This window comes from Pseudophryne corroboree, chromosome 1, assembly GCF_028390025.1.
Source record: "Pseudophryne corroboree isolate aPseCor3 chromosome 1, aPseCor3.hap2, whole genome shotgun sequence".
In the NCBI taxonomy this organism is placed as follows: domain Eukaryota; kingdom Metazoa; phylum Chordata; class Amphibia; order Anura; family Myobatrachidae; genus Pseudophryne; species Pseudophryne corroboree.
The window spans coordinates 401,985,987-402,274,344 of record NC_086444.1 but is presented as its reverse complement, the minus strand read 5'-3'; the positions used below and the strand labels follow the sequence as shown (position 1 = coordinate 402,274,344).

At 47.6% G+C, this 288,358-nt stretch overlaps 1 protein-coding gene across 2 annotated transcripts; it reads left to right on the top strand.

Annotated features, from left to right (window-relative positions):
• The first annotated feature begins 51,707 nt into the window (after positions 1-51,707).
• On the top strand, positions 51,708-279,389 carry ANKRD13A (ankyrin repeat domain 13A). Of its 2 annotated transcripts, XM_063913225.1 has the most exons (15): positions 51,710-52,331; positions 114,700-114,832; positions 117,095-117,219; positions 124,330-124,375; positions 125,860-126,003; positions 145,130-145,319; positions 146,665-146,731; positions 146,836-146,917; positions 169,859-169,920; positions 208,775-208,905; positions 233,519-233,676; positions 251,396-251,512; positions 268,013-268,173; positions 269,234-269,301; positions 277,402-279,389. In XM_063913225.1, the coding sequence occupies exons 1-15, from the start codon at positions 52,236-52,238 to the stop codon at positions 277,595-277,597; spliced, it is 1,776 nt and encodes a 591-aa protein (XP_063769295.1). In that variant the 5' UTR covers positions 51,710-52,235; the 3' UTR covers positions 277,598-279,389. The 2 variants fall into 2 exon arrangements, with proteins under 2 accessions (XP_063769296.1, XP_063769295.1); XM_063913226.1 differs by lacking the exon at positions 125,860-126,003 and having other exon boundaries at positions 51,708-52,331.
• Positions 279,390-288,358: the final 8,969 nt, after the last annotated feature.

Genomic DNA, 288,358 nt, shown 5'->3' with positions numbered 1-288,358 from the left:
TGTTTTAATATGTGACTAGTTTAACGGGTCATAACGGTTCGCTATTTGCTTAAATTTATACTGCATCTCTCTCTGTTTGTTCTATGTTGTTGTTTGCAATATGTTTTTTTCCCCCAATTGATCATATTGTGATCTATGGTAGCTCTAGGGGGGTTTAGACTTTAGCTGGGAGTCTCTCCCACCTTGGTGTCATTAAATTCTTGGCTCCACCTTTTTCATAGCTACTGGGATTAGTATTGTGTGTATGTTTTAGCTTATACCACAGTTGGTATACCTTTTGTTAGGGTAGTTTTTGTTTAGTTCGGGAGATAGGTATGCTACAGTTTTGGGGTGGTCTACAGGGTGGGGGGAGGGTTTTGTCTACGAATTGTTTGTTGTTTTTGTATTACTGGTTGCATTGTGTGTGGGATATTGCTATACTTGTATTGCGAGCAAGAGTGATTTTTTTGGGGGGGATGTGGCCTGTGCGGGCGGCTTGCTTTCTTACTCTCACCATTTCTCATGGCTACGGTTAATGTTCTGGCTTGGAATTGGGATTAATGACAAAATCAAGCGGTCCCTTGTGCTCAGACAAGTCAAGCAATATGCATCTGGCATAACTTGTCTCATGGAAACCCACTTAATGGGTAGTAAGATAACGTCCCTTAAAAAGACTTGGGTGGGTTGGGCATTCCATTCTATGCATACCTCAGCGTCGCATGGGGTATCGGTTCTTATCAGGAAGACTGTCCTTTTCTCCCTCGCCAGTGTTCAAACGGATCCCTGGGGTAGAGACGTTTATTTAAATTGTAAAATTAATTCTCTTCCCTTGCTTCTCCTAGCTGTTTATGTGCCACCTCCCTATTCGCATGATATACTTAAAAATAGGATTTTAATACCTACCGGTAAATCCTTTTCTCCTAGTCCGTAGAGGATGCTGGGGACGCCAAAAGGACCATGGGGTATAGACGGGATCCACAGGAGACATGGGCACTTTAAGACTTTAAATGGGTGTGAACTGGCTCCTCCCTCTATGCCCCTCCTCCAGACCTCAGTTATAGGAACTGTGCCATTTTAGCATTCAGTGAATGGATTGCCAGTGCTAAAATGGATTGATCAATCTAGTGTGTCTGTGAAGTTATACATGAGAAGTGTGACTGTTACTTATTAGTTACAAAAGAAAGTTGTTTAGAGTGCCATATTGTTACATTCCTTTAGTGATCTAGTGATATTAATCCCTGACTGAGCCTCTGTACATTCTTGTGTTTATTCAGACAGATATTTTAGGTGGGAGTGATTCCTTGTGGATGTATTAATTAAGTTTTAGTGTGTCTATTCACATTTAAGAGATTTTATTAGAAGAACAGGCTGTGTCATATATGTTTTTTAAATGTTAGTATGCCAGTCATATAAATTCACCGGCCGGTGGTTTTGGATTCTTGAATGTAATTTTAGAATGAAATAGTAATATCAGTAAATAATAAAAAATAAAAAATCTTTGCCCAACTTATGTGCGCTGCAATATTTTTCGCTTTTTCAGCCAGGGTATCAAACTTGTAGAACTTAGCAAAAGTGTTTGAACCCGACCAAGTAGTTGCTTGGCAAAGTTGAAGCGCCGAGACTCCTCGGGCAGCCGCCCAAGATGAGCCCACCTCCCTGGTAGAATGGCCCTTCACCGACTTCGGTAACGGCAATCCAGCCGTAGAATGAGCATGCCGAATCATATTACAGATCCAGCGTGCAATAGTCTGCTTGGAAGCAGGAGCCCCAATTTTGTTGGGAGCATAGCATATAGGACAAACAGAGCCTCTGATTTCCTAATCTGAGCCGTTCTGGCGACATAAATTTTCAAAGCTCTGACTACATCGAGAGACTTTGAATCAGCCAAGGCTTCCGTAGCCACAGGCACCACAATAGGTTGGTTTATGTGAAACGTAGAAACCACCTTTGGATTCTCAATTCCGCTCTATCCACATGGAATATCAAATAGGGGCTCTTGTGAGACAAAGCCGCTAATTCCGACACCCGCCTTGCGGACGCCAAAGCCAAAAGCATGACCACTTTCCAAGTGAGAAATTTCAACTCAACCTTTCGCAAAGGTTCAAACCAGTGTGACATAAGAAATTGCAACACCACGTCAAGGTCCCATGGTGCCACAGGTGGCACAAACGGAGGTTGGATGTGCAGCACTCCTTTCACGAAAGTCTGACCCTCTGGAAGGGCGGCCAATTCTTTTTGAAAGAAAATAGATAAGGCCGAAATCTGCACTTTAATGGAGCCTAATTTTAGGCCCGCATCCACACCTGCCTGCAAAAAATGGAGGAAATGACCCAGCTGAAATTCTTCCGTAGGAGCCTTCTTGGATTCACACCAAGACACATACTTTCTCCAAATACGGTGATAATGCTTCGCCGTAACCTCCTTTCTAGCCTTAAGCAGAGTGGGGATGACTTGCCCGGGAATACCCTTGCGAGCTAGGATTTCGTGTTCAACCTCCACGCCGTCAAACGCACGGCCCTTGCTGTAATAGATCCTCTCTCAGAGGAAGAGGCCAGGGATCTCCTATGAGTAATTCCTGAAGATCCGGATACCAGGCCCTCCGTGGCCAATCTGGAACAATGAGTAGCGCCTGAACTCTTGTTCTTCTTATGATCCTTATCACTTTTGGAATGAGTGGAAGTGGAGGGAACACATATACCGACTGAAACACCCACGGAGTTACAAGGGCGTCCACTGCACTGGCTTGAGGGTCCCTCTACCTGGAACAATATCTCTGAAGCTTCTTGTTGAGGTGAGACGCCATCATGTCTATTTGAGGAATTCCCCAACGACTTTTCACTTCTGCAAAGACCTCTTGATGAAGACCCCACTCTGCTGGATGGAGATCGTGTCTGCTGAGGAAATCTGCTTCCGAGTTGTCCACGCCCGGAAGGAAGACCGCTGACAGAGCGCTTACATGTTTTTCCACCCAGCTGAGAACTTTTGTGGCCTCCGCCATCGCCGCTCTGCTCTTTGTTCCACCCTGGCGGTTTATGTACGCCACTGCTGTTACGTTGTCCGAATGAATCAGGACAGGCAGACCGCGAAGAAGGTGTTCCGCTTGTAGAAGGCCGTTGTTCTTAATTCCAGAACGTTTATGTGCAGACAAGCTTCCTGGCTTGACCATTTTCCCTGGAAATTTTTTCCCTGTGTGACTGCTCCCCAGCCCCGGAGGCTTGCATCCATGGTCACCAGGAGCCAATCCTGGACCTCGAACCTGCGTCCCTCTTGGAGGTGAGAACTGTGAAGCCACCACAGGAGAGATACTCTGGTCCTGGAAGATAGGCTTATTTTCCGGTGCATGTGCAGGTGAGACACGGACCACTTGTCCAACAGGTCCCACTGAAATACCCGGGCATGAAACCTGCCAAATGGAATGGCTTCGTAAACTGCGACCATCTTTCCCAGCACCCGAGTGCATTGATGAATCGACACTCTTGCCGGTTTCAGAATCTCCTTGACCATGTTCTGGATTTCCAGAGCTTCTTCCGCTGGGAGAAACACTCTCTGCAGTTCCGTGTCCAGGATCATGCCCAAGGAAGACAGCCGTGTTGTCGGAATCATCTGTGACTTTGGCAAATTTAGGATCCAACCATGTTGTTGCAGAACTGTCAGGGAGAGCGCAACGTTTCTTAGTAACTGTTCCTTTGATCTCGCCTTCATCAGGGGATCGTCCAAGTACGGGATAATTGTGTAGGAGCACCATAAATGATGCTTGCGTAGGAGCACCATAATTTCTGCCATTACTTTGGTGAAAACTCTCGGAGCCGTGGAAAGACCAAACGGCAACGTCTGAAATTGGTAATGACAATCCTGAACAGCAAACCTCAGGAAAGCTTGGTGTGGAGGATATATTGGGACATGTAAGTAGGCATCTTTGATGTCGACTGACGCCATAAAATCCCCCCTTCCAGACTGGCGATCACTGCTCGAAGAGATTCCATTTTGAACTTGAAACTTTTCAAATATAGATTGAGGGATTTTAGGTCCAGGATCGGTCTGACCGAGCCATCCGGCTTTGGGATGACAAACCGGCTCGAATAAAACCCTTCTCCCCATTATGACGGGGGTACCGTGACAATGACACGCTGTTGACACAGCTTTTGTATCGCAGCGCACACTACTTCCCTTTCTGACAGAGAAACTGGCAAGGCTGATTTTAAAAATTGGCGGGGGGGAGGGGACGTCTTGAAACTCCAGTTTGTACCCTTGGGACACTATTTCTAACACCCAAGGATCCAGGCCGAGTGAAACCAGACCTGACTGAAGAGTTGGAGACGTGCCCCCACCGGTACGGACTCCCGTAGAGGAGCCCCAGTGTTATGCGGTGGACTTGGCAGAAGCCGGGGAGGACTTCGGCTCCTGGGAACCTGCCACAGCAGGTGACCTTTTTCCCCTCCCTCTACCTTTAGAGGCAAGGAAGGACGACCCTCTTCCTTTTTTGTATTTATTGGGCTGAAAGGACTGCATCTGATAGTGAGGCATCTTTTTCTGTTGTGCAGGGACATAAGGAAGAAATGATGACTTACCCGCGGTAGCTGTAGACACCAGATCAGCGAGGCCGTCACCAAACAAGACACCACCTTTATACAGGAGAGCCTCCATAGCTTTCTTAGAGTCGGCATCAGCATTCCATTGATGAATCCACAGTGCTCTCCTGGCCGAGACTGCCATGGCATTGGCCCTTGATCCCAAGAGGCCAATATCCCTCGCCGCATCCTTTAGGTAAGCTGCAGTGTCCCTGATATAACCGAGAGTCAAAAGAATTCTATCCCTATCCAGAGTATCCATGTCAGATGCCAAGTTATCTGCCCACTTACCAATAGCGCTACTCACCCATGCCGATGCCACGGCAGGTCTGAGCAGAGCACCCGTAGTGACATAAATGGATTTTAAGGTAGTTTCCTGCTTACGATCCACAGGGTCCTTTAGGGCAGCCTTGTCAGGAGACGGAAGCACCACCTTTTTGGACAGCTGCGGCAGAGCCTTGTCCACATTGGGGGATGACTCCCACTTTTCCCTGTCCTCAGAGGGGAATGGATATGCCATTAGAATTCTTTTGGGAATCTGCCACCTTTTGTCAGGAGATTTCCAAGCTTTTTCACAAAGAGTGTTCAGCTCATGAGAGGGGGGAAACGTCACCTCAGGTTTTTTACCCTTATACAAACAAACCCTTGTATCAGGAATAGTAGGTACTTCTGTAATATGTAAAACGTCTTTAATTGCCACAATCATGTACTGAATACTCTTAATCAGTTTCGGATTTAAACTGGCCTCACTATAGTCGACACTGGAGTCAGAGTCCGTGTCGGTATCAGTATCTGCCATCTGGGTAAATTAACGCTTTTGTGACCCTGAGGGGTCTGGACCTGAGACAAGGCATCCTTAATGAATTTCCTCCATGTTTGGGTCTGAGAATAAGATTTATCCAGCCTTTTAGTCAATAACACCACATTTGCATTCAACGTACTCAACATATCCACCCAATCAGCAGTCGGCGGTGCCAACAGAGTCACTCCCAGCGCCTTATCTGCCCCCACTGCAACTTCCTCCGGGGAGGAGCACTCAGCCTCAGACATGTCGACACACACGTACCAACACACACCAACACACTGGCTATAGGGGACAGACCCACGGAAAGCCTGTTAGAGAAACACAGAGGGAGTTTACCAGCTCACACCCCAGCGCCTATCCCGGTACTGAGACTTTTTTCACACTGCCTCAGACCTGTTTGCGCTTTTATATCAAATGATAGTAGCACTAATTTACTGTACCCCCCCCCCCCCCCCCCGATTTGCACCGTGTTACTTGTGCAGACATGCGGAGGTCCAGGCCAGCGTCTCTGTGAAGAGAAAAGGGCGCTGGTAAGCTGTGAGGGCTAAGCCACGCCCCCTCACCGGCGTGCTTTAGTCCCTCTCAAATTACATTTTTTTATTCTGGCAGGGGCTGTATTTAGTGCCTAGGCACTTCTAATAAACATTTTAGCCAGTGTTTAACTTCAGTAATCATGCTGCCCAGGGCGCCCCCCCTGCGCCCTGCAAGTGCCGCTGTATGTGTGTGTGGGAGCATGGCACGCAGTGCGACCGCTGCGCGGTACTTCAGTACTGAAGTCTTCTGCCGTCACTGAAGTCTTCTTTTCTTCGTAATACTCACCCGGCTTCTATCTTCTGGCTCTGTGAGGGGGGTGGCGGCGCGGCTCCGGGAACGAGCAGCTAGGCGCACCAAGTGATCGGACCCTCTGGAGATAATGGTGTCCAGTAGCCTAAGAAGCAGAGCCTATCATTTAAGTAGGTCTGCTTCTCTCCCCTCAGTCCCACGATGCAGGGAGCCTGTTGCCAGCAGTGCTCCCTGAACACAAAAAACCTAACAAAAGTCTTTTTTACAGAGAAACTCAGGAGAGCTCCCCTGTGAGTGTCCAGTCTCTGGGCACAGAATCTAACTGAGGTCTGGAGGAGGGGCATAGAGGGAGGAGCCAGTTCACACCCATTTAAAGTCTTAAAGTGCCCATGTCTCCTGCGGATCCCGTCTATACCCCATGGTCCTTTTGGAGTCCCCAGCATCCTCTAGGACGTAAGAGAAAAGGTAGCGAGCTTCATGGCATTGTCACCGGGTGTGCCCTTTATATGCCTGGCGGATTTTAATAATGTTCTTCATCCTGCGTTGGATAGGCTGTCTGCTGTATCCTCCCTCAGTCAGGGAATATGCGGTTGTTGTCTCTGAGCTGGGCCTGAGCGATCCTTGGAGGTTGAGGCACCCCTTTCTGAGACAGTATTCGTGTTTCTCACATTCACACTCCTCCTTTTCTTGAATAGATATAGTCCTCCTCTCTAAAGAGTTGGTTCTCAGGGTCCAAGGTATTAGATATGAGACGAGGGGCATTTTGGATCATTCTCCTCTCTCGCTTAATATAGATTTAAATTGCCAACGTGGTCAAGCGGTTTGGAAATTTAACCCCTTCTGGTTGACGCATATGGGGGCGAGTTCTGACTTGGAGCCTCACTGGTTAGAATTTTTTTAACTAAATAAGGAGACGGTCACTATCTCTTTGTTATGGGATGCGTTTAAGGCCTTCCTGAGGGGGACTCTGATCAAACGGGTGGCTGGTCTGAAATCCTTCTTTAAGAAGAAGGAAACTGATTTAGAAGCCCGGGATGTCGCTTCTGAATTGGCCTACCTGCAAGATAGACTGGACGATTCCAAAACGATTTGGCTGTCTGCCCAAAAAGAATGGAAAGACTATTTGATGGAAAAAACTTAGCATAGGCTTCTTTTTTCTTCACATGTTATATATGCCACGGGGGATAGGCCGGGCTCTTATTTAGCTAACCTTGCCCGGGGTGATCGCTCCTCCTGTACGGTTGTTTCACTTATTCGGACTGATGGTGCCAATATAGATCGGACTCCTCAAATTGTAGCAGAATTTGTGGATTATTACCAGCAACTCTATAGTTCTAAACTGGATTGTCCCTTGATAGAACTGACTAATTATATACATGATATACAACTGCCATGTCTGTCCAATGATACCTGTGATCTTCTTGAAGCTCCTTTAACATCAGACGAGATTGAAGCTGCGGTTAAAGCATCTCCTGATGGTAAAGCTACGGGTATGGACGGTATCCCATTGGAATTATATAAGAAACACCTGGCTTTCTTTGTATCCCAGCTACTCCACTTATTCAATTCTATTTTTGATCAAAATACGCTCCATCCCTTGATGGCGGAGGCGTTAATTTTTGTTATCCCTAAACCAAAGACCCTAGATATGTTGAGTCCTTCCGTCCCATCTCTCCTTTACCCACCGATATCAAATTACTGGCCAAGATTCTAGCAAATAGACAGGGGTACATTTACTAAGCAGTGATAACAGCAGAGAAGTGAACCAGTGGAGAAGTGCCCATGGCAACCAATCAGCACTGAAGTAACATCTATAATTTACATACTATAAAATTATACAGAGCTGCTGATTGGTTGATGGGGAAACTTCTCCACTGGCTCACTTCTCTGCTATTATCAATGCTTAGTAAATGTACCCCTTAATCGGGTTTTAACACAGATCATTCACCCTGATCAAACAGGCTTTATGCCTAGCAAACGCACTTCTGTTAACCTAAGACGTCTGTTCACCCACTTTCAGGTTTCCCGGGAAGAGACCAACTCCTCTGTTGTAGTCTCATTAGATGCCGCTAAGGCTTTTGATTCAGTGGAGTGGGCTTTTCTCTGGGAAACCATGAATAGATTTGGTCATCGGCCCTAATTTCATAAAATATGTTAAATTGTTGTATTCTTTGCCCATACCAAGAGTTTCGGTGAATGAATGGCTATGTTTCACGGCCCTTTCCATTGTCTCGGGGAACGAGACAGGGATGCCCCTTGTCTCCCACTCTGTTTGCCATTGCTATTGAGCCAGCTATGACATCTTACGAATCAGGGTGGGAGATAGGGAGGATAGAATAGCACTATATGCTGATGATTTACTATTATTTGTGGATGACTATGCCACCTCTATGCTCAGGATCCTGGATATGATAAATACTTTTGGAAGCTATTCTGAGCTTAAAATAAATCTGCTCAAGGGTGACTCCCGGTGATTCCTTTACTCTCTCTTCCACTCAAGTGGGTGGATTCATTTAAGTATTTGGGGGTGTGGGTGTCGATTAACTCTCTTACTTACACTCTCTTAATATTACACCGCAGATAGCCTATCTTCGCTCTAAAGCTAAGGTTTGGGGGAAATTGCCTAGTTAAAATGGTATATCAGCCCAAGCTCCTCTATGTTCTCCAGCAATCTCCTGTGTACATTAATCTAAAAATATTTAAACAAACTGACGGTCTGTTGTCCTCATTGATATGGGCTAATAAGAGGGCGCGATTGAGACTTGATACTTTATCTAGGCTCAAATTGTCGGGTGGTTTGGCCCTTCCTGTTTTTAAATTCTATTATTATGTAGCTCAGCTAGCGCATATCTGGGACTGGGTTAATGATTCTGACCCTCTTGCTCTACATTCACAACTGATAATGCAGGAGTACCTGGGCGGCAAACCCCTTAGAATGCTTCTCTATGGACAGACCAAAATGTCTAACGTCCCCTTGATAAAACAGGCTATTCTTATTTGGAAATCGGTGCACTCTGCTGTACGGGGTCGGGGTGTGGACCCGGATACTCCTTTGGATAATACCTTTGGTTTTTCAGAATTGTCCTCTTTACAAACCAGGGAGGTGGGGTATAACTTCTCTGGGGCAGCTATATACTGGGGATGTACTTAAATCTTTTCAACAACTCTAGCAAGACTATTTTCTGACTCCCCATCGCTGATTATTGACTCCACGGTCAAGTCTCTGTTGGAGAACCGAGGAAATAGACATATGATATCTGGTATTTATGTGGCTATACTTCAGTCCCATCATTCGGACCCGCTATCCACTCTTAAAACTAGGGCTCTCATTCCGAGTTGATCGCACCAAGCAACTTTTTGCTGCTGGTGCGATCAACTGATCTCCGCCTATGGGGGAGTGTATTTTAGCATAGCAGGGCTGCGAACGCTTGTGCAGCCCTGCTATGCTAAAAAAGTTTCACACAAAACAAGACAGTCATCGCCAGGCAACGACACGCGTGCGCAGAGCTTCCGCCGCGCATGCGCATTTCCGACCTGTTCACACCGCAGTGAAGAACCGTTGCGTGCGAACGGGTCGGAATGACCTCCTAAATGGGAATCAGATTTAGGTCCTCTTACGGATGAGATTTGGGAGTGTGCCTTAGGTTCCCCCCGCTCCTCTACTACTAGCATCAGATACCAACAACTTCAATTGTTTGTACTTCACCGAGTATATATTACACCAGTGAGAGTGTTTCATTTGGGGGTACCCACTCCACGAAATGCCCTAAATGTTGCTCCTTAGATGATGATTTTTGGCACTTAATCTGGTTATGTCCTCTTGTAGCAGCATTCTGGACTGGTGTTATTGATACCGTAGTGCTAACGGGCCTTCCATTATCTGTTTTTACCCCTGCAGTATGTGTCCTGTTGGCTGTGGAGGAGGAGACTCTAGACGCCTCTAGCAGACGTTAAATTATCAATATGTATGGGTTGGCTAAGGTGTGTATTGATAGATTGTGGCTTGCCAGTGAAGCCCCAACATTGCAGTCTTGGATGACACTTGTCAATGACACTGCAGCACATGAGAAATTTGTATACCTGGCTAGGGAAGCACCAAACAAATATTATGGTAGATGGCTTGAGTCTCCTTACTCAATAAGTCGCCGGGACTGATCTTTGAATTCACACGTCTTCCACTGACTCTTGATAGGGAACTGGTGTGTACATTGTTTGGTATGATTATGTTTTTTTAATCTGGGAATAGCTGGCGGCCTGCGGCCCTGCCCCTCACGTGATTACTCGATTGCTCAATCATCCTATATATCTATATCCTTATTTCCGATGCTTGCTAACGTTCATACTTTGGTAGTCATTCCGAGTTGATCGCTAGCTGTTTTCGGTCGCTGTGCAGCGAAGAGGCAAAAAACCAGCACTTCTGCGCTTGCGGCGCAATGCGCACGTATTATTACAACGACCGATGTAGTTTCACACAAGGTCTATCGAAGCATTTCAGTCGCACTGCTGGCCGCAGAGTGATTGACATGAAGTGGGCGTTTCTGGGTGTCAACTGACCGTTTTCAGGGAGTGTTCGGAAAAACACAGGCGTGACTGAAAAAACGCAGGCGTGGCTGGGCGAACGCAGGGCGTGTTTGTGACATCAAAACAGGAACTGAATGGTCTGAAGTGATCACAAGCGCTGAGTGGGTTTTGAGCTACTCTAAAACTGCACAAAAAACTTTGTAGCCACTCTGCAATCCTTTCGTTTGCACTTCTGCTAAGCTAACATACACTCCCAGTGTGAGGCGGCATAGCGTTTGCGCGGCTGCTAAAAACGGCTAGCGAGTGATCAACTCGGAATGACACCTTTGTCTTTCTATATGACATGTAATAAATGTTGGGGAATAGTGTGATATATTTTTATGTGCTACTATACCTGAGCTGACCTAACATTTTGCTCTTTTGTCCGAAGTATGACAAACTGAAGCCACACACAATGTTCTTTTAATTTTTGTTTATTGTATGTTTTGTTATTTCTTATGGTCTGTTTTTCTTTGTGTCTGCATAACTGAAAAATGTAATAAAAAATAAGATTTTACTTACCGATAAATCTATTTCTCGGAGTCCGTAGTGGATGCTGGGGTTCCTGAAAGGACCATGGGGAATAGCGGCTCCGCAGGAGACAGGGCACAAAAAGTAAAGCTTTTTCCGATCAGGTGGTGTGCACTGGCTCCTCCCCCCATGACCCTCCTCCAGACTCCAGTCAGGTACTGTGCCCGGACGAGCGTACACAATAAGGGAGGATTTTGAATCCCGGGTAAGACTCATACCAGCCACACCAATCACACCGTACAACTTGTGATCTAAACCCAGTTAACAGTATGATAACAGCGGAGCCTCTGAAAGATGGCTTCCTTTAACAATAACCCGAATTAGTTAACAATAACTATGTACAACTTATGCAGATAATCCGCACTTGGGATGGGCGCCCAGCATCCACTACGGACTCCGAGAAATAGATTTATCGGTAAGTAAAATCTTATTTTCTCTATCATCCTAGTGGATGCTGGGGTTCCTGAAAGGACCATGGGGATTATACCAAAGCTCCCAAACGGGCGGGAGAGTGCGGATGACTCTGCAGCACCGAATGAGAGAACTCCAGGTCCTCCTTAGCCAGAGTATCAAATTTGTAAAATTTTACAAACGTGTTCTCCCCTGACCACGTAGCTGCTCGGCAAAGTTGTAATGCCGAGACCCCTCGGGCAGCCGCCCAAGATGAGCCCACCTTCCTTGTGGAGTGGGCCTTTACAGATTTAGGCTGTGGCAAGCCTGCCACAGAATGTGCAAGTTGGATTGTGCTACAGATCCAACGAGCAATCGTCTGCTTAGACGCAGGAGCACCCATCTTGTTGGGTGCATACAATATAAACAACGAGTCAGATTTTCTGACTCCAGCTGTCCTTGCAATATATATTTTTAATGCTCTGACAACGTCCAGTAACTTGGAGTCCTCCAAGTCACTTGTAGCCGCAGGCACTACAATAGGCTGGTTCAGATGAAATGCTGACACCACCTTAGGGAGAAAATGCGGACGAGTCCGCAGTTCTGCCCTGTCCGAATGGAAAATCAGATATGGGCTTTTGTAAGATAAAGCTGCCAATTCTGACACTCTCCTGGCAGAAGCCAGGGCTAGAAGCATGGTCACTTTCCATGTGAGATATTTCAAATCCACCTTTTTTAGTGGTTCAAACCAATGAGATTTTAGGAAGTCCAAAACCACATTTAGATCCCACGGTGCCACTGGAGGCACCACAGGAGGCTGAATATGCAGCACTCCCTTAACAAAGGTCTGGACTTCAGGGACTGAAGCCAATTCTTTTTGAAAGAAAATCGACAGGGCCGAAATTTGAACCTTAATAGATCCCAATTTGAGACCCATTGACAATCCTGATTGCAGGAAATGTAGGAATCGACCCAGTTGAAATTCCTCCGTCGGAGCACTCCGATCTTCGCACCACGCAACATATTTTCGCCAAATTCGGTGATAATGTTGCACGGTTACTTCCTTCCTTGCTTTAATCAAAGTAGGAATGACTTCTTCCGGCATGCCTCTTTCCTTTAGGATCCGGCGTTCAACCGCCATGCCGTCAAACGCAGCCGCGGTAAGTCTTGAAACAGACAGGGACCCTGCTGAAGCAAGTCCCTCCTTAGAGGTAGAGGCCACGGATCTTCCGTGATCATCTCTTGAAGTTCCGGGTACCAAGTCCTCCTTGGCCAATCCGGAACCACTAGTATCGTTCTTACGCCTCTTTGCCGTATAATTCTCAATACTTTTGGTATGAGAGGCAGAGGAGGAAACACATACACCGACTGGTACACCCAAGGCGTTACCAGCGCGTCCACAGCTATTGCCTGCGGATCTCTTGACCTGGCGCAATACCTGTCCAGTTTTTTGTTGAGGCGAGACGCCATCATGTCCACCATTGGTCTTTCCCAACGGGTTACCAGCATGTGGAAGACTTCTGGATGAAGTCCCCACTCTCCCGGGTGAAGATCGTGTCTGCTGAGGAAGTCTGCTTCCCAGTTGTCCACTCCCGGGATGAACACTGCTGACAGTGCTATCACATGATTCTCTGCCCAGCGAAGAATCCTTGCAGCTTCTGCCATTGCCCTCCTGCTTCTTGTGCCGCCCTGTCTGTTCACATGGGCGACTGCCGTGATGTTGTCCGACTGGATCAATACCGGTTTTCCCTGAAGCAGAGGTTCTGCCTGGTTTAGAGCATTGTATATTGCTCTTAGTTCCAGAATGTTTATGTGAAGAGACGTTTCCAGGCTCGTCCATACTCCCTGGAAGTTTCTTCCTTGTGTGACTGCTCCCCAGCCTCTCAGGCTGGCGTCCGTGGTCACCAGGATCCAATCCTGTATTCCGAATCTGCGGCCCTCCAATAGATGAGCACTCTGCAACCACCACAGAAGAGACACCCTTGTCCTTGGAGACAGGGTTATCCGTAGGTGCATCTGAAGATGCGACCCTGACCATTTGTCCAACAGATCCCTTTGGAAAATTCTTGCGTGGAATCTGCCGAATGGAATCGCTTCGTAAGAAGCCACCATTTTTCCCAGGACTCTTGTGCATTGATGTACAGACACCTTTCCTGGTTTTAGGAGGTTCCTGACAAGCTCGGATAACTCCTTGGCTTTTTCCTCCGGGAGAAAAACCTTTTTCTGAACCGTGTCCAGAATCATCCCTAGGAACAGCAGACGAGTTGTCGGCATTAACTGGGATTTTGGAATATTCAGAATCCACCCGTGCTGTTTTAGCACTTCTTGAGACAGTGCTAATCCCATCTCTAGCTGTTCTCTGGACCTCGCCCTTATTAGGAGATCGTCCAAGTATGGGATAATTAATACGCCTTTTCTTCGAAGAAGAATCATCATCTCGGCCATTACCTTTGTAAAGATCCGAGGTGCCGTGGACAATCCGAACGGCAGCGTCTGAAACTGATAGTGACAGTTTTGTACAACGAACCTGAGGTACCCCTGGTGTGAGGGGTAAATTGGAACGTGGAGATACGCATCCTTGATGTCCAAGGATACCATAAAGTCCCCCTCTTCCAGGTTCGCTATCACTGCTCTGAGTGACTCCATTTTGAACTTGAACTTCTTTATGTACAGGTTCAAGGACTTCAGATTTAGAATAGGCCTTACCGAGCCATCCGGCTTCGGTACCACAAAAAGAGTGGAATAATACCCCTTCCCTTGTTGCAGAAGAGGTACCTTGACTATCACCTGCTGAGAGTACAGCTTGTGAATGGCTTCCAACACCGTCTCCCTTTCGGAGGGGGACGTTGGTAAAGCAGACCTCAGGAAACGGCGAGGTGGATCTGTCTCTAATTCCAACTTGTATCCCTGAGATATTATCTGCAGGATCCAGGGATCTACTTGCGAGTGAGCCCACTGCGCGCTGTAATTTTTGAGACGACCGCCCACCGTCCCCGAGTCCGCTTGAGAAGCCCCAGCGTCATGCTGAGGCTTTTGTAGAAGCCGGGGAGGGCTTCTGATCCTGGGAAGGAGCTGCGTGTTGCTGTCTCTTCCCTCGACCTTTGCCTCGTGGCAAATATGAATAGCCCTTTGCTCTCTTATTTTTAAAGGAACGAAAGGGCTGCGGTTGAAAAGTCGGTGCCTTTTTCTGTTGGGGAGTGACTTGAGGTAGAAAGGTGGATTTCCCGGCTGTAGCCGTGGCCACCAAATCTGATAGACCGACTCCAAATAACTCCTCCCCCTTATACGGCAAAACTTCCATATGCCGTTTTGAATCCGCATCGCCTGTCCACTGTCGCGTCCATAAAGCTCTTCTGGCCGAAATGGACATAGCACTTACCCGTGATGCCAGTGTGCATATATCCCTCTGTGCATCACGCATATAAAGAAATGCATCCTTTATTTGTTCTAACGACAGTAAAATATTGTCCCTGTCCAGGGTATCAATATTTTCAATCAGGGATTCTGACCAAACTACCCCCGCACTGCCCATCCAGGCAGTTGCTACAGCTGGTCGTAGTATAACACCTGCATGTGTGTATATACTTTTTTGGATATTTTCCATCCTCCTATCTGATGGATCTTTAAGTGCGGCCGTCTCAGGAGAGGGTAACGCCACTTGTTTAGATAAGCGTGTTAGCGCCTTGTCCACCCTAGGAGGTGTTTCCCAGCGCTCCCTAACCTCTGGCGGGAAAGGGTATAATGCCAATAATTTCTTTGAAATTATCAGCTTTTTATCAGGGGCAACCCACGCTTCATTACACACGTCATTTAGTTCTTCTGATTCAGGAAAAACTATAGGTAGTTTTTTCATACCCCACATAATACCCTGTTTAGTGGTACCTGTAGTATCAGCTAAATGTAACGCCTCCTTCATTGCCAAAATCATATAACGTGTGGCCCTACTGGAAAATACGGTTGATTCGTCACCGTCACCACTGGAGTCATCGCCTGTGTCTGGGTCTGTGTCGACCGACTGAGGCAAAGGGCGTTTCACAGCCCCTGACGGTGTTTGAGTCGCCTGGACAGGCACTAATTGATTGTCCGGCCGTCTCATGTCGTCAAACGACTGCTTTAGCGTGTTGACACTATCCCGTAGTTCCATAAATAAAGGCATCCATTCTGGTGTCGACCCCCTAGGAGGTGACATCCCCATATTTGGCAATTGCTCCGCCTCCACACCAATATCGTCCTCATACATGTCGACACACACGTACCGACACACAGCAGACACACAGGGAATGCTCCTAATGAAGACAGGACCCACTAGCCCTTTGGGGAGACAGAGGGAGAGTTTGCCAGCACACACCAAAAGCGCTATATATATATCAGGGATAGCCTTATAATAAGTGCTCCCCTATAGCTGCTTTGTTATATAAAAATATCGCCATAAATTTGCCCCCCCTCTCTGTTTTACCCTGTTTCTGTAGTGCAGTGCAGGGGAGAGACCTGGGAGCCGTCCTGACCAGCGGAGCTGTGAGAGGAAATGGCGCCGTGTGCGGAGGAGATAGGCCCCGCCCCTTTTCCGGCGGGCTCGTCTCCCGCTATTTTGAGAAATCAGGCAGGGGTTAAATATCTCCATATAGCCTCTAGGGCTATATGTGAGGTATTTTTAGCCTTTATAGGTACTATTTTGCCTCCCAGGGCGCCCCCCTCCCAGCGCCCTGCACCCTCAGTGACTGCCGTGTGAAGTGTGCTGAGAGGAAAATGGCGCACAGCTGCAGTGCTGTGCGCTACCTTTAGAAGACTGCAGGAGTCTTCAGCCGCCGATTCTGGACCTCTTCTGTCTTCAGCATCTGCAAGGGGGCCGGCGGCGCGGCTCCGGTGACCATCCAGGCTGTACCTGTGATCGTCCCTCTGGAGCTTGATGTCCAGTAGCCAAGAAGCCAATCCATCCTGCACGCAGGTGAGTTGACTCCTTCTCCCCTCAGTCCCTCGCTGCAGTGATCCTGTTGCCAGCAGGAATCACTGTAACATAAAAAACCTAGCTAAACTTTCTCTAAGCAGCTCTTTAGGAGAGCCACCTAGATTGCACCCTTCTCGGCCGGGCACAAAAATCTAACTGGAGTCTGGAGGAGGGTCATGGGGGGAGGAGCCAGTGCACACCACCTGATCGGAAAAAGCTTTACTTTTTGTGCCCTGTCTCCTGCGGAGCCGCTATTCCCCATGGTCCTTTCAGGAACCCCAGCATCCACTAGGACGATAGAGAAATTATTGAATTTAAAAAAAGAAGCAGCAGTATCAGCATCTGATGGATCAGTATATTCCCCATCCGAATCGGAAGAATCATCCGAAATATTAGTGGATTGTGAGGAAGAAATGGCCCGCATAGATGACCCTTTGTCCCAGTAGGGCGAGGGTTAGGTTTTTGTTTAACCAAGGACTGATTTAATTGCTGTAACTGGGTTGACAGAGTATCCGCCCATGGTGGATTAACTACAGGGTCAATATGTGGCTGTAATGGCACAGGAGGTCCCACAGGGGGTGTAAGTCTTGTTACAAGCATAGTCAGCATATTTGAAAATGCAGCCCAGGGTGGATCTGCCACAGGTGCTGCGGGCTGAATAGGGGGTGCAGAACACCCAGTACCTGAACCCTCAGCAGAAATCATTTCCTCAGGTAAATCCGTGGTGCCAGCACTGCATGATGCAGAAGCGCCTGCGGATTTCCCGCCCTATGCAGCAGACATTATTGGGAATGTAGCCTCAGGGCGTATCAGTACATTATAGCCAGACAAACACAATACCTGACAAAAAGCCCTAAGACATGTGACTGCAATTGCAGAGCACAAACAGAGGATTTAAGTGGTATGAGGTGACTGAAACACACACAGTGAAAAAAATAGGATTTTAATTACCTACCGGTAAATCCTTTCCTCTTAGTCCGTAGAGGATGCTGGGGTCCACATTAGTACCATGGGTATACACTGGTCCACTAGGAGCCATATGCCCCTCCTACCAGACTCAGTCTAGAAACTGTGCCTGAGGAGACGGACATCTTCGAAAGGATTTAACACAGTGGCGAGATTCATACCAGCTCACACACAAGGCAAAACAAGCGAACCAGCTTGAAACTCAGCAACCGCTGAAACATTACTTACCAAGTAACAATGCAGTATGTAACAAAAAACCAAAGTTGTACTGAACCAGATAACCAACGCAGGAAAACGAAGAGCTGGGCGGGCACCCAGCATCCTCTACGGACTACAAGAAAAGGATTTACCAGTAGGAGGATGTTGGGGTCCACATTAGTACCATGGGGATGTACCAAGGCTGCCAGAACGGGAGGGAGAGAGTGGAGGCTCCTGCAGAACTGACTGACCAAACTTCAGGTCCTCAGAGGCCAAAGTATCGAACTTTTAGAACTTACAAACGTGTTCGACCCCGACCAAGTACCCGCTCGGCAAAGCTGTAAAGCCAAGACCCCCCGGGCAGCCGCCCAGGAAGAGCCCACCTTATGAGTAGAGTGGGCCTTAACAGATGTAGGACACGGCAATCCTGCCATAGAATACGTATTCTAGATAGTGAACCTGATCCAGCGAGAGATCATCTGCTTAGAAGCAGGACACCCAAGTTTCTTGGGATCATACAGGACAAAAAGAGAGTCCGATTTTCTGTGACGAGCAGTCCTCTTCACATAGATTTTCAAAGCCCTTACAACATCCAAGGACTTTGATGAAATTGAGGAGTCAGTAGCAACTGGCACCACAATAGGTTGGTTGATATGAAATGCCGACACAACCTTCGGAAGGAACTGCTGAAGTGTCCGGTGTTCAGCTCTATCTTCATGGAAGATCAAATATGGGCTTTTACATGACAAAGCCCCCAACTCCGACACAGGTCTAGCAGAAGCTAATGCCAACAAAGTGACAGCCTTCCACGTGAGAAACTTGATCTTAACCTCCTGTAGAGGCTCAAACCAGTCCGACTGGAGGAACTGCAACACCACGTTAAGATCCCAGGATGCCGTAGGCGGTACAAAGGGAGGTTGGATGTGCTGAACTCCCTTCAAAAAAGTCTGAACCTCAGAGAGGGCAGCCAACGGTTTCTGGAAGAAAATGGATACTGTACGGAACCTAATCTCAGGCCCATATCCACACCTGCTTGTAGGAAGAGGAGAAACCGTCCAAGTTGAAACTCCACCGTAGGAAACTTCTTGGATGCACACCAAGACACATACTTTTCCCAAATGCGATGGTAATGCTTTGACATTACTCCTTTCCTAGCCTGTATCAGGGTAGGAATAACCTTGTTCGGAATGCCCTTCCGAGCTAATATCTGGCGTTCAACCTCCATGCCGTCAAACGTAGCTGTGGTAAGTCTTGATAAGCGAACGGCCCCTGCTGCAGCAAGTCCTCCCAAAGAGAAAGAGGCCTCGGCTCTTCTAGCAGTTGTCGAAGTCGGAAAATATTACAGTACACACATCACGGACAAACTCCACACAGATGGCCTCCGTGCGCGTACTTGTTCTGCCGTGCGTGCGCATATATTCGCAGGTTGCGTATGACCGCTCACGCGGTCCTGCGTATTTAACGCGTGGTATGAGTAATTACGGTAGCATTGGTACTCGTATGGAAAAGCCACAAAGACATATCTCATATTTAATCCACATAGTGCACAATGTACACATAGCCCACACGCACCACACCAGCAAGTTATACTTGTTTAAAAGGTACAACAACAAAGGGATTCACCTTTACAGGATATGAGGGGACAGCATTAGGTTATAAGGTGGTGTTTGGTATCCAACTGTAGGGTATTTTAAGGGCAACATTCCGGTAGCAGTTTGCAGAAGATAGAATATTATACTGTGTTTACTGTACTCTGATATTCTAATATTCGGCGGGAACCCAGTGGAGACCAACTGCAAGCACACCTGGAACAGACATCGCCCACCTATTCAAACCAACCTATGACCCCTCCTGTACTGTAAATGACCAGCCCCTTGACCTATGGATGAAGAGGTTACAGTTTCCATTGTATTATGTTTTTACCAACTGTATAAAAGCCAAAGCTGCCTAGCCGGTCACTCTCTCTCTCTCTGAAGGTCATCTTGCCTGATTGATCTGAGCACCGGACCGTGTGGCGCTGGCGAAACCAAACGTATGTACCATTGTATTGTAGCCTCTTCTCTGTTATTGTAATTGTATATATGTTGGCGGGTCGGATCCCAACAGCTTAAATACAATTGGTTTCGTGTCTCTTTCCTTGCTAAGGTTATAAGTGTATTTCAGGCACACGTGTAGCTGCATAGTGCTCACGGCGTGTCGGTGTGTGTGTATGCACGTGTACTTTGCACGTCCGTCGCGGCATGTGTACGCAAAGTGCGTACACGGTACGGGGCTTTGTACGCTGAGTAAAAAGTACGTAGGGTAAGGATTGAATACAGCGGCCGCAGCGGCTTGATTTTAAAGTGTATTGAGTGTATTAAAGTACTGCTTTTAGTCCTGTAAGTAAATCAGCATTTACAATTGGGGGCTCGATCCGGTTTTTCACACGCTCGTAGGCTAGCAGATCATAGCAGACTTTAATCTATCAGCAAAGGGTGGAAATACATCTTTAAAAGTTAAACCTTTTTCTGGTTGCTTGGATGTTTTAAAACCCTATTTGTGTGCTGTTAGATTGCGTCTGCTCTGTCTGGTCTGCAGAGGTGCTGAAAGAACCCAGAGGTAAACAGGAAAAAAGCTATTTAAAAATCGGTGTCATTTTTTTGGGCGCCAAAAGCGTATACAAAGCGTACCGATATTTTGCATACTCTCCCACATAGTGTTGCCATAGGTTATTAGTCATTTTAGACCTGTGTGAAATCAGATACATTTGTTTGCTATATAGATAAATTTTAAATAAGTGTATTAAAGGAGTAATTATAAAGACACAAAACGCAGTTCTGGCCTGGTTGCAAAGGTTTACACAGAACAAGTGTGGGTTGTGTTTGTGAGCGATTATAGTTTGTATTGCTCACATTTATAGAGATTGTGTGGTTTGTTTTATTGCGGACGCACGTTTGTACACGTGGTCCGGACAAAGTACAGGGTCGCACACGCGGCGTAAAAGGCACGCACGATAGCGTGTGTACGCAAGGTTGCGTAGGAGTACGGACGCTAAGCACAAATCACACGATAGTTTGTTCAATTAAAAGGCGGGATAGTATACATTTAATACAATAGCACATAAATATCCAATTTCAAAAACAGGTTACCTTAAAAATTTAGTTTAAAACTGTAAGTACCTCTGGGGTAAAGTAACCAACCTAGGGTAGTGGAAATTTTCTGTACAGAAAAGAAAAACAAGGTGTATTTGAGTGAGTGAAAGTGGAGTGAGTGGAGTTGAACCCCGGAAATTCGGGTCCCATGGTACACCAAGTAAGTGGAGGCTCGGTGGCGTGAGGCGGCTGACTTACGTTAATACAGATAGAGATAATACGCAAATATGAGATTTGCAGAGGAGCGTGATATAGAATTGTGCATTGTGAAGTTTAGAAATTGTGAATTGAAGTTTAAAGGTTTTGTATCACGCTCCGGCTGAGAAGCGCAGCTTGTATATTCGACTCCAGTGATCGTAGGGCGGATAGGTAACAAGTACCTATACGCTGTGCGATTGGACCGCATGTTTGTGGGTGCGATACATAGCGCAACTTGATACAACTTTATGAGCTTTGCGTAACATCGCGGTATCATTAGCGCTGTGTAGAGCACACACAAGCGTGATTTGTGTACGTCAAAAGGGAAGTTTTCGCTGGTCTCTCAGGAAAATCTTCAACGGTAGATATTCACTGGAAAAGGTAAGTTATACCTAAAACTTCCAGTGAATAGAAGCCAGTTAGGGCCTCACTGTGTACGCGGTGGTCACTATTGGAGTGAGTCGTGGTACATCAGCGGAGAAGGAGCGAGTGAAAGCGTTAGGTGTCTTTCACCATCTATTGTGTTGTGCATTTGGGGATTGCGTTTACAGGCAAAAAGTCCGCAATGGGATCCAATTGCACAAGCAGTGGACGTTTGGTAGCTAGGGTTCAGGCTGGAGAATTGCGGCCCAGGGGGTCAGCAAGGTTTATTATGTGTGAGAAATATGGTTCACACACGGAGGCTTTTTGCAATGAATGGGTACGTATGACTGCTAAAGATAGGGCAGCAATCCCTGGGGTGGGTAGCTTTGAATCAGAGGTACTGCAGAACATAAGGATTAAAATGTCTGATTAAATCTAGAAAACAAAGGGTCAGACATACCGATTATTTAAACCTATGGCAGCAAGAGGGGGAGGTGCAGAAGGAACTAGCTCGCACAGCAGGTTCCAAACCTAGCGGGAAAGCGATTGCGAGCGCACCACCACCACCATATGTTGATGGGGAGAAATTGGCTACAAGCAATGGTACATTGGTAAAGGATAGGAAAGTGATTGATCAATGTGTTAACCCTAACCCTTGCCAGTTGTATCCCATTTTAAATTTTCCCCAGGATTGTGAACAGGAAGATGAGCCCAGCACGATATCGGCACTCTCTCTAGCAGCCACCATAAGGGACACCCAGGTGGGCACGGCCCAACCACCAAGAGTAGTAGCGATACCCCCCAGCGGAGGGGTGAGTGAGGTTGTGTCCACTGGTAAGTACGGTACCATACACTATGCAGAGACAATAGCTCCCCGCATTATAGAATCAAACAAAAATTATATAGTTGAACTAAATCCTGTCAGAGTGATTGCAGTTCCCAATGGGAGAACTGATAGTCAGGGAGTAACTCCCATCAGGAACATTGCCATGCATTGTCCTAGAGTAGAGTTAAGGTCAATTATGTCAGAATTCCCCGATCCCAGAAAAGATCTAGTCGGATGTCAGAAATTCGTTAAAGAGTTAGGTAACGCCCATGAACCCACAAATAAAGATTGGCGAACAGTGCTATGGGTGTGTTTACCCTCAAATATTGACATCACGAACTTCATAACGGATTGTAAGTTAGATGCAGAGGTACCTCTCACTGATGAGTACAATCAGGAGAACGTAAAGCAAATCAATCTGCAATTAGGTGTATATTTCCCTACTGTTGTTAAATGGAATAAAATCTTCTCCATAAGACAAAAGGAAGGTGAAATGGCATCCAAATATTTCCATCGAGCACTGCAGGAAATAGCTAGATACACTGGGATCGAGGATATTAAGGATAATGCACACCACAGGGAGGTAGCTGTTTCTGTGTTGATGGACGGTTTAAAGGAATCACTAAGGACAAGGGTGCAAACCTCTCTACCTAACTGGAGAGGTATCTCGGTGGCTGCGTTGAGAGAGTCCGCTATCGAGCACGATCGGAACATCAGTAAACACAGGGAGTCGCAAGGGGATAGGCTGATGATGGTAAGTATACAGGCTCTTACAGCAAAATCACATCAGCTAAGACCCCAGACCCCTGATGGTAAGTCACGGTCAATAGTATGTTTCAATTGTAAGAAGGACATTTTGCAAGAGATTGTAGGAGTAAAGGGACACATAACGTATACAGACCCCCTAGACCTGAATATGAGCCACACTACAATTCACATAATTGGGATCAGGAACCATAAATAAGAGATTATGAGCCACATAGAGGGGAAACAAGGAGATACCCACCCAGGAGAGACTGGCAGGCCTCCGAAAACTCACAGCTAACCCCCACACATATTGTAGCTGCCAACGCGCTGTGGGAGGGTCCCACTACACAATAGGGGTTGGGCCACATCTGTAGTCTGCAGCCAGTGAAGTTGATTGCTAGCCTTGGTAGTGAACCTGAGGTCATGGTTGATGTAGCTGGTGTACCATTACCTTTCTTGTAGTAACAGGGGCGGCCAGGTCAGTGTTGAATTCCACATCAGGTGTAAAAACCACGGGTAAAAAGATTTAGGCAATGGGAGTAACAGGAACGGTGTAACAATACCCTTTGAGAAGACCTGCAGAGACTACGATAGGGCCCTTGCAGACAAAACATTCCTTTCTGCAGGCTGCATCGGCTCCGACTAATCTACTCGGCAGAGATTTATTGTGTAAAATGAGGTGTGTCATATATTGTACTCCTGAGGGTGTCTTTTTGGATATACCTGAGAACCACGCACAAGTGCAAGATATACTAGACACCCCTCAAAGGCTAATGTCGCATTCTACTGTTATAGACACGTGTCCATCAAAGGTAGAGGAAATGATCTCGCAAATACCGGGTTCCCTTTGGACCAAAGATGGACAGGACACTGGATTGATGGTGAATGTAGCTCCAGTAGCAGTACAAGTAAAAGATGGCAGGATAGCTCCAAAAATCCCTCAATATCCTCTGAAGCCAGAGGTAGCGTTAGAAGTGTACCCTGTCATAGAGCGGCTGCTACAGCAGGGCATCCTAGTCAGGACATCCAGCACAGCCAATAGTCCCATCTTCCCTGTGAAAAAGAGTGGGGGGAGGGGTTACAGGCTAATGCAGGATCTAAGGGGAATAAACAAAATAGTTGAGAGCCAATTCCTCGTAGTACCCAATCCAGCTGTCATCTTCATGCAAATTCCCTCTACCGCAAAATTCTTCACTGTCATTGACCTCTGTTCTGCTTTCTTTTCTGTCCCTCTTCACCCTGACAGCCAATACCTCTTTGCCTTTACGTACAGGGGAGTACAGTACACCTGGACTCGTCTCCCCCAAGGTTTCATTGACAGCACGAGTATTTTCTCCCAGGCCTTGCATGACTGTTTACAATCCTTTCAACCTGAGAGTGGATCAGTGCTAACACAATATGTTGATGACTTGTTGTTGTGTTCTGACTCACTCGAGTCGTCCTTGAAAGATACTAAACAGCTTCTGTTTCATCTTTTCCAGACAGGACACAAGGTTTCAAAGGATAAGTTGCAGTTGTGCCGGACCAGGGTCAAGTACTTGGGACACTGCTTGACACAAGGACTTAGGCACCTGACCGCTGATAGGATACAGGCTATTCGCAACATGACCTTGCTGCAAACCCAGCAACAGGTCCGCACTTTCCTCGGAATGTGTGGGTACTGTCGGAACTGGATCCCAGGGTTCTCCATATTAGCACTACCCTTACAGGAGATGGTCTCTTCGAACAAACCAGAACAGGTTTCACACACAGATGAGTCCGAACTGGCGTTTGAGAGACTAAAACAGTGCTTATCTCAAGCACCTGTGTTGGGTATGCCAGATTATGAGAAGCCCTTTGAATTGTACGGTACTGAAAGTGTTGGGTGCGCGGCAGGAGTCTTAACACAGAGACATGGTGATGCCAGCAGACCGATAGCTTACTACAGTGCACAGTTGGACACTGTAGCGTGGTCTCTCCCCACTTGCTTGCGAAGTGTTGCAGCGATAGCTTTGCTGGTAAGTAAAAGTGAGGATGTAGTGTTAGGACATGACTTGACCATCCATACACCTCATGCAGTATCAGCCTTGCTGAACTCAGCCCAAATCTGCTCGATTTACAAAGTGGGAATTATCACTGATGGCCCCTGTAAACATCACCATTAAGAGATGCATCTCACTAAATCCTGCAACTTACTTGCCAAGTGTGCCTGGACAGGCACAAAGGGTGGAGGATGAGAATGATGGTGAAGGAGGATTTAGTGCAGATACTGATACGCATGATTGTATGGAATACCTGAACCAAACTTTTACAGCGAGACCTGACATCAGTGACAACCCACTGGAAGGAGTAGACTTTAACTTCTACACTGACGGTAGTTGCCACAGACAGACGGAATCTGGAGACTTGTGCACCGGATATGCAGTTGTAGATGACGAAGGTATCATAGAAGCTGAACCCCTTGGCCCACCACACTCGGCACAAGCCGCTGAGCTGGTAGCTATGACCAGAGCATGTGAGTTGGCCAAAGGTAAGTCAGCTAATATATTCACAGACTCTAGGTACGCCTTTGCAGTGGTGCATGATTTTGGGGCCCTGTGGCACCTCAGAAATTTCATGACGGCAGCTGGCACACCTGTAGCGCATGCATCTCACATCAAAAGGCTCCTGACAGCAATACAGGAACCAGACAGAGTGGCTGTTATCAAGCGTAAAGCACACACTTACAACCAAGACCCAGTCTCACTTGGTAACAGCCGGGCAGACAAAGCTGCTAAATCAGCAGCAAGCACAACCATACAAACGAACATCACATCACTGATGACATTTGAAACAGTTAACATGCAACAGTTAATTGAAATGCAAAATTTGTGTTCCCTACAGGAAAAGGCAGTCTGGAAGGCGAAGGGATATGGTCAGGAGTCCTCAGGACTTTGGACAGATGGACACGGTAAGCCAGTGGCCCCCAGAACATATCTCCCAAGTCTAGCTGAGGTGGCACAAGGTCTGACTCATCTGGGCAAGGAGGGTATGTGCAAGCTGGTAAGAGCCTACTGGAGTGCACCAGAATTCTCTTCTCATGCAGGTAAGAAAGCAATGACATGTCTTACTTGCTTGAGGAAGAATATTGGCAAGGCAATACCAATGGAGCCATCCCATATCCCTCCTACAGACGCACCTTTTCAGGTAATACAGATCGAATTCATACAGTTACCACCCTGTAGGAATTTGAAATATGTGTTAGTATGTACTGATGTGTTTTCCAACTGGGTAGAAGCATTCCCCGCTGCCACAAATACTGCTGTGTTCACTGCAAAGAAAATCGTGCAGGAATTTGTGTGTAGATATGGTATCCTTAGAATGATTGACAGGTGAAGTCTTTCAGGTCATGTGCAAACTGATGGGAATTACTAGCAAGCTGCATACTCCGTACCGACCACAGGCGAGGGCGAAGGTGGAGAGAATGAACAGCACTATTAAGAATAAGCTGAGCGAAGTGATGGCTGAAACTGGATTGTTGTGGCCAGAAGCTTTGCCACTAGTGTTGTATAGCATCAGAACCACTCCCAGGTCACCGCTTAACTTATCACCCTTTGAAGTTATTTTTGGTCGACAACCACATGAAATGATAGACCCTCAGGATGATTTGAAGTACAATAATGAAATAACTGTGAAATATTTGGTTAGGATGAGCCAGCAGCTGAGAAATCAACAACGAAATCTAAAGCTGGTGATTCCTGACCTACCGAACAGTAATTGTCATGACATTGAGCCTGGGGATTATGTGATGATACAAAATTTTCTACGCTCAGGTTGCCTCATTGACAGGTGGGAAGGACCATACAAAGTCTTGTTAACCAGCATAACAGCACTAAAAGTCGCCGAAAGAGAGACTTGGGTCCACTCGTCCCACTGCAAGAAGGTCACTGGTCCGGAGAAAACTCGTGACAAAGAGCAAGGCGAAGAGAACCTCGTATCACTAGAGTGTTTGTTACGGAAAAGCTGAGAGGCAGGACTGTTGAAACGGCACCTAAGCGCCGAGAGCAACAAGATCAAAAGCGGTTGTCGTACCAGTTTCTTTTTTTTACCTCCCACTGCCCTTTTTCTTTTTCTCTCCCTTCTTATCTCCCTTCTTCATCCCTTAACGAAATGGATCTACTCCAAGAGACTGCGTTTCGGGTTCTGCTAGTAATTCTGTTTTTGCTCAGGACAATTTGTTTTGGTGAGGGTCCCAGAGAAGTCGAGCAAGGATCTGGAATGGGTTCTGATGGCAAGTACGGATTTGTAGGATCTCAGGAGCAGCACATCACTCGAGTAAAGGCTGGTATCAGTAAGCGCTCTGGTAGTCATGGAGCTCGGAGGCAATGTGAGGGGTTATTGCCTGATGACTATTGTATTTGTAGGAATTGTGAGAACATAGTCGAAGATGGGTGCATCCAGAGGTGTCAGTCCAACATTAATATCGACATGGACCGACATCCGTTGAGTGATTACCACTCATTAGTGGGTAAGGTCTTAAACCAGACAGAATGTTGGGTGTGCTCACAGGTAATTCAATGACCGAGTAAGTCAGGATTAGTACCATATCCTTTAGCAATAGATGGGGTACTCGAATTACGGGGTGGGAGACCGGTGGACAAGAGTTCAATATATCTAGGCCCCCTAGCCTGAAGCTCCACCAGTACAACGTAGATAGGTCCCTGCTGTGTTTTAATATTTCCAATTCCCGAAAACCAGGAAATTGGGAAGTGACTTGGAATAACCAGACAATGACCTTTTCACACAGAGCTGATAGGATTCCTATCGACTGTGAACTAGTACGCAAGATAGCCAACAGTGGAAAGTATTTTCGGTACCCGTATACACGTGGAAGCAAAACCATGTGGGTTGGAAAGGTATCGCAGGGGTATTGTGCCCATATCATCCAGCCCGATACTTGTACTGAGCAAATGAGAGAATTAGGGATTGGTTTCTTTACCTGGAAAGTTTGCAATATGGTGGTTACATTTTGTCCCCTATGTTCTCCCAGATGATGCCTATTTCATATGTGGGAGGAAAGCATACAAGTGGCTAACTCCGAGCTCTGAGGGATTGTGTTATATTGGGAGAGTACTACCAGAAGTCATGACCATAACCCACAATAAAATGAAAGACGTTCACCGCAGCGCTCAGACTCCTTATACTCATACCCACTATGAACACATCAAGAGACACCTCATAGATAGGGCAGAGCACGCAGCCTCTGATTTGATCCACAAATCCACCGGGATTCAGTTCCTTCTCGCATTAGATATTACCCGTACTGCCAGAGGAACTATAAATTATAGGTACATCCATGCGCTAGCGAACTTGATAGATATCACTGAGATGTATGATGACACCTTCAGGTATACAGGAAGGGAGTTACAAGCCTACAAGAAAGAATTGATCCAGCACAGAATGGTCCTTAATTACGTTACAGCTGTGACGGGTGGGTACTGTGTTACCCTGGCAACTCAATATGGCGTGAAGTGTACGTATATCACGAATAGTACTGATGACCCCACGGAGATCATCGATCAAAAGATGGATGAGATCTTACAGTTGAAGTGGGAGTTCAGGAGGAAGCACAACCTTACCTTGACGGCTGTGGGTAATGAACTGACTGGATCGCATGGTTGAACCCACGCAAATGGTTCTTAGGGTTAGGAGAGTGGGCACAGAATGTTATTATGAGTGTGGGGAAGTTTCTCCTTTGTATCCTGGGAGCCATCATAATTATTGGTCTGATATTCAGGTGTGTTCGAATTCTAACGCGGCGCAAGCACGGCACAAATTTGATGAGTCTAAGGAGCGAGGGTGTTGTCACAGCAGCAGATTTGGTTTAGGACCCATCAATAGAAACAGTGTTATGATAAGGATTGCAAATGAATTTCATGGCCTGTTTCTTTCACCATTTTTCTCTGTCTCCCCCTTTACCCAGAAAACATCCAAACGGAAAAGACATCAACCCTACCCAATGTTTATGTGAATGTATTTTTATATATACGTGTCTTATCTTCATCTCTGCAACCCTCAGTTAATGGCACACATAGTCGACAGGTGTGATACACATATAGTAGCATTCCCCCTCCATGTATCATCAACTAAATGTGTTCCCCATTTGTTGGAATAAGAAGCCGAAAAGAGCTCGGTAGTGTTTGCCCATTTACAGACCCTTAATATGGGATGAGAAGGATTTAATGTATACTTCACAATACCTCGAAGCTTACTTAGAACATATATGGCACGATGATACATGCCCCTCAGACATTGATTCATACATACATGCTTTTACTATCCCACTAGGCTATACATTTTCCACCTACAACTCTCCCCCGATCATCCAAGCTGTGTATATATTGTACAGGTAATATTTTTAGTTTATTAGTTAAGAGTGGCAGTTATTGATGACTGCGAAAGGGTGGACTGTCGAAGTCGGAAAATATTACAGTACACACATCACGGACAAACTGCACACAGATGGCCTCCGTGCGTGTACTTGTTCTGCCGTGCGTGCGCATATTCGCAGGTTACGTATGACCGTTCACGCGGTCCCGTGTATTAGCGCGTGGTATGAGTAATTATGGTAGCATTGGTACTCGCATGGAAAAGCCACAAAGACATATCTCATATTTAATCCACATAGCGCACAATGTACACATAGCCCACACGCACCACACCAGCAAGTTATACTTGTTTAAAAGGTACAACAGGGATTCACCTTTACAGGATATAAGGGGACAGCATTAGGTTATAAGGTGGTGTTTGGTATCCAACTGTAGGGTATTTTAAGGGCAACATTCCGGTAGCAGTTTGCAGAAGATAGCACGCTCTTGCGCATAGTTATGCGCAGGAATAGGATATTAATATTATACTGTTTTTACTGTACTCTGATATTCGGCGGGAACTCAGTGGAGACCAACTGCAAGCACACCTGGAACAGACATCGTCCCACCTATTCAAACCAACCTATGACCCCTCCTGTACTGTAAATGACCAGCCCTTTGACCTATGGATGAAGAGGTTACAGTTTCCATTGTATTATGTTTTTACCAACTGTATAAAAGCCAAAGTTGCCTAGCCAGTCACTCTCTCTCTCTGAAGGTCATCTTGCCTGATTGATCTGAGCACCGGACCGTGTGGCGCTGGCGAAACCAAACATATGTACCATTGTATTGTAGCCTCTTTTATGTTATTGTAATTGTATATTTGTTGTAACTCCTTTTATCAATTATATGTTGGCGGGTCGGATCCCATCAGCTTAAACACAATTGGTGTCGTGTCTCTTTCCCTGCTAAGGTTTTAAGTGTATTTCAGGCACACGTGTAGCTGCATAGTGCTCACGGCGTGTCGGTGTGTGTGTATGCACCGTGTGTACTTTGTACGTCCGTCGCGGCGTGTGTACGCAAAGTGCGCACACGGTACGGGGCTTTGTACGCTAACTGAGTAAAAAGTACGTAGGGTAACGATTGAATACAGCGGAAGCAGCGGCTTCGATTTTAAAGTGTATTGAGTGTATTAAAGTATTGCTTTTAGTCCTGTAAGTAAATCAGCATTTACACAGTAGATCCAGAAGGTCCGCATACCAAGCCCTTCTTGGCCAGTCGGGAGCAATGAGGATTGCCTGAACTCTTGTTCTCCTTATGAGTTTTAGAACTCTTGGAATGAGTGGAAGTGGAGGAAACACGTACACCAACTGGAACACCCACTGAGTCACTAGGGCGTCCACCGCCACTGCTTGCGGGTCCCTCGACCTGGAACAATATCGCTGAAGCTTCTTGTTGAGATGAGAGGCCATCATGTCTATTTTGGGTACGCCCCAAAGATCTGTTACCTCCTTGAACACCTCCGGACGGAGACTCCACCCTCCTGGATGGAGATAGTGTCTGCTGAGGAAGTCCGCTTCCCAGTTGTCTACTACCGGAATGAAGATTGCCGACAGCGCTAATGCGTGTTTTTCTGCCCAGAGGATGATTCTTGTTACCTCTGACATTGCAGCTCTGCTCTTTGTTCCGCCCTGTCGGTTTATGTAAGCCACTGTCGTTACATTGTCCGACTGCACTTGAATGGCCCGATTTCTCAGAAGATGGGCTGCTTGGAGAAGACCATTGTAGACGGCTCTTAGGGCCTTATTCTGAGTTGATCGCAGAAGCAAATTTGTTAGCAGTTGGGCAAAACCATGTGCACTGCAGGAGGAGCAGATATAACATGCAGAGAGAGTTAGATTTGGGTGGGGTGTATTCAAACTGAAATCTAAATTGCAGTGTAAAAATAAAGCAGCCAGTATTTACCCTGCACAAAAACAAAATAACCCACCCAAATCTAACTCTCTCTGCAAATGTTGTATCTGCCCCCCCTGCAGTGCACATGGTTTTGCCAAATTGCTAACAAACTTGCTGCTGCGATCAACTCAGAATTACCCCCTTAGTTCCAGAATGTTTATCGGTAGGCCGGCTTCCAGACTTGGCCACCTTCCTTGGAAGGTTTTCCCATGAGTGACTGCGCCCCAGCCACGGAGACTTGCATCCGTGGTTAGAAGGATCCAGTCCTGAATCCCGAACCTACAGCCCTTCAGAAGGTGAGGTATTTGCAGCCACCAGAGGAGTGAGATCCTGGCCTTTGGCGACAGACATATTCTCTGGTGCATGTGTAGATGAGATCCCGACAACTTGTCCAGGAGATCCAGTTGGATGGACCGAGCATGAAATCTCCCGTACTGCAGGCCTCGTAAGAGGCCACCATCTTCCCCAGAAGGCGAATGCACTAATGAACCAACACCTGTTTTTATCACCGCTTTTTCCTCTGGAAGAAACACCCTCTGCAGTTCCGTGTCGAGGATCATTCCCAGAAATGACAACCTCCTGGTTGGTTCCAAATGTGATTTTGGAAGATTTAGGATCCAACCATGTTCCCTGAGAAGCTGGGTCATGAGAACTATGGACTGTAACAGCTTCTCCTTGGACGACGCCTTTATCAGCAGATCGTCCAGATATGGAATTATGTTCACCCCCTGTCTGCGGAGGAGAACCATCATTTCCGCCATCACCTTGGTGAATACCCTCGGTGCTGTGGAGAGGCCGAATGGCAGGGCCTGGAATTGAAAATGACAGCCCAACAGTGCGAATCGGAGATAAGCTTGATGCGGCAGCCAAATCGGAATGTGGAGGTACGCATCCTTGATATCCAGGGATACCAGGAATTCCCACTCCTCCAGACCTGATATCACCGCCCTTAGATACTCCATTTTGAACTTGAACTCCCTCAGGAAGGGGTTTAGTGATTTTAAGTTCAGAATGGGCCTGACCCAACCATCCGATTTCGGTACCGCAAAAAGGTTCGAATAGTAACCTTTGTTTTGCATCTGGGGAGGAACTGGTACAATAACCTGTTCCTCCACCAACTTCTGGATGGCTTCCTGTAGGATAGCCCTGTCTGCCAGCAAAGCTGGCAAGCCTGATTTGAAGAACTGGTGAGGAGAGAGATCTTGAAATTCCAGCCGGTACACCTGGGACACAATATCTTGCACCCAGGGATCCAGGCCAGACGACACCCAGACGTGACTGAAATGCCTGAGACTCGCCACCACTGGCCCCAACTCCAGGCCGCGCAAGCTACCGTCATGCTGAGGACTTTGGCGTACCTGAAGCAGGCTACTCTTCCTGGGAACCCACAGCAGCAGGTTTCTTGGATTTTGGTCGACCTCCTCTAAAGAAGGTGTTGGACAGTTTGGCCTTTCTTGTTTTAGCAACCCGAAAGGACTGTGATGCAGCTGAAGAAAAGGGTTTCTTCGTAGCAGGTGCAGCTGAGGGAAGAAAAGGTGACTTACCCGCTGTAGCCGTGGAGATCCACACATCCCCAAAGAGAGCCTGACCTGTGTAGGGTAGGGTCTCCACACCTCTCCCGGATTCCGCGTCGGCAGACCACTGGCGCAGCCAAAGTCCCCTACGAGCTGAGACAGACATGGAAGATATCCCTGCAGCCATGAAACCCAGGTCTTTCATGGATTCCACCATAAATCCTGCAGAATCCTGAATGTTACGTTAAAACAATTCAACATCACTGTTAAAGTGTGTACCTTTTGTCTGAGGTTGTTTGTACTCCTCCCCCTCCCTCTGGGGGGTCTGATAGTCACACAAATACAAAATAACCTTTATACCAGTATTAATTGTTATAAGTAATTATTGGAAAATGATACAATACTTCCTTCCATTCCATATTCCTTACATGTGATACTACTTCATCTATGACCTTCTGACTAATATTCACTAGCCTTACCATGCAGTCTTATAATATATATTTGTCTTATACCACAGCAGCCCACAGACAGAAGGTCCCAGCTTAAATGCATTATGCGTCTCAGCTAGAGTCCCATGTGAGCTACACACGCAAACTCCCTACTATTGCCTAGGCCAAAACCGCCCAAATATTACTCCTTGACAAAATCCGTCAAGTAACCTTGTTATATCGCTATATTGCATTATACATATGATTTAAACATTTAAATCCTTCTTACCCTCAGTTGTAATGAACCAAAGACCATATAAAGTATACAATCGTTTACTCCATAAACAGTAACTGCAATGTTATAGATGACTTACATGTGGACAGTTACCGTATATACTCGAGTATAAGCCGACTTTTTCAGCACTTTTTTTTGTGCTGAAAAAGCCACCTCGGCTTATACTCGAGTCAGTGCACAGTGACAGGGAGTGCAGTGTGAAGGAGGGACACGGAGCGCACAGCGTGCGGCTCTCCTGTGTCCCTCCTGCATCTCCGGCGGCAGTGGCGGGTCTATTAAATAAAGTACCCGTTCGTGACCTCTGATCACAAACCAGCACTTCCTTTAATAGACCCGCCGCGGCCGCCGGAGATGCAGGAGGGACACAGGAGAGCCGCGCGCTGTGCGCTCCGTGTCCCTCCTTCAGAAGACAGCGTGGAATCGACGGAGGGGTAAGTAACAGCACTGGGGGAGCATATTTGGCACTTGGGGAGGGGGCATATCTGGCAGCAGCATGAGGGGCATATCTGGCAGCAGCATGAGGGGCATATCTGGCAGCAGCATGAGGGGCACATCTGGCAGCAGCATGAGGGGCACATCTGGCAGCAGCATGAGGGCATATCTGGCAGCATGAGGGCATATCTTGCACATCTGACACTGTGGGGCATATTTGGCAGCATGAGGGCATATCTGGCACATCAGGCACTGTGGGGCATATCTGGCACTGTGGGGGCATATCTGGCAGTATGAGGGCATATCTGGCACTGTGGGGGCATATCTGGCAGTATGAGGGCATATCTGGCACTGTGGGGGCATATCTGGCAGTATGAGGGCATATCTGGCACTGAGGGCTGTGTACGGCTAGAGCTGCATTTTCCACCCTAGGCTTATACTCGAGTCAATAAGTTTTCCCAGGTTTTTGTGGTAAAATTAGGTGCCTCGGCTTATATTCGGGTCGACTTATACTCGAGTATATACGGTACAAGTAATGCAATATAGATTACCAGGTCAGATACACAATACAGTTTAACAACTCAGAAGTGAATTCCTAACTTGATCCCAGTAATGTATTACCCCATTTTGTTGCTAAATAAACTTCAATGCAGGTTCTAGTTATTCCTTACTCGTATATATTCTTGGTGTACGTGTAGATATATATATGTATGTGTGTGAATGTATGAATGCAAGAAAGCTGTGCTAGTGTTATAAGATTGTGCTCTTCCCTGTGTACGTGTGTATAAGGATGTGAGTAGATGGCTGTTCCAGAAAGCATGGTGAGAAACGTGTGTGTGTGTGTGTGTGTGTGTGTGTCTGTAGCATGTATTGTTAGGGGATAAATGTTTAACACGCACTCGGCTAATCAGTGGACTAACTGGTAAATGCTGGATAATCATCTACCTGAAAAACATCTAGTGTGTGTGTGTGTATGTGTATATATTTGTGGGTATGTTAAAAAGTTATCAGTATGTGTATAGAGATGGAGAGATGAAAGCAAAAGGAGAGGTGATTTAAAGTGAAGGTATAAATAAAGGTAGAGTGTGTTCTAGTATAGTCAGAAGTATAGTTACCTTCCAAAGAAAGTGTTTTGTTGAGTGGATTTCCAGAAGCCAGGTCAGTGTTGTGTCCTGTATTGTAGTGTCAGGAAAAGAGAGCTTGTTTTTGGGTGAGGGGGCTTTATATAACCTTTCCCAGCATGCACTTCACCAACCTACCCCCACAGCTGCACATGGCTTGGAAGTGGGACATAAGGTCCATGGCTGGCTAGGTGTCATTTCCTGTTCTTTGTATTACTGTAGCTCATGTTACGATCAATACAGTATATTTATTTTGTTCTATATACAGCTGATTTATTCCCAGTGTATTTCTTAATGTGCGCAAGCAGTCTTGCGCATGCGCACATTATCAGTGGCGCTGAGCAGACGCGAATATCGATGCTCCTTCACAGTCCCCCTGTTGTCGGAAATCCGACACTATAAGTTGGAAATGTATTTCTGGTTACTTCTCCCTATCTTAGTATAAAACCTATTCACTTCTGTAGTTATACATACAAAAAATAATAATAATTTTGGAGTTAGTGCAGTTACTATAAACAAATACAGTTTTTCAAACAAGTTTCCATAAGTAAAATAAACAAAATCAAATTCATGAACAATTTTGCATGTACATAAAAAAAATAATTGAACCCGAGCGCAAAGTCCTTGAACCCGAAACGTAAAGTCTTTGAACCCGAAACGCAAAGTCCTTTCAGGCAGGGGAATCAAACAATCTTGTAAGGGCTTGAAAGTTACGGGGAGATAAAAAAACCTCTGTTTCTTTTTGTTTTCAGTAGGAAAAACCCCCCCAAAGAGAAAAACATCTCTTTATATGCCCCCCCTCCCTTAATAGTTCCTCATTTGACGAGTCTTTGTCTTTAAAAGTTCTTCTTTGTATAGTTCTAGTGTATCTTGTAGTTGTGTATTCAGTCTTTTTATCTTCCGGTAGACAATTATTAACACAATGTACATAATCAATACCAAAAAGATGATAACTATTACGGGATGTATGAGAAGGTTGAAGAATGATGTTGCCTTTGGGCTGTATCCGAAGATGCTTTCCCACCAAGATACTTTAGAGTCTTCTTCTAAGGCATGTATAATACTTGTTATCTTGACGGTATCATGATCCAATTTGATGGTCGCTTGGTTTTCATTCTCCTTCAGTTTCTTCAGGATGTCGTCCTCTTTCCCGAAGTCGAGCAGCCAATTCTTAAGTTCTGTACCAAATCCAAGTGGAATCTTTTGAAGTCTCACTGGAGTGTCTGGGAGGATATCTAGTCGCTTCTCTGGGGTTACTGGTGTTCTTCCTCTCTCGTCTGCTACATCGATACCTAGAATGGGATTAAGGGTACAATACACTCCTCGGAGGAGAGTTCCTCTTTGCGTGCAGTTAGTAGCATATACAGTATATGAGGCATTTTGGAGTTGATACCAGCACCAGTATCCATGTCCCAGATACTTTAAGTTAGATCATGGTTTTGAACTAGCATCCATCAAACAAGATCCTTCAGAGTCCCAGCACTGTCGTCTAAGAACCCTGTCGTGATCTCCTTGGCACAATATGGCATTTTCTCGTTTCCAACAACCATCTGTATCAATTAGATACGGATTCAATCCTTCATATGTTACAATGTCAGATTGTAGGTGTGGATGGAGAATTGTCTCTCCAGACATGAGAATACCTAAGTTCACTGCAGTGTAACCCTGCCTTTCCGTACCTGAAACGGGAGCTAGAGAAGAGGCAGTACAGGTCAGGTTCTGACAACCATGCCACTGAGTGAGCCACCACTTTGTGTGGTTCAACACAAAGGAAGGGACAAATGGTCTTATCCGCTGCCTAAGGTTGAATGGATAGTGACCATTGTGAAGGGACGATACAATATGTTTTAGATTTTCTGACAGTTCACTCTGAACCTGGGTGCATGCCAGTGCTAGCTGAGTTTCATCTTGGTCTGAAATCAGGCCTGCAACCAATCCTCTAAATTTTTCACGAAGAGCAAAGGATAGGGATGTTGTGGTATCTATTTGAGAATGCTGCAAGTGTTCAAGGATGTGATTTACATCTAATTGGGTCTTTATTCCTTCTCCTGTATGTTGTGCCAGACTCCCAAGTTTACTCCTTAGAACTTCCAAGTCCATGGTATTAAGAGTGCCTAATCCTAATGCTCCTCCTCCCAAAAATGTGGAAAGGATATCTCTTTTACTTCTACTTTTCCTAACACCCAAACCATATTTTCTTGTTTCCTGACCAGATTCTATCCAACCCTTTAGCATGTCTATATGGTTTCTCACAAACTTTTCACATCTATAGTCCCAGTGATCTACTCTGAAGTCAACTACTGAAATTCTCCAAGTATACAATACGAATTTAACATCTGTTATAATATTCCATGGAGAAGACAGTTGGGGCGCTATTACATCTGCTATTTTATGTGTAGTGAAATTCATGCATCTAGGTGTGGTTTGACTGGTTGTAGGTCTTCTGTTTCATAAGTGGTTCTGACTATGGTCACACATATCTGTCCTCTCCCTTCAAACGGGTACCACTGGTCACTATCCCCTGGTTGCAAGGAAAGGAATTTGACAGGTTTTATTTTGGAGAGATAGACCCACTGTGAAAATGTCCAACACCCTTCATCTACTGCTTCACAGAATGGCCAATTAAAAGGTCCATCTATTTTTATATCAAAATTAATATCTCTTCCACTGGGATCCTTCCAATCAAAGGACACATATCTATTCCTATATGCCTCAGTCATAGGGGTCCCATCCATCCATGCATCAATTATGGGAGTATCTATTCCATTGCATATTATATCCCATCTCCATGGATTCACATCAGACATTACCATTTGTTTATCTGATTCCCAATGTGCATAGGTGATAAAATAGTACCCAGTAACATCTGGTATACATTTATCTCTCATTATGGATATCATAAAAGATCGTATGGATGGTGATCCCTCTATCTGAATGTATTTAAGGCTTTTGGCATCAGTTCGGATTTTCAAAACGACTGCTCTGTACAATCCTTCCATGTCTACTGAGCCAACCTGATCGTTCCATATTGCTTGGCCTGTGCTGCTGCAGTTTAATTTCAGCATCATGACACTAGTTTGCAAATAATCTGTGGGAATGTGGCCTTGTGCATATTTGGACTCCCTTGTGATTAACATTTTGGAATCTCTTAACATACAATATGCTTTCATAGTGCCTATGATGGGTATAGGTCTATCGAAATATGTTCTGACACGTAGGGTATCCTGAACATTAGATCCTATAAATGTGGCTTTGAGAATATACCATCCATCATATTCTCCCCCTGTGGTGTCTTCAGGGTTTAAGACACCATCTATTGTGCACACTACTTCATTGGTATTATCAATTGGTTTTTTATATGGATGTAAATGTGGGTCTTTTGTAATCCACCTAATGGATTTAATGGGTCCTGAATCGGTATCTCTAAAGTGGGTATATTCTTTCAAGCATAATGCATGCAATTCATATTGAATAGCAGACGCATTAACTACCGGTGTATAGTGTTGGACCATACCATCAGCAAAACCATCTCTCCAAAATCCATACAAATACCATTGGCCCGGTACAAAAGTGTAATTGTAGTAGGGCACCTGGATTTTACCTTCCTTACATTCTATTGCTAAGAGTCCCGACTGGTTAGTAGGTTCGGATCTCATGTAATTTAGTTGTGATGTTGTATTTGACCCCCCCTTTTCTCTCTTGCTGTTAAGAGGGGTAACTGATCCTACCAGTACCACACCTACCAGTAGTACCAGTGTTTGTAAGCTTAGTTTTCTCAGAGGGCAGTTTACTCTGCACCTCTTGGTTCCTAGGGAGGAATGGGATTTGTAATGGTGTCCTTTGGGAACTGGGGTTACAGCTTTTCTCCCTGGTTCCATGATCTGCTAAGAGAGAAGGCATGAGTATAGTTCCAATAAAGGCAGTTTATGTATAACCGTATGATGGCTTTCAAAGAGATCTGTCTCCTGCCTTGTGCTTCTTTTTACCTTCACAACTTATTGAGCACTCTGGCATCTTTCTGGACTGGAGAGGTCCTGGTGGTCTTTGCTTGGTCTATATGGACCCAAAGAACCTTGCGCCTCCTTTGAGAGTCTCTCTTTGTAGTTACTGGCCTTTGTACCTTTAACATGGTATCACCCATTGTCTCAAGGACTTGATATGGTCCCTCCCAGTTTGTATCCCAAGGACCTGCTTTACGGAAAACTTTGACCATTACCGAGTCACCTACAGAGGGCATGGGTGTCTCCCCCTGTAGATAGGGTTTATGCAGCCGCAGAGCTGCATAAGGCAACAGTCCCTTGAGATTATCTTGCACCTGTTGCAGGAACGTATCTCTTGCGACAGCATCTTTAATTGGGTTTGACAATTGGGGCTCATTAGGGAAGCAAAGTGGCATTTTGCGACCTGTCATGAGCTCAAACGGAGTGATCCCTGTGGTGGATGCTTCCGTGGCCCTAATACCCATGAGTATTGCAGGTAAGGCTGTTACCCAAGAAGAGCCCTTCTGTAACAATGCCTTAGCCAACCGGGACTTGATGGTCCGATTCATTCGTTCCACAATTCCAGCTGATATTGGGTGATAAGGGACATGAAATCACTGCTTTATGTCCAGAAGTTCACAAAGGGCTTTCATGACCTTGCCAGTGAAATGGGTCCCACGATCTGATTCTATGATCCTTGGGATACCCCAGCGTGACAAAATCTGTTCCCATAAGACCCGTGCTGTAGTGGTGGCTGAATCATTCGCTGTAGGAATGGCTTCTACCCACTTCGAGAACACGTCAACTACTACCAAGGCATAGCGACAATTTCGACTGCCAGCTGGTAGTGGTCCTATGAAGTCAATTTGCAGAGTTGCCCATGGCCCTTCTGCAGGAGGCACACGCTGTAACACTGGCTTGAGGGCTGGTGCCCGAGGGTTGATTTGGGCACACACCAAACACTGTTGGGTGACATTTTCTACAGTTTTGAACATTCCTGACCAGTATAATTTGCTCTTTAAAAGAGAAAAAAGTTTATCCCGGCCAGGATGTCCTAGGAGCTGATGATTGAGTCTTGTCAGTTCCACTTGGAGATGTGAGGGTACTGCAGGTAGAGGTTCTAATCCTTCTCCTGGTGAATGGCACAGTATACCCTGTCTTATAGACCAGGGGTCTTGTGGTGAAATTATGTGAGTCATAAGAATAGAGTCTTTTGCTTGCTCATCTTCAAATGACACTGGTCCTTCTGCAAGGGCTTTCCTACGTACAGCTACCTGGAATGAAGGCAAAGCTTGAGCATCAGGATCACGGAAAATCCCAGATACTGCAGCCACTTTTGCCGCTTCATCTGCTGCGTTGTTCCCTAGGACTAAGGGATCGCTCCCTTTTTGGTGTGCAGGGACCTTAATGATTGCTGCTTCTTCCGGGTGGGAAACACCCCATTCCCATAGTTCTGTTAGAACTGAAACGTGAGCCAGAGGTTTATTCTGGCTGTCAACAAATCCACGTTTTTGCCAAATTTGAAGATGTGATGTAAGAGACCGCACTACATATGAGCTGTCACTATATATAGTGCGTTTCCCTTGGGGTTGTAGGAGGAGTGCTTCCTTCACTGCCTCCTATTCAGAACGTTGGGCTGACAGGTGACCCGGAAGTCTAACCAGAATCTGGGCTCCTGTGGTCTCATCCAAGACCGCATAACCTGTCACATATGACCCATCCAGGTAAGAGCGGGACCCATCAACAAAGATGATTCTGTCATCGGGGTGCGCTACCTGCCTAAAGAATGGTGTTGCAAGGGAATGTGTTACTTGGCCGCAATCATGCTCTGTTCCTGTTGTGTTTAACAACTGGGAAAGGACATACTTGGCTTTGTGACAGATTTTGATATTCCGCCCACTGAGGTCCATTATCCATCTCCCAAATCTCTGCTGAGAGACTCCAGGAAGTGTATCCCGGAGTAGGAGAGTTAGTGGAGAGTGAGGTGTCTGCACAGTAAGCTGTCTGAACCCTACAATATGCTCTGTCACTTTGACAGCATAATGTATGGCTGCAAGTTGCTTTGCACATTCATCAAATCCTCTTTCCACTGGTGAAAGAAGTCTTGAGAAGTATCCAAGAGGTCTGATCATTGTTCCCACCTCCTGAAGGAGGACCGCTGATATAGACAATGAACCAGCATGTGCTTGGATGGCCAAGTTTCCATCTGGATGTGGGGTGGCTAGAACTGGGGCAGAGGAGAGGTCTCTTTAAAGTGTGATAAAAGCTTCCTCTTGTGTATCTGCCCATCCTTTCAGTGATGGTTTTTCACCTCTGAGTAATTCATAGAGAGGCTTTGCTTTGGTAGCAAAGTCCTCTATGAACTCCCTCATGAAGTTTGCAACCCCCAGGAACTTACGCAAGTCCTGTAAGGTGCCTGGCTTGGGTAGTTTTACCATTGCTTCCACGCGGGCAGCCATTATACCCTTTGTTCCATGGGCAATCTTAACTCCTAGGAATATTACCTCTGACCTCGCCAAGTTTGCCTTGTGAGGACTCAGTTTGAGTCCTGCACGTGACAGGAGGCCTAACAATTCCTGTAAGAGGGTTAAGTGCTCCTCCATGGTCTCTGTATGAAGGAGTAGGTCATCAACATACTGTAGCAGGCATTCTGGGCGTAAGAAAACACTCAGAACTGCTGCTAATGCCTGATGGAAGTAAGTTGGACTACTATGGAATCCTTGTGGTAGAACGCAAAACATGTATTGCGTATCACGTACAGTGAATGCAAACTTGTACCGGCAACTTTCAGTTAAAGCTATGGAAAAAAATCCATTAGCCACATCAATAGTTGAGAACACTTGACTTTTGCCATTTATCCTTGCCATGATGTCTGGTGTTTCTGCCACTAACTGTGCTGATATGGGAGTGTATTTGTTCAAAACACGGAGATCAATTGTGAGTCTCCAGGTGTTTGTTTCCTTCTTCTTAACTGGCCATAAAGGATTATTGCATTTTGAATTTCCCTTTATGACCACTCCCCTTTCTTCTAAGTCCTCTACAGCTTCTACCACAGGTTCCATGGCTTCAGGAGGGAAGCGATATTGACGCTGAGGTGGTGGGTCTGGCCCTTGAATGTCCACCTGTACATCAAGCATTCTTCCACAGTCATTTTTTCCTTGTGCCCATAATTCTGGATACTTGTACACAATAGGTTCAAGGTCTTTGTTATGTGAGACCTCTGGCCATTTATGGACAAACATGTTGCTTTTGACATTTGTGTGTATGGGTGAGCTCAGAAAATGCTGTTGTATAACCCAAACCTTTGATTTTCTGGGACCCCTCCATACCATACCATTTGCCAGATCCAGAATCCAACCATTTTGTGTCATTACATCAGTTCCAATGATGTTATCAGATCCTGTGTAATACCATATTGGAATGTTTAAGGAGAAATCACTGCTGATTTCTACATTGACCTCATTAATCCTATGAGCCTTCACCCCCCCTTGTTGGTGATCAAAGCCAATCACCACACACTGAGGGCTATCTGGGTCTAAATCATGTTCTACGTTGGTGATTGAAATTTCAGCTCCAGTGTCGAGCATGATTTGTAACCAAATATTTTTTATCTTTGCCATGATATGGGGTCTCCCTGAAGGATCCAATATGAGGCTACATATTGGTATCAGATCCTTTGGGACCCCAGACCTTCAATCTATCTGCATCAGAATTCCTGTGGGAACTTCTGTTGCACAGACTGCTACTTGTTTTTGGTGCATTGCATTTAATTGTGGAGCAGACTGCTTTTCTGCTTGCACATTTAAAGCTGCCACACTTTTCTGTAAGTGTGAGACGGGCAAATGTTTTGTCCGCATGGAATTACTATATCGCTTTTTGAAGCCATTAGTATTTCCGGATTGGGATGGGAATTTGTTAGGACAATTTAATCTTTTATGTCCCTTCTGTCTACACCTGTAACAAATCAGGTTCTCACTCTCTGCTGGTGGAGCAGAGGGCTGAGATACCGTTTGATTGTGTTCACGGTATGCATGGTGGCAATCTTTTTTTATGCCTCCTCGCATATCATGTTCCCTAACCTGGACAGATTTCTTAGAACTCAACAGTTCTTTTCTGAATTCTTCAATTATTCTGGCTGCACCAGAAATTGTGGTTTCCCTCTCAGCCATTGTACGCAGATTGACATTTGTGTATGTGAATTTTTCCACAAATGCGCGAATCATGCTTGGTGGAGTATGGGACCTATGGTCATTGGTTATTGTCCTATACATGGCTTCAAACCTACCACATAGAGCTAATGGCTCATGTTGTATGGTGGGTGTGAAGTGAGCAAGGATGTTTGGAGTCACTTCCTTATGTCCTGTTGTTAATATCATAAGTGCAGAAAGTCTTTCCTCTCTGTTATGATATAAGCCATTTTTGGGGGCGGAGTCCCCAGTGATGTCGTACCGTTGACTGAGGTGAATGGGTAACCACAATTTGAACAAATCCATGCGATCTTCTGGGGCTACACTAAGTTGTGTGCAATGTCCCTCAAAAATATTGCATGAAGTGAATGGATCTACATTGCCATCATATTGTGGGAATTCTCTCTTGAGGTCTAACAGGATCTTTGTTCTCTTTATATCATTACCCTGCGGTTGATTCAAAGAAAACAAATCCTTTTTTCTATTGTGGGCTTGCACAGAGCTAGAAGTGGCATCAAGTACATCCCATCCACCTCTATTCTCTTGTACAACAATAGAATTTTCCCCCGTTGTTAATGGGTATTGTAGTGAACGCACTACAGGTATTGCAGGATAATTCATGGGGGTACTTAATTCCTGTTGATCATTCCTGCTATCAAGTAGTGTTGCATGTGGTTCCAAATTAAATGTTTGGTTCCCTGTTGCTCCACTACCTTCCCTGTTATATACACAAACCTGTTTTGTGGGTATTGATCCAGTGGGATCAATTCTAGGATTTATGGACAAATTTTTGATAGAATTAGAAAGATCAGTTATTAAACCCTGCATATTCATCATCATTTGGGTTCTACTATCCAGATCTTGTTGCATCTGTGCCATATGGGCCTCAGTAGTAGCCATGTTATCATCTGCAGTATTAAGCTCAGTGCATAACTGTGCAATCTCAATTTCTCTATCTGTGCAGTCTTTACAACTGCTTTTTTCCACATTTGTCTTTAATGTATCATTTTTCTTGATCTTTTCTATATTACAACTATCTTCCTGCTCTAGCATTTTTCCTTTTTTTAGTCAACATACTTCTAGCTAACATTTCTGAATGTTCTGGTGTCCAAATTATGTCTTCATAAACTTGTACTAGTTTAGCTAACATTTTTAACCTTTTAGACTTGTGGTTTACATTCCATCTATCATTACAAAGCTTATCTTGACTATAAACTTGATCTAACAATTGTAACCACAAATTTTCAGCTGATGTATAGCTAGTTGGTATAACTGGATTATACATGCTATCCTTTGCAAGTTTCTTAATGGTAAGGAAATCCATATCTACCTGTGTAATGACCTGAGTAATATTTTCTGTCTGTTGTGTGGAAATGAAGTCCTCAATCCTGTATGGGATTGGTGAATTTATCTTGCAGACCTGGAGCCACCCAGCCGAAATCGCTAATATCGGCCTTAGAACAGGTACCCAGTGCGCGCCGCCTGCTCAAAATTCTTAATGTGGTCGCCGAAGCAAGTACCCACTAGACAGCTTTCAAAGACGTGTTTCTGCAAGAAATACGGGTTGGTTTTCTGCTTTTGCTATCCTGGAAAAGAGAATACAATAACCCAAATATTGTGTTCTATAGTAGATGGTCATTAGTAAATATTGTAACAATATAAAAAAAATAAAAAAAAATATGAAAAATTACAGAAAAATTATAACATTTTCCAAATAAAAGATTTCAAGTTAGTATTCAGTCAAACCTACTAATATGCAAGTCTCAGTTCCCTAGTCCACCTAGAGAAAGAAATGTTAGCACATTTAAACATAAGCAGATTGTTAATTGCTTTGAGCAATGTATTACTCAGATATAAAAATAAGATTTTACTTACCGATAAATCTATTTCTCGTAGTCCGTAGTGGATGCTGGGGACTCCGTCAGAACATGACGCTGGGGCCGTACAAGCGGACTCAGGTGCGGTGGGGGGGGTCGTCTCAAGAGTTTCAGCACGCAGTGGGCTCACTCGCAAGTGGACCCCTGGATCCTACAAGTAGTATCCCAGGGGTACAGATTGGAAATTCGAGACGTCTCCCCCTCGCAGGTTCCTGAAGTCTGCTTTACCAACGTCTCCCTCCGACAGGGAGGCAGTAGTGGAAACAATTCACAAGCTGTATTCCCAGCAGGTGATAATCAAAGTACCCCTCCTACAACAAGGAAAGGGGTATTATTCCACACTATATTGTGGTACTGAAGCCAGACGGCTCGGTGAGACCTATTCTAAATCTGAAATAGTTGAACACTTACATACAAAGGTTCAAATCAAGATGGAGACACTCAGAGCAGTGATAGCGAACCAGGAAGAAGGGGACTATATGGTGTCCCGGGACATCAGGGATGCTTACCTCCATGTCCCAATTTGCCCTTCTCACCAAGGGTACCTCAGGTTCGTGGTACAGAACTGTCACTATCAGTTTCAGACGATGCCGGTTGGATTGTCCACAGCACCCCGGGTCCTTACCAAGGTAATGGCCGAAATGATGATTCTTCTTCAAAGAAAATGGACGATCTCCTGATAGGGGCAAGGTCCAGAGAACAGTTGGAGGTCGGAGTAGCACTATCTCAAGTAGTTCTACGACAGCACGGGTGGATTCTAAATATTCCAAAACCGCAGCTGTTTCCGACGACACGTCTGCTGTTCCTAGGGATGATTCTGGACACAGTCCAGAAAAAGGTGTTTCTCCCGGAGAAGAAAGCCAGGGAGTTATCCGAGCTAGTCAGGAACCTCCTAAAACCAGGAAAAGTGTCAGTGCATCATTGCACAAGGGTCCTGGGAAAAATGGTGGCTTCTTACGAAGCGATTCCATTCGGTAGATTTCACGCAAGAACTTTTCAGTGGGATCTGCTGGAAAAATGGTCCGGATCGCATCTTCAGATGCATCAGCGGATAACCCTGTCTCCAAGGACAAGGGTGTTTCTTCTGCGGTGGCTGCAGAGTGCTCATCTACTAAAGGGCCGCAGATTCGGCATTCAGGACTGGGTCCTGGTGACCACGGATGCCAGCCTGAGAGGCTGGGGAGCAGTCACACAGGGAAAAAATTTCCAGGGAGTGTGATCAAGTCTGGAGACTTCTCTCCACATAAATATACTGGAGCTAAGGGCAATTTACAATGTTCTAAGCTTAGCAAGACCTCTGCTTCAAGGTCAGCCGGTATTGATCCAGTGGGACAACATCACGGCAGTCGCCCACGTAAACAGACAGGGCGGCACAAGAAGCAGGAGGGCAATGGCAGAAACTGCAAGGATTCTTCGCTGGGCGAAAAATCATGTGATAGCACTGTCAGCAGTGTTCATTCCGGGAGTGGACAACTGGGAAGCAGACTTCCTCAGCAGGCACGACCTCCACCCGGGAGAGTGGGGACTTCATCGGGAAGTATTCCACATGATTGTGAACCGTTGGGAAAGACCAAAGGTGGACATGATGGCATCCCGCCTGACCAAAAAACTGGACAGGTATTGCGCCAGGTCAAGAGACCCTCAAGCAATATCTGTGGACGTTCTGGTAACACCGTGGGTGTACCAGTCGGTGTATGTGTTCCCTCCTCTGCTTCTCATAACCAAGGTACTGAGAATTATAAGACGTAGAGGAGTAAGAACTATACTCGTGGCTCCGGATTGGCCAAGAAGGACGTGGCACCCGGAACTTCAAGAAATGCTCACAGAGGACTCATGGCCTCTGCCGCTAAGAAGGGACTTGCTTCAGCAAGTACCAGGTCTGTTCCAAGACTTACCGCGGCTGCGTTTGACGGCATGGCGGTGGAACGCCAGATCCTAAGGGAAAAAGGCATTCCGGAAGAGGTCATTCCTACCCTGGTCAAAGCCAGGAAGGAGGTGACCGCAAAACATTATCACCACATGTGGCGAAAATATGTTGCGTGGTGTGAGGCCAGGAAGGCCCCACGAAGAAATTTCAACTCGGTCGATTCCTGCATTTCCTGCAAACAGGAGTGTCTATGGGCCTCAAATTGGGGTCCATTAAGGTTCAAATTTCGGCCCTGTCAATTTTCTTCCAGAAAGAATTGGCTTCAGTTCCTGGACGACCCCGTTGATTTACAATCATTTGGAAGACTTCCGGATGAAGTCCCCACTCTCCCGGGTGGAGGTCGTGCCTGCTGAGAAAGTCTGCTTCCCAGTTGTCCACTCCCGGGATGAACACTGCTGACAGTGCTAGTACATGATTCTCCGCCCATCGGAGAATTTTTGTGGCTTCTGCCATCGCCGTCCTGCTTCTTGTGCCGCCCTGTCGATTCACATGGGCGACTGCCGTGATGTTGTCTGACTGGATCAGCACCGGCTGGTGTAGGAGCAGGGATTTTGCTTGACTTAGGGCATTGTAAATGGCCCTTAGTTCCAGAATATTTATGTGAAGGGCAGTCTCCTGACTTGACCATAGTCCTTGGAAATTTCTTCCCTTTGTGACTGCCCCCCAGCCTCGTAGGCTGGCATCCGTGGTCACCAGGACCCAGTCCTGTATTGGAGACAGGGTTATTAAACGATGCACCTGAAGATGCGATCCGGACCACTTGTCCAACAGGTCCCACTGAAAAATTCTGGCATGGAACCTGCCGAATGGAATTGCTTCGTAAGAAGCTACCATCTTTCCCAGGACCCGCGTGCAGTGATGCACCGATACCTGTTTTGGTTTTAGGAGGTCTCTGACTAGAGAAGACAACTCCCTGGCTTTCTCCTCCGGGAGAAACACTTTTTTCTGGGCCGTGTCCAGAATCATTCCCAGGAACATTAGACGTGTCGTGGGGACCAGCTGTGACTTTGGGATATTCAGAATCCAACCATGCTGGCTCAGCACTTCCTGAGATAGTGCTACTCCCACTAACAACTGTTCCTTGGATCGTGCCTTTATTAGGAGATCGTCCAAGTATGGGATAATTAAAAACTCCCTTTTTTCGAAGGAGTATCATCATTTCCGCCATAACCTTGGTAAATACCCTCGGTGCCGTGGAGAGTCCAAACGGCAGCGTCTGGAATTGGTAATGGCAATCCTGTACCACAAATCTGAGGTACTCCTGGTGAGAATTGTAAATGGGGACATGCAGGTAAGCATCCTTAATGTCCAGGGATACCATGTAATCCCCCTCGTCCAGGCTTGCAATAACCGCCCTGAGCGATTCCATCTTGAACTTGAATTTTTTTATGTATGTGTTCAAGGATTTCAAATTTAAAATGGGTCTCACCGAACCGTCCGGTTTCGGCACCACAAATAGTGTGGAATAGTAACCCCGGCCTTGTTGAAGTAGGGGTACCTTGATTATCACCTGCTGGGAATACAGCTTGTGAATCGCTGCTAGCACCGCCTCCCTGTCTGAGGGAGCAATCGGCAAGGCGGATTTTAGGAAACGGCGGGGTGGAGTCGCCTCGAATTCCAGCCTGTATCCCTGAGATACTATTTGAAGGATCCAGGGATCCACCTGTGAGCGAGCCCACTGATCGCTGAAATTCCTGAGGTGGGCCCCCACCGTACCTGGCTCCGCCTGTGAAGCCCCACCGTCATGCGGCGGACTTGGAAGAGGAAGCGGGGGAGGACTTTTGTTCCTGGGAACCTGCTGTTTGCTGCAGCCTTTTTCCCCTGCCTCTTGACAGAAAAGACCCTCCTTTTCCCCGCTTGTTTTTCTGGGACCGAAAGGACTGAACCTGATAAAATGGCACCTTCTTAGGCTGTGAGGGGACATGGGGTAAAAATGCTGACTTCCCAGACGTTGCTGTGGAAACTAGGTCGGAGAGACCATCCCCAAATAATTCCTCCCCCTTATAAGGCAAAACTTCCATGTGCCTTTTGGAATCTGCATCTCCAGTCCACTGGCGAGTCCATAAGCATCTCCTAGCAGAGATGGATAATGCACTTACTTTAGACGCCAGCCGGCAGATTTCCCTCTGTGCATCTCTCATGTATAAGACTGAGTCTTTGATATGGTCAATTGTTAGCAGGATCGTGTCTCTGTCTAACGTGTCAATATTTTCTGACAGTTTATCTGACCACGCAGCGGCAGCACTGCACATCCATGCTGACGCAATAGCTGGTCTGAGTATAATGCCTGAGTGTGTATATACAGACTTCAGGATCGCCTCCTGCTTTCTATCAACAGGTTCCTTAAGGGCGGCCGTATCCTGGGACGGTAGTGCCACCTTTTTAGACAAACGTGTGAGCGCTTTATCCACCTTCGGGGGTGTTTCCCAACGTAACCTATCCTCTGGCGGGAAAGGGAACGCCATTAGTAGCTTCTTAGGAATTACCAATCTCTTATCAGGGGAAGCCCACGCTTCTTCACACACTTCATTTAATTCATCTGACGGGGGAAAAACTACAGGTAGTTTTTTCTCCCCAAACATAATACCCTTTTTTGTGGTACCTGGATGTAAATCAGAAATATTTAACACCTCTTTCATTGCCTCAATCATGCAGTGAATGGCCTTAACGGGCATTAAATTTGACTCATCGTCGTCGACACTGGTGTCAGTATCCGTGTCGACATCTACTTGTGCCACCTGAGATAGCGGGCGTTTCAGAGCCCCTGATGACTTTTGAGACACCTGGACAGGCACGAGCTGAAGACTCGGCTGTCCCACAGTCGGCATGTCGTCAATTTTTTTATGTAAGGAGTCTATACGTGCACTCATTTCCTGCCATAATACCATCCACTCAGGTGTCTGACCCCCAGGGGGTGACATCCCTGCTAAAGGCATCTGCTCCTCCTCCACATCATTATCCTCCTCAAACATGTCGACACAGCCGTACCGACACACTCCACACACACAGGGAATGCTCAAACAGAGGACAGGACCCACAAAAGCCCTTTGGGGGGACAGAGTAAGAGTATGCCAGCACACACCAGAGCGCTATATATATATATATATATATATATACAGGGACTAACTGAGTTATGTCCCTAATAGCTGCTTTTCAATATAATATACTGTATACAGTGCCAATTTTAATGCCCCCCCTCTCTTTTCCCTCTTACTGTACTGTAGAATTGCAGGGAAGAGCCAGGGAGCTTCCTTCCAGCCGAGCTGTGAGGGAAAAATGGCGCCAGTGTGCTGATGAGATAGGCTCCGCCCCTTTTTCGCAGCGTATTCTCCCGCTTTTTATGGGATTCTGGCAGGGGTATTTACCTCATATATAGCCCCAGGGGCTATATATTGAGGTATTTTAGCCAGCCAAGGTGTTTTTATTGCTGCCTCAGGGCGCCCCCCCCAGCGCCCTGCACCCTCAGTGACCGGAGTGTATGAGGAGCAATGGCGCACAGCTGCAGTGCTGTGCGCTACCTTGGTGAAGACAGGATGTCTTCATGCCGCCGATTTTCCGGACCATCTTCTTGCTTCTGGCTCTGTAAGGGGGACGGCGGCGCGGCTCCGGGACCGAACATCAAGGCTGGGCCTGCGGTCGATCCCTCTGGAGCTAATGGTGTCCAGTAGCCTAAGAAGCCCAATCCGGCTGCAAGCAGGCGAGTTCGCTTCTTCTCCCCTTAGTCCCTCGCTGCAGTGAGCCTGTTGCCAGCAGGTCTCACTGAAAATAACAAATTCTAAGACTATAACTTTCTAAGAGCTCAGGAGAGCCCCTAGTGTGCATCCAACCTCGGCCGGGCACGAAATCTAACTGAGGCTTGGAAGAGGGTCATAGTGGGAGGAGCCAGTGCACACCAGGTAGTCTAAGATCTTTCTAGAGTGCCCAGCCTCCTTCGGAGCCCGCTATTCCCCATGGTCCTTACGGAGTTCCCAGCATCCACTAGGACGTCAGAGAAAAATAATGCTGTGCCCGATTTAATTTGCCCAAAGTTACGTAGACTCATCTCAGTTATTGGTTGGTCAACATGTGTGTGCCCCGCCCGGTAAGTCGGCCTCTCCATCCTTATTACTGAGGTTAGAAAACCATCTCAATGGTAAAGCCATTGATGGTCATCACTACCATGTACCACTTTACATACTCTATTTCGCATATATTAAAAATACCCTGAATATATCTACGAAGGACTGCAGCAAATACTAGAGAAATCTGCTGGGATCCCCAGTTTTCATTTGCAAAAGCAGATCCCATAGGTTTCTATGGGGGCTGCTTAAATGCTGAATATACCGACTGAGCACCGACAGCCAGTGGGATAATTTTCGGAGATTACTTTCGGGAGAGGTGTTCCAAGCAGCGAGTATGGCGACTGCATATGTGGTCACGTCTTACTGATGGCCGCACTGACTGTAAAGGGGCAGACGCAGGAAGCATTTGCGGCATATGTGAATGCACAAACCGGCTTTGAGCCCCCCTATGTGGTCAGTGTGCGGCGGGACCCGTGCTGCTGCGGCTCCGGACTGAGCGCTATAGACCGCTGCTAGTTAATTACGTTGTTAGCACATGCCCGCCGTTACTACAGTATGATGTATTCCCGGGATGTAACGGCAGCTACCGTGTAATATGCGGATCCGGAGCAGTTTCCAAACATGAGCGATCACAGCGCCCCCTGCCGCTGGGAGAAGGCTGAGCTGTCCGCGTCCAATCCCCGGCTACATGCGCAGTCAGCATAGAGCAGCCAGCAGGGGGTGATCGTACGTGTAGTCTCGGGGAAAGGGTCAGAGCCTGTTACTCTTCCGCTTCTCCCCCAACTGACAGCCCCCCTCCTCTCTGTGACAATGGCTGCTCCCAGCCCACGGACCGAACCATCTGTGGCTTATCCCATGGGGGGCACCCAGCTGCTGCTGCTGCGCTAGTGTGCGGGCTCCTCCTCGCAGTGGGAGCTGCTGCGGCCGGCGGCGGGGTGTGGCGCACGTATGTTTCCGGGTGTCTACCCCCGGCACCGCCGTATACTGCGCTGTACAGCGATGTCCGTGTAGCCGGGTTTCCCCCAGCTGTCACCCGGCAGCAGTCCGGCGCTCCCTTGCTACGAGAAGTTGTATCCGAGAGTGCGGTATACCGGGGGTGTGATCTGCGGGGAGACACCGAGCTCCAAGGCCGTCCCATAGGATGAGCTCCGGAGGGGAGCCCCATGTCAAGTACCCCTTACATGCCCTGGTCTGGGAGAATGACTTCAGTGCCCTGGAGAGGGAGCTGGAAGGAAGGGTAAGGGCTGATTCCTAGGTCTCTGTACCTGGCATAGCGTTATCACATCTGCCACCCTGCTGTCACCTGTCTCAGCGTTGTGCCCGGCCATCCCTCTATAGCACTGTGTATGTGTGGCTGTGTCCAGTTCCCCATCCCTCTATAGCACTGTGTATGTGTAGCTCAGTGCTGTGCCCAGTTCCCCATCCCTCAATAGCACTGTGTATGGGGTGGTCTTCAGTATGCCGAATGTTTGGATCCCGGCGCACAGTATACCGGCACAGTATACCGGTGCCGGGATCCCGATATCCGGCATACCGACAGCTATTCTCCCTCGTCCACGACCCCCCTGGAGGGAGAATAAATAGCATGGCGCGCCACCGTGCCTGCAGTGTGGCGAGCCTGCAAGGGGCTCCTTTGCGCTTGCCACACTGTCGGTATGCCGGTGGTCGGGCTCCCGGCGCCGGTATGCTGGTCGCCGGGAGCCCGGCCGCCGGCATACCATACCCATCCCTCTATAACACTGTGTATGTATAGCTGTCTCAGTGCTGTGCCCCGTCGCCCATCCCTCTATAGCACAGTGTATGTGTGGTTGTCTCAGTGCTGTGCCAAGTTCCCTATCCCTCTATACCACTGTGTATGTGTAGCTGTCTCAGCGCTTTGCCCGGTCACCCATCTCTCTATAACACTCTGTATATGTGGCTGTCTCAGCGCTGTGCCCGGTCACCCATCCCTCTATAGCACAGTGTATGTGTGGCTGTCTCAGTGCTCTGCTTAGCTCCCCATCCCTCTATAGCACTGTGTATGTGTGGCTGTCTCAGTGCTGTGCCAAGTTCCCCATCCCTCTATAGCACTGTATATGTGTGGCTGTGCTCGGTCACCCATCCCTCAATAGCACTGTGTATGTGTAGCTGTCTCAGCGTTGTGCCCGGTCACCCATCCCTCTATAGCACTGTATATGTTTGACTGTCTCATTGCTGTGCCTGGTTCCCAATCCTTCTATAGCACTGTGTATGTCTGGCTGTCTTCGTTGTGTGCCGGGCTACTCATCCCTCTACCTCGCTACCCATCCCTCTATTACCCCTTTCACACCGCCAATTCCGGATCCCACCCGGGAATTGGAAACGGGTGCTTCCCGGGTGGGATCTGGCATTGGACCCTAACAGCAGACATACCGTCCCGGCAATTTGCTGGGTCGGTTGCCATATTGGCGGGGGAGCGAAGACGGCGCTGGGAGATGAGCACACCTCCGCGCCGCCTCTCCCTGTTGTAGTGAACCAGTTCACGCTGCCACTGACTCGGTTTTCAACCCGGGAATAACACTGCTTTATTCCCAGGTTGAATTACCGGGACAGGCAACCCGGGCATTCGACCATGGCCCTTTCACACCGCATACCGACCTGTGTTGACCCGGCAATATGGGTATATAGCACTGTGTGTGTGGCTGTCTCAGCGCTGTGCCAAGTTCCCCATCCTTCTATAACACTGTGTATATGTGGCTGTCTCAGTGGTGTGCCCGGCTACTCATCCCTCTCTAGCACTGTGTATATGTGGCTGTCTTAGTGGTGTGCCCTGCTACCCATCCCTCTATAGCACTGTGTGGCTGTCTCAATGCTGTGCCCAGTTCCCCATCCTTCTATAGCACTGTGTATATGTGGCTGTCTCAGTGGTGTGCCCATTTCCCCATCCTTCTATAGCACTGTGTATATGTGGATGTCTCAGTGCTGTGCCAAGTTCCCCATCCTTCTATAACACTGTGTATATGTGGCTGTCTCAGTGGTGTGCCCGGCTACCCATCCCTCTATAGCACTGTGTGGCTGTCTCAGTGCTGGGCCTGGTTACCCATCCCTCTATAGCACTGTGTGGCTGTCTCAGTGCTGGGCCTGGTTACCCATCCCTCTATAGCACTGTGTGGCTGTCTCAGTGCTGGGCCTGGTTACCCATCCCTCTGTAGCACTGTGTATATGTGGATGTCTCGGTGCTGTGCCAAGTTCCCCATCCTTCTATAACACTGTGTATATGTGCCTGTCTCAGTGGTGTGCCCGGCTACCCATCCCTCTATAGCACTGTGTGGCTGTCTCAATGCTGGGCCTGGTTACCCATCCCTCTGTAGCACTGTGTATATGTGGATGTCTCGGTGCTGGGCCAAGTTCCCCATCCTTCTATAACACTGTGTATATGTGCCTGTCTCAGTGGTGTGCCCGGCTACCAATCCCTCTATAGCACTGTGTGGCTGTCTCAATGTTGGGCCTGGTTACCCATCCCTCTATAGCACTGTGTATGTGTGGCTGTCTCAGTGCTGTGCCAAGTTCCCCATCCCTTTATAGCACTGTATATGTGTGGCTGTGCTCGGTCACCCATCCCTCAATAGCACTGTGTATGTGTAGCTGTCTCAGCGTTGTGCCCGGTCACCCATCCCTCTATAACACTGTGTATGTATGGCTGTCTCAGCGCTGTGCCCGGTCACCCATCCCTCTATAACACTGTGTATGTGTAGTTGTCTCAGTGCTGTGCCCGGTCACCCATCCCTCTATAACACTGTGTATGTGTAGTTGTCTCAGTGCTGTGCCCGGTCACCCATCCCTCTATAGCACTGTGTATGTGTAGCTCAGCGCTGTGCCCAGTTTCTCATCCCTCAATAGCACTGTGTATGTGTGGTTGTCTTAGTGCTGTGCCCAGTTCCCCATCCCTCTATACCACTGTGTATGTGTAGCTGTCTCACGCTGTGCCCTGTCACCCGTCCCTCTATAGCACAGTGTATGTGTGGTTGTCTCAGTGCTGTGCTTAGCTCCCCATCCCTCTATACCACTGTGTATGTGTAGCTGTCTCACGCTGTGCCCTGTCACCCATCCCTCTATAGCACAGTGTATGTGTAGCTGTCTTAGTGCTGTGCTTAGCTCCCCATTCCTCTATAGCACTGTGTATGTGTGGCTGTCTCAGTTCTGTGCCCGGGTACCCATCCCTCTTTAACACTGTGTGTGTGTGGCTGTCAGTGCTGTGTCTGGTTCCCCATCCTTCTATAGCACTGTGTGTGTGGATGTCTTAGTTGTGTGTCCGGCTATCCATCCCTCTACCTCGCTTCCCATCCCTCTATAACACTGTGTGTGTGTGTGGCTGTCTCAGTGCTGTGCCCGGGTACCCATCCTTCTATAGCACTGTATATGTATGGCTGTCTCGGTGCTGTGCCTGGTTCCCCATTCCTCTATAGCACTCTGTATGTGTGGCTGTCTCAGTGCTGTGCCCAGTTCCCCATTCCTCTATAACACTGTGTATGTATGGCTGTCTCAATTCTGTGCCCGGCTACCCATCCCTCTATAACACTGTGTGTGTGACTGTCAGTGCTGTGCCTGGTTCACCATCCTTCTATAGCACTATGTATGTGTGGCTGTCTGTTGTGTGCCTGGCTACCCATCACTCTAACATTGTGTATGTGGCTGTATCAGTGTTGTGCCCGGTTACCCATCCCTCTATAGCACTGTATATGTTTGACTGTCTCATTGCTGTGCCTGGTTCCCAATCCTATAGCACTGTGTATGTCTGGCTGTCTTAGTTGTGTGCCGGGCTACTCATCCCTCTACCTCGCTACCCATCCCTCTATTACCCCTTTCACACCGCCAATTCCGGATCCCACCCGGGAATTGGAAACGGGTGGTTCCTGGGTGGCATCTGGCAGTGGACCCTAACAGCAGACATACCGTCCCGGCAATTTGCCGGGTCGGTTGCCATATTGGCGGGGGGGGGCGAAGACGGCGCTGGGAGATGAGCACACCTCCGCGCCGCCTCTCCCTGTTGTAGTGAACCAGTTCACGCTGCCACTGACTCGGTTTTCAACCCGGGAATAACACTGCTTTATTCCCAGGTTGAATTACCGGGACAGGCAACCCGGCATTCGACCATTGCCCTTTCACACCGCATACCGACCTGTGTCGACCCGGCAATATGGGTATAAAGCACTGTGTGTGTGGCTGTCTCAGTGCTGTGCCAAGTTCCCCATCCTTCTATAACACTGTGTATATGTGGCTGTCTCAGTGGTGTGCCCGGCTACCCATCCCTCTATAGCACTGTGTGGCTGTCTCAGTGCTGTGCCAAGTTCCCCATCCTTCTATAACACTGTGTATATGTGGCTGTCTCAGTGGTGTGCCCGGCTACCCATCCCTCTATAGCACTGTGTGGCTGTCTCAATGCTGTGCCCAGTTCCCCATCATTCTATAGCACTGTGTATATGTGGATGTCTTAGTGCTGTGCCAAGTTCCCCATCCTTCTATAACACTGTGTATATGTGGCTGTCTCAGTGGTGTGCCCGGCTACCCATCCCTCTATAGCACTGTGTGGCTGTCTCAGTGCTGTGCCAAGTTCCCCATCCTTCTATAACACTGTGTATATGTGGCTGTCTCAGTGGTGTGCCCGGCTACCCATCCCTCTATAGCACTGTGTGGCTGTCTCAGTGCTGTGTCAAGTTCCCCATCCTTCTATAACACTGTGTATATGTGGCTGTCTCAGTGGTGTGCCCGGCTACCCATCCCTCTATAGCACTGTGTGGCTGTCTCAGTGCTGTGCCAAGTTCCCCATCCTTCTATAACACTGTGTATATGTGGCTGTCTCAATGGTGTGCCCAGTTCCCCATCCTTCTATAGCACTGTGTATATGTGGATGTCTCAGTGGTGTGCCCGGCTACTCATCCCTCTATAGCACTGTGTGGCTGTCTCAATGCTGTGCCCAGTTCCCCATCCTTCTATAGCACTGTGTATATGTGGCTGTCTCAGTGGTGTGCCCGGCTACCCATCCCTCTATAGCACTGTGTGGCTGTCTCAATGCTGTGCCCAGTTCCCCATCATTCTATAGCACTGTGTATATGTGGATGTCTCAGTGCTGTGCCAAGTTCCCCATCCTTCTATAACACTGTGTATATGTAGCTGTCTCAGTGGTGTGCCTGGCTACCCATCCCTCTATAGCACTGTGTGGCTGTCTCGGTGCTGGGCCTGGTTACCCATCCCTCTGTAGCACTGTGTATGTGTGGCTGTCCCAGTGCTGTGCCTGTGTTCCCATCCCTCTGTGGCACAGTGTGGCTGTCGCACTTAAGATGTTTCTCCTGCTTGTCCTCTCTGCGGGGCATTTATGTGAAATTGCATTTCTCTGACGTCCTAGTGGATGCTGGGAACTCCGTAAGGACCATGGGGAATAGCGGGCTCCGAAGGAGGCTGGGCACTCTAGAAAGATCTTAGACTACCTGGTGTGCACTGGCTCCTCCCACTATGACCCTCCTCCAAGCCTCAGTTAGATTTCGTGCCCGGCCGAGGTTGGATGCACACTAGGGGCTCTCCTGAGCTCTTAGAAAGTTATAGTCTTAGAATTTGTTATTTTCAGTGAGACCTGCTGGCAACAGGGACTAAGGGACTAAGGGGAGAAGAAGCGAACTCGCCTGCTTGCAGCCGGATTGGGCTTCTTAGGCTACTGGACACCATTAGCTCCAGAGGGATCGACCGCAGGCCCAGCCTTGATGTTCGGTCCCGGAGCCGCGCCGCTGTCCCCCTTACAGAGCCAGAAGCAAGAAGATGGTCCGGAAAATCGTCGGCATGAAGACATCCTGTCTTCACCAAGGTAGCGCACAGCACTGCAGCTGTGCGCCATTGCTCCTCATACACACTTCACACTCCGGTCACTGAGGGTGCAGGGCGCTGGGGGGGGGGCGCCCTGAGGCAGCAATAAAAACACCTTGGCTGGCTAAAATACCTCAATATATAGCCCCTGGGGCTATATATGAGGTAAATACCCCTGCCAGAATCCCATAAAAAGCGGGAGAATACGCCGCGAAAAAGGGGCGGAGCCTATCTCCTCAGCACACTGGCGCCATTTTTCCCTCACAGCTCGGCTGGAAGGAAGCTCCCTGGCTCTTCCCTGCAATTCTACAGTACAGTAAGATGGAAAAGAGAGGGGGGGCATTAAAATTGGCACTGTATACAGTATATTATATTGAAAAGCAGCTATTAGGGACATAACTCAGTTAGTCCCTGTATATATATATATATATATATAATATATATATATATATATATATATATATATATATATATAGCTATATATAGCGCTCTGGTGTGTGCTGGCATACTCTTACTCTGTCCCCCCAAAGGGCTTTTGTGGGTCCTGTCCTCTGTTTGAGCATTCCCTGTGTGTGTGTGGAGTGTGTCGGTATGGCTGTGTCGACATGTTTGAGGAGGATAATGATGTGGAGGAGGAGCAGATGCCTTTAGCAGGGATGTCACCCCCTGGGGGTCAGACACCTGAGTGGATGGTATTATGGCAGGAAATGAGTGCACGTATAGACTCCTTACATAAAAAATTTGACGACATGCCGACTGTGGGACAGCCGAGTCTTCAGCTCGTGCCTGTCCAGGTGTCTCAAAAGTCATCAGGGGCTCTGAAACGCCCGCTATCTCAGGTGGCACAAGTAGATGTCGACACGGATACTGACACCAGTGTCGACGACGATGAGTCAAATTTAATGCCCGTTCAGGCCATTCACTGCATGATTGAGGCAATGAAAGAGGTGTTAAATATTTCTGATTTACATCCAGGTACCACAAAAAAGGGTATTATGTTTGGGGAGAAAAAACTACCTGTAGTTTTTCCCACGTCAGATGAATTAAATGAAGTGTGTGAAGAAGCGTGGGCTTCCCCTGATAAGAAATTGGTAATTCCTAAGAAGCTACCCATCCCTCTATACCCATGCCCGGCTACCCATCCCTCTATAGCACTGTGTGGCTGTCTCAGTGCTGTGCCAAGTTCCCCATCCTTCTATAACACTGTGTATATGTGGCTGTCTCAATGGTGTGCCCAGTTCCCCATCCTTCTATAGCACTGTGTATATGTGGATGTCTCAGTGGTGTGCCCGGCTACTCATCCCTCTATAGCACTGTGTGGCTGTCTCAATGCTGTGCCCAGTTCCCCATCCTTCTATAGCACTGTGTATATGTGGCTGTCTCAGTGGTGTGCCCGGCTACCCATCCCTCTATAGCACTGTGTGGCTGTCTCAATGCTGTGCCCAGTTCCCCATCATTCTATAGCACTGTGTATATGTGGATGTCTCAGTGCTGTGCCAAGTTCCCCATCCTTCTATAACACTGTGTATATGTAGCTGTCTCAGTGGTGTGCCTGGCTACCCATCCCTCTATAGCACTGTGTGGCTGTCTCGGTGCTGGGCCTGGTTACCCATCCCTCTGTAGCACTGTGTATGTGTGGCTGTCCCAGTGCTGTGCCTGTGTTCCCATCCCTCTGTGGCACAGTGTGGCTGTCGCACTTAAGATGTTTCTCCTGCTTGTCCTCTCTGCGGGGCATTTATGTGAAATTGCATTTCTCTGACGTCCTAGTGGATGCTGGGAACTCCGTAAGGACCATGGGGAATAGCGGGCTCCGAAGGAGGCTGGGCACTCTAGAAAGATCTTAGACTACCTGGTGTGCACTGGCTCCTCCCACTATGACCCTCCTCCAAGCCGGAAAATCGTCGGCATGAAGACATCCTGTCTTCACCAAGGTAGCGCACAGCACTGCAGCTGTGCGCCATTGCTCCTCATACACACTTCACACTCCGGTCACTGAGGGTGCAGGGCGCTGGGGGGGGGGCGCCCTGAGGCAGCAATAAAAACACCTTGGCTGGCTAAAATACCTCAATATATAGCCCCTGGGGCTATATATGAGGTAAATACCCCTGCCAGAATCCCATAAAAAGCGGGAGAATACGCCGCGAAAAAGGGGCGGAGCCTATCTCCTCAGCACACTGGCGCCATTTTTCCCTCACAGCTCGGCTGGAAGGAAGCTCCCTGGCTCTTCCCTGCAATTCTACAGTACAGTAAGATGGAAAAGAGAGGGGGGGCATTAAAATTGGCACTGTATACAGTATATTATATTGAAAAGCAGCTATTAGGGACATAACTCAGTTAGTCCCTGTGTATATATATATATATATATATATATATATATATATAGCGCTCTGGTGTGTGCTGGCATACTCTTACTCTGTCCCCCCAAAGGGCTTTTGTGGGTCCTGTCCTCTGTTTGAGCATTCCCTGTGTGTGTGTGGAGTGTGTCGGTACGGCTGTGTCGACATGTTTGAGGAGGATAATGATGTGGAGGAGGAGCAGATGCCTTTAGCAGGGATGTCACCCCCTGGGGGTCAGACACCTGAGTGGATGGTATTATGGCAGGAAATGAGTGCACGTATAGACTCCTTACATAAAAAATTTGACGACATGCCGACTGTGGGACAGCCGAGTCTTCAGCTCGTGCCTGTCCAGGTGTCTCAAAAGTCATCAGGGGCTCTGAAACGCCCGCTATCTCAGGTGGCACAAGTAGATGTCGACACGGATACTGACACCAGTGTCGACGACGATGAGTCAAATTTAATGCCCGTTAAGGCCATTCACTGCATGATTGAGGCAATGAAAGAGGTGTTAAATATTTCTGATTTACATCCAGGTACCACAAAAAAGGGTATTATGTTTGGGGAGAAAAAACTACCTGTAGTTTTTCCCACGTCAGATGAATTAAATGAAGTGTGTGAAGAAGCGTGGGCTTCCCCTGATAAGAAATTGGTAATTCCTAAGAAGCTACCCATCCCTCTATACTAATGGCGTTCCCTTTCCCGCCAGAGGATAGGTTACGTTGGGAAACACCCCCGAGGGTGGATAAAGCGCTCACACGTTTGTCTAAAAAGGTGGCACTACCGTCCCAGGATACGGCCACCCTTAAGGAACCTGTTGATAGAAAGCAGGAGGCGATCCTGAAGTCTGTATATACACACTCAGGCATTATACTCAGACCAGCTATTGCGTCAGCATGGATGTGCAGTGCTGCCGCTGCGTGGTCAGATAAACTGTCAGAAAATATTGACACGTTAGACAGAGACACGATCCTGCTAACAATTGACCATATCAAAGACTCAGTCTTATACATGAGAGATGCACAGAGGGAAATCTGCCGGCTGGCATCTAAAGTAAGTGCATTATCCATCTCTGCTAGGAGATGCTTATGGACTCGCCAGTGGACTGGAGATGCAGATTCCAAAAGGCACATGGAAGTTTTGCCTTATAAGGGGGAGGAATTATTTGGGGATGGTCTCTCCGACCTAGTTTCCACAGCAACGTCTGGGAAGTCAGCATTTTTACCCCATGTCCCCTCACAGCCTAAGAAGGCGCCATTTTATCAGGTTCAGTCCTTTCGGTCCCAGAAAAACAAGCGGGGAAAAGGAGGGTCTTTTCTGTCAAGAGGCAGAGGCAGGGGAAAAAGGCTGCAGCAAACAGCAGGTTCCCAGGAACAAAAGTCCTCCCCCGCTTCCTCTTCCAAGTCCGCCGCATGACGGTGGGGCTTCACAGGCGGAGCCAGGTACGGTGGGGGCCCGCCTCAGGAATTTCAGCAATCAGTGGGCTCGCTCACAGGTGGATTCCTGGATCCTTCAAATAGTATCTCAGGGATACAGGCTGGAATTCGAGGTGACTCCACCCCGCCGTTTCCTAATATCCGCCTTGCCGATTGCTCCCTCAGACAGGGAGGCGGTGCTAGCAGCGATTCACAAGCTGTATTCCCAGCAAGTGATAATCAAGGTACCCCTACTTCAACAAGGCCGGGGTTACTATTCCACACTTTTTGTGGTGCCGAAACCGGACGGTTCGGTGAGACCCATTTTAAATTTGAAATCCTTGAACACATACATAAAAAAATTCAAGTTCAAGATGGAATCGCTCAGGGCGGTTATTGCAAGCCTGGACGAGGGGGATTACATGATATCCCTGGACATCAAGGATGCTTACCTGCATGTCCCCATTTACAATTCTCACCAGGAGTACCTCAGATTTGTGGTACAGGATTGCCATTACCAATTCCAGACGCTGCCGTTTGGACTCTCCACGGCACCAAGGGTATTTACCAAGGTTATGGCGGAAATGATGATACTCCTTCGAAAAAAGGGAGTTTTAATTATCCCATACTTGGACGATCTCCTAATAAAGGCACGATCCAAGGAACAGTTGTTAGTGGGAGTAGCACTATCTCAGGAAGTGCTGAGCCAGCACGGTTGGATTCTGAATATCCCAAAGTCACAGCTGGTCCCCACGACACGTCTAATGTTCCTGGGAATGATTCTGGACACGGCCCAGAAAAAAGTGTTTCTCCCGGAGGAGAAAGCCAGGGAGTTGTCTTCTCTAGTCAGAGACCTCCTAAAACCAAAACAGGTATCGGTGCATCACTGCACGCGGGTCCTGGGAAAGATGGTAGCTTCTTACGAAGCAATTCCACTCGGCAGGTTCCATGCCAGAATTTTTCAGTGGGACCTGTTGGACAAGTGGTCCGGATCGCATCTTCAGATGCATCGTTTAATAACCCTGTCTCCACGAACCAGGGTGTCTCTTCTGTGGTGGCTGCACAGTGCTCATCTTCTGGAGGGCCGCAGATTCGGCATACAGGACTGGGTCCTGGTGACCACGGATGCCAGCCTACGAGGCTGGGGGGCAGTCACAAAGGGAAGAAATTTCCAAGGACTATGGTCAAGTCAGGAGACTGCCCTTCACATAAATATTCTGGAACTAAGGGCCATTTACAATGCCCTAAGTCAAGCAAAATCCCTGCTCCTACACCAGCCGGTGCTGATCCAGTCAGACAACATCACGGCAGTCGCCCATGTGAATCGACAGGGCGGCACAAGAAGCAGGACGGCGATGGCAGAAGCCACAAAAATTCTCAGATGGGCCGAGAATCATGTACTAGCACTGTCAGCAGTGTTCATCCCGGGAGTGGACAACTGGGAAGCAGACTTTCTCAGCAGGCACGACCTCCACCCGGGAGAGTGGGGACTTCATCCAGAAGTCTTCCAAATGATTGTAAATCAATGGGGTCGTCCACAGGTGGACATGATGGCGTCCCGCCTAAACAAAAAACTAGAGAAGTATTGCGCCAGGTCAAGAGACCCTCAGGCGATAGCTGTGGACGCTCTAGTGACACCGTGGGTGTACCGGTCAGTTTGTGTTCCCTCCTCTACCTCTCATACCAAAGGTATTGAGAATAATAAGAAAGCGAGGAGTAAACACAATTCTCGTGGTTCCGGATTGGCCGAGAAGAGCGTGGTACCCGGAACTTCAAGAGATGATCTCAGAGGACCCGTGGTCTCTGCCGCTCAGACAAGACCTGCTGCAGCAGGGCCCCTGTCTGTTCCAAGACTTACCGCGGCTGCGTTTGACGGCATGGCGGTTGAACGCCGGATCCTGAAGGAAAAGGGCATTCCGGAGGAAGTCATTCCTACGCTTATTAAAGCCAGGAAAGATGTTACGGCAAAGCATTATCACCGCATATGGCGGAAATATGTTGCATGGTGCAAGGCCAAAAAGGCCCCAACAGAGGAATTTCAACTAGGTCGATTTCTGCATTTTCTGCAAGCAGGAGTGAATATGGGCCTAAAACTGGGCTCCATTAAGGTACAGATCTCGGCTCTGTCAATTTTCTTTCAAAAAGAACTAGCTTCAGTACCTGAAGTTCAGACATTTGTGAAAGGAGTGCTGCATATTCAGCCCCCATTTGTGCTTCCTGTGGCACCTTGGGATCTCAACGTGATGTTGAGTTTCTTAAAATCACATTGGTTTGAGCCACTAAAAACCGTGGATCTGAAATATCTCACGTGGAAAGTGGTCATGTTATTGGCCTTGGCTTCAGCCAGGCGAGTGTCAGAGTTGGCGGCTTTATCATGTAAAATCCCTTATCTGATTTTCCATATGGATAGGGCAGAATTGAGTACTCGTCCCCAGTTTCTCCCTAAGGTGGTGTCAGCGTTTCACCTGAACCAGCCTATTGTGGTGCCTGCGGCTACTAAGGATTTGGAGGACTCCAAGTTGCTAGACGTTGTCAGGGCCCTGAAAATATGTTTCCAGGACGGCTGGAGTCAGAAAATCTGACTCGCTGTTTATCCTGTATGCACCCAACAAGCTGGGTGCTCCTGCTTCTAAGCAGACTATTGCTCGTTGGATTTGTAGTACAATTTAGCTTGCACATACTGTGGCAGGCCTGCCACAGCCAAAATCTGTCAATGCCCATTCCACAAGGAAGGTGGGCTCATCTTGGGTGGCTGCCCGAGGGGTCTCGGCTTTACAACTTTGCCGAGCTGCTACTTGGTCAGGGGCAAACACCTTTGCAAAATTCTATAAATTTGATACCCTGGCTGAGGAGGACCTGGAGTTCTCTCATTCGGTGCTGCAGAGTCATCCGCACTCTCCCGCCCGTTTGGGAGCTTTGGTATAATCCCCATGGTCCTTACGGAGTTCCCAGCATCCACTAGGACGTCAGAGAAAATAAGAATTTACTCACCGGTAATTCTATTTCTCGTAGTCCGTAGTGGATGCTGGGCGCCCATCCCAAGTGCGGTTTATCTGCAATACTTGTACATAGTTATTGTTAACTAAATCGGGTTATTGTTGAGCCATCTGTTGAGAGGCTCTATTGTTTCATACTGTTAACTGTGTTTCATATCACGAGTTGTACGGTGTGATTGGTGTGGCTGGTATGAGTCTTACCCGGGATTCAAAATCCTTCCTTATTGTGTACGCTCGTCCGGGCACAGTACCTAACTGAGGCTTGGAGGAGGGTCATAGTGGGAGGAGCCAGTGCACACCAGGTAGTCTAAGATCTTTCTAGAGTGCCCAGCCTCCTTCGGAGCCCGCTATTCCCCATGGTCCTTACGGAGTTCCCAGCATCCACTACGGACTACGAGAAATAGAATTACCGGTGAGTAATTTCTTATTTCTCTAACGTCCTAAGTGGATGCTGGGGACTCCGTAAGGACCATGGGGGATAGCGGCTCCGCAGGAGACTGGGCACATCTAAAGAAAGCTTTAGGACTAACTGGTGTGCACTGGCTCCTCCCCCTATGACCCTCCTCCAAGCCTCAGTTAGATTTCTGTGCCCGACGAGAAGGGTGCACACTAGGGGCTCTCCTGAGCTTCTTAGTGAAAGTTTTAGTTTAGGTTTGTTATTTTCAGTGAGACCTGCTGGCAACAGGCTCACTGCATCGAGGGACTAAGGGGAGAAGAAGCGAACTCACCTGCGTGCAGAGTGGATTGGGCTTCTTGGCTACTGGACATTAGCTCCAGAGGGACGATCACAGGTTCAGCCTGGATGGGTCCCGGAGCCGCGCCGCCGGCCCCCTTACAGAGCCAGAAGAGCGAAGAGGTCCGGAGAAAGCGGCGGCAGAAGACGTTCCTGTCTTCAAATAAGGTAGCGCACAGCACTGCAGCTGTGCGCCATTGCTCTCAGCACACTTCACACTCCGGTCACTGAGGGTGCAGGGCGCTGGGGGGGGCGCCCTGAGACGCAATAAAACATGACAGAAATACCTTACATGGCAAAAAATGCATCACATATAGCTCCTGGGCTATATGGATGCATTTAACCCCTGCCAGAATATACAAAAAACCGGGAGATAAGGCCGCCGAAAAGGGGGCGGGGCCTATCTCCTCAGCACACTGGCGCCATTTTCCCTCACAGCTCAGTTGGAGGGAAGCTCCCTGGCTCTTCCCTGCACTACAGAAAGGGTTAAAAAAAGAGAGGGGGGCACTATTTAGGCGCAGTATTAAAACATACAGCAGCTATAAGGGGAAAAACACTTATATAAGGTTATCCCTGTATATATATATAGCGCTCTGGTGTGTGCTGGCATACTCTCCCTCTGTCTCCCCAAAGGGCTAGTGGGGTCCTGTCCTCTATCAGAGCATTCCCTGTGTGTGTGCTGTGTGTCGGTACGTTTGTGTCGACTTGTATGAGGAGAAAAATGATGTGGAGACGGAGCAGAGTGTCTGTAACAGTGATGTCACCCCCTAGGGGGTCGACACCTGAGTGGATGTACTGTTGAAAATTACGTGACAGTGTCAGCTCTATATAAAAAAACAGTGGTTGACATGAGACAGCCGGCTACTCAGCTTGTGCCTGTCCAGACGTCTCATAGGCCGTCAGGGGCTCTAAAGCGGCCGTTACCTCAGATGGCAGATACAGACGCCGACACGGATACTGACTCCTGTGTCGACGGTGAAGAGACAACCGTGATTTCCAGTAGGGCCACACGTTACATGATTGAGACAATGGCAAATGTTTTTATACATTTCTGATAATACGAGTACCACCAAAAAGGGGTATTATGTTCGGTGAGGGAAAAACTACCTGTAGTTTTCCTGAATCTGAGAATAAAATGAGGTGTGTGATGATGCGTGGGTTTCCCCCCGATAACAATTGATAATTTCTTAAAAAGTATTGGCTGCATACCCTTTCCCGCCAGAGGTTAGGGTGCGTTGGGAAACACCCCCTAGGGGGGATAAGGCGCTCACACGCTTGTAAGAACAAGGGCTCTACCCTCTCATGAGATGGCCGCCCTTAAGGATCCTGCTGATAGAAAGCAGGAGGGTATCCAAAAAGGTATTTACACACATACTGGTGTTATACTGCGACCAGCTATCGCCTCAGCCTGGAGGTGCAGTGCTGGGTGGGCATGGTCGGATTCCCTGACTGGAAATATTAGGATAGTATATTATTGCCTATAGAGCATTTAAAAGATGCATTTCTATATATGCATGATGCACAGCGGAATAATTGCCGACTGGCATCAAGTATAAGTGCGTTGTCCAATTCTACCAGTAAAATGGTCAGGTGATGCGGATTCCAAACGGCATTTGGAAGTATTGCCTTTGAAAGGGGACATTTGGGGTCGGTCTTTTAGACCTGGTGGCCACGGCAACAGCTGGGAAATCCACGTTTTTACCCCAGGTCGCCGCTCAAAATAAGACGCCGTATTATCAGGCGCAGTCCTTTGTTGGCAAGCGGACAAAAGGTTCCTCTTTTCTGCTCGTGACAGAGGGAGAGGAAAAAGGCTGCAGAGATCAGCCAGTTCCCAGGTACAGAAACCCTTTCCCGCCTCTGCCAAGCCCTCAGTATGACGCTAGGGCTTTACAAGCTCAGGCACGGTGGGGGCCCGTTCTCAATGAATTTCAGTGCGCAGTGGGCTCACTCGCAAGTAGACCCCTGGATCCTTCAGGTAATATCTCAGGGGTACATATTGGAATTCGAGACGTCTCCCCCTCGCCGTTTCCAAAAGTCGGCTTTACCGACGTCTCCCTCTGACAGGGAGACAGTTTTGGAAGCCATTCACAAGCTGTATTCCCAGCAGGTGATAATCAAGGTACCCCTCCTGCAACAGGGAACGGGGTATTATTCCACACTATTGTGGTACCGAAGCCAGACGGCTCGGTGTGACCGATTCTAAATCTAAAATCTTTGAACACTTACATACAGAGGTTCAAATTCAAGATTGAGTCACTCAGAGCAGTGATTGCGAACCTGGAAGAAGGGGACTACATGATGTCTCGGGACATCAAGGATGCTTACCTTCATGTCAAAATTTACCCTTCTCACCAAGGGTACCTCAGGTTATGGTACAGAACTGTCACTATCAGTTCAGACGCTGCCGTAGGGATGGTCCACGGCACCCCGGGTCTTTACCAAGGTAATGGCCGAAATGATATCCCTTCGAAGGAAGGGAATTTTAGTTATCCCTTACTTGGACGATTCCCTGATAAGGGTAAGATCCAGGGAACAGTTGGAGGTCGGTGTAGCACTATCTCAGGTAGTGTTGCGGCAGCACGATTGGATTCTCAATATTCCAAAATCGCAGCTGGTTCCGACGACTTGTCTTCTGTTTCCTAGGGATGATCCTGGACACAGTCCAAAAAAAAAAAAAAGGTGTTTCTCCCGGAAGAGAAAGCCAGGGAGTTATCCGAGCTAATCAGGAACCTCCTAAAACCGAACCAAGTCTCAGTGCATCAATGCACAAGGGTTCTGGGTAAAAATGGTGGCTTCCTACGAAGCAATCCCATTCGTTAGATTCCACGCAAGAACTTTCCAGTGGAACCTACTGGACAAATGGTCCGGGTCGCATTTTCAGATGCATCAGCGGATAACCCTGTCACCAAGGACAAGGGTATCCATCCTGTGGTGGTTGCAGAGTGCTCATCTTCTAGAGGGCCGCAGATTCGGCATTCAGGACTGGGTCCTGATGACCACGGATGCCAGCCTGCGAGGCTGGGGAGCAGTCACACAGTGAAGGAATATCCAGGGCTTAGGGTCAAGCCTGGATACATCACTTCACATAAATATCCTGAAGTTAAGGGCCATTTACAATGCTCTAAGCTTAGCGAGACCTCTGCTTCAAGGTCAGCCGGTGTTGATCCAGTCGGACAACATCATGGCAGTCACCCACGTAAACAGACAGGGTGGCACAAGAAGCAGGAGGGCAATGGCAGAAGCTGCAAGGATTCTTCGCTGGGCGGAAAATCATGTGATAGCACTGTCAACAGTATTCATTCCGGGAGTGGACAACTTGGAAGCAGACTTCCTCAGCACGACCTCCACCCGGGAGAGTGGGGACTCCACCCAGAAGTCGTCCACATGATTAAAAAACTCGACAGGTATTGCGCCAGGTCAAGAGACCCTCAGGCAATAGTTGTAGATGCTCTGGTAACACCGTGGGTGTACCAGTCAGTGTATGTGTTCCCTCCTCTGCCTCTCATACTCAAGGTACTGAGATTGATAAGATGGAGAGGAGAAAGCACTATATTCGTGGCTCCGGATTGGCCAAGAAGGACTTGGTAACCGGAACTTCAAGAGAGGCTCACGGAGGATCCGTGGCCTCTACCTCTAAGAAGGGACCTGCTCCAGCAAGGACCCTGTCTGTTCCAAGACTTACCGCGGCTGCGTTTGACGGCATGGCGGTTGAACACCGGATCCTGAAGGAAAAAAAAAAAGGCATTCCGGATGAAGTCATCCCTATCCTGATCAAAAGCCAGGAAGGATGTAACCGCAAAAACATTATCACCGCAATTGGCGAAAATATGTTGCGTAGTGCGAGGCCAGTAAGGCCCGACGGAGGAAATTCAACTGGGTCGATTCCTACATTCCTGAAAACAGGAGTGTCTATGGGCCTGAAATTGGGGTCCATTAAGGTTGATTTCGGCCCTGTCAATTTTCTTCCAAAAAAGAACTAGCTTCAGTCCCTGAAGTTTAGACGTTTGTAAAAGGGGTACTGCATATACAGCCTCCTGTTGTGCCTCCAGTGGCAATTTGGGATCTCAATGTAGTTTGGGTTCCAAAAGTCACATTGGTTTGAACCACTTAAATCTGTGGAGTTAAAATATCTCACATGGAAAGTGGTCATGCTGTTGGCCCTGGCCTGGGCCAGGCGCGTGTCAGAATTGGCGGCTTTATCCTGTAAAAGCCCTTATCTGATTTTCCATTCTTACAGGGCGGAATTGAGGACTCGTCCTCAGTTTCTCCTTAAGGTGGTTCCAGCGTTTTCACCTGAACCAACCTATTGTGGTGCCTGCGGCTACTAGGGACTTGGAGGAATCCAAGTTGCTGGATGTTGTCAGGGCCCTGAAAATATGTTTCCAGGACGGCTGGAGTCAGGAAATCTGACTCGCTGTTTATCCTGTATGCACCCAACATGCTGGGTGCTCCTGCTTCTAAGCAGACTATTGCTCGTTGGATTTGTAGTACAATTCAGCTTGCACATTCTGTGGCAGGCCTGCCACAGCTAAAATCTGTAAAAGCCCGTTCCACAAGGAAAGTGGGCTCATCTTGGGCGGCTGCCCGAGGGGTCTCGGCTTTACAACTTTGCCGAGCAGCTACTTGGTCAGGGGCAAACACGTTTGCTAAATTCTACAAATTTGATACCCTGGCTGAGGAGGACCTGGAGTTCTCTCATTCGGTGCTGCAGAGTCATCCGCACTCTCCCGCCCGTTTGGGAGCTTTGGTATAATCCCCATGGTCCTTACGGAGTCCCCAGCATCCACTTAGGACGTTAGAGAAAATAAGAATTTACTTACCGATAATTCTATTTCTCATAGTCCGTAGTGGATGCTGGGCGCCCATCCCAAGTGCGGATTGTCTGCAATACTTGTACATAGTTATTGTTACAAAAATCGGGTTATTATTGTTGGGAGCCATCTTTTCAGAGGCTCCTCTGTTATCATGCTGTTAACTGGGTTCAGATCACAAGTTATACGGTGTGATTGGTGTGGCTGGTATGAGTCTTACCCGGGATTCAAAATCCTTCCTTATTGTGTACGCTCGTCCGGGCACAGTATCCTAACTGAGGCTTGGAGGAGGGTCATAGGGGGAGGAGCCAGTGCACACCAGTTAGTCCTAAAGCTTTCTTTAGATGTGCCCAGTCTCCTGCGGAGCCGCTATCCCCCATGGTCCTTACGGAGTCCCCAGCATCCACTACGGACTATGAGAAATAGAATTATCGGTAAGTAAATTCTTATTTTTCCATTGCTATCTGGGTGCAATGTTACCACCCAAGATCACATTACAGAATGCAATCACATCACGTGAATGTATCACCCGGCACAACCAGGGACAGTAAGTAGCCTGTCCCTGCGATGTGCTGCGCATGCCCGGTCCCTGCTGACCATGCATGTACTTTGTGGGCGGAGGGTACCGGGCGAACCCTCTGGAAATACAGTTCCAATGTGTAGCCTATGGGCCACCGCCATGTTCAGATGGCGGTAGCTGCGGGAGCCAATATTGGGAATGCACAGAGACCTATGGGGGATGTGCCTGCTGGCGGGAATGGAATATATCCCTCCTACATACGTTATGGTGATATTTAATATTTCCGTCTACTCCCCAAAATGGGTGTTTTCGGGGAAATAGGCACAAATATTGTTTGATAGATGGGCCTCTGAATACAGAATAGGGCAGTAGATGTGTGCACAGGAAGCTGGATATTAGCTGGGTTTGCACTGCAGGTTAGTTTTTGTCTCGCCTTCTACTGCTTCGCTATCATTTTTTTATTGTATATTTTTTATACAATCAGTTTTTCTAAGACTCTTTTTAATTGAGAACCATAAAAGAAAATCAACATTTGGCAGCCTTACAGAATATAAAAAATAAAGCTTATCGTTCTGCAGTTTCATTGACAGCGTTCTGAAAACGAAGATGGTGAAAAATGGATCCGTGCTACAGAGCCGTATCTAGACTGTTTGGTGCCCTGTGTCAGAGAGAGCATTTGTGCCTCCCTCTTTCCCCCACATTTTTCCAATAGGGACATAAGGTGCATGCCTCGTGGAGAAGAGCATGACGAGATTGATCCCAGAGAAAGTCCATACAGTGATGCCCCTTCCCACATATATATTATATTTTATACACACACTTACAGACCTCTGCAACAAAATGGATTTGGACACAATAAATCTTTATACCACATTCATACATTTAACTTGAGAACTCGTTATTCAGTTTCAATACCTTTTATTAAATAACATTTCAATATACTGCCATACCCAGGATTCAAACCTATAACCTGTTGAATTCTAATCAAACACCCTACTCATTGAACTGTTTGATCATGCATAAAAACTATGCACACTTTATGAAGCTACTGGTACTTTGTAAAAAAATAAAAATCCGCACACGGCATAGATCTGCTCAGCCGCAATGTTGATAATTTTCTCACAAAGTATAAGGTAAGTTTCAAATAGTTAGAATTCTCTTTCTATGTAATGGCAGATAGCTTGGTGAATAGATTGTCTGACTGCAGTGCCACAGGCAATGGGTTTGAATCTCGGGTTTGTCAGCATCTTGAAATGTAATAAAGTACAGTGTGACTGAATAACAAAGAAATCTCAAGTTGAGTACATGAATTTTGTATAGGTATAAGTGACAGAAGCGGTCAGGGTAGGAGACACGGGTCAGGAGATGCTGCGCTTCAAAAAGGGGGGAAGCTGCAAGTGAAAGTCATTAAAACAGATAATTGACAAGTGTCGCCAACAGCGCCCCCTACCTTGCATCGCTATGTGCGGTGCCCCCTCCGCACACACCTAGTTACGCCTGCTGTGCTAAGTATATTGAAAAAGCTGGTTACCTACTAAATTCATGCACACAACCAGAAAAGCTGGATCCATACCAAAGGTACTTAGCTTGGATCAAACTTTTCCTATCTATTTAGGATGGATTTGGCTTTTTTTCCTGTGTACTTTATTTTGTGGATCCTTCTTAAAGCTGCTGTGTTTCTTCATCAAAGGCATGCCATGGCACCAAACCTGATATCCAGCTAAGTGTTGCAAAGTCCATGAAATGCATTTTTATGCAAACCCTGCTATTGGACTTGTATTGTGTTACAAAATAATTCTAGCACCCTGGACTCAGGTTCAGATAGTAAACTCTGATCTGTAATGCTGTCCAAGGTATTGAAATTATTTAATTTACACCCAGGTTGGCGCTTATATGCTGGGCAGCTTTAGTACTGGTGATGTTGCGGTTTTGTGTAGATGAGCTGCTGTTAATTGGATGAAATCTGTCTGCTGGGTTCTCAGCAAACACTTTGTAGACCTACAAACCTGGTGACTGATGTGCTGCAGTGAAGGAATGTCATGGTGTCTTAGGTTTTAATGCCACATATTTCACAAATGAAGTGTGGGAGAAGAAGCAATGTCCATGTGTTACCCAGATGTTTGGGTTAACGTTAATTAATTTTATTTTTATTGACTTGTAAGACTATGGTGGCAGACAGTGATGAGAACAGGCAATATTTGTCAGATTTGTCACCATCTGTAATGGGCCATGTCACATAGGGGTCTATTCACTAAGAAAACGAAAACAGAATTGCTACTTATCACTATACATTGCATCGCTTCGATGCGATGTACAGCTATAATAAGTAGCAATTCATGCATACTCACCCTTCCGACGATGCGCTGCGGTGTCTGGGGCTCCTGCGGTGAGGTAATCTGCAGCGGTCTCTCCCTGCGATGTGCGGAGTCCAGTGGCGGGTCCCTTTGCACATGCACAGCTTGTTGACCTCCCGGCAGGCCGCAGTGGTTGCTGGGAGGTCGGGGGGCGGAGCCAGCGCTAAGTGCCGAGCAGAGAGCAGGGAAGCATTGAGCTTCCCTGCCGTCTCCGCATTTCAGTTCAGGTTACGCCGTCCTGAGATGGCGAACCTGAACTCCTTCATGAATTGCGCTCACCATACAAATTGTATGGTGATGCGATTCAGGCACAGAGCGGGGGTACCGCTGGAGAAGTCAGAGACTTCTCCACGGTAACCCACTCTGTGAATTGCAGTAGGCAGAGAAAAGCCCTGTTTAACGCAAAACAGGGCTTTTCACTGCTACATGAATAGACCCCTGAATGTCTTCCTGCCATTTCATCTTTGATGTCACCTTGCCACCTCAAACGTAATATTCCCAAAACAGAAATAATTATGTTTCTCTGACGTCCTAGTGGATGCTGGGAACTCCGTAAGGACCATGGGGAATAGCGGCTCCGCAGGAGACTGGGCACAACTAAAGAAAGCTTTAGGACTACCTGGTGTGCACTGGCTCCTCCCTCTATGACCCTCCTCCAGACCTCAGTTAGAATTTTGTGCACGGCTGAGCTGGATGCACACTAGGGGCTCTCCTGAGCTCTTAGAAAAAGAAAGTTTATTTTAGGTTTTTTATTTTCAGTGAGATCTGCTGGCAACAGACTCACTGCTTCGAGGGACTAAGGGGAGAGAAGCGAACCTACCTGCTTGCAGCTAGCTTGGGCTTCTAGGCTACTGGACACCATTAGCTCCAGAGGGATCGAACACAGGCCCAACCTCGGTCGTCCGGTCCCGGAGCCGCGCCGCCGTCCCCCTTACAGAGCCAGAAGCAAGAAGAGGGTCCTGGAAATCGGCGGCAGAAGACTTCGGTCTTCATCAAGGTAGCGCACAGCACTGCAGCTGTGCACCATTGCTTCCCATGCACACCTCACACTCCGGTCACTGATGGGTGCAGGGCGCTGGGGGGGGGGCACCCTGGGCTGCAATATTGAGTACCTTGGCTGGCAAATAGCACATAATATAGTCAGAGAGACTATATATGTGTAAAATACCCCTGCCAGATATACATAGAAAAAAGCGGGAGAAGTCCACCGAAAAAGGGGTGGGGCTATCTCCCTCAGCACACTGGCGCCATTTTCCCTCACAGCTCCGCTGGAAGGATCGCTCCCAGGCTCTCCCCTGCAGTTTCCAAACTACATAGGGTAAAAAAGAGAGGGGGGGGCACTAAATTTAGGCGCAATATTGTGTATACAAGCAGCTATTGGGAAAAATCACTCAGTTATAGTGTTAATCCCTGTGTTATATAGCGCTGTTGGTGTGTGCTGGCATACTCTCTCTCTGTCTCCCCAAAGGGCTTTGTGGGGTCCTGTCCTCAGTCAGAGCATTCCCTGTGTGTGTGCGGTGTGTCGGTACGGCTGGGTCGACATGTTTGATGAGGAGGCTTATGTGGAGGCGGAGCAGGTGCCGATAAATGTGAGGTCACCCCCTGCGGGGTCGACACCTGAGTGGATGGTTATGTGGAAGGAATTACGCGACAGTGTCGACTCCTTACATAAAAGGTTTGACGACATAGCAGATGTGGGACAGCCGGCTTCTCAGCCAGTGCCTGCCCAGACGTTTCTAAAGCCATCCGGGGCTCTAAAACGCCCGCTACCTCAGATGGCAGACACAGATGTCGACACGGATACTGACTCCAGTGTCGACGATGATGAGACTAGTGTACATTCCAATAGAGTCACCCGTTACATGATTACGGCAATGAAAAATGTGTTGCATATTTCTGATATTACCCCAGGTACCAAAAAAAAAAGGGGAGAAAAAACTACCAGTGGTTTTTCCCCCATCTGATGAATTAAATGAAGTGTGTGAAGACGCGTGGGCTTCCCCCGATAAGAAACTGGTAATTTCTAAAAAGTTTCTAATGGCGTACCCTTTCCCGCCAGAGGACAGGTCACGTTGGGAGACATCCCCTAGGGTGGATAAAGCGCTCACACGTCTGTCAAAAAAGGTGGCACTACCGTCTCCGGACACGGCCGCCCTAAAGGAGCCTGCATATAGAAAGCAGGAGGCTATCCTGAAGTCTGTATATACACACTCAGGTATTATACTGAGACCGGCTATTGCTTCAGCATGGATGTGCAGTGCTGCAGCTGCGTGGTCAGATTCCCTGTCGGAAAACATTGATACCCTAGACAGGGACACTATATTGCTAACCGTAGAGCATATTAAAGACGCTGTCTTATACATGAGAGATGCACAGAGGGATATTTGCCGGCTGGCATCTAAAATAAACGCAATGTCCATTTCTGCCAGGAGAGGATTGTGGACTCGGCAGTGGACAGCAGATGCAGATTCTAAAAGGCACATGGAAGTATTGCCTTACAAGGGTGAGGAGTTATTTGGGGATGGTCTCTCGGACCTCGTTTCCACAGCGACAGCTGGGAAGTCAGCATTTTTACCCCATGTTCCCTCACAGCCAAAGAAAGCACCGTATTATCAGGTACAGTCCTTTCGGCCCCAGAAAGGCAAGCGGGTTAGAGGCGCGTCCTTTCTGCGCAGAGGTAGAGGGAAAAAGCTGCAACATACAGCCAGTTCCCAGGAACAAAAGTCCTCCCCCGCTTCCTCTAAGTCCACCGCATGACGCTGGGGCTCCACAGGCGGAGCCAGGTACGGTGGGGGCCCGTCTCAAGAACTTCAGCGACCAGTGGGCTCGCTCACGGGTGGATCCCTGGATTCTACAAGTAGTATCTCAGGGGTACAAGCTGGAATTCGAGACGTCTCCCCCTCGCCGTTTCCTCAAATCTGCCTTGCCGACAGCTCCCCCGGACAGGGAGGCAGTGCTGCAGGCGATTCACAAGCTGTATTCTCAGCAGGTGATAATCAAGGTACCCCTCCTTCAACAAGGACGGGGTTACTATTCCACAATGTTTGTGGTACCGAAACCGGACGGTTCGGTGAGACCCATTTTAAATTTAAAATCCTTGAACACTTATATAAGAAGGTTCAAGTTCAAGATGGAATCGCTCAGGGCGGTGATTGCAAGCCTGGACGAGGGGGATTCCATGGTATCACTGGACATCAAGGATGCTTACCTGCATGTCCCCATTTACCCTCCTCACCAGGAGTACCTCAGATTTGTGGTACAGGACTGTCATTACCAATTCCAGACGTTGCCGTTTGGTCTGTCCACGGCACCGAGGGTATTTACCAAGGTAGTGGCCGAAATGATGATACTCCTTCGGAGAAAGGGAGTTTTAATTATCCCGTACTTAGACGATCTCCTTATAAAGGCGAGGTCCAGGGAACAGTTGTTGATCGGTGTAGCACTAGCTCGGGAAGTGCTACAACATCACTGCTGGGTCCTGAATATTCCAAAGTCGCAGCTGGTTCCTACAACGCGTCTACTGTTCCTGGGGATGGTTCTGGACACAGAACAGAAAAAAGTATTTCTTCCGGAGGAGAAGGCCAAGGAGTTGTCATCTCTAGTCAGAGACCTCCTAAAACCAAAACAGGTGTCTGTGCACCACTGCACGCGAGTCCTGGGAAAGATGGTGGCTTCTTACGAAGCAATTCCATTCGGAAGGTTCCATGCAAGGATTTTTCAGTGGGATCTGTTGGACAAGTGGTCCGGATCGCATCTTCAGATGCATCAGCTGATAACCCTGTCTCCAAGGACCAGGGTGTCGCTGTTGTGGTGGCTGCAGAGTGCTCATCTTCTAGAGGGCCGCAGATTCAGCATACAGGACTGGGTCCTGGTGACCACGGATGCCAGCCTTTGAGGTTGGGGGGCAGTCACACAGGGAAGAAACTTCCAGGGACTATGGACAAGTCAGGAGACTTCCCTACACATAAATATTCTGGAACTAAGGGCCATTTACAATGCCCTAAGTCAGGCAAGACCCTGCTTCAACACCAGCCGGTGCTGATCCAGTCAGACAACATCACGGCGGTCGCCCATGTAAACCGACAGGGCGGCACAAGAAGCAGGATGGCAATGGCAGAAGCCACAAGGATTCTCCGATGGGCGGAAAATCATGTGTTAGCACTGTCAGCAGTGTTCATTCCCGGAGTGGACAACTGGGAAGCAGATTTTCTCAGCAGACACGACCTCCACCCGGGAGAGTGGGGACTTCATCCAGAAGTCTTCCAAATGATTGTACACTGGTGGGAAAGGCCACAGGTGGACATGATGGCGTCCCGCCTCAACAAAAAGCTAAAAAGATATTGCGCCAGGTCAAGGGACCCTCAGGCGATAGCTGTGGACGCTCTGGTAACACCGTGGGTGTACCGGTCGGTGTATGTGTTCCCTCCTCTGCCTCTCATACCCAAGGTACTGAGACTAATAAGAAGGAGAGGAGTAAGAACTATACTCATTGTTCCGGATTGGCCAAGAAGAGCTTGGTACCCAGAACTTCAAGAAATGATCTCAGAGGACCCATGGCCTCTGCCGCTCAGACAGGACCTGCTGCAGCAGGGGCCCTGTCTGTTCCAAGACTTACCGCGGCTGCGTTTGACGGCATGGCGGTTGAACGCCAGATCCTGAAGGAAAAGGGCATTCCGGAGGAAGTTATCCCTACGCTTATTAAAGCTAGGAAAGAAGTGACCGCAAACCATGATCACCGCATATGGCGGAAATATGTTGCGTGGTGTGAGGCCAGGAAGGCCCCAACGGAGGAATTTCAGCTAGGTCGATTTCTGCACTTCCTACAGTCAGGGGTGACTATGGGCCTAAAATTGGGTTCCATTAATGTCCAGATTTCGGCTCTATCGATTTTCTTCCAAAAAGAACTGGCTTCACTACCTGAAGTTCAGACATTTGTTAAGGGAGTGCTGCATATTCAGCCCCCTTTTGTGCCCCCAGTGGCACCTTGGGATCTCAACGTGGTGTTGGATTTCCTAAAGTCGCATTGGTTTGAACCACTTAAAACCGTGGAACTAAAATATCTCACGTGGAAAGTGGTCATGCTGTTGGCCTTGGCTTCGGCCAGACGTGTGTCAGAATTGGCGGCTTTGTCTTGTAAAAGCCCTTATCTGATTTTCCATATGGATAGGGCGGAATTGAGGACTCGTCCCCAATTTCTCCCAAAGGTGGTTTCAGCGTTTCATTTGAACCAGCCTATTGTGGTGCCTGCGGCTACTCGTGACTTGGAGGACTCCAAGTTGCTGGACGTAGTCTGGGCCCTAAAAATCTATGTTTCCAGGACAGCTGGAGTCAGAAAGACTGACTCGCTATTTATCCTGCATGCGCCCAACAAGCTGGGTGCTCCTGCTTCTAAGCAGACTATTGCTCGCTGGATCTGTAGCACGATTCAGCTTGCACATTCTGCGGCTGGACTGCCGCATCCTAAATCTGTAAAAGCCCATTCCACGAGGAAGGTGGGCTCTTCTTGGGCGGCTGCCCGAGGGGTCTCGGCTTTACAACTTTGCCGAGCAGCTACTTGGTCGGGGTCAAACACATTTGCTAAATTCTACAAGTTTGATACCCTGGCTGAGGAGGACCTAGAGTTCGCTCATTCGGTGCTGCAGAGTCATCCGCACTCTCCCGCCCGTTTGGGAGCTTTGGTATAATCCCCATGGTCCTTACGGAGTTCCCAGCATCCACTAGGACGTCAGAGAAAATAAGATTTTACTCACCGGTAAATCTATTTCTCGTAGTCCGTAGTGGATGCTGGGCGCCCGTCCCAAGTGCGGATTGTCTGCAGTACTTGTATATAGTTATTGTTTAACTAAAGGGTTGTTGTTGAGCCATCTGTTGAGAGGCTCAGTTATATTTCATACTGTTAACTGGGTATAGTATCACGAGTTATACGGTGTGATTGGTGTGGCTGGTATGAGTCTTACCCGGGATTCAAAATCCTTTCCTTATTGTGTCAGCTCTTCCGGGCACAGTATCCTAACTGAGGTCTGGAGGAGGGTCATAGAGGGAGGAGCCAGTGCACACCAGGTAGTCCTAAAGCTTTCTTTAGTTGTGCCCAGTCTCCTGCGGAGCCGCTATTCCCCATGGTCCTTACGGAGTTCCCAGCATCCACTACGGACTACGAGAAATAGATTTACCGGTGAGTAAAATCTTATTTTCCACCGGCTAATAATAGTTACCAACATAGGGGCAGATGTATTAACCTGGAGAAGGCATAAGGAATTGATAAACCAGTGATAAGTGCAAGGTGATAAACGCACCAGCCAGTCAGCTCCTAACTGTCAATTTGCATATTGGAGTTGATTGGCTGGTGCGTTTATCACCTTGCACTTATCACTGGATTATCACTGCCTTATTCCTACTCCAGGTTAATACATCTGCCCCCTGATATCTCTATCACTGTTCACTCGACAATCAATCTTATCACACAAGCTCACTTCCTAAGTGTTATTATTGACTCTGCACTGTCCTCCCCCCCCCCCCCCCCCCCCATATTCAACCTGTCTCAAAATAATGTAAAATACATTAAAAAAGAATCCAAAATATGACCAAGTCTCACGCAAGACACTGCAAAAACTGTGATCGATGCTCTTATTATCTCTTGCATTGGTTATTGCAATAGTCTCCTTACTGGTCTTCCCAAAAACAGATTCTCACCACTACAATCAATTCTGAATGCAGCTGCAATGTTGATCACCAACTTTTCATTGTCTGCTCTGTAAGTGATCTTTATTCTACTGTATTCAAAATAAAATACTTTTACTTTAAACATAAGGCTATTAACTGAAATGCACCCAACATTTCGCTCGTCTAAAAATATTTCCCTACCCAACCTCTCCGCTCTGCACAAGATCTACATCTATCATCCACACACGTTACTTGCTCCCACTCACGATTACAGGACTTTTTTCGAGCCGTACCCACTGTGGAATGCTCTTCCATGCGCAATAAGACTCTCCAGACCTTCAAGTGTTCCCTGAAAACTCACCTCTTCACACAAGCTTATTAAATTCCAGAACTGCCCACATAACCTTCATAAGCTTCCCCATCTAATTGCATCCCCTCTGTACAGTCCACACATGACCTTTACATGTTTTCTTTCCTAAATTTCACATCACCCTGACCCTTGGCCAAGACTGTGTGTGACTATATCATTCAGCCTATTAAGAACCTTTGCAATCTGGCTGGACCATTATGCAATAAGTTGCACCTACAGGGCATCCGGAAGTATTCACAGTGCTTCACCTTTTCCACATTTTGTTATGTTACAGCCTTATTCCAAAATGGAATAAATTCATTTTTTCCCTCAAAATTCTACACACAATACTCCATAATGACGACGTGCAAAAAGTTTTATTTGAGATGTTTACAAATTTATTAACAATAAAAAAAACTAAGAAATCACATGTACATAAGTATTCACAGCCTTTGCCATGAAGCTCAAAGTTGAGCTCCGGTGCATCCTGTTTCCATTGGTCATCCTTGAGATGTTACTACAGCTTAATTGGAGTCCACCTGTGGTAAATTCAGTTGATTGGACATGATTTGGAAAGGCACACACCTGTCTATATAGAAGGCAAGCTGTAGTACCAACGAAGGAGGCCAATGGCCCATACACACGGTGAGATTCGGGCTATGCCCGATTCTCACTATGTGACAGGGGCTAGGTCGGCACATAGTATTACAAGCACACTCATTATGTGCTTGCGATACTGACTATGCAATTTTGGCTAAGTGTCAATTTTGACTATCTCTTCTATAGAGAGAGACTGTGCAGGCAAGTCAATTTTGACTATCTATTCTTGCGATGCCGACCGCGCGGGACCGTGCATCGGTATCGCAAGGTGACTTTCACCTTGCGATCTGCACTAACTTTTCTTAAGATTTTGACTATATAGTCAAAATCGTAAGAAAAAAATCTCACAGTGTGTACGCACCATTAGGGCATACTTGCCTACCTGACCCTCTCCATGAGGGAGAAAATGCTCTGTTCCTGGACTTTCCTGGTAATGTATGATTGCTATCACCTGTGGTGAGGTAGTTAATTGATAAGAAAGATGTTTCACCACAGGTGATGGCAATCATACATTACCAGGAAAGTCCAGGAACAGAGCATTTTCTCCCTCATGGAGAGGGTCAGGTAGGCAAGTATGCATTAGGGGGACATTTACTAAGCAGTGATAAGAGCGGAGAAGTGAGCCAGTGGAGAAGTTGCCCATGGCAACCAATCAGCACTGAAGTAACATCTATAATTTGCATACTATAAAATGGTACAGAGCTGCTGATTGGTTGATGGGGCAACTTCTCCACTGGCTCACTTCTCTGCTCTTATCACTGCTTAGTAAATGTCTCCCTAAGGTTTAGGTGTACTGTACCTGGGAAGGAGAGAGAGATTTGGGTGCTGTCTGTATACAGGCTGATTAGTGAATGGGATCCTAATGGGCAGTGGAGAGAAGGAGTGCCAGAGGTAAAAACTCTGAAGGTTCGGCAGATAGGAAGTGAACCTTGAAAGTAGTGTGTTATGAAGGTCAGTAGTTTGGATGGTGCACAGAGGAGGAGTATAATCAATGGTATTGAAAAATGCAGAAAGTTTAAAGAGAATGAGTATAAAGAACCGACCATTAGGCTCTACTTTTTAAAATAATTTTTAGGAGAATGCTGGGGACGAAAACCCAAGTACAGAGAGTTGAGGAGGGAGTGAAAGTGAGATAAATGGTTGTACACAAGTGACTCAATAGTTTGGAGGAAAAGTTGAGCTAGAGAGGGGTGGGCACGCAGTGAGGACGGAGGCAGATCAAAGAAGTTGGGAGTGAACATGAACAAGGGGGTACTTTATAGGGTTAGATGATAAGTGCAGAGACTTCATCCATGGTTGTTAGGGGAGAATGAACTGTGGAGGGTTTGGGGGGTGTAGGGGAAGGTGCATGGAGTTTGTGTGAAGAATTACCTTGGCATACTTGATACAGGTTGAGTATCCCCTATCCAAATATTCCGAAATACAGAATTTTTTGAGTGAGAGTGAGATAGTGAAACCTTTGTTTTCTGATGGCTCAATGTACACAAACTTTGTTTAATACACAGTTATTAAAAGTATTGTATTAAATTACCTCCAGGCTGTGTGTATAAGCTGTATATGAAACATAAATAAATTGTGTGAATGTACACACACTTTGTTTAATGCACAAAGGTATTAAAAATATTGGCTAAAATTACCGTTAGGCTGTGTGTATAAGGTGTAAATGAAACATAAATGCATTCTGTGCTCAGACTTGGGTCCCATCACCATTATATCTCATTATGGTATGCAATTTTCTCTAACGTCCTAGAGGATGCTGGGACTCCGTAAGGACCATGGGGATAGACTGGCTCCGCAGGAGACACGGGCACTTTAAGAAAGACTTTGACTCTGGGTGTGCACTGGCTCCTCCCTCTATGCCCCTCCTCCAGACCTCAGTTTGATACTGTGCCCAGAGGAGATGGGTGCACTGCAGGGAGCTCTCCTGAGTTTCCTGCTAAGAAAGTATTTTAATTAGGTTTTTTATTTTCAGGGAGCACTGCTGGCAACAGACTCCCTGCATCGTGGGACTGAGGAGAGAGCCCTACTTCTCTGAGTTTCAAGGTCCTGTTTCTTAGGCTACTGGACACCATTAGCTCCAGAGGGAGTCGGAACACAGGTCTCACCCTGGAGTTCGTCCCAGAGCTGCGCCACCGTCGTCCTCGCAGAGCCAGAAGATAGAAGCCGGGTGAGTATGAGAAGTAAGAAGGCTTCAAAGGCGGCAGAAGACTTCGTGATCTTCACTGAGGTAACGCACAGCACTGCAGCTGTGCGCCATTGCTCCCATACACCTCACACACTTCGGTCACTGTAAGGGTGCAGGGCGCAGGGGGGGCGCCCTGGGCAGCAATATAAACCTCTGTTATGGCATAAACACATTTCTCTAACGTCCTAGTGGATGCTGGGGACTCCGTAAGGACCATGGGGATAGACGGGCTCCGCAGGAGACATGGGCACTTTAAGAAAGAATTTAGGTTCTGGTGTGCACTGACTCCTCCCTCTATGCCCCTCCTCCAGACCTCAGTTTATACTGTGCCCAGACGAGCTGGGTGCTTTTCAGTGAGCTCTCCTGAGTTTGCTGAGAGAAAGTATTTTGTTAGGTTTTTTATTTTCAGGGAGCTCTGCTGGCAACAGACTCCCTGCATCGTGGGACTGAGGGGAGAGAAGCAGCCCTACTCTCTGAAGCTAGGTCCTGCTTCTTAGGCTACTGGACACCATTAGCTCCAGAGGGATCGTACGCAGGATCTTACCCTCGCCGTCCGATCCCAGAGCCGCGCCGCCGTCCCCCTCGCAGAGCCGGAAGACAGAAGCCGGGTGAGTATGAGAAGCAAAGAAGACTTCACAGGCGGCAGAAGACTCCGTTCTTCACTGAGGTAACGCACAGCACTGCAGCTGTGCGCCATTGCTCCCACACACCTCACATACTCCGGTCACTGTAAGGGTGCAGGGCGCAGGGGGGCGCGCCCTGGGCAGCATTTGGGACCTCTTTTGGCAAAAGTTAAACATATATACAGCTGGGCACTGTATATATGTATGAGCCCCCGCCAAAAATTGCATATTTAAGCGGGACAGAAGCCTGCCGCCGAGGGGGCGGAGCTTCTTCCTCAGCACTCACCAGCGCCATTTTTTCTCCACAGCTCTGCTGAGAGGAAGCTCCCCAGGCTCTCCCCTGCAGATACACGGTAGAAGAGGGTAAAAAGAGAGGGGGGGCACATAATTAGGCGCAAAAAAAACGATATATAAACAGCAGCTACTGGGTTAACATTAAGTTACTGTGTTATTCCTGGGTTTATAGCGCTGGGGTGTGTGCTGGCATACTCTCTCTCTGTCTCTCCTAAGGGCCTTGTGGGGGGAACTGTCTTCAAAAAGGGCATTCCCTGTGTGTGTGGTGTGTCGATACGCTTGTGTCAACATGTCTAATGAGGAAGGCTATGTGGAAGCAGAGCGGGAGCAAATTAATGTGGTGTCTCCGCCGACGGCGCCGACACCTGATTGGATGGATATGTGGAAGGTTTTAAATGATAATGTTAATTCCTTGCATAAAAGGTTAGAAAAAGCTGAAGCCTCAGGACAGTCAGGGTCCCAACCCGTGCCTGATCCTATGTCGCAGAGGCCGTCAGGGTCTCAGAAGCGCCCACTATCCCAAATTGTTGACATGGATTCTGACTCCAGTGTCGATTACGATGATGCAAAGTTACAGCCAAAATTGGCTAAATCCATCCGTTATATGATTATAGCAATTAAGGATGTGTTGCACATCACAGAGGAAATCCCAGTCCCTGACAAGAGGATACATATGTATGGGGAAAAGAAGCCGGAGGTAACCTTTCCCCCCTCACACGAGCTAAATAAAAAACTTCAGATTTCCAAAAGGATTCTTATGGCGTATCCTTTCCCGCCAACGGACAGGTTACGCTGGGAATCCTCCCCTAAGGTGGACAAAGCTTTAACACGCTTATCCAAGAAGGTAGCCCTGCCGTCACAGGATACGGCTACCCTCAAAGATGCTGGGGATCGCAAACAGGAGGTTACCCTTAAGTCCATTTATATACATTCAGGTACCTTACTGAGGCCGGCGATCGCGTCGGCCTGGGCGTGCAGTGCTGTAGCAGCATGGACGGATACCGTGTCTGAGGAAATTGATACCTTAGACAAGGATACTATATTGTTGACCTTGGGGCATATTAAAGACGCTGTCCTATATATGAGAGATGCTCAAAGAGACATTAGTCTACTGGGTTCTAGAATAAATGCTATGTCAATTTCTGTCAGAAGGGTCCTGTGGACTCGGCAATGGACAGGTGATGCCGACTCAAAAAGGCATATGGAGGTTTTACCTTACAAGGGTGAGGAATTGTTTGGGGAGGGTCTCTCGGACCTGGTCTCCACAGCTACTGCTGGAAAGTAAAATTTTTTGCCATATGTTTCCTCACAGCCTAAGAGAGCACCGTATTATCAAATTCAGTCCTTTCGATCACAGGAAAACAAGAAAGTCCGAGGTGCGTCCTTTCTTGCCAGAGGCAGGGGCAGAGGAAAGAAGCTGCACAACACAGCTAGTTCCCAGGAACAGAAGTCCTCCCCGGCCTCTACAAAATCCACCGCATGACGCTGGGGCTCCACAGGCGGAGCTAGGCCCGGTGGGGGCACGTCTTCGAAATTTCAGCCACAAGTGGGTTCACTCCCAGTTGGATCCCTGGGCAATAGATATTGTGTCTCAGGGATACAAGCTGGAATTCGAGGAGATGCCCCATCACCGATATCTCAAATCGGCCCTGCCAACTTCCCCCCACGAGAGGGGAATAGTGTTAACTGCAATTCACAAATTGTATCTTCAACAGGTGGTGGTCAAGGTTCCCCTCCTTCAACAAGGAAGGGGTTATTATTCGACCATGTTTGTAGTCCCGAAACCGGACGGTTCGGTCAGACCCATATTGAATTTAAAATCCCTGAACATATACCTGAAAAGGTTCAAGTTCAAGATGGAATCGCTGAGAGCGGTCATCGCAAGCCTGGAAGGGGGGGATTTTATGGTGTCTCTGGACATAAAGGATGCATACCTTCATGTCCCCATTTATCCACCTCATCAGGCGTACCTCTGATTTGTGGTACAGGATTGTCATTACCAATTTCAGACGTTGCCGTTTGGTCTCTCCACGGCACCGAGAATATTTTCCAAGGTAATGGCGGAAATGATGGTACTCCTGCGGAAGCAAGGAGTCACAATTATCCCATACTTGGACGATCTCATAAAAGCGAGATCAAGAGAGCAGTTGCTGATCAGTGTAGCACTTTCTCTGGAAGTGTTACGGCAACACGGCTGGATTCTAAATATTCCAAAGTCGCAGTTGGTTCCTACGACTCGTCTGCCTTTCCTGGGAATGATTCTAGACACAGACCAGAAAAGGGTTTATCTCCCGATGGAGAAAGCTCAGGAACTCATGACACTGGTCAGGAACCTATTAAAACCAAAACAGGTGTCAGTGCATCACTGCACTCGTGTCCTGGGAAAGATGGTGGCATCATACGAGGCCATTCCCTTCGGCTGGTTCCATGCGAGTACTTTTCAATGGGACTTACTGGACAAGTGGTCCGGATCACATCTTCAGATGCATCGGTTAATCACCCTATTCCCCAGGGCCAGGGTGTCACTCCTGTGGTGGCTGCAGAGCGCTCACCTTCTCGAGGGCCGCAGATTCGGCATTCAGTACTGGGTCCTGGTGACCACGGACGCAAGCCTCCGAGGTTGGGGTGCAGTCGCACAGGGAAGAAATTTCCAAGGTCTATGGTCAAGTCAAGAGACTTGCCTTCACATCAACATCCTGGATAAAAGGGCCATATACAATGCCCTACGTCAAGCGGAGACCCTGCTTCACGACCAACCGGTTCTGATTCAGTCAGACAACATCACCGCAGTGGCTCATGTAAACCGCCAAGGCGGCACAAGGAGCAGAGTGGCGATGGCGGAAGCCACCAGAATTCTTCGCTGGGTGGAGAATCACGTAAGCGCACTGTCAGCAGTGTTCATCCCGGGAGTGGACAACTGGGAAGCAGACTTCCTCAGCAGACATGACCTCCACCCGGGAGAGTGGGGACTTCATCAGGAAGTCTTCGCACAGATTACAAGTCGGTGGGAACTGCCACAGGTGGACATGATGGCATCCCGCCTCAACAAAAAGCTACAGAGGTATTGTGCCAGGTCAAGAGACCCTCAGGCGATAGCTGTAGACGCCCTGGTGACACCGTGGGTGTTCTAGTCGGTCTATATATTTCCTCCTCCTTCCTCTCATACCCAAGGTGCTGAGGATAATAAGAAAAAGAGGAGTGAGAACAATACTCATTGTTCCAGATTGGCCACGAAGGACTTGGTATCCAGATCTGCAAGAAATGCTCACAGAGGACCCGTGGCCTCTTCCTCTAAGACAGGACATGTTGGAACAGGGACCCTGTCTGTTCCAAGACTTACCGCGGCTGCGTTTGACGGCATGGCGGTTGAACGCCGGATCCTAGCAGAGAAAGGCATTCCGGATGAGGTCATTCCTACGCTGATAAAGGCTAGGAAGGACGTGACAGCTCAACATTATCACCGTATATGGCGAAAATATGTTGCTTGGTGTGAGGCCAGGAATGCTCCTACGGAGGAATTCCAGCTGGGCCGTTTCCTTCACTTCCTACAGTCCGGAGTGAATTTGGGCCTAAAATTGGGTTCCATTAAGGTCCAGATTTCGGCCCTATCCATATTCTTTCAAAAGGAGTTGGCTTCTCTACCTGAAGTTCAGACGTTTGTGAAGGGAGTGCTGCATATTTATCCCCCTTTTGTGCCTCCAGTGGCACCTTGGGATCTTAACGTGGTGTTGAGTTTCCTGAAATCCCACTGGTTTGAACCACTCAAAACGGTGGAGTTGAAATATCTCACGTGGAAGGTGGTCATGCTATTAGCCTTGGCTTCAGCTAGGCGTGTGTCAGAGTTGGCGGCTTTGTCACATAAAAGCCCCTATCTGGTTTTCCATGCGGATAGAGCAGAATTGCGGACCCGTCCACAATTTCTGCCGAAAGTGGTTTCATCCTTTCATATAAACCAACCTATTGTGGTGCCTGTGGCTACTACTGACTTGGAGGATTCCGAGTTACTTGATGTGGTCAGGGCTTTGAAGGTTTATGTAGCCAGAACGGCTAGGGTCAGGAAAACAGAGTCTTTGTTTATCCTGTATGCTTCCAACAAGCTTGGTGCTCCTGCTTCAAAGCAAACTATTGCTCGCTGGATCTGTAACACGATTCAGCAGGCTCATTCTGCGGCTGGATTGCCGCTGCCAAAATCAGTAAAAGCCCATTCCACAAGGAAGGTGGGCTCTTCTTGGGCGGCTGCCCGAGGGGTCTCGGCATTACAGCTTTGCCGAGCGGCTACTTGGTCAGGTTCAAACACTTTTGCAAAGTTCTACAAGTTTGATACCGTGGCTGAGGAGGACCTTGTGTTTGCTCAATTCGTGCTGCAGAGTCATCCGCACTCTCCCGCCCGTTTGGGAGCTTTGGTATAATCCCCATGGTCCTTACGGAGTCCCCAGCATCCACTAGGACATTAGAGAAAATAAGATTTTACTTACCGGTAAATTTATTTCTCGTAGTCCGTAGTGGATGCTGGGCGCCCGTCCCAAGTGCGGACTTCTTCTGCAATGCTTGAATATAGTTATTGCTTCAATAAGGGTTATGTTATGGTTGCATCAGGGTTTGACCTGATGCTCTGTCGTTTGTCACGCTGTTAACTGGTTGTTTTCACATGTTATACGGTGTGATTGGTGTGGCTGGTATGAATCTTGCCCTGGATTACCAAAATCCTTTCCTTGTACTGTCAGCTCTTCTGGGCACAGTTTCTCTAACTGAGGTCTGGAGGAGGGGCATAGAGGGAGGAGCCAGTGCACACCAGAACCTAAATTCTTTCTTAAAGTGCCCATGTCTCCTGCGGAGCCCGTCTATCCCCATGGTCCTTACGCAGTCCCCAGCATCCACTACGGACTACGAGAAATAGATTTACCGGTAGGTAAAATCTTATTTCTCTGACGTCCTAAGTGGATGCTGGGACTCCGTAAGGACCATGGGGGATTAGCGGCTCCGCAGGAGACTGGGCACAACTAAAGAAAGCTTTAGGACTACCTGGTGTGCACTGGCTCCTCCCACTAAGACCCTCCTCCAGACCTCAGTTAGATTCTTGTGCCCGGCTGAGCTGGATGCACATTAGGGGCTCTCCTGAGCTCCTAGAAAGAAAGTATATTTTAGGTTTTTTATTTTACAGTGAGATCTGCTGGCAACAGACTCACTGCAGCGAGGGACTAAGGGGAGAAGAAGCGAACCTACCTAACTGGTGGTAGCTTGGGCTTCTTAGGCTACTGGACACCATTAGCTCCAGAGGGATCGACCGCATGGAACCGGCCATTGATGTTCGGTCCCGGAGCCGCGCCGCCGGCCCCCTTACAGAGCCAGAAGCAAGAAGAGTCCGGAAAATCGGCGGCAGAAGACATCAGTCTTCACCAAGGTAGCGCACAGCACTGCAGCTGTGCGCCATTGCTCCTCATACACACTTCACACTCCGGTCACTGAGGGTGCAGGGCGCTGGGGGGGGGGCGCCCTGAGCAGCAATAAAAACACCTTGGCTGGCAAATATATCACAATATATAGCCCCAGAGGCTATATATTTGTGATAAATACCCATGCCAGAATTCATTAAAAAGCGGGAGAAAAGTCTGCGGAAAAGGGGCGGAGCTATCTCCCTCAGCACACTGGCGCCATTTTCTCTTCACAGTGCAGCTGGAAGACAGCTCCCCAGGCTCTCTCTTGTAGTTTTCAGACTCCAAGGGTTAAAAAGAGGGGGGGGGCACTAAATTTAGGCGCAATATTGTTTATACAAGCAGCTATTGGGGGAAAAATCACTCAGTTATAGTGTTAATCCCTGCATTATATAGCGCTCTGGTGTGTGCTGGCATACTCTCTCTCTGTCTTCCCCAAAGGACTTTGTGGGATCCTGTCCTCAGTCAGAGCATTCCCTGTGTGTGTGCTGTGTGTCGGTACGGCTGTGTCGACATGTGGGATGAGGAAGGTTACGTGGAGGTGGAGCAGAGGCCGATAAATGGGATGTCGCACCCTGTGGGGCCGACACCAGAGTGGATGGATAGGTGGAAGGTATTAACCGACAATGTCAACTCCTTACATAGAAGGCTGGATGACGTAAAACAGCTGTGGGACAGCCGGCTTCTCAGCCCGCGCCTGCCCAGGCATCTCAAAGGCCATCAGGGGCTCAAAAAAAGCGCACGTTACCTCAGATGGCAGACACAGATGTCGACACGGAGTCTGACTCCAGTGTCGACGAGGTTGAGACATATACACAATCCACTAGGAACATCCGTTACATGATCTCGGCAATGAAAAATGTGTTACGCATTTCTGACATGAACCCAAGTACCACATAAAAGGGTTTTTTATTTTTGGGGAGAAAAAGCAGCCAGTGTTTTGTTCCCCCATCAGATGAATGAATGAAGTGTGTAAAGTAGCGTGGGTTCCCCCGATAAGAAACTGGTAATTTCTAAAAAGTTACTGATGGCGTACCCTTTCCCGCCAGAGGATAGGTCACGCTGGGAGATATCCCTTAAAGTGGATAAGGCGCTCACACGTTTGTCAAAAAAGGTGGCACTGCCGTCTTAGGATACGGCCATCTTGAAGGAGCATGCTGATAAAAAGCAGGAGGCTATCCTGAAGTCTGTATATACACACTCAGGTTATATACTGAGACCTGCAATTGCCTCAGCATAAATAGTGCTGCTGCAGCGTGGTCTGATACCCAGTCAGATGATATTAATACTCTAAGACATAATAGTTGCTAACATAGAGCATATAAAAGACGTCGTCATAGATATAAAGGATGCACAGAGGGATATTTGCCGGCTGGCATCCAGAATTAATGCAATGTCCATTCTGCCAGGAAGGTATTAGAAACCCGGCAGTGGACAGGTAATGCTGCCTATAAAAGGCACATGGTGATTCTGCCTTATAAGGGTGAGGAATTGTTTGGGGATGGTCTCTGGGACCTCGTATCCACAGCAACAGCTGGGAAGAAATTTTTTTACCTCAGGTTTCCTCACAGCCTAAGAAAGCACTGTATTTTCAGGTACAGTCCTTTCGGCTTCAGAAAAGCAGGCGGGTCAAAGGCGCTTCCTTTTCTGCACAGAGACGAGGGAAGAAGGAAAAAGCTGCACCAGCAGCCAGTTCCCAGGATCAAAAATCTTCCCCCGCTTCCTCTGAGTCCACCGCATGACATTGGGGCTCCACAGGTGGAGACAGGTGCGGTAGGGGCGCGTCTCGGGAACTTCAGGGACCAGTGGGCTTGCCCACAGGAGGATCCCTAGGTTCTGCAAATAGTATCACAGGGATACAGGCTGGAGTTCGAGGCGACTCCCCCTCGCCGTTACCTCACATCAGCCTTGCCTGCTGCCCTTGAAGAAAGGTAGTACTGGCGGCAATTCACAAGCTGTACCTCCAGCAGGTGAAATCAAGGTACCCCTCCTTCAACAAGGCCCGGGTTACTATTCCAAAATGTTGTGGTACCGAAACCAGACGGTTCGGTGAGACCCATTCTAAAATTGAAAGCCTTGAACACTTATATACGAAGCTTCAAGTTCAAAATGGAATCGCTCAGGGCGATTATTGCAAGCCTGGAGAATTTCATGGTATCACTGGACATCAAGGATGCTTACCTGCATGTCCCTATTTACCCTCTTCACCAGGAGTACCTCAAAATTGTGGTACAGGATTGTCATTACCAATTCCAGACGTTGCCGTTGATCTGTCCCCGGCACCGAGGTATTTACCAAGGTAATGGCCGAAATAATTATCCCGTACTTGGACGATCTCCTTATAAAGGCGAGGTCCAGGGAGCAGTTGTTCGGCGGAGTAGCACTATCTCGGGAAGTGCTACAACAGCACGGCTGGATTCTGAATATTCCAAGGTCGCAGCTGGTTCCTACGACGCGTCTACTGTTCCTGGGTATGGTTCTGGACACAGAACAGGATAAAAAGGGTTTCTCCCGGAGGAGAAGTCCAAGGAGTTGTCGTCTCTAGACAGAGACCTCCTAATACATATACAGGTGTCGGTGCATCAATGCACGCGAGCCCTAGGAAGGATGGTAGCTTCTTACAAAGAAATTCCATTCGCCAGGTCCCATGCAAGGATTTTCCAGTGGGATCTGTTGGACAAGTGGTCCGGGTCGCATCTTCAGATGCATCGGCGGATAACCCTGTCTCCAAGGGCCAGGGTGTCGCGGTTGTGGTGGCTGCAGAGTGCTCATCTTCTAGGGGGCCGCAGTTTCGGCATACAGGACTGGGTCCTGGTGACCACGGATGCCAGCCTTCAAGGCTGGGGGGCAGTCACACAGGGAAGAAACTTCCAAGGCTATGGAAAAGTCAGGAGACTTCCCTACACATAAATATTCTGGAACTAAGGGCCATTTACAATGCCCTAAGTCAGGCTAGACCCCTGCTTCAACACCGGCCGGTGCTGATCCAGTCAGACAACATCACGGCGGTCGCTCATGTAAACTGACAGGGCGGCACAAGAAGCAGGATGGCGATGGCAGAAGCCACAAGGATTCTCCGATGGGCGGAAAATCATGTGTTAGCACTGTCAGCAGTGTTCATTCCCGGAGTGGACAACTGAGAAGCAGACTTTCTCAGAAGACACGACCTCCACCCGGGAGAGTGGGGACTTCATCCAGAAGTTTTCCAAATGATTGTACACCGTTGGGAAAGGCCACAGGTGGACATGTTGGCGTCCCGCCTCAACAAAAAGCTACAAAGATGTTGCGCCAGGTCAAGGGACCCTCAGGCGATAGCTGTGGACGCTCTGGTAACACCGTGGGTGTTCCAGTCGGTGTATGTGTTCCCTTCTCTGCCTCTCTTACCCAGGGTAATGAGAATAATAAGAAGGAGAGGAGTAAGAACTATACTCATTGTTCCGGGTTGGCCAAGAAGAGCTTGGTAACCAGAACTCCAAGAAATGATCTCAGAGGACCCATGGCCTCTGCCGCTCAGACAGGACCTGCTGCAGCAGGGTGCCTGTCTGTACCAAGATGTACCGCGGCTGCGTTTGACGGCATGGCGGTTTAACGCCGGATCCTGAAGGAAAAGGGCATTCCGGAGGAAGTTATCCCTACGCTATTTAAAGCTAGGAAAGAAGTGAACGCAAACCATTATCACCGCATATGGTGGAAATATGTTGTGTGCTGTGAGGCCAGGAAGGCCCCAAAGGAGAAATTTCAGCTAGGTCGATTTCTGCACTTCCTACAGTCAGAGGTGACTATGGGCCTAAAATTGGGTTCCATGAAGGTCCAGATTTCGGCTCTATCGATTTTCTTCCAAAATAGAACTGGCTTCACTGCCTGAAGTTCGGACTTTTGTTAAGGGAGTGCTGCATAGTCAGCCCCCGTTTGTGCCTCAAGTGGCACCGTGGGATCTCAACGTGGTGTTGGATTTCCTGAAGTCGCATTGGGTTGAGCCACTTAAATCCGTGGAGCTACAATACCTCACGTGGAAAGTGGTCATGCTGTGGGCTGTTGCATCGGCCAGGCGTGTATCAGAATTGGCGGCTTTGTCATACAAAAGCCCTTATCTGTATTTTATATGGATAAGGCGGAATTGAGGACTCGTTCCCAATTCCTTCATAAGGTGGTATCAGTTTTCATGTGAACCAACCTATTGTGGTGCCTGCGGCTACTTGGGACTGGGAGGATTTCAAGTTACTGGACGTAGTCAGGGCCCTGAAAAGTATATGTTTCCAGGACGGCTGGAGTCAGGAAAACTGACTCGCTATTTATCCTGTATGCACCCAACAAGCTGGGTGCTCCTGCTTCTAAGCAGACTATTGCTCGCTGGATCTGTAGCACGATTCAACTTGCACATGCTGCGGCTGGACTGCCGCACCCTAAATCTGTAAAAGCCCATTCCACGAGGAAAGTGGGCTCTTCTTGGGCGGCTGCCCGAGGGGTCTCGGCTTTACAACTTTGCCGAGCTGTTACTTGGTCGGGTTCAAACATTTTTGCAACAGTCTACAAGTTTGATACCCTGGCTGAGGAGGACCTAGAGTTTGCTCATTCGGTGCTGCAGAGTCATCCGCACTCTCCCGCCCGTTTGGGAGCTTTGGTATAATCTCCATGGTCCTTACGGAGTCCCAGCATCCACTTAGGACGTCAGAGAAAATAAGATTTTACTCACCGGTAAATCTATTTCTCGTAGTCCGTAGTGGATGCTGGGCGCCCATCCCAAGTGCGGATTGTCTGCAATACTTGTTTATAGTTATTGCCTAACTAAAGGGTTATTGTTGAGCCATCTGTTGAGAGGCTCAGTTGTTATCATACTGTTAACTGGGTATAGTATCACTAGTTAAACGGTGTGATTGGTGTGGCTGGTATGAGTCTTACCCGGGATTCAAAATCCTTCCTATTTGTGTCAGCTCTTCCGGGCACAGTATCCTAACTGAGGTCTGGAGGAGGGTCTTAGTGGGAGGAGCCAGTGCACACCAGGTAGTCCTAAAGCTTTCTTTAGTTGTGCCCAGTCTCCTGCGGAGCCGCTAATCCCCCATGGTCCTTACGGAGTCCCAGCATCCACTACGGACTACGAGAAATAGATTTACCGGTGAGTAAAATCTTATTATATACATGTACAGCTGGTCACTGCACATGTATAGAAAGAGCCCCCGCCATGTTTTTGAATAATTTGAGCGGGACAGAAGCCTGCCGCCGAGGGGGCCGGGCTTCTCCATCAGCACTCACCAGCGCCATTTTTCTCCACAGCACAGCGCTGAGAGGAAGCTCCCCGGACTCTCCCCTGCTTACTGAGGTGACGGTGGGTTTTTCAAGAGGGGGGGGCACATAATTGGCGAAAAAAGTGTTATTTCAGCGCTACTGGGGAAACATTCTGTGTTTTGCCTGGGTTATATAGCGCTGGGGTGTGTGCTGGCATACTCTCTGTCTCTCCAAAGGGCCTGGTGGGGAACTGTCTTCAGATAAGAGCTTCCCTGTGTGTGTGGGGTGTGTCGGTACGCGTGTGTCGACATGTATGAAGTGGAAGGCTCACCTAAGGAGGAGGGGGAGTGTATGAACGTCAGATCTCCGTCGGCAGAGCCGACACCGAACTGGATGGAGATGTGGAATGTCTTGAGTGCTAGTGTAAATTTATTACACAAGAGATTAGACAAGGCTGAGGCTAGGGAACAGTCAGGTAGTCAGACCATGCCTGTCCCTGTGTCACCGGGACCATCCGGGTCTCAGAAGCGCACATTTTCCCAAATAATGGACACAGATACCGACACGGATTCAGACTCCAGTGTCGACTATGAGGAGACAAAATTACAGCCAAAAGTGGCTAAGGGGATTCGATATATGATTATTGCAATAAAAGATGTTTTGCATATCACAGAGGAACCCCCTGTCCCTGACAAGAGGGGTACACTTGTATAAGGAGAAAAAGCCTGAGGTCCCTTTTCCATCCTCGTATGAGCTGAGCGAGCTGTGCGAAAAGGCTTGGGAATCTCCAGACAAGAGGCTGCAGATTCCCAAAAGGATTCTTATGGCGTATCCTTTCCCGCAAACGGATAGGATACGATGGGAGTCTTCTCCTAAGGTGGACAAGGCTTTAATACGTTTATCAAAGAAGATAGCGCTGCCATCCCAAGATACGGCTACCCTCAAGGATGCTGCTGATCGCAGACAGGAGGTTACCATGAAGTCCATTTACACACATTCAGGTACGATTCTTAGACCGGCAATGGCGTCGGCCTGGGTTTGTAGTGCTGTCGCAGCATGGACAGACTCCTTATCTACGGAAATTGAGGCCCTAGATAAGGATACCATTTTAATGACCCAAGGGCATATAAAAGATGCTGCATTATATATGAGGGATGCTCAAAGAGACATTTGTTTGCTAAGTTCCAGAATAAACGCTATGTCTGTTTCTGCTAGGCGAGTCTTATGGACCCGACAGTGGATGGGTGATGCCGACTCAAAGAGGCATATGGAGTCTTTGCCTTACAAAGGTGAGGAATTATTTGGAGAAGGCCTCTCGGTTTGTCTCCACAGCTACGGCAGGTAAATTGAATTTTTTGCCTTATGTTCCCTCACAGCCTAAGAAAGCGCCTCATTACCAAATGCAGTCCTTTCGTTCGAATAAAAGCAAAAGAGTACGAGGATCGTCCTTTCTTGCCAGAGGTAAGGGCAGAGGAAAAAAGCTGCACACAGCTAGTTCCCAGGAACAGAAGTCCTCCCCTGCCTCTGCAAAATCCACCGCATGACTCTGGGGCTTCCCTGGGGGAGTCCGCTCAAGTGGGGAATCGTCTTCGGCTTTACAGCCACATCTGGGTTCATTCACAGGTGGATCCCTGGGCAATAGAAATTGTTTCTCAGGGATACAAGCTGGAATTCGAAGAGGTGCCTCCTCGACGGTTTTTCAAATCGGCTCTACCTGCGGCTCCCTCAGAGAGGGAGTTAGTGTTGAATGCAATACAAAAATTGTATCTTCAACGGGTAGTGGTCAAGGTTCCTCTACTGCAGCAAGGAAAGGGTTATTACTCAACCCTGTTTGTGGTTCCGAAACCGGACGGTTCGGTCAGACCCATTTTGAATTTAAAATCCCTGAACCTATTCTTGAAAAGGTTCAAATTCAAGATGGAATCACTCAGGGCGGTCATCGCCAGCCTGGAAGGGGGGGATTTTATGGTTTCCCTGGACATAAAGGATGCATACCTTCATGTTCCAATATTTCCTCCTCATCAGGCGTTCCTGAGATTTACTGTACAAGATTGTCATTACCAATTTCAGACGTTGCCGTTTGGGCTTTCAACGGCCCGAGGATTTTCACCAAGGTAATGGCGGAAATGATGGTGCTCCTGCGCAAGCGAGGGGTCACAATTATCCCATACTTGGAAGATCTCCTTATAAAAGCGAGATCTCGGGAGAAGTTACTGGACAGCGTGTCTCTGTCTTTGAAGGTGTTACAGCAACACGGCTGGATTCTCAATATCCCGAAGTCACAGTTGGTTCCTATGACGCGTCTGACCTTCTTGGGCTTGATTCTGGACACAGACCAGAAGAAGGTTTTTCTTCCAATGGAAAAAGCTCAGGAACTCATGACTGGTCAGGAACCTATTGAAGCCAAAACAGGTGTCAGTGCATCACTGCACTTGAGTCCTGGGGAAAATGGTGGCATCGTACGAAGCCATTCCCTTCGGCAGGTTCCATGCGAGGACCTTCCAATGGGACCTTCTGGACAAGTGGTCCGGGTCACATCTACAAATGCATCAGAGGATTACCCTGTCCCCCAGAGCAAGGGTGTCTCCTGTGGTGGCTGCAGAGTGCTTACCTCCTAGAGGGTCGCAGGTTCGGCATTCAGGACTGGATCCTGGTGACCACAGACGCAAATCTCCGAGGTTGGGGAGCAGTCACACAGGGAAGAAATCAAGGTCTTCGGTCGGGTCTAGAGACTTGTCTCCACATCAACATCCTGGAGTTGAGGGCCATTTACAACGCCCTACGTCAAGCGGAGGCATTACTTCGCGACAAACCAGTTCTGATTCAGTCGGACAATGTCACCGCAGTAGCTCATGTAAACCGCCAAGGCGACACAAGGAGCAGGGTGGCAATGGCGGAAGCCACCAGGATTCTTCGCTGGGCGGAAAACCATGTAAGCGCACTGTCAGCAGTGTTCATTCCGGGAGTGGACAACTGGGAAGCAGACTTCCTCAGCAGACACGACCTGCATCCGGGAGAGTGGGGACTTCATCAGGAAGTCTTCGCGCCGATCGCAGGTCGGTGGGTACTGCCCCAGTCTCAACGCAAAGTTAAAAAGGTATTGCGCCAGATCAAGAGATCCTCAGGCGATAGCTGTGGACGCCCTGGTGACACCGTGGGTGTTTCGGTCGGTCTATGTGTTTCCTCCTCTTCCTCTTATACCCAAGTTGTTGAGAATAATAAGACAAAGAAGAGTGAGAACAATCCTCATTGTTCCAGATTGGCCGCGAAGGACTTGGTATCCGGATCTACAGGAATTGCTCACAGAAGATCCGTGGCCTCTTCCTCTAAGGCAGGACCTGCTGCAGCAGGGGCCTTGTCTGTTCCAAGACTTGCTGCGTTTGACGGCATGGCGGTTGCACGCCGGATCCTAGCGGACAAATGTATTCCGGATGAGGTCATTCCTACTCTAATAAAGGCTAGGAAGGACGTGACATTAAAACATTATCACCGAATATGGAGAAAATGTTTCTTGGTGTGAGGCCAGGAATGCGCCTACCGAGGAATTCCATCTGGGTCGTCTCCTTCACTTCCTGCAAACTGGAGTGAATTTGGGCCTAAAATTAGGCTCCATAAAAGTTCAGATTTCGGCCTTATCCATTTTTTCTTTCAAAAGGAATTGGCCTCTCTTTGTAAAGGGAGTACTACATAATCAGCCTCCTTTTTGTACCTCCGGTGGCGCCTTGGGACCTTAACGTGGTGTTAAGTTTCCTTAAGTCACATTGGTTTGAACCACTTAAAACGGTGGAGTTAAAATATCTAACTTGGAAGGTGGTCATGTTATTAGCCTTGGCTTCGGCTAGGCGAGTTTCGGAATTGGCGGCTTTATCACATAAAAGCCCCTATCTGGTTTTCCATATGGATAGAGCGGAGTTGCGGACCCGTCCTCAATTCCTACCGAAGGTGGTCTCATCCTTTCATATGAACCAACCTATTGTCGTGCCTGTGGCTACTCGTGACTTGGAGGATTCCGAGTCCCTTGATGTGGTCAGGGCTTTGAAAATTTATGGATCAGAAAAACAGAAGCACTGTTTGTCCTGTATGCAGCCAAAGCAGACTATTGCTCGCTGGATCTGTAACACGATCCAGCAAGCGCATTCTACGGCAGGATTGCCGTTACCAAAATCGGTTAAGGCCCATTCCACTAGGAAGGTGGGCTCGTCTTGGGCGGCTGCCCGAGGGGTCTCGGCACTACAGCTGTGCTGAGCTGCTACTTGGTCGGGGTCAAACACCTTTGCAAAGTTTTATAAGTTTGATATCCTGGCTGAGGAGGACCTCCTGTTTGCTCAATCGGAGCTGCAGAGTCATCCGCACTCTCCCGCCCGTTTGGGAGCTTTGGTATAATCCCCATGGTCCTTACGGAGTCCCCAGCATCCTCTAGGACATTAGAGAAAATAAGATTTTAAACCTACCGGTAAATCTTTTTCTCGTAGTCCGTAGAGGATGCTGGGCGCCCGTCCCAAGTGCGGACTACTTCTGCAAGACTTGTATATAGTTATTGCTTAAATAAGGGTTATGTTATAGTTTCATCGGATTTGAACCGAAACTATGTTGTTTTTCATACTGTTAACTGGTTAGTTTAACACAAGTTATACGGTGTGATTGGTGTGGCTGGTATGAATCTTGCCCTTGGATTAACTAAAATCCTTTCCTCGTACTGTCCATCTCCTCTGGACACAGTTTCTCTAACTGAGGTCTGGAGGAGGGGCATAGAGGGAGGAGCCAGTGCACACCCAGAGTCAAAGTCTTTTTTAAAGTGCCCATGTCTCCTGCGGAGCCCGTCTATCCCCATGGTCCTTACGGAGTCCCAGCATCCTCTACGGACTACGAGAAAAAGATTTACCGGTAGGTTTAAAATCTTATTATTCCAAAATACGGAAAAATCCGATATCCAAAATACTTCTGGTCCCAAGCATTTTGGATAAGGGATACTCAACCTGTATCATCTTCACATTAATTTCTGGAGTGATGTGCTGGTATTTCATTCCTGTATCGGTCACTTGCTGATGAGAAAAGTGATTCCTGTTGCACCAGAGCCATGACCTTGTATACCAGGCCTCTTGGGGAGAGTATTGACTAAATTTGTATACATGTACACACTGACCTTTTTATTTTTATTTTATTTTTCTTACTGAATAAATGATTTTCTTCAATCTACTGTATAATCTTGCAGTAATATTCCTATTTATTGTAATACTCTTATAATTAAAAAGCATTTAATTGTTCTGGATTAACCACATGTAATCACCATTCTAGTTATAATTGGCAAGGGGTTCATTTTAGTGCTGGCAATCATCCAGTTATTTTGTTAGCAAAAAAAAATTGTAAAGTATAGCTGTCAGCCTCCTTGACTCCTACATAGCCTGGCTTACTTGGGCTGACCTAACTATAATACCCCTTTCACATCAGAAATGCAGGGGCAAAACCCGGGAATTCTGCCACGGGCTCATGCAGGGACATTCCTGGGTTGGCACCTTTCACACCAGCATTTTGAGCCGAGACATCCCGGGTCTGCACCTTTCATACTGAACCCGGGATGGCCCTGCATTTTCTGAAAATGGGCGTCTCAGAAAAAACACAAGACCAGGAAGTGCCCTGAATAGCCAATCAGCATCAGCAGAGGCATCCCGGGAAGGTGGGACATGTCCTTGCACCATTCACACTGTCCAGGTTCCAGGGAAGAACCCGGGACCAACCCTGGTCGATTGCAGGGTTGAAATGCAGGGACAGAAATCCTGGGATTTTGTCCCTGTACCCTTTCACACTGAGAAATTTCCCGGGTTGATGCGCGTTCATGTGTTTTAACACGGGAAATTTTGGGCTGTGTGAAAGGGGTATAAGTGGCTTGAAGGCAAAGACCCAAAACATAATGGAGGCAATAGATTTTGCTACACTGAATGAATGAGAAATAATATTCCTGTGATTTAGACTATGGCCCAGATGTATCAAACCTTGGAGAGTGATAAATTGTACTGTTATAAAGTACCAACCAATCATCTCATAACTGACATTTTTCAAACACAGACTGTAACATGGCAGTTAGGAGCTGGTTGGTTGGTACTTTGTCACCGTACAATTTATCACTCTCCAGGGCTAGCTAAATCTGGGCTTATATATTTTCACTCACGAAGGAGTCTATTCATGAAGCAGTGAAAAGAGTGGAGAAGTATGCCAGTGGAGAAGTTGCCCATGGCGACCAATCAGCATTGATATAACATTTATAAATTGAATACTATGAAATTATACAGAGCAGCTGTTTGGTTGCTGTGGGCAACTCCTCCACTGGATCACTTCACAGTTTTCACTGCTTCATGAATAGACCCCTAAGTGTCTACTTTACTAGGTACTCCCTTCTAGTACTCGGTAGAAACCCCTCTTTCCACGTTAACGGCCTGAATTCTTCATGGTATAAGTTGAAGAAAGTACAGAAAGTATTCCTTTAGATTCTGGTCCATGTTGGTACTATAGCATTAGGCAGTTAGTGCAGATGTGCCAGATTTATGCTGTAAATCTGTTGATCATGTTTGCATCTTTTCTTTTTTTTTTTAGTGTTGAGTTTTGGTTTATTATAATATAGAGGATCTATAATATTCTCGCCATCATTTTATAATTTAATTGTTGCATATTTTGCATGTACATGTGCGGAGGGTGTACTACGAATGGCCAGCTGTTGGGATCCCGATGCCCAGGATCCTAACAGCTGGAATGCCGGCAGCTGGGTGAGCGCAAAAGAGTCCCTTGCGGTCTTGCTGTGCTTGCCACGCTGCGGGCACGGTGGCGCGCATTTATTCGGGGACACCCCAAGAGGGAGAATAGTTGTCTGTATACTGTCGGTATTGTGACCGCTTGTCTCCTGACCGCCGGTCACACATACCCAACCCAGTCCTATGCCTGCATTTGCTTACATCAAAGTGGCCATGATGTTTTGCTATTTTAATCTTATTTAATCTGAAGTTACAGTTTTCCTTGGTGCAATGTTTTTTGATGTTGCCAAGCAAGTACTTTAAAACAGTTGGGGAAATGCAATAAATATTGCAGGGATGGAGTTCCTGAGTTAAGTGTCCGGATCTACTCAATTGTCTGTGCTGTAAACCTGCGACTAGTGGATTTCTGCTTGCACCCTGCAGTTTACGGTGACTATGCCCCAGGCAGTAGTCATGGTAAGGTGCATCTCCAGGGTTAAGTGCCAGGCATTTGACCCAGGAGCTACAGATGTGTCCTCATACATCTTGCCTCAGTATGCCACGTAGTGGGAAATGACTGGCGCGAGTAAACTGACAGGTCCCATGCAAATGTTAGCATTGGGCATTTATTTTTTTTGGCTGAATATTCATCTTATTCACATAGCTGTGCAAATAGGACACACAAGCAGATTTTACTGATTAAAAACGATTTGTGGCATGCCTATATTCTGTGTGCTGCTGTGGCTGTAACTCCATACGAAATGGTACGTTACACTGTTTTCTAGGAAAGCACTGTAACGTACCATTTTGTATGCAGATACAGCCACGATCGCACACAGAATATAGGTATGCTGCATATCATATTAATCAGCATACACTGCTTGTGTGTCCTATTCGATCGTTTGGCAAACAAGACCCATTTCAATAGATAAAGTCGCATGTAAAGACGCTAGGAGCTACTGAGTCTTGCCACGGCATGGCGTGACTAGAAGGGCAGTTTAACGTGCAGGGAGGCTAAATGTACAGTAAGCAGACAAATCTGTATATCACCACAATGCCAACTGAAATCCCTCCAATGACCTTATTGAATATGGTGTAGTGAAGTAGGAGATCACTTTTGATTTTTAAATTAATATTTCTCTGACGTCCTAGTGGATGCTGGGGACTCCGTAAGGACCATGGGGAATAGCGGCTCCGCAGGAGACTGGGCACAGCTAAGAAAGATTTAGGACTACCTGGTGTGCACTGGCTCCTCCCAATATGACCCTCCTCCAGACTTCAGTTAGAATCCTGTGCCCGGCTGAGCTGGATGCACACTAGGGGCTCTCCTGAGCTCCTAGAGAGAAAGTATATTTTAGGTTTTTTATTTTACAGTGAGATCTGCTGGCAACAGACTCACTGCAGCGAGGGACTAAGGGGAGAAGAAGCGAACCTACCTAACTGGTGGTAGCTTGGGCTTCTTAGGCTACTGGACACCATTAGCTCCAGAGGGATCGACCGCATGGAACCGGCCATTGGTGTTCGGTCCCGGAGGCGCGCCGCCGGCCCACTTACAGAGCCAGAAGCAAGAAGAATCCGGAAAATCGGCGGCAGAAGACATCAGTCTTCACCAAGGTAGCGCACAGCACTGCAGCTGTGCGCCATTGCTCCTCATGCACACTTCACACTCCGGTCACTGAGGGTGCAGGGCGCTGGGGGGGGGGCGCCCTGAGAAGCAATAAATACACCTTGGCTGGCAAATATATCACAATATATAGCCCCAGAGGCTATATATGTGATAAATACCCCTGCCAGAATCCATAAAAAAGCGGGAGAAAAGTCCGCCGAAAAAGGGGCGGAGCTATCTCCCTCAGCACACTGGCGCCATTTCTCCCTCACAGCTCCGCTGGAAGGAAGCTCCCTGGCTCTCCCCTGCAGTCTACACTACAGAAAAGGGTAAAAAAGAGAGGGGGGGGGGGCACTAAATTTAGGCGCAATATACATATAGCAGCTATAAGGGGATATAATTTAGTTAATCCCTGATTTTATATAGCGCTCTGGTGTGTGCTGGCATACTCTCTCTCTGTCTGAGGAGACTTATGTGGAGGAGGAGCAGGTGCCTATAAATGTGTTGTCACCCCCTGTGGGGCAGACACCGGAGTGGATGGACTTGTGGAAGGAATTACGCGAAAGTGTCGACTCCTTACATAAAAAATTTGACGACATGCCAAATGCGGGGCAGCCGGCTTCTCAGCCCGTGCCTGCCCAGACGTCTCAAAAGTCATCAGGGGCTCTAAAACGCCCGCTACCTCAGATGGCAGACACAGATGTCGACACGGATACTGATGCCAGTGTCGACGACGAAGAGACTAATGTAATGTCCAATAGGGCCACTCGTTATATGATTGAGGCAATGAAAAATGTTTTACACATTTCTGAGGTGACCCCAGGTACCACAAAAAAGGGTATTATGTTTGGGGAGAAAAAAAACTACCAGTAGTTTTTCCCCCTTCTGAAGAATTGAATGAAGTGTGTGAACTAGCGTGTGCTTCCCCCGATAAAAAATTGGTAATTTAAAAAAAATTACTAATGGCGTACCCTTTCCCGCCAGAGGATAGCTCACGTTGGGAAACACCCCCTAGGGTGGATAAAGCACTTACGCGCTTATCAAAAAAGGTGGCACTGCCGTCCCAGGATACGGCCGCCCTAAAGGAACCTGCTGACAGAAAGCAGGAGGCTCTCCAGAAAGCTATATATATATACACACACTGGTATTATACTGAGACCAGCTATTGCCTCAGCATGGATGTGCAGTGCTGCAGCTGCATGGTCAGACTCCCTGTCAGAAAACATTGACACCCTAGACAGGGACACTATATTGCTAAACGTAGAGCATATTAAGGACGCTGTCTTTTACATAAGAGATGCACAGAGGGATATTTGCCGGCTGGCATCAAAAATAAGTGCACTGTCCATTTGTGCCAGGAGAGGGTTATGGACCCGGCAGTGGACAGGTGATGCAGATTCTAAAAGGCACATGGAAGTTTTGCCTTATAAGGGTGAGGAGTTGTTCGGGGATGGTCTTTCAGACTTAGTGTCCACAGCAACAGCTGGGAAGTCAGCATTTTTGCCACATGTTCCCTCACAACCAAAGAGAACACCGTATTATCAGGTGCAGCCCTTTCGCCCCCAAAAGAGCAGACGGGGTAGAGGCGCGTCCTTTCTGCCCAGAGGCAGAGGTAGGGGAAAAAAGCTGCAGCATACAGCCACTTCCCAGGAACAAAAGTCCTCCCCCGCTTATTCTGCTAAGTCCGCCGCATGACGCTGGGGCTCAGCAGGCGGAGCCAGGTACGGTGGGGGGCCGTCTCAAAAACTTCAGCAATCAGTGGGCTCGCTCACAGGTAGATCCCTGGATCCTTCAAGTGGTATCTCAGGGGTACAGGCTGGAATTCGAGACACCCCCCCCCCCCCCCCCCCGCCGTTTCCTCAAATCTGCCTTACCAACGACTCCTTCAGAAAGGGAGGCTGTGTTAGAGGCAATTCACAAGCTGTATTCCCAGCAGGTGATAGTCAAGGTGCCCCTACTTCAACAAGGACGGGGTTACTATTCCACAATGTTTGTGGTACCGAAACTGGACGGTTCGGTGAGACCCATTTTAAATTTGAAATCCTTGAACACATATTTAAGAAAATTCAAGTTCAAGATGGAATCGCTCAGGGCGGTTATTGCAAGCCTGGAAGAGGGAGATTACATGGTATCTCTGGACATCAAGGATGCTTACCTGCATGTCCCCATTTACCATCCTCACCAGGAGTACCTCAGATTTGTGGTACAGGATTGTCATTACCAATTCCAGACGTTGCCGTTCGGCCTGTCCACGGCACCGAGGGTATTTACCAAGGTAATGGCCGAAATGATGATACTCCTTCGGAAAAAGGGAGTTTTAATTATCCCATACTTGGACGATCTCCTGATAAGGGCGAGGTCCAGAGAGCAGTTGTTTGTCGGCGTAGCTTTATCTCAGGAGGTGCTACACCAGCACGGTTGTTCAGTGGGACCTGTTGGACCAATGGTCCGGATCGCATCTTCAAATGCATCGGTTGATAACCCTGTCTCCAAGGACCAGGGTGTCTCTGCTGTGGTGGCTGCAGAGTGCTCATCTCAGAGAGGGCCGCAGATTCGGCATACAGGACTGGGTCCTGGTGACCACGGATGCCAGCCTTCGGGGCTGGGGTGCAGTCACACGGGGAAGAAACTTCCAAGGACTTTGGTCAAGTCAGGAGACTTCCCTACACATAAATGTTCTGGAACTGAGGGCCATTTACAATGCCCTAAGTCAAGCAAAGCCCCTGCTTCAAAACCAGCCGGTTCTGATCCAGTCAGACAACATCACGGCAGTCGCCCATGTAAATCGACAGGGCGGCACAAGAAGCAGGACGGCGATGGCAGAAGCCACAAGGATTCTCCGATGGGCGGAAAATCACGTGTTAGCACTGTCAGCAGTGTTCATTCCGGGAGTGGACAACTGGGAAGCAGACTTCCTCAGCAGGCACGACCTCCACCCGGGAGAGTGGGGACTTCATCCAGAAGTCTTCCAACTGATTGTAAACCGTTGGGAAAAGCCACAGGTGGACATGATGGCGTCCCGCTTAAACAAAAAGCTAGAAAAATATTGCGCCAGGTCAAGAGACTCTCAGGCGATAGCTGTGGACGCTCTAGTGACACCGTGGGTGTACCGGTCGGTTTATGTGTTCCCTCCTCTTCCTCTCATACCCAAGGTACTGAGGATAATAAAGAAAAGAGGAGTAAGAACTATTCTCATTGTTCCAGATTGGCCAAGAAGGTCTTGGTACCCGGAACTTCAAGAATTAATCTCAGAGGACCCATGGCCTCTGCCGCTCAGACAGGACCTGCTGCTGGAGGGGCCCTGTCTGTTCCAAGACTTACCGCGGCTGCGTTTAACGGCATGGCGGTTGAACACCGGATCCTAAAAGAAAAGGGTATTCCGGAGGAAGTCATTCCTACGCTTATTAAAGCTAGAAAAGATGTAACCGTACAACATTATCACCGCATATGGCGAAAATATGTTGCGTGGTGTGAGGCCAGGAAGGCCCCAACGGAGGAATTCCAGCTAGGCCGATTTCTGCACTTCCTACAGTCAGGGGTGACTATGGGCCTAAAACTGGGTTCCATTAAGGTCCAGATTTCGGCTCTGTCGATTTTCTTCCAAAAAGAACTGGCTTCACTGCCTGAAGTTCAGACATTTGTCAAGGGAGTGCTGCATATTCAGCCTCCTTTTGTGCCTCCAGTGGCACCGTGGGACCTCAACGTGGTGTTGGGTTTCCTAAAGTCACATTGGTTTGAGCCACTCAAAACCGTGGATTTAAAATATCTCACGTGGAAAGTGGTCATGCTTTTGGCCTTGGCTTCGGCAAGGCGTGTGTCAGAATTGGCGGCTTTGTCATGTAAAAGCCCCTATTTGATTTTCCATATGGATAGGGCAGAATTGAGGACTCGTCCCCAGTTTCTTCCTAAGGTGGTATCAACGTTTCACTTGAACCAACCTATCGTGGTGCCTGCGGCTACTAGGGACTTGGAGGACTCCAAGTTACTGGACGTAGTCAGGGCCTTGAAAATTTATGTTTCCAGGACGGCTGGAGTCAGGAAGACTGACTCGCTATTTATCCTGTATGCACCAAACAAGATGGGTGCTCCTGCTTCAAAGCAGACTATTGCTCGCTGGATTTGTAGCACAATTCAGCTTGCGCATTCTGTGGCTGGCCTGCCGCAGCCTAAATCTGTAAAAGCCCATTCCACGAGGAAAGTGGGCTCTTCTTGGGCGGCTGCCCGAGGGGTCTCGGCTTTACAACTTTGCCGAGCTGCTACTTGGTCAGGGGCAAACACGTTTGCAAAATTCTACAAATTTGTTACCCTGGCTGAGGAGGACCTTGAGTTCTCTCATTCGGTGCTGCAGAGTCATCCGCACTCTCCCGCCCGTTTGGGAGCTTTGGTATAATCCCCATGGTCCTTATGGAGTCCCCAGCATCCACTAGGACGTCAGAGAAAATAAGATTTTACTCACCGGTAAATCTATTTCTCGTAGTCCGTAGTGGATGCTGGGCGCCCGTCCCAAGTGCGGACTGTCTGCAATACTTGTATATAGTTATTGTTAACTACAAGGGTTATTGTTGAGCCATCTGTTGAGAGGCTCTGTTGTGTTCATACTAGAGATGAGCGCCTGAAATTTTTCGGGTTTTGGTTTTGGGTTCGGTTCCGCGGCCGTGTTTTGGGTTCGAACGCGTTTTGGCAAAACCTCACCGAATTATTTTTGTCGGATTCGGGTGTGTTTTGGATTCGGGTGTTTTTTTCCAAAAACACTAAAAAACAGCTTAAATCATAGAATTTGGGGGTCATTTTGATCCCAAAGTATTATTAACCTCAAAAACCATAATTTACACTCATTTTCAGTCTATTCTGAATACCTCACACCTCACAATATTATTTTTAGTCCTAAAATTTGCACCGAGGTCGCTGTGTGAGTAAGATAAGCGACCCTAGTGGCCGACACAAACACCGGGCCCATCTAGGAGTGGCACTGCAGTGTCACGCAGGATGTCCCTTCCAAAAAACCCTCCCCAAACAGCACATGACGCAAAGAAAAAAAGAGGCGCAATGAGGTAGCTGTGTGAGTAAGATTAGCGACCCTAGTGGCCGACACAAACACCGGGCCCATCTAGGAGTGGCACTGCAGTGTCACGCAGGATGGCCCTTCCAAAAAACCCTCCCCAAACAGCACATGACGCAAAGAAAAAAAGAGGCGCAATGAGGTAGCTGTGTGAGTAAGATTAGCGACCCTAGTGGCCGACACAAACACCGGGCCCATCTAGGAGTGGCACTGCAGTGTCACGCAGGATGGCCCTTCCAAAAAACCCTCCCCAAACAGCACATGACGCAAAGAAAAAAAGAGGCGCAATGAGGTAGCTGACTGTGTGAGTAAGATTAGCGACCCTAGTGGCCGACACAAACACCGGGCCCATCTAGGAGTGGCACTGCAGTGTCACGCAGGATGTCCCTTCCAAAAAACCCTCCCCAAACAGCACATGACGCAAAGAAAAAAAGAGGCGCAATGAGGTAGCTGTGTGAGTAAGATTAGCGACCCTAGTGGCCGACCCAAACACCGGGCCCATCTAGGAGTGGCACTGCAGTGTCACGCAGGATGTCCCTTCCAAAAAACCCTCCCCAATCAGCACATGATGCAAAGAAAAAGAAAAGAAAAAAGAGGTGCAAGATGGAATTATCCTTGGGCCCTCCCACCCACCCTTATGTTGTATAAACAAAACAGGACATGCACACTTTAACCAACCCATCATTTCAGTGACAGGGTCTGCCACACGACTGTGACTGATATGACGGGTTGGTTTGGACCCCCCCCCAAAAAAGAAGCAATTAATCTCTCCTTGCACAAACTGGCTCTACAGAGGCAAGATGTCCACCTCATCTTCACCCTCCGATATATCACCGTGTACATCCCCCTCCTCACAGATTATCAATTCGTCCCCACTGGAATCCACCATCTCAGCTCCCTGTGTACTTTGTGGAGGCAATTGCTGCTGGTCAATGTCTCCGCGGAGGAATTGATTATAATTCATTTTAATGAACATCATCTTCTCCACATTTTCTGGATGTAACCTCGTACGCCGATTGCTGACAAGGTGAGCGGCGGCACTAAACACTCTTTCGGAGTACACACTTGTGGGAGGGCAACTTAGGTAGAATAAAGCCAGTTTGTGCAAGGGCCTCCAAATTGCCTCTTTTTCCTGCCAGTATAAGTACGGACTGTGTGACGTGCCTACTTGGATGCGGTCACTCATATAATCCTCCACCATTCTATCAATGTTGAGAGAATCATATGCAGTGACAGTAGACGACATGTCCGTAATCGTTGGCAGGTCCTTCAGTCCGGACCAGATGTCAGCATCAGCAGTCGCTCCAGACTGCCCTGCATCACCGCCAGCGGGTGGGCTCGGAATTCTGAGCCTTTTCCTCGCACCCCCAGTTGCGGGAGAATGTGAAGGAGGAGATGTTGACAGGTCGCGTTCCGCTTGACTTGACAATTTTGTCACCAGCAGGTCTTTCAACCCCAGCAGACCTGTGTCTGCCGGAAAGAGAGATCCAAGGTAGGCTTTAAATCTAGGATCGAGCACGGTGGCCAAAATGTAGTGCTCTGATTTCAACAGATTGACCACCCGTGAATCCTTGTTAAGCGAATTAAGGGCTGCATCCACAAGTCCCACATGCCTAGCGGAATCGCTCCGTGTTAGCTCCTTCTTCAATGCCTCCAGCTTCTTCTGCAAAAGCCTGATGAGGGGAATGACCTGACTCAGGCTGGCAGTGTCTGAACTGACTTCACGTGTGGCAAGTTCAAAGGGCATCAGAACCTTGCACAACGTTGAAATCATTCTCCACTGCACTTGAGACAGGTGCATTCCATCTCCTATATCGTGCTCAATTGTATAGGCTTGAATGGCCTTTTGCTGCTCCTCCAACCTCTGAAGCATATAGAGGGTTGAATTCCACCTCGTTACCACTTCTTGCTTCAGATGATGGCAGGGCAGGTTCAGTAGTTTTTGGTGGTGCTCCAGTCTTCTGTACGTGGTGCCTGTACGCCGAAAGTGTCCCGCAATTTTTCTGGCCACCGACAGCATCTCTTGCACGCCCCTGTCGTTTTTTAAAAAATTCTGCACCACCAAATTCAAGGTATGTGCAAAACATGGGACGTGCTGGAATTTGCCCATATTTAATGCACACACAATATTGCTGGCGTTGTCCGATGCCACAAATCCACAGGAGAGTCCAACTGGGGTAAGCCATTCCGCGATGATCTTCCTCAGTTGCCGTAAGAGGTTTTCAGCTGTGTGCGTATTCTGGAAAGCGGTGATACAAAGCGTAGCCTGCCTAGGAAAGAGTTGGCGTTTGCGAGATGCTGCTACTGGTGCCGCCGCTGCTGTTCTTGCGGCGGGAGTCCATACATCTACCCAGTGGGCTGTCACAGTCATATAGTCCTGACCCTGCCCTGCTCCACTTGTCCACATGTCCGTGGTTAAGTGGACATTGGGTACAACTGCATTTTTTAGGACACTGGTGAGTCTTTTTCTGACGTCCGTGTACATTCTCGGTATCGCCTGCCTAGAGAAGTGGAACCTAGATGGTATTTGGTAACGGGGGCACACTGCCTCAATAAATTGTCTAGTTCCCTGTGAACTAACGGCGGATACCGGACGCACGTCTAACACCAACATAGTTGTCAAGGACTCAGTTATCCGCTTTGCAGTAGGATGACTGCTGTGATATTTCATCTTCCTCGCAAAGGACTGTTGAACAGTCAATTGCTTACTGGAAGTAGTACAAGTGGGCTTACGACTTCCCCTCTGGGATGACCATCGACTCCCAGCGGCAACAACAGCAGCGCCAGCAGCAGTAGGCGTTACACGCAAGGATGCATCGGAGGAATCCCAGGCAGGAGAGGACTCGTCAGACTTGCCAGTGACATGGCCTGCAGGACTATTGGCATTCCTGGGGAAGGAGGAAATTGACACTGAGGGAGTTGGTGGGGTGGTTTGCGTGAGCTTGGTTACAAGAGGAAGGGATTTACTGGTCAGTGGACTGCTTCCGCTGTCACCCAAAGTTTTTGAACTTGTCACTGACTTATTATGAATGCGCTGCAGGTGACGTATAAGGGAGGATGTTCCGAGGTGGTTAACGTCCTTACCCCTACTTATTACAGCTTGACAAAGGGAACACACGGCTTGACACCTGTTGTCCGCATTTCTGGTGAAATACCTCCACACCGAAGAGCTGATTTTTTTGGTATTTTCACCTGGCATGTCAACGGCCATATTCCTCCCACGGACAACAGGTGTCTCCCCGGGTGCCTGACTTAAACAAACCACCTCACCATCAGAATCCTTCTGGTCAATTTCCTCCCCAGCGCCAGCAACACCCATATCCTCCTCATCCTGGTGTACTTCAACACTGACATCTTCAATCTGACTATCAGGAACTGGACTGCGGGTGCTCCTTCCAGCACTTGCAGGGGGCATGCAAATAGTGGAAGGCGCATGCTCTTCACGTCCAGTGTTGGGAAGGTCAGGCATCGCAACCGACACAATTGGACTCTCCTTGTGGATTTGGGATTTCAAAGAACGCACAGTTCTTTGCGGTGCTTTTGCCAGCTTGAGTCTTTTCAGTTTTCTAGCGAGAGGCTGAGTGCTTCCATCCTCATGTGAAGCTGAACCACTAGCCATGAACATAGGCCAGGGCCTCAGCCGTTCCTTGCCACTCCGTGTGGTAAATGGCATATTGGCAAGTTTACGCTTCTCCTCCGACAATTTTTTAGGTTTTGGAGTCCTTTTTTTTCTGATATTTGGTGTTTTGGATTTGACATGCTCTGTACTATGACATTGGGCATCGGCCTTGGCAGACGACGTTGCTGGCATTTCATCGTCTCGGCCATGACTAGTGGCAGCAGCTTCAGCACGAGGTGGAAGTGGATCTTGATCTTTCCCTAATTTTGGAACCTCAACTTTTTTGTTCTCCATATTTTATAGGCAGAACTAAAAGGCACCTCAGGTAAACAATGGAGATGGATGGATTGGATACTAGTATACAATTATGGACGGACTGCCACGGTTAGGTGGTATAAAAAAACCACGGTTAGGTGGTATATATTGTAATACAATTATGGATGGACGGACTGCCTGCCGAGTGCCGACACAGAGGTAGCCACAGCCGTGAACTACCGCACTGTACACTGGTTGATAAAGAGATAGTAGTATACTCGTAACAACTAGTATGACTGACTATGACGGTATAAAGAATGAAAAAAAAACCACGGTTAGGTGGTATATATTGTTATACAATTATGGATGGACGGACTGCCTGCCGAGTTCCGACACAGAGGTAGCCACAGCCGTGAACTACCGCACTGTACACTGGTTGATAAAGAGATAGTAGTATACTCGTAACAACTAGTATGACACTATGACGGTATAAAGAATGAAAAAAAAACCACGGTTAGGTGGTATATATTATAATACAATTATGGATGGACGGACTGCCTGCCGACTGCCGACACAGAGGTAGCCACAGCCGTGAACTACCGCACTGTACACTGGTTGATAAAGAGATAGTAGTATACTCGTAACAACTAGTATGACACTATGACGGTATAAAGAATGAAAAAAAAACCACGGTTAGGTGGTATATATTATAATAATACAATTATGGATGGACGGACTGCCTGCCGACTGCCGACACAGAGGTAGCCACAGCCGTGAACTACCGCACTGTACACTGGTTGATAAAGAGATAGTAGTATACTCGTAACAACTAGTATGACTATGACGACGGTATAAAGAAAGAAAAAAAAATACCACGGTTAGGTGGTATATAATTATACAATTATGGATGGACGGACTGCCTGCCGAGTGCCGACTGCCGACACAGAGGTAGCCACAGCCGTGAACTACCGCACTGTACTGTGTCTGCTGCTAATATAGACTGGTTGATAAAGAGATAGTATACAACAATATACTACTATACTGGTGGTCAGGCACTGGTCACCACTAGTCACACTGGCAGTGGCACTCCTGCAGCAAAAGTGTGCACTGTTTAATTTTAAATTAATATAATATTATGTACTCCTGGCTCCTGCTATAACAACCTGCAGTGCTCCCCAGTCTCCCCCACAATTATTATAAGCTTTTATACATTGATGTGCAGCACACTGGGCTGAGCTGAGTGCACACAGACTGAGTCACACTGTGTGACTGCTGTGTATCGTTTTTTTCAGGCAGAGAACGGATATATTAAATAAAAGTTAACTTAACAACAACTGCACTGGTCACTGTGGTAAACTCTGTCTGCACAATCTCTCTCTCTCTCTCTCTCTCTCTCTCTCTCTTCTAATCTATTCTAATGGAGAGGACGCCAGCCACGTCCTCTCCCTATCAATCTCAATGCACGTGTGAAAATGGCGGCGACGCGCGGCTCCTTATATAGAATCCGAGTCTCGCGAGAATCCGACAGCGTCATGATGACGTTCGGGCGCGCTCGGGTTAACCGAGCAAGGCGGGAAGATCCGAGTCGCTCGGACCCGTGAAAAAAAAAGTGAAGTTCGTGCGGGTTCGGATTCAAAGAAACCGAACCCGCTCATCTCTAGTTCATACTGTTAACTGGGTATATTATCACGAGTTATACGGTGTGATTGGTGTGGCTGGTATGAGTCTTACCCGGGATTCAAAATCCTTCCTTATTGTGTCAGCTCTTCCGGGCACAGTATCCTTACTGAAGTCTGGAGGAGGGTCATAGTGGGAGGAGCCAGTGCACACCAGGTAGTCCTAAATCTTTCTTAGTTGTGCCCAGTCTCCTGCGTAGTCGCTATTCCCCATGGTCCATACGGAGTCCCCAGCATCCACTACGGACTACGAGAAATAGATTTACCGGTGAGTAAAATCTTATTTTTAATATACTATGATTTTGGCGCTCATGTTGAATTGGGTGTATGCCCATTTACTTAGTGGAAGTTGGGAAACTTAAAACTTGCATGGTGAATGCCTATGCATGCAGATTTTCGTGCTGGCTCCTCCTTACACTAGTAGTATTGCGATATGGAAGGTAGGGGCGCGTTAAGAGGATGTGTTACTGTAATTATGACTGATGCAGATGTGCATTGAGACACGGATACAGTTTCCAGTAGTTTTGTAGGTGCCCAAAGGCTGGTCCAAATACACACCCACAGTTTGCACTGATTGCAGATTCACCTCTGAAGCTTTTTTCATTCCCTATATTATTATTATTATTTCCTTGGGGTATCTTTGAATACATTTTTTTGCTGCCTTTAATTCGAGCACAAGAAGAGTATCCCTGCTGTATTATAGAGAATTTTATGTGTGTTGTGATCAGAACAAATGTAAGCAAATTTTACTTTTGCTGGTTGGTTGTCAGCATATTTGGGTATAAGCACGCCTGATGTACACTTAGGGGGTCATTCCGACCCGTTCTTACGCAGCTGCCTTGCGACAGTCGTGGCCGGGCAGCGTCTAGGGTAACGAAGATAGCGTTCGCAGCGGCGAACGCAAGAAGATTGACAGGAAGAGGCCGGCCGGAGGTGGCAACTCACCGTTTCCTGGGAGTGCTGAAGAAAACGCAGGCGTGTCTGGCCGAATGCAGGGAGGGATCCTGACGTCCGCTCCAGGAAGGATCGTCGCAGCGGGTGAGTAAGTCTTGAGCTGTAGGCGGCAAACTACCTGATCGCAGCAGTGCTGAAAGTAGCCTGCTAGCGATCATGTCGGAATGACCCCCTTAGAGCATCTGCTTATGGCGCATTGGGAGGTGGGTGTAAATAAGTCCTTATTATATGAAGCTTTTTAGAACATTCTTTTGCATCCAACGCCGGTGTCCCATTTTTTTAGAAAAGAATTGAGTTCTTGGCGGAATTTTTTTTGGAAAATGCATGTCTAATATACCATACTAAATGCAATTATTGTATCTTATTACAGGACATTGAAGAGCTGGATCCACGGGGCAGGACCCCATTGCATCTTGCAGTTTCCTTAGGACATCTAGAATCAGCCAGAGTTCTTCTAAGGCACAAGGCAGATGTCACAAAAGAAAATCGGGATGGATGGACTGGTAAAACTAGTGTATTTACCATGGTGTAGTCAGTGGTTCCAAAACTTTTTTGAATCACGGCTCCCTAGAGTTTCAGAAATGTTTTCACAGTACCCCTAGGCCAAACGTTTTTTGAGAAAATTAGAAAGAAATACTAAATTAAGTAAATTGTGTTTGTATGTCATAAATTATTTGGTGAGGGAAAGGATTTGTTACTGTTTAGTCACATACTTTATGTTTGGCAGAAACCAGCACTGGTTTTGCCTATTACATTGTCCATAAATAACTGTAATTGGTCCTGGACCACCATTCCAAGGCACCCCTGCAAGTGCCCCGAGGCATCCCAGGGTGCCACGGTACACAGTTTAAGAACCACTGCTTTAGGGCTCTGTTGTGCAGATATTGTACAAAGTAACAGATGAGACAGAAACAGTTTATATTCCAAATTAAACTTTGTTTCAAGTAACTTTCTTAGTTAAACGTATTCTATGTGAGGTTCCTTGACTCTCCTCCATGTTCTAGCTACAGATGTTTCCTTACATCCTTGCTGCAGTCATGTTAAACAGCCCTTGAAGTTGCGCCATACCGTTGCGGGACTCTAGCGCTGAGCTTCTTTTTTGGGGTATTTTCCTGTGCATGCGTCCTAGTTGCAGAGTAATGCAATAAGACACACAAGGAGATCCTGTTGATTTAAAATTATATTAATCATGCCTATATTTTGTTTGTAATTGCGGCTGTGTCTGCATCCAAAATGCCATGTTACAATGTTTTCTAGGAAAACACTGTAGCATAGCATTTTGTTTGCAAGTACAGTCGCAGTCACACACAGAATATAGACATGCTCATATAATTTTAATCATCAGAAGCTGCTCATGTGTTCGTGTCTTGCTTTAAAACTAAGACGCATTATCGCGGGAAAAAAATGAAAAAAAGACGGTCGGTGCTACAGAGTCACACGGCACACGCACGTAAAGTGTAACGCGACTTGAAGCGCACGGAGCAAAGATGTAAGAGCACACATCTGTAGCAGAGATCTATTATACAGGGATGTTCATCTGTAGCAGTTGCCGCCACTAGGTTTCCACTTGTTCCTCTAGAGGACATTCTTGCCACCAAGGTAGCTAAGAGGGGCCCCTCGCTAGGGCTGCTTAGTTGTTAGTAGATGGGGCACACAGTTGTGTGTGTGTGTGTGTGTGTGTGTGTGTGTGTGTGTGTGTGTGTGTGTGTGTGTGTGTGTGGGTTCTTTCACATATATTACAAATGTATGGGCAAAGAAAACTGCCTGTAATAGGGTAATGTGATAATGACCATCCTGCTTGTGCACCCTGGTTGAGTTGCAGTTAGTCTTCTCCTGCAGCTCCTGGCGGTGCTCAGCTTCCTTCTCCGGTGCTGCTCTTCTGACTCTGTAACCTCTAAGTACTGTTTTCCTCCACCAAATGCCCCCCTACAGTGCCTTTTCTGGTTGGGCATGGATTCCCTGCTATGCTTCCCCATAGTGTGCAATGTGAAGCTGCATGTGGCATGGAAACTCCAGAGCTGCTGCTTTCCCCTGCCTGGAAGTTGTTGGCTGAGCTCTCAGCTGCTGGGTCCAGATACCAGTTTCCTCTGACCCAGCACAGCTTTATTGTTAACACCTAAAAGTCACACTGCATTCAGCCACCATTGTCTCTAATGTTAAAGAGCCGGGCTGCAGGTAGCACCCGTTTAGTATCAGATAGGTAAAGCGGGCCACTACTGTGCAGCATAATGGTTATAAGGGGCACTACTATGTGGTGGTGTATAAGAGACCATACTGTCTGGGCATAATGTGCAATAAGGGGCCATACCGTGTGGGCATAATGTGATCGTTACTATTGTGTGGCCACACCCCTTTTTATGCTCGCAGACTCCTCTGCCCCACTACTACTTGATGCCGCCCAACTGGCAAAATTTTCTTGGGAGAACATTGGGCCTGATTCATGAAGCCTCTTGAATAATTGTGTAACCGTCATTATGGGTTTTTTCTTTAGATCACTGATGGCACATTTACTATATTATCCCCATGGGTGAGGGACAAAAAATAGTGTGCGCTGAGCTAAATCTATACAAGTTGTTAGTAGCTCATCATCTGGCCTGATTTCCCCATAGTCTGTGACACACTCTTGCTCATGAAGTGCTGTGTATAGCACCTCTATAATACGTTTTATTTATTTAAAGAGCTAAATGTGTCACCATTTCTATTCAGCTCAGAACGACTTTAAATAATTGTAATTTAGTCAATTATTTTGTGTTCATTTTACTTAGTTCTCCATGAGGCAGTCAGCACAGGGGACCCAGAGATGGTTCAGATGGTTCTGCAGTATCGAGAGTTTCACAAGACCTCTACAGCACTAGGAGGAGTACCTGAATTGCTTAAGAAGACATTGGAGGTGACTGAATCTTATTCTTGAAACTTTTGCCTTGGACTAAAGTGCGTATATTTTAAACTTTATATTAATATTTAGTATCACACAAATGTATGACTGAGGGATCCCTCCATTCCTGACTGCAGTTGCAGACACTATAGGTTTCTATGGGGGTTGAGATGCGGCCAGATTTACTAAGCTCCGGAATGCAAATGTGACTAGTGGCATAGACACTAAGAAATAAGCCTGAAAAATGATATGTATAGAAATACATAAAAGCAATAATGTATAGCTGCTTTGTGCTGAGCGATTCTGATTTAAAAAAAAATAAAATATATTTTTTAATTGGTGCAGAAGGGTCACTATAAATGTAAATTGTAGTTACAATTTGAAAAGTAATCTGAAACATCACAAATGTTTTAAACGTGGACTGTTTATATAACTAAAGTTATTACTGTGTAGTCAACTGCCCCCAAGTCAGGGCATTGGGTTTGACACAGAATGGTAACAGGATTTCAGCAGATAAATATATTGTGCAGGAACAAATCAGTATCTTTAGGGACAAGTGTCTATTGCTTAATAGTAGCTAACCTAAGCACTATCCGCAGTGGCAGATTTCCCATCAGGCATGTGCCTAGGGGCGGCACTTGGATGCATGTGTTGGTGCTGTCAACCTGAAATGTACCAGTAACTGCAACATATTTTCACTGTAGTGTACCATATGCCATCTTGAATGGAGTGTAAACGGGTAGGACATGCACATGCTGCCTCTGTAAGCTGTCCTACTTAGTAAATATGTATACATACAGTAATTAAACATAAAAAAAAGTCATGGTGGCTTAACCTATAAAATTGTCTATCATCTGAGGACTTTATAACCAGTCTATGAAAATAATAATATTAGAGGGTGGGGGGGCAGCCATTACTGTTGTGCCTAGGGACGCCCTTACCCTTGAATCCGCCCCTGATGAGGGGGTCTACTTTTTCCCCAACAAGCAGAAGTCTATTCCAGATTTTGGGTAAAATCTGCTTAAGTTTCAGTTATAAATGAATGCCTAACAGATGCTGAATTTATTACTCATGCAGTAATAATACTTGACTATGCTATCCTCTCCTACATACTCTGTATTACCCCAGCAACTCTGCAGAACACCACCATCTTCAGAAAGGCTGTCCTATGTTAAACATAATTTCATGGACTGCACCATGGAATGGTATTCCTTATGTGTATGTAGTGTATCTGCGGTAACCACAAAGTGTAATTTTGGAAGACCTGCCTGTCCTCATTATTACAGCACTTATATCAGATTCTTGTGTAGATCTAATTAGACCATAGGTTCTCTAACTCGGTCCTCAGGACCCCACACAGTGCATGTTTTGCAGGTAACCCAGCAGGTGTACAGGTGTATTAATTACTCCTTGACATATTTTAAAAGATCCACAGGTGGAGCTAATTATTTCACTTGTGATTCTGTGAGAAGACCTGCAAATCATGCACTGTGTGGGGTCCTGAGGACCGAGTTTGAGAACCTGTTAATTCGACCAATGTCCCTGTGTTATTTGTTTCACAGTCTGTGCTTTGATTTCTCTAATTATATCTCTTATTTCTCTTACGTCCTAGAGAATGCTGGGGACTCCGTAAGGACCATGGGGATAGACGGGCTCCGCAGGAGACATGAGCATTTTAAGAAAGACTTTAGATCTGGGTGTGCACTGGCTCCTCCCTCTATGCCCATCCTCCAGACCTCCATTTACTACTGCACCCAGAGGAGATAGAGTGCATTTCAGGAAGCTCTCCTGAGTTTCCTGTCAGAAAGTATATTTGTTAGGTTTTTTTATGTTCAGGGAGCACTGCTGGCAACAGACTCCCTGCATCGAGGGATTGAGGGGAGAGAAGCAGCCCTACTTCTGTGAGTTTCAAGGCTATGCTTCTTAGGCTACTGGACACCATTAGCTCCAGAGGGAGTCAGAACACAGGTCTCACCCTGGAGTTCGTCCCGGAGCCGCGCCGCCGTCCCCCTCGCAGAGCCGGAAGATAGAAGCCGGGTGAGTATGAGAAGTAAAGAAGACTTCAGAGGCGGCAGAAGACTTCATGATCTTCACTGAGGTAACGCACAGCACTGTAGCTGTGCGTCATTGCTCCCACACACCTCACACACGGCAGTCACTGTAAGGGGCAGCATGTAAACCTCTTTTCTGGCAAAATAGGATATATACAGCTAACCACTGAGTATATTTGAGCGGGACAGAAGCCCGCCGTCGAGGGGGCGGGGCTTCTCCCTCAGCACTCACCAGCGCCATTTTTTCTGCTTCTGCCACGGTAGAAAAGAGGGTTTTAAAGAAGAAGAGGGGGGCACATAATTCGGCGCAGATAATATATAACAGCGCTACTGGGTAAAACATTAAATTACGGTGTTTTTTTCCTGGGTCATATAGCGCTGGGGTGTGTGCTGGCATACTCTCTCTCTGTCTCTCCAAAGGGCCTTGTGGGGGAACTGTCTTCAGATAAGAGGGTTCCCTGAGTGTGTGGTGTGTCGGTACGCGTGTGTCGACATGTCTGAGGTAAAAGGCTCTCCTAAGAAGGAGATGGAGCAAAATGTGTGTGTGTGGTGTCCGTCGACAACGCCGACACCTGACTGGATATGTGGAATTAAGTGCTGAGGTAAATTTATTGCACAAAAGATTAGAGAACAGACAGGGAATCTACCCATGTCTGTCCCTATGTCGCAGGGACCTTCAGAGTCTCAAAACGCCCACTATCCAAAATAATACACTGATACCGACACGGAGTCTGACTCCAGTGTCGACTACGATAATGCAAAGTTACAGCCAAAACTGGCAGAAAAGTATTCAATATATGATTATTGTAATAAGAGATGTTTTGCATATCACTGATGACTCATCTGTCCCTGACACGAGGGTACACATGTTTAAGGGGAAGAAAGCTGAGGTAAATTTCCCTCCTCTCATGAAGAAAAAGAGCGGGAATCTCCAGACAAGAAACTGCAGATTCCAAAAAAGAATTCTCATGGCGTATCCTTTCCCTGCTAGGGCCAGGATACGATGGGAATCTTCCCCTAGGGTGGACAAGGCATTGACACGTTTACCCAAAAGGTAGCGCTGACTTAACAGCTATCCTCAGGGATCTTGCAGATAGCATGCAGTAAAAGTACTTTGAAGTCCATTTACACACATTCTGGTACACTACTCAGACCGGCGATTGTGTCGGCATTGGTTTATAGAGCTGTAGCAGCTATATATGTGTAAAAGATGCTGTCTTATATATAAGACATGCCAAAAGAGACATTGGTCTACTGGGTTCTAGAGTCAACGCTATGTCGATTTCTGCTAGACGTGTCCTGTGGAACATGCAATGGACAGGTGATGCCGACTAAAAGAGGCATATGGAGGTTTTACCTTACAAGGCTGAGGAATTGTGTGGAGAAGGGCTCTCAGACCTGGTCTCCACAGCTATAGCTGGTAATTCTGATCTTTTGCCTTATATTCCCTCACAGCCTAAGAAAGCACGACATTATCAAATGCAGTCCTTTCGGTCGCAGAAAAACAAGAAAGTACGAGGAGCGTCCTTTCTTACCAGAGGTAAGGGCACAGGGCACAGCTAGTTCCCAGGAACAGAAGTCCTCCCCGGCCTCTACTAAATCCACCGCATGACGCTGGGGCTCCGCTAAGGGAGTCCGCCCCAGTGGGAGCACGTCTTCGACTCTTCAGCCACATCTGAATTCACTCACAGGTGGATACCTGGGCGATAAATCTCAGGGTTACGATCTGGAATTCGAAGAGGTGCCTCCTCGCCGGTTTTCCTTATCGGACCTACCGGCTTCTCCCCAGAAAGGGAGATAATATTAAATACAATTCACACATTGTATCTCCAACAGGTGGTGCTCAAGGTTCCCCTCCCGCAACAAGGAAGGGGATATTACTCAACCTTGGCTGTAGTCCCGAAACCGGACGGTTCGGTCAGACCTATTTTAAAATTAAAATCTCTGAACCTATACTTGAAAAGGTTTAAATTAAAAATGGAATCGCTCAGAGCGATCATCGCCAGCCTGGAAGGGGGAGATTTTATGGTGTATCTAGACATAAAGGCTGCATACCTTCATGTTCCCATTTGTCCACCCCATCAGGCGTACCTGAGAATTGCGGTACAGTATTGTCATTACCAATTTCAGGGTAATTGGCGGAAATGATGGTGCTCCTACGCAAGCAAGGAGTCACAATTATCCCATACTTGGACGATCTCCTAATAAGGGCGAGATCAAAAGAGCAGTTGTTGAACAGCGTGTCACTTTCGCTGAAGGTGTCACAGCAACATGGCTGGATTCTCAATATCCTGAAGTCATAGTTGGTTCCTATGACTCGTCTGCCCTTCTTGGGTATGATTCTGGATACGGACCAGAAATGGGTTTACCTTCAGATAGAGAAGGCCCGGGTACTCATGACTCTGGTCAGGAACCTGTTGAAACCAAGACAGGTGTCAGTTCATCACTGCACTCGAGTCCTGGGAAAGATGGTGGCATCATACGAGGCCATTCCCTTCGGCAGGTTCCAAGCAAGGACTTTCCAATGGGACCTACTGGACAAGTGGTCCGGGTCACATCTACAGATTCATCAGTTGATCACCCTATCCCCCAGGGCCAGGGTATATCTCCTGTGGTGGCTGCAGAGTGCTCACCTTCTAGAGGGCCGCAGGTTCGGCATTCAGGACTGGATCCTGGTGACCACGGACGCGAGCCTCCGAGGTTGGGGAGCAGTCACACAGGGAAGAAATTGCCAAGCTCTTTGGTCAAGTCAAGAGACGTGTCTTCACATCAACATCTTGGAACTAAGGGCCATATACAACGCCCTACGTCAAGCGGATACCTTACTTCGCGACCAACCGGTTCTGATCCAATCAGACAACGTCAACGCAGTAGCTCATGTAAACCGCCAAGGCGGCACAAGGAGCAGAGTGGCGATGGCGGAAGCCACCAGAATTCTTAGCTGAGCGGAGAATCACGTAAGCGCACTGTCAGCAGTGTTCATTCCGGGAGTGGACAACTGGGAAGCAGACTTCCTCAGCAGACACGACCTACATCCTGGAGAGTGGGGACTTCATCAGGAAGTTTTCGCACAGATTGCAAGTCGGTGGGGATTGCCACAGATAGAGATGATGGCGTCCCGCCTCAACAAAAAGCTACAGAGGTATTGCGCCATGGCAAGAGACCCTCAGGCAGTAGCGGTTGATGCCCTAGTGACACTGTGGGTGTTCCAGTCAGTCTATGTATTTCCTCCTCTTCCTCTCATACCCAAGGTGTTGAGAATAATAAGGAAAAGAGGAGTGAGAACAATCCTCATTGTTCCAGATTGGCCACGAAGGACCTGGTATCCGGATCTGCAGGAAATGCTTACAGAAGATCCGTGGCCTCTTCCTCTAAGACAGGACCTGTTGCAACAGGGGCCATGTCTGTTCCAAGACTTGCTGCGTTTGACGGCATGGCGGTTGAACGCCGGATCCTAGCGGAAAAAGGCATTCCGGATGAGGTCATTCCTACGCTGATAAAGGCTAGGAAGAACGTGACATCTAAACATTATCACCGTATATGGCGAAAATATGTTTCTTGGTGTGAGGCCAGGAATGCTCCTACGGAAGAATTCCATCTGGGCCGTTTCCTTCACTTCCTACAAACTGGAGTGGATTTGGGCCTAAAATTAGGCTTCATTAAGGTTCAGATTTCGGCCCTATCCATTTTCTTTCAAAAAGAATTGGCTTCTCTCCCAGAAGTTCAGACTTTTGTGAAGGGAGTACTGCATTTTCAGCCTCCTTTTTGTACCCCCGGTGGAGCCTTGGGACCTTAACGTGGTGTTAAGTTTCCTTAAGTCGCACTGGTTTGAACCACTTAAAACGGTAGAGTTAAAATATCTCACTTGGAAGGTGGTCATGTTATTAGTCTTGGCTTCAGCTAGGCGAGTGTCGGAATTGGCGGCTTTGTCACATAAAAGCCCCTATCTGGCTTTCCATATGGATAGAGCGGAATTGCAGACCCATCCTCAATTCCTGCCAAAAGTGGTTTCATCCTTTCATATGAACCAACCTATTGTGGTGCCTGTGGCTACGCGTGACTTGGAGGATTCAGAGACCCTTGATGTGGTCAGGGCTTTGAAAATTTACATGGCCAGATTGGCTAGAGTCACAGAAACAGAAGCACTGTTTATCCTGTATGCGACCAACAAGATTGGTGCCCCTGCTTCAAAGCAGATTATTGCTCGCTAGATCTGTAACACGATTCAGCAAGCGCATTCTACGGCTGGATTGCCGTTACCAAAATCGGTCAAGGCCCATTCCACTAGGAAAGTGGGTTCTTCTTGGGCGGCTGCCCGAGGGGTCTCGGCACTACAGCTGTGCCGAGCTGCTACTTGGTCGGGGTCAAACTCCTTTGCAAAGTTCTATAAGTTTGATACCCTGGCTGAGGAGGACCTCCTATTTGCTCAGTCGGTGCTGCAGAGTCATCCGCACTCTCCCGCCCGTTTGGGAGCTTTGGTATAATAACCATGGTCCTTACGGAGTCCCCAGCATCCTCTAGGACGTAAGAGAAAATAAGATTTTAAACTTACCGGTAAATCTTTTTCTCGTAGTCCGTAGAGGATGCTGGGCGCCCGTCCCAAGTGCGGACTACTTCTGCAAGACTTGTATATAGTTATTGCTTAAATAAGGGTTATGTTTTAGTTGAATCAGTTTTGAACTGATGCTATGTTGTTTCATACTGTTAACTGGGTATCACAGGTTATACGGTGTGGCTGGTATGAATCTTGCCCTTGGATTAACAAAGATCCTTTCCTCGTACTGTCCGTCTCCTCTGGGCACAGTTTCTCTAACTGAGGTCTGGAGGAGGGGCATAGAGGGAGGAGCCAGTGCACACCCAGATCTAAAGTCTTTCTTAAAGTGCCCATGTCTCCTGCGGAGCCCGTCTATCCCCATGGTCCTTACGGAGTCCCCAGCATCCTCTACGGACTACGAGAAAAAGATTTACCGGTAGGTTTAAAATCTTATTTTTTGTATCTTACATGGAGATATATATGTGTGGGTGGGTGCATTTATCCCCTTAATGTTACGTGTTCTCTTTCTCTTTGCAATAGGCATCTGATTTTTATGTGGAAATGAAGTGGGAGTTTACAAGCTGGGGTGAGTTGAAACCATCTTTTTACTAGTGGTCCTAAGCATAAAACTGAAATGATTGAAAATGTAAATTTAAAACATTTGTTATTGAATCTTTGTGGGTTAATTTCTGAAATCTCCCAAACATTTACTACCCCCCCAAAATGTATCAGAGATACTTGCTGCGATCCCTCCATTCCATGCATTGCGCCAAGTTTACCAATTTCACATTCCGGAGATTGGCCTAAGGGCTACACTTTGCTTAGTTAGCTGGCAGAGGGTTCATGCACAGTAGCCCCAGCAGCACAGGGATCTGCGGGTGCTCTTTAATACATCCTGGCGTTAGAATTGCATTTTACAATGCGACTCTGTGTGCTAATATCGTGCCCAGGTCGCAAATGCATATGCAATTCTTGATAAATGCACCCCATAAATGTGTAGGCCTTACCTTCAGCCTGTTGTGTGTAGAGAGAAGCTTTCTGTGCTCTGCATATAAATGTTCCAAGAACTCGTTATTTATCCCCTGCTTACTGCTGCCATTCTAGGCAGTGTCATCTCTGTCACACTACAGGGGATGTGCTTTTAGAGGCTGCATGGCAGGAATCTGGGGCTTGCACCTCTTCCAATGTGCAGCTATAAGGAGAAAATAATAGCTTCTTGAAACATACATGCCAAGGCACAGAATGCGCTCTCGGACACCACCCCACTGTGTATTGTCTCCCCGCCTGTACCTGTATTTACACTATAAATACATCAAGAATATGACGTTTTGTAAAGCTTTCACTATTATGGGAGAGGGCGCTTCAAAATACAGCCTCCTGATGTGTTGCTCCTACATAGTGTAAGAGTACGTTTTATAAAGTGTTTCACTATTCTAGTACATTTTCAGGGTTGTTCTACCTTCCTTCCACTCTTCTCCAGCCACACACTTCTATCAGGTGACTGCTGTGTGCTGCTGAGTCAGTAGGTTACTTGATGGGCAGTCTGCATTGTTGCTATTATAGGATCAGATTTCATGCTCATCTGTCACAAGCTTGCACACCATTCATTTCTACATTACCATTCTGTATTGTTGGCAGTCTTAGGCGCAACGCGATGCAGCTAGATTGCACACTAGACTGTGCTGATTAATTTGATATGACACTTGTATATCTGTTTGTGACTGGGTCTCTGCAACTGTTCACAAAGTACTACAATGTAGCAGCTGCAGCTTTTTTTTTTTCAATACAGGTTCTTATGTGCTCCGTATACAGACTCAGTCACACACAATAAACAAGTGTCATATATCCAATTAATCGGCACAGTCTCCTTGTGCATCCCAGTTGATTTTTCAGCAAATAAAAAGGCGGCCAGCGTTAGCAGAGTTGTACAGGACCTGGCGGCTCACTCACTCCAGGCATTCCACGCTTCATGGCGTATTGAGGCTGGATGTATGAGGAAAATAGTTAAAAATGCCAGGCTGAAATTCACTCTCGTGTCATCAGTTTCATCTTTTACTCACTCTCTTGCAGTTCCGTTGTTGTCAAGGGTGTGCCCCAGTGATGTCTGTCGTATATGGAAAAGTGGTGCCAAGCTTCGAGTAGATGCCACTTTGCTAGGTTTTGAGAATATGAGCTGGATCCGAGGGAAACATAGCTTTATATTTAAAGAAGAAGGTGAATAATCATTTCACTGTATGAGCTCAAATGTAGTGTAATGTGCTCCAGTAGAATTAAATATTGGGAGTAAACGTTGATGCAGCAGTGCTCCTAGTGAGCAAATATTTTGACAATTCTTTTTAGGCTTAATCGTATCTCATGTCCTTGGATACACTAGTATTGGACACAAGGAGTTGTAAAAGCAGCTAGTATAGATACTTTTGTCTAGTATGAATTAAGAGTAACCAGCATTAATATGTGGATTGCCAGTCTACTAAATCCACAGAACCTCTTTTATTTCTGCTTTTACTATTTTTTATATATATATGTATGTATATACATATATATATATATATATATACATACATTATATATATACATACACTATATATATATATATATATATATATATATATATATATATATATATATATATATATATATATATATATATATATAGTGTAGACCTAGGGAGACTGGTCGCGGCGCTGGCGTGGACACTGTCACCGAGCAGGGACCCCACTAGACCTCCAGGGCGTAAGAGTACAGGTCGGGTGTACTAAGGCCCCATTTAATAAGGCTCTATAGTACCTGTGGTGGTAGTCCAGCATAGGGGAACTGGCGCTTGATCTGTAGCCCTTTCCCCGGCCTAGGGCGCCATCTCTGAGTAGATTTTCCCACCATGGAGCTGCCTCACACTCTCCCTCATTCCCTGACAGAGACGCTGGGCGCCACCTTCTGAACATAGTTGCTACTGGTCTCTCGGATTGCAGGGCAAGGTCTCCCTTGTAAAGCCGCCTGTATACAGCCCTGTGACTTTACAAATACTTGACTATTCTACATGTCTTTATATAGACAGCATTAGTTAAGGAAGAGTGTACCTGTTGCAGAATATATTGTGCGAGCATTCTGATATGTACCTCCGGTCTAGGACCGCGCTGTGATATATATATATATATATATATATATATATATATATATATATATATATATATATACACACATATACACTGCTCAAAAAAATAAAGGGAACACTTAAACAACACAATGTAACTCCAAGTCAATCACACGTCTGTGAAATCAAACTGTCCACTTAGGAAGCAACACTGATTGACAATCAATTTCACATGCTGTTGTGCAAATGGAATAGACAACAGGTGGAAATCATAGGCAATTAGCAAGACACCCCCAATAAAGGAGTTGTTCTGCAGATGGTGACCACAGACCACTTCTCAGCTCCTATGCTTTCTGGCTTATGGTCTGGTCACTTTTGAAAGCTGGCGGTGCTTTCACTCTAGTGGTAGCATGAGACGGAGTCTGCAACCCACACAAGTGGCTCAGGTAGTGCAGCTCATCCAGGATGGCACATCAATGCGAGCTGTGGCAAGAAGGTTTGCTGTGTCTGTCAGCGTAGTGTCCAAAGCATGGAGGAGCTACCAGGAGACAGACCAGTACATCAGGAGACGTGGAGGAGGCCGTAGGAGGGCAACAACCCAGCAGCAGGACCGCTACCTCCGCCTTTGTGCAAGGAGGAACAGGAGGAGCACTGCCAGAGCCCTGCAAAATGACCTCCAGCAAGCCACAAATGTGCATGTCTACTCAAACGATCAGAAACAGACTCCATGAGGGTGGTATGAGGGCCCGACGTCCACAGGTGGGGGTTGTGCTTACAGCCCAACACCGTGCAGGACGTTTGGCATTTGCCAGAGAACACCAAGATTGGCAAATTCACCACTGGCACCCTGTGCTCTTCACAGATGAAAGCAGGTTCTCACTGAGCACATGTGACAGACGTGACAGAGTCCGGAGACGCCAAGGAGAACGTTCTGCTGCCTGCAACATCCTCTAGCATGACCGGTTTGGCAGTGGGTCAGTAATGGTGTGGGGTGGCATTTCTTTGGGGGGCCGCACAGCCCTCCATGTGCTCGCCAGAGGTAGCCTGACTGCCATTAGGTACCGAGATGAGATCCTCAGACCCCTTGTGAGACCCTATGCTGGTGCGGTTGGCCCTGGGTTCCTCCTAATGCAAGACAATGCTAGACCTCATGTTGCTGGAGTGTGTCAGCAGTGCCTGCAAGACGAAGGCATTGATGCTATGGACTGGCCCGCCCATTCCCCAGACCTGAATCCAATTGAGCACATCTGGGACATCATGTCTCACTCCATCCACCAACGCCACATTGCACCACAGACTGTCCAGGAGTTGGCGGATGCCTTAGTCCAGGTCTGGGAGGAGATCCCTCAGGAGACCATCCGCCACCTCATCAGGAGCATGCCCAGGTGTTGTAGGGAGGTCATACAGGAACATGGAGGCCACACACACTACTGAGCCTCATTTTTACTTGTTTTAAGGACATTACATCAAAGTTGGATCAGCCTGTAGTGTGTTTTTCCACTTTAATTTTGAGTATGACTCCAAATCCAGACCTCCATGTTTAATAAATTTGATTTCCATTGATAATGTTTGTGTGATTTTGTTGTCAGCACATTCAGCTATGTAAAGAACAAAGTATTTAATAAGAATATTTCATTCATTTATCCAATACAGGTTGAGTGTCCCTTATCCAAAATGCTTGGGACCAGAAGTATTTTGGATATCGGATTTTTCCGTATTTTGGAATAATTGCATACCATAATGAGATATCATGGCGATGGGACCTAAGTCTAAGCACAGAATGCATTTATGTTTCATATACACCTTATACACACAGCCTGAGGTAGTTTTAGCCAATATTTTTTATAATTTTGTGCATTAAGCAAAGTGTGTACATTCACACAAATCATTTATGTTTCATATACACCTTATACACACAGCCTGAAGGTCATTTAATACAATATTTTTAATAACTTTTTATATTCAACAAAGTTTGTGTACATTGAGCCATCAGAAAACAAAGGTTTCACTATCTCACTCAAAAAATTTCGTATTTCGGAATATTGCGTGTTTCGGAATATTTGGATATGGGATACTCAACCTGTACGTATATTCCACTGTGCACTCAGTCACATATTACCGAATTTAATCGCAAGTGTTATACTTTGTCTGGCTGTATCGTACAAAGTCGCTCTGTTGTTGCATTCTCACATAATGTCTAACAGAAAAGGCAGTAAATCAGTGGTAGCTCCTGCATTATGCAGAGCATGCTCCAGGAATTTACCAGAGGGGGAAGTGTTATATGACGGTCTGTGTACAAAATGTCATACGCCTCCCAGTCAGTCCGCAGCTCATGCAATGGAGCACCCTGGGCTGCGTTCACCAACCTACTGGGTACACCGGTGCACCTCATATTGCCCCATACTGCCTTGGGCGGAAATATTGTCTAACGAACTGCAGCAGTGTATCAGTCTTTGGTTAGACAGAAACCAACACCAGGTCACTCCCGTGTCTCTGGGTCCTATAAGCGGGCTGTTTCCTCCTCGCAATCCAAAATCCTCTCTGATGTTTCATCTGAAGATGAGGGGGAGCATATGGTCCTGTCAGACACTGAATCATGTGTTACTGATGAGGATTCTTCCTTGCAGATTGATGTCCCTGCCTTAGTGGATGCTAATAAGCATTTCTCTATCGTCCTAAGTGGATGCTGGGGTTCCTGAAAGGACCATGGGGAATAGCGGCTCCGCAGGAGACAGGGCACAAAAGTAAAGCTTTTACAGGTCAGGTGGTGTGTACTGGCTCCTCCCCCTATGACCCTCCTCCAGACTCCAGTTAGATTTTTGTGCCCGGCCGAGAAGGGTGCAATTCTAGGTGGCTCTCATAAAGAGCTGCTTAGAGAGTTTAGCTTAGGTTTTTTATTTTACAGTGATTCCTGCTGGCAACAGGATCACTGCAACGAGGGACAGAGGGGAGAAGAAGTGAACTCACCTGCGTGCAGGATGGATTGGCTTCTTGGCTACTGGACATGAAGCTCCAGAGGGACGATCACAGGTACAGCCTGGATGGTCACCGGAGCCACGCCGCCGGCCCCCTCACAGATGCTGAAGCAAGAAGAGGTCCAGAATCGGCGGCTGAAGACTCCTGCAGTCTTCTTAAGGTAGCGCACAGCACTGCAGCTGTGCGCCATTTTCCTCTCAGCACACTTCACACGGCAGTCACTGAGGGTGCAGGGCGCTGGGGGGGGGCGCCCTGGGAGGCAAATGTAAACCTTTAAAAAGGCTAAAAATACCTCACATATAGCCCCAGAGGCTATATGGAGATATTTACCCCTGCCTAAATGTACTAAATAGCGGGAGACGAGCCCGCCGGAAAAGGGGCGGGGCCTATCTCCTCAGCACACGGCGCCATTTTCTGTCACAGCTCCGCTGGTCAGGAAGGCTCCCAGGTCTCTCCCCTGCACTGCACTACAGAAACAGGGTATAACAGAGAGGGGGGGCAAAATAAATGGCAATATATTAATATAAAAGCAGCTATAAGGGAGCACTTAATCATAAGGCTATCCCTGTCATATATAGCGCTTTTTGGTGTGTGCTGGCAGACTCTCCCTCTGTCTCCCCAAAGGGCTAGTGGGTCCTGTCTTCGTATAGAGCATTCCCTGTGTGTCTGCTGTGTGTCGGTACGTGTGTGTCGACATGTATGAGGACGTTATTGGTGTGGAGGCGGAGCAATTGCCAAATATGAGGATGTCACCTTCTAGGGGGTCGACACCAGAATGGATGCCTTATTTGTGGAATTACGGGATAGCGTCAACTCGCTTAAGCAGTCGTTTGCCGACATGAGGCGGCCGGACACTCACTTAGTGCCTGTCCAGGCGCCTCAAACACCGTCAGGGGCTGTAAAACGCCCCTTGCCTCAGTCGGTCGACACAGACCCAGACACAGGCACTGATTCCGGTAGTGAAGGTGACGAATCAACCGTATTTTCCAAAAGGGCCACACGTTATATGATTTTGGCAATAAAGGAGATGTTACATTTAGCTGATACTACAGGTACCACTAAACAGGGTATTATGTGGGGTGTGAAAAAACTACCAGTAGTTTTTACCGAATCAGAAGAATTAAATGACGTGTGTGATGAAGCGTGGGGTGCCCCGATAAAAAACTGCTAATTTCAAAGAAGTTATTGGCTTTATACCCTTTCCCGCCAGAGGTTAGGGAGCGCTGGGAAACACCTCCTAGGGTGGACAAAGCGCTAACACGCTTATCAAAACAAGTGGCGTTACCCTCTCCTGAGAGGGCCGCACTTAAAGATCCATCAGATAGGAGGATGGAAAATATCCAAAACGGTATATACACACATGCAGGTGTTATACTACGACCAGCTATTGCGACTGCCTGGATGTGCAGTGCTGGGGTAGTTTGGTCAGAGTCCCTGATCGAAAATATTGATACCCTGGACAGGGACAATATTTTACTGTCGTTAGAACAAATAAAGGATGCATTTCTTTATATGCGTGATGCACAGAGAGATATCTGCACACTGGCATCACGGGTAAGTGCTATGTCCATTTCGGCCAGAAGAGCTTTATGGACACGACAGTGGACAGGCGATGCGTAGAGGAGTTATTTGGGGTCGGTCTATCGGATTTGGTGGCCACGGCTACGGCCGGGAAATCCACCTTTCTACCTCAGGTCACTCCCCAACAGAAAAAGGCACCGACCTTTCAACCGCAGCCTTTTCGTTCCTTTAAAAATAAGAGAGCAAAGGGCTATTCATATCTGCCACGAGGCAGAGGACGAGGGAAGAGACAGCAACAGGCAGCTCCTTCCCAGGAACAGAAGCCCTCCCCGGCTTCTACAAAAGCCTCAGCATGACGCTGGGGCTTCGCAAGCGGACTCGGGGGCGGTAGGGGTCGTCTCAAGAATTACAGCGCGCAGTGGGCTCACTCGCAGGTAAATCCCTGGATCCTGCAGATAATATCTCAGGGGTACAGGTTGAAATTAGAGACAGAGCCACCTCGCCGTTTCCTGAAGTCTGCTTTACCAACGTCCCCCTCAGAAAGGGAGACGGTTTTGGAAGCCATTCACAAGCTGTATTCTCAGCAGGTGATAGTCAAGGTACCTCTTCTACAACAAGGGAAGGGGTATTATTCCACTCTTTTTGTGGTACCGAAGCCGGATGGCTCGGTAAGGCCTATTCTAAATCTGAAGTCCTTGAACCTGTACATAAAGAAGTTCAAGTTCAAGATGGAGTCACTCAGAGCAGTGATAAGCGAACCTGGAAGAAGGGGACTTTATGGTATCCTTGGACATCAAGGATGCGTATCTCCACGTTCCAATTACCCCTCACACCAGGGGTACCTCAGGTTCGTTGTACAAAACTGTCACTATCAGTTTCAGATGCTGCCGTTTGGTTTGTCCACGGCACCTCGGGTCTTTACAAAGGTAATGGCCGAGATAATATTTCTTCTTCGAAGAAAAGGCGTATTAATTATCCCATACTTGGACGATCTCCTAATAAGGGCAAGGTCCAGAGAACAGCTAGAGATGGGTTTAGCACTATCTCAAGAGGTGCTAAAGCAGCACGGATGGATTCTGAATATTCCAAAATCCCAATTAATGCCGACAACTCGTCTGCTGTTCCTGGGGATGATTCTGGACACAGTTCAGAAAAGGTTTTTCTTCCCGAAGAAAAAGCCAAGGAGTTATCTGACCTGGTCAGGAACCTCCTAAAACCAGGAAAGGTGTCTGTACATCAATGCACAAGAGTCCTGGGAAAAAATGGTAGCTTCTTACGAAGCAATCCCTTTCGGCAGATTCCATGCAAAGGGATCTGTTGGACAAATGGTCAGGGTCGCATCTTCAGATGCACCTGCGGATAACCCTGTCGCCGAGGACAAGGGTATCCTTTCTGTGGTGGTTGCAGGAGGCTCATCTATTGGAGGGCCGCAGATTCGGCATGCAGGATTGGATCCTGGTGACCACGGGTGCCAGCCAGAGAGGCTGGGGAGCAGTCACACAGGGAAGAAATTTCCAGGGAGTGTGGTCGAGCCTGAAAAAGTCTCTTCACATAAGCATTCTGGAACTAAGAGCAATCTACAATGCTCTAAGCCAGGCGGAACCTCTGCTTCAAGGAAGACCGGTGTTGATCCAGTCGGACAACATCACGGCAGTCGCCCATGTAAACAGACAGGGCGGCACAAGAAGCAGGAGGGCAATGGCAGAAGCTGCCAGGATCCTTCGCTGGGCGGAGAATCACGTGATAGCACTGTCAGCAGTATTCATCCCGGGCGTGGACAACTGGGAAGCAGACTTCCTCAGCAGACACGACCTTCACCCGGGAGAGTGGAGACTTCATCCAGAAGTTTTCCACATGCTATTAAACCGTTGGGTAAAACCAATGGTGGACATGATGGCGTCTCGCCTCAACAAAACACTGGACAGGTATTGCGCCAGGTCAAGAGATCCGCAGGCAATAGCTGTGGACGCGCTGGTAACACCTTGGGTGTACCAGTCGGTATATGTGTTTCCTCCTCTGCCTCTCATACCAAAGGTATTGAGAATTATACGGCAAAGTGGAGTAAGACTAGTGGCTCCGGATTGGCCAAGAAGGACTTGGTACCCGGAACTTCAAGAGATGGTCACGGACGATCCGTGGCCTCTACTTCTGAGAAGGGACCTGCTTCAGCAGGGTACTTGTCTTTTTCAAGACTTACCGCGGCTGCGTTTGACGGCATGGCGTTTGAATGCCAGATCCTAAAAGGAAAAGGCATTCCAGAAGAAGTCATTCCTACCTTGATAAAGGCAAGGAAGGAAGTCACCGCGAAGCTTTATCGCCGTATTTGGCGAAAATATGTTGCGTGGTGCGAGCAGCGGAGTGCTCCGATGGAGGAATTTCAACTGGGTCGTTTTCCTACATTTCCTGCAATCAGGATTGTCTATGGGTCTCAAATTGGGATCTATTAAGGTTCAAATTTCGGCCCTATCAATATTCTTCCAAAAAGAATTGGCCTCAGTCCCTGAGGTCCAGATTTTTATCACAGGAGTACTGCATATACAGCCTCCTGTGGTGCCTAAGGTGGCACCGTGGGATCTAAATGTAGTTTTAGATTTCCTCAAATCAAATTGGTTTGAACCACTAAAGAAGGTGGATTTGAAATATCTCACATGGAAAGTGACTATGTTACTGGCCCTGGCTTCGGCCGGGAGAGTATCTGAACTGGCGGCTTTGTTTTATAAAAGCCCTTATTTAATTTTCCATTCGACATAGGGCAGAGCTGCGGACGCATTTTCTCCCTAAGGTGGTATCAGCGTTTCACCTGAACCAGCCTATTGTAGTGCCTGCGGCTACAGACGACTTGAAGGACTCCAAGTTGTTGGACGTTGTCAGAGCCTTAAAAATATACATTTAAAGGACGGCTGGAGTCAGAAAATCTGACTCGCTGTTTATACTGTATGCACCCAACAAGTTGGGTGCACCTGCTTCTAAGCAGTCGATTGCTCGTTGGATTTGTAACAAAATTCAACTTGTACATTCTGTGGCAGGCCTGCCACAGCCTAAATCTGTTAAGGCCCATTCCGCAAGGAAGGTGGGCTCATCTTGGGCGGCTGCCCGAGGGGTCTCGGCATTACTACTCTGCCGAGCAGCTACGTGGTCAGGGGAGAACACGTTTGTAAATTTTTACAAATTTGATACCCTGGCAAAGGAGGACCTGGAGTTCTCTCATTCGGTGCTGCAGAGTCATCCGCACTCTCCCGCCCGTTTGGGAGCTTTGGTATAATCCCCATGGTCCTTTCAGGAACCCCAGCATCCACTTAGGACGATAGAGAAAATAAGAATTTACTTACCGATAATTCTATTTCTCGGAGTCCGTAGTGGATGCTGGGCGCCCATCCCAAGTGCGGATTATCTGCAATACTTGTACATAGTTATTGTTAACTAATTCGGGTTATTGTTTAGGAAGCCATCTTTCAGAGGCTCCTCTGTTATCATACTGTTAACTGGGTTTAGATCACAAGTTGTACGGTGTGATTGGTGTGGCTGGTATGAGTCTTACCCGGGATTCAAAATCCTCCCTTATTGTGTACGCTCGTCCGGGCACAGTACCTAACTGGAGTCTGGAGGAGGGTCATAGGGGGAGGAGCCAGTACACACCACCTGACCTGTAAAAGCTTTACTTTTGTGCCCTGTCTCCTGCGGAGCCGCTATTCCCCATGGTCCTTTCAGGAACCCCAGCATCCACTACGGACTCCGAGAAATAGAATTATCGGTAAGTAAATTCTTATTTTCCTTCAAAGAGGAGGATTCCACTGCTGTGGCAAAGAAAACTGATAAATTTAAACAGCAGAAGGTGGTTAAAACTATATTAACCCATTCTGATCTCATTGTGGACATCAGAGGGGAACCCTGGTTTAATCCAGGGAGGAAATTCCCTCTGCCAAAAATGGGCCTTGGCTCGCTACCCTCTCCCTGCAGTTATGTAACAATGGGAGACTCAACCGCTGGTGGATTCTCACCCGCCTTTTGGTGTCATTCACTCTGCCTGTCATCACTGTCACCTCACTGAAGGAACTGACAGATAAGCGTGTGGAGGGATTCCTGAAGTCTATATACTCCTTTACTGGTGCCATTCATAGACCTACTATAGCTGCATCCTGGGCTACAATTGAGGCGTGGGTTCAGGCATTCGAGGAAGAGCTGCCCGAGGATATATCTGACAATGCCAGACAATACCTGTCTCACACTACCACCGCCACCTGATACGTTCAGGAGGCGTCCTCCGAGGCGGGTGTTTTGGCAGCCAAGGATTTCGACTACGTCTGTCCTGGCTCGCCGCATACTGTGGTTGGGGTCATGGAAAGTGGACCTGAACTCCAAAAGACCTTGGAGGTTCTCAACGTCACTGAGGACATTTTGTTTGAGGTAGACCTAAATAAAATAGTGCCTGAAATAGCAGCCGCTAAGACGGCTTTTCTCCCCACTACTAATCCTTCTGCACAGGAGGCAATAGGTAGCACTTTCCCTTCCTTTCGGCCTCAAGGGAATGCAAAAGGTCAGGCATACCCGAGACAATCTCGTGCTCCCAAAACCACAAAGCCCAGGACCAAACAATCTTGGAAAGCCTGTCAGCCTGCTTCAAAACATGACAAGCCTGCTGCATGACGGGGTGAGCCTCCCTCTGGGGTATCCCAGGGTGGGAGGCCGACTTTTACAGTTCACCCAGATCTGGTTAAAGACCACTTAGACGCATGGGTATCTCTCACGGGTACTCTGTCTAGTTCAAGTGACGTGTCCCTTGCCAGTTCTGCACTACGGTCCTCCTTTCGGATCCATTTACAGGTGCAAATTCTACAAGCTGTGGTGTGTTCCCTCCTGAGTACAGGAGTGATTGTGCCGGTAACTCAGTCCCAGAGAGGTAGAGATTATTATTCTACCCTGTTTCTGTCCCGAAACTCAGTGGGTCCTTCCGGCCTATACTAAATCTCAAATCTTTGAACAAGTTTGTGAGAGTGTCCAGGTTTCATATAGAAACACTGCGCTCCATTGTACTGGCTAGGGAACCCGGAGACTATATGGTATCCCTGGATATACAGGCTGCATACCTGCATATACCTTTTGCCATATCACATCAGCAGTTTCTGCGGTTTGCGAATGGCAACCTCCATTCTAATTCTAGGCTCTGCCATTTGGACTGGCAACCGATCCTCAGATCTTCACAAGGTCATGGCTGTTATGACGGCTCATCTCCGTCGCCAGGGAGTCTGCATCCTGCCGTGTCTAGACGACCTGATGATTCATGGGAATTTGCCAGAAGTCCTTCTTCTGTCATCTGCAAATGAAGGTAACATTCCTGCAAGGCCACGTGTGGCTTATCAAATGGAGGTAGTCCTCGCTGGTCCCAGCTCAGAGCATTGTGCACCTGGGGGGCACTCCTGGACACACACAGTCAGAAGACTGTTTCTGTCTCCAGAAAAAATCCTGAAGATTCAGGACAGGATAAGATGCTTCCTCAGTTGTACTAGAGTGTCTATACACTCGGTGATGCAAGTGCTTGCCCTGATGGTATCGGCCTTCGACATGGTAGAGTACGCTCAATTTAATTTCCGCCCACTACACATGTTAATTCTGTCCAAGTGGGATGGCCTGCCTCATTGGATCAGATTTCACATGATCTCTTTGACTCCGGAGGTTCGCCTGTTGCTGACCTGGGGAATCCAGGACCAGCAAGAGCAGGGGCCGTCCTTTCTGGGTCCCCGACTGGTTTCTGCTGACAACAAATGCCTGTCTGAGGGGACGGCAAGCGGTGTTGGAGCAACACTCTTTTCATGGTCGTTGGATCAAGGAGGAATCACTCCTTCCAATAAATATTCTGGAGCTGAGGGCAGTGTTCAATGCACTATTTCTCGCCCTACCTCTAGTACAGAACAGGCCTGTTCAAGTACGATCAGACAATGCCACTATAGTGGCATACATAAACCATCAAGGTGGCTCTCGAAGCCGCATGACAAGGATTGAAGTATCAAAAATCCTTTGTTGGGCGGAACGCCATCTGCCAGCCATGCCAGCAGTGTTCATTCCGGGACTTCCTCTGTTGCCAGGACGTGCATGCCGGAGAGTGGATTCTTCATCCGGACAGATGGGGCCTACCGGACGTAGACCTAATGGCGTCTCAACGCAATCACATGGTACCGGTCTTCTGATCAAGGACCAGGAATCCTCGTGGATGCACTGGCGGTTCCATGGAACTTTCGGCTGCCCTACGTGTTCCCTCCAGTGTCACTCCTGCCAGGGTACTACGGAAGTTCAAACAAGGAGGAATACTACTTCTAGTCGCTCCAGCGTAGCCTCGAAGGCATTGGTTCTCAGACCTGCAGGGTCTATCGATGCAGATACCCCTTCTACTTCCTCAGCGACCGGACCTTCACGTACAGGGCTCTTGTCTTTACCCAGACCTGGCCAGACTGGCTTTGACGGCGTGGCTCTTGAAGCATCACTCCTGAGGGCCAAAGGATTTTCCGAGGCGGTTATCCAGACTGTCGAAAGCACGCAAACTGGCATCTGCCCGAATTTTATTACAGGGTTTGTAATTCTTACTTCACCTGGTGTGACAGTAAGAATTATGATGCATATTGATTCAGAACGTTCAGAGTCCTGGCTTTTCTGCAACAAGGCCTTGACCTAGGGCTCTGTCAGGCCTCCCTCAAGGTTCACATATCTGCCTTGTCGGTATGTTTTCAGAGAAAAATTGCGTCTTTACCTGACGTTCATACATTTACTCAGGGCGTACTTAGGATTCAGCCTCCCTATGTCCCTCCTGTGGCTCCATGGGATTTGGCTGTTGTACTAAAAGCCCTGCAAGAGTGTCCATTTAAACCTCTTGAGTCGGCGGACCTTAAATGGCTCACGGCCAAGGTCCTGTTCTTGCTGGCTATTGCCTCTGCAAGATAGGTGTCGTACTTCGGCGCTTTGTCATGTCGTCCACCCTATTTGATTTTTCAATGTGACCGGGCAGTTCTATGAACTCGACCGGGTTATTTGCCTAAGGTGGTGTCATCTTTTCACCTTAACCAAGAGATTGTGGTTCTGGCCTTTCTCTTCAGACTTGTCGTCCAAAGAGCGTTCTTTGGATATGTTAAGGGCTCTCCGTGTATATGTGGAGAGGACTGTCTCTATCAGGAGGTCAGATACCCTTTTTGTCTTGTTGGGTGTCCCCAAACATGGCTGGCCTGTGAATAAGCAAACCTTGACCAGATGGATTAAAATGGTGATTTCACAAGCGTCTTGGTCTCCAAGCTCCTGCTGCTATTAAAGCCCATTCTACTTGATCTGTTGGACCTTCTTGGGTGGCCCGCCGTGGCGCGTCCACAGAACAATTGTGCAAGTTGACTACGTGGTCCACAGTGAACACGTTTCTTAGGTTTTATGCCTTTGATACTTCCGCCACCCAGGATGCTTCCGTTGGACGCCGGATTCTCATAACCACTAAGACGCGTCCCCTCCCTAGGAACTGCTTAAGGACATCCCCAATGTTTCCCTGTGGAAACCAATGTATCCTGCTGCAGAAAAGGAGTGTTATGGTAGACTTACCATGGTTAACACACTTTCTGCGAGGTACATTGGTTCCACAGGGCGCCCACCCTGACCACCTAGTTTCTATGGGTTTGTATGGCAGTAGCCGCTGGTACCTTCTCCTGCCGTGAGAATGTGGTTCTATGTGACTAACATCTGCCTTCTCTTTTGCCTGCTCCTGCATTTGACTGGTTAACGAAACTGAGCTCTTAGTGCCTGGAGGCGGGGTTTATAGAGGAGGCCCCAATGCGTCCTGGGACAGCCTAAAGCTTTAGCCTGTTGGTGCCTCTGGATCAAGATCCGCTCTACACCCCGATGTTTTCCTGTGGAAACAATGTATATTGCAGAAAGAGTGTTAACCATGGTAAGTCTACCATAACACTCCTTTTCTCTAACGTCCTAAGTGGATGCTGGGGACTCCGTAAGGACCATGGGGAATAGCTGCTCCGCAGGAGACTAGGCACAAAAGTAAAGCTTTAGAACTACCTGGTGTGCACTGGCTCCTCCCCCTATGACCCTCCTCCAAGCCTCAGTTAGATTTTTGTGCCCGAACGAGAAGGGTGCACACTAGGTGGCTCTTCTGAGCTGCTTAGTGAAAAGTTTAGTTTTAGGTTTTTTATGTTCAGTGAGACCTGCTGGCGACAGGCTCACTGCATCGAGGGACTAAGGGGAGAAGAAGCGAACTCACCTGCGTGCAGAGTGGATTGGGCTTCTTAGGCTACTGGACATTAGCTCCAGAGGGACCGATCACAGGCCCAGCCATGGATGGGTCCCAGAGCCGCGCCGCCGGCCCCCTTACAGAGCCAGAAGACAGAAGAGGTCCGGAAAATCGGCGGCAGAAGACGTCCTGTCTTCAACAAGGTAGCGCACAGCACTGCAGCTGTGCGCCATTGCTCTCAGCACACTTCACACTCCGGTCACTGAGGGTGCAGGGCGCTGGGGGGGGGCGCCCTGAGCAGCAATAAAAACACCTTGGATGGCAAAAAAATGCATCACATATAGCTCCTGGGCTATATGGATGAATTTAACCCCTGCCAAAATACACAAAAAAACGGGAGATAAGGCCGCCGAGAAGGGGGCGGAGCCTATCTCCTCAGCACACTGGCGCCATTTTCCCTCACAGCTCCGTTGGAGGGAAGCTCCCTGGCTCTCCCCTGCAGTCACTACACTACAGAAAGGGTTAAAAAAGAGAGGGGGGCACTAATTACGCGCAGTATTAAAAATTACAGCAGCTATAAGGGGAAAAACACTTATATAAGGTTATCCCTGTATATATATAGCGCTCTGGTGTGTGCTGGCAAACTCTCCCTCTGTCTCCCCAAAGGGCTAGTGGGGTCCTGTCCTCTATCAGAGCATTCCCTGTGTGTGTGCTGTGTGTCGGTACGTTTGTGTCGACATGTATGAGGAGAAAAATGATGTGGAGACGGAGCAGATTGCCTATAATAGTGATGTCACCCCCTAGGGGGTCGACACCTGAGTGGATGAACTGTTGGAAGGAATTACGTAACAGTGTCAGCTCTGTATAAAAGACAGTGGTTGACATGAGACAGCCGGCTACTCAGCTTGTGCCTGTCCAGACGTCTCATAGGCCGTCAGGGGCTCTAAAGCGCCCGTTACCTCAGATGGCAGATATAGACGCCGACACGGATACTGACTCCAGTGTCGACGGTGAAGAGACAAATGTGACTTCCAGTAGGGCCACACGTTACATGATTGAGGCAATGAAAAATGTTTTACACATTTCTGATAATACGAGTACCACCAAAAAGGGGTATTATGTTCGGTGAGGAAAAACTACCTGTAGTTTTCCTAAATCTGAGAAATTAAATGAGGTGTGTGATGATGCGTGGGTTTCCCCCGATAACAACTGATAATTTCTAAAATGTTATTGGCATTATATCCTTTCCCGCCAGAGGTTAGGGTGCGTTGGGAAACACCCCCTAGGGTGGATAAAGCGCTCACACGCTTGTAAGAACAAGGGCTCTACCCTCTCCTGAGATGGCCGCCCTTAAGGATCCTGCTGATAGAAAGCAGGAGGATATCCTAAAATGTATTTACACACATACTGGTGTTATACTGCGACCAGCAATCGCCTCAGCCTGGATGTGCAGTGCTGGGTTGGCGTGGTCGGATTCCCTGACTGAAAATATTGATACCCTAGATAGGGACAGTATATTATTGCCTATAGAGCATTTAAAAGATGCATTTCTATATATGCGTGATGCACAGCGGAATATTTGCCGACTGGCATCAAGTCTTAAGTGCGTTGTCCATTTCTGCCAGTAGAGGGTTATGGACACGACAGTGGTCAGGTGAGGCGGATTCCAAAACGGCATTTGGAAGTATTGCCTTATTAAGGGGAGGAGTTATTTGGGGTCTGTCTTTTCAGACCTGGTGGCCACGGCAACAGCTGGGAAATCCACGTTTGTACCCCAGGTCGCCTCTCAACATAAGAAGACGCCGTATTATCAGGCGCAGTATTTTCGTAGGCAAGCGGGCAAAAGGTTCCTCATTTCTGCCCCGTGACAGAGGGAGAGGAAATAGGCTGCAGAAATCAGCCAGTTCCCAGGAACAGAAACCCTCTCCCACCTCTGCCAAGCCCTCAGTATGACGCTGGGGCTTTACAAGCAGAATCAGGCACGGTGGGGGCCCGTCTCAATGAATTTCAGCGCGCAGTGGGCTCACTCGCAAGTAGACCCCTGGATCCTTCAGGTGATATCTCAGGGGTACAAATTGGAATTCGAGACGTCTCCCCCTCGCCGTTTCCTAAAGTCGGCTTTAACGATGTCTCCTTCTGACAGGGAGGCAGTTTTGGAAGCCATTCACAAGCTGTATTCCCAGCAGGTGATAATCAAGGTACCCCTCCTGAAACAGGGAACGGGGTATTATTCCACACTGTTGTGGTACCGAAGCCGGACGGCTCGGTGAGACCGATTCTAAATCTAAAATCTTGAACACTTACATACGGAGGTTCAAATTCAAGATTGAGTCACTCAGAGCAGTGATTGCGAACCTGGAAGAAGGGGACTACATGATGTCTCGGGACATCAAGGATGCTTACCTTCATGTTAAAATTTACCCTTCTCACCAAGGGTACCTCAGGTTTATGGTACAGAACTGTCACTATCAGTTTCAGACGCTGCCGTATGGATGGTCCACGGCACCCCGGGTCTTTACCAGGGTAATGGCCGAAATGATGATACTCCTTCGAAGGAAGGGAATTTTAGTTATCCCTTACTTGGGCGATTCCCTGATAAGGGTAAGATCCAGGGAACAGTTGGAGGTCGGTGTAGCACTATCTCAGGTAGTGTTGCGGCAGCACGATTGGATTCTCAATATTCCAAAATCGCAGCTGATTCCGACGACTCGTCTTCTGTTCTTAGGGATGATCCTGGACACAGTCCAGAAAAAGGTGTTTCTCCCGGAGGAGAAAGTCAGGGAGTTATCCGAGCTAGTCGGGAACCTCCTATAACCGAGCCAAGTCTCAGTACATCGATGAAATGGTTCTGGGAAAAATGGTGGCTTCCTACGAAGCAATCCCATTTGGCAGATTCCACGCAAGAACTTTCCAGTGGGACCTGCTGGACAAATGGTCCGGGTCGCATCTTCAGATGCATCAGCGGATAACCCTGTCACCAAGCACAAGGGTGTCTCTCCTGTGGTGGTTGCAGAGTGCTCATCTTCTAGAGGGCCGCACATTCAGGACTGGGTCCTGGTGACCACGGATGCCAGCCTGCGAGGCTGGGGAGCAGTCACACAGGGAAGGAATTTCCAGAGCTTATGGTCAAGCCTGGAGACATCACTTCACATAAATATCCTGAAGCTAAGGGCCATTTACAATGCTCTAAGCTCAGCAAGACCTCTGCTTCAAGGTCACTCGGAGTTGATCCATTCGGACAACATCACGGCAGTCACCCACGTAAACAGACAGGGTGACACAAGAAGCAGGAGGGCAATGGCAGAAGCTGCAAGGATTCTTCGCTGAGCGGAAAATCATGTGATAGCACTGTCAGCAGTATTCATTCCGGGAGTGGACAACTGGGAAGCAGACTTCCTCAGCAGACACGACCTCCACCCGGGAGAGTGGGGACTTCACCCAGAAGTCTTCCACATGTTTATAAAACTCGACAAGTATTGCGCCAGGTCAAGGGACCCTCAGGCAATAGCTGTAGACGCTCTGGTAACACAGTGGGTGTACCAGTCAGTGTATGTGTTCCCTCCTCTGCCTCTCATACCCAAGGTACTGAGAATTATAAGATGGAGAGGAGTAAGCACTATATTCGTGGCTCCGGATTGGCCAAGAAGGACTTGGTAACCGGAACTTCAAGAGATGCTCACGGAGGATCCGGGGCCTCTACCTCTAAGAAGGGACCTGCTCCAGCAAGGACCCTGTCTGTTCCAAGACTTACCGCGGCTGCGTTTGACGGCATGGCGGTTGAACGCCGGATCCTGAAGGAGAAAGGCATTCCGAATGAAGTCATTCCTATCCTGATCAAAGCCAGGAAAGATATAACTGCAAAACATTATCACCGCATTTGGCGAAAATATGTTGCGTGGTGCGAGGCCAGTAAGGCCCCGACGGAGGAATTTTCAACTAGGTCGATTCCTACATTTCCTGCAAACAGGAGTGTCTATGGGCCTGAAATGGGGGTCCATTAAGGTTCAAGTTTCGGCCCTGTCAATTTTCTTCCAAAAAGAACTAGCTTCAGTCCCTGAAGTTCAGACGTTTGTGAAAGGAGTACTGTATATACAGCCTCCTTTTGTGCCTCCAGTGGCACATTGGGATCTAAATGTAGTTTTTGGGTTCCAAAAGTCACATTGGTTTGAACCACTTAAATATGTGGAGTTAAAATATCTCACATGGAAAGTGGTCATGCTGTTGGCCCTGGCCTGGGCCAGGTACGTGTCAGAATTGGCGGCTTTATCCTGTAAAAGCCCTCATCTGATTTTCCATTCGGACAGGGCGGAATTGAGGACTTGTCCTCAGTTTCTCCCTAAGGTGGTTTTCAGCGTTTCACCTGAATCAACCTATTGTGGTGCCTGCGGCTACTAGGGACTTGGAGGACTCCAAGTTGCTAGACGTTGTCAGAGCCCTGGACATATAGGTTTCCAGGACGGCTGGAGTCAGAAAATCTGACTCGTTGTTTATTCTGTATGCACCCAACAAGCTGGGTGCTCCTGCTTCTAAGCAGACTATTGCTCGTTGGATTTGTAGTACAATTCAGCTTGCACATTCTGTGGCAGGCCTGCCACAGCCAAAATCTGTAAAAGCCCATTCCACAAGGAAGGTGGGCTCATCTTGGGCGGCTGCCCGAGGGGTCTCGGCTTTACAACTTTGCCGAGCAGCTACTTGGTCAGGAGCAAATACGTTTGTAAAATTCTACAAATTTGATACCCTGGCTGAGGAGGACCTGGAGTTCTCTCATTTGGTGCTGCAGAGTCATCCGCACTCTCCCGCCCGTTTGGGAGCTTTGGTATAATCCCCATGGTCCTTACGGAGTCCCCAGCATCCACTTAGGACGTTAGAGAAAATAAGAATTTACTTACCGATAATTCTATTTCTCGTAGTCCGTAGTGGATGCTGGGCGCCCATCCCAAGTGCGGATTGTCTGCAATACTGGTACATAGTTATGGTTACCAAAAAATCGGGTTATTGCTGTAGTGAGCCATCTTTTCTAGAGGCTCCTCTGTTATCTTGCTGTTAACTGGGTTTAGATCACAAGTTTATATGGTGTGATTGGTGTGGCTGGTATGAGTCTTACCCGGGATTCAAAATCCTTCCTTATTGTGTACGCTCGTCCGGGCACAGTATCCTAACTGAGGCTTGGAGGAGGGTCATAGGGGAAGGAGCCAGTGCACACCAGGTAGTTCTAAAGCTTTACTTTTGTGCCTAGTCTCCTGCGGAGCCGCTATTCCCCATGGTCCTTACGGATTTCCCAGCATCCACTACGGACTACGAGAAATAGAATTATCGGTAAGTAAATTCTTATTTTTTGTGTGTGTGTAGTTTTATTAGCCTTTTATGAAAAGGTATCTGTTCTTGACACATTTATTTAATAACATATTCCCTTAGCAAATATTATGGTTTCAGGGCTGATGAAACATTCTAGATATGATTAATTTTTCTTTTTTGAAGAGCTTCTTAAATCTGATTTACCAGTTAATGCTATGAGGAAATAAACAGACTTCCAATGTCCACAGATAACTGGGCTGAGCTGATGGAGATAAACCATGATGACCGGACGGTCACAAAGGAACGCTTTGACATCTCCCAGGAGATAGAGGGCATCACTTTGGATTCCATGCAGCCAGCAGAACGGGAAGTCAGCAAGAGGCTCACCTCTCCTGTTATTAACACTTCCTTGGATACAACCTCCATTGCTTTTGAAAGGTATTTCCAGCAAGTGGAAGCTGCGCTGTTTGCATTGTTAATTCTTAAAACGCTCAGTGTTGGTAACATTCTATTTGCTGAAGCTCCAGTACGAGTTTAAAATAATAGTTTTTAGTGATTAAATTAAATATGGGATAAATATAATGTACAGTGATCCAGCAGCAGAGTTCTTATTATTCTGATTACAAATGTGTCCCCATTCACCTAGCGTTTGTGTGTCAAGATGCGTGGTGCCGATTTAGACATTTCACCACGGATAGCAGAGTACTGTTTTAGGTATTGTGCCTCTTGGTCGCATCATAACCACACATAAAGATGCTCACAGTGTACTAGGAACACTAGATTGGTACTTGTGTTGCATAGGCATTACTATGAAGTGTGTATAAAGTTGCTAATTAAGCATCGATACATGGCAGTTGAAGTCGAAAGCTGCCGTCTGGCGAAAAGACGGCAGTTTTCGACTTTTTTTAGGTCGGAAGGGGTTCCGACCTATTCAATATAACCCCAAATTTTTCGACAAATCGATGAATTTGACTTGTCGAAAAGCACGTGGATCGGCGGAATAGCTGCTGATCCACGTGCTTGTGTCGAAAACGGGGCAGCCCCCTTTTCGACCATCTCAGTTCGACTTTAAAAAAAGTCGAAGTGAGATGGGGAGAGCAGGGACGGGGAGAGCCGGGACGGGGTGAGCAGCGCTGGAGGATGTCACAGCCGCTGCTCACAGCAGCGTCCGCCTGGCTCCAGCAAGCGAGACCACGCTTGCTGGAGCCAGGTGGACGCTGCCGTGAGTGGCGGCTGTGATGCAGGGAGGGACGGGGAGAGGCAGGCAGAGTGTGAAGTGGGGGGGGGGGGGGGAGAGCAGCGCTACGCAGCGGCTATATAGCCGCTACTGTAGCGCTGCTCTGCCCAGTCTGCCCGCGGCTCTCCCCCGTCTCCCCACCCGCATCTCAATTCGACTTTTTTTAAAAGTCGAATTGAGATGTCATTTTATAGCCCAGGTTGGATCCATTCCGACAAATGAATGTCGGAATGGATCCAACTTCAATTGAATATACCCCATAGTGTGACTGCTCATATCTGTACTCTGTCTTTTCCTTTTGTACCGATAGTCTGTGGCATGGCAAACTGGGCTATTTGGTGTGATTTCAAGGTGAATGGAGGCACATCTGTGTTTCATAAAAACATAGAATTTGACGGCAGATAAGAACCACTTGGCCCATCTAGTTGGTCCCTTTTTTTTTTTTACAATTTTTATAATTTCCATCATCTTTGTTAAAACGGAGTGCATAGCGGGTGTGAATGGAGACTGATTATTACTGCCTTATACCCCTACATCATCTTTCAGAACGAAGTCTGGGTTTTGGGGCTGGCGGACTGATAAAGAAGAAAATGTGAATAATTATGAAGCAAAAGTAAGTGTTAGGAGTCTGTATTCAGTATGTACACTAGCGTATTCTGTGTTGGCTGTATTACTTCAGGTGCATACATAGCTTGTTTATTCTTTTCCATCCCAAAGGTTTATTCAGCAAATAATGTCAATGTTGTGACAAAGACGCGGACTGAACATTTGACAGAAGAAGAAAAGTCTCGGTATAAAGGTAGTTCTGTGCAGTTATAGATCTATTAAATGCATCTATTTAGATTTAAAAATACATAGTTTTCCCTATTCTATATCCTATGTCCAGTGTTATTGTTGCTACTACTGTTTAGTAACAGTTTCAGTCTAACTAGGGGCAGATAGCCCTCCTTATATTTGTCTGTAGAAATAAAGGCGAGATGGTAAACGGAAAAAAGCATTTAGCTTTATCTCACATTGGGGGTAATTCCAAGTTGATCGCAGCAGGATTTTTGTTAGCAATTGGGCAAAACCATGTGCTCTGCAGGGGAGGCAGATATAACATGTGCAGAGAGAGTTAGATTTGGGTGTGGTGTGTTCAATCTGCAATCTAATTTGCAGTGTAAAAATAAAGCAGCCAGTATTTACCCTGCACAGAAACAAAATAACCCACCCAAATCTAACTCTTTCTGCACATGTTATATCTGCTTCCCCTGCAGTGCACATGGTATTGCCCAATTGCAAAAAAAAATCCTGCTGCGATCAACTTGGAATTACCCCCATTGTCTCCTCATTGCTTGCTGATGGAGTAATCATAGAGGAGGACACAAGGGTCTGGTCAGCTGTCATTAGCATGCCTTTTCTTGTTCTACTGGTCCCTCTCTATTCCAATGCACCAGGGGTTCTCAAACTATTTTGCTCTGGGACCCTGTTTGAAAATAAATTAAACAGTGGGTGACTGGGGAGAGGCAGGGCATGATAGTGGGTAGCAGGGAAAGGCAAATATATTACAGATATATTTTATATTGGCCCATGCTAGAACGTCGGCGCTATTACTCTCCTCGCTGGAATTTCGCCGTGGACAGTCACAACAATGTGACATCAGATCCTGGCAGCAAGAGCAAAATGATGGTCTCGTACAGGAGCCACTGGAAAAGTCAGAGAGGAGGAGAAGAGAGAAGGCAGCACTGGTTCGACCGGACCACATCCCTTCCTTGTTACGGCCCTCTGCACGCTATGAGTCCGTGTGGCTCATTATAATGCTGTGGGCTGGTGCAATACACTAGCTGCACCAGTGCTAGTTCCATCCCTGCTCACGACACCATGCTGAGGTGGTCACAACCCACAGTTTGAGAGCCACGGTAATACACACATTGCTTGACTCTGCTTGGTGTGGTACCACAGCGAGTGTTCAATCCTCCAACCAGAGATGCAGCTAATAGACTTTTTGTTACTGATACTTAAAAGTTATGTGCATATGCACTTCCACCCCCAGTTTCCTGGGACTGTGTGGGTAATCCAGACCTGATCGCTGTTGTGCGAATTTACAAGGCGAACGATTATCGAATGACTGCGCATGGATAGTAATGTGCACCCTCGAGGGAAAACTGGGAAAGAAATCAGCGTCTTTTTTGATTGCTAGGCGAACGCAGGCTGATTGACAGGTAGCATACGTTTGGGGGTGGTAACTGACTGTTTTCTGGGAGTTTCAGGAAAAACGCAGGCGCGCCCAAGCGTTTTCAGGGAAGGGTGTGTGGCGTAAGCCCTGTCCCGATCAGCTTGTTTCTTTCGCACTGTAGGAGTAGGTCCTGTGCTACACACAGACTGGAAAAAACATTAGATGGTGAGTGAGTTGCATATGGATTTGCAGCTGACCGATGTTTGCAAAGCTTTTCGCACGGTGTCGGCAGACTTGCACAGGGCGGGTATTCACTCTGTCTGGGCGGTGACTATCCGATCCGAACCTCTGCAAATTCGCAGAGGAGCGATCAGGGCTGAACAGGTATTTCTTGTCTGGAGGAGTCGGTACAAGGATGAAGACGTTGGCATCCATGTATTATGACACTAATTAATGGTGAGCTGAGAAGTTATGCACTGAAAGCCCATCGCTGGATAACACCATGGGCCTAATTCAGATCTGATCGAAGCAGCAAATTTGTTAGCTAATGGGCAAAACCATGTGCACTGCAGGTGGGACAGATATAACGTGTGCTGAGAGAGTTAGATTTGGGTGGGTTATTTTGTTTCTGTGCAGAGTAAATACTGGCTGCTTTATTTTACACACACTGCAATTTAAATTTTAGTTTGAACACACTCCACCCAAATCTAACTCTCTCTGCACGTGTTATATCTGCCTCCCCTGCAGTGCACATGGTTTTGCCCAACTGCTAACAAATTTGCTTCTGCGATCAACTTTGAATTAGCCCTATGTTTTTTACAGTGCATGTAGGTGTTTTTCTGATTTTTGATTCCCAATGTGAGCCGACGATAAAAACCAACCCTGTGGGTGTGCATTCCCCTTTTTTTACTGTTTTATTATTAAGTATTGCATTTGTTGCTTGATGGAGAGAAGATCACTTTCCATAGACTTTAAATTTTTCAAACCTTTTCCATTTTTTGGCTGTATAGTTTGGTTATTAATATGTGTTATAAGGAAATTAAGGTCGGGACACCTTTCTCTATCATCTATCTGGGGGAGGCTGCGCACTTACATTTGGGTTATGGGCCCTACACACTTACAGATCTAACTGAACTATATCGTTCAGTGTGTAGGCACCAATGATGAACGATGTGCGGCCCCGCGCTCGTTCATCGTTGGTGCCAGGTCGCTTATACATGCATGCCAATATGGACAATCTCGTCCATATTAGCATGCAGTGATATGGGGCCCAGTGACGGGGGAGATAAGAAACCACTCCTCCCATCACTCCCGCCGCTGGGTCGGCCGTCGGGCACCTCGGCAGCCAATCGCCTAATGTGTAGGGACCATCAGTGTGTGAGTATGGAGTTTGATACAATTTATGAAAAGAACTAACTCCTCCCCCTCGAACCCCTCCCATCAACCCCCTGTTCACAGGAAGTACTCCTCAGTTTTAGTTTTGTGCCTTGGAGTGAAGGCACACTTTTTTCTTTTGCTCCTAGCTTTTAGTTAGACAAGTGTTTAGTCCCTAATGTTGGCGACAAACACATCCAGAGTGAGAATAGTTAGGATAGAGGAGCTTCTGGGAGCTCTATTTCTTACTCTGTTTTGCCTCTGGGGAGTCACTACACTGCTGAGGTCCCTGGGTCTCTCCCTTCCGGCTCACAGAATCAGAGGATGCACTAGGTCAGGTAGGAACAGCCTCAGCCTACTGAGGTAGTACTGGGCTGTGACCCTTCTCATACTTGCACATGACAGTCCCTCAGAGTGAGTCCCCCATGCTGTATGTCTGCTGGCTGTATATTTCCTGTGCCCTGCTGGGTCACTGGAAGGGCTGTATGAAGGACTGTATGATGGCTGAGGGGGGTGGCTGCGCTGACTCCTGGGGCCAGCGGTGGCCAGGGGACACTGAGGGCAGTATTATAAAGTGCCTCAGGTCCCGATGTTTGCGCTTCCTAGAACAGGAAGGCGCCATTTTGTGCAGCTTCTTGCTGCACACGAAGTCCCTCTCTCTGTATTTCTGCAGCCAGGAGTTGCTGGGTGTTTTGACGCCCTCAAACTAGTCTAAACTGCCTCACCTGACTAGGCCCTGCCCCCAGCAGCACTGCAGGAAGTTCCTGATCACATGTTAGCAGCTCAGCATGAGGGGGAGGGGGAGCACCGTCATTCTTTGCACTGAGATAGTGGGACTATTGCTGTGATCAGTAACAAGTCCACAAGGTGGTAACTTTACAAGTGATCTGCCTATAGTATAATATACACTAGGGGTGGGCAACAGGCGGCCCGCGGGCCGGATGCGGCCCGCGAACCGATCGTGCCTGGCCCGCTGTGCCCCATTAGAGTGCAATGACAAGCGGCCCGACAGGCCGCTTGTCATTGCACTGCTCTCAGACGAGGCGCCGCTGAGGAAATCCCGGTCACGTCACAGGGTCAGCTGACCGGGATTTCCTCTGTTACCAATCGCGCTGGGCGCAGAGCCGGATTAAGGGGGGAGCCCGGGGGGGGGGGGGGTAAGTACCCCAGGCCCCCCCTTCCTAAAAGGGCCCCCTGCGCCCGCACACAGATCAGACCTCCGATCTGCGGCGCTGCGCTCCCCATGGGTTTCCCTGACAACCTAATTACAGCCGCGGCACCGCATAGAAGTGAAGGACAGCTGCAACGGCTCAGCTGTCCAATGGAGAGTAAATGTGCAGCCTACGGCTCAGTCATTTACTGGGCATGCAGGCTGCAGTGCAAAAAGAAGCGTGGGTGCATGAGTGGAGGGACGAGCTCTCACTCTCGCTCTCCTGTCACTTACGGATGGCAATCCCTAGTGTCACTTGTAGCCTGCCAGCAGCAGAGACAAAAGTAAGCTGGCTGTATTTCTCTATCGTCCTAGTGGATGCTGGGGTTCCTGAAAGGACCATGGGGAATAGCGGCTCCGCAGGAGACAGGGCACAAAAAGTAAAGCTTTCCGATCAGGTGGTGTGCACTGGCTCCTCCCCCTATGACCCTCCTCCAAGCCTCAGTTAGATTTTTGTGCCCGGCCGAGAAGGGTGCAATCTAGGTGGCTCTCCTAAAGAGCTGCTTAGAAAAGTTTAGCTTAGGTTTTTTATTTTACAGTGAGTCCTGCTGGCAACAGGATCACTGCAACGAGGGACTTAGGGGAGAAGAAGTGAACTCACCTGCGTGCAGGATGGATTGGCTTCTTGGCTACTGGACATCAGCTCCAGAGGGACGATCACAGGTACAGCCTGGATGGTCACCGGAGCCTCGCCGCCGGCCCCCTTGCAGATGCTGAAACAAGAAGAGGTCCAGAATCGGCGGCAGAAGACTCCTCAGTCTTCTAAAGGTAGCGCACAGCACTGCAGCTGTGCGCCATTTTCCTCTCAGCACACTTCACACGGCAGTCACTGAGGGTGCAGGGCGCTGGGAGGGGAGCGCCCTGGGAGGCAAATGAAAACCTATTTGGCTAAAAAATACCTCACATATAGCCTCCGGGGGCTATATGGAGATATTTAACCCCTGCCAGAATCCACTAAAGAGCGGGAGACGAGCCCGCCGGAAAAGGGGCGGGGCCTATCTCCTCAGCACACAGCGCCATTTTCCTTACACAGCTCCGCTGGTCAGGACGGCTCCCAGGTCTCTCCCCTGCACTGCACTACAGAAACAGGGTAAAACAAGAGAGGGGGGGCAAAATAGTGGCAAAAATTATATTATAAAAGCAGCTATACAGGGAGCACTTATTATAAGGCTATCCCTGTCATATATAGCGCTTTGGTGTGTGCTGGCAAACTCTCCCTCTGTCTCCCCAAAGGGCTAGTTGGGTCCTGTCTTCGTTAAGAGCATTCCCTGTGTGTCTGCTGTGTGTCGGTACGTGTGTGTCGACATGTATGAGGACGATATTGGTGTGGAGGCGGAGCAATTGCCAAATATGGGGATGTCACCTCCTAGGGGGTCGACACCAGAATGGATGCCTTTATTTATGGAATTACGGGATAGTGTCAACACGCTAAAGCAGTCGTTTGACGACATGAGACGGCCGGACAATCAATTAGTGCCTGTCCAGGCGCCTCAAACACCGTCAGGGGCTGTAAAACGCCCTTTGCCTCAGTCGGTCGACACAGACCCAGACACAGGCACTGATTCCAGTGGCGACGGTGACGAATCAACCGTATTTTCCAGTAGGGCCACACGTTATATGATTTTGGCAATGAAGGAGGCGTTACATTTAGCTGATACTACAGGTACCACTAAACAGGGTATTATGTGGGGTGTGAAAAAACTACCTATAGTTTTTCCTGAGTCAGAAGAACTAAATGAGGTGTGTGATGAAGCGTGGGTTGCCCCCGATAAAAAGATGCTAATTTCAAAGAAGTTATTGGCTTTATACCCTTTCCCGCCAGAGGTTAGGGCGCGCTGGGAAACACCTCCTAGGGTGGACAAGGCGCTCACACGCTTATCTAAACAAGTGGCGTTACCCTCTCCTGAGACGGCCGCACTTAAAGATCCAGCAGATAGGAGGTTGGAAAATATCCAAAAAAGTATATACACACATACAGGTGTTATACTACGACCAGCTATAGCGACAGCCTGGATGTGCAGTGCTGGAGTAGCTTGGTCAGAGTCCCTGATTGAAAATATTGATACCCTGGATAGGGACAATGTTTTACTGTCTTTAGAGCAAATAAAGGATGCATTTCTTTATATGCGTGATGCACAGAGGGATATCTGCACACTGGCATCACGGGTAAGTGCTATGTCCATTTCGGCCAGAAGAAGTTTATGGACGCGACAGTGGTCAGGCGATGCGGACTCAAAACGGCATATGGAAGTTTTGCCGTATAAAGGGGAGGAGTTATTTGGAGTCGGTCTATCAGATTTGGTGGCCACGGCTACAGCCGGGAAATCCACCTTTTTACCTCAAGTTACTCCCCAACAGAAAAAGACACCGACTTTTCAACCGCAGCCCTTTCGTTCCTTTAAAAACAAGAGAGCAAAGGGATATTCATATCTGCCACGAGGCAGAGGAAGGGGGAAGAGACAGCAACAGGCAGCTCCTTCCCAGGAACAGAAGCCCTCCCCCGCTTCTACAAAAGCCTCAGCATGACGCTGGGGCTTCTCAAGCGGACTCGGGGGCGGTGGGCGGTCGTCTCAAGAATTTCAGCGCGCAGTGGGCTCACTCGCAGGTAGATCCCTGGATCCTGCAGATAATATCTCAGGGATACAGGTTGGAACTAGAGACAGATCCACCTCGCCGTTTCCTGAAGTCTGCTTTACCAACGTCCCCCTCCGAAAGGGAGACGGTCTTGGAAGCCATTCACAAGCTGTACTCTCAGCAGGTGATAGTCAAGGTACCTCTTCTACAACAAGGAAAGGGGTATTATTCCACTCTATTTGTGGTACCGAAGCCGGATGGCTCGGTAAGACCTATTCTAAATCTGAAGTCCTTGAACCTGTACATAAAGAAGTTCAAGTTCAAGATGGAGTCACTCAGAGCAGTGATAGCGAACCTGGAAGAAGGGGACTTTATGGTATCCTTGGACATCAAGGATGCGTACCTCCACGTTCCAATTTACCCCTCACACCAGGGGTACCTCAGGTTCGTCGTACAAAACTGTCACTATCAGTTTCAGACGCTGCCGTTCGGATTGTCCACGGCACCTCGGGTCTTTACAAAGGTAATGGCCGAGATGATGATTCTTCTTCGAAGAAAAGGCGTATTAATTATCCCATACTTGGACGATCTCCTGATAAGGGCAAGGTCCAGAGAACAGCTAGAGATGGGATTAGCACTGTCTCAAGAAGTGCTAAAACAGCACGGGTGGATTCTGAATATTCCAAAATCCCAGTTAATGCCGACAACTCGTCTGCTGTTCCTAGGGATGATTCTGGACACGGTTCAGAAAAAGGTTTTTCTCCCGGAGGAAAAAGCCAAGGAGTTATCCGAGCTTGTCAGGAACCTCCTAAAACCAGGAAAGGTGTCTGTACATCAATGCACAAGAGTCCTGGGAAAAATGGTGGCTTCTTACGAAGCAATTCCATTCGGCAGATTCCACGCAAGAATTTTCCAGAGGGATCTGTTGGACAAATGGTCAGGGTCGCATCTTCAGATGCACCAGCGGATAACCCTGTCTCCAAGGACAAGGGTATCTCTTCTGTGGTGGTTGCAGAGTGCTCATCTATTGGAGGGCCGCAGATTCGGCATACAGGATTGGATCCTGGTGACCACGGACGCCAGCCTGAGAGGCTGGGGAGCAGTCACACAAGGAAGAAACTTCCAGGGAGTGTGGACGAGCCTGGAAACGTCTCTTCACATAAACATTCTGGAACTAAGAGCAATCTACAATGCTCTAAGCCAGGCAGAACCTCTGCTTCAGGGAAAACCGGTGTTGATCCAGTCGGACAACATCACGGCAGTCGCCCATGTGAACAGACAGGGCGGCACAAGAAGCAGGAGTGCAATGGCAGAAGCTGCAAGGATTCTTCGCTGGGCAGAGAATCATGTAATAGCACTGTCAGCAGTGTTCATCCCGGGAGTGGACAACTGGGAAGCAGACTTCCTCAGCAGACACGACCTTCACCCGGGAGAGTGGGGACTTCATCCAGAAGTCTTCCACATGCTGGTAACCCGTTGGGAAAGACCAATGGTGGACATGATGGCGTCTCGCCTCATCAAAAAACTGGACAGGTATTGCGCCAGGTCAAGAGATCCGCAGGCAATAGCTGTGGACGCGCTGGTAACGCCTTGGGTGTACCAGTTGGTGTATGTGTTTCCTCCTCTGCCTCTCATACCAAAAGTATTGAGAATTATACGGCAAAGAGGCGTAAGAACGATACTAGTGGTTCCGGATTGGCCAAGAAGGACTTGGTACCCGGAACTTCAAGAGATGATCACGGAAGATCCGTGGCCTCTACCTCTAAGGAGGGACTTGCTTCAGCAGGGTCCCTGTCTGTTTCAAGACTTACCGCGGCTGCGTTTGACGGCATGGCGGTTGAACGCCGGATCCTAAAGGAAAAAGGCATGCCGGAAGAAGTCATTCCTACTTTGATTAAAGCAAGGAAGGAAGTAACCGTGCAACATTATCACCGCATTTGGCGAAAATATGTTGCGTGGTGCGAGGATCGGAGTGCTCCGACGGAGGAATTACAACTGGGTCGATTCCTACATTTCCTGCAATCAGGATTGTCTATGGGTCTCAAATTGGGATCTATTAAGGTTCAAATTTCGGCCCTGTCGATTTTCTTCCAGAAAGAATTGGCTTCAGTCCCTGAAGTCCAGACTTTTGTTAAGGGAGTGCTGCATATACAGCCTCCTGTGGTGCCTCCAGTGGCACCGTGGGATCTCAATGTGGTTTTGGACTTTCTAAAATCTCATTGGTTTGAACCACTAAAAATTGTGGATTTGAAATATCTCACATGGAAAGTGACCATGCTACTAGCCCTGGCTTCGGCCAGGAGAGTGTCAGAACTGGCAGCTTTATCTTACAAAAGCCCATATCTGATTTTCCATTCGGACAGGGCGGAACTGCGGACTCGTCCGCATTTTCTCCCTAAGGTGGTGTCAGCATTTCATCTGAACCAGCCTATTGTAGTGCCTGCGGCTACAAGTGACTTGGAGGACTCCAAGTTACTGGACGTTGTCAGAGCATTGAAAATATATATTGCAAGGACAGCTGGAGTCAGAAAATCTGACTCGTTGTTTATATTGTATGCACCCAACAAGATGGGTGCTCCTGCGTCTAAGCAGACGATTGCTCGTTGGATCTGTAGCACAATCCAACTTGCACATTCTGTGGCAGGCCTGCCACAGCCTAAATCTGTAAGGGCCCACTCCACAAGGAAGGTGGGCTCATCTTGGGCGGCTGCCCGAGGGGTCTCGGCATTACAACTTTGCCGAGCAGCTACGTGGTCAGGGGAGAACACGTTTGTAAAATTTTACAAATTTGATACTCTGGCTAAGGAGGACCTGGAGTTCTCTCATTCGGTGCTGCAGAGTCATCCGCACTCTCCCGCCCGTTTGGGAGCTTTGGTATAATCCCCATGGTCCTTTCAGGAACCCCAGCATCCACTAGGACGATAGAGAAAATAAGAATTTACTTACCGATAATTCTATTTCTCGGAGTCCGTAGTGGATGCTGGGCGCCCATCCCAAGTGCGGATTATCTGCAATAATTGTACATAGTTATTGTTAACTAATTCGGGTTATTGTTGTAGGGAGCCATCTTTCAGAGGCTCCTCTGTTATCATACTGTTAACTGGGTTTAGATCACAAGTTGTACGGTGTGATTGGTGTGGCTGGTATGAGTCTTACCCGGGATTCAAAATTCCTCCCTTATTGTGTACGCTCGTCCGGGCACAGTACCTAACTGAGGCTTGGAGGAGGGTCATAGGGGGAGGAGCCAGTGCACACCACCTGATCGGAAAGCTTTACTTTTTGTGCCCTGTCTCCTGCGGAGCCGCTATTCCCCATGGTCCTTTCAGGAACCCCAGCATCCACTACGGACTCCGAGAAATAGAATTATCGGTAAGTAAATTCTTATTTTTTTTTTTCTTAGTTTTTTTTTATAATGCTGCTATTTATTAAATTGGAATATTTGGCTCTGTATCGTGTTGGCTTGGTGTGTATACGTAATGTGTGTTTGTGTGTACTATATATATATATATATATATATATATATATATATATATATATATGTGTGTGTGTGTGAGTATTTGTAAACATATACTATATATATATGTGTGTGTATATGTATATGTGTATATATGTATATATATATATATATATATATATATATATATATATATATATATATATATATATATATACTGGACACGGGCAGCACAACCGTTGACTAGAAGTAAAGTCCCCTCCGGAGGGCACCGGGATCCCCATAATAGACCTCCTTCAGGGAACCATTAGTACGCTGTCTGCTGTAATGTGTAAAAAGGGGGACGATGTCTGCCGTAATGTGTAAAAACGGGGGCGCTGTCTGCTGTAATGTGTAAAAAGGGGGACGATGTCTGCTGTAATGTGTAAAAAGGGGACGCTATCTGCCGTAATGTGTAAAAAGGGGACTCTTTTTGAGTATTTTGTGTGTGGCCCTCGAATATTCGCTGGAAGTGTTAAGCGGCCCCCCAGCTGAAATAATTGCCCACCCCTGATATACACAATCGTAAGTATTCTGGGACTATTGCAGGTTTCTGTTCTTAACCCAGCAACTATGCCAAATATACACATGATATTTGCTTGTTAGAAAATCCTGCCTGTGTTGTCATGCACAAACAATGCCCTCTCCTCACGAATTACGGGCGCACTACAGTAAATATAGTGGCTATTACTGTGTTCAGCATTTAGTCCACCAAATTGGTGGTATATCGTTATTCAATAGCTGGTATAGTGGGACTTTTACTGCCTCCTGTACTTAGCCACCAATTCCAACCAATATGCAGGTGATATTTGCTTATTATCTCAGCCTTTTAGCAAAGTTCAGGTGTAATATCTGTTTTTATCAATTTAATATGTGTACTTCAATGACAATCATTTGTCCCAATTGTTATTGTCGCTTCTAAGGCAGGTCTTATAGGCCCTACACATTAGGCGACATAAATGAAAGATATGAACGATCTCGTTCATTAATGAACGAGATATCGTTCGTATCTTTCAGCGTATAGGCACCAACGATGAACGATGCACGTCACCGCGCTCGTTCATCGTTGGTGCCGGGTCGCTTATGCATGCAAGCCAATATGGACAATCTCGTCCATATTAGCATGCATTCACTCCCCCCGTCGGCCGTCGGGCACCTCGGTAGCCAATCGCCGAATGTGTAGGGCCCTTTAGTTTTATACTTCCTGGTGTCTGTCTGAGATGGCTACCTTAAGCAGGATGATTGCGTCCTCAGGCTCTACCGCCAGTTGGCAGAGTACTGCGCCTCCCTCTATTTTGTTCCTGGTTCTGAGGCACATTTTGATGCTTCATCTCAGGAAAATAGTAAAATAAATCCTGTCAGGGAGAATGCTTCAGGATAGGAATAAGAAATAGACTACTGAGTTAATTGGTTTCCACCTCTTCCATCAACATAGTCCCAACGTGAGAAAAGTCTGGCTGAACACCTGATGCAAAGGTTCGTGTTTCCATGGAAATGTCTGTCTCTAGTACACAAAGAGGGTCATTCCGAGTTGATCGCTAGCTGCATTTGTTCTCAGCGCAGTGATCAGGCTAAAAAATTGCAGTTCTGCGCATGCGTGACGTACGGGCACAACGAACGATGTAGTTTTGCACAGGGTATAGCGATGCATTTCAGTCGCACTGCTTGCCGCAGAGTGATTGTCATGAAGTGGGCGTTTCTGGGTGGCAACTGACCTTTTTCAGGGAGTGTGCGGAAAACCGCAGGCGTGCCAGGAAAAACGCAGGCATGGCTGGGCGGGTTGTGACGTCAAATCCGGAACTGAATAGTCTGAAGTGATCGCAAGCGCTGAGTATGTTTTGAGCTACTCTGAAACTACACAAAAATTTTTAGGAGCCACTCTGCGATACAACCGTTCGCACTTCTGCTAAGCTAAAATACACTCCCAGTGGGCGGTGGCATAGCGTTTGCACGGCTGCTAAAAACTGCTAGCGAGCGTTCAACTCTGAATGACCCCCAATATCGTCTGTTCAGATCTGATGTCTCACATTTAAAGACAGTGTTTCTTTATCCTTTTGCTAATGAAGACACTGACCTGATGAAGGTTCCTCTAATTGAGTCAAGAATTGATCCTTCAATGTATTTAAAAACCTGCTGCTTCTAGTTTTTAAACATGAATCGTTACTCCAGTTTATATCAGGATAGTTAAAGTCTCCTAACACTAGGATGTCCCCCATTCCTGCTGCTTTTTCAATTTACTGTAAGAGTTGTTCATCCTCATGTACGCTAATATCCGGTTGCCTGTAGCACGTGCCAATGACTAGTTTCTTTGCTTCAGTGCCCTCAATTGTGATCTCAATAGCGACTCCACGTTATCTCCAATCCCCTCGTAAATGATATTAAGCATGGTTTAAGAGCTGGTTTAACAAAGAGACATACCCCTCCTGCCCTTTTGGTATCCCTATCCCTCCTAAAAAGAGAATAACCCTCCAAAAACGCAACCCAGTCGTGAGAGTCGTCCCACCATGATTCCGTAATACCTATAATATCGTATTGAGACTTTGATACAAGCCATTCCAATTCTCCCATTTTACCTGATAGACTTCTTGCATTCGCGAGCATACATTTTAGCTTAGTATTTCCCTTGACTGTTTGTTTTAAAGGTATCTTATCTATATTTTCTTTCTAGAATTACTCTTGCCGATTGTTAATCTCCTCCCTCAATTTCCACCCCCATCATACTTAATACAGCCTTCCTCACTACTATCACTGTTTGACGTAATAGGACTTTCTATATCCTTCCTCCTGATGTTAGTATCTTCCCTTATGCTATGGACATCCTTTTCTATATTTCTCTGACGTCCTAGTAAATGCTGGGTACTCCGTAAGGACCATGGGGAATAGACGGGCTCCGCAGGAGACTGGGCACTCTAAAGAAAAGATTAGGTACTACATCTGGTGTGCACTGGCTCCTCCCTCTATGCCCCTCCTCCAGACCTCAGTTAGAATCTGTGCCTGGCCAGAGCTGGATGCACTCTAGGGGCTCTCCTGAGCTTCCTAGAAAGAAAAGTATTTGTTAGGTTTTTTATTTTCAGTGAGATCTGCTGGCAACAGACTCACTGCTACGTGGGACTTAGGGGAGAGAAGCAAACCTACCTGCTTGCAGCTAGCTTGTGCTTCTAGGCTACTGGACACCATTAGCTCCAGAGGGATCGAACACAGGGCCCGACCTTGATCGTCCGTTCCCGGAGCCGCGCCGCCGTCCCCCTTGCAGAGCCAGAAGACGGAAGAAATCGGCGACTGAAGACTTCGGTCTTCATTAAGGTAGCGCACAGCACTGCAGCTGTGCGCCATTGCTCCCTATGCACACCACACACTCCGGTCACTGATGGGTGCAGGGCGCTGGGGGGGGGCGCCCTGGGCAGCAATTAGAGTACCTTACATGGCTAATTGACACACAATACAGCTTTTAAGCTGTATATGTGCATAATCCCCCGCCATTATACAGATAAAAAAGCGGGAGAAGTCCGCCGAGAAGGGGGCGGGGCTATCTTCCTCAGCACACCGGCGCCATTTTCTCTTCACAGCTCCCCAGGCTCTCCCCTGCAGTTTCCAGACATCAAGGGTAAAAAATAGAGGGGGGGGGGCACTAAATTTAGGCGCAAAACTATATATATATATATATATATATATATATATATATATATATATATATATATATATATATATATATATATATATATATATATATATATAAGCAGCTATAGGGAAAATCGCTTTTGTTAGTGTAAATCCCTGATTATATAGCGCTGTGGTGTTTGCTGGCATACTCTCTCTCTGTCTCCCCAAAGGACTTTGTGGGGTCCTGTCCTCAGTCAGAGCATTCCCTGTGTGTGTGCGGTGTGTCGGTACGGCTGTGTCGACATGTTTGATGAGGACGCTTACGTGGAGGCGGAGCAGGAGCCGATAAGTGTGATGTCGCCCCCTGCGGGGCCGACACCGGAGTGGATGGATATGTGGAAGGTATTAACCGACAGTGTCAACTCCTTGCATAAAAGGTTCGATGACGCAGCTTTGGGACAGCCGGCATCTCAGCCCGCGCCTGCCCAGGCATCTCAGAGGCCGTCAGGGGCTCAAAAACGCCCGCTACCACAGATGGCAGACACAGATGTCGACACGGAGTCTGACTCCAGTGTCGACGAGGATGAGACAAATATACAATCCACTAGGGCCATCCGATGCATGATTACGGCAATGAAAAATGTGTTGCACATTTCTGACATTAACCCGGTTACCACAAAAAAGGGTATTATGTTTGGGGAGAAAAAGCAGCCAGTGACTTTTCCCCCATCTGATGAGTTAAATGAATTGTGTGAAGTAGCGTGGGGTTCCCCAGATAAGAAACTAGTAATTTCTAAGCGGTTACTAATTACTTTCCCGCCATCGGATAGGTTATGCTGGGAGACATCCCCTAAGGTGGACAAGGCGCTCACACGCTTATCAAAAAAGGTGGCACTGCCGTCTCAGGATACGGCCGCCTTAAAGGAGCCTGCAGATAGAAAGCAGGAGGCTATCCTGAAGTCTGTGTATACACACTCAGGTACTATACTGAGACCTGCTATTGCTTCAGCATGGATGTGTAGTGCTGCAGCAGCGTGGTCTGATTCCCTGTCTGATAACATTGATTCCCTTGACAGGGACACTATATTGCTAACCATAGAGCATATTAAAGACGTAGTCTTCTATATGAGAGATGCACAGAGGGACATTTGCCGGCTGGCATCTAGAATTAATGCGATGTCCATTTCTGCCAGGAGAGTATTATGGACTCGGCAGTGGACAGGTGATGCTGATTCTAAAAGGCACATGGAAATTTTGCCTTATAAGGGTGAGGAATTGTTTGGGGACGGTCTTTCGGACCTCGTATCCACAGCAACAGCTGGGAAGTCGACTTTTTTACCTCAGGTTCCCTCACAGCCTAAGAAAGCACCGTATTATCAAGTACAGTCCTTTCGGCCTCAGAAAGGCAAGCGGGTTAGAGGCACGTCCTTTCTGCCCAGAGGCAGGGGTAGAGGGAAAAAGCTGCACCATACAGCCAGTTCCCAAGAACAAAAATCCTCCCCTGCTTCCACTAAGTCCACCGCATGACGCTGGGGCTCCACATGTGGAGCCAGGTGCGGCGGGGGCCCGTCTCCGGAACTTCAGCGACCAGTGGGTTCGCTCACAGGTGGATCTCTGGGTTCTACAAGTGGTATCTCAGTGATACAAGCTGGAATTCGAGACGTCTCCCCCTCGCCGTTACCTCAAATCAGCCTTGCCAGCTACTCCCCAGGACAGGGAGGTAGTACTGGCGGCAATTCACAAGCTGTACCTCCAGCAGGTGATAATCAAAGTTCCCCTCCTTCAACAGGGACGGGGTTACTATTCCACAATGTTTGTGGTACCGAAACCAGACGGTTCGGTGAGACCCATTCTAAATTTGAAATCCTTGAACACTTATATAAGGAACCAAACAAATACTCTCCTCCTGCGCTATTTTATAGGTATTAGATAGAGTGAGATAAGAAAGTTTCTTAAGAAAGGCAGCCTGTTTCCCTGAGTTCCTTGTTAGACTGAACTAGGTATAGAAATGTGGAAAAAAAGGGGAAATTGGCGCCCAGGGATTAGTATAACCCGTAGAATGTACAGAACCCTATGGGTTTCACAAATATTACTGATTTTAAAACAAAAGCATGAACTGTTCCTTCATAAAAGTTTATTAAAATTTACAAAAACAAAATGACATGTCCATCATGTTACATAGACATTATGATGTAATTTCTCTTATAATGATCCATCAATGAAGTTGTGGAGGAATGTAGACAATTTTAAACAATATCTTAAATCCTTCCTCATAGGATATTCAGAGATCACATCAAGTAAAAAACCCAACGCGTTTCGTCTAGTGACTAGACTTCATCAGGGGTATGTCTTTTGATATTAACGTCAATCTAAAAGTACTCAGTCAGGGTGGTCGATCAGAATTGTTCGAAGGGTGACTTCAAAACATCCCTATTAGGTACTGCTGAGGCTTCAAACCGGCCTCGTGGATTCAGTATTCAGAATTCATATAATTCCTATATTTAGCCTTCAGAGGAATAGCGGAATCAGCAAATTCATGCCAAAAAAAGGACCTCATGGATCAACTATGGGCGTGAAAAGTGGATACGGATATGTTGTCCTTACAGTTTCACACAGGTAAAGACTTTCCCAAGAACAGCCAGTTGTGATCCAGTATCCATGCATGGATACTGGATCACAACTGGCTGTTCTTGGGAAAGTCTTTACCTGTGTGAAACTGTAAGGACAACATATCCGTATCCACTTTTCACGCCCATAGTTGATCCATGAGGTCCTTTTTTGGCATGAATTTGCTGATTCCGCTATTCCTCTGAAGGCTAAATATAGTAATTATATGAATACTGAATCCACGAGGCCGGTTTGAAGCCTCAGCAGTACCTAATAGGGATGTTTTGAAGTCACCCTTCGAACAATTCTGATCGACCACCCTGACTGAGTACTTTTAGATTGACGTTAATATCAAAAGACATACCCCTGATGAAGCCTAGTCACTAGACGAAACGCGTTGGGTTTTTTACTTGATGTGATCTCTGAATATCCTATGAGGAAGGATTTAAGATATTGTTTAAAATTGTCTACATTCCTCCACAACTTCATTGATGGATCATTATAAGAGAAATTACATCATAATGTCTATGTAACATGATGGACATGTCATTTTGTTTTTGTAAATTTTAATAAACTTTTATGAAGGAACAGTTCATGCTTTTGTTTTAAAATCAGTAATATTTGTGAAACCCATAGGGTTCTGTACATTCTACGGGTTATACTAATCCCTGGGCGCCAATTTCCCCTTTTTTTCCACACTTATATAAGGAAGTTCAAGTTCAAAATGGAATCGCTCAGGGCGGTTATTGCAAGCCTGGAAGAGGGGGATTACATGGTATCACTGGACATCAAGGATGCTTATCTACATGTCCCCATTTACCCACCTCACCAGGTGTACCTCCGTTTTGTGGTACAGGACTGCCATTACCAATTCCAGACGTTGCCGTTTGGTCTGTCCACGGCACCGAGGGTATTTACCAAAGTAATGGCCGAAATGATGATACTCCTTCGAAAGAAGGGAGTTATAATAAATCCCGTACTTGGACGATCTCCTTATAAAGGTGAGGTCCAGGGAGCAGTTGTTGGTCGGAGTAGCACTATCTCAGGAAGTACTACAACAGCACGGCTGGATTCTGAATATCCCGAAGTCGCAGCTGGTTCCTACGACGCGTCTGCTGTTCCTGGGTATGATTCTGGACACAGAACAGAAGAAGGTGTTTCCCCCGGAGGAGAAGGCCAAGGAGTTGTCATCTCTGGTCAGAGACCTCCTAAAACCAAAACAGGTGTCGGTGCATCACTGCACGCGAGTCCTGGGAAAGATGGTAGCTTCTTACGAGGCAATTCCATTCGGCAGGTTCCATGCACGGATCTTTCAGTGGGATCTGTTAGACAAGTGGTCCGGATCGCATCTTCAGATGCATCGGCTGATCACCCTGTCCCCGAGGGCCAGGGTGTCTCTGCTGTGGTGGCTGCAGAGTGCTCATCTACTCGAGGGCCGCAGATTCGGTATACAGGACTGGGTCCTGGTGACCACGGATGCAAGCCTCCGAGGTTGGGGGGCAGTCACTCAGGGAAGAAACTTCCAAAGACAATGGTAGAGTCAGGAAGCCTCCCTACACATAAACATTCTGGAACTAAGGGCCATTTACAATGCCCTAAGTCGGGCAAAACCCCTGCTTCAAAACCAGCCGGTGCTGATTCAGTCAGACAACATCACGGCGGTCGCCCATGTAAACCGACAGGGCGGCACAAGAAGCAGGATGGCGATGGCAGAAGCCACAAGGATTCTCCGATGGGCGGAAAATCACGTGATAGCACTGTCAGCAGTGTTCATTCCGGGAGTGGACAACTGGGAAGCAGACTTCCTCAGCAGGCACGACCTCCACCCGGGAGAGTGGGGACTTCATCCAGAAGTCTTCCAGCTGATTGTAAATCGTTGGGAAAGGCCACAGGTGGACATAATGGCGTCCCGCCTCAACAAAAAGCTAAAAAGATATTGCGCCAGGTCAAGGGACCCTCAGGCGATAGCTGTGGACGCTCTAGTGACACCGTGGGTGTACCAGTCGGTTTATGTGTTCCCTCCTCTTCCTCTCATACCAAAGGTACTGAGGATAACAAGAAAGAGAGGAGTAAGAACTATACTCATCGTTCCGGATTGGCCAAGAAGGACTTGGTACCCGGAACTACAAGAAATGATCTCAGAGGACCCTTGGCCTCTGCCGCTCCGACAGGAACTGCTACAGCAGGGGCCCTGTCTGTTCCAAGACTTACCGCGGCTGCGTTTGACGGCATGGCGGTTGAACGCCGGATCCTGATGGAAAAGGGCATTCCGGTTGAAGTCATTCCTACGCTGATAAAAGCTAGGAAGGATGTGACAGCTAAACATTATCACCGCATATGGCGAAAATATGTTGCTTGGTGTGAGGCTATGAAGGCCCCAACAGAAGAATTTCAGCTGGGTCGATTTCTGCACTTCCTACAGTCAGGAGTGACTATGGGCCTAAAATTGGGATCCATTAAAGTCCAGATTTCGGCCCTGTCTATTTTCTTTCAAAAAGAACTGGCTTCACTGCCTGAAGTTCAGACGTTTGTGAAGGGAGTGCTGCATATTCAGCCCCCTTTTGTGCCTCCAGTGGCACCTTGGGATCTCAACGTTGTGTTGGATTTCCTAAAATCACATTGGTTTGAGCCACTTCAGACCGTGGAGTTGGAATATCTCACGTGGAAAGTGGTCATGCTTTTGGCCTTGGCTTCGGCTAGGCGTGTGTCAGAATTGGCGGCTTTGTCCTGTAAGAGCCCCTATCTGATCTTCCATATGGACAGGGCAGAATTGAGGACTTGTCCCCAATTTCTCCCTAAGGTGGTATCAGCGTTTCATTTGAACCAACCTATTGTGGTGCCTGCGGCTACTCGGGACTTGGAGGCTTCCAAGCTGCTGGATGTAGTCCGGGCCCTGAAAATCTATGTTTCCAGGACGGCTAGAGTCAGAAAAACTGATTTGCTGTTTATCCTGCATGCACCCAACAAGCTGGGTGCTCCTGCTTCTAAGCAGACTATTGCTCGCTGGATCTGTTGCACGATTGAACTTGCACATTCTGCGGCTGGACTGCCGCATCCTAAATCGGTAAAAGCCCATTCCACGAGGAAGGTGGGCTCTTCTTGGGCGGCTTCCCGAGGGGTCTCGGCTTTACAACTTTGCCGAGCTGCTACCTGGTCGGGATCAAACACGTTTGCAAAATTCTACAAGTTTGATACCCTGGCTGAGGAGGACCTTGAGTTTGCTCATTCGGTGCTGCAGAGTCATCCGCACTCTCCCGCCCTTTTGGGAGCTTTGGTATAATCCCCATGGTCCTTACGGAGTACCCAGCATCCACTAGGACGTCAGAGAAAATAAGATTTTACTCACCGGTAAATCTATTTCTCGTAGTCCGTAGTGGATGCTGGGAGCCCGTCCCAAGTGCGGAATGCTGCAATACTTGTATATAGTTATTGCTTAACTATAGGGTTTTTTGTTCTGAGCCATCGGTTTAATGAGGCTCAGTTGTTATTCATACTGTTAACTGGGTATAGTTATCACGAGTTGTACGGTGTGATTGGTGTGGCTGGTATGAGTCTTACCCTGGATTCCAAATCCTTTCCTTGTAATGTCAGCTCTTCCGGGCACAGTTTCCCTAACTGAGGTCTGGAGGAGGGGCATAGAGGGAGGAGCCAGTGCACACCAGATGTAGTACCTAATCTTTTCTTTAGAGTGCCCAGTCTCCTGCGGAGCCCGTCTATTCCCCATGGTCCTTACGGAGTACCCAGCATCCACTACGGACTACGAGAAATAGATTTACCGGTGAGTAAAATCTTATTATCGTATTGTTGTGCAATACTCATCAGTAGGTAATAAACTTGGAATGTCTTGATCAATACCTTTTGTCAGTAATTCCGGTGTCAGCACCCATGCAGATACCCTTGCCTGCTGATCTTTAGCTCCCCCTTCTCCTCCCCCAAATTGTTCACTACCCCCATCTTTACTGTTCTCTCTGTTTGTCCCGTAGATTCTAGCTAAACCCTCCTCCCAGGCTCCTAGTTTAAAAGCTCCTCCAACCTAACCATCCTACCCTCCCAGCACAGCAGCCCCCTCCTCATTCAGGTGCAATCTATCGTGACAAAAAAGATGTTGTCTGACTGAGAAGTCCGCCCAGTGTTCCAAGAACACAAACCTCTCCTTCCTACACCAGTCTCTAAGCCACACATTTACCTCCCTAATCTCCCCCTGCCTTCCTGGGCTAGCGCGTGGCACTGGTAATATTTTGGAGAATATTACCTTAGATGTCCTTGCCTTCATTTTCTTGCCTAATTCCCTATAGTTTTTCTTAAGGACATCCCACCCACCACTAACTTTGTCATTGGTGCCAACATGCACCAAGACCGCTGGGTCTTTACCAGCCCCTCCCAACAATCTTATCTACCCGGTCCGTGATGTGCCGTACCCGAGCACCCGGGAGACAACAGATTGTACGGCAATCGCGGTCCCGGCAGCAGATTGCCCTGTCTGTCCTCCTGATGATAGAATCCCCTACCACCACAATATGACTAGGTACCTCACTATCAGTTTTTTCCCATCTGTACCGGGGGGACCGCTCCTCTGGTTGCGAGAGGGAACAGTCTCCTCCAGTTCTGTCATTTCCTCACGGTCATCCCCAGAATCTTCGTCCAATCGGGCAAATTTGTTGGGGTTTGGCAGATCGGAGATGTCCTGTCTCCCCCTCCCCCTCTTCTTCCTTCTAACCGTGACCCAGCTGTATACCTGATCATCCTAGTCTACCAGTGTGTCTCCCCCCCCCCCCCCCCCTGCAACTCCTCCACCGTTCTATCTAAACTTTGCTCAAGATTGTAAATGTCCCTGAGGGGCAGATTTATTAAGCTCGATAAAGTGGCAGGTGATAAAGGACCAGACAATCAGATTTTAACTTCCATGTCACAGGCCTGGTTTGAAAAAATGACAGGAGCTGACTGGCTGGTCCTTTATCACTTTCCACTTTATCACTTCACCGAGCTTAATAAATCTGCTCCTCAGTCGCTTAGATCAGATACCTGGGCTTCTAGGGCAGCCGCTCGCTCACATTTCGCACAGATGTACCCGCACTCGGACTGTTGTGCCAGGGGCGCATACATCATGCACGACACGCACTGAGATCCTCAATCTCGGCCCCACCCATTTTTAATATGTGCTAACTCCCTGTTACCGTCTGAAAATTAAAAAACAAAACAAAGGGACAATTTATATATGAGTACAATAAATAAGGGACAAAAGGACAATAAATAAAACCAAGGACAAATATAGGACAAATTAAGTAAAATAAATAAAATACAGTAAGTGACAGGTGAAAAAATAAAAAGAAAGGGGCAATCTATATGTAAAGGACAATATATAAGGGACCAGGGGACAATAAATAAACAACTGATAAATACTGGATAACAGCATCATCAGAGTAAAAAGTTTTTCTCAGTCAGTATCCCTGACTATGTTTCAGGCTCGGAAACCAATCACAGTGCCCAGTAAAACTTTTCATCTTTTGGTGCAAATATAAAGGCCTCTCAGCTGAAATTCTTAGTCTTTTCCGCTTCTTGTCCTGTCTGCAGAACATTTGTCAGAAGGACTTTGTCTTCTTATCTTCAGAGACAGGGTTCTGCTCTAGATTTTCTTTTCTAGAGATGATTACCAACATTCTTTCGGATGTTCTGTGTTTCCTTTACAGCTTTTTGCATATACAGTTTCCATGTGTAGCTCCTGTGTCTCCTTTCCATCCTCTGGACTCTGTTGGGTGGCGGTTCCTTCCTCTTATGGTGTTTTTTTTTTTTTTGCCCATTGCCTCAGCTCGGCGTGTTTCTGAGTTAGCAGCCATTTGCTGCAGTCCGCCTTTGTTGGTTTATCTGTGATAGTGGTTTTACATACAAAACTCTTTTTTTCAACACAGGAGGAGCTGTGGCTCAGCACACTAATGCTAGAGACCAGTGTATATAGAGATCTGGGTTCAAGACCAACCTTGAACCAAGACCTTTAAAGTTCGCCGTACGGGCACGTTGTTAGTTCTTAGTGGTGCGCCCCAGCGAGGTTGACTGGTCTCTAAGAACACTGTGGCTCATTGGGTCACATCAGCTATCTGTCAGCCTTATGTGTCCTCTGCTGTTCCTGACCTTCTGCGGAGTTGTGCAACCCAGGCCGTTGGGTCCTTCTGGGCTGAGGTGCCTCGATTGTGCAGCTGCGTAGAGCGGCAACCTTCACAGGATTCTGTTGTTTCCATACTTTTGGTATGGGGGGATGCCTATGTTGGGCGTCTGATCTTTGGGGCGGATTTCCTGCCTGTTTACTCCCCCCCCCCCCCCCCCCCACCCCTCTTTGGCTTGCTTTGGGATATCACCCAAGTGTAAGTGCGCATTGTCCCACAGATGGAGAAATTTGGATTTTTTACTTACCGTAAAATCTCTTTCTCTGATTCCATCATGGTGGTACGCTGCGATCCCTTCCCTTTTGTCTGGTTATTGATTGTTGGTTTTCTTTTCTCTCTCTCGGATTTGTTTAACATTAACTGAGGAGTACTTCCAGTGAACAGGGCGTTGATGGGAGGGGTTAGAGGGGGAGGAGTTGGTTCTTTTCATAGCTTGTGCCAAACTCCATACTCGCACACTCTAACCCAACTGTAAGTGCCCAGTGTCCCCCAGATGGACTCAAAGAAAGAGATTTTATGGTAAGTAAAAAAATCCGAATTTTTCTAACATTCTTATTGTGTTTCTTTAGCGGACAGAAACTTCTTGGAGTCCTTATTGGGGACTGTGGAGCACCAGTTTGGAGCCCAAGGGGTGAGTGATGGTATTTCATGTAATATTGAGTGTTGCAAAAGGGATGTCGTTAATATCCAGGCGATTAGTACTCCGGTGGTCAGAATGCCGACAGCTGTGCCTATGCTATTCCCACTCGTGGGTGTCCACGACGCCCACAGAGTGGGGATAGAACCTGTGGCGAGTTCAGCGAGCCACTGAGCCTGCAGCGTGGCAAGTGCACCGGCTTTCTAGCGCTTGCCCAGCTGCCGGCATTCTGGCGGCCGGGATCCCAGCGTCTGTATTCTGACCGCCAGGATCCTGCCCGCGGGATTCCTTACCCAACCCTTGCAAAGTTGTACAATATAAATTTCATGTGCTATAAATATCTGCAATTTATTAAGACTGTTCGGTATCCAGGACTAGGAAAAATCAGTCCTTTCCATCCTAAAAACACCCTGCAAAGAGAAATTAGCTAAAATCAGAATGCATCTTCAGCAAGTATACAGTGCGGTAAAGTGGTCTTTGAAAGTGTTCAAGATTTGGCCATAAAAAACATTATTAAGACCCATTACTCTGAACTTTCAGCTCTGAATTTATAAATTGACCAACAATGAGGCTAATGTGCCTAAAACTGAAATAACTAAAACTATTTCCACTTTATTCAACCATGTCTCGGGCAGGGTAAGCAAACTATGGACCTTACATGTAGAATGCTAAACTTTCTTCAGTACTTAAACATTGTAGATGTGAAGATCTAAAATCTGCTACATACTGTATTTCCTGAAGGCAGAGGCCTGCGATAAATGTAATAAGTTTCAGCTCTTAACCCGAAATGAGAGACCGGAGACTGGGTAAGGCAAGGGTAGAGAAAGAAAGAGATGGGGGAGGTATCATATAAAAAACCCAACTAGAGTCTCATGAATGAATGGACCGGTAATACTAGTGTGTGTATGTAAATTATATTCACCTCTCGTGTCAGTGTGTAGGTGGGTGTATGTACGTGTGGAGATATATATATATATATTAGAAATGTAGAAGCCGCACTCGCACATTCTTTTCATACATCAGCTGGGGTGCAAAATCCAGAGCAAAGTCCAATCCAGACAGAGTCCCAAATATATCTTCAAAAAATAAGGATGCACTCACCAGACTTCTTCAAAAAGTACAATACGAGCCTTTAATAAGTACAGCACATACTCACAAGGTCATGGTCAACGTTTCGGCTCACAACAAAGCCTTTTTCAAGATCAGATCACCAGATGCTATCTCCCTGAGATGGCATCTGTTGATCTGGTCTTGAAAAAGGCTCTCTGGTGAGCTGAAACGTTGACCATGACCTTGTGAGTATGTGCTGTTGCCATTAAATGCTTGTTTTGTACTTTTTGAAGAAGTCTGGTGAGTGCATCCTTATTTTTTGAAGATATATATATATATATATATATATATACACACATATATATATATATATATATACACATACACACAGACACTTTTGCAAAAGAAAAAGAGACCAGCACTCACGTTTTGATGGTGAAAAGAAAAAAGGGGTTTATTCCTTACAGAAGAAACATCTGGACTTGATCCTAGTACTACAGCCCGACGGCTGTTCCAACTCTCCGTGGTTATCGTCAGGGGCAGAAAACCACAGAGAGTTGGAACGGCCGTCGGGCTGTAGTACTAGGATCATGTCCAGATGTTTCTTCTGAAAGGAATAAACACCTTTTTTCTCTTCATCATCAAAACGTGAGTACTGGTCTCTCTTTCTTTTCTTTTGCAAAAGTGAGTGTCTGTATCAATTTCCAGGACCCTGCACCACCAAGTCAATTTGATTTTTACTGAGTGCTGTCACTTTGATATGTTTTATATATATATATATATATATATATATATATATATATATATATATATATATATATATATATATATATATATTTCTCTGACGTCCTAGTGGATGCTGGGAACTCCGTAAGGACCATGGGGAATAGCGGCTCCACAGGAGACTGGGCACAAAAAGAAAGCTTTAGGACTACCTGGTGTGCACTGGCTCCTCCCCCTATGACCCCCCTCCAAGCCTCAGTTAGATTTTTGTGCCCGACCGAGCAGGGTGCAATCTAGGGGGCTCTCCTGAGCTTCTTAGATAAAAGTTAGTTTTAGGTTTTTTTATTTTCAGTGAGACCTGCTGGCAACAGGCTCACTGCATCGAGGGACTAAGGGGAGAAGAAGCGAACCTGCCTGCTTGCAGCCAGCTTGGGCTTCTTAGGCTACTGGACACCATTAGTTCCAGAGGGATCGAACACAGGCCCAGCCTCGGAGTCCGGTCCCAGAGCCGCGCCGCCGGCCCCCTTACAGAGCCAGAAGCAAGAAGAGGTCCGGAAAATCGGCGGCAGAAGACATCAGTCTTCATCAAGGTAGCGCACAGCACTGCAGCTGTGCGCCATTGCTCCTCATGCACACCTCACACTGCGGTCACTGATGGGTGCAGGGCGCTGGGGGGGGGGGCGCCCTGAGCAGCAATATTAACACCTTGGCTGGCAAAAATACATCCCATATAACCCCCAGGGCTATATGGATGTACATTAACCCCTGCCAGAATCCATAAAAATGCGGGAGAAAAGTCCGCGAAAAAGGGGCGGAGCTATCTCCTTCAGCACACTGGCGCCATTTTTCCCTCACAGCTCAGTTGGAGGGAAGATCCCTGGCTCTCCCCTGCAGTTAATACACTACAGAAAGGGTTAAAAAGAGAGGGGGGGCACAATTTAGGCGCAGTATACATATATATATGCAGCTATAAGGGAAAACACTTTTTATAGGTGCTATCCCTGTGATATATAGCGCCCTGGTGTGTGCTGGCATACTCTCCCTCTGTCTCCCCAAAGGGCTTTGTGGGGTCCTGTCCTCTATCAGAGCATTCCCTGTGTGTGTGCTATGTGTCGGTACGGCTGTGTCGACAGGTATGTGGAGGATAATGAGGTGGAGGCGGAGCGAATGCCTGTAAATATGTTGTCACCCCCCGCGGGGTCGACATCGGTGTGGTTGAACTTATGGAAGGATTACGTGAAAGTGTCAACTCCTTACATAAAAGGTTGACGACACAGAACAGCCGGCTACTCAGCTTGTGCCTGTTCCAGCGTCTCAAATGTCATGGGGGGCTCTAAAATCGCCCGCTACCTCAGATAACAGACACAGATGTCGACACGGATACTGACTCCAGTGTCGACGTCGATGAGACTGGTGTACCCTCCAAATAGGTCCACCCGTTACAGGATTGAGGCAATGAAAAATGTATTACACATTTATGATTATACTCCAGGTACCACATAAAAGGGTATTGTGTTTGGTGAGAGAAAACTATTAGTAGTTTTTCCTGCATCTGAGAAATTAAATGAGGTGTGTGAGGAAGAGTGGTCTTCCCCCGGTAAGAAATTGATAATTTCTAAAATGGTTATTGGCAGCGAACCCTTTCCCGCCAGAGGATAGGTCACGCGGGGAAACACCCCATAGGGTAGATACAGCGCTTACACGCTTATCAGAAAAGGTGGCACTACCGTCTCCGGATACGGCCGCCCTGAAGGGACCTGCTGATAGAAAGCAGGAGGTTACCCTATAAGATATAGTCACACACTAGGGCATTATATTGCGACCAGCCGTTGCTTCGGCATGGATGTGCAGTGCTCCCGCTGCGTGGTCAGATTCCCTGTCGGAAAATAACTATGGATAGGGACAATATTTTGCTGAGAATAGAGCATATAAAAGACGTGGTCTTATACATGCGTGATGCACAGAGGGATATTTGCCGGCTGGCATCAAAAATAAGCGCTAGGTCCATTGCCGCCAGACGGGGGTTATGGACTTGGCAATGGTCAGGCGATGCCGACTCGAATCGGCACATGGAAGTTGCCCTATAAGGGAGTAAAACTGTTTGGGGATGGTTTTTCAGACCTCGTTTCCACAGCTACTGTTGGGAAATCGATTTTTTTGCCACAGGCTACCCCACAACAAAAGAAAGCACCGTAGCATGAAGTACAGTCCTTTCGGCCCCAGAAAAGCAAGAGGGCTAGAGGCTCATCCTTTCTGCCGAGAGGCAAAGGTAGAGGAAAAAGCTGCAACACACAGCTAGTTCCCAAGAGCAGAAGTCCTCCCTGCGTCCGGTAGGTCCACAGCATGGTGCGGGGGCTGCTCAGGCGGACCCGGGTACGGTGGGGGCCCGTCTCAGAAATTTCAGCGGACAGTGGGCTCTCTCACATGGATCCCTGGGTCCTTCAAGTAGTATCTCAGGGGTACAGGCTGGAGTTCGAGACGTTCTTCCCCCCCGCCGTTTCCTAAAATCTGCCTTACCGGCACCTCCCTCTGCCAGGGAGACGGTGTTGGTGGATATTCAACACTATAATCACAACAAGTGATTGTCAAGGTGCCCCTCCTTCAGCAAGGAAGGGGTTACTATTCCACAGTGGTGGTGGTACCGAAACGTTTCGGTGAGACCCATCTTGAAATTAAAATACTTGAACTTTTATATCAGAAGATTCAAGTTCAAGATGGAATCGCTCAGGGCGGATATTACGAGCCTGGACGAGGGGGATTACAGGGTCTCCCTGGACATCAAGGATGCGTACCTGCATGTCCCCATTTACCCTCCTCACCAGGAGTACCTCAGATATGTGGTACAGGACTGTCACTATCAGTTCCAGACGCGGCCGGTGGAGTTGTCCACGGCACCGAAGGTCTTTACCTAGGTAATGGCAGAAGTGATGATACTCCTTCGCAACAAGGAAGTTTTTATTATCCCGTACTTGGACGATCTCCTGATAAAGGCGAGGTCCAAAGAACAGTTGGTAGTGGGGGTAGCACTCTCTCGGGAAGTGCTACAACAGCACGACTGGATTCTCAATATTCCAAAGTCACAGCTGGTCCCGACGACACGTCTTCTGTTCCTGGGAATGTTTCTGAACGCAGACCAGAAAAGAGTGTTTCTTCCAGTGGAAAAAGCCGAGGAGTTGTCATCTCTAGTCAGAGACATCCTAAAACCAGGACAGGTGTCGGTACATCAATGCACACGAGTCCTGGGGAAAATGGTAGCTTCGTACGAAGCATAATTCCATTCGGAAGACTCCACGCAAGGACGTTCCAGTGGGACCTGTGGGACTAATGGTCCGGGTCCCATCTACAGATACAACAGCGGATAACCCTGTCAGCAAGAAACAGGGTGTCGCTGCTGTGGTGGCTGCAGAGGGCTCATCTACTAGAGGGCCGCAGATTCGGAATACAGGACTGGGTCCTGGTGACCACGGATGCTAGCCTTCGGGGCTGGGGTGCAGTCACACAGGGAAGAAATTTCCAAGGAGATTTCGCTTCACATAAATATTCTGCAGCGAAGGGCCATTTACAATGCTCTAAGCCAAGCAAGGCCCCTGCTTCAGAACCAGCCGGTACTGATCCAATCAGACGACATCACGGCGGTCGCCCATGTAAATAGACAGGGCGGCACAAGAAGCAGGATGGCGATGGCAGAAGCCACAAGGATTCTCCGATGGGCGACCTACACCCAGGAGAATGGGGACTTCATTCAGAAGTTTTCCAAATGCGGGTAAACCGTTGGGAATGACCACGGGTGGACATGATGGCGTCCCGCCTCAACAAGAAGTTGAAAAGATATTGCGCCAGGTCAAGGGACCCTCAGGCGATCGCTGGGGACGCTCTAGTGACACCGTGGGTGTACCAGTCGGTTTATGTGTCTCCTCCTCTACCTCTCATACCCAAGGTACTGAGAATAATAAGAAGGCGAGGAGTGAAAACCATACTCGGGGTTCCGGATTGGCCATGAAGAGCTTGGTACCTGGAATTTCAAGAGATGCTGGCAGAGGACCCTTGGCCTCTGCCGCTTAGACAAGACCTGCTGCAGCAGGGACCCTGTCTGTTCCAAGACTTACCGCGGCTGCGTTTGACGGCATGGCGGTAGAACACCGGATCCTAAAGGAAAAGGGTATTCCGAAGGAAGTCATCCCTACCCTGATCATAGCCAGGAAGGATGTCACCGCAAGACATTATCGCCGCGTTTGGCGAAAATTTGTTGCTTGGTGGGAGGCCATGAAGGCCCCGACGGAGGAATTTCAACTATGTCGATTCCTGCACTTCCTGCAAGCAGGGGTGACGTTTGGGCCTCAAATTGGGGTCCATCAAGTTCCAGATTTCGGCTCTGTCGATTTTCTTCCAGAAAGAACTGGCTTCACTGCCTGAAGTTCAGACTTTGGTTAAAGGAGTACTACATATTCAGCCTCCTTTTGTGCCTCCTGTGGCACTTTTTGGATCTCAACGGGGTGTTGGATTTCCTAAAGTCGCATTGGTTGAGCCACTTTAAAACCATGGAGCTAAAGTATCTCGCGTGGAAAGTGGTCATGCTCTTGGCCTTGGCCAGGCGTGTGTCAGAATTGGCGGCTTTGTCATGTAAAAGCCCTTATCTGATTTTCTATATGGATAGGGCAGAGTTGAGGACTCGTCCTCAGTTTCTCCCAAAGGTGGTCTCAGGTTTTCACTTGATCCAACCTATTGTGGTGCCTGCGGCTACTAGGGACTTGGAGGATTCCAAGTTGCTGGACGTAGTCAGGGCCCTGAAAATTTTATTTTTCCAGGACGGCTGGAGTCAGGAAAACTGACTCGCTGTTTATCCTGATGGCACCCAACAAGCTGGGTGCTCCTGCTTCTAAGCAGTCTATTGCGCGCTGGATTTGTAGCACTATTCAGCTGGCGCATTCTGCGGTAGGATGACCGCAGCCTAAATCAATAAAAGCCCATTCCACAAGGAAGGTGGGCTCATCTTGGGCGGCTGCCCGAGGGGTCTCGGCTTTACAACTTTGCCGAGCGGCTACTTGGTCAGGGGCAAACACGTTTGCAAAATTCTATCGATTTGATACCCTGGCTGAGGAGGACCTGGAGTTCTCTCATTCGGTGCTGCAGAGTCATCCGCACTCTCCCGCCCGTTTGGGAGCTTTGGTATAATCCCCATGGTCCTTACGGAGTTCCCAGCATCCACTAGGACGTCAGAGAAAATAAGAATTTACTTACCGATAATTCTATTTCTCGTAGTCCGTAGTGGATGCTGGGCGCCCATCCCAAGTGCGGATTGTCTGCAATACTTGTACATAGTTATTGTTAACTAATCGGGTTCTTGTTGTGAGCCATCTATTCAGAGGCTCCTCTGTTATCATGCTGTTAACTGGGTTTCATATCACAAGTTGTACGGTGTGATTGGTGTGGCTGGTATGAGTCTTAACCGGGATTCAAAATCCTTCCTTATTGTGTACGCTCGTCCGGGCACAGTATCCTAACTGAGGCTTGGAGGGGGGTCATAGGGGGAGGAGCCAGTGCACACCAGGTAGTCCTAAAGCTTTCTTTTTGTGCCCAGTCTCCTGCGGAGCCGCTATTCCCCATGGTCCTTACGGAGTTCCCAGCATCCACTACGGACTACGAGAAATAGAATTATCGGTAAGTAAATTCGTATTTTCTCTAACGTCCTAGTGGATGCTAGGGACTCCGTAAGGACCATGGGGAATGCACGGGCTCCGCAGGAGACTGGGCACTCTAAGAAAGAATTAGTACTACTGGTGTGCACTGGCTCCTCCCTCTATGCCCCTCCTCCAGACCTCAGTTAGAATCTGTGCCCGGAAGGAGCTGGGTGCATTTTAGTGAGCTCTCCTGAGCTTGCTATTAAGAAAGTATTTTAGTTAGGTTTTTTATTTTCAGAGAGCTTCTGCTGGCAACAGACTCTCTGCTACGTGGGACTGAGGGGAGAGAAGCAAACCTACTAACTGCGGCTAGGTTGCGCTTCTTAGGCTACTGGACACCATTAGCTCCAGAGGGTTCGAACACAGGAACTTAACCTTGGTCGTCCGTTCCCGGAGCCGCGCCGCCGTTCCCCTCGCAGAGCCAGAAGACAGAAGCCGGCGGATGAAGCAAGAAGACTTCAAAATCGGCGGCAGAAGACTCCTGTCTTCACATGAGGTAGCGCACAGCACTGCAGCTGTGCGCCATTGCGCCCACACTAACCCACACACTCCGGTCACTGTAGGGCGCAGGGGGGGGCGCCCTGGGCAGCAATTGAGTACCTCCTGGCAAAAGCAGCATATATACAGCTGGGCACTGTATATATGCATGAGCCCCCGCCATTTTTTACACCAAATCGTGGGACAGAAGCCCGCAGCTGAGGGGGCGGGGCTTCTTCCTCAGCACTCACCAGCGCCATTTTCTCTCCACAGCTCCGCTGAGAGGAAGCTCCACAGGCTCTCCCCTGCAGACTCACGGTAGAAAGAGGGTAAAAAGAGAGGGGGGGCACATAAATTTAGCGCAATAATCATATATACAGCAGCTACTGGGTAAACACTAAGTTACTGTGTGATTCCTGGGTCATATAGCTCTGGGTTGTGTGCTGGCATACTCTCTCTCTGTCTCTCCAAAAGGCCTTGTGGTGGTCCTGTCCTCATATAGAGCATTCCCTGTGTGTATGGTGTGTCGGTACGCTTGTGTCGACATGTTTGACGAGGAGGGCTATGTGGAGGCAGAGCAGGTGCAGATGAATGAGGTGTCCCCGCCGACGGCGCCGACACCTGATTGGATGGATGAGTGGAAGGTGTTAAATGATAATGTAAACTCCTTGTATAAAAGGTTGGATAAAGCTGAAGCCTTGGGACAGTCTGGGTTTCAGCCCATGCCTGATCCTACAGCGCAGAGGCCGTCAGGGTCTCAGAAGCGCCCACTATCCCATATTGTTGACACAGATATCGACACGGATTCTGACTCCAGTGTCGATGGCGATGATGCAAGATTGCAGCCTAAAATGGCTAAAGCCATCCGCTACATGATTGTAGCTATGAAGGATGTATTGCACATATCAGAGGTAAACCCTGTCCCTGACAAGAGGGTTTATATGTTTGGGGAGAAAAAGCAAGAGGTGACTTTTCCCCCTTCACATGAGTTAAATGAGTTATGTGAAAAAGCTTGGGATTCTTCTGATAGGAAAGTGCTGATTTCCAAAAGGTTACTTATGGCGTACCCCTTCCCGCCAACGGACAGGATGCGCTGGGAATCCTCCCCTAGGGTAGACAAAGCTCTGACACGCTTATCTAAGAAGGTGGCCCTGCCGTCACAGGATACGGCCTCCCTAAAGGATCCTGCGGATAGGAAGCAGGAAGGTATCCTGAAGTCTGTTTATACACATTCAGGTACCATACTGCGGCCGGCTATTGCGTCGGCCTGGATGTGTAGTGCTGTAGCAGCATGGACAGATACACTGTCTGAGGAACTGGATACCTTGGACAAGGATACTATTTTACTGACCCTGGGGCATATAAAAGACGCTGTCCTATATATGAGGGATGCCCAGAGGGACATTTGCCTACTGGGCTCTAGAATAAATGCAATGTCGATTTCTGCCAGAAGGGTCCTGTGGACTCGGCAATGGACAGGCGATGCCGACTCTAAAAAGCACATGGAGGTTTTACCCTACAAGGGTGAGGAATTGTTTGGGGACGGTCTCTCGGACCTAGTTTCCACAGCTACAGCTGGGAAGTCAAATTTTTTGCCATATATTCCCTCACAGCCTAAGAAAGCACCGTATTACCAAATGCAGTCCTTTTGATTACAAAAAGGCAAGAAAGTCAGAGGTGCGTCCTTTCTTGCCAGGGGCAGGGGTAGAGGAAAGAAGCTGCACCATACAGCTAGTTCCCAGGAACAGAAGTCCTCCCCGGCTTCCACTAAATCCACCGCATGACGCTGGGGCTCCACAGGTGGAGCCGGGAGCGGTGGGGGCGCGTCTCCGAAAATTCAACCACCAGTGGGTTCACTCACAGGTGGATCCCTGGGCTATACAGATTGTGTCTCAGGGATACAAGCTGGAATTCGAAGTGATGCCCCCTCACCGTTACCTAAAATCAGCCCTGCCTGCTTCACCCATAGAAAGGGAAGTAGTGTTAGCGGCAATTCACAAATTATATCTCCAGCAGGTGGTGGTACAGGTTCCCCTCCCTCAACAGGGAAGGGGTTACTATTCCGCAATGTTTGTGGTTCCGAAACCGGACGCTTCGGTCAGACCCATATTGAATTTAAAATCCCTGAACATTTACCTGAAAAGGTTCAAGTTCAAGATGGAATCGCTCAGAGCGGTCATTGCAAGCCTGGAAGAGGGGGATTTTATGGTGTCTCTGGACATAAAGGATGCTTACCTGCATGTCCCCATTTATCCACCTCATCAGGAGTACCTCAGATTTGTGGTACAGGACTGTCATTACCAATTCCAGACGTTGCCGTTTGGTCTCTCCACGGCACCGAGAATATTTACCAAGGTAATGGCGGAAATGATGGTGCTCCTTCGAAAGCAGGGTGTCACAGTTATCCCATACTTGGACGATCTGCTCATAAAGGCGAGGTCCAGAGAGCACTTGCTGATCAGCGTAGCACACTCTCAGGAAGTGTTGCAACAGCACGGCTGGATTTTGAATATTCCAAAGTCGTAGCTGATCCCTACGACTCGTCTGCCCTTCCTGGGCATGATTCTGGACACGGACCAGAAAAAGGTGTTTCTCCCGGCGGAGAAGGCTCAGGAGCTCGTGACTCTGGTCAGAGAACTCTTAAAACCAAAACAGGTGTCGGTGCATCACTGCACGCGAGTCCTGGGAAAGATGGTGGCGTCATACGAAGCCATTCCCTTCGGCAGGTTCCATGCGAGGACCTTTCAGTGGGATCTGTTGGACAAGTGGTCCGGATCGCATCTTAAGATGCATCGGCTGATCACCCTATCCCCCAGGGCCAGGGTGTCTCTTCTGTGGTGGTGCAGAGTGCTCACCTTCTCTAGGGCCGCAGGTTCGGCATACAGGACTGGGTCCTGGTGACCACGGATGCAAGCCTCCGAGGATGGGGAGCAGTCACTCAGGGAAGAAACTTCCAAGGGCTGTGGTCAAGTCAGGAGGCTTGTCTGCACATCAATATCCTGGAACTAAGGGCCATATACTACGCCCTGAGTCAAGCGGAGCCACTGCTTCTCAACCAACCGGTGCTGATTCAGTCAGACAACATCACAGCAGTGGCTCATGTAAACCGCCAGGGCGGCACAAGAAGCAGGGTAGCGATGGCGGAAGCCACAAGGATTCTTCGTTGGGCGGAGAATTGCGTGCAAGCACTGTCAGCAGTGTTCATTCCGGGAGTGGACAACTGGGAAGCAGACTTCCTCAGCAGGCACGACCTCCACCCGGGAGAGTGGGGACTTCATCAAGAAGTCTTCACACAGATTACAAATCGATGGGAACTGCCACAGGTGGACATGATGGCATCCCGCCTCAACAAAAAGCTACAAAGGTATTGCGCCAGGTCAAGAGACCCTCAGGCGATAGCTGTGGACGCACTAGTAACACCGTGGGTGTTCCAGTCGGTCTATGTGTTTCCTCCTCTTTCTCTCATACCCAAGGTGCTGAGAATCGTAAGAAAAAGAGGAGTGAGAACAATACTCATTGTTCCGGATTGGCCAAGATGGACTTGGTACCCGGAACTGCAAGAAATGCTCACAGAGGACCCATGGCCTCTGCCTCTCAGACAGGATCTGTTGCAACAGGGGCCCTGTCTGTTCCAAGACTTACCGCGGCTGCGTTTGACGGCATGGCGGTTGAACGCCGGATCCTAGCGGAGAAAGGCATTCCGGATTAAGTTATTCCTACGCTGATAAAGGCTAGGAAGGACGTGACAGCAAAACATCACCGTATATGGCGAAAATATGTTGCTTGGTGTGAGGCCAGGAAGGCCCCTACAGAGGAATTCCAGCTGGGCCGGTTTCTGCACTTCCTACAGTCAGGAGTGACTATGGGCTTAAAATTAGGGTCCATAAAGGTCCAGATTTCGGCCCTATCCATTTTCTTTCAAAAGGAACTGGCTTCGCTTCCTGAAGTTCAGACGTTTGTAAAGGGAGTGCTGCATATTCAGGCCCCTTTTGTGCCACCAGTGACACCTTGGGATCTTAACGTGGTGTTGATTTTCCTGAAATCTCACTGGTTTGAGCCACTTAAGACCGTGGAGCTAAAGTATCTCACGTGGAAAGTGGTTATGCTATTGGCCTTAGCTTCGGCTAGGCGTGTGTCAGAATTGGCGGCTTTGTCATGTAAAAGCCCCTATCTGGTTTTCCATATGGACAGGGTAGAATTACGGACTCGTCCGCAATTTCTGCCGAAGGTGGTGTCATCTTTTCATTTGAACCAACCTATTGTGGTGCCTGCGGCTACTCGTGACTTGGAGGACTCCAAGTTGCTTGATGTAGTCAGGGCTTTGAAGATTTATGTAGCCAGGACGGCTGGAGTCAGGAAAACTGACTCGCTGTTTATCCTGTATGCATCCAACAAGCTGGGTGCTCCTGCTTCAAAGCAGACTATTGCTCGCTGGATCTGTAACACGATTCAGCAGGCTCATTCTGCGGCTGGTTTGCCGCATCCAAAATCAGTGAAAGCCCATTTCACAAGGAAAGTGGGCTCTTCTTGGGCGGCTGCCCGAGGGGTCTCGGCATTACAACTTTGCCGAGCAGCTACTTGGTCGGGTTCAAACACCTTTGCAAAGTTCTATAAGTTTGATACCCTGGCTGAGGAGGACCTTGTGTTTGCCCATTCGGTGCTGCAGAGTCATCCGCACTCTCCCGCCCGTTTGGGAGCTTTGGTATAATCCCCATGGTCCTTACGGAGTCCCCAGCATCCACTAGGACGTTAGAGAAAATAAGATTTTACTCACCGGTAAATCTATTTCTCGTAGTCCGTAGTGGATGCTGGGCGCCCGTCCCAAGTGCGGACTTTCTGCAATACGTGTATATAGTTATTGCTTAATAAAAGGGTTATGTTATGTTGGCATCTGTTGTTTGATGCTCTGTTGTTGTTCATACTGTTAACTGGGTATGTTATCACGAGTTATACGGTGTGATTGGTGTGGCTGGTATGAGTCTTACCCTGGATTCCAAAATCCTTTCCTTGTAATGTCAGCTCTTCCTGGCACAGTTTCCTTAACTGAGGTCTGGAGGAGGGGCATAGAGGGAGGAGCCAGTGCACACCAGATGTAGTACCTAATCTTTTCTTTAGAGTGCCCAGTCTCCTGCGGAGCCCGTCCATTCCCCATGGTCCTTACGGAGTCCCCAGCATCCACTACGGACTACGAGAAATAGATTTACGGGTGAGTAAAATCTTTTCTCTGACGTCCTAGTGGATGCTGGGCCTCCGTCAGGACCATGGGGAATAGCGGCTCCGCAGGAGACAGGGCACAAAAGTAAAAGCTTTAGGATCAGGTGGTGTGCACTGGCTCCTCCCCCTATGACCCTCCTCCAAGCCTCAGTTAGGTTTTTGTGCCCGTCCGAGCAGGGTGCAATCTAGGTGGCTCTCATAAAGAGCTGCTTAGAGTAAAAGTTTTGATAGGTTTCTTATTTTCAGTGAGTCCTGCTGGCAACAGGCTCACTGCAACGAGGGACCTAGGGGAGAAGAAGTGAACTCACCTGCGTGCAGGATGGATTTGCTTCTTAGGCTACTGGACACTAGCTCCAGAGGGACGATCACAGGTACAGCCTGGATGGGTCACCGGAGCCGCGCCGCCGACCCCCTTGCAGATGCCGAAGTAAGAAGAGGTCCAGAAACCGGCGGCTGAAGGCTTTTCAGTCTTCATGAGGTAGCGCACAGCACTGCAGCTGTGCGCCATTGCTCTCAGCACACTTCACACCAACGGTCACTGAGGGTGCAGGGCGCTGGGGGGGGCGCCCTGGGCAGCAATGTTAATACCTTTTCTGGCTAAAAAGAATACATCACATATAGTCCCTGAGGCTATATGGATGTATTTCACCCCTGCCAGGTCTCAGAAAAACCGGGAGAAGAGCCCGCCGGAATAGGGGGCGGGGCCTATCTCCTCAGCACACAGCGCCATTTTCCCTCACAGAACTGCTGGTGGGAAGGCTCCCAGGCTCTCCCCTGCACTGCACTACAGAAGCAGGGTTAAAACAGAGAGGGGGGGCACTTATTTGGCGATATGATTATATATTAAGATGCTATAAGGGAAAACACTTATATAAAGGTTGTCCCTGTATAATTATAGCGTTTTGGTGTGTGCTGGCAAACTCTCCCTCTGTCTCCCCAAAGGGCTAGTGGGGTCCTGTCCTCTATCAGAGCATTCCCTGTGTGTGTGCTGTGTGTCGGTACGTGTGTGTCGACATGTATGAGGACGATGTTGGTGAGGAGGCGGAGCAATTGCCTGTAATGGGGATGTCACTCTCTAGGGAGTCGACACCGGAACGGATGGCTTATTTAAGGAATTACGTGATAATGTCAACACGCTTCAAGGTCGGTTGACGACATGAGACGGCCGGCAAACAAATTAGTACCTGTCCAGGCGTCTAGAACACCGTCAGGGGCTTTAAAACGCCCATTTACCTCAGTCGGTCGACATAGACACAGACACGGACACTGACTCCAGTGTCGACGGTGAAGAAACAAACGTATTTTCCTTTAGGGCCGCACGTTACATGTTAAGGGCAATGAAGGAGGTGTTACATATTTCTGATACTACAAGTACCACAAAAAAGGGTATTATGTGGGTGTGAAAAAACTACATGTAGTTTTTCCTGAATCAGATAAATTAAATGAAGTGTGTGATGATGCGTGGGTTTCCCCCGATAGAAAATTATTGGCGGTATACCCTTTCCCGCCAGAAGTTAGGGCGCGTTGGGAAACACCCCTTAGGGTGGATAAGGTGCTCACACGCTTATCAAAACAAGTGGCGTTACCGTCTCCAGATACGGCCGCCCTCAAGGAGCCAGCTGATAGGAGGCTGGAAAATATCCTAAAAAGTATATACACACATACTGGTGTTATACTGCGACTAGCTATCGCCTCAGCCTGGATGTGCAGCGCTGGGGTGGCTTGGTCGGATTCCCTGACTGAAAATATTGATACCCTTGACAGGGACAGTATTTTATTGACTATAGAGCACAGAGAGATATTTGCACTCTGGCATCAAGAGTAAGTGCGATGTCCATATCTGCCAAAAGATGTTTATGGACACGACAGTGGTCAGGTGATGCAGATTCCAAACGGCACATGGAAGTATTGCCGTATAAAGGGGAGGAGTTATTTGGGGTCGGTCCATCGGACCTGGTGGCCACGGCAACAGCTGGAAAATCCACCTTTTTTACCCTAAGTCACATCTCAGCAGAAAAAGACACCGTCTTTTCAGCCTCAGTCCTTTCGTTCCCATAAGGGCAAGCGGGCAAAAGGCCAGTCATATCTGCCCAGGGATAGAGGAAAGGGAAGAAGACTGCAGCAGGCAGCCCATTCCCAGGAACAGAAGCCTTCCACCGCTTCTGCCAAGTCCTCAGCATGACGCTGGGGCCGTACAGGACCCCTGGATCCTACAAGTAGTATCCCAGGGGTAAAGATTGGAAATTCGAGACGTCTCCCCCTCGCAGGTTCCTGAAGTCTGCTTTACCAACGTCTCCCTCCGACAGGGAGGCAGTATTGGAAACAATTCACAAGCTGTATTCCCAGCAGGTGATAATCAAAGTACTCCTCCTACAACAAGGAAAGGGGTATTATTCCACACTATATTGTGGTACTGAAGCCAGACGGCTCGGTGAGACCTATTCTAAATCTGAAATATTTGAACACTTACATACAAAGGTTCAAATCAAGATGGAGTCACTCAGAGCAGTGATAGCGAACCAGGAAGAAGGGGACTATATGGTGTCCCGGGACATCAGGGATGCTTCCTTCATGTCCCAATTTGCCCTTCTCACTAAGGGTACCTCAGGTTCGTGGTACAGAACTGTCACTATCAGTTTCAGACGATGCCGGTTGGATTGTCCACGGCACTCCGGGTCTTTACCAAGGTAATGGCCGAAATGATGATTCTTCTTCAAAGAAAATGGACGATATCCTGATAAGGGCAAGGTCCAGAGAACAGTTGGAGGTCGGAGTAGCACTATCTCAAGTAGTTCTACGACAGCATGGGTGGATTCTAAATATTCCAAAACCGCAGCTGTTTCCGACGACAATTTGCTGTTCCTAGGGATGATTCTGGACACAGTCCAGAAAAGGGTGTTTCTCCCGGAGAAGAAAGCAAGGGAGTTATCCGAGCTAGTCAGGAACCTCCTAAAACCAGGAAAAGTGTCAGTGCATCATTGCACAAGGGTCCTGGGAAAAATGGTGGCTTCTTACGAAGCGATTCCATTCGGCAGATTTCACGCAAGAACTTTTCAGTGGGATCTGCTGGAAAAATGGTCCGGATCGCATCTTCAGATGCATCAGCGGATAACCCTGTCTCCAAGGACAAGGGTGTTTCTTCTGCGGTGGCTGCAGAGTGCTCATCTACTAAAGGGCCGCAGATTCGGCATTCAGGACTGGGTCCTGGTGACCACGGATGCCAGCCGGAGAGGCTGGGGAGCAGTCACACAGGGAAAAAATTTCCAGGGAGTGTGATCAAGTCTGGAGACTTCTCTCCACATAAAACAATGCTCTAAGCTTAGCAAGACCTCTGCTTCAAGGTCAGCCGGGATTGATCCAGTGGGACAACATCACGGCAGTCGCCCACGTAAACAGACAGGGCGGCACAAGAAGCAAGAGGGAAATGGCAGAAACTGCAAAGATTCTTCGCTGGGCGGAAAATCATGGGATAACACTGTCAGCAGTGTTCATTCCGCTAGTGGACAACTGGGAAGCAGACTTCCTCAGCAGGCACGACCTCCACCCGGGAGAGTGGGGACTTCATCGGGAAGTCTTCCACATGATTGTTAACCATTGGGAAAGACCAAAGGTGGACATGATGGCGTCCCGCCTGAACACAAGAGACCCTCAGGCAATAGCTGTGGACGTTCTGGTAACACAGTGGGTGTACCAGTCGGTGTATGTGTTCCCTCCTCTGCTTATCATACCCAAGGTACTGAGAATTATAAGACGTAGAGGAGTAAGAACTATACTCGTGGCTCCGGATTGGCCAAGAAGGACTTGGTACCCGGAACTTCAAGAAATGCTCACAGAGGACTCATGGCCTCTGCCGCTAAGAAGGGACTTGCTTCAGCAAGTACCATGTCTGTTCCAAGACTTACCGCGGCTGCGTTTGACGGCATGGCGGTGGAACGCCGGATCCTAAGGGAAAAAGGCATTCCGGAAGAGGTCATTCCTACCCTGGTCAAAGCCAGGAAGGAGGTGACCGCACAACATTATCACCACATGTGGCGAAAATATGTTGCGTGGGGTGGGCCAGGAAGGCCCCACGAAGAAATTTCAACTCGGTCGATTCCTGCATTTCCTGCAAACAGGAGTGTCTATGGGCCTCAAATTGGGGTCTATTAAGGTTCAAATTTCGGCCCTGTCAATTTTCTTCCAGAAAGAATTGGCTTCACTTCCTGAAGTCCAGAAGTTTGTCAAGGGAGTACTGCATATACAACCCCCTTTTGTGCCTCCAGTGGCACTGTGGGATCTCAACGTAGTTCTGGGATTCATCAAATCACATTTTAATCCGCTCAAATCTGTGGATTTGAAATATCTCACATGAAAAGTGACTATGCGGTTGGCCCTGGCCTCGGCCAGGCGAGTGTCAGAATTGGTGGCTTTGTCTCACAAAAGCCCATATCTGATTGTCCATTCGGACAGGGCAGAGCTGCGGACTCGTCCCCAGTTTCTCCCTAAGGTGGTGTCAGCGTTTCACCTGAACCAGTTTATTGTGGTACCTGCGGCTATTAGGGACTTGGAGGACTCCAAGTTGCTAGATGTTGTCAGGGCCCTGAAAATATAGGTTTCCAGGACGGCTGGAGTCGGGAAAACTGACTTGCTGTTATCCTGTATGCACCCAACAAACTGGGTGCTCTTGCTTCTAAGCAGACGATTGCTAGTTGGATGTGTAGTACAATTCAGCTTGCACATTCTGTGGCAGGCCTGCCACAGCCAAAATATGTAAATGCCCATTTCACAAGGAAGGTGGGCTCATCTTGGGCGGCTGCCCGAGGGGTCTCGGCTTTACAACTTTGCCGAGCTGCTACTTGGTCAGGAGCAAAACACGTTTGCAAAATTCTACAAATTTGATACCCTGGCTGAGGAGGACCTGGAGTTCTCTCATTCGGTGCTGCAGAGTCATCCGCACTCTCCCGCCCGTTTGGGAGCTTTGGTATAATCCCCATGGTCCTGACGGAGTCCCAGCATCCACTAGGACGTCAGAGAAAATAAGAATTTACTTACCGATAATTCTATTTCTCGTAGTCCGTAGTGGATGCTGGGCGCCCATCCCAAGTGCGGATTGTCTGCAATACTTGTACATAGTTATTGTTACAAAAATCGGGTTATTATTGTTGTGAGCCATCTTTTCAGAGGCTCCGCTGTTATCATGCTGTTAACTGGGTTCAGATCACAGGTTGTACAGTGTGATTGGTGTGGCTGGTATGAGTCTTACCCGGGATTCAAAATCCTTCCTTATTGTGTACGCTCGTCCGGGCACAGTATCCTAACTGAGGCTTGGAGGAGCCAGTGCACACCACCTGATCCTAAAGCTTTTACTTTTGTGCCCCGTCTCCTGCGGAGCCGCTATTCCCCATGGTCCTGACGGAGGCCCAGCATCCACTACGGACTACGAGAAATAAAATTATCGGTAAGTAAATTCTTATTATTATTTTTATATATATATATATATATATATATATACATACACTGCTCAAAAAAATAAAGGGAACACTAAATTAACACATCCTAGATCTGAATGAATTAAATATTCTTTTTAAATACTTTGTTCTTTACATAGTTGAATGTGCTGACAACAAAATCACACAAAAATTATCAATGGAAATCAAATTTATTAACCCATGGAGGTCTGGATTTGGAGTCACCCTCAAAATTAAAGTGGAAAAACACACAACTGGCTGATCCATCTTTGATGTAATGTCCTTAAAACAAGTCAAAATGAGGCTCAGTAGTGTCTGTGGCCTCCTCGTGCCTGTATGACCTCCCTACAATGCCTGGGCATGCTCCTGATGAGTTGGCGGATGGTCTCCTTAGGGATCTCCTCCCAGACCTGGACTAAAGCATCCGCCAACTCCTGGACAGTCTGTGGTGCAACGTGGCATTGGTGGATGGAGCGAGACATGATGTCCCAGATGTGCTCAATTGGATTCAGGTCTGGGGAACGGGCGGGCCAGTCCATAGCATCAATGCCTTCGTCTTGCAGGAACTGCTGACACATTCCAGCCACATGAGGTCTAGCATTGTCTTGCATTAGGAGGAACCCAGGGCCAACCGCACCAGCATATGGTCTCACAAAGGGTCTGAGGATCTCATCTCGGTACCTAACGGCAGTCAGTCTACATCTGGCGAGCACATGGAGGGCTGTGCGGCCCCCCAAAGAAATGCCACCCCACACCATTACTGACCCACTGCCAAACCGGTCATGCTGGAGGATGTTACAGGCAGCAGAACGTTCTCCTTGGCGTCTCCAGACTCTGTCACGTCTGTCACATCTGTCACATGTGCTCAGTGAGAACCTGCTTTCATCTGTGAAGAGCACAGTGCGCCAGTGGCGAATTTGCCAATCTTGGTGTTCTCTGGTAAATGCCAAACGTCCTGCATGGTGTTGGGCTGCAAGCACAACCCCCACCTGTGGACGTCGGGCCCTCATACCACCCTCATGGAGTTTGTTTCTGATCGTTTGAGTAGACACATGCACATTTGTGGCTTGCTGGAGGTCATTTTGCAGGGCTTTGGCAGTGCTCCTCCTGTTCCTCCTTGCACAAAGGCGGAGGTAGCGGTCCTGCTGCTGGGTTGTTGCCCTCCTACGGCCTCCTCCACGTCTCCTGATGTACTGGCCTGTCACCTGGTAGCACCTCCATGCTCTGGACACTACGCTGACAGATACAGCAAACCTTCTTGCCACAGCTCGCATTGATGTGCCATCCTGGATGAGCTGCACTACCTGAGCCACTTGTGTGGGTTGTAGGGAGGTCATACAGACACGTGGAGGCCACACACACTACTGAGCCTCATTTTGACTTGTTTTAAGGACATTACATCAAAGTTGGATCAGCCTGTAGTGTTTTTCCACTTGAATTTTGAGGGTGACTCCAAATCCAGACCTCCATGGGTTAATAAATTTGATTTCCATTGATAATTGTTGTGTGATTTTGTTGTCAGCACATTCAACTATGTAAAGAACAAAGTATTTAATAAGAATATTTCATTCATTAAGATCTAGGATGTGTTATTTTAGTGTTCCCTTTATTTTTTTGAGCAGTGTATCTCTCTCTCTCTCTCTCTCTCTCTCTCTCTCTCTCTCTCTCTTTTTCTCTCTCTCTCTCTCTTTTTCTCTCTCTCTCTCTCTCTCTCTCTCTCTCTCTCTCTCTTTTTCTCTCTCTCTCTCAAAAAGGGCACTCAATAGTCTCTTATCACAAACGTAATAACCATCACGTTTTTTCTTTTCACCCAGACAGGGCTTTCCAAGGGGTATCAAAACAGGTGGCTCAGTTTAAAAATCCACAAATGTTACATGAGCAAACAACGTGGCAATCACTGTGACTGCATATCCAGCCTGACACATACTGATAACGAGGTAGAAAAGTCACTTATCCGTCTGTCGACTTCGGTCAGTAAATGACCGTTAGAGACCATTACATCAAGTCATCACCACCCAAATAGTCAGGAGCCATCTGAGAAGGCAATTACCTGGGCCCACATTTAAATAGTACCAGCTTACCATAAAAATACTTAAAGGTGTGCTGGTGTGTTGCTCCCATCCCTCCGGCGTGTGTGTCACCTCACAGCGCATGTGCTAACCCACAGAAGGATTTCCTACTTCCCCATAACAGCACAGCTCCCGCTGTGCAGGAAGCGCCGTGCGTTCCACTTGCTCCCGCACTTCCGGGATGTGCGTTCCACCGGGTGCACGTCACTTCCTGTGATGGCTGTTAGCTGCTATCCCGAAGTTGTGACCATTGTTATGGTTACTGAGCGCAGCAAACCACAGGTCTCAGACCATGTAGCGCTGCCCCTCTGTCCCCACAACGCAAGGCCACTGTCACAACTATGCATCAATATTCCATCTGGGGATCACCATGCAGGAGTCATCCTTTATACACAACCGGAATTGGTAGCATACTTTCATCAGCCAGCCACCATACTATTGACTAAAATGTGACTTGTTATACCTATATACTATATCATATCATTGTGGGAGTCCAGTATGTCCATTCTCATCTGGTTCCGGCTATACCCCTTAAAGTGCAAAAGTGTAATACTCAGACATTAAAAAGTGACATAACTGAACATATATTTCTCTGACGTCCTAGTGGATGCTGGGGACTCCGTAAGGACCATGGGGAATAGACGGGCTCCGCAGGAGACTGGGCACTCTATAAGAAAGATTTGGTACTATCTGGTGTGCACTGGCTCCTCCCTCTATGCCCCTCCTCAGACCTCAGTTAGATTTCTGTGCCCGGTCGAGCTGGATGCACACTAGGGGCTCTCCTGAGCTCCTAGAAAGAAAGTATATGTTAGGTTTTTTATTTTACAGTGAGACCTGCTGGCAACAGGCTCACTGCAACGAGGGACTAAGAGGAGAAGAAGCGAACCTACCTGCTTGCAGCTAGCTTGGGCTTCTTAGGCTACTGGACACCATTAGCTCCAGAGGGATCGACCGCAGGACCCGTCCTTGGTGTTCGTTCCCGGAGCCGCGCCGCCGTCCCCCTTACAGAGCCAGAAGCAAGAAGATGGTCCGGAAAATCGGCGGCAGAAGACTTCAGTCTTCACCAAGGTAGCGCACAGCACTGCAGCTGTGCGCCATTGCTCCTCATACACACTTCACACTCCGGTCACTGAGGGTGCAGGGCGCTGGGGGGGGGCGCCCTGAGCAGCAATAAGAATACCTTGGCTGGCAAAATAACCACAATATATAGCCCCAGAGGCTATATATGTGGTAATTACCCTGCCAGAATACAGAAAAAAGCGGGAGAAAAGTCAGCCGAAAAAGGGGCGGAGCCATCTCCCTCAGCACACTGGCGCCATTTCTCCCTCACAGCTCCGCTGGAAGGAAGCTCCCTGACTCTCCCCTGCAGTCTACACTACAGAAAGGGTAAAAAAGAGAGGGGGGGCACTAAATTTAGGCGCAGTATAACTTATAGCAGCTATAAGGGGACATAATTCAGTTAGTCCCTGCATTATATAGCGCTCTGGTGTGTGCTGGCATACTCTCTCTCTGTCTCCCCAAAGGGCTTTTGTGGGGTCCTGTCTCCTTTAAGAGCATTCCCTGTGTTTGTGCGGTGTGTCGGTACGGCTGTGTCGACATGTTTGATGAGGAGGCTTATGTGGAGGCGGAGCAGATGCCTATAAATGTGATGTCACCCCCTGCGGGGCAGACACCTGAGTGGATGGACTTATGGAAGGAATTACGTGCAAGTGTGGACTCCTTACATAAAAAACTTGACGACATGCCAAATGCGGGACAGCCGGCTTCTCAGCTCGTGCCTGCCCAGACAATTCAAAGGCCATCAGGGGCTCTGAAACGCCCACTACCTCAGATGGCAGACACAGATGTCGACACGGATACTGATACCAGTGTCGACGACGATGAGTCAAATTTAATGTCCACTAGGGCCATTCGTTGCATGATTGAGGCAATGAAAGAGGTATTACACATTTCTGATATAAACCCAGGTACCTCAAAAAAGGGTATTATGTTTGGGGAGAAAAAACTACCAATAGTTTTTCCCCCATCTGAAGAATTAAATGAAATGTGTGAAGAAGCGTGGGCTTTCCCCGATTAAAAATTGGTGATTTCAAAAAAATTACTAATGGCGTTCCCTTTCTCGCCAGAGGATAGGTCACGTTGGGAAACTCCCCCTAGGGTGGATAAAGCGCTCACACGTTTGTCTAAAAAGGTGGCACTACCGTCTCCGGATACGGCCGCCCTAAAGGAACCTGCTGATAGAAAGCAGGAGGCTATCCTAAAGTCTATATATACACACACTGGTGTTATACTGAGACCAGCTATTGCTTCAGCGTGGATGTGCAGTGCTGCTGCTGCTTGGTCAGATTCCCTGTCGGAAAATATTGACACCCTAGACAGGGACACTATATTGCTAACCGTAGAGCATATAAAAGACTCAGTCTTGTACATGACAGATGCACAGAGGGAGATCTGCCGGCTGGCATCTAGAATAAGTGCATTGTCCATTTCTGCTAGGAGAGGCTTATGGACTCGGCAGTGGACAGGGGATGCAGATTCTAAAAGGCACATGGAAGTTTTGCCTTATAAGGGTGAGGAGTTATTCGGGGATGGTCTCTCAGACCTTGTTTCCACAGCAACAGCTGGGAAGTAGGCATTGTCCCCCCCCCCATGTCCCCTCACAGCCTAAGAAAGCGCCGTATTATCAGGTACAGTCCTTTCGACCCCAGAAAAACAGGCGGGGAAAAGGCGGGTCCTTTCTGTCTAGAGGCAGAGGAAGGGGAAAAAAGCTGCAACACACTGCAGGTTCCCAGGAACAAAAGTCCTCCCCCGCTTCTTCCAAATCCGCCGCATGACGGTGGGGCTCCACAGGCGGAGCCAGGTACGGTGGGGGGCCGCCTCAAAAATTTCAGCGATCAGTGGGTTCGCTCACGGGTGGATCCCTGGATCCTTCAAGTAGTATCTCAGGGGTACAAGCTGGAATTCGAGGCGCCTCCCCCCCCCGCCGTTTCCTCAAATCGGCCTTACCGACAACTCCCTCGGGCAGAGAGGCTGTACTAGAGGCAATTCACAAGCTGTATTCCCAGCAGGTGATAGTCAAGGTACCCCTACTTCAACAAGGACGGGGTTACTATTCCACACTGTTTGTGGTACCGAAACCGGACGGTTCGGTGAGACCCATTTTAAATTTGAAATCCTTGAACACATACATAAAAAGATTCAAGTTCAAGATGGAATCGCTCAGGGCGGTTATTGCAAGCCTGGACGAGGGGGATTACATGGTATCCCTGGACATCAAGGATGCTTACCTGCATGTCCCCATTTACCTTCCTCACCAGGAGTACCTCAGATTTGTGGTACAGGATTGCCATTACCAATTCCAGACACTACCGTTTGGACTGTCCACGGCACCGAGGGTGTTTACCAAGGTAATGGCAGAAATGATGATACTTCTTCGAAAAAAGGGAGTTTTAATTATCCCGTACTTGGACGATCTCCTAATAAAGGCGAGGTCCAGGGAGCAGTTACTGGTCGGAGTAGCACTATCTCGGGAAGTGCTACAACAGCATGGCTGGATTCTAAACATTCCAAAGTCACAACTGGTTCCTTCCACACGCTTACTGTTCCTGGGGATGATTCTGGACACAGAACAGAAAAAAGTGTTTCTCCCGCAGGAGAAAGCCAAGGAGCTGTCATCTCTAGTCAGAGACCACCTAAAACCATCACTGCACACGAGTCCTGGGAAAAATGGTGGCTTCATACGAAGCAATTCCATTCGGCAGGTTCCATGCAAGGACCTTCCAGTGGGACCTCTTGGACAAGTGGTCGGGATCGCATCTTCAGATGCATCAACTGATAACCCTGTCTCCAAGGACCAGGGTGTCTCTACTGTGGTGGCTGCAGAGTGCTCATCTTCTAGAGGGCCGCAGATTCGGCATACAGGACTGGGTCCTGGTGACCACGGATGCCAGCCTTCGAGGCTGGGGCGCAGTCGCACAGGGAAGAAATTTCCAGGGACTTTGGTCAAGTCAGGAGTCGTCCCTACACATAAATATTCTGGAACTGAGGGCCATTTACAATGCCCTAAGTCAGGCAAGGCCCCTGCTTCAAAACCAGCCGGTTCTGATCCAATCAGACAACATCACGGCAGTCGCCCATGTAAACCGACAGGGCGGCACAAGAAGCAGGATGGCGATGGCAGAAGCCACAAGGATTCTCCGATGGGCGGAAAATCACGTACTAGCACTGTCAGCAGTGTTCATTCCGGGAGTGGACAACTGGGAAGCAGACTTCCTCAGCAGACACGACCTACACCCGGGAGAGTGGGGACTTCATCCAGAAGTCTTCCTGCTGTTGGTAAACCGTTGGGAAAGGCCACAGGTGGACATGATGGCGTCCCGCCTCAACAAAAAAGAGATATTGCGCCAGGTCAAGGGACCCTCAGGCGATAGCTGTGGACGCTCCAGTGACACCGTGGGTGTACCAGTCGGTTTATGTGTTCCCTCCTCTGCCTCTCATACCAAAGGTACTGAGAATAATAAGAAGGCAAGGAGTAAGAACGATACTCGTGGTTCCGGATTGGCCAAGAAGAGCTTGGTACCCAGAACTTCAAGAAATGTTATCAGAGGACCCATGGCCTCTACCGCTCAGACAGGATCTGCTACAGCAGGGGCCCTGTCTGTTCCAAGACTTACCGCGGCTGCGTTTGACGGCATGGCGGTTGAATTGCGGATCCTAAAGGAAAAGGGCATTCCGGAGGAAGTCATTCCTACGCTGTTAAAAGCCAGGAAAGAAGTAACCGCAAACCATTATCACCGCATTTGGCGAAAATATGTTGCGTGGTGTGAGGCCAGGAAGGCCCCTACAGAGGAATTTCAGCTGGGTCGTTTTCTGCACTTCCTACAGTCGGGAGTGACTATGGGCCTAAAATTGGGTTCCATTAAGGTCCAGATTTCGGCTCTGTCGATTTTCTTCCAGAAAGAACTGGCTTCACTGCCTGAAGTTCAGACTTTTGTAAAGGGAGTGCTTCATATTCAGCCCCCTTTTGTGCCTCCTGTGGCACCTTGGGATCTCAATGTGGTGTTGAGTTTCCTAAAATCACATTGGTTTGAACCACTTAAAACTGTGGATCTGAAATATCTCACGTGGAAAGTGGTCATGTTGTTGGCCTTGGCTTCGGCCAGGCGCGTGTCAGAATTGGCGGCTTTGTCATGTAAAAGCCCTTATCTGATTTTCCATATGGATAGGGCAGAATTGAGGACTCGTCCCCCAATTTCTCCCTAAGGTGGTATCAGCTTTTCACTTGAACCAACCTATTGTGGTGCCTGCGGCTACTAGGGACTTGGAGGATTCCAAGTTACTGGACGTAGTCAGGGCCTTGAAAATTTATGTTTCCAGGACGGCTGGAGTCAGGAAAACTGACTCGCTTTTTATCCTGTATGCACCCAACAAAATAGGTGCTCCTGCTTCTAAGCAGACTATTGCTCGCTGGATTTGTAGCACAATTCAGCTGGCGCATTCTGCGGCTGGATTGCCGCATCCTAAATCAGTGAAAGCCCATTCCACGAGGAAGGTGGGCTCATCTTGGGCGGCTGCCCGAGGGGTCTCGGCTTTACAACTTTGCCGAGCTGCAACTTGGTCAGGGGCAAACACGTTTGCTAAATTCTACAAATTTGATACCCTGGCTGAGGAGGACCTTGAGTTCTCTCATTCGGTGCTGCAGAGTCATCCACACTCTCCCGCCCGTTTGGGAGCTTTGGTATAATCCCCATGGTCCTTACGGAGTCCCCAGCATCCACTAGGACGTCAGAGAAAATAAGAATTTACTCACCGGTAATTCTATTTCTCGTAGTCCGTAGTGGATGCTGGGCGCCCATCCCAAGTGCGGATTGTCTGCAATACTTGTATATAGTTATTGCCTAACTAAAGGGTTATTGTTGAGCCATCTGTTGAGAGGCTCAGTTATATTTCATACTGTTAACTGGGTATAATATCACGAGTTATACGGTGTGATTGGTGTGGCTGGTATGAGTCTTACCCGGGATTCAAAATCCTTCCTTATTGTGTCAGCTCTTCCGGGCACAGTATCCTAACTGAGGTCTGGAGGAGGGGCATAGAGGGAGGAGCCAGTGCACACCAGATAGTACCAAATCTTTCTTATAGAGTGCCCAGTCTCCTGCGGAGCCCGTCTATTCCCCATGGTCCTTACGGAGTCCCCAGCATCCACTACGGACTACGAGAAATAGAATTACCGGTGAGTAAATTCTTATTTTTCAAGCTGCATCTGCAGGCCCGAAGCAACCCATTGTTACCTTAATAATCAAAAATGAATAACATACATCAATAACTTACATCAGAAAAATAATACTCAAAATAAAAATAATAAAAATAAAAACTACAAAATAAAAAAATACTGAAAAATATAAAAAATCATGTTGACTAGATAGGTAAACCCTGCACTATGCTATTGTCATCACAGAAAACAACGGTAATTTATAACCTCATTGAGGCCCTTTGGTGACTTAGTGTCCAATGTAAAAATCCATCTTGCCTCCCTCTGAAGCAACATTCAACTTCTGTCGCCTCCCCTCATGTTCTTATGGATATGGTCAGTTATCATACTCTTAAGGGATGCTAGTTGGTGTCCATTCGTCAGGAAATGGCGAGCCACCGGCTTATCACTACTCTTCTTGATCATGGCTTGCCTTATTGACAAGCGATTTGCCATCCTTTCGCGGAATGAGGTGACAGTCTTGCCCACAATAGAGGCCGCATGGGCACATCAATATGTATATGACATGATCGGTTGTGCATGTCACATGACGTCTAATGGCAATTTTCCGGCCCGTATGTGGATGAGAAAAAAAATCTTTCCAGTCAACATGCTGTTACATGTTGTGCAGCAGAGACAGCGAAAGCACCCTGTTTTTTGGGGTTTAGCCAAGTTAGATTATATTTAGTTTCAAAGTTCTTCATTGGTTGCATCAACAATTGTTTAAGATTTGGACCCCGAGCAAAGATAGTAGGGGCTTTTTCTCTATACTTTTGAACATCTTTTCTCTGGCTGGGTCCACAGGTTATCCACAGGATAACATTGGGATATGCCGGAGCGACAGCGGAAATGGCACCAAATGGTCACGAGTTTTCTGGCCTCCCAGGATGCATCGGGGCTTCACCATATAATCCCGCCCACTGACTCAGTCAAATCAGTTTTTTGTTTGGTGCGTCAGGAGCCGGACCATGGTCACAGGGCTGCTGTTAATAAAGCAGCCTGAAGCTTTTATTATTTTATTTTTATAGTCTTACTATGTTTTTTCGAGTGACTTTTCTTAACAGCGTCTTAAACGCATATTAGAGTCGCTCCAACAACTCCCCACCGGGTCGCAACAACGCTTACCTTCGCTGTACAGTGCTGTCTCAACGGGCGTCTGTGTCGGATGTTCTAGCAGGTCAAGCAGACGTAACCAGGCTGTGGCCGGAGCATGGGGGGAAGGGAAGTCTATGGATTTCCTCTTACTAGAGGGGTCCGGACACAGCTACACTGCATTTGGTGGAGACTACAAACAGTGTGTTGATGCGCCGAACACTCTCTGGTGCGACAGCGCTACGCTTATAGGCGCCAGGACTAGGAGAGGCTGCGATCCTTAGAGTTTAAGTCCACAGGGGGATTCAGACGCTCTCCTGGCCGCCCCTCCTCCGAGTTCATGACCAGTTTCCGCGCGTCTCCTGTCCATGAACTGAATGACCTCACTTCCGTCTCAGACGCTACCACGAGGGTACTCTGTCGCAGCTTAGACTCTGTGGTTGTGTATACTAGAGATCCCGCCTAGACCGATTCGCAGGCCTTAGCGTCTGCATACACGTGGAAGTCACTGAGCGTCCGTGTCCGTCACTGAGCGTCCGTGTTCGTCACTGAGCGTCCGTGTCTTTCATCAGTTATCAGGAGCGGTAGTGTACATCAGTAGCGTCTGAATTCACTCAGCATCTTGCGAGCTTATTTGTGGATATGGAAGTGTGGTGAGTCTCCCTGTATCCCACTCTATGGAGAAATGGGTTATACAGTACTAAAAATTCTCTGTACTTGTTAGTATGAATTGTTAATTTTAGTACATATTGCATATGAGACCTGTGTATTACTGTGTTCAACATGCTATGTTTGAAAAAGACCAGTTTAAAACAGAAATGCAATTATCCCACTTACTTGTAAGTTATTATGCTGGTGATTGTATTCTCATATGACAATGTTTAATGCTTTAACATGTGACTGACTGCTAGTATGTGTGCTGACTTTTTTATGTTGTCAGTCCTGTTCTGAACCTCAATTCAGGTGCACGGTTGTGGTCACATTGATCTCACTTCTATATATATCTATATATCTAGATAGATAAGATTAATAGATAGATAGATATATATATGATTTTCAGTCACAAATTGTGTAGTCATAAACAGAATATTACCATGTCTGTGGGCGGCAAAAGTGACTAGGAGAATTTATCAGGCACTCCTACATCCCTAACATGTTTATCTTGTAAAACAGGGTTAATTGACCAGTTGGTCACATATGAGGGGTTATGTGCGAACTGTTTTGCTTTTCAGCAAAGTAAAAAACAGGATTTGGTTCAACAACCAACAGAGCCACCGTGGAGTATGTTCGCAAAGACTGTGTCTTCAATAGCGGACACATTAACTCCGGCAGCACCACCCCAGGGGATAGGTTACACTATTAACCCATACATACAGCTCCCTTCCTACAGTTTGGTTCCAGTAGCTTCCACAAGTAACCAAGGGACAGGTAAGATTAAGACAGATGCGTCTGTGTTGCAGACTACACAAGATGATACAGTATATTAAAATACTCCGTATGATGATCAGTCGCAAAATTTTAGTTCAGAGGATGTAGCTGAACTTATTGATGCTGTGAAGGCTGTTCTCTCTTTGGAGGAATCAGCCAAAACAGTGTCAAAATCTACAGCACTTATGTTTAAACGCACAAAGACAGTTAAGACTGAGTTCCCAGAGTCAGATGATCTGACAGAAATGATGGAAGAATCCTTGGCGACGCCCAGTAAAAGGTATAAGATTCCGAAAAAAGGGGTTCTTATTATCCATTTCCAGCGGCGGATTGTTCGAAAAGAGAAGTTCCTCCGAAAGTAGATGCACATGTACTGCGACTTGTGCATAAATCTGCTTTACCACTGTCATCTACCTCACTAAATGATGTCACGGACAGAAGGGTAGATAGCTTTTTGAAAAATATATTTTCTCTCTCAGAAGCAGTGATAAGACCTGCTATGGCTTCAGCCTGGATAGCAAAGGCAATGGGCGAATGGATAGAGGAACTAGAAAATGGATTCTCTCCTCCTAATAGGGAGCAGGAGTATAATTTCAGCCGTTTAAGACAATCTGCCCAATTCTTGGAAGAAGCGGCAATTGATATGGGTACAATCGCTTCTACAGCATCAGCCTTGACGGTAGCCGCTTGTAGAGCGATTTGGCTGCGCACTTGGAAAGCAGATGCAGAATCCAAGAAAGAATTGGAAGCATTACCTTTCATTGGTAATATATTGTTTGGGAAACGATTATCAGATATTCTAGAATCGGAAGCTGAGTCAAAGAAGGTCAGATTTCCGACTAGTTATAACCCTAAGTCTAGGGGTTCAAAGTTTCGGCCATTTCGATGGCAAAGCAAAGGCTAAGGAGGAGTCTAAGCAACCCCAGTTCAAACCAGGGGTAGGAAGCAGTGGGCTAGCAAAAAGCCAGCTTCCAAACCTGAACAGAAACCATCAGCCTGAAGAGACGGGCCTCCACCTGGAGGATTCCAGGGTTGGGGGCCGACTCCTTCGTTTTGCACGTATATGGCAACAGTCGGCGACAGATGCTTGGGTGCGGAAGGTGGTATCTCGCGGGTATGGGTTCCCATTCAGGAGGCAGCCTCCTCAAAGATTTTTTCTTGCACCAGCCCATCTCGTATAGAGTCGAAGGCCAATGCCCTGCAAGAAGCAGTCCAAAAATTACTGCAGTCAGGTGTGATTGTCCCAGTACCTCCATCACAAAGGGGTCAGGGGTTTTACTCCAATCTATTTTTGATTCAGAAGCCAAATGGGTCATTCCGACCAATTCTCAATCTCAAAATGTTAAACAAATACATTTGGATTCCAAGGTTCCACATGGAGACATTACGTTCCATAATGTTGGCTATGGAACCGGGAGATTACATGGTATCTCTTGATGTACAGGATGCTTACCTACATGTGCCTATAGCACGGTCTCATCAGCAAGGCATTTGTACACAGATCTACTGAGAATGTCCGTGGAAGCACCGATACTGCTCCCTCAACGTCCGGATCTGCTAATGCAGGGTCCTTGTTGTCACAGCCATCTGGATCGTCTGTCTTTGACGGCGTGGCTGTTGAAACCTCTATCTTAGAAGCTAGAGGATTTTCAAAACAAGTAATTCAAACTATGCTTAGAGCAAGAAAGCCTTCTTTAGCTCGTGTTTCTCACCGAATATGGCAAGCTTATATTCATTGGTGTAGTGAAAAAAGTTTGTATCCAAGATCTTTTAAGGTATCCAGGATTTGGATTTCCTTCAAGCAGGATTGGATAAAGGTTTGAAAGTTGCTTCCTTGAGAGTTCAAGTATCAGCATTAACTGTATGGTTTCAACGAAAGATTGCGGATTTACAGGATGTGCGTACTCTTTTTCAGGGAGTTGTACATATTCAACCTCCATTTGTTCCTCCTGCAGCTCCCTGGGATTTGAATCTAGTTCTTAAATTCCTTCAGGGACCTCCGTTTGAACCACTTAAGAGAGCAGATCTTAAATGGTTAACGGCTAAAGTACTCTTTCTACTGGCAATGGCCTCAGCTAGAAGAGTATCGGATTTAGGAGCGCTGTCGTGTAAGTCTCCTTTCCTAAGTTTTTTTTCCAGATAAAGCAGTTCTCAGAACTAGATCTGGTTATCTTCCGAAGGTGGTTTCAAAGTTTCACCTTAATGAAGAGATTGTAGTCCCAGCTTTTTAGGTATCGGGACTATCTGCGGGAGAAGCGTTGCTGGACGTAGTCCGAGCATTAAGAATCTACATAGATTGTACTAGTGCCATCAGAAAAACAGATTGTCTCTTCATCCTCTACGGATTTCATAGAAGAGGATGGCCTGCTAGTAAACAGACGCTCGCAAGATGGCTCCGAATGGTAATATCAGAAGCTTATTCTCATACAGATCTCTCTACTCCGGCTAATGTCTCTGCTCACTCTACACGTAAGGTAGGTCCTTCATGGGCAGCACAACAGGGTGCTTCAGCAGAACAGATTTGTAAGGCAGCCACATGGTCTTCCATAAACGCATTCATCAGACTTTATGCCTTGGATACTTTTGCCTCTCATGACGCAGACTTCGGGCAAAAGGTCCTCCTGTGTAATCCGGAGCATCCCCACCACTAAAACTGGGTTTGGGAATCCCAATGTTATCCTGTGGATAACCTGTGGACCCAGCCAGAGAAATTTACCGTTATGGTAAGAACTTACCGTTGATAACAGGATTTCTCTTATGTCCACAGGTATCCACAGGGGTCCCAGCCTGATGCACCTGATTTGAGGATCTTGACAATCACTAAACCTCTTCCCTCTTGTATGGAAGGGTGTGCATGTGTGTTCTTATCGCCTGAATAGGTTTCTACCTGATTCTCCTGCCTAATCGCTGTGGAAAGAACTGATTTGACTGAGTCAGTGGGTGAAATTATATGGTGAAGCCCCGATGCATCCTGGGAGGCCAGAAAGCTTGTGACCGTTTGGTGCCATTTCCGCTGTCGCTCTGGCATATCCCAATGTTATCCTGTGGATACCTGTGGACATAAGAGAAATCCCGTTATCAACTGTAAGTTCTTACCATAACGGTAAATATCTGTGCCAATTATTGGCCATTTTTTCTTTACTGATCGTGCAAAAGCTGGTGCATTAATGTCAAATTGGGTGGTGATGATCATTCTATCAGATGCTGGTGGATTAGTTTTGGTCTGTCCACTTGTAAAGATATGTCTTGCTCTGAGTAACACACATGAGTGTGTTACTATGTTGCTAATAAAAGATACAGATACGTGACGAAAGCATCTACCAGCATCTACCGAGAGCTGCTTGTGTTGATGGAAATTAATCCTACAGAACTAGCTACAATTTTGAAACAGTTATAAGAACGTATGAGTCATAGCTAGACTGCAGAACTGTGCTGTCATTAGAGGACACAAATGTGGCATAACAACATTTACTAGTAGCTGTTTATGCTGATGGGAATTTAATTTAATAGAAATAGCCACAAAATCATACTAATTATAGTACTATATGAGCCACAGTCAGAGTGTGTGACTACACTGTTAACAGAGGACACATTTATGGTGCAATAATATTTAACAGATCTTCAGTACGGCATTATATCCTTCTAATTTGTGACACAATGAAATGACTCGTAATGACTTTTCTCATGTAGCGGGATATCTATGAAATTTGAACTAGGTGTAACTGGGTGATATTTATCTAAAGAATACAGTCAAGTAAAGACTGCTTGATCTACTGGAACACACCAACCCTAATGAGTCACACTATATACATATGAGCTATTGAAATTATTGGTGACTATTTTGGTGTGGAGAAATACACTTCTTCATAATATTTACCATACTCGATAAGATCAAAACGTGGTCCTCCAGGAAGGATATATAATACTAGGCAAATGTGGTAACCTAGATCTGCTGCTACACAATTATTGAGACTGATTCTTTAGTGATTCCCATAGCGATATTGATCTCTGTGACCCTTATGATGAGCCCTCCATATAGGTATTAAATAGAGATATATTTTGCAACATATATCCTATAGTGGCTATATTAGAAATAAGAATTAACATACAAATTTTTGTGGGACCATAGGATATGTACCGATAAGATAATAAAGAACAAGACACAAACAATTGCTAAGAATTGTATAAGATTTATTAACAAGCACAAGAAAATATAAGGAGATATACACATTATAAAGGCATATAGAGTTTACAGTTCGCGGACGCCCTGTGTGTGGAAAGTCATATATTTTAAACACTTATTCTATCTCTTCACCTCTATATTTTATTTTATATTTCGCAATGTTCTCTTTTTTACAATATGAATTAAAAGTTAAATTTTATTATTAGTAGTAATGTGCACCACTATATAGGCAATCTTTCTCTTTCTGTACACACAAAACTACATTACCCCATTCTGATCATCTTGTTGACATCAGACGGGAACCCTGATCTAATCCAGCGAGGAAATTCCCTCTGCCGTAACTGGCCTTAGATTGCTATGCTCTCCCTGCAGTGTTATGTAACAAATTATAAACTCCACCACCGGTGGATTCTCATGTCATCCGTCTGGTGGTGTCGTCCTCACTGCCTGTCACCACTGTCGCCTCACTGAAGAAACTGACAGATAAGCGTGTGGAGGGATGCCTGAAGTCTATTTACTCCTTTACTGGAGCTATTCATAGACCCACTATAGCTGCCTCCTGGGCTGCAAAGGGTGTTGGAGCATGGGTTCAGGCATTAGAGGAAGATCTGCCCGAGGATATATCTGACAATGCCAGACAATACCGGTCTCACATTACCACCGCCGCCTATTACGTTCAGGAGGCGTCCTCTGAGGCGGGTGTATTGGCAGCCAAGGCGTCTGTCCTGGCTTGCTGCATACTGTGGTTGAGGTAGTGGAAAGTGGACCTGGATTCCAAAAGACCTTCGAGGTTCTCCCCTTCACTGCGGACATTTTGGTTGGGGAAGACCTAAATAAAATAGTGTCAGAATTAGCAGCCACTAAGACTGCCTTTCTCCCCATTACTAATCCTTCAGAACAGAAGGCTAAAGGTACCACTTTTCATTCCTTTCAGCCTAAAGGGAAAGCAAAAGGTCAGGCATACCCGAGACAATCTCGTGCTCCCAAAACCACAAAGCCCAGGACCAAACAATCCTGGACAGCCCATCACCCTGCTTTGAAACATGACAAACCTGCTGCATGACGGGGTGGGCCTCCCTCTGGGGGATCCCAGGGTGGGAGGCCGACTTCTACAGTTCACCCAGGTCTGGTTAAAGACCACTTCAGACGCATGGGTACTGGAAGTTGTCTCTCACGGGTACGCTGTCTCGTTCAAGAGACGTCCCCCTCGCCAGTTCTGCACTTCGGCCCTCCCTTCGGATCTGTTAAAGGTGCAAGCTCTACAAACTGTGGTGAGTTCCCTCCTGAGTACAGGAGTGGTTGTGTCAGTACCTCAGTCCCAGAGAGGTAGAGGTTGCTACTCGACCCTGTTTCTGGTCCTGAAACCCAATGGGTCCCACCGGACTTTACTAAATATCAAAGGTTTCGTATGGAAACGCTGCGCTCCATTGTACTAGCTATGGAACCCGGAGACTATATGGTATCCCTGGATATACAGGATGCATATCTGCATATTCCTATTGCCATGTCGCATCAGCAGTTTCTGCGTTTTGCTATTGGCAACGTTCACTACCAATTCCAGGCTCTGCCATTTGGACTGGCTACAGATCCTCGGATCTTTACCAAGCTCATGGCCGTGATGACGGACCATCTCTGTCGCCAGGGAGTAAGAATCCTGCCGTACTTGGACGACCTGCTGATTCTGGCAAATTCCCACAAAGTCCCCCTCAGTCATCTGCAACTGTCAGTGACCTTCCTGCAAGCCCATGGGTGGCTAATCAGTTGGAAGAAGTCCTCGCTGTTCCCAGCTCAGAGCATGGTGCACCTAGGGGCACTCTTGGACACGCACAGTCAAAGACCGTTTCTGTCTCCAGACAAAGTCCTGAAGCTTCAGGACAGGATAAGACACTTCATTCGTCGCCCCAGAGTGTCAATACACTCAACAATGTAAGTACTTAGCCTGATGGTGTCAACCTTCGACATGGTAGAGTACGCTCAATTTCATTCCCACCCACTACAACGGTTAATCCTTTCCAATTGGGCCAGCCTACCTCATCAGATCTCTTTGACTCTGGAGGTTTGTCTGTTGCTTACCTGGTGGCTCCAGGACCAGCAATTGTGCAGGGGCCATCCCTTCTGGATCCCCGACTGAATCCTGCTGACGCCAGTCTGAGGGGATGGGGAGCGGTGTTGGAGCAATACTTTTTTCCAGGTCGTTGGACCAAGGAGTAATCACTCCTTCCCATAAATTTTCTGGAGCTGAGGGCAGTGTTCAATGCACTATATCTTGCCCTGCCTCTGGTACAGAACAGGCTTGTTCAAGTACGATCAGACAGTGCCACCACGGTGGCATACATAAACCATCAAGGCGGCACTCGAAGCCGCATGGCAATGTTGGAAGTGTCAAAGATCCTTTGTTCAGTGGCTCGCCATCCGCCAGCCATATCGGCTGTGTTCATTACAGGTTTCCGGAACTGGAAAGTGGACTTTCTCTGTTTCCAGGACGTGCACGCCGGAGAGTGGAGTCTTCATCCAGATGTCTTTCAACTGCTAGTGGACAGGTGGGGCATACCGGACGTAGACCTCAGGGCGTCTCGACACAATCACAAGGTTCCGGTCTTCGGAGTCTCGGACTAAGGATCCTCAAGCAACGTTCATGGACGCACTGTCGGTTACATGGAACTTTTGGCTGCCCTACGTGTTCACTTCAGTGCCACTCCTGCCCAGGGACCTACGGAAGTTCAAACAAGAAGGACTACTACTTCTAGTCGCTCTAGCGTGGCCCAGACCGCACTGGTTCTCAGACCTGCAGGGTCTGTCGACAGGGCATCCCCTTCTACATCCTCAGTGGCCAGACATCCTTGTACAGGTCCCTTGTCTCTACCCAGACCTGGCCAGACTGGCTTTGATGCCGTGGCTCTTGAAGCATCACTCCTGAGGGCCAAAGGATTTTCGGAGGCGGTTATTCAAACTATATTGAAGGCCTGCAAACCGGCCTCTGCCCGGATTTATTACAGGGTCTGGAATTCTTACTTCACTTGGTGTGCTGATTAGAATTATGATGAATATCTATTTCAGAATGTCCAGAATCTTGGCTTTTCTGCAAAGAGGCCTGGACTTAAGCCTTCGTCTGGCCTCCCTCAAGGTTCACATGTCTGTCTTGTCAGTATAGTTTTTGAGAAAAATTGCGTCTATACCTTCCGTTCATACTTTCACACAGGATGTCCTGCAGATTCAGCCTCCCTATGTCCCTCCTGTGGCTCCATGGGATTTGACTGTTGTACTAAAAGCCCTGCAAGAGTCTCCATTTGAACCTCTTGAGTCGGCGGACCTTAAATGGCTCACGGCCAAGGTCCTGTTCTTGCTGGCTATTGCCTCTGCAAGACAGGTGTCGGACTTAGGCGCTTTGTCATGTAGTCCACCCTACTTGATTTTTCACTGTGACCGGGCAGGTCTATGAACTCGACCGGGTTATTTGCCTAAGGTGGTGTCATCTTTGTGGTTCCGGCCTTTATCTCTTCAGACTTGTTTTACAAAAAACGTTCTTTGGATGTGGTTAGGGCTCTCCATATCTATGTGGAGAGGACTGCCTCTATCAGGAAGTCAGATGCCCTTTTTGTCTTGTTTGATTTCCACAAACGTGGCTGGCCTGCGAATAATTTCACAAGCTTATGCGCAGGCTGGACTCCCAGCTCCTGCTGCTATTAAAGCCCATTCTACCCGGTCTGTTGGACCTACTTGGGTAGGCCACAGTGTTGTGTCCGCAGAACAATTGTGCAAGGCGGCTACGTGGTCCCCAGGGAACACGTTTCTTAGGTTCTATGCCTTTCATACCTTCGCCTCCCAGGATGCTTCCTTTTGATGCCGGATTCTCACATCCGCTAAGGCGCGTCCCCTCACTTGAGGAACTGCTTTAGGACATCCCCGATATTTCCCTATGGAAACCAATGTATCCTGCTGCAGAAAAGGAGAGTTATGGTAGACTTACCATTGTTAACTCTTTCTGTGAGGTACATTGGGTTTCTCAGGGCACCCACCCTGACGCACCTAGCTTCTTTGGGTTGTGTGGCATTAGCAGCTGGTAACTTCTCCTGTCGTGAGAATGGGGTTCTGTGACTAACATCAGACTTCTCTCTTGCCTGCTTCTGCATTGGACTGGTTAACGAAACAGATCTCTCAGTGCCTGGAGGTGGGGTTATAGAGGAGGCCCCAATGCATCCTGGGACAGCTAAAGCGTTAGCCTTTTGGTGCCTCTGGATCAAGATCCACTCTACACCCCTATGTGTCCCTGTGGAACCCAATGTACCTCGCAGTAAGAACGTTAACAATGGAAAGTCTACCATAACTCTCCTTATTTTTTGACTATGTAATGAAAGTAATAGATCGATGGGGCCGTAGATGTAGCTTATCTTGGCTTTTGTTACTGTACCCCATCGCAGACTGTTAAGCTGGAAAGCGTGTGATTGGATACTAAGATAACTGAATGGATAGGATCTTGGTTGCAGGAAAGAAAATAGATGGTAGTATTACACTGAGTGCATTCACTGGAGGGAAAGGTTAGAAGTGGGGTACCCCAGGGATCTGTACTTGGACCAGTGCGTTTTAATATCTTTATTGGTGACATTGCAATGGTATTGAAGGGAAAGTATGCCTTTTTGCAGGTGACATTTAGGTATGCATCACGGTAGTTACACCAAGATGGGTTAAACAAATGTTTGATGGGCAAGAGCGTGACAACTACAGTTAACGCTAAAAAATACAAAATCATGCACTTGGGTATCAAAAACACAAAGGCTGAATATAATATTAATGGCAGTATAATGGAAACTACTGAGGATAAAAGGGATCTAGGAGTCATTATTTCAGGCAGAGGCGGTTGCAGGACGGGAGGGGGAGTGCCAACGGCGTTCTAACGCCATTGGTGGGGCGCGGTCCAGACAATGCTGGCGTGTCCGGACCGATGTGGGGGCAGGCTGTGGCGGCTCCAAGACAGGGAGCTACTCGGCGGGTGCAAAACCATCACCGCCGTTCAATGCTTTTGCACCCGTGCGGGGGGAGGGGGTCAGAGCATGACATGCAGCGCGGACTAGCCCTGTGCTGTGCGTCCCCCCGCATGTCAGAGTAAGTGATTGTAGATATGCTAAATTTAGCACATCTACGATCAGATCTGAATTACCCCCAAGGTTCCTACTCCATGAGCTTTATCTGGTTACAAAGATTTCTCTAGACTAACTTTATTGTCCTTTGGTGTTTTTTAGGATCTTACCACAGAGTTTGCAACAGCCAACAATCCTACAGCTATCACTCCAGATGAATATTTTAACCCGGATTTTGATCTTAAAAACAGGGATATTGGAAGACCCAAGGAATTGGCCATTAGGACTCAAAAGTGAGGAAAATCTTTCTATTCACTTGTGTGTGGGCAAAGATTGCAAAGTGTCAGAATATATTAAAGTAATCAAATAAGCATTGCAGTGAGTACCAAACATCAGTGAATGAAAAATAACATAACTATATATGCATTAAACACTATTTCTTCAGACATTACAAACCGTTACTAAATGGCTGCCTGAATTCTTCTATTGTACAAACTACAGCTGCAGCAAATCACCTGATACATTGGATCAAGTATCAAAACATTTGTCATATTCATGATCCAAATAATATTTGTGAATTAATTTTCCAAGACATAGGGATGTTCTATATTAATGATTTAAGACTGGGTTATTATTATTTTTCATTTATGTGTTACCACAAGGGTTCTGTAGTGCGGTATATATGTGATAGAAGAGCTATGTAATAATTGGCTAAGGTCTTTCACGTTCCTGACATGCTCAGTGGGAGCTGGCCCCCTCAATGGCTCCCACTGCAAAGATGAGGCAGACCAGCCTATGATGACAGATGATCACTCTGAGACCGTAACAACAGGGTCATTTTACAGAGGGGGTGGAGCCAGTAGAGGGTGTCTGTGGTGACCCGGCATATGCTGGGTGCTTTTATTAGTACAACATAATTACCTAAATACGTTGGTGACCAAATTAAACTGTTACTGTTAGTTAAATGAGTTACATAATTATATAGCATTAAGACTAAATTAAGTAGGATCATTTAAAAAAAGTGGTGCTTTGGAGTTAAACTAAATATTAAGACATTATTATTATTATTATTATTATTATTATTATTATTATTATTAATTTTAAATTTTTTTTATTATCATTAGTTTTTATTGTCATTCTTCTTTATATGGCACCACAAGGGTTCTGCCGCATCTAACAAAGTACATAAATGAGCAGAACAAGAAAACAGCTAACACTGAAACGGTTAGGTGCCGTTGTAGGGAGTATAGAGTAGATGGTAGTATAAGAGAGGGAAGAGGGCCCTGCTTGTGAGAGCTTACATTCTAAAGGGGAAGGACAGAGAGGTGACATAGATGGGGTAGACAGCAATCATGGAGCAGAGTGTTTGGATGAGAGGTGGCTGGGTTTGATGAAGTTTGTCTTGAGAGCCATTTTGAAGTTTTGTGGAAAGTCTGATAAGGAGAGAATTCCAGGGATACTCTGTAGGAAGCGGCACGTGTAAAGTCTTGGAGTTGGGCGTGGGAGGAAGTAGTCAGTTGTTAGGAAGCGCGGCGTTCATTTCTGGACTGAAGTGGGCAGACTGAAGTGGGAGTGTAAAAGAAGATGAGTCAGACATGTAAATGGGAGAGTAATTTGTGATTGCTTTGTAAGGGAGTGTGAGAAGCTTGTATTGGATTCTGAAGAGGAAGTGTGGGGTTTGTAAGCAGAGGAATGGCAGGAGAGATAGTTGTCCCAGGCAGCAGTATTGAGGATAGATTCGAGTGGGGAGAGGTGAAAGCAGAGTAGGGCAGGTAGGAGGAGGTTACAGTAGTCCAATCTGGAGATGACCAGTGAGTGGATGAGGGCCTTTGCAGCATCCAATGTGAGAAATATTTTTGAGACCAGAATGGCAAAACTGAAAAGGTTCTGAATATATTATTTAAACGAGAGGAAGGAGTCGATAACTCCAAGAGAGCGCACTTTAGGGCTAGAGGCGATAGTTGTGCTGTCAATAGATGAAATTGTGGGATGTGAGGTTATGCGGAGGGAGGGAAGATGATCAGCTCAGTGTTAGACGTGTTAAGTTTAAGAAAGTGCTGGGTCCAGAGGCGGCTTTACCGCTTGGCAACCTAAGCGGTCGCCTAGGGCTCGACGGGTCCCAAGGGGCCCTGAAATCCTTCCCTGAAAAGCAACTGCAGTCACAGCTGCCTCATTCTGTGCCTGTCAGCACTTTCCTCCAGGCACCAGCAGAGGGAGCTTACCCGCTGCAGACACGCATGAGATCTGTGGTATCCTGCCGACTGCTCCCAGCTCCATCTTCCCAGATGATGATGTGCCGGCCCAGGCCGCTCGCTCCCGACCAATGGACACCTCACAGCTGGGGACAAAGAGAGAGCGCGCTGCCGCCAATGGGTAGGGAGGATGCCCCACCTCCACACCACTCGTGCCCGTGCCAGACCAGTTTAAAGCATAATTGAAGACCACCATAATTGAAGACTGTCAGCACGCATTGTAGTGTGACAGCTGCCGGGTGCCTGCTCCGCCACCCCAGTACACGCTGCTCTCCGCTGTGTTGTGAGCAAGGAGCCGGAGGAGGTGCGCTGCTGTCACCCTCCCCGGTCCTGACAGACTGACATCGGCTCTATGGAAGCTGCCTTGGTGTATGAGTGGTTTCTCAGTCGCTCTTATGGCTTTGCTGCGCAGCCTGCTCCTACTAGTGCTGCCCCTTGTATCAACTGGGATAAATCAGCCTCAGGACTCAGAGCTGACTTTCCTGCTATCAGCTGGGGGACAGATCCTTTACAGTGGCAGCATGGGAGCCTACCCACCTACATACACATAAATAGCGTGCATCTTAAATTATATAGGTATCACCACCTATAGATGTATGGTGTATGCCTCTGTATATAGTTAGTTGTGCTCTCGTATAGGTTTGTATTTGTATGCCTCTCTCTCCAAATACATGATATCTGCTGCCACATTGTTTATGCCTCGCACTATTACACCCATTAGTGTGACTGCGTTATATATCGGCACCTTCCACCCCTCAATGATTGAAGCAGGCCCCCCATTAGCAGGGAAGTTCTGATTACGCTGGGCTGGCTGAATACTTCCAGGCTGTGGATTGTTTGTGAGAGGGGGCCCCAAATTGGTGTCTTGCTTAGGGCCCCATGAGGTCTAAATCCGCCTCTGGCTATGACAGGGATGGGGAACCTTCGGCCCTCCAGCTGTTGTTGAACTACACATCCCAGCATGCCCTGCAACAGTTTTAGCATGGCCAAATAGCAAAACTGTAGTTGAACTACACATACCAGCATGCCTTGCTACAGTTTTGCTATTTGGCCATGCTAAAACTGTTGCAGGGCATGCTGGGATGTGTAGTTCAACAACAGCTGGAGGACCGAAGGTTCCCCATCCCTGGGCTAGGACATCCAGGAAGAGAGAGCAGAGAGACAGTTGGAGATATGAGAGAGGTGGAGAGGTCATAGGAGGCAAGGTTGATCTGAGTATCTTCAGCATAGAGATGATATTGGAGGACAAAAGTGTTGATGAGCTCACCTAAAGAGGATGTATAGAAAGATAAGGTGAGGTACAACAACAGAATCTTGGGTTACACCTGTTAGTGGAATGGAGGGGGGTTGAAGTCATGAGAGGATACAGAAGGAATGGTTAGAGAGGTAGGGTGACCTTGTGGGAGAACCTGTGTTCTGGGTCCTGATTTATATGCCAAGAGCATCAAGTCTTATGGTGCCCCCACACGGTGCAATTTGTGCTGGGTCCGATTTGAGCCTATACAATGTGTGCTATTGGGGTATGCTATTTGAACTACATCCGTTTTTCTCTAACGTCCTAAGTGGATGCTGGGACTCCGTAAGGACCATGGGGAATAGCGGCTCCGCAGGAGACTGGGCACAACTAAGAAAGCTTTAGGACTAACTGGTGTGCACTGGCTCCTCCCACTATGACCCTCCTCCAGACCTCAGTTAGAATCTTGTGCCCGGCTGAGCTGGATGCACACTAGGGGCTCTCCTGAGCTCCTAGAGAGAGAGTATATTTTAGGTTTTTTATTTTACAGTGAGATCTGCTGGCAACAGACTCACTGCAGCGAGGGACTAAGGGGAGAAGAAGCGAACCTACCTAACTGGTGGTAGCTTGGGCTTCTTAGGCTACTGGACACCATTAGCTCCAGAGGGATCGACCGCATGGAACCGGCCATTGATGTTCGGTCCCGACGCCGCGCCGCTTGCCCCCTTACAGAGCCAGAAGCAAGAAGTAAAAATCGTCGGCAGAAGACTCCTGTCTTCAACAAGGTAGTGCACAGCACTGCAGCTGTGCGCCATTGCTCCTCTTGCACACCTCACACTGCGGTCACTGATGGGTGCTGGGGGGGGGGGGGCGCCCTGGGCAGCAATATAAACACCTTGCCTGGCAAAATCATCACAATATATAGCCCCAGAGGCTATATATGTGATAAATACCCCTGCCAGAATCCATAAAAAAAGCGGGAGAAAAGTCTGCCGAAAAAGGGGCGGAGCCATCTCCCTCAGCACACTGGCGCCATTTCTCCCTCACAGCTCCGCTGGAAGGAAGCTCCCTGGCTCTCCCCTGCAGTCTACACTACAGAAGGGTAAAAAAGAGAGGGGGGGCACTAAATTTAGGCGCAATATACATATATAGCAGCTATAAGGGGATATAATTTAGTTAATCCCTGTATTATATAGCGCTCTGGTGTGTGCTGGCATACTCTCTCTTTGTCTCCCCAAAGGGCTTTGTGGGGTCCTGTCTTCTGTCAGAGCATTCCCTGTGTGTGTGCGGTGTGTCTGTACGGCTGTGTCGACATGTTTGATGAGGAGACTTATGTGGAGGCGGAGCAAATGCCTGTAAATGTGTTGTCACCCCCTGCGGGGCAGACACCTGAGTGGATGGACTTGTGGAAGGAATTACGTGAAAGTGTCGACTCCTTACATAAAAAATTTGATGACATGCCAAATGCGGGACAGCCGGCTTCTCAGCTCGTGCCTGCCCAGACGTCTCAAAGGCCATCAGGGGCTCTAAAACGCCCGCTACCTCAGATGGCAGACACAGATGTCGACACGGATACTGATACCAGTGTCGACGACGAAGAGACTAATGTTATGTCCAGTAGGGCCACTCGTTACATGATTGAGGCAATGAAAAATGTTTTACACATTTCTGATGTGACCCCAGGTACCACAAAAAAGGGTATTATGTTTGGAGAGAAAAAACTCCCAGTAGTTTTTCCCCCTTCTGAAGAATTAAATGAAGTGTGTGAAGTAGCGTGGGCTTGCCCAGATAAAAAATTGGTAATTTCTAAAAAGTTACTAATGGCGTACCCTTTCCCGCCAGAGGATAGGTCACGTTGGGAAACACCCCCTAAGGTGGATAAAGCGCTTACTCGCTTATCAAAAAAGGTGGCACTACCGTCCCCGGATACGGCCGCCCTGAAGGAGCCTGCTGATAGAAAGCAGGAGGCTCTCCTGAAGGCTATATATACACACACTGGTATTATACTGAGACCAGCTATTACTTCAGCATGGATGTGCAGTGCTGCTGCTGCATGGTCAGATTCCCTGTCAGAAAACATTGACACCCTAGACAGGGACACTATATTGCTAAACATAGAGCATATTAAAGACGCTGTCTTATACATGAGAGATGCACAGAGGGATATTTGCCGGCTGGCATCTAAAATAAGTGCACTGTCCATTTCTGCCAGGAGAGGGTTATGGACTCGGCAGTGGACAGGTGATGCAGATTCTAAAAGGCACATGGAAGTTTTGCCTTATAAGGGTGAGGAGTTGTTCGGGGATGGTCTTTCAGACCTAGTGTCCACAGCAACGGCTGGGAAGTCAGCATTTTTACCACATGTCCCCTCACAACCAAAGAAAGTACCGTATTATCAGGTACAGTCCTTTCGTCCCCAAAAGAGCAGGCGGGGTAGAGGCGCGTCCTTTCTGCCCAGAGGCAGAGGTAGGGGAAAAAAGCTGCAGCATACAGCCAGTTCCCAGGAACAAAAGTCCTCCCCCGCTTCTTCTTCTAAGTCCGCCGCATGACGCTGGGGCTCAACAGGCGGAGCCAGGTACGGTGGGGGCCCGTCTCAAAAACTTCAGCAATCAGTGGGCTCGCTCACAAGTAGATCCCTGGATCCTTCAAGTGGTATCTCAGGGGTACAGGCTGGAATTCGAGACATTTCCCCCCCGCCGTTTCCTCAAATCTGCCTTGCCAACAACTCCCTCAGGCAGGGAGGCTGTGATAGAGGCAATTCACAAGCTGTATTCCCAGCAGGTGATAGTCAAGGTGCCCCTACTTCAACAAGGACGGGGTTACTATTCCACAATGTTTGTGGTACCGAAACCGGACGGTTCGGTGAGACCCATTTTAAATTTGAAATCCTTGAACACATATATAAAAAATTCAAGTTCAAGATGGAATCGCTCAGGGCGGTTATTGCAAGCCTGGAAGAGGGGGATTACATGGTATCACTGGACATCAAGGATGCTTACCTGCATGTCCCCATTTACCATCCTCACCAGGAGTACCTCAGATTTGTGGTACAGGATTGTCATTACCAATTCCAGACGTTGCCGTTCGGCCTGTCCACGGCACCGAGGGTATTTACCAAGGTAATGGACGAAATGATGATACTCCTTCGAAAAAAGGGAGTTTTAATTATCCCATACTTGGACGATCTCCTGATAAAGGCGAGGTCCAGAGAGCAGTTGTTGGTCGGGGTAGCACTATCTCGGGAAGTGCTACAACAGCACGGCTGGATTCTAAACATTCCAAAGTCACAGCTGGTTCCTGCGACACGTCTACTGTTCCTGGGGATGATTCTGGACACAGTCCAGAAAAAAGTGTTTCTCCCAGAGGAAAAAGCCAATGAGCTGTCATCTCTAGTCTGAGGCCTCCTGAAACCAAAACAGGTGTCGGTGCATCACTGCACGCGAGTCCTGGGAAAGATGGTAGCTTCCTACGAAGCAATTCCATTCGGCAGGTTCCATGCAAGAACCTTTCAGTGGGACCTGTTGGACCAATGGTCCGGATCGCATCTTCAAATGCATCGGCTGATAACCTTGTCTCCACGAACCAGGGTGTCTCTGCTGTGGTGGCTGCAGAGTGCTCATCTCAGAGAGGGCCGCAGATTCGGCATACAGGACTGGGTGCTGGTGACCACGGATGCCAGCCTTCGAGGCTGGGGGGCAGTCACACAGGGAAGAAACTTCCAAGGACTATGGTCAAGTCAGGAGGCTTCCCTACACATAAATGTTCTGGAACTAAGGGCAATTTACAATGCCCTAAGTCAGGCAAAACCCCTGCTTCAAAACCAGCCGGTACTGATCCAGTCAGACAACATCACGGCGGTCGCCCATGTAAACCGACAGGGCGGCACGGGAAGCAGGACGGCGATGGCAGAAGCCACAAGGATTCTCCGATGGGCGGAAAATCACGTGTTAGCACTGTCAGCAGTGTTCATTCCGGGAGTGGACAACTGGGAAGCAGACTTCCTCAGCAGGCACGACCTCCACCCGGGAGAGTGGGGACTTCATCCAGAAGTCTTCCAAATGATTGTAAACCGTTGGGAAAGGCCACAGGTGGACATGATGGCGTCCCGCCTAAACAAAAAGCTAGAAAAGTATTGCGCCAGGTCAAGAGACCCACAGGCGATAGCTGTGGACGCTCTAGTGACACCGTGGGTGTACCGGTCGGTTTATGTGTTCCCTCCTCTTCTTCTCATACCAAAGGTACTGAGGATAATAAGGAGAAGAGGAGTAAGAACTATACTCATTGTTCCGGATTGGCCAAGAAGAGCTTGGTACCCGGAACTTCAAGAAATGATCTCAGAGGACCCATGGCCTCTGCCGCTCAGACAGGACCTGCTGCAGCAGGGGCCCTGTCTGTTCCAAGACTTACCGCGGCTGCGTTTGACGGCATGGCGGTTGAACACCGGATCCTGAAGGAAAAGGGCATTCCGGAGGAAGTCATTCCTACGCTGATTAAAGCTAGGAAAGAAGTAACCGCAAACCATTATCACCGCATATGGCGAAAATATGTTGCGTGTTGTGAGGCCAGGAAGGCCCCAACGGAAGAATTTCAGCTGGGTCGTTTCCTGCATTTTCTACAGTCAGGGGTGACTATGGGCCTAAAATTGGGTTCCATTAAGGTCCAGATTTCGGCTCTATCGATTTTCTTCCAGAAAGAACTGGCTTCACTACCTGAAGTTCAAACTTTTGTTAAGGGAGTGCTGCATATTCAGCCCCCTTTTGTGCCTCCAGTGGCACCTTGGGATCTCAACGTGGTGTTGGATTTCCTAAAGTCACATTGGTTTGAGCCACTTAAGACCGTGGATTTGAAATATCTCACGTGGAAAGTGGTCATGTTGTTGGCCTTGGCTTCGGCCAGGCGTGTATCAGAATTGGCGGGTTTGTCATGTAAAAGCCCTTATCTGATTTTCCATATGGATAGGGCAGAATTGAGGACTCGTCCCCAGTTTCTCCCTAAGGTGGTATCAGCTTTTCACTTGAACCAACCTATTGTTGTGCCTGCGGCTACTAGGGACATGGAGGACTCCAAGTTACTGGACGTAGTCAGGGCCTTGAAAATGTTTCCAGGACGGCTGGAGTCAGGAAGACTGACTCGCTATTTATCCTGTATGCACCCAACAAACTGGGTGCTCCTGCTTCGAAGCAGACTATTGCTCGCTGGATTTGTAGCACAATTCAGCTTGCGCATTCTGCAGCTGGCCTGCCGCAGCCTAAATCTGTAAAAGCCCATTCCACGAGGAAGGTGGGCTCTTCTTGGGCGGCTGCCCGAGGGGTCTCGGCTTTACAACTTTGCCGAGCTGCTACTTGGTCAGGGGCAAACACGTTTGTAAAATTCTACAAATTTGATACCCTGGCTGAGGAGGACCTTGAGTTCTCTCATTCGGTGCTGCAGAGTCATCCGCACTCTCCCGCCCGTTTGGGAGCTTTGGTATAATCCCCATGGTCCTTACGGAGTCCCAGCATCCACTTAGGACGTTAGAGAAATAGATTTTACTCACCGGTAAATCTATTTCTCGTAGTTCGTAGTGGATGCTGGGCGCCCGTCGCAAGTGCGGACTGTCTGCAATGCTTGTATATAGTTATTGTTAACTAAAGGGTTATTGTTGAGCCATCTGTTGAGAGGCTCAGTTATATTTCATACTGTTAACTGGGTATAATATCTCGAGTTATACGGTGTGATTGGTGTGGCTGGTATGAGTCTTACCCGGGATTCAAAATCCTTCCTTATTGTGTCAGCTCTTCCGGGCATTGTATCCTAACTGAGGTCTGGAGGAGGGTCATAGTGGGAGGAGCCAGTGCACACCAGTTAGTCCTAAAGCTTTCTTAGTTGTGCCCAGTCTCCTGCGGAGCCGCTATTCCCCATGGTCCTTACGGAGTCCCAGCATCCACTACGGACTACGAGAAATAGATTTACCGGTGAGTAAAATCTTATTTTTAATACGCTACAATGTACTATGGGGGTCATTCCGACCCGATCGCTCGCTGCAGTTGTTCGCAGCGCAGCGATCGGGTCGGAACTGCGCATGTGCCGGCGCCGCAGTGCGCCGGCACATGCCGTTCCCTAGTGATGGCCTCTACCTGATTGACAGGCAGAGGCGGTCGCTGGGCGGGAAGGGGCGGCACGGCGAAGTTTGGACGTCGTTTTGGTGGCGCGGTCCGGCCAACGCAGACGTGGCCGGACTGTGCAGGGGGCGGGCCACATCGGCTGCGTGACGTCACACGCAGCCGCTGCGACCAGGGGCAGCGACGGGCAACTCCCGGTCAGCCGCAGGAGCTGTGCTGGCCGGGAGTTACTCAACAAGTACAATTTGTTGACAAACTGTGTCTCTCTGACATGTTTGGTACAAGTGTGTCGGCATGTCTGAGGCGGAGTGCTTCCCACAAACGGCTGTGGGAGTGACCCTGTCGGCACCGCCGACTCCTGATGGTACTTGGTACATGTGTGCCAACATGTACAGTAGGTGGATGAATGTTTTTCCCAAGTGAAAACTATATTAGGGACACAGGCGCTGGTGGGTGGCCCTGTCGGCACCACCAATATATGGCTGTGCAAAAAATTGCATGTTAATGTGATGCATATCAGAAAGGGCTATGTGTGTGTGTGTGTGTGTGTGTGTGTGTGTGTGTGTGTGTGTGTGTATATAAATAAATATATATATATATATATATATATATATATATATATATATATATATATATATATATATATTCAAATGAACACATCCGGCACTCTGTGCAACAATAGAAATGCCTGGGTGCCCTCCTTGAAATAATGCAGTTTCTATGCCTTCCCCACCTGTGGCTCAGGTGTATCTGGAAAAGGACGAGAGGCGGCACTCCAAGGACTTAAAAAACTTTTATGTGCAAAACATGGCAAGACAATAAAGTGCAAAAAAACTAGAAAAACATGGAAGTCTTACGACGTTTCAAGGCATCAAGCCTTTTCCTCAGGTAAGCAAACCCATGTAGAGTGTTTTCTGCACATCACACTCTACATGGGTTTGCTTACCTGAGGAAAAGGCTTGATGCCTTGAAACGTCGTAAGACTTCCATGTTTTTCTAGTTTTTTTGCACTTTATTGTCTTGCCATGTTTTGCACATAAAAGTTTTTTAAGTCCTTGGAGTGCCGCCTCTCGTCCTTTTCCAGATACACCTGAGCCACAGGTGGGGAAGGCATAGAAACTATATATATATATATATATATATATATATATTTCTCTGATGTCCTAGTGGATGCTGGGTACTCCGTAAGGACCATTGGGTATAGATGGGCTCCGCAGGAGACTGGGCACTCTTAAAAGAAAGATTAGGTACTATATCTGGTGTGCACTGGCTCCTCCCTTTATACCCCTCCTCCAGACCTCAGTTAGTATCTGTGCCCGGCCAGAGCTGGATGCACCCTAGGGGCTCTCCTGAGCTTCCTAGAAAAGAAAGTATTTGTTAGGTTTTTTATTTTCAGTGAGATCTGCTGGCAACAGACTCACTGCTACGTGGGACTGAGGGGAGAGAAGCGAACCTACCTGCTTGCAGCTAGCTTGGGCTTCTAAGGCTACTGGACACCATTAGCTCCAGAGGGATCGAACACAGGCCCAGTCCTCGGTCGTCCGGTCCCGGAGCCGCGCCGCCGTCCCCCTTGCAGAGCCAGAAGAACAAAGAGAAGTTGAAAATCGGCGGCTGAAGACTCCGGTCTTCATTAAGGTAGCGCACAGCACTGCAGCTGTGCGCCATTGCTCCCTTAGCACACCACACACTCCGGTCACTGATGGGTGCAGGGCGCTGGGGGGGGCGCCCTGGGCAGCAATTAGATTACCTTACTTGGCGAAAAGCACATAATACAGTCTGATAAACTGTATATGTGCATTAACCCCCGCCATTAAAGTACATAAAAGGACAGAAGCCCGCCGCTGAGGGGGCCGGGCCTTCTTCCTCAGCACACCGGCGCCATTTTCTCTTCACAGCTCAGCTGGAAGGAAGCTCCCCAGGCTCTCCCCTGCAGTATCCTGGTACACAAAGGGTAAAAAAGAGGGGGGGCACATAAATTTAGGCGCAAAACTGTGTATATAAGCTGCTATAGGGGAAAAATCACTCAGTATAGTGTACATCCCTGTATTATATAGCGCTGTGGTGTGTGCTGGCATACTCTCTCTCTGTCTCTCCAAAGGGCCTGGTGGGGGAACTGTGTTCAAATAGAGCATCCCCTGTGTGTGTGGTGTGTCGGTACGCGTGTGTCGACATGTCTGAGGTAAAAGGCTCCTCTAAGGAGGTGATAGAGCGGATAAGTGTGTGGGAGGGTGTCTCCGTCAACAACGCCGACACCTGTTCGGATATGTGTAAGTGCTGAGGTAAAATTATTGCACAAAAGGTTAGGGAACAGAAAGGAAATCTACCCTGGTCTGTCCCTATGTCACAGAGTCCTTCAGAGTCTCTCTATGTTCACTATCCAAAATAACAAAGTATCGACACGGAGTTTAACTCCACTGTCGACTACGATAATGCAAAGTTACAGCCAAGAGGGCTAAAAGATATTCAATATATGATTATTGGAATAAAAGATGATTTGCATATCACTGATGACTCATCTGTCCCTGACACGAGAGTACACATGTTAAGGGGAAGAATGCTGAGGTAAATTTCCCTCCTCTCATGAGGAAAAAGAGCGGGAATCTCCAGACAAGAGACGGCAGCTTCCCACAAGAGAATTCTCAGGCTGAATAGGGCCAGGATGTGTTGAGAATCTTCCCCTTGGGTGTCCTGTTTGCACTAGCTATTCTCAGGGATCCTGCAGATAGTGTGCACATTCTAGTATACTACCCAGACCGGCGATTGTGTCGGCATGGGTTTATAGCGCTGTGGCAGCGTGGACAGGTACCTTATCAGCAGAGATTGAGACCCTAGTATGCATATAAATATTTTAAGATGCTGTCTTAAGTGATAGATATATAATTATAAAGCATGCCCAAAGGGACATGAGTATACTGGGTCCTAGAGACAAAAGCTATGTCGATTTCTGCTTGACGTGTCCTGTAGAATATACATTGGACAGATGATGCCGACTTAAGAGGCATATGGAAGGCTGAGGATTGTGTGGAGAAAGGTTCTCGGGCCTGGTCTCCACAGCTATAGCTGGTAATTCTGATATTTTGCCTTATATTCCTGCACAGCCTAGGAAAGCACGACATTATTAAATGCAGCTTTTCGAATAAAGAAACAAGAAAGTCCGAGGTGCGTCTTTTCTTGTCAGAGCCGGGGGCAGAGGAAAGAAGCTGTACAACACAGCTAGTCCCCAGGAACAGAAGTCCTCCCCGGCCTCTACAAAAATCCACCGTATGTCGCTGGGGCTCCACAGGCGGAGCTAGGCCCGGTGGGGACACGCCTTCGTAAGTTCAGCCACAAGTGGGTTCACTCCCTGTTAGATCCCTGGGCAATAGAAATTGTATCGCAGGGATACAGGCTGGACTGTGAGAAGATGCCCCCTCACCGAGGACCCGGCGGGCTTCCCCCCAAGAGAGGGAGCCAGTGTTAACTGCAATTCGTAAATTGTATCTTCAACAGGTGGTGGTCAAGGGTCCCCTCCTTCAACAAGAGGGTGTTATTATTCGACCATGTTATAATCCCGAAACCAGACGGTTTGGTTAGACCCATATTGAATTAAAATCCCTGAACATATACCTGAAAAGGTTCAGGTTCAAGATGGAATCGCTAAGAGCGGTCATTGCAAGCCTGAAATGAATCTGGACATAAGGGATGCATACCTTCGTGTCCCCATTTATCCACCTCATCAGGCGTACCTCAGAATTGCGGTACGGGATTGTCATTACCAATTTCACCAAGGTAATGGCGGATATGATGGTGCTCTTGCGGAAGCAAGGTGTCACTATTATCACATACTTGGATGATCTCCTCATAAAAGCGAGATCAAGAGAGCAGTTGCTGGACAGCGTATCACCTTCTCTGGAAGTGAAACGGCAACACGACTGGATTCTATATATTCCGAAGTCGCAGTTGGTTCCTACAGCTCATCTGCCTCGCCTAGGCATGATCCTAGACACAGACCAGAAGAGGGTTTATCTCCCGATAGAGAGAGCTCAGTAGCTCATGACACTGGTCAGGAATCTATTGAAAACCAAAACAGGTGTCAGTGCTTCACTGCACTCGAGTCCTGGGAAGGATGATGGCATCATACGAGGCCATCCCCTTCGGCTGGTTCCATGCAAGGACAGTGGAACTTACTGGACAAGTGGTCCGGATCACATCTTCAGATGCATCGGTTAATCACCCTATCCCCCAGGGCCAGGGTGTCTCTCCTGTGGTGGCTGCGGAGTGCTCACCTTCTCGAGGGCCGCAGATTCGGCATTCAGGACTGGGTCCTGGTGACCACGGATGCAAGCCTCCGAGGGTGGGGAGCAGTTACACAGGGAAGAAAATTCCAAGGTTTGTGGTCAAGCCAACAGACTTGCCTTCACATCAATATCCTGGAACTAAGGGCCATATACAACGCCCTAAGTCAAGCGGAGTTCCTGCTTCGCGACCAACCGGTTCTGATCCAGTCAGACCGCAGGGGCTCATGTAAACCGCCAGGGTGGCACAAGGAGCAGGGTGGCGAGGGTAGAAGCCACCAGAATTCTTCGCTGGGCGGAGAATCAAGTAAGCGCACTGTCAGCAGTGTTCATTCCGGGAGTGGACACGACCTCCACCCTGGGAAAGTGGTGACTTCATCAGGAAGTCTTCACGCAGTTTTGCAAATTGATGGAAACTGCCTCAGGTGGACTACAGGGCGTCCCACCTCAATAAAAAGATAAAAAAGGTTTTACGCTGGCTCAAGGGACTCTCAGGCGATAGCTGTGGTCGCACTAGTAACACCGTGGGTGTTCCAGTCGGTCTATATATTCCCTCCTCTTCGCTGGTAAGTCTACCTTCTGGGCCTATATTCCCTCACAACGGATGATGACACATAATTGTCGGATGCAGTCATGTCAGCCCAATAGATACGGATTCCCCTTTTTTCTTTGCAGGTAGAGGAAGGAGAAAAGGGAAGAGATCAGCAGCCTCTTCAAGGTCACAGGAGCAGAAATCATCCTCTGTTTCTGCCAGATCTACCACATGACGCTGGGACTCTCTTGCGGGAGCCCACACCGGTGGGGCCACGTCTAAAACTTTTCAGTCAGTCCTGGAACGCACTTGGACACGTGGGTTTTACGAATAGTGTCCCAAGGGTGCATACTGGAGTTTCCAGGCGTTTTCCCTCACCAATTCTTCATTATTACCGATTCTCCTCCGGATGGCGAGGTAGTATGCAACGCAACACAAGAGTTGTGTCAGGATCAGGTCATGGTCCTGGTGTACCCTGTTACAATAGGGAGAAGGCTGTTATTCAAGCCTCTTCGTGCTCCCGAAGCAAGACGGCTAGGTCAGACCAATCCTAAATCTGACATCCCTTAATTTCTATTAAAAGAAATTCAAATCCAAGATGGAATCTCTCAGGGCAGTGAGATCCAATCTGAAAAAAGAATAAAGGAGGTCTAATTACATTTTCCTCCGCATTAGATTTACCTGAGGTTTGCTATTCAGGATGGTCATTACCAATTTCATCAGTGTGATGGCGGTAATGATGGTTCTCTTCCTCTAGTACGGAGTCACATTTATCCCGTACTGGGACGGTTTCCTGATAACCGCGAGATCAAGAAACCAGTTGGTGCAAAACGTTGCACTCTCCCTGACAGTTCTTCAACAACAGGGTTGGCTCCTGGACTTGCCAGAATCACTGATGGCCCATCGACGCGGTTGTCGGTTTTGGGAATAATACTAGATACTACAGAGTTTTTTCTTCCAGTGAAAAAGGCTCTGGAGATCCAGAGTCTGGTCATACAAATTCCGAGACCAGCAGGAGTGTCAATCCATCAATACATTAGTAAAGATGGTTGCGGCCCACAAGGCCATTTAGTTTGACAGGTTCCTTGCCAAGGTGGTCTAGTGGGTCCTGTTGGATGAGGGGTCCGGTTCCCACCTACATATGCACTGGAAGATAATCCTGTTGTCAAAAGCCAGGATTTCGCTCCTGTGGTGGCTCCACACCTCGCACTTACTAGAGGGACGCAGGTTCGGGATTCAGGACTGGGTCCTGGTAACCACGGATGCAAGTCTCCGAGGCTGGGGAGCTGTCACTCAAGGGAAAAGCTTCCAAGAAAAATGCTAAAGTCGGGAAGCCTGCCTTCACATGAATATGCTGGAATTGAGAGCCATTTACAACGGCCTTCAACAGGCGGTACATCTTCTTCAAGATCACTCCGTGCAGATCCAGTTGGACAAGGTAACAGCAAGAGGAACAAAAAAAAAAAGCAGAGCGGAAATGGTCGAGGTGACGAAGATCTTCCTCTGGGCAGAAAAATATGTAAGGGCTCTGTCGGCAATTTTCATTCCGGTGGACAACTGGGAAGCATGCTTCCTCAGCAGACACGATCTCCGTCCGGGAGAGTGGGACCTCCACCGAGAAGTCTTTGCAGAGGTGACAAGTCTTTGGGGAGTTCCTCCAGTAGACAGGATGACTTCTCGTCTCAACGAGAAGCTTCAGAAAAATTATTCCAGGTCGAGAGACCCTCAGGCAATAGCAGTAGATGCTCTGGTGACCCAGTAGCTATTCCGGTCAGTGTATTCCTTCCACTTCCACTGATCCCAAAAGTTCTCTGGATAATAAGAACAAGGGTTTGGGCAATTTTCACTGCCCCAGACTGGCCAAGGAGGGCTTGATGCCCAGATCTTCAGGAGTTGCTCATTAAAAGATCCTGGGCCTTTTCCTCTTTGCGAGGACCTACTACGGTAGGTACCGTGCGTGTACCTAGACTTGCCGCGGCTACATTTGACGGCATGACTGTTGAGCGCCGAATCCTACTCCGAAAGGGTATTCCCAAGGAAGTCATCCCCACTCTTATTCAGGCCAGGAAAGGAGTAACGTCTAAACATTACCACCGTTTTTGGAGAAAATATGTGTCTTGGTGTGAATCCAAGAAAGTTTCAACGGAAGTGTTTCAGTTAAGGCGTTTTCTCAGTTTCCTACAGGCTGGGGGAAATACAGACTGCAGTTGGACTCCATTATGGTCCAGTTTTCTGTATTGGCAATTTTCTTTCTGAAACTATTAGCTTCCCTTCCGGAAGTTCACTTTTGCGTGAAAGACGTGTTGCGCGTCCAACCTTCATTTGTGCCTCCAGTGGCACCTTGTGATCGTAATGTGGTGTTGCAGTTCCTTCAATCACATTGGTTTGAACCTTTGCGGAAGGTGGATTTGGAAATTCCTCACTTGGAAAGTGGTCATCCTATTGGCCTTGGCATCTGCAAGGCGGGTGTCTGAGTTAGCGGCCTTGTCTCACAAGAGCCCTTATTTGATCTTCCAGGAAGATAGAGCTGAATTGAGTACACGTCAGCAATTTCTACCGAAGGTGCTTTCCTCTTTCCACATGAACCAACCTATTCTGGTGCCTGTGGCTACTGACGCCTTCCCCTAGACAAAATCTCTGGATGTGGTCAGATCTTTGAAGATTTATGTCGCCAGAACGGCTCAGATTAGGAAAACAGAGGCTCTGTTTGTCCTGTATGCTCCCAACAAGATTGGGTGTCCTGCTTCCAAGCAGATCATTGCATGCTGGATCTAGAACACCATTCAGCACGCTCATTCCACGGCTGGATTGCCGTTACCGGTATCTGTGAAAGCCCATTCTACTAGAAAGGTGGGCTCATCCTGGGCGGCTGTCCGAGCAGCTACTTGGTCGGGGTCAAACACATTTGCAAAGTTCTACAAGTTTGACACCTTGGCCGATGAAGACCTTAAGTTTGGTCAGTAGGTGCTGCAGAGTCATCCGCGCACTCCCGCCCGTTCTAGAGCTTTGGTATAAACCCCATGGTTCTTAAAGTGACCCCAGCATCCTCTAGGACTTATGAGAAAATAGGATTTTAATACCTACCGGTAAATCCTTTTCTCTTAGTCCGTAGAGGATGCTGGGCGCCCGTCCCAGTATCTGCAGTTATTGGTTGTGGTTTCACACAGGTTGCATTATGGTTTTGTCAGCATAGTGCTGAAAATTCTTCATGCCGTTGGCTTGTGTTCTATTGAATGCCACATTCTGCGGCATGCTTGAGGTGTGAGCTGGTAAGATGCTCACCGTGGTTTAACAATAAATCCTTTTCCTCGAAATGTCTGTCTTCCTGGGCACAGTTTCCTTAAACTGGAGTTTGGAGGAGGGGCATAGAGGGAGGAGCCAGGTCACACCCTCTGAAAGTCTTAAAGTGCCCATGTCTCCTGCGGTTCTTGAAGTGACCCCAGCATCCTCTACGGAGAAAAGCATTTACCGGTAGGTATTAAAATCCTATTTTTTTTATTTATTACCAGTTATTTATATAGCACACACCTTCTGTAGCACTTTACAGAGAATATTTGCCCATTCACATCCGTCCCTGCCCCAGTGGAGTTACATTCTATATTCCCTAACACACACACTCATGCTAGGCTTAATTTTATTGGGAGACAATTAACCTTTCAGTAACCAGAGTACCCAGAGGAAACCCACACAATCACTAGGAAAATAAACTAGAGTACCCGGAGGAAACCCACTCAAGCACAAGAATCACAAAGTCCACACAGCTATGGTCATGGTGGCAATCGAACCCATGACCTCGGTACTGTGAGCCAGTAATGCTAACCATTACACCATCTGTGCTGCCCAAGTCTTACGGATATAAAACAAAATTTCACCTCTTACAGTATTTGTGAATTTAGATGCATGATACCCTTTGTGCCCATTTGTTGATCTCCTTTGAAAATATTGTTTAACATGATATGTTCGGCCATTAACAAGATTTTGTTTGCCTCTTGCCCAGATTTTCTTAAAAGTGAGGTCATTATACACTCTTCCAGGTCCAAGGAGGAACATGTGAGGAATACCCCTTTATCCCCATTTTTGCTTCCTCCTTTTCCTAGAAACATTTCCGTCCCATCAGATGAAACGCAGGCCCTCATTCCGAGTTGATAGCTCGCTGCCGTTTTTCGTAGCGTAGCTATCAGGCTAAAAATTGTCTGTTCTGCGTATGGTACAGAGCGCGCACGCGCGAAGTATTTTCACACAAAACTATGCAGTTTTACACAAGCTCGAGCAACGCTTTTTAGTCGCTCGAGTGTTCGTAGTATGATTGACAGGAAGTGGGTGTTTCTGGGCGGCAACTCAGCGTTTTCAGGGAGTGTGCTGAAAAACGCAGGCGTGCCTGATAAAAACGCAGGAGTGGCTGGGGAAACGGGGGAGTGGCTGGCCGAACGCAGGGCGTGTTTGTGACGTCAAACCAGGAACTAAACATTCTGCAGTCATCGCAAGGTAGGAGTAAGTATCGAGCCACTCTGAAACTGCATGAAATTTTTTAGTAGCAGAACTGCTAACCTTTCGTTCGCACTTCTGCTAAGCTAAGATACACTCCCAGAGGGCGGCGGTTTAGCGTTTGCACTGCTGCTAAAAGCAGCTAGCGAGCGATCAACTCGGAATGAGGGTCACAGATGGAACAGTACTGGAAGTGAGCTCCCTTCAGACTTTCTCCTTTGTTTTGTGTAGGACTGTGTTGGTGTATGTAATCATTAGCTCCAAACTGGATTCCCTAAATGTAATTATTTTGCTACCATGTGGAACTCCAAACTGACTAGCGTTAACAGGGACTTTACATGTGTATTTCTTTTTCATCCACTAGTGGTCACTGGAGTACTCTTGGGATATGGACGGGGCGTTAGCAGGGATAAGCACATTTAAGTATTTAAATTAGTAACCCTCAACCCCCTCCATACTCCCAAGATACCTTAGTGTTTTTTTTGTGCCTCACAGGGAAGGGCATGCTCGGAGGAATCTCCAAACTTTACTTTTGTTTTTAAAAAGATTTTTTCACTTTATATCCCAGTCCCTTCCCAGCTTACTGAGAAGCTTGGGTCCGGGTTTGTGGGTGCTGCTAAGTGCAGCAACGGCTTGTCGGCGCTCAGGACAGGTGCCCCGCCATAGACCGATTCAGCAGTAGCTGATGTAAGGCTGCAGGAGCTGGATGACGCTTGCTAAAGAAACCCCGTCAGAGTCCCCACATCTCACCTGAGGTAACAGCGGGCGGTTAATGGATAGCGGGGCGGTCAGCGCATGCCGCCCGCCCCGTCATGTTTGGGAGAGTTGATGTTTAGTTAAAACTAGATTTCCTGCACTCCCCAGCCGCGGTCAGCAATGGCTGCAGCCGCTAGGTGTTCCGCTGGCCGCCCGTCTCCGGCCACCGTCCGCTTTCACTGCTGCCACTGGCCGCCCGGCACCGCTCTCCTCTAGCTGGCCACATACAGCTCCAGCTAACTTCCCAGCACCGCTCCCCTGTACTAGCTGCATACAGCTCCTGCACCGCTCCCCTGTACTGGCTGCGTACAGCTCCACTGCTGCCCCCTGTACAAAAGGGGAAAACACAGGACCTAGGATTGCGCTGCTTCTCTACACTGTGGGAAGGGGGGACAGAGCCGACACTTCCTGCAGCAGCACCGTAGACATAGAGGCGGTGAGGGGGTTATATTAAGTCCCTAGCCAGCGATTCCCCTCAGATATGGGATGGTGGCCAGGGAATTAGAGAATGGTAGTGCCTTTATGGATATATATAGTTTAACATGGTGCATAATGTACTTATGTTTAAAAAAAAAAAAAAAAAAAAAAAAAGCACATGGTGGATGCCATTTTGTAATCACTTCCTGCTTCTTTCTGCAGGAATCTGGTATCAGTCCTACAACACACGGCCACTGGAGGGCAGGGGTGTTAGTGGGAATTTCAGTGAAGCACATATTTAACAGAACTTGGTGTGTTCCAGGCTGCAGTGCATTTCTGGCTTATACATTCTTCCGTTAAATTTTTTAATGAGTCATGGGACTTCTTCTGCACGGTATACCTGTCTGTGTGGATTATGAGTAAAGCTAATACAAAATCAAAAAAGCAGCTTGTCTACGATGTGTATGAGAGTGTGTTACCTGATGGAACTTCCACTTGCACAGGGTCCAAATCGAACCTCTACCCTGATCCTACTTGGGCGATAATGGCAGGTGTGATGACTGAGTTAAAATCAGAGCTGGCCGCTGCGCGAAAAGATTGCGAGGCGGCTAGGTCTGATTCTAGGTTAATACCATCTGAGCTACCAGAGTGGGCTCAGGATATGTCAAGGACTTTGCAGAGTTTACAAAAGTCCAGGTATAGCTCAGTTCCTAACAGTCGTCATCGTTTGTCTCATAATTTACCGGTTTCAGCTCTGTTGCATTCTGACTATTCAATGCCAGACCTTATGTCTCAGAAAGAACAAGAGGAAAGTGCCAGGCCAGGAGTCAGATATTGAGGTTACTGATACTCCGACCATTGATAATCTCATCCGGGCGGTACGCTAGGTTCTAAATTTTACTGAAACTGAGGAACCTCTTTCAAATGCTGAAATTTTATTTGCTACAAAACAGAGGGCAACTGTGTGTTTTCCTTATTCAGATTCTCTTAATAAGCAGTTAACGGAAGCATGGAAAAATCCAGATAAATGGTTTTCTATGCATAGGAGGTTTCTGTCTAACTACCCGTTCCCAGAATCTATGACAACTAAATGGTAGAATCCACCAACAGTGTATTCCTAAAACTTTCAAAGAAGTTAAACATTCCAGTCCCCGATGCAACGACGCTTAAAGACCCGTCAGAGCGTAAGCTAGAAGCTATGCTAAAGTCAATGTATATAGCAGTATGGGTGTTGCTTAGACCTGCTTTAGTTGGAGTTTGGGTTAACAAGGCTGTAATTGCATGGGCAACACAGCTAAAGTTGGACCTACAACAGGATCTTCCCTTAGACCAGCTTATACTTCTTGCTGATCACATCTGTGAATCTGCTGAGTATTTAGGTACGGCTTCTATGGACGTCGGCTAGGTTAGTTCTCTGCTTTCAGCTTCACTAGTTGCAGCCCAACGGGCTCGGCACACAGAAGCAGAGTCAAAACGAGGAATAGAAGCGCTGCCTTACACTGGCGATATGTTGTTTGGTCCTGAATTGGACAAATGGATTTCTAAGGCTACTCGGGGAAAGTCTGTTTTCCTGCCATTGCCCGCACTAGTTCCTAAACGAAAATACGCTGGACCAGTGTTCAAATCTTTTAGACTTCAGTCCTTTCGAGGCCGTGCAAGAGGAACAACTATACAGAGTAGATGTGATAGGGGACGTGGTTTTCAACAAACCCCTAACCGTCGTCTGGACACACAGGCCGCTGACGAGCCAGTAGCATGATGGGCTTCCAGACCATCTCGGATCGTCGGTTCTGGGAGCACACCTTCAGACGTTTCACTTGGCATGGTTTCAGACATCCTCTAATGGGTGGATCTGCAATTTAGTGTTCAAAGGTTACAAAATAGAGTTTGATTGTCTACCACCAATGCGGTTTTTCAAGACAGGCCTGTTTGTGTCAGGAAACTGCGGTTCTGCAGACCGCGATTCAGTCCCTCGTAGATTCAGCAGTTTTGATTCAGGTTCCAGTTCACCAAGAGGGTCAAGGTTATTATTCCAGTCTTTTTGTAGTACCAAAGCCGGACGGCTCGGTCAGGCCGATATTGAACCTGAAGGGGCTCAATCAGTACGTGACAGTTACTACAGATTCAAGATGGAATCCCTGTGGTCAGTGATTGCAGGTTTAGTACCATAGGAATTCATGATTTCGCTGGATCTCAAGGATGCTTACTTACACATTCCAATTTGGCCACCGCATCAGGCATACTTAAGGTTTGCAGTACAACAAAACCATTATCAACTTCAGTCACTACCGTTTGGCCTCTCCTCGGCCCCTCGGGTATTCACAAGAATGATGTCTATGATGATACCTCATCTCAGATCCCTGTGAGTGATAGTAGTTCCGTACTTAGACGACCTTCTCATCAAGTCTCCGTCTCAACAAATACTCCTTCAACATGCCTTACTAACGTACAATGTATTAGTTCAGCACGGTTGGATTGTCAACTTCAAGAAATCAAGCCTAGTTCCGTGACAAAGAATTCAATTCCTAGGAATGATTCTGTATATGGTGGAACAACGAATTTACCTGCCAGAAGAGAAAGCACAAAGTATTTGTCATCTGATACAATTAGTGCTCAAACCACAGACAGTCTCTGTGCATTTGTGCATTCGACTGTTAAAAAAGATGGTGGCACCTTTTGAAGCAATTCACAGTTCGGAAGATTTCACTCACGTCCTTTTCAACTGGATCTTCTCGCACGGTGGTCAGGCTCTCATCTACAAATTCTCAGAGGGCCAGATTATCACTACTCTGGTGGCTCCACATACACAATCTCACGGCTGGAAAAAGGTTCGGAGTCTGGAATTGGATAATTCTGACAATGGATGCAAGTCTCCGAGGTTGGGGAGCAGTGGTCCTACATTGTCGGCTTCAGGGTCTATGGTCTGACCGAAAAAGATTACTGTCAATAAATGTCCTGGAACTGGCAATTTACAACGCGCTGCGACAGGCTGTTCACTTGCTCCAGTCTCAGACTGTTCAGGGTCAGTCAGACAACGCAGTCGCATACACCAACAAACAAGGAGGGACTCGAAGTCGCATGGCCATGCGAGAAGTTGCTTGAATCCTGAATTGGTCCGAGCATCACCAAGTGATATTGTCGGCAGTGTTCATTCCAGGAGTGGACAACTGGGAAGCAGATTATCTCAGCTGTCAGGATTTTTATCCAGGAGAATGGGCTTTTATATCCAGAGGTGTTCCAGATGTTGATCCAGCGTTGTGGTTACCCACAGGTGGATCTAATGGTATCTCGCCAAAATCATCAAACACCCCAGTATGTGTCCAGAATAAGAGATCCAAAGGCAGTGGCAGTGGATGCTCTCACAATAGCTTGGCCGTACAGCCTTGTGTATCTGTTTCCACCATTTCTGCTGCTTCCTCGGTTGCTAAAGCAGATCAAAAGAAAATCCACGACCGTCATACTAGTGGTGCCTCATTGGCCTCGGAGAGCGTGGTTCTCGGATCTCCGCGGTGTACTCGCAGATGATCCGTGGCCGCTTCCGCTACGTCCAGACCTACTACAACAGGGTCCGTTCCTTTTACCCAGCCATGTTACGTGCTAGGAAGCCAGTTACAGCAGCTCATTATCACAGAATTTGGCGAGCTTATATAGGTTGGTGTCGAGCTTGGAAGTTTCCGACATCTTCTTTCAAATTATCCCGTCTTGCTATTTTTACAGGCATGGTTAGATGGAGGACTACATTTAGCTACACTAAAAGTGCGGGTCTCTGCCTTGTCAATTTTCTTTCAAAGGCGTTTGGTTCTTTTGCCAACAGTTCACACTTTCCTGCAAGGTGTCCTTAGAGTTCAACATCCATTCATACCACCTATAGCTCCATGGGACTTGAATCTATTTTTGGATTTTTTGCAGTCTTCAATTTTGTAATTTTTGTAACACGTGGATGTTAAGTTTCTAACTTGGAAAAACAGTTCTCCATTGTTCATCCTCTCTATTGGAGTATATCTTGGGAGTATGGAGGGGATGGAGGGTTACTAATTTAAATATTTAAATGTTCCTATCCCTGCTAACGCCCTGTCCATATCCCAAAAGTACTCCAGTGCCCCTGTGGATTCAAAGAAAAGGATTTATCTGGTAAGTACCAAAATCCTCTTTTTCTTCAACCTCTACTTGTTGTTTTATCAAATCAATTATAGGTGCTATATGCATTTTTCCTGTCTTGCAAAGCTCTTACACTTCGCTCAATTGTTTACGGGGGCACATATTTCAAGATGGTTATACAGTGACTTGCAGTCATATCTTGGTGTACTATGGTAATAATTATTCCTCTCTTCTTGGGGTCTGTGACTCATTCATTTTACACCCAGAATGTATGAAATTCCACCCTATTGTCTTGCATCCAGTTCAGATCTAAAAATAGACTCTACAAGGTTTGGCTAGGCTTAGGAATAGAGTAACCTAGGAAAAAGTATAGTGAGCATTCATCATCACCAGTTAGGTACATGATGCCATATTTGATTGGATTGCCTCCTCTGCGGGCATTGCTTGCACTCCAACTTTTATGTGGCTCTAGTTGATCAGGAATTCATGGTTTGCCCAATTCTTGCACCCACTAATCCATATTCCTTTAGACATAGAACTTTATATTCCTCCTTTGCTTTTATGCTGTCTGGTTTTAATTAATGCTTATGATGGTATTTGTTCATTATTTGCTGTAACCGGTTTCATTTATTTAAATTAAGTAAATCCTAAATATTTTTCTTTGTAATCCAATTAGAAAAGATTTACAATATATTAGTCTGTTTTTTTTCTATCATGTGTGAATATTGTAATGCAAAACATAAATCCATTCTTACAGATTTAGAGGCACACTCTGGATGTGTGAAGATTTCCCTCTTTCCCTTGTGGAACAAGTTACCCCCATCATAGACCTAATGGCCAGAACAAGCTCTCACTTTGCTCATCTCCGAGACTTTATCACGCTACAATTTCCTCCTGGATTTCCAGTCAAAATAGGTATGTCTCCATGGCTTTTGTGTGTGTGTGTGTGTGTGTGTGTGTGTGTGTGTGTGTGTGTCCCTATGTACATAAACATTGTTAGAAAAAATGTTTATGTACATAGGGACAACTTGAAGAAATAAAATATTTTAAAAGGTATATTTACTAAAGTGCAGGTTTATAGACGTGAAGATGTTGTCCATTCTATAAAGATTCTACAGATGTGTCGTCCTACATCTAGCCGCAAGAGATGCCTGGCGTGAGTGAACCGCCAGGTCCTGTGAAACTCTAGTGTCAGGTGTCTTATTTTTTATTTTTTTTTGCAGAAATTTGTCTGTCACAACGCAATGTAACTAGGATACACATGGAGACTGCTGATTAATATCACACTTGTATATTGTGTGTGACTGAGACTGTATACGGAGCAGAACAGAACTTGTATTTAAAAAACGCTGCAGCTGCTACATTGTAGCACTTTGTTTACAGATTCAGACTCAGTCGCACACAGATATACAAGTGTCACATCTACCTTTCGCCCGCAAGGTAAAGCTAAGTCGGACCTTCCCTAGACAGACGACTTCCATTAAGACCACCAAACCCAGTCCCAGTAAGGCCTGGGCTACAAGACGTCCGCCTGCCAAGCCTGATGACAAGTCCTCAGCCTGACAGGCCATACCTTCTCCTGGGTGACCCTAGGTTGCAAGGCTTCAGTTCGCAAACTCCTGGTGTCAGACCACCTCAGACGTCTGGGTGCAAGAAGTGGTCTCTTACAGGTACGCTGTCTCATTCAGGAGACAAACCCCTCAACAATTCTTTTGCACAGGCCCTCCATTGGACCCAAGCCCTCCAGAAGGTTATTCAATCCCTTCTGCAATCAAGAGTGATGGTGATAGTCCTTTGGTCACAACGCGGGACCGGCTTCTATTCCACCCTGTTCCTGGTTCGTAAATCCAATGGGTCTAATTGACCTTTCCTCAATCTCAAGAGTACCCAAGTTACATATGGAAACCCTTCACTCTATTGTCCTAGCTATGGATCCTGGGGACTTTATGGTGTCCCTAGTCATTCAGGATACTTATCTGCATGTCCCTATAGCACCCTCTGATCAGCAATTCCTATGGTTTGCTATCCTTCAACAACATTACCAATTTTGGGCACTGCCCTTTGGTCTTTCTACTGCGCCCAGGGCCTTTACCAAAATTATGACTGCTATGGCGGCAAAGCTCCATCGTCAGGGAGTCAGAATACTCCCTTATCTGGGCAACCTGCTCCTTGTAGCTCACTCCCCGGAAGTCCTGCACCGCCATCTCTAGCTGACTACTGCCTTCCTGCAGCAACACAGCTGGCTCATCAAAAAAGTCATCCCTCATGCCTTTGCAAAGGATGCTACATCTGGGAGCTCTCCTGGAATCTCAGGTCTAGATGCTTTTCCTGCCTGCAGACAAAATTTCAGCACTACAGCAACAGGTATGCAAGTTGCTGCACAGTCACCGAGTGTCCATCAACTTGGCCATGCAAGTCCTGGGATCCATGCTCTCCACCTTCTACATAGTGGAGTACACCTAGTTCCACTCCAGGCCCCTGCAACACCTGTTCCTGTCAAGGTGAAATGGACAACCACATCTGATCAGGTTCCTAACCTGGTGACTCCAGATAGCACACTTGGGCAAGGGGAATCCCTGCTGGATTCAGGATTGGGTACTTCTTACCATGGATGCCAGTCTCTGCGGATGGGGTGCAGTGACTGAACAACACTCCTTTCAGGGCCATTGACCCTGCAAAAAGTTGCTTACCAATCACTGTCCTTGGGTTACTAGCTGTCTACAGATCGCTTACTCTGGCATGGAACAGGGCAGACTGGTCCAGATCCAGTACGACAGTGCCACACTGTGGTAACCTACCTCAAGCCGCCTCACTGTTCCGCTTTACTATAGAGTGCAAGGGTTTTCTCTGACGTCCTAAGTGGATGCTGGGACTCTGTAAGGACCATGGGGAATAGCGGCTCCGCAGGAGACTGGGCACAACTAAGAAAGCTTTAGGACTAACTGGTGTGCACTGGCTCCTCCCACTATGACCCTCCTCCAGACCTCGGTTAGAATCTTGTGCCCGGCTGATCTGGATGCACACTAGGGGCTCTCCTGAGCTCCTAGAAAGAAAGTATATTTTAGGTTTTTTATTTTACAGTGAGATCTGCTGGCAACAGACTCACTGCAGCGAGGGACTAAGGGGAGAAGAAGCGAACCTACCGAACTGGTGGTAGCTTGGGCTTCTTAGGCTACTGGACACCATTAGCTCCAGAGGGATCGACCGCAGGAACCGGCCTTGATGTTCGGTCCCGGAGCCGCGCCGCCGGCCCCCTTACAGAGCCAGAAGCAAGAAGTGATCCGGAAAATCGGCGGCAGAAGACTCCTGTCTTCAACAAGGTAGCGCACAGCACTGCAGCTGTGCGCCATTGCTCCTCATGCACACCTCACACTGCGGTCACTGATGGGTGCAGGGCGCTGGGGGGGGGCGCCCTGAGCAGCAATATAAACACCTTGCCTGGCAAAATCATCACAATATATAGCCCCAGAGGCTATATATGTGATAAATTACCCCTGCCAGAATTCCTGAAAAAAGCGGGAGAAGTCCGTGAAAAAGGGGCGGAGCTATCTCCCTCAGCACACTGGCGCCATTTCTCCCTCACAGCTCCGCTGGAAGGAAGCTCCCTGGCTCTCCCCTGCAGTCTACACTACAGAAGGGTAAAAAAGAGAGGGGGGGCACTAAATTTAGGCGCAATATACATATATAGCAGCTATAAGGGGATATAATTTAGTTAATCCCTGTATTATATAGCGCTCTGGTGTGTGCTGGCATACTCTCTCTCTGTCTCCCCAAAGGGCTTTGTGGGGTCCTGTCTTCTGTCAGAGCATTCCCTGTGTGTGTGCGGTGTGTCGGTACGGCTGTGTCGACATGTTTGATGAGGAGGCTTATGTAAAGGCGGAGCAGATGCCTATAAATGTGTTGTCCCCCCCTGCGGGGCAGACACCTGAGTGGATGGATTTGTGGAAGGGATTACGTGAAAGTGTCGACTCCTTACATAAAAAATTTGACGACATGCCAAATGCGGGACAGCCGGCTTCTCAGCTCGTGCCTGCCCAGACGTCTCAAAGGCCATCAGGGGCTCTAAAACGCCCGCTACCTCAGATGGCAGACACAGATGTCGACACGGATACTGATACCAGTGTCGACGACGAAGAGACTAATGTAATGTCCAGTAGGGCCACTCGTTACATGATTGAGGCAATGAAAAATGTTTTACACATTTCTGATGTGACCCCAGGTACCACAAAAAAGGGTATTATGTTTGGAGAGAAAAAACTACCAGTAGTTTTTCCCCCTTCTGAAGAATTAAATGAAGTGTGTGAAGTAGCGTGGGCTTGCCCAGATAAAAAATTGGTAATTTCTAAAAAGTTACTAATGGCGTACCCTTTCCCGCCAGAGGATAGGTCACGTTGGGAAACACCCCCTAGGGTGGATAAAGCGCTTACACCCTTATCAAAAAAGGTGGCACTACCGTCTCCGGATACGGCCGCCCTAAAGGAACCTGCTGATAGAAAGCAGGAGGCTCTCCTGAAGGCTATATATACACACACTGGTATTATACTGAGACCAGCTATTGCTTCAGCATGGATGTGCAGTGCTGCAGCTGCGTGGTCAGATTCCCTGTCAGAAAATATTGACACCCTAGACAGGGACACTATATTGCTAAACATAGAGCATATTAAAGACGCTGTCTTATACATGAGAGATGCACAGAGGGATATTTGCCGCCTGGCATCTAAAATAAGTGCACTGTCCATTTCTGCCAGGAGAGGGTTATGGACTCGGCAGTGGACAGGTGATGCAGATTCTAAAAGGCACATGGAAGTTTTGCCTTATAAGGGTGAGGAGTTGTTCGGGGATGGTCTTTCAGACCTAGTGTCCACAGCAACGGCTGGGTAGTCAGCATTTCTCTGACGTCCTAGTGGATGCTGGGAACTCCGTAAGGACCATGGGGAATAGCGGCTCCGCAGGAGACTGGGCACAAAAGTAAAAGCTTTCTGACTAGCTGGTGTGCACTGGCTCCTCCCCCTATGACCCTCCTCCAAGCCTCAGTTAGAAGTTAGATTTTTGTGCCCGGCCGAGAAGGGTGCATGCTAGGTAGCTCTCCAGAGCTGCTTAGAGTAAAAGTTTTAAATAGGTTTTTTATTTTCAGTGAGACCTGCTGGCAACAGGCTCACTGCATCGTGGGACTAAGGGGAGAAGAAGCGAACTCACCTGAATGCAGAGTGGATTGGGCTTCTTGGCTACTGGACATTAGCTCCAGAGGGACGATCACAGGTTCAGCCTGGATGGGTCCCGGAGCCGCGCCGCCGGCCCCCTTACAGAGCCAGAAGAGCGAAGAGGTCCGGAAAAATCGGCGGCAGAAGACGTTCCTGTCTTCAATAAGGTAGCGCACAGCACTGCAGCTGTGCGCCATTGCTCTCAGCACACTTCACACTCCGTTCACTGAGGGTGCAGGGCGCTGGGGGGGGAGCGCCCTGAGACGCAATAAAACATGTTTTAAACCTTATATGGCTAAAGAAATGCATCACATATAGCTCCTGGGCTATATGGATGCATTTAACCCCTGCCAGTTTTCCTAAAAAAAGCGGGAGAAAAGGCCGCCGTGAAGGGGGCGGAGCCTATCTCCTCAGCACACAAGCGCCATTTTCCCTCACAGCTCCGCTGGAAGGACGGCTCCCTGTCTCTCCCCTGCAGTCCTGCTACAGAATCAGGGTAAAACAAGAGAGGGGGGGCACTAATTGGCAGAAAATACATATACAGCAGCTATAGAAGGGAGAAACTTATATAAGGTTATCCCTGCATATATATAGCACTCTGGTGTGTGCTGGCAAACTCTCCCTCTGTCTCCCCAAAGGGCTCGTGGGGTCCTGTCCTCTATCAGAGCATTCCCTGTGTGTGTGCTGGGTGTTGGTACGATTGTGTCGACATGTATGAGGAGGAAAATGATGTGGAGGCGGAGCAATTGCCTGTAATAGTGATGTCACCCCCTAGGGAGTCGACACCTGACTGGATGGTAGTATGGAAGGAATTACGTGACAGTGTCAGCACTTTGCAAAAAACTGTTGACGACTTGAGACAGCCGGCAAATCAGTTAGTGCCTGTCCAGGCGTCTCAAACACCATCAGGGGCTCTAAAGCGCCCATTACCTCAGATGGTCGACACAGACCCAGACACGGATACTGACTCCAGTGTCGACGGTGACGAGACAAACGTAATGTCCAGTAGGGCCACACGTTACATGATCACGGCAATGAAGGAGGCTTTGAACATTTCTGATACTACAAGTACCACAAAAAGGGGTATTATGTGGGGTGTGAAAAAACTACCCATAGTTTTTTCCTGAATCAGATGAATTAAATGAGGTGTGTGACAAAGCGTGGGTTTCCCCCGATAAAAAACTGCTGATTTCTAATAAATTATTGGCATTATACCCTTTCCCGCCAGAGGTTAGGGCGCGTTGGGAAACACCCCCTAGGGTAGATAAGGCACTCACACGCTTATCAAAACAAGTGGCGTTACCATCTCCTGATACGGCCGCCCTCAAGGAACCAGCTGATAGAAAGCTGGAAAATATCCTAAAAGGTATATACACACATACTGGTGTTATACTACGACCAGCAATCGCCTCAGCCAGGATGTGCAGCGCTGGAGTGGCTTGGTCGGATTCCCTGACTGAAAATATTGATACCCTGGATAGGGACAGTATATTATTGACTATAGAGCATTTAAAGGATGCATTACTATATATGCGAGATGCACAGAGGGATATTTGCACCCTGGCATCAAGAGTAAGTGCGTTGTCCATTTCTGCCAGAAGAAGTTTATGGACACGACAGTGGTCAGGTGATGCGGATTCCAAACGGCATATGGAAGTTTTGCCGTATAAAGGGGAGGAGTTATTTGGGGTCGGTCTGTCAGACCTGGTGGCCACGGCGACGGCTAGGAAATCCACCTTTTTACCCCAGGTCACCTCTCAGCAGAAAAAGACACCGTCTTTTCAAACTCCGTCCTTTCGTCCCCATAAGGGCAAGCGGGCAAAAGGCCACTCATTTCTGCCCCGGGGCAGAGGAAGGGGAAAAAGACTGCAACAGGCAGCCTCTTCCCAGGATCAGAAGCCCTCCCCCGCTTCTGCCAAGTCCTCAGCATGACGCTGGGGCTTTACAAGCGGACTCAGGCACGGTGGGGGCCCGTCTCAAAAATTTCAACGCGCAGTGGGCTCACTCGCAAGTGGACCCCTGGATCCTGCAGGTAGTATCGCAGGGGTACAAATTGGAATTCGAGACGTCTCCCCCTCGCCGGTTCCTGAAGTCTGCTCTACCAACGTCTCCCTCCGACAGGGAGGCAGTATTGGAAGCTATTCACAAGCTGTATTCCCAGCAGGTGATAATCAAGGTACCCCTCCTACAACAGGGAAAGGGGTATTATTCCACGCTGTTTGTGGTACCGAAGCCGGACGGCTCGGTGAGACCGATTTTAAATCTGAAATCATTGAACACTTACATAAAAAGGTTCAAATTCAAGATGGAATCACTCAGAGCAGTGATAGCGAACCTGGAAGAAGGGGACTATATGGTGTCTCTGGACATCAAAGATGCCTATCTCCATGTCCCAATCTACCCTTCTCACCAAGGGTACCTCAGGTTTGTGGTACAGAACTGTCATTATCAGTTTCAGACGCTGCCGTTTGGATAGTCCACGGCACCACGGGTCTTTACCAAGGTAATGGCCGAAATGATGATTCTTCTTCGAAGAAAAGGCGTCTTAATTATCCCTTACTTGGACGATCTCCTGATAAGGGCAAGATCCAGGGAACAGTTAGAGGTCGGAGTAGCACTATCTCAGGTGGTGCTACGTCAGCACGGGTGGATTCTCAATATTCCAAAATCGCAGCTGATTCCAACAACACGTCTACTGTTCCTAGGGATGATTCTGGACACAGTCCAGAAAAAGGTGTTTCTCCCGGAGGAGAAGGCCAGGGAGTTATCCGAGCTAGTCAGGAACCTCCTGAAACCAGGACAAGTGTCAGTGCATCAATGCACAAGAGTCCTGGGAAAGATAGTGGCTTCTTACGAAGCAATTCCATTCGGAAGATTCCATGCAAGGACTTTTCAGTGGGATCTGCTGGACAAATGGTCCGGATCGCATCTTCAGATGCATCAGCGGATAACCCTATCTCCAAGGACAAGGGTGTCTCTCCTGTGGTGGTTGCAGAGTGCTCATCTTCTAGAGGGCCGCAGATTCGGCATTCAGGACTGGATTCTGGTGACCACGGATGCCAGCCTGAGAGGCTGGGGAGCAGTCACACAGGGAAGAAATTTCCAGGGCTTGTGGTCAAGCATGGAAACGTCTCTTCACATAAATATCCTGGAACTAAGGGCAATTTACAATGCCCTAAGCCAAGCAAGGCCTCTGCTTCTGGGTCAGTCGGTATTGATCCAATCGGACAACATCACGGCAGTCGCCCACGTAAACAGACAGGGCGGCACAAGAAGCAGGAGGGCAATGGCAGAAGCTGCAAGGATTCTTCGCTGGGCGGAAAATCATGTGATAGCACTGTCAGCAGTGTTCATTCCGGGAGTGGACAACTGGGAAGCAGACTTCCTCAGCAGACACGACCTCCACCCGGGAGAGTGGGGACTTCATCCAGAAGTCTTCCACATGATTGTAAACCGTTGGGAATAACCAAAGGTGGACATGATGGCGTCCCGCCTCAACAAAAAACTAGACAGGTATTGCGCCAGGTCAAGGGACCCTCAGGCAATAGCTGTGGACGCACTGGTAACACCGTGGGTGTACCAGTCAGTGTATGTGTTCCCTCCTCTGCCTCTCATACCCAAGGTATTGAGAATTATAAGACGGAGAGGAGTAAGAACTATACTCGTGGCTCCGGATTGGCCAAGAAGGACTTGGTACCCGGAACTTCAAGAGATGCTCACGGAGGACCCGTGGCCTCTACCTCTAAGGAAGGACCTGCTCCAGCAGGGACCTTGTCTGTTCCAAGACTTACCGCGGCTGCGTTTGACGGCATGGAGGTTGAACGCCGGATCCTGAAGGAAAAAGGCATTCCAGATGAAGTCATCCCTACCCTGGTCAAGGCAAGGAAGGATGTAACCGCAAAACATTATCACCGCATTTGGCGAAAATATGTTGCGTGGTGTGAGGCCAAGAAGGCCCCTACAGAGGAATTTCAACTGGGTCGTTTCCTGCATTTCCTGCAAACAGGACTATCTATGGGCCTAAAATTAGGGTCCATTAAGGTTCAAATTTCGGCCCTGTCGATATTCTTCCAAAAAGAACTGGCTTCAGTGCCTGAAGTTCAGACGTTTGTCAAAGGGGTACTGCATATACAGCCTCCTTTTGTGCCTCCAGTGGCACCTTGGGATCTCAATGTAGTGTTGAGTCTCCTAAAATCACATTGGTTTGAACCACTCACCACTGTGGAATTGAAATATCTCACATGGAAAGTGGTCATGCTGTTAGCCCTGGCTTCAGCCAGGCGTGTCTCAGAATTGGCGGCTTTGTCGTATAAAAGCCCTTACCTAATTTTTCATTCAGACAGGGCAGAACTGAGGACTCGCCCTCAATTTCTCCCTAAGGTGGTTTCAGCATTTCACATGAACCAGCCTATTGTGGTGCCTGCGGCTACTAGGGACTTGGAGGACTCCAAGTTGCTGGACGTAGTCAGGGCCCTGAAAATATATGTTTCCAGGACGGCTGGAGTCAGAAAATCTGACTCGCTGTTTATCCTGTATGCACCCAACAAGCTGGGTGCTCCTGCTTCTAAGCAGACGATTGCTCGTTGGATTTGTAGTACAATTCAGCTTGCACATTCTGTGGCAAGCCTGCCACAGCCAAAATCTGTAAAAGCCCATTCCACAAGGAAAGTGGGCTCATCTTGGGCGGCTGCCCGAGGGGTCTCGGCTTTACAACTTTGCCGAGCAGCTACTTGGTCAGGGGCAAACACGTTTGCTAAATTCTACAAATTTGATACCCTGGCTGAGGAGGACCTGGAGTTCTCTCATTCGGTGCTGCAGAGTCATCCGCACTCTCCCGCCCGTTTGGGAGCTTTGGTATAATCCCCATGGTCCTTACGGAGTTCCCAGCATCCACTAGGACGTCGGAGAAAATAAGAATTTACTTACCGATAATTCTATTTCTCATAGTCCGTAGTGGATGCTGGGCGCCCATCCCAAGTGCGGATTGTCTGCAATACTTGTATATAGTTATTGTTACAAAAATCGGGTTGTTTATTGTTGTGAGCCATCTTTTCAGAGGCTCCTACGTTTATCATACTGTTAACTGGGTTCAGATCACAAGTTGTACGGTGTGATTGGTGTGGCTGGTATGAGTCTTACCCGGGATTCAAGATCCTTCCTTATTATGTACGCTCATCCGGGCACAGTATCCTAACTGAGGCTTGGAGGAGGGTCATAGGGGGAGGAGCCAGTGCACACCAGCTAGTCAGAAAGCTTTTACTTTTGTGCCCAGTCTCCTGCGGAGCCGCTATTCCCCATGGTCCTTACGGAGTTCCCAGCATCCACTACGGACTATGAGAAATAGAATTATCGGTAAGTAAATTCTTATTTTTTACCACATGTCCCCTCACAACCAAAGAAAGCACCAGGTACAGTCCTTTCGTCCCCAAAAGAGCAGGCGGGGTAGAGGCGCGTCCTTTCTGCCCAGAGGCAGAGGTAGGGGAAAAAAGCTGCAGCATACAGCCAGTTCCCAGGAACAAAAGTCATCCCCCGCTTCTTCTTCTAAGTCCGCCGCATGACGCTGGGGCTCAACAGGCGGAGCCAGGTACGGTGGGGGGCCCGTCTCAAAAACTTCAGCAATCAGTGGGCTCGCTCACAAGTAGATCCCTGGATCCTTCAAGTGGTATCTCAGGGGTACAGGCTGGAATTCGAGACATTTCCCCCCCGCCGTTTCCACAAATCTGCCTTGCCAGCAACTCCATCAGGCAGGGAGGCTGTGATAGAGGCAATTCACAAGCTGTATTCCCAGCAGGTGATAGTCAAGGTGCCCCTACTTCAACAAGGACGGGGTTACTATTCCACAATGTTTGTGGTACCGAAACCGGACGGTTCGGAGAGACCCATTTTAAATTTGAAATCCTTGAACACATATATAAAAAAATTCAAGTTCAAGATGGAATCGCTCAGGGTGGTTATTGCAAGCCTGGAAGAGGGGGATTACATGGTATCACTGGACATCAAGGATGCTTACCTGCATGTCCCCATTTACCATCCTCACCAGGAGTACCTCAGATTTGTGGTACAGGATTGTCATTACCAATTCCAGACGTTGCCGTTCGGCCTGTCCACGGCACCGAGGGTATTTACCAAGGTAATGGCCGAAATGATGATACTCCTTCGAAAAAAGGGAGTTTTAATTATCCCATATTTGGACGATCTCCTGATAAAGGCGAGGTCCAGGGAGCAGTTGTTGGTCGGCGTAGCACTATCTCAGAAGGTGCTACACCAGCACGGTTGGATTCTAAATATTCCAAAGTCACAGCTGGTTCCTGCGACACGTCTACTGTTCCTGGGGATGATTCTGGACACAGTCCAGAAAAAAGTGTTTCTCCCAGAGGAGAAAGCCAAGGAGCTGTAATCTCTAGTCGGAGGCCTCCTGAAACCAAAATAGGTGTCGGTGCATCACTGCACGCGAGTCCTGGGAAAGATGGTAGCTTCCTACGAAGCAATTCCATTCGGCAGGTTCCATGCAAGAACTTTTCAGTGGGACCTGTTGGACAAGTGGTCCGGATCGCATCTTCAGATGCATCGGTTGATACCCTGGTCCTTGGAGATAGGGTTATCTCTACTGTGGTGGCTGCAAAGTGCTCATCTTCAAGAGGGCCGCAGATTCGGCATACAGGACTGGGTCCTGGTGACCACGGATGCCAGCCTTCGAGGCTGGAGGGCAGTCACACAGGGAAGAAACTTCCAAGGACTTTGGTCAAGTCAGGAGACTTCCCTTCACATAAATGTTCTGGAACTGAGGGCCATTTACAATGCCCTAAGTCAGGCAAAACCCCTGCTTCAAAACCAGCCGGTTCTGATCCAGTCAGACAACATCACGGCAGTCGCCCATGTAAACCGACAGGGCGGCACAAGAAGCAGGACGGCGATGGCAGAAGCCACAAGGATTCTCCGATGGGCGGAAAGTCACGTATTAGCACTGTCAGCAGTGTTCATTCCGGGAGTGGACAACTGGGAAGCAGACTTCCTCAGCAGGCACGACCTCCACCCGGGAGAGTGGGGACTTCATCCAGAAGTCTTCCAACTGATTGTAAACCGTTGGGAAAGGCCACAGGTGGACATGATGGCGTCCCACCTAAACAAAAAGCTAGAAAAATATTGCGCCAGGTCAAGGGACCCTCAGGCGATAGCTGTGGACGCTCTAGTGACACCGTGGGTGTACCGGTCGGTTTATGTGTTCCCCCCTCTTCCTCTCATACCCAAGGTACTGAGGATAATAAGGAAAAGAGGAGTAAGAACTATGCTCATTGTTCCGGATTGGCCAAGAAGAGCTTGGTACCCGGAACTTCAAGAATTGATCTCAGAGGACCCATGGCCTCTGCCGCTCAGACAGGACCTGCTGCAGCAGGGGCCCTGTCTGTTCCAAGACTTACCGCGGCTGCGTTTGACGGCATGGCGGTTGAACACCGGATCCTAAAAGAAAAAGGTATTCCGGAGGAAGTCATTCCTACGCTCATTAAAGCTAGAAAAGATGTAACCGTACAACATTATCACCGCATATGGCGAAAATATGTTGCGTGGTGTGAAGCCAGGAAGGCCCCAGTGGAGGAATTTCAGCTGGGTCGATTTCTGCACTTCCTACAGTCAGGGGTGACTATGGGCCTAAAACTGGGTTCCATTAAGGTCCAGATTTCGGCTCTGTCGATTTTCTTCCAAAAAGAACTGGCTTCACTATCTTAAGTTCAGACATTTGTTAAGGGAGTGCTGCATATTCAGCCTCCTTTTGTGCCTCCAGTGGCACCGTGGGACCTCAACGTGGTGTTGGGTTTCCTGAAGTCACATTGGTTTGAGCCACTTAAAACCGTGGATTTAAAATATCTCACGTGGAAAGTGGTCATGCTTTTGGCCTTGGCTTCGGCTAGGCGAGTGTCAGAATTGGCGGCTTTGTCATGTAAAAACCCTATTTGATTTTCCATATGGATAGGGCAGAATTGAGGACTCGGTTTCTCTCTAAGGTGGTATCAGCTTTTCACGTGAACCAGCCTATTGTGGTGCCTGCGGCTACTAGGGACTTGGAGGACTCCAAGTTACTGGACGTAGTCAGGGCCTTGAAAATTTATGTTTCCAGGACGGCTGGAGTCAGGAAATCTGACTCGCTGTTTATCCTGTATGCACCCAACAAGCTGGGTGCTCCTGCTTCTAAGCAGACTATTGCTCGTTGGATTTGTTGCACAATTCAGCTTGCGCATTCTGTGGCAGGCCTGCCACAGCCAAAATCTGTAAAAGCCCATTCCACGAGGAAAGTGGGCTCATCTTGGGCGGCTGCCCGAGGGGTCTCGGCATTACAACTTTGCCGAGCAGCTACGTGGTCGGGGGAGAACACGTTTGCAAAATTCTACAAATTTGATACCCTGGCTGAGGAGGACCTGGAGTTCTCTCATTCGGTGCTGCAGAGTCATCCGCACTCTCCCGCCCGTTTGGGAGCTTTGGTATAATCCCCATGGTCCTTACGGAGTCCCCAGCATCCACTAGGACGTCAGAGAAAATAAGATTTTACTTACCGATAATTCTATTTCTCGTAGTCCGTAGTGGATGCTGGGCGCCCGTCCCAAGTGCGGACTGTCTGCAATACTTGTATATAGTTATTGTTAACTAAAGGGTTATTGTTGAGCCATCTGTTGAGAGGCTCTGTTATGTTCATACTGTTAACTGGGTATAATATCACGAGTTATACGGTGTGATTGGTGTGGCTGGTATGAGTCTTACCCGGGATTCAAAATCCTTCCTTATTGTGTCAGCTCTTCCGGGCACAGTATCCTAACTGAGGTCTGGAGGAGGGTCATAGTGGGAGGAGCCAGTGCACACCAGTTAGTCCTAAAGCTTTCTTAGTTGTGCCCAGTCTCCTGCGGAGCCGCTATTCCCCATGGTCCTTACGGAGTCCCAGCATCCACTACGGACTACGAGAAATAGATTTACCGGTGAGTAAAATCTTATTTTTCTCTACGTCTCTTGAAATGTTGAGTTTGCCTTCTGGCGTATGTGTAAGATGTGGAGTCTGCCGGCACACACGGTACCTCTTTGTTCGATGTTTCACCCTGTGACAGGGCTTCCTCAGGAACGAGTAGGGAAAACCAGCCATTATGGAGATATTCATGGGTTCTTAGTGCAATCAACAGAAGTTCTGCAATTATCATCCATACAAGCAATTGAGTCACAGTATAGCAATATTCTAAATATTGACATCAAGGTGGTACTGGGTGTTTCTCAGGCAGCAGGAGGAATGTGCTTGGAGCACCTGCGGCTCTATTTGGTGTGGTTCCTGTCAAGGTGGTAGCTTATAACACAAAAACGCACTTTGCAAAAGATTTTGCACAGCTTTATCAAATCCTCGTCTTTGTTGTGAGATTACCGTACCAAATGCATGTCACAGAATTCAAAGTACTGATGTTTTCATTGCAGCCAGTCCATATAGCAGTTATGCAGAGGACTATTTATACTGCTACCTCCATGAGTATTGCTTCATTCAGCATTTGTACCAAGAAAGAAAACGTGAGGCAAGATGGCGCCACTTGTCACTTCTAGAGACACATAATAAAATGCTTACACAATAAAAATTCCCACAATGGGAAAAACTGCAAGTGAATCACAGTTTACCTTCCATAAACTGTTGCATGGACATCAGGAAAGAGGAAACAGCCGCCAGCAGCATGGGATTATAGTCACAACAAGTCCCGGTTTACTCAAGGTGTCTCCACGCTGTTAGATCCGTTCTCCAGGTCTCCAGTCAGTCCAGGATAAAAGGTCCCCAGCTTAAGCGCTTTCGGATAGTGTATCCTTCTTCAGAAGCGTAGGGGACAAACGCGATAAGCTGCTTTAAATAGTGTCTTAATCTCAAAGACAAGCCGCAGCTGTGGATGGAAGCCCTCCCTCGGAGCGGGTCCGTAACGCAAGGAGTGACGTCTGTGTTCCATCGGGCGGAAGTCCGCATTTGTGCCAGGCCAGGAGGTCATGGTAAGCCCAACAAGTTCTTAGAATTTAAAAGTGTGTGTTTGTATACATGGGCAGACTAGATGGGCGAAGAGGTTCTTATCTGTCATCAAATTCTGAGTTCCTTACTTGGGAGCAATGGAGAGCCAGGCTTTTCTGCCATCTATAGATCTCAGAAACTTATCTGCATGTGCCCATACATGTGAAACATGAGATTTTCACCACCTTTTTATCAATCTTTACAGTTTACGTTTCTTCTCTTCATCCTATCTTAATCACCCATTACTTCTACATAGGTGTTGATAATGATGATCGCATTACTGAGAAATAAAAAAATAAAAATAAATCTCCTTTTGTCCTATAAATTATATATTAATGCAGCTACAGCAAGCTAAAATGCCCCAGAGTGATGGCCAAAGTCACTCCTGTCTTATAGCAAAAAGGGCGGATAAGAAACAAAGACCTGATTTAATCTCAAAGCATTTTTGGGATTGATATTAGATACGGCTGTAGTGAAAGCATTTTTTTGTTCCCAGAAAAGATACTAAAACTAAAATTAGGTATTTCACTGAAAGAGCAGAGTCGGCTTTAGTAAAGGACTGTGAGAGTGTTTGGTGTCATGGCAGCTGCAGTAGAGGTGATCCCATTTGCAGTAATGCTTGTCATGTTGCTGGAAAAGGAGCAACCACATCACTTGTTGTGTGAGCAATCAAAACAGGCAGGATCTAAGGTGGGTGTTTACAGATATGTTATACATCCCCCAGTCTGGTAACTATCACAGTTAATGCCAGCAAGCAAGGTTGAGGACCTGTGCTTTGGTCATCAGAGGTCCCAAGGATACTGGCACAAATATCTAGGCAGATTACCTTTGAATATCCTAAAAATAGGGCTGAAAAAGCCTGAATACAGTTCAAAAGCCTGATATCAGGGAGTAATGTCTTAACCTAATGGGACAATCAATTAGTGCTTTCTTTACAGTGCACCAACCATCAAGGAGGCAAGTAGAGCTGGGTAATGATGGATGACGTGAGACCGCTTGTGAAGTGGGAAATCTAGTAGTACTGAAGGCGATACACATATAAAGGTCACAAAAATTGCATCCTGGAGAAAGGAGTTTAATGGCACAAGCCTTCATACAAATAATTCGGATGTGGGGTACACCACAGATTGGATGGCATGAACAAGAATGCAAAAGTGAAACACTTTTTATATATTTCCAAGGCATGCGCCCGCATCTTTTTCTCAATAATTCCGGTTGAACATGAATTAGGCCCTAAAGATGTATTGTAAAGTTTGAAATGTTTATATAGATTGTAAGCTCCACTGGGGCAGAGACTGATGTGAATGGCCAAATATTCTCTCTAATGCACTGCGAAATATGTGTGCACTGTATAAATAACGAATAATAAATATGTGTGCACTGTATAAATAACGAATAATAAATAATACCTGATGCAAACATATGTGTGCACTGTATAAATAACGAATAATAAATATGTGTGCACTGTATAAATAACGAATAATAAATAATACCTGATGCAAACATAGAGGTGTTAAAAAAACAAACAAAAAAACCCAAGCAACTATATAATTTAATAATACTATATGTAGAAAGAGCATGATTTGTCACTACCAAGAGAGTGTTTCCACTTCCCCTGAGTCCAATGAGCATTGCACCACTCCAACCAACATTTGGCATTGCACATGCTGATATGAGTCTTCTGTACATCTACTCAGCCACAGAACTGCAAACGTTTCTTGTACGGAGGATGCTTTGAGAGGCAGATGGAAACTTGGCAGTAAGATTTGCAACCAAGTACAAGTGGTTTTTCCACACCACAGCACTCAGAGGCCCCTCTCTCTACAGTATGTGGTGTTAATGTGCATTCATGCATGGTTCATAGTGTAGCCATCTGTGGACTCTTATCAAGATAATATTGTAAGATACAGGGCATCAGTTCAAGGAAAACTATTAAGCATTCCACTTCATGCAGTTGGTTCTCAAGTTGCAATCAATTAGGGGATATTTTGGATAATATGGAACTCGCTATTTAGAAAGAGAACTGGGACACGCTGGAATTGACATCTCTTCAGTAAGTATAATAGTGCATATATGAAACGGCATAGCTAAGTGGATCACACCTAACTGCTGTATTCTGCGTTTTAACTGCAAATGACTGGTATTGTGCATTGCAAGCTACCTCCATGGAATGTTATCACCATTTGTCTCCTGCCTAGTAAATCTTCTCATGTGAAGAGGGTGGAATACCCATGGACAGCCATAGATTGCATTGGGATTTTTCCCATTGTTAGTCATGCATTGCAAAAGAAAAAGCCACTCATTTGTTATAGTGATAAACTCTCTATTACTACCCTTATATTGCAGAAAGATGTACCATGTCTATTTTTATTGTTTTAAACCCTTTGCTATAGATTCAAAACACCAAGGGGGAAATTCAATTGCCCGCAGTAATTTACTGCTGACTAATTGATCCCCCAGGGCTATCCAGACCCAAAGTCAGCCCAATGACGTCATTTATCAGGGATTGTTTTTTCAGGACCTCAGGAAAAAAAAAACGCTGATATTTAGCCTGATTTTGCAATCGCGGCAACCAAAACACATGGATACGTGAACTTATCACAGATTCTGTGTGTTTTCATCCAAAAACAGGTAATTTTTCGGGAGCTTAAAACTGGCCCTAATTGGATTGAATGAGAAAAAAATTTCCGGTAAAGTCCCATTTTCTAGTACCTGAAAAATTATCAGGGCTAATAAAATTACCCCCAAATGGAAAGATATTCCAATACTTATTAGGCAGATTTGTGGAAAACTCTAGAGGCAGACGATGTTGGGAGAAATTGGGGCCATCAGGGCTTAGCGTTTTATTAATTTACTATCTCTCGTATCCTATATAATAAAAGGCTAACACTGCTCCTCACCTCTATGGGGGGGCATCCAAGTGTTTTGCGTGCCGGCGCCACTAAATGACGCCCGACTGAGCAATTCAAGTGTTGCTTTGTTTGGGCGTGCACAGCCACCGGCGCTGTTATGTTCCGTCATTATGACAGACTGGTAACTAGTCAGCTTGTAATAACTTGTACTGATGGCACCTGTTTCCTAGTAGGGTTATAACCATACTTTAGTTTAGAGATTGATTAGCAACGGCTGATGTAGTAAATATTTGTTGAACCTTTTCTAAAGAAACTGTGGACTAGAGTATATGAGATGATCTAGTGTCCTGAGAAGGACTGAAGAGTAAAACAATCCCTCTGAACATAACCCTGAACTGTTTCTTTATAGTAACTGCACACCATTGTCATAGTATGGAATCTTGTGGATTGTTTCATGAAAAGCAGATACCATGATTGTAAAAATGAAATTATTATTTTAATAGCATGTGAACATTTTTAAATGATGTACAGTTTGTATATTGTGTTAATAACTTTTGTTGTTCCCACAGAAATCCCTTTATTTCATGTTTTGAATGCAAGAATTACATTTGGGAATGTGAACACTTGCACCAGGGCAGAGGAGGCTACTACGCCCCCCACCACTCCAAAAGGGACACCGGATGAGGGTGAGTATTCACGGATTGGTTTTACTAACCATTTATTTAATTTACAGTAAAGCACCTACAGATTTATTGTCCGATCTGGCTGGTTGGAATGAAAACCTGGTAATGGATGAGAGCAAGTGACAATTGGGCACTGGATGGGATGTATGTACCACATAACTGCTCAGACCTTCAGTTGCATAGACTGCATGTGTGTATTCCAATGAGCACACATCTGTGAAATAGCAGCTCCACCTTTTTGTGAGTGACAGCAATCTTACTCTGTGAGAGTGCTGAATCTGCAGTTACCCACAGGGTGTGATGGCATACCACAGGCCTGGCCAACCTGTGGCTCTCCAGCTGTTGTAAAACTACAAGTCCCATCATGCTTTGCCACAGTTTTGCTATTAGGGAAGCTAAAACTGTGGCAGGGCTTGCTGGGACGTGTAGTTTTACAACATCTGGAGAGCCACAGGTTGGCCAGGCCTGACATACCATATCTGCATTGCGTAAGGAACACGTCCAAAAGGGGTCAACCTTAATGATCGGCATTTCATAACTTTTTGGAGTTTGAGTGGAAGAGTTACAACAGGTTTCTGAAATTTTGACTCATGTCTAAGAAGTCTTAATGAGACATGTGAAACCATAAGGTTTTTTTCTGTCAGCCACTAGGGGACACTGGCACAACTTCAAGACCTTGGGGTGATGATGGTGGCTTACAGGGAGCTGGCACTTTAAATTATCTAAGAAGTGAAGCAGGCTCCTCCCCTTCTATCCCCCATCATCTCTCAGTTTTGAATTTGTGCTGAGGCAGCCGGTCACTGCTGACTGAGCTCCTGCTCAGTTATCTTGTATTATTTTATTTTATTTCTTATTTTCTCTAACGTCCTAGAGGATGCTGGGACTCCGTAAGGACCATGGGGATAGACGGGCTCCGCAGGAGACATGGGCACTTTAAGAAAGACTTTGGATCTGGGTGTGCACTGGCTCCTCCCTCTATGCCCCTCCTCCAGACCCCAGTTTGATACTGTGCCCAGTGGAGACTGGGTGCTTTCAGGGAGCTCTCCTGAGTTTCCTGTAAAAGAAAGTATTTTAGTTAGGTTTTTTATTTTCAGGGAGCCTGCTGGCAATAGACTCCCTGTATCGAGGGACTGAGGAGAGAGAAACAGACCCACTTCTCGGAGTTTCAGGGCTACTGGACACCATTAGCTACAGAGGGATCGGTACGCAGGTCTCACCCTCGCCGTCCGTCCCAGAGCTGCGCCGCCGTCCTCCTCGCAGAGCCGGAAGAGAGAAGCCGGATGAGTATGTGAGGAAAAGACTTCAGAGGCGGCAGAAGACATCTTGATCTTCATAGAGGTAACTCACAGCAGTGAAGCTGTGCGCCATTGCTCCCATTCACCTCACACACTTCGGTCATTGTAAGGGTGCAGGGCGCAGGAAGGGGGGCGCCCTGGGCAGCAATAAACACCTCCTGTGGCAAATACACATATATACATGTACAGCTGGGCACTGTACATGTATAAAAAGAGCCCCCGCCATGTTATTAGGAAAGTTGAGCGGGACAGAAGCAACGGGGCTTCTCCCTCAGCACTCACCAGCGCCATTTTTTCTCCACAGCACCGCTGAGAGGAAGCTCCCCGGACTCTCCCCTGCTTGACACACGGTGAAAGAGGGTTTTAAAGTAGAGGGGGGGCACATAATTGGCGCATATACATGCTGCAAAAGCACTACTGGGTAAACATTCTGTGTTTTTTCCTGGGTCATATAGCGCTGGGGTGTGTGCTGGCATACTCTGTCTCTCCAAAGGGCCTGGTGGGGAACCTGTCTTCAGAAAAGAGCTTCCCTGTGTGTGTGTGTGTGTGTGTGTGTGGTGTGTCGGTACGCGTGTGTCGACATGTCTGAGGTTGAAGGCTCACCTAAGGAGGAGGGGGAGTGTATGAATATTAGGTCTCTGTCGGCAGCGCCGACACCTGACTGGATGGATATGTGTAATGTTTTAAGTGCTAATGTTAATTTATTGCACAAAAGATTAGACAAAGCTGAAGCTAGGGTACAGCCAGGGAGTCAACCCATGTCTGTCCCAATGTCGCCGGGACCTTCGGGGTCTCAGAAGCGCCCACTATCCCAAATAGTTGACACAGTTACCGACACGGATTCAGACTCCAGTGTCGACTACGATGATGCAAAATTGCAGCCAAGGGTGGCTAAATGTATTCGATATATGATTATCGCAATTAAAGATGTTTTGCATATCACTGAGGAACCCCCTGTCCCTGACACGAGGGTACACATGTATAAGCGAAAGAAACCTGAGGTCACCTTTCCCTCTTCACATGAGCTGAAGGAATTATGCGAAAAAGCGTGGTAAATTCCAGACAAAAAAACTGCAGATTCCCAAAAGGATTCTAATAGCGTATCCTTTCCCGTCACAGGACAGAATACGGTGGTAATCCTCCCCTAGGGTAGACAAAGCTTTGACACGCTTATCAAAAAAGATAGCGCTCCCATCCCAAGATACGGCTACCCTCAAGGATCCTGCTGACCGCAAGCAGGAGGTTACCTTGAAGTCCATTTACACACATTCTGGTACGTTACTCAGACCGGCAATTGCGTCGGCCTGGGTTTGTAGTGCTGTAGCAGCATGGACAGATTCTTTATCAGCGGATATTGAGACCCTTGATAAGGATTCCATTTTAATGACCCTAGGGCATATAAAAGATGCTGTCTTATATATGAGGGATACTCAAAGAGACATTAGTTTACTGGGTTCCAGAATAAACGCTATGTCCATTTCTGCTGGGCGAGTCTTATGGACCCGACAGTGGACGGGTGATGCCGACTCAAAGAGGCATATGGAGTTTTTGCCTTACAAGGGTGAGGAATTGTTTGGAGAGGGCCTCTCGGACCTCGTCTCCACAGCTACGGCAGGTAAATCGAATTTTTTGCCTTATATTCCCTCACAATCTAAGAAAGCGCCTCATTATCAAATGCAGTCCTTTCGTTCAAATAAAATCAAAAGAGTACGTGGAATGCCCTTTCTTGCCAGGGGTAAGGGCAGAGGGAAAAAGCTGCACAACACAGCTAGTTCCCAGGAGCAGAAGTCCTCCCCGGCCTCTACAAAATCCACCGCATGACGCTGGGGCTCCCCTGAGGGAGTCCGCTCCAGTGGGGGCACGTCTTCGACTTTTCAGCCACATCTGGGTTCAATCACAGGTGGATCCCTGGGCAATGGAAATTGTATCCCAGGGATACAAGCTGGAATTCGAAGAGGTGCCTCCTCGCCGGTTTTTCAAATCGGCGGTACCAACTTCTCCCCTGGAAAGGGAGATAGTGTTACATGCGATTCAAAAATTGTGTCTTCAACTAGTGGTGGCCGAGGTTACCCTGCTTCAGAGAGGGAAGGGGTACTACTCAACCCTGTTTGTGGTCCCGAAACCGGACGGTTCGGTCAGGCCCATTTTGAATTTAAAATCCCTGAACCTTTACTTAAAGTTCAAGTTCAAGATGGAATCGCTCAGAGCGGTCATCGCCAGCCTGGAAGGGGGGATTTTATGGTGTCGCTGGACATAAAGGATGCATACCTGCATGTTCCCATATATCCTCCTCATCAGGCGTACCTGAGATTTGCGGTACAGGATTGTCATTACCAATTTCAGACGTTGCCGTTTGGGCTTTCCACGGCCCCCAGAATTTTCACCAAGGTAATGGCGGAAAGGATGGTGCTCCTGCGCAGGCAGGGTGTCACAATTATCCCGTACTTGGACGATCTCCTCATAAAAGCGAGATCACAGGAGAAGTTGCAGAACAGCGTATCCCTTTCACTGAAGGTGTTACAGCGACACGGCTGGATTCTCAATATTCCAAAGTCGCTGCTGAATCCTACGACTCGCCTGCCCTTCTTGGGCATGATTCTGGACACAGACCAGAAAAGGGTTTTTCTTCCGATAGAAAAAGCGCAGGAACTCATGACTCTAGACAAGAACCTGTTGAAGCCAAAACAAGTGTCAGCACATCATTGCACTCAAGTCCTGGGAAAAATGGTGGCGACATACGAAGCCTTTCCCTTCGGCAGGTTCCATGCAAGGACTTTCCAATGGGACCTATTGGACAAATGGGTGTTCCAGTCGGTCTATGTCTTTCCTCCTCTTTCTCTCATACCCAAGGTGTTGAGAATAATAAGAAAAAGAGGAGTGAGAACAATACTCATTGTTCCGGATTTGCCACGAAGGACCTGGTATCCGGATCTGCAGGAAATGCTCACAGAAGATCCGTGGCCTCTTCCTCTAAGACGGGACCTGTTGCAACAGGGTCCCTGTCTGTTCCAAGACTTAACGCTGCTGCGTTTGACGGCATGGCGGTTGAATGCCGGATCCTAGCGGAAAAAGGTATTCCGGATGAGGTCATTCCTACGCTAATAAAGGCTAGGAAGGACGTGACATCTTAACATTATCACCGAATATGGCGAAAATATGTTTCTTGGTGTGAGGCCAGGAATGCTCCTATGGAAGAATTCCATCTAGGCCGTTTTCTTCACTTCCTACAAACTGGAGTGAATTTGGGCCTAAAATTAGGCTCCATTAAAGTTCAGATTTCGGCCTTATCCATTTTCTTTCAAAAGGAATTGGCCTCTCTACCTGAAGTACAGACTTTTGTGAAGGGAGTACTGCATATTCAGCCTCCTTTTGTGCCTCCGGTGGCACCTTGGGACCATAACGTGGTGTTAAGTTTTCTTAAGTCACATTGGTTTGAACCACTTAAAACAGTGGAGTTGAAATATCTCACTTGGAAGGTGGTCATGTTGTTAGCCTTGGCTTCGGCTAGGCGAGTTTCGGAATTAGCGGCTTTATCACATAAAAGCCCCTATCTGGTTTTCCATGTGGATAGGGCGGAATTAAGGACCCATCCTCAATTCCTACCTAAGGTGGTCTCATCCTTTCATATGAACCAACCTATTGTTGTGCCTGTGGCTACACGTGACTTGGAGGATTCAGAGTCCCTTGATGTGGTCAGGGCTTTGAAGATTTACGTGGCCAGAACGGCTAGGATCAGAAAAACAGAAGCACTGTTTGTCCTGTATGCAGCCAACAAGGTTGGCGGCCCTGCTTCAAAGCAGACTATTGCTCGCTGGATCTGTAACACGATTCAGCAGGCTCATTCTACGGCAGGATTGCCGTTACCAAAATCGGTTAAGGCCCATTCCACTAGGAAGGTGGGCTCGTCTTGGGCGGCTGCCCGAGGGGTCTCGGCACTACAGCTGTGTCGAGCTGCTACTTGGTCGGGGTCAAACACCTTTGCAAAGTTCTATAAGTTTGATACCCTGGCTGAGGAGGACCTCCTGTTTGCTCAATCGGTGCTGCAGAGTCATCCGCACTCTCCCGCCCGTTTGGGAGCTTTGGTATAATCCCCATGGTCCTTACGGAGTCCCAGCATCCTCTAGGACGTTAGAGAAAATAAGATTTTAAACCTACCGGTAAATCTTTTTCTCGTAGTCCGTAGAGGATGCTGGGCGCCCGTCCCAAGTGCGGACTACTTCTGCAAGACTTGTATATAGTTATTGCTTTCATAAGGGTTATGTTATAGTTTCGTTGGTTTTGGACCGATGATGTGTTGTTGTTCATACTGTTAACTAGATAATATATTACAGGTTATACGGTGTGATTGGTGTGGCTGGTATGAATCTTGCCCTTAGATTAACAAAAATCCTTTCCTCGTACTGTCCGTCTCCTCTGGGCACAGTTTCTCTAACTGAGGTCTGGAGGAGGGCATAGAGGGAGGAGCCAGTGCACACCTAGATCCAAAGTCTTTCTTAAAGTGCCCATGTCTCCTGCGGAGCTCGTCTATCCCCATGGTCCTTACGGAGTCCCAGCATCCTCTACGGACTACAAGAAAAAGATTTACCGGTAGGTTTAAAATCTTATTTTTCTCTTGGGACTTAGTTCCTTTAGCCTCAGACACCCTTCGCCACTTATCCAGAGAAGTGGGGTCCGGGTTACACCAGCAGGAGAATAGCGCTTAACCCTAGAAGCACTGTCCCTTCCGACACAGCCACATCCTGAGGCTCCGGTTTGGTGAGTGAGCCTCTTTGTAGGCACAGTGGCTGGCCACGTTAGCAGTGGGACCCCCACAGCACAGCGACAGTCTTCCTGCCCTGCCGTGCTGACAGTGAATGTCGCGACAGCGGGGGAGAAGGGGGGAATAGGGCGCGCCCGCTTCCAGCTATCTCCCCAGTGAGTCTTCCTGCACTGCCGCGCTGACAGTACATGGCGCGGCAGTGAGGGGGAAGAGTACAGACGCCCGCATACAATTTGTACTTCCTCCCCACCGTGTCGAGTCTGCGGCAGCGTGAAGGGGAATGAGTCCTCTGTGTGTGTGGAGCGGCCGTGTCCTGCGCAGCGCTGGTGTCACCCGCTGTGTTTTGTGGCCGCATTGCACAGTGCGGCTATGTGTTAGCAATGCTATCAGTGTTATCAGTGTTGATCAGAGCACACATGAGCTGATAGTTTAACTGGGGCACCCACTCAAAAAGTTGGTGAGATGGGTGCCTGTGCATTAAAGTTGGGTGCGGAGTTGGCGGGTTTTCAACCTGCCAGCCAAAAACAAAACACAAAAGGCGCCTTTCTCAGCTAGGCAGCTCATTAATGGCAACAATTGTTTCTTTCTCCTCAGGAATCTGCACTGTAGAGAGAGTCAGGTGCACTTTGCTACAGACTCCCAGAAACTAAAGGTGGGTACACACTAATAGATATATCTGCAGATCAATTGATCTGCAGATAGATCTATGGACGAATCGGGCAGTGTGTTGAACATACACATGCCCGATCCGTCGGGGACTGACGTCATGAACTGGGCGGGCGTGTACACACGCCCGCCCAGTTCAGCTGTCAATCACCGCCGGCCGCCGCAGCACAGCGACGCGTCAGTATATCGGTAGATATATCGGCCGTCTGCTGTTCTGTGACCAGTGTGTACGGGCCTTTAGAAGCCTGCACAAACTACAGGCTGGTGGCTGAGGGGATTGAGAATAGGGGAGTCAGTCAAATACCTCCCTCTATCATTCTGATTTTCCTCTTTCTCGTCTTTTCTATATTTGTGAGAGTGCTGGTGTAAAATTGTGTGTGTCTCTACAATGGCAGGCAAGGGACCAGCGAATAATGCGTCACAAAAAACGTTCATCTGTGCGAAGTGTAACAAAAACACAGATGATTCCTCACTATGTGAGGCATGTGCTTCAGAGTTTGCGTTTGTTAACCCGTCCCAAGACGCTAATTTTCCCCCATGGGCGGTAGCACTAACAGGAACCATCTCACAATTACATACTGAGGTGGCTACCTTACGGAGGACTCGGGAGATAGTTGGGGATATGCCTCAAAATGAGGTACCCTCTATTGCTACGGAACAACCCTGGGTGGCAGGGCTAGCCAAGTCGGTAGAAGGTCTCACAAAATGCTTAGACACGCCCAGTAAACAACCGCAGATGATGGCTAAGACTAAGAAACTCCCAGTACCATTAATTCTTCAGTCCGATGAATCCGGGGAAGAGCTGCTCTCTCAGGATGAAGCCGAAGAGGATTATCGGGAGTCGGGCAAAATTACTGACGCGTATGACGAAGTTGCACTAGAACATTCTCAAGGGGTTGAACCTCTTATTTTGGCTATAAGGCAAGTTTTGAACATTTCCGAGACGACGACACCGGATTCGCCAGATACTGCGTTATTTGGTAGAAATCGGCGTTCAACGGTCACTTATCCCTTTTCAAAGAAACTGGATGATCAGCTGGCTGAGGCTTGGAAAAACCCGGACAAGCGTTTTCAGATGCCCAAAAGATTCCTCAGTCTTTATCCGTTTCCATCGGCTATGACGGATAAATGCGAGAAGTCACCTCGAGTGGACTCCTCTCTATCCAGGTTGTCCAAGAAGACCCGTTTGACCGGAAGCTGGACACCATGTTGAAGTCTATCTATTCAGCTGCAGGTGTCTCACTTAGACCAACCTTGGTAAGTTCCTGGGTGAATAAAGCAGTGGAACATTGGGCCACTAAATTAATTAAGGATTTACAAGAGGGTGCTCTGTTAGAAGTAGTGATCTTAGCGGAACATATTAAGGAATCAGCTGTATACCTAGGGTAATCGGCTAGAGATATCGGTCAAGTTAATTTGAGGATCTCAGCAGCAACTGTTGCAGCCAGAAGAATTATTTGGCTTCGGTCATGGCAGGTGGATGCTGAGTCAAAAAGATCAGCGGAAGCACATCTGTTTACAGGTGACGTTCTTTTTAGAAACGAACTAGATTTGTTAATTTCTCAGGCTACGGGTGGTAAATTTACCTTTTTACTTCTTCTGCCACCACCTAAGCGCTCTTATACTGTAACTTCTTTTCGGTCCTTTCGGTCCACTCACCCTTTCAGAGGACTCGGTAGAAATACACCCTTGCGAGGTAGAGGTCGCGGCAAGCAACCAGTCGTTGCTTGTCGTCCGGACCCAAAGCCAGCAGAAAAGACCGTGGCATGATGGTCTCCCTTCCCACCGGGGCCCAAGTACGCTGGGAGCGCGGCTTCGAAACATTCAAGATGCCTGGTTCAAGATATCGGACAATGCGTGGATTCACAATATCATCTCCCAAGGGTACAAATTAGATTTCAAAGTTTTGCCGCCAAAGAAATAGTTTACGACAAGTCTTCTACTTCTTCTGGACAAACGTTTGGCTCTTGAAGGTGCAATAGAGTCTTTGGTGGAATCGGCTGTGTTAATGCCGGTACCACTGCTTCAACGAAAGAAGGGTTATTATTCCAATGTTTTTGTAGTACCAAAACTAGACGGTACTGTACGTCCAATTCTGAATCTGAATTCATTAAATCAGTTTCTGTCTTACTACCGGTTCAAGATGGAGTCGCTCAACTCAGTGATTTTTGAGTCTGGAACCCAAGGAATTCATGATATCTCTAGACATCAAGGATCAATATCTCCACATTCCGATTTGGGAACCTCACCAAGCGTTTCTCAGGTTTGAGATTCAACAGGATCATTTTCAGTTCAGAGCCTTACCATTTGGTTTGTCCACAGCACCCAGGGTGTTTACCAAGGTCATGTCAGTGATGATTGCTCACCTCAGATCATTGGGAGTCACAATAATACCATACCTAGACGACGACCTCCTCAAAGCTCCATCTGAACTCGTTCTCCAGGAGCATGCTCTATTAACATACAATGTGTTAGTGGAACACGTATGGATAATCAATTTTCGGAAATCCAACCTTCAGCCGTCCACAGCGTATCTAGTTTCTCAGTGTGATCCTGGACACCAACGTACAGAAAATTTTTCTGCCTCAAGACAAAGCTCTGAGTATAGAGAAACTGGTCCAAGCTGTTCTCAAGCTACGACTGGTATCAGTCCATTTATGCGTTTGTTTGCTTGGGAAAATGGTAGCGGCCTTCGAAACTCTGGAGTTCGGACGTTTTCATTCACATCCTTTACAGCTGGATCTGTTACATCAATGGTCGGGGTCGCATCTACACCTTCAACAGTTAGTTCGGCTAACTACGGAGACACGACTTTCGCTCCTTTGGTGTCTCCAGTTGCACAATCTCACTGCGGGCAAGCGGTTCGGTGTGTGGGACTGGATGCTCCTCACGACGGATGCCAACCTTAGGGGGTGGGGCGCGGTTGTGTTGGACTCCTATATTCAGGGCCACTGGTCTCCACAAGAATCACCTGTTGCAAATAAATGTGTTGGAACTGAGAGCGATCTACAATGCACTGGTACAAACCTCCCACATTCTTTGATCCAAGGCGGTAAAAGTTCAGTCGGACAACACGACTGCTGTAGCATACGTAAACAAACAAGGCAGAACTCGCAGTCACCAGGCAATGCAAGAGGTGTCACGCATTCTCCATTAGGCAGAATGCAAGACAGTAATTCTCTCGGCGGTATTCCATTCCAGGAGTGGACAATTGGCAAGCAGACTTCCTCAGCGGTCAGGATCTACATCTGGGAGAATGGGCACTTCGCCCTGAGGTGTTCAACAATCTGATATAATGCTGGCGTTGTCCAGATGTGGATACCATGGCATCCCGTCTCAATCATCAGCTTCCAAGATACATCTACAGAACCCGGGATCCTCAAGCGGAAGCATTGGACGCTCTGGCCGTGCCTTGGCCATACAACCTATTTTACGTGTTTCCTCCGTTCCCTCTATTGTCTAGAATTCTCGAGAGAATCAAACAGGAGTCAATCACGGTGATCCTGGTGGCACCAGATTGGCCTTGGAGGGCTTGGTATTCAGACATGCGCTTTCTTCTAGTGGAAGATCCTTGGCCTCTTCCTCTGCGTCCGGATCTACTCCAACAAGGGCCCTTCGTGCATCCAGATTTAGAACGGCTACATTAAACGGGATGGCTATTGCGGCAGACATCCTGAAAAGAAAAGGAATTCCGGAATGTGTGATCCACACAAAACCCGGTTACGGCAGCCCATTACCATCGCATCTTATATCTCGTGATGTAACCGGAAAGGGTTTCAATCAGATTCATTTCGTCTCTCATGGTTCTTGCTCTCTCTTCAGGCAGGTTTAGATTCCGGGCTTCGGCTAGGATCCCTGAAAGTTCAGGTATCTGCCTTATCGATTTTCTTTCAGAAACGCCTGGCGCTCCTACCGGACGTGCAAACTTTCCTACAAGGGGTCCTTCGGGTACAGCCTCCATTTGTTCCTCCTACAGCTCCTTGGGATTTAAATCTGGTGCTGGATTATCTACAGTCATACTGTTTTGAACTCTTGGAAGAAGCAGATCTTAACTATCTTACTTGGAAGACTATTTTTCTACTAGCCATTGCTTCAGTCCGGAGGGTATCTGAATTAAGTGCCTTGTCTTGTAAACCTCCCTACCTGATTTTTCATACTGATAGGGCTGAGTTGAGAAAACATGCTTCCTTTCTTCCCAAGGTCGTGTATGCTTTTCATATCGATCAGCCTATTGTGGTACCGTCCCTGCAGGAAGATTCTGTAACTCCTTCTCTGGATGTAGTGAGAACGTTGAAGATCTACGTGGAACGTACAGCACCGTTACGAAAGACTGATGCTTTATTCGTGCTTTATGATCTCCCATGTCGAGGGTGGCCTGCTACTAAGCAGACCTTGGCCCGCTGGATTCAGTTGACTATTCGTCAAGCCTATCTACACTAATCTAGATGTCCTCCATTATCCATTGTGGCCCACTGTACACACTCAGTTGGGTCTTCCTGGGCTGCTAGTAGGGGGGCTACCACGTCTCAACTCTATAGAGTAGCCACTTGGTCCAGTATTTATACATCTTCTAAATTCTACACGTTTGATACTTTTGCGGCTTCATCTTCACGGTTTGGCAGTCTTCTTTTGCAAGTTCCTCAGCGATCTCCCACCCAGGGGGGAAACTTTGGGACGTCCCCACGTTCTTGAAGTTGTGCCAGTGTTATCTAGTGACTGACAGAAAAGGAGGATTTTGGTACTTACCGATAAATTCCTTTTTCGGAAGCCATAGGGGACACTGGCCACCCGCCCGTCGCTGTTCTCTTGCCTTCATTGTTGATCTGTTCTGTGTAATTGTTATGTGCTCTCTTCCCTCATATAGTTCTGTTCTCTTGTTCCCGTCTTCTCTCGGCTAATTCATAACTGAGGGATAATGGGGGGGGGGGTAGAGGGGGAGAAGCCAGTTTCACTTCTTAGATTATTTAAAGTGCTAGCTCCCTGTAAGCCACCAACATCACCCCACGGTCTTGAAGTTGTACCAGTGTTCCCTATGGCTTCCGAAAAAAGGGATTTATTGGTAAGTGCCAAAATCCTCCTTTTTGTCTATGGAATTTCAAAACTTTTTTTTAAAGATACTATATTTATGGATTAAAATTTATAAACAAAGAGCTTGTCCAACTCCGGCCCGCATGCAGCACCTGACACACACACACACACACACACACACACACACACACACACACACACACACACACACACACACACACACGCATGCAGCATCTCCCCCTAACATTCACACAGCAGGCATCTTATGCCCTCCCCCTAACACTCACACACGGGGTATCTTGCACTCTCCCTCTACCCCTAACACAGGGAGTATCCTACACCCTCCCTCTACCACTAACACTCTCACAGTGGGCATCTTACGCCCACCCCCTGCTGCAGCTGCTGCAGAAGTACAAAAGCAGAAGAAATGCTGATACTTCTAGTCTTCTGGTTGGGCCATGCTCCCAGGGAAAGGCTCCGGCCAGCATCTGTCTGCTGCACACCACATTCCCAGCTTTAGCTCTGCCCATGCCTTGTGGTCTCCCGTCCTGCTTACACCTAGGGTGCAGAGCATAGGCCACAGACAGCATGGTGACAGGCCCCCGGACTCCATTACAGCCAGTGGGGGCTGCGGCCACTTGTCTGCTTTACATGCTGCTGCTGGCAGGCCAGGTGATGGGAGTAGTCAGGGGTGGGCTGCTGCTGCCAGACTCCAGTCTGGCGCTTTGAGAGCCTGAGGTGGGCGCAGTTAGTTGCAGGGTAGTCTCTGTGCTGGAAGGTCCGTACTGCCTCTGGCGGTGTCTGCCTGTGGCCCCATCTCACATTATGGGCATAGCACTGGGCTGGTGGCTGACAGGGTGTCGGGCGCTGTTAGATTGAAGGATCCGGCAGAGTACCTGCAGCCCCACCCCTAGAACCTTCACAGCTGGCAGGACTGAAACACGGGCAACTGCAGGACCGGAGGATGGGAGTGGGCTGGAGCAAGGCAGCAGGCTGAGGAGGAGGGAGTGTGCCGGCAGCGAAAACGGGCGGGACTGGAGGATGGGAGTGGGCTGAAGCAAGGCAGCAGACAGAGACTTCCGACACTGCCCGACAGCATGGCACACACAGCGGTCAACAGCGAATAGGGGAATGACTCTATCACCACAGGTGGCTGATGTGCCTGTCTTAGCATAGCACTTTTGAATTTGCTGCCCCGACGCCTTGCTCCTTTGTGCATAAATGAATGACATCACCGTATGGGAGTGGATATGGTAATTACTTAACAGCAGCCTCTGGCACCGCATGGACCTAATTAAACTCTTTAATTAAAGCGGTGACAGGGCTAAAAATCAGTGTGCACCCCCCTCAAACCAGAAAAACACCCCCCAGCCCTCCTGTATAACATAAGGAACACTTAATTCCCCTCCAGCTCAGTTAGCAAGCAGAAGTCGGCCATATTGGTGCACCCAAGTGAAGCTACTAGATGACATGCGCAAGTAATTGAATTTCCCCATCTCTAAAATGGGGCATATTTTGTCCGGTTGTTAAACTGTAACTCTCTCAATTATCTGCCCCCCATAAGTCCCTACACTGGAACAAGAGCTGCCTAACAAAACAAACCCCAAGTCTTAATTTGTTCTCCACTCTGAATTTTGCTTTCTCAAAAATCCCTCCTAAACTACACCAAAAAAACCACTTTTGACCAAATGGGAAGTGGGAGAAAAAGCTGTTTAGATTGTTGCCAATTACTTATTTTTACCTGAAATTTGGCATGAAGCATCGGCTGACAGTTCTACGCATCCATGCCAAATTTCAGCTTAACACGTCCAATCACTTTTGATGTGTAGCCCCTAAAACACCATGCCCCCATCTCAGAAATTCCCTATGGGAGAATTCCGTTTATTCGATTCAGCCTTAGTATAAGGGCATAACTGTGTCCTTATACAGTCAGGCATGCATTCCTAAACTACAGTAGCCCCAGACCTCTCTACCTGATGGGAAAAACCAACCCCAAAACTGGACAGCCCAGGGCTCATAGTGGAAGCCCAAAAAAATAAAATGGGCTCCCCCCTCCCGAGCTTTGCCCCACACCCCTGGTGGTGGTGGGTGCAGGGTTCATGATACCTTTACAGGCAGCCTACAGGTCCGAGCATGGCCAGCCCCAGCATTCCGGAACTTGGAGCACAACAAGTGCCAGCATGCCTGGTTATAAAGATCCTGCTTGCACCTGTAGTTCACCTGTAAAAAATAATAAAATAAAGACAAGACACAGAATTTAGAAAAAATTATTATACTGCCCCTTCCCCTGGGGAGCGGGGGCCTGTAAACTCTTTTGTGCGGCCATCAGTTCCTCAGGATTTGCTGCGTCTTCTTTGATCTTCACCTAGGGAGCTGCCCCCGAAGGCTTGCGGCATATTCTTCCGCTATCTTCACCTAGGTGGTGGTGGCCATTAAGCTCTCTGGCATAGTCGCCACTCATCCAGTACTTCTTTGCCGTCTTCTTTCTTCAGGAGGTTTTCACTGCTTCTCCTCTGCTGTCGGACAGCCTGTCCCTGCCTCACGCAGGTTATTGTAGGCCAGACCAAGGGGATGGTTTTCAAAGATGGCGCAGTAAGCAAGCCAATCACAGCACATGATGCTCTCAGTCAATGTGTAGGCGGTCCCCATGGTAGTGGCCAATGAGTGGATGGAAGACCTCCAAGTGCTGTAAACCTCATGTGTGCGAGAAGGGTGGGGGGGAGTAGTGGAGAGTAATGCGCAGAAAGGGTGTGCAGGTAGAGGAGTAGTGTAGGGTAACAGTGTATGTGTGGAGGGGGTGCAGGGAGAGGGATAAAATGTGAGAACAGTGGGTGCAGGGAGAGGGGTAGTGTAGGAGAGCAATGTGTGCGGATAGGGGGTGCTGAGTGAGGGGTAGTGTAGAAGAACAGTGTATGCAGGGAGAGTGTGCAAGGATACGGTAAGTGTAGGAGAGCATTGTGTACAAGGAGGGGGTGCTGGGTGAGGGGCAGTGTAGAAGAACAGTATGTCTGGGAGGAGGTAAGGTAGTATACGAGAGCAGTGTGTGCAGAGATGGTGTAGCAGGGAGAGGGGTAGTGTAGGCTATCGTTTGTGTGGGGAGGGGGGTGCAGGTGAGGAGTTGTACAGAAGAGCAGTGTGTGAGGGGTAGTGTAGGAGGACAGTGCAGGGAGGGGGCGAGCAGGGTGAGGGGTAGTGTAGCAGAGCAGTGTGTGCGGGGAGGAGGTACAGGGTGAGGGGTTGTGTAGGAGAGCAGTCTGTGCGGGGAGGGGGTGCAGGGTGAGGGGTTGTACAGGAGAGCAGTGTGTGCGGGGGAGCAGGGTGAGGGGTAGTGTATGTGGAAAGTGTGTGCGGTGAGGGGTAGTGTAGGAGGGAAGTGTGTGCAGGGTGAGATGCAGTGTGTATTAAACAGCCCAAGAGATACCACTTTCAGGGGCTACTCACTCCACTTATTTGGATTGCAGATCGTTTGCATGTCTCTGGCAGACAGGCAATCTGGTCCTTTTGACTGGCAGGCTGGCCCAGAACTACTATCACAGAAAAAGAAAGTGGAGGTCATTACTGCGGTGTCTCTACAACAGCCACTTTCGCCTGACAGCTCTGCTCCTTGTCTGACCTAGTGCAGCATTGACTGGGAGCAGGTGCTGGTGCTCGAGCCGTGAACTTTGCTCTATCTACTAGGCCAAACCCTGGCGCAAAACACTGGCGCTGATGTAGGTGACGCTCTGCAGCAAAAAACTGCTAGTCTAACGGTACAGTAGCCTGAAACACACATACTGTACACACAGCACCTAACACACACACATACATATATACGCACAGCGGCCTGACACACACACATGCGCACAGCAGCCTGACACACACACATGCACAGCGGCCTGAAACACACTCACATATATATGCACAGCAGCCTGACACACATGAACATATGCACAGCGGCCTGACACACGTGCATGCATATACACACAGTAACATGACACGCACACCGGCCTAAACAATACGCACAGTGGTCGCACACGCACACACACACACACACACACACACACACACATATATATTTACAGTATATACATACAGTGACCTGACACACACACAAACATATGCACAGTGGCCCGACACACACATGCATATATACGCACAGTGGCCTGACGCACACACATGCGCACATCGGCCCAACACACGCACGCATATACGCACAGCAACATGACACGCATATACATACAGCAACATGACACGCACAGCAGCCTAAAACATACGCAGAGCGGCCTGACATACACACACACACGTACAGTGGCCTGACAGACAAATATATGTACAGCGGCCTGACACGCACATATATGCACAGCAGCTTGATACACACACTCACCTGTATGCACAGCGGTCTGACACACACACGCATGTACGCACATCAACATGACACACATGCACAGTGGTCTAAAACATACGCACATCGGCCTGACACACACACACACATGCACAGCGGTCAGACACACTGTCAGGCGAAAGTGGCTGTTGTAGAGACATTGCAGTAATATATGCACAGCAACCTGACACATACCCCCACACACATCTACATCTGAAATTAGAATACATCTACTCGCCTATCAAGGTGCAACACTTGCATTCAGATTTTGGCATTTGTGCTGTGCATACAGGTACAATTTTATGTGGAGGACATAAACTTGCATCCAACTCTAAATGATGTCGTAAGTATCATTATCTATGTATTTGTTTATCCTCCTACTCTCTTGTTTTCAGCAACAGCTGCACCAAAATTTGAGGTGGATCAGTCAGTGTTTGATATTCCACCATCCTACCACATCCAGGAGAATGGGAGGAGTCTACATATTCGTGATGAAGATGATGAAATCATGCAGTTTGCTATTCAGCAAAGTCTTCTAGAATGCAGTGGAAGCCAGGTCAGTTTCTACTAGTGTGTTTGGTTGTGTATACCATGTATACAGCAATAAATTAATTAATATTGCCAAAGGAGGGCCGCACTCATCAAGAAGAAGAATTATGTATAGTGTGTGTGTGTGTGTGTATGTATGTATGTATGTATGTATGTATGTATGTATAGTGGGGAATGAAAGTTTGGGCACCCCAGGAAAAAAATCATTTTAATGTGCAAAAAGAAGCCAAGGAAAGATGGAAAAATCTCCAAAAGGCATCAAATTACAGATTAGACATTCTTATAACATGTCAAAGAAAGTTTGATTTTATTTCCATTATTTACACTTTCAAAAGAACAGAAAACAAAAAATGGCGTCTGCAAAAGTTTGGGCACCCTGCAGGGTTAATACCTTGTACTGCCCCCTTTGGCAAGTATCACAGCTTGTAAATGCTTTTTGTAGCCAGCCAAGAGTCTTTCAATTCTTGTTTGAGGTATCTTCGCCCATTCTTCCTTACAAAAGTCTTCCAGTTCTTTGAGATTCCTGGGCTGTCTGTGACGCACTGCTCTTTTAAGGTCTATCCATAGATTTTCATACATTTTATGAAATCAGGTAGTATTTCAATTTTAAGCATGTAGTACCACCCAACAAAAGAAAAGAAAATGTAATACCCTTTCAGAGCGCTTTCCCAGGGCGCACCCGGGTTCTTTACACAGGTCCTTCCTAGGTGCGCCCCGGCAAGAGACCCCTTTTAGACGGCGGCCCGACCCGGCATATTGCTGAGTTGGTGACCCGGGTTGAAGCAGTGTTGAGCCCTTGTCGCTAACAGATTTCAAATACCAGGTCACTCGACCCGGATTATTTCAACTGGCTCCTTTCAGACTGCACAGCAAGCCGGGTTGCTGTTCGCTCACGTGCAATAACCAAGGGTATTGCTGGCAGTCTGAAAGGGGTATTCGTTACGTGAGCACCTCCTTTAAAGAGACCTTCCCTGGGACACTTATACCATTGCTTGGATATGTTTTATGTGCAAACTTGTTTATTATTAGTTTTTCTTTAAATTTTTCCTTTTTCATGTTCTTTATAGCCTATTTCGCAAAGCCATTCAAATGGAAGTATATCTTCAAATCAGGTCTATGATGCTCATTATGAAAGGTAAACTAGTGTTTGTATGTATTTGCAATCGGATTAATATTTGTGTTGTTCTTCTAGGTACATGTATGACCTTGTATACACTGTTAATCAGTGCTGAGGAGGGCATTGCCAAGTAATGTGCAAACAAAGCTCATGTAACCCTGTACTAAATGCTCTGCTCCTGAACTACCCGCTTACTTTGTTATAGCAATAATTGGGGTTAGGAATGTTTTATGTTTGAAAACACTTTACTGCATAAGTAATTATTTCATGTCAGATTATTGCAGTAGTAAAAAAAAAAATATCATGATTTTTTTCACACCCAGCCAGAAACTGTTCCCTATGGTTCATGGCCAATAAACTGCTTTACAGGGCATTCAAAGTGAGCGCGATATAGAGCTCATTAAGGAAGCATAAACTTTCTCTAACGTCCTAAGTGGATGCTGGGGACTCCGTAAGGACCATGGGGAATAGCGGCTCCGCAGGAGACTGGGCACAAAAGTAAAGCTTTAGAACTACCTGGTGTGCACTGGCTCCTCCCCCTATGACCCTCCTCCAAGCCTCAGTTAGATTTTTGTGCCCGAACGAGAAGGGTGCACACTAGGTGGCTCTCCTGAGCTGCTTAGTGAAAAGTTTAGTTTTAGGTTTTTTATTTTCAGTGAGACCTGCTGGCAACAGGCTCACTGCATCGAGGGACTAAGGGGAGAAGAAGCGAACTCACCTGCGTGCAGAGTGGATTGGGCTTCTTAGGCTACTGGACATTAGCTCCAGAGGGACGATCACAGGCCCAGCCATGGATGGGTCCCAGAGCCGCGCCGCCGGCCCCCTTACAGAGCCAGAAGACAGAAGAATCGGCGGCAGAAGACGTCCTGTCTTCAACAAGGTAGCGCACAGCACTGCAGCTGTGCGCCATTGCTCTCAGCACACTTCACACTCCGGTCACTGAGGGTGCAGGGCGCTGGGGGGGGGCGCCCTGAGACGCAATAAAAACACCTTGGATGGCAAAAAATGCATCACATATAGCTCCTGGGCTATATGGATGAATTTAACCCCTGCCAGAATACATAGAAAAACGGGAGATAAGGCCGCCGATAAGGGGGCGGAGCCTATCTCCTCAGCACACTGGCGCCATTTTCCCTCACAGCTCCGTTGGAGGGAAGCTCCCTGGCTCTCCCCTGCAGTCACTACACTACAGAAAGGGTTAAAAAAGAGAAGGGGGGCACTAATTACGCGCAGTATTAAAGATACAGCAGCTATAAGGGGAAAAACACTTATATAAGGTTATCCCTGTATATATATAGCGCTCTGGTGTGTGCTGGCAAACTCTCCCTCTGTCTCCCCAAAGGGCTAGTGGGGTCCTGTCCTCTATCAGAGCATTCCCTGTGTGTGTGCTGTATGTCGGTACGTTTGTGTCGACATGTATGAGGAGAAAAATGATGTGGAGACGGAGCAGATTGCCTGTAATAGTGATGTCACCCCCTAGGGGGTCGACACCTGAGTGGATGAACTGTTGGAAGGAATTACGTAACAGTGTCAGCTCTGTATAAAAGACAGTGGTTGACATGAGACAGCCGGCTACTCAGCTTGTGCCTGTCCAGACGTCTCATAGGCCGTCAGGGGCTCTAAAGCGCCCGTTACCTCAGATGGCAGATATAGACGCCGACACGGATACTGACTCCAGTGTCGACGGTGAAGAGACAAATGTGACTTCCAGTAGGGCCACACGTTACATGATTGAGGCAATGAAAAATGTTTTACACATTTCTGATAATACGAGTACCACCAAAAAGGGGTATTATGTTCGGTGAGCAAAAACTACCTGTAGTTTTCCTGAATCTGAGAAATTAAATGAGGTGTGTGATGATGCGTGGTTTTCCCCCGATAACAACTGATAATTTCTAAAATGTTATTGGCATTATATCCTTTCCCGCCAGAGGTTAGGGTGCGTTGGGAAACACCCCCTAGGGTGGATGGCCGCCCTTAAGGATCCTGCTGATAGAAATCAGGAGGGCATCCTAAAAGGTATTTACACACATACTGGTGTTATACTGCGACCAGCAATCGCCTCAGCCTGGATGTGCAGTGCTGGGTTGGCGTGGTCGGATTCCCTGACTGAAAATATTGATACCCTAGATAGGGACAGTATATTATTGCCTATAGAGCATTTAAAAGATGCATTTCTATATATGCGTGATGCACAGCGGAATATTTGCAGACTGGCATCAAGTCTAAGTGCGTTGTCCATTTCTACCAGTAGAGGGTTATGGACACGACAGTGGTCAGGTGATGCGGATTCCAAACGGCATTTGGAAGTATTGCCTTATTAAGGGGAGGAGTTATTTGGGGTCGGTCTTTCAGACCTGGTGGCTACGGCAACAGCTGGGAAATCCACGTTTGTACCCCAGGTCGCCTCTCAACATGAGAAGACGCCGTATTATCAGGCGCAGTCTTTTCGTGGGCAAGCGGGCAAAAGGTTCCTCATTTCTGCCCCGTGACAGAGGGAGAGGAAAAAGGCTGCAGAAATCAGCCAGTTCCCAGGAACAGAAACCCTCTCCCGCCTCTGCCAAGCCCTCAGTATGACGCTGGGGCTTTACAAGCAGAATCAGGCACGGTGGGGGCCCGTCTCAATGAATTTCAGCGCGCAGTGGGCTCACTCGCAAGTAGACCCCTGGATCCTTCAGGTGATATCTCAGGGGTACAAATTGGAATTCGAGACGTCTCCCCCTCGCCGTTTCCTAAAGTCGGCTTTACCGATGTCTCCTTCTGACAGGGAGACAGTTTTGGAAGCCATTCACAAGCTGTAGTCCCAGCAGGTGATAATCAAGGTACCCCTCCTGCAACAGGGAACGGGGTATTATTCCACACTGTTGTGGTACCGAAGCCGGACGGCTCGGTGAGACCGATTCTAAATCTAAAATCTTTGAACACTTACATACAGAGGTTCAAATTCAAGATTGAGTCACTCAAGCAGTGATTGCGAACCTGGAAGAAGAGGACTACATGATGTCTCGGTACATCAAGGATGCTTACCTTCATGTCCCAATTTACCCTTCTCACCAAGGGTACCTCAGGTTTATGGTACAGAACTGTCACTATCCGTTTCAGACGCTGCCGTATGGATGGTCCACGGCACCCCGGGTCTTTACCAAGGTAATGGCCGAAATGATGATACTCCTTCGAAGGAAGGGAATTTTAGTTATCCCTTACTTGGACGATTCCCTGATAAGGGTAAGATCCAGGGAACAGTTGAAGGTCGGTGTAGCACTATCTCAGGTAGTGTTGCGGCAGCACGATTGGATTCTCAATATTCCAAAATCGCAGCTGATTCCGACGACTCGTCTTCTGTTCTTAGGGATGATCCTGGACACAGTTCAGAAAAAGGTGTTTCTCTCGGAGGAGAAAGTCAGGGAGTTATCCGAGCTAGTCGGGAACCTCCTATAACCGAGCCAAGTCTCAGTACATCAATGAGATGGTTCTGGAAAAAATGGTGGCTTCCTATGAAGCAATCCCATGCGGCAGATTCCACGCAAGAACTTTCCAGTGGGACCTGCTGGACAAATGGTCTGGGTCGCATCTTCAGATGCATCAGCGGATAACCCTGTCACCAAGCACAAGGGTGTCTCTCCTGTGGTGGTTGCAGAGTGCTCATTTTCTAGAGGGCCGCACATTCAGGACTGGGTCCTGGTGACCACGGATGCCAGCCTGCGAGGCTGGGGAGCAGTCACACAGGGAAGGAATTTCCAGAGCTTATGGTCAAGCCTGGAGACATCACTTCACATAAATATACTGAAGCTAAGGGCCATTTACAATGCTCTAAGCTCAGCAAGACCTCTGCTTCAAGGTCACCCGGAGTTGATCCATTCGGACAACATCACGGCAGTCACCCACGTAAACAGACAGGGTGACACAAGAAGCAGAAGGGCAATGGCAGAAGCTGCAAGGATTCTTCGCTGGGCGGAAAATAATGTGATAGCACTGTCAGCAGTATTCATTCCGGGAGTGGACAACTGGGAAGCAGACTTCCTCAGCAGACACGACCTCCACCCGGGAGAGTGGGGACTTCACCCAGAAGTCTTCCACATGTTTATAAAACTCGACAAGTATTGCGCCAGGTCAAGGGACCCTCAGGCAATAGCTGTAGACGCTCTGGTAACACAGTGGGTGTACCAGTCAGTGTATGTGTTCCCTCCTCTGCCTCTCATAACCAAGGTACTGAGAATTATAAGATGGAGAGGAGTAAGCACTATATTCGTGGCTCCGGATTGGCCAAGAAGGACTTGGTAACCGGAACTTCAAGAGATGCTCACGGAGGATCCGTGGCCTCTACCTCTAAGAAGGGACCTGCTCCAGCAAGGACCCTGTCTGTTCCAAGACTTACCGCGGCTGCGTTTAACGGCAGGGCGGTTGAACGCCGGATCCTGAAGGAAAAAGGCATTCCGGATGAAGTCATCCCTATCCTGATCAAAGCCAGGAAAGATATAACCGCAAAACATTATCACCGCATTTGGCGAAAATATGTTGCGTGGTGCGAGGCCAGTAAGGCCCCGACGGAGGAATTTTCAACTAGGTCGATTCCTACATTTCCTGCAAACAGGAGTGTCTATGGGCCTGAAATGGGGGTCCATTAAGGTTCAAATTTCGGCCCTGTCAATTTTCTTCCAAAAAGAACTAGCTTCAGTCCCTGAAGTTCAGACGTTTGTGAAAGGGGTACTGTATATACAGCCTCCTTTTGTGCCTCCAGTGGCACCTTGGGATCTAAATGTAGTTTTTGGGTTCCAAAAGTCACATTGGTTTGAACCACTTAAATATGTGGAGTTAAAATATCTCACATGGAAAGTGGTCATGCTGTTGGCCCTGGCCTGGGCCAGGTGCGTGTCAGAATTGGCGGCTTTATCCTGTAAAAGCCCTCATCTGATTTTCCATTCGGACAGGGCGGAATTGAGGACTTGTCCTCAGTTTCTCCCTAAGGTGGTTTTCAGCGTTTCACCTGAATCAACCTATTGTGGTGCCTGCGGCTACTAGGGACTTGGAGGACTCCAAGTTGCTAGACGTTGTCAGAGCCCTGGAAATATAGGTTTCCAGGACGGCTGGAGTCAGAAAATCTGACTCGTTGTTTATTCTGTATGCACCCAACAAGCTGGGTGCTCCTGCTTCTAAGCAGACTATTGCTCGTTGGATTTGTAGTACAATTCAGCTTGCACATTCTGTGGCAGGCCTGCCACAGCCAAAATCTGTTAAAGCCCATTCCACAAGGAAGGTGGGCTCATCTTGGGCGGCTGCCCGAGGGGTCTCTGCTTTACAACTTTGCCGAGCAGCTACTTGGTCAGGAGCAAATACGTTTGTAAAATTCTACAAATTTGATACCCTGGCTGAGGAGGACCGGGAGTTCTCTCATTTGGTGCTGCAGAGTCATCCGCACTCTCCCGCCCGTTTGGGAGCTTTGGTATAATCCCCATGGTCCTTACGGAGTCCCCAGCATCCACTTAGGACGTTAGAGAAAATAAGAATTTACTTACCGATAATTCTATTTCTCATAGTCCGTAGTGGATGCTGGGCGCCCATCCCAAGTGCGGATTGTCTGCAATACTGGTACATAGTTATTGTTACCAAAAAATCGGGTTATTGCTGTAGTGAGCCATCTTTTCTAGAGGCTCCTCTGTTATCATGCTGTTAACTGGGTTCAGATCACAAGTTATATGGTGTGATTGGTGTGGCTGGTATGAGTCTTACCCGGGATTCAAAATCCTTCCTTATTGTGTACGCTCGTCCGGGCACAGTATCCTAACTGAGGCTTGGAGGAGGGTCATAGGGGGAGGAGCCAGTGCACACCAGATAGTCCTAAAGCTTTACTTTTGTGCCCAGTCTCCTGCGGAGCCGCTATTCCCCATGGTCCTTACGGAGTCCCCAGCATCCACTACGGACTACGAGAAATAGAATTATCGGTAAGTAAATTCTTATTCTACCTGTAGAACAGAAATATACAAAATGTAACACAATGCAGGATGATTCTCGTGTCTCTGACATGCGCATTGGGAGCTCGGGCACGCTCATGTGTGCACTCATAAAAATATATATACCCCCTGGCATTGAGGTAGTTAAGCAAGACAAAACACATAACTGTAACTAGAGTACTACCTACTTTTTTATTTTATTTTTAATTTAAATCTGATTTATTTAGATTGGATTTTTATAAAAATAAGTAAACAAAGTAAAAACAATAATACAAAGTTCTTTTAAAATACTGTAACTTGAATATATTTCATTTAAATGACTTGAGTGTCACCATGAATCATGGCATGGCACAGCGAACTACATACCAATCGCATAAGCTGCAAAAGGAAAGAAACAGCAATGATGTTAAAAGTTACAATAGTTGGCAATTGCCTTGTCTGACTTGTACATCTGGATAAGCCCACACATTAGCTTTATTGAACGCCTTATAAAGAAACACAAGTTTTGCAGCTTTGTCGGTACCCAATCGGTTTTTCAGTTTTGACTGCACCAATCCAAGGGCCTAACTCAGATCTGATTGCAGCAGCTAATTTGTTAGCTAATGGGCTAGTGGGGCAGATATAACATTTGCAGAGAGAGTTAGATTTGGGTGGGTTATTTTGTTTCTGTGCAGGGTAAATACTGGCTGCTTTATTTTTACACTGCAATTTAGATTTCAGTTTGAATACACCCCACCCAAATCTAATAGGCCCTACACACTGGCCGATATTCCTCAAAGATATGAACTATAGCGTTCATTATTGAACGAGATAACATTCATATCTTTGAGTGTGGAGTCACCAGCGATGAACGATGAGCTCGTTCATCGCTGGTGCCCCGTCAGCTGTGCATGCAGGCCAATATGGACGATCTCGTCCATATTTGCCTGCACTTCAATGGAGCCGGGTGACGGGGGTAGTGAAGAAACTTCACTCCCCCCCGTCACTGCCCCCCCACTGCCGGGTCGCCCCTCGGCCGTATCCGCCGTTGGGCAGCTCGGCGGCGGATCTTTATATGTGTAGGGCCCTTAACTCTCTCTGCATATGTTATATCTGCCCCCCCCCCTGCAGTGCACTGGTTTTGCCCAACTGCTAACAAATTTGCTGCTGCGATCAGATCTAAATTATGGAAATGTGGAAAATATAATTTCAACTGAGGTTGATGACACTGCAGCTGTCAGCAATTGCTCTACTGCTACCATGATATTTTCATTACCAACTACAGTTTCTGAACCAATGCCCATTTTCCACCAATCTATTGGTGCCACTGTTGACACAACATCAGGGTCAAACAAGAGGTCATTAAACGGGGCTGCTTTTGCTTGAAACTTGACTAGTGTTGGTAGAAGGGTAGTTGAATGTGGATATTTTTCTTTGTCAAACTTAAGAGCTAACTTTTCTTCTGCAGTTAAACAACTTCCACAGTAACATGGGCCCGTCAATAAGCAAGAAAGTGTGCAGGTCCCAATGCTTGATTCTAGCTGTCAAAAAATTTCTTCATGCTCCTCTAATTTATTTCCACACGTGCTGCATTGAGGAAAAAAATCATGCAACTTAAATTGTGATTTAAATCTCCACACATCCTGGTTCCTGACCCCTTAACTTGTACCTGAGGCAGTGGTTTGTTTCCTCTTTGGTGTAGTGCTTATTGTATAGACTTATATTTAAATTGGTTCTTCGAGTGGGAAGCAGTAACTGCTCCAGAGGTGGGGCTGCAGCACAGTCCAAGCTTCAAATAGGGGAGCTACACCTACTGCAAGCGAGTCCCAGCCAGGGATGTTTGGCAGCATTTGGAGTGGCAGTAGCTGTTGCTCCCCTATTTGAATTTTGGACTGTGCTGCAGCTCCACCTCTGAAGCCGCCACTGGTGGGAAGTACCGATTTGTTCTCATACTTCATTGCTGCAGTCATGTCACACAAGCCCCACTCTACATGCCAAGTCCCGTGAAACTCTGCTTAGACGTTGTGTGGTGTATTGAGACCAGATTTAAGGACGTTTGTGTTCCTGTTCATTCAAACCAAAAATTGAGTATGTGTCTGATGAATTAAGGGTAGAGGGGTTTCTTAAAGTCAGTTGGCGCACAATTATTTATCAATGTATATTTTATTGTTACATTGTCCCTGTCCTCCAGGGCCCTGCAGGAAAGCATTCTTGCCAACTCTCAAAGTGCCCACTCCAGTCTTGGCAGCCACTCCCAGAGCTTTGACAAGGACTTACAATTTGCCATGGAACTGTCTGCCAAGGAGGTAGCAGAGCAGGAAAAGCGGCGTCTCCAGGAAGAGGCTGAGCTGGAAGAGATCCTGAGGCTTTCAATAATGGAAAAATAAGCCATGTTGTGAAGAACCACACCTTGTTGAGGAATGTCCTACGATACGGGTCTAGCCTTCACTTTCCTGATACCAGCAGTGAAACCACCATGTGTGAGGGCCAGAGATCACTCCACAGACTCTGTATCTACCAAAGAACTGTAAACTTTTGATACTTTTTAATTTTGTATTTTTTCTCCTTTGCTCTACAGAAGACTTGCAAGCCAGGAACTCTGCCTTGGTCTCTCACTTTTAGCAGTGTAAATGTCAGCGAGTTTGTAATGAACAACTATTTGATTCAAGATGTATATGGCTTAGATTTTTGTTATATAGACTTTATCTTTTTTTCCTTTGTAGCACCCAGCAAAGCTGAAGTGTGTTTTTTGACCTTCTAAATACAGATGTAGCAGATTTCTGTGCACCAACACTCCGTGCAGCGCATGCCAGGGTAGAGATGCCTATTGTATTGTGGCACTGGCAGATACATGCTATGTGCACTGAATGATGGTATTTATTGAGGTGGAGCTTGCTGAAATTACCACCAATAGATGAAACATGGTGAATAGTGAATGCACAACCTCTAACCCCCTGGGGTTTGTGCACACATTTCCAGACCGTTCATTTGAGTCATAAACCTTTCAGTCTGTGTGAGCACACAACATACCATAAATAATATTTTTCTTTTGAATATTGAGTTCCATTTCTTAAAATTGCTAATTTAATTTTAGGTTGCATAACCTAAATGAACCTTGGTACCCATTTGGGCTCTTTACTGGGTGCCTTGACATACTGTGCCGCATCTGCTTCCCTCGGAGGAAAAGTCCTATCTGCGGACTTTTCCTCCTGCATGTCTGAATAAAACTAAGGGGTCTAATTATGAAGATGTGAAAAGTGTGGAGAAGTGAGCCAGTGGAGAAGTTGCTCATGGCAACCAATCAGTGTTAAGGTAACATTTATAAAATGCATTCTATAAAATTATACGTAGCAGCTGATTGGTTGCCATAGGCAACTTCTCCACACTTTTCACTGCTTCATGAATAGACCATTAGTCGGCTGGAGGGAGGTGAGCCCAGAGAGGTTTGCCACATCCTCCTCTCTGACTTCAGGGTCTCACTAGGCATATTCATTGGATTTTCAGTGATGGGTGGAGTTATCCTTTAAGTCTCGTAGATATTTTGATGTATACGGATATAAAAGAAGCCGCCTTGAAAACCTCAGGTACAGTAGTAGTAGTAGAATGTGGTTTCACCTATGTAGATTCACAAAAGGACTTCATCTTTTTATATTTGAGTGGAACTACTTACTGGTCCAGTTATAGTTATATTTAGGACCACAGTGGCTTTATTTTGTAGATATATTGTAATAGATTTTCATCTAGTTTGTAATCCTTTATCTGAAACACCAGATAAAATTGTGATTATTGGATTATTTTGCCATATACCATTTGTTTTTCCTTTATAGAATTACATATTCCAGCTTCACCAACCTGTGGCTCTTCAGCTGCTCCACTAACCGATCACTGGGATATGTAGGAGTAGGGGGGGTAGATTAGTGGCTTCCCCCTTGCTGACTTGTGGTGCTACAGAATAGATGTTCTCATCACATTGATTTCATTCTTCAACAGATTTTACAATTTCCTTGAAGGGTTTTTTTTCTTCCATTTGTTAAGTCTTGGTGGATTACACCTTTTTAAGTAGGGAAAAAGAGAAGCTTATTATATATTTGCAAGACTCAATGCATATTAACCCATTAAATGTCAGACTCTGTCACTCAGCGGGTTGAAAATAAACAAATAACATTTTAAATCTACAAACTATGTACTGGACCTCCATTTATTATTGTGTCTGTTGTGAATACTGGGCCTGATTCAGAGGTGGATGTCTCCAGTAGCAGCGGATCGCAGAAGGTGTGCAAACTGTTCAGGTGTCACCCACCTGCGCCTTCTTATACCCGCTGCATACGTCTGAAGGCATAGCATCAGATCATCACTGCGACCATCATGCTGGCCATCTGAATAACCCTAATGTCGCCCAGAGTGCCTGCCACAGCTATACTGCCAATGGCTGTTCAGTCTGCCTCTGACAATGCAGCCACTGGTTTTGGCACTTCCCTATTATGTGAAATGCTTCCCCTTCATGTCCCCAAACGGCTCCAGTGTATCAGCCACAGTGAGATGGGAGCCGAAACTGCATCGATACATATACGCAAAAAAAAAACATTATCCACTTGTGTCCGAATCGGGATAGTGTCAGCGGCTGAAACAGAGCCACAGTCGTGTGTGGGTCTTTAACTTATTTATTAATACTTTTCTCATACGTCCTAGAGGATGCTGGGGACTCCATAAGGACCATGGGGTATAGACGATCCGCAGGAGACATGGGCACACTATAAGACTTTGAATGGGTGTGAACTGGCTCCTCCCTCTATGCCCCTCCTCCAGACCTTAGTTAGACTTTGTGCCCAGGAGTGACTGGACACACACTAGGGGAGCTCTACTGAGTTTCCCTAAAAGACTTTACTGTTAGGTTTTTTATTTTCAGGGAGACCTGCTGGCTACAGGCTCCCTGCATTGTGGGAGTGAGGGGAGAGAAGTCAGACCTACTTCTTCTTAGTTCAAGGGCTCTGCTTCTTAGGCTACTGGACACCATTAGCTCCAGAGGGTTCGATCACTTGGTTCGCCTAGCTGCTTGTTCCCGGAGCCGCGCCGTCACCCCCCTCACAGAAGCCAGAAGCCGGGTGAGTATGAGAAGAACAGAAGGCGTCAGACGGCAGAAGACTTCAGTTACGGAGGTAAGCGCAGCGGTAGCGCTGCGCTCCATGCTCCCACACACCAACGGCACTCACAGGGTGCAGGGCGCTGGGGGGGGAGTGCCCTGGGCAGCAGTTACTGAGGCCTCGTTGGTATTGGCAAAAGAGCAGAGTCGGGCCCCGGCATCGCGTACGATACCCCCGCCAGTCCATAGCAGCGGTCGCGCTGCACGCCAGTGCTCCCACACACCGGCGGTTTTACTTGGGTGCAGGGCGCAGGGGGGGGCGCCCTGGACAGCATTTTGTATATTGTTTTAGGAGGTGTATAGTGTATATACACTATATACGGCCCCCTGCCTGCTTATAGAAGGATAATATATCGGGGCTGAAGCGCGCCGATGAGGGGTGGGGCTTAGCCCTCACACACAGTGTTCAGCGCCATTTTCTCACTGTCCCCGCCAAAATATGTGTACAGCACAAACAAGGGGGACGCACATACTTTTAGTGTTATGTTGAGGGATGTATAACACTATTTGCTTTTAGAAATGGGCATGAAATCATTGTTGTGTATAGTCTCTGTGTGCTCCCTGTCAGATATACCCTCTATAGTTCACTTGAGTCGACATGAGTGAGTGTTCTGTCACAAACACCTATGGGGTTCACTGTCTGTATCGCTGACGCCTGTTTCGTACTTGATACAGTAGATGATGAGTCAACAGGTCGGTAGTGGTATGCTTGTTAAAAGTAAACACTGTATGGGAGACACAGTAGTATGTGGGTGACCCTGTCGGCACCAACTGTTATTACCGGGTGTAAATTGACATGCTGTAACTAACTTATACCTGTATATATATTTATATGTATATGTATGGTACGGTTCCATGGGCCTGTAGCTCGAGCGCAGACATGCTAATATTTGTGAGGGAGTGATGTTAAAATTATATATGTATACTTCCCTCGGACCCCTCGGGGTCGCAAGAATGTTATTTTGCCTGGTTACTACTCTCTGCTGTCGACGAATACTAGGTTTTCTGTTAACTATAATGTTTTCCTGATAGATCCACAGATGGGGCATTCAGTACATGGTCATACACATTCAGAACACATTAATGTCACTAGGGACCGAAGGCTCCGGACAATCCGCTTATATATATATATATATATATATATATATATATATATATATATAGGATATGTGTGTATATGTGTATTACAATATGTATATTCATCTTATGATTTATAATGAATGCTGAAGTAATAGTATTCCTTCTCATGTACTGGTCGCTCTGTTGATAAAGCTCTAGGTCGGCCGTGACGAGTTGGTCTCACATCCTCTCAAGGAGTCTGAATGTTTATTCTTTTCCCGCTGCGGATAGAATACTGTGAAAGTCAACTCCTGGTCGACACGGGGCCCTGCCACAAAGGATCGTATACAGGAAGCTAAGTGATATTTTATTTCTATGCTTTGGGCTTATTTGCATTACATGCTCATGAGGGAGTGTTTATATTCGGAAAGACATCCGATAGAATTCTCCTAAAGAGAGAGGAGATGTTCCTTAGGTTGGTTCTTCTCTATAACACTGCGGCGGCTGCCGTGCGTATACAGGAGGTATGGCCGGGGGAATGCTGAGGCTGATTCCGAGAGATACTGGAGTTTTTTCCTGTGACAGTGTACTGCTGTTTGGGGGATGCCTCAGTTCAGTCAATCTCGGCGGATACTGCTGGTAAATCTAACTTTGTGAGTTAGATTCCCTCACAACGGTTGGTGACGCATTCTTTTGTGGGATGCAGTCGCTTTAACTGGTTTGATACCGTTCTTTTTTCCTTTTCTGTGCAGACAGTGGAAGGGGAAAAGGTAAGTGTTCTGCAGCCTTGTTAGGTTTGCAGAAGCGTATGTCGTTTCTGTTTCTACCACATCCACCACATGGCGCTGAGTCTATCTGGCTGGACCCCACTCCGGTGGGGACTCATCTGCTACTTTTCAGTTAGTCCGGGAATAGATTAGGACCTGTGATTATAGAATCCAAAGGGGGACATTCTGGAGTTACAGATGTTTCCCCACACTGTTTTTTCTAATAGATTTGGCCGTTTCCCCTCTGGAAGGGGAGGTAGTACGCGAGGCCATACCAGAGGTGCGTCAGGTTCAGGGTTTTGTCCTGCTGTCCCTGTAAAAAAATAAAAAAAATAAACGAAGAGGTTTAAATGTGTTGTTTTCCGCATTCAGATTACCTGGCTGGATATCCAGGATTGTATTTGCCATTTCACCGGACTGATGGCAGTATGATGGTTTTCTTTCAATGGTAAGAGCCATTGTTGTTCTGTACTGAGACGCTCTCCTGATTAAGGCGAGGTCAAGAAACAAGTGGTGCAAATCGTTGTTTCTCTCTGACTGTTCTTCAACACAGGGAATGGCTGTTGTTCCCAACCACGCAGATGTCGGAGGTGGGTATCAGAGTAGATACTGAACGGTTGAGGTTCTGTGTTTTCCTGTGGAAAGAGGTCGGAGGATCCGAAGTCGGATCAGATTTGCAGTGACAATCCATCAATATGTTCCGTTAATGAAGCAGATGGGTGCGGCCTAAGAGGCTTTTTCGGTGAGCAAGTCAAATGCCAGAGTGGTTTTCAAGGGACCAGTTGGAAATGTGGACCGGGTCTCACCTGCACATGCACCGGAATATAATCCTAATGGGCAGGATATCGCTCCTGTGGTGTCTGCTCAGTTCTCACCTCCTAGAGGGACGAAGGTGTGGGATCCAGGATTAGATCCTGGTGTCCATGCATGCAGATCAGGCTGGGGAGCAGTCCTTGCAAGGGAAGTATTTTCAGAGAAAAAGGTCAAACTGGGAAGCTTGTCTGCAATAAGCTTTTTTGAATTAAGAGCTATTTTCAACGAACATATTCTTCGTGATCTGCCCGTGTTAGTTCTGTCGGATGACTTGACAGCAGTGGCGTAAGTAAGCCGCTAGGGCGGAACAAGGAGCAAAGCGGCAATGGCAGAAGATGCAAAAGTTTGCCGCTGGGTGGAATGACTGGTCAACACTATATTTGCGGTCTTCGTTCCGGATGTAAACGACGGAGAAATAGATTTCCTCTGCAGACGCGATCTCCATCCAGGAGAAATACAGTCGTCATCGAGAAGTTTTCACAGAAGTGACAAGTCTTTGAGGAGTGCCTCAATTGGACATGTTGGCGTCTCGCCTCAACGAGAGACCTCAGGGATATTGTTCCAGGTCAAGGGACACTCAAGAACATATACATAGTCAAATGATATGAATAAAATACAATCACGCTTGATTGGATGATAATCCTCATATGATGATAAATGCTGGATAGAGATTCACTCTAAATAATCCTTATATCAGGCCCAGTATTCGGATAGGGTTAATGATATCCCAAAAAGACCTGAAAAATAAGTGCCTCCTTCCCCAATATGAATGGGAATAGAATAAAAGGCACCATTAAACGCAGACCATGGTGTAGTACTTTTTTTAAAAACACGCACCAATTTAATGCACAGATAAAACTTACAAGAAATTAAAACAAGAGAAGCATATCATATAAGACTCCATAGGGTAACACAGATAGTATATCACCAAGAGGTAACATGCAGGGAAGACGCTTCTGATGAAGGACATTTAGTCCGATACGCGTTAAGCGTGGCTCTTGCTTTTTATCCGTGACTGACCCTGGGACATTTGGACACAATCGCCCTTGGCGTTTACCCTGCATGCTATTAGGCACCTGGAGATCTGGTGCACAGCTTCTACCATCATTTGCTGCAGCTGCATGTTACTGCATGTTCAGTGCAGCCCAACACAACAGTGAGTTTAACTCCTTGAAAACCTTGTTCTCTACAGAAATTTTATGAATCCTTCTGTTGCAAGTGTGTGCTTCCAATTTTGTCTGAATATTTTTTCTAAGCGGCACTGCTACCGTGGGCATGTATATAAGTGGCACTGCTACTGTGGGTATGTGTATAAGTGGCACTGCTATCGTGGGCATGTATAGAAGTGGCACAGATACCGTGGGCATGTATATAAGTCGCACTGCTATCGTGGGCATGTATATAAGCAGTACAGATAAAGCAACACTGCTACCGTGGGCATGTGTATAAACGGTACTGCTACCGTGGGCATGTGTATAAGTGGCACTGCTACCATGGCATGTGTATAAGTGGCACTGCTACCATGGGCATGTGTATAAGTGGCACTGCTGCCGTGGGCATGTGTATAAGTGGTACTGCTACTCTTGGCATTATTATGTGTATAAGCGGCACTGATATGGTGGGCATGTGTATAAAGGGTACTTCTACTGTGGGCATTATTATTATTACTACATGCGGTGTAATGACAATTGCTACTGTGTGGTGTACTTTGGATTGGGTTTCTATTGTGTGGCCATGCCTCTTCCTTGTGATACCAAATCTTCTTTTTGAAGGCGCGCACTGTCCCTTTATTAAGTATTAGAGAGGGCGCAAATTTATAGTTTGCAGGGAGGAGCCAAACACTCTAGCACTGGCCCTATCGTAGGGTACAGGATTTGCTTCTGTTTGTGTACATATGTTATGATTGCTAGCCACCAGAACTGGTTTTGCCTATAACACTAACTATAAATATTTTGAATTGGTCCTGGACCACCAATCCAAGGCACCCCTGCAAGTGTCCTGACTCACCCCAGGGTACAGTTTGAGAACCACTGGTCTAGTGTGTACTCAGCCTAATTATTGCAGCTGGTCTGTGGGTTACAGCTCCGAGCTCCACTTCTGGAAAAAAATGCAACAATGTAATTTGTGTGACAAATTGCAGAGAAGAACCCTTTCTGTGACTGCTGCACAGGGATCACACAACCTCTATTCATAGGGCTGAATTCACTTAGGGGAGAAGTTCTAGCCCCACAAAGAAGTGCAAGTATATACCGCACTTACGATACCATTGGATTCGCAGATCATTTCTTGCAATACACTATATACATAGAAACATCGATTTTTACTGCAGCCATTAGGGTTCGTTTAGGGGTATGGGTCAGGGCCAGCAACAGAAATCTTGGGGCCCAGTACACTGATATCTCTGGGGCCCCCTCAACCTCCCTTAACTTGGCAGAGGGGATCTTTTAAAAAAAATAGAGCCTTTGACTCAGCCTGTCAGTGAGCCCGGCAGGTGGTTTTCATACTGGGCTACCCGGCTCTTCGGTGGTGGTGGCAGGGACATACAGAAAAGCCAGAGCGCAGCGGCATGCATAATGATGGCAATACAGTATGGACCACAGGGACTGGACAAAGGGATGGGGTAAAAGGAGTGGGGAGGGTTTAGGTGGCCTGTTAATTGTTTTCCTGCTTAAATTGAGCAGCTGGAGCATACACTTTAAAAAGTAATATTGGCACTGTGGCCCCCTTTATTTATGTCCTTAATACTTGGGGCCCCTCTGAACCTCGGGGCCCTGCACAAGTGTCCCCTTTGCCCCCCCCCCCTGTCGCCGTACCTGTTCAGACGTTACCTATGGAGAAGCTACGACATGACATCCTAGGACACGTAACTGCACCATGCATCACCATTATATTTGAGTGTGCCTTGGCAATATTTAAATCTTGCTCAGTGTACTGCGAGTTGTAAAAGGTAGAAAATCTCTGTGCTACAGTGTCATCACCATGTTGTTATAAAAACGCCCCGAAAACTCCAAAAGATGTGCATTGGGGGAGGGGCTGCTGGAGGGGCCCGTTAGGCAGTGTCGGACTGGGGCATGAAGGGCCCACCGGGGGGATGCAGTGGTAGGGGCCCATGCTTAGAGGCTTGGCGCGAGTGCATATACTGGGCCCATTAATAAATATATATATAGTGAATACTGCTAGTGCATGTATGATAATGTACCAGATTAATAACAGCAATGCTCTGTACAAAGTACACCATAGTCCTGTGCATTATATAGTAACATATGTATAACGCAAGTGCACAGTCTGGATCCTGGTGCCTAGAGGAGGGGGTGGGGCCCACCGGTGGTTTCCCCTGTTCCCCTGTGGGCCAGTCCGACCCTGCCAGTGGAAGGGGCGCCATCTTCCCAGTGATCTCTTCGGGAAGATGGCGCCGCACATACAAAGCAAAGACTCTGGCACAGCTCCTCATTGGCTGCCGGTCCACGATCTCTGATTGGCTCACGAACTGGCGCCTGATTTAAGATACTCGCGTCTCAGCTTGAGACCGGACTGAGGAGCAGGATAAGCGCGTGCTGCACTCTCCTGCCCTCACTGCATGCAAAGTGGTTGGGTCGCTAAAGAACCCCTGCCCGTGGGCTGCAAAAGGATGCGGTACGGGAGGCATGCGGCCCACGGTCCGCGGGTATGACACCCCTGCACTAGAGTATCAGAATTAGCTTCACGGCACCCCTAGGCCAAAGTTTCTTATTGAGAAATTCAGAAAAAAATATAAAATGAAGTCAGTTGTGTTTATGATATGTCATCCTTAGGTTCAGTTGCTGTATGTGGTGAGGGACTGGTTTTGCCAATTTAATTAAGTATAAATAATTTGAATTGGTCCTGGACCACCAAACTATGGCACTACTGCAAGGTACCCCTAACACCTCCCCCCCCCCCTTTCCCGAGGCACCCCAGGGTGTCACGGCCCCCAGTTTGGAGGCTACTGCCATAAAATAAACTTCTTTTTTTTTAACTACATGTATTAACCCATTAAATGTCAGACTCTGTCACCCAGCGGGTTGAAAATAAACAAATAACATTTTAAATCTACAAACTATGTACTGGACCTCTATATTTATTATTGTGTCTGTTGTGAATACTGGCCCTGATTCAGAGGTGGATGTCTCCAGTAGCAGCGGATCGCAGAAGGTGTGCAAACTGTTCAGGTGTCACCCACCTGCGCCTTCTTATACCCGCTGCATACGTCTGAAGGCATAGCATCAGATCATCACTGCGACCATCATGCTGGCCATCTGAATAACCCCAAGGTCGCCCAGAGTGCCTGCCACAGCTATACTGTCGATGGCTGTTCAGTCGGGTGTAGTATGGCTGACCGGCGGTCTCCTGACCGCCGGTCAGCATACCGACGCCGGGATCCCGGCAACATACCGACGCCGGGATCCCGGCGGGGAGGGGCGAGTGCAGCAGGCCCCTTGCGGGCTCGGTGGGACCTGCGGTCGCCACGGGTTCTATTCCCACTCTATGGGTGTCGTGGACACCCACGAGTGGAAATAGTCCCTGTTGGTCGGCATGCAGACCATCGGGATAGTGAGATGTCGGGATGCCGGAGGAGGTCATGTGACCGTCGGTCTCCCGACCGCCGGTCACATGAATACCACCCATTCAGTCTGCCTCTGACAATGCAGCCACTGGTTTTGGCACTTCCCTATTATGTGAAATGCTTCCCCTTCATGTCCCCAAACGGCTCCAGTGTATCAGCCACTGTGAGATGGGAGCCGAAACAGCATCGTTACATATACGCAAAAAAAAAACATTATCCACTTGTGTCCGAATCGGGATAGTGTCAGCGGCTGAAGCAGAGCCACAGTCGTGTGTGTGGGTCTTTAACTTATTTATTAATACTTTTTTATTTAATCAAAGTACTAATTCAGTTAATTCTCTCTCTCTGTGTGTGTGTGTGTGTGTGTGTGTGTGTGTGTGTGTGTGTGTGTGTGTGTGTGTGTGTGTGTATAAATATATATATGAACTTTGTGCCCGATGCCCTCACAAAAACATAAATGTATACTTGTAGAAGGTGCGTCACTTCCGGCTTATGTGAAAAATGGCACATGGCACAATCACATTGCATCAATGTTTCAATCTGTAATACAGATTGTCATCAGGTTATAAACATATATAAACAGAAAACCTTATCATATCATATCCCCTTCACCCATACATGTGACTCATTGAAGCATCGGTGGGAACCGGAACTCGAACAGCGGTTTAAACTGATGACGTCATCGTGCATGAGCGCAACACACATCCACCAAAGAGTGCACCATCACCATGGAAACCAGCACCAACATATAAAGAAGAGAATGCGAACGAAGATTCACAGCATATAC

Bases quoted from the DNA above. Each gene is read 5' to 3' on its own strand.
- ANKRD13A (XM_063913225.1), top strand. From the start codon at position 52,236: ATGAGCTCCGGAGGGGAGCCCCATGTCAAGTACCCCTTACATGCCCTG. The intron at 124,376-125,859 runs GTGAGTTGAAAC...ACTCTCTTGCAG, and splicing joins GTGGGAGTTTACAAGCTGGG to TTCCGTTGTTGTCAAGGGTG. The intron at 208,906-233,518 runs GTGAGGAAAATC...CCATTCTTACAG, and splicing joins TTGGCCATTAGGACTCAAAA to ATTTAGAGGCACACTCTGGA.